The 288,358-nt window shown below is 38.9% G+C and overlaps 14 protein-coding genes and 3 long non-coding RNA genes across 25 annotated transcripts in view; 10 read left to right on the forward strand and 7 right to left on the reverse strand.

The window, feature by feature from the left end:
- rasd1 (RAS, dexamethasone-induced 1) overlaps nucleotides 1–315 on the forward strand; it is a 1,619-nt gene extending 1,304 nt beyond the window's left edge. Inside the window, exon 2 of the mRNA XM_041974089.1 lies at nucleotides 1–315. This exon is cut by the window's left edge and continues 743 nt beyond it. The gene's annotated coding sequence lies outside the window, so the exon portion shown is untranslated.
- A 46,155-nt stretch (nucleotides 316–46,470) lies between these two features.
- Nucleotides 46,471–59,779, reverse strand: LOC121633028 (5'(3')-deoxyribonucleotidase, mitochondrial-like). The gene is made up of 6 exons (XM_041974887.1): nucleotides 59,678–59,779; nucleotides 55,557–55,832; nucleotides 55,225–55,325; nucleotides 51,918–51,978; nucleotides 51,695–51,809; nucleotides 46,471–47,842 (listed from the first exon to the last, which is right to left on the reverse strand). The coding sequence occupies exons 1-6, from the start codon at nucleotides 59,777–59,779 to the stop codon at nucleotides 47,703–47,705; spliced, it is 795 nt and encodes a 264-aa protein (XP_041830821.1). The 3' UTR covers nucleotides 46,471–47,702.
- Nucleotides 59,780–60,681: 902 nt separating this feature from the next.
- Nucleotides 60,682–72,841, forward strand: LOC121632492 (COP9 signalosome complex subunit 3). The gene is made up of 12 exons (XM_041974054.1): nucleotides 60,682–60,906; nucleotides 61,888–62,017; nucleotides 63,091–63,203; nucleotides 64,800–64,849; nucleotides 65,683–65,775; nucleotides 66,988–67,167; nucleotides 67,263–67,403; nucleotides 68,466–68,639; nucleotides 71,654–71,740; nucleotides 71,943–72,056; nucleotides 72,138–72,218; nucleotides 72,349–72,841. Exons 1-12 carry the CDS (start codon nucleotides 60,852–60,854, stop codon nucleotides 72,400–72,402), a joined length of 1,272 nt encoding a protein of 423 aa, XP_041829988.1. The 5' UTR covers nucleotides 60,682–60,851; the 3' UTR covers nucleotides 72,403–72,841.
- Nucleotides 72,842–73,442: 601 nt separating this feature from the next.
- LOC121632497 (ubiquitin carboxyl-terminal hydrolase 22-like) lies at nucleotides 73,443–84,442 on the forward strand. 3 transcript variants are annotated; one of them, XM_041974061.1, is made up of 4 exons: nucleotides 73,443–73,919; nucleotides 77,047–77,112; nucleotides 80,433–80,565; nucleotides 81,495–84,442. In XM_041974061.1, exons 1-4 carry the CDS (start codon nucleotides 73,800–73,802, stop codon nucleotides 81,503–81,505), a joined length of 330 nt encoding a protein of 109 aa, XP_041829995.1. In that variant the 5' UTR covers nucleotides 73,443–73,799; the 3' UTR covers nucleotides 81,506–84,442. The 3 variants fall into 3 exon arrangements, with proteins under 3 accessions (XP_041829995.1, XP_041829994.1, XP_041829996.1); XM_041974060.1 differs by lacking the exon at nucleotides 81,495–84,442 and having other exon boundaries at nucleotides 80,433–80,810; XM_041974062.1 differs by lacking the exons at nucleotides 77,047–77,112; nucleotides 81,495–84,442 and having other exon boundaries at nucleotides 73,448–73,919; nucleotides 80,433–80,810.
- On the reverse strand, nucleotides 80,841–85,683 carry LOC121632499. The gene is made up of 4 exons (XR_006008915.1): nucleotides 85,546–85,683; nucleotides 84,436–84,565; nucleotides 81,913–82,089; nucleotides 80,841–81,258 (listed from the first exon to the last, which is right to left on the reverse strand). It is a non-coding gene; the product is annotated as an uncharacterized LOC121632499 (long non-coding RNA).
- Nucleotides 85,684–86,316: 633 nt separating this feature from the next.
- On the forward strand, nucleotides 86,317–96,111 carry LOC121632495 (5'(3')-deoxyribonucleotidase, mitochondrial-like). The gene is made up of 5 exons (XM_041974058.1): nucleotides 86,317–87,024; nucleotides 87,256–87,356; nucleotides 90,603–90,663; nucleotides 90,772–90,886; nucleotides 94,742–96,111. The coding sequence occupies exons 1-5, from the start codon at nucleotides 86,761–86,763 to the stop codon at nucleotides 94,879–94,881; spliced, it is 681 nt and encodes a 226-aa protein (XP_041829992.1). The 5' UTR covers nucleotides 86,317–86,760; the 3' UTR covers nucleotides 94,882–96,111.
- Nucleotides 96,112–97,091: 980 nt separating this feature from the next.
- On the forward strand, nucleotides 97,092–103,786 carry LOC121632494 (COP9 signalosome complex subunit 3-like). Its single transcript, XM_041974057.1, has 8 exons — nucleotides 97,092–97,243; nucleotides 98,457–98,636; nucleotides 98,732–98,872; nucleotides 99,935–100,108; nucleotides 102,599–102,685; nucleotides 102,888–103,001; nucleotides 103,083–103,163; nucleotides 103,294–103,786. The coding sequence occupies exons 1-8, from the start codon at nucleotides 97,193–97,195 to the stop codon at nucleotides 103,345–103,347; spliced, it is 882 nt and encodes a 293-aa protein (XP_041829991.1). The 5' UTR covers nucleotides 97,092–97,192; the 3' UTR covers nucleotides 103,348–103,786.
- A 607-nt stretch (nucleotides 103,787–104,393) lies between these two features.
- Nucleotides 104,394–112,628, forward strand: LOC121632498 (ubiquitin carboxyl-terminal hydrolase 22-like). Of its 2 annotated transcripts, XM_041974064.1 has the most exons (3): nucleotides 104,394–104,864; nucleotides 111,370–111,502; nucleotides 112,432–112,628. In XM_041974064.1, exons 1-3 carry the CDS (start codon nucleotides 104,745–104,747, stop codon nucleotides 112,440–112,442), a joined length of 264 nt encoding a protein of 87 aa, XP_041829998.1. In that variant the 5' UTR covers nucleotides 104,394–104,744; the 3' UTR covers nucleotides 112,443–112,628. The 2 variants fall into 2 exon arrangements, with proteins under 2 accessions (XP_041829998.1, XP_041829997.1); XM_041974063.1 differs by lacking the exon at nucleotides 112,432–112,628 and having other exon boundaries at nucleotides 111,370–111,747.
- On the reverse strand, nucleotides 111,778–116,650 carry LOC121632500. Of its 2 annotated transcripts, none has more exons than XR_006008917.1 (4): nucleotides 116,485–116,650; nucleotides 115,373–115,502; nucleotides 112,850–113,026; nucleotides 111,778–112,195 (listed from the first exon to the last, which is right to left on the reverse strand). It is a non-coding gene; the product is annotated as an uncharacterized LOC121632500 (long non-coding RNA). The 2 variants fall into 2 exon arrangements; XR_006008916.1 differs by having other exon boundaries at nucleotides 112,867–113,026; nucleotides 116,485–116,649.
- Nucleotides 116,651–116,734: 84 nt separating this feature from the next.
- On the forward strand, nucleotides 116,735–127,052 carry LOC121632496 (5'(3')-deoxyribonucleotidase, mitochondrial-like). The gene is given in 6 exon segments (XM_041974059.1): nucleotides 116,735–117,962; nucleotides 118,194–118,294; nucleotides 121,539–121,599; nucleotides 121,708–121,762; nucleotides 121,765–121,821; nucleotides 125,682–127,052. Coding segments are annotated over 6 exon segments (678 nt in total). The 5' UTR covers nucleotides 116,735–117,698; the 3' UTR covers nucleotides 125,822–127,052.
- A 980-nt stretch (nucleotides 127,053–128,032) lies between these two features.
- LOC121632493 (COP9 signalosome complex subunit 3-like) lies at nucleotides 128,033–135,139 on the forward strand. The gene is made up of 8 exons (XM_041974055.1): nucleotides 128,033–128,184; nucleotides 129,399–129,578; nucleotides 129,674–129,814; nucleotides 130,877–131,050; nucleotides 134,076–134,162; nucleotides 134,365–134,478; nucleotides 134,560–134,640; nucleotides 134,770–135,139. Exons 1-8 carry the CDS (start codon nucleotides 128,134–128,136, stop codon nucleotides 134,821–134,823), a joined length of 882 nt encoding a protein of 293 aa, XP_041829989.1. The 5' UTR covers nucleotides 128,033–128,133; the 3' UTR covers nucleotides 134,824–135,139.
- A 721-nt stretch (nucleotides 135,140–135,860) lies between these two features.
- Nucleotides 135,861–160,266, forward strand: LOC121632617 (ubiquitin carboxyl-terminal hydrolase 22-like). Of its 4 annotated transcripts, none has more exons than XM_041974259.1 (14): nucleotides 135,861–136,322; nucleotides 139,440–139,505; nucleotides 142,829–142,961; nucleotides 146,954–147,067; nucleotides 148,867–148,968; nucleotides 150,244–150,428; nucleotides 150,839–150,986; nucleotides 151,255–151,357; nucleotides 156,290–156,448; nucleotides 156,678–156,804; nucleotides 156,897–156,988; nucleotides 157,965–158,027; nucleotides 158,449–158,598; nucleotides 158,680–160,266. In XM_041974259.1, exons 1-14 carry the CDS (start codon nucleotides 136,203–136,205, stop codon nucleotides 158,720–158,722), a joined length of 1,605 nt encoding a protein of 534 aa, XP_041830193.1. In that variant the 5' UTR covers nucleotides 135,861–136,202; the 3' UTR covers nucleotides 158,723–160,266. The 4 variants fall into 4 exon arrangements, with proteins under 4 accessions (XP_041830193.1, XP_041830194.1, XP_041830195.1 ...); XM_041974260.1 differs by having other exon boundaries at nucleotides 135,863–136,322; nucleotides 150,244–150,410; XM_041974261.1 differs by lacking the exon at nucleotides 139,440–139,505 and having other exon boundaries at nucleotides 135,863–136,322.
- Nucleotides 160,267–165,312: 5,046 nt separating this feature from the next.
- On the reverse strand, nucleotides 165,313–173,247 carry LOC121632620 (tumor necrosis factor receptor superfamily member 13B). The gene is made up of 6 exons (XM_041974264.1): nucleotides 173,151–173,247; nucleotides 170,821–170,943; nucleotides 167,095–167,211; nucleotides 166,812–166,919; nucleotides 166,228–166,524; nucleotides 165,313–166,114 (listed from the first exon to the last, which is right to left on the reverse strand). The coding sequence occupies exons 2-6, from the start codon at nucleotides 170,936–170,938 to the stop codon at nucleotides 165,852–165,854; spliced, it is 903 nt and encodes a 300-aa protein (XP_041830198.1). The 5' UTR covers nucleotides 170,939–170,943; nucleotides 173,151–173,247; the 3' UTR covers nucleotides 165,313–165,851.
- A 15,849-nt stretch (nucleotides 173,248–189,096) lies between these two features.
- On the reverse strand, nucleotides 189,097–201,867 carry LOC121632618 (somatostatin receptor type 2-like). The gene is made up of 4 exons (XM_041974263.1): nucleotides 201,486–201,867; nucleotides 198,457–199,193; nucleotides 193,984–194,309; nucleotides 189,097–190,890 (listed from the first exon to the last, which is right to left on the reverse strand). Exons 2-4 carry the CDS (start codon nucleotides 198,842–198,844, stop codon nucleotides 190,459–190,461), a joined length of 1,146 nt encoding a protein of 381 aa, XP_041830197.1. The 5' UTR covers nucleotides 198,845–199,193; nucleotides 201,486–201,867; the 3' UTR covers nucleotides 189,097–190,458.
- A 37,503-nt stretch (nucleotides 201,868–239,370) lies between these two features.
- LOC121631984 (somatostatin receptor type 2) lies at nucleotides 239,371–241,702 on the reverse strand. The gene has a single exon (XM_041973103.1). It carries the CDS (start codon nucleotides 241,444–241,446, stop codon nucleotides 240,427–240,429), a length of 1,020 nt encoding a protein of 339 aa, XP_041829037.1. The 5' UTR covers nucleotides 241,447–241,702; the 3' UTR covers nucleotides 239,371–240,426.
- Nucleotides 241,703–249,927: 8,225 nt separating this feature from the next.
- Nucleotides 249,928–288,358, forward strand: part of LOC121632520 (zinc transporter ZIP11-like) — a 210,756-nt gene continuing 172,325 nt past the window's right edge. For both annotated transcript variants that reach the window (XM_041974098.1, XM_041974097.1), the window contains exons 1-3: nucleotides 249,928–249,951; nucleotides 251,096–251,213; nucleotides 258,027–258,065. In XM_041974098.1, the coding sequence (XP_041830032.1) occupies nucleotides 251,106–251,213; nucleotides 258,027–258,065 (147 nt within the window). In that variant the 5' untranslated portion in view covers nucleotides 249,928–249,951; nucleotides 251,096–251,105. The remainder of the gene's footprint in view (nucleotides 249,952–251,095; nucleotides 251,214–258,026; nucleotides 258,066–288,358) is intronic.
- LOC121632522 lies at nucleotides 265,667–279,949 on the reverse strand. The gene is made up of 4 exons (XR_006008919.1): nucleotides 279,937–279,949; nucleotides 275,420–275,423; nucleotides 274,116–274,119; nucleotides 265,667–265,812 (listed from the first exon to the last, which is right to left on the reverse strand). It is a non-coding gene; the product is annotated as an uncharacterized LOC121632522 (long non-coding RNA).

Raw genomic sequence — 288,358 nt, forward strand, 5'->3', positions numbered from 1 at the left:
AATGTTAGCTTGTTCTGTCAATCAGAGGCCAGTGTGTGACGTGGCTTCATACTATGTGAGACTCGCGCATCGATGCGTAAAAATGTGTTTTGTTGACGCTATGCCTTTTACAGATGCCAGAGTCGTGGCTCAGGAGGTGCAATGTTAGGTGAAAAATGTTTACATAGTCGTAGGTTTTATAACGGCTAAGTACACTTGAATGTTTTGTTGCAATCTGAATTATTTTTATTGTGAATGTATTATTTATTGTAAGTGTTCACTTTTTCAATTTGAGTCAGAAAATCTCAAAATGTAATAAAAATATGAAATCATCAACATGTTCCCTTTTCTTTCTACCTCTTTTTTCTTCATAAATTATATAACGTATGCATTTTTGGACAACCAAACACATTCTGTTCACTTAATTGAAATCCAGACATTTAACAGATAACGTTTAACCTTTGAGAAACACTGCAGAGTGCACTTCTCCAGAAACAACAATCATTAAAAGGGTTCACTGGAACAAACTGCAGCCATTTTTCAAGATCATTTTGTTCAGATTTATCAGTGCACTAATCCACAAAAGCATTCTGCAAAACCCTAAATCAGCAAAATTAAGGCACATGGATCTGCCTGTTGCCCCTTCATCCAAACCCAAATAAAATAAAAAACTATAATCTTGACAAATGGGCTTCATTATTCTGAGAGCAATGCTTTCATGGCCAAATAAATAGGAAGGAGTGTCTATCTAATGTTAAAAAAAAAGATGTTTGCACCACAATGACTTCATGAATGGCCTCAGTTTTAACAGAAGACAAAAAAAGTTTTTGAAAAACACACCAAGAATCCTTAAGAGCAGGCTTGAAAATGCCATTCACATATTCTACACAATGAATGATTTTCATTCTTTTGGCATCACAGTAGATTTCTGAGGCCCAAACTAGCAGATTACATCCTCGAATAATAAAGATTCTCTTGTTGTGGTCTCTTGTATAATTTAGTTTCTGTCTTTGGTTGCAGCAACACTAAAAATAAATAAATAAATAAATAAATAAATAAATAAATAAATAAATGAATAAATGAATAAATAAATAAATTTAATTAAAGTTGAGTAATTTTCTAAAATGCATCAACAATTAATTTTGCAATTCATTGATTTGTTTGAACCTTTATCAGACACAAGTTGAACAAATATTTTAGTATATACAGTAACCAACTTAATTGTATTTAGAAAATTTATTTAAAAAATTTGATACCAGCAATACACCCAAAAGGTGCTGAAAAATCAAAGAAAAACTAAATTTTTTGAGCATATAAGCACCATCATTCTGGAAGATGCTACAATCAGCAGATTGGTGAGGGTGCCAGGATTAGATATAAAAGGAATGATGGGTTTTAGCTCATATCTTTGTGTGAAAGATTCATCATTAACCCCTTTAAAATGGTGGTCCAATTTGCAAGTCAGTATTTAAATGCCACAGGATTGCAACCAAATTAGTAAATAAATAATTATTTTTATGAGAATGAGTGCAACTAAAAAAGTAATAATAAATACACTCAAAAATAAAGTTTGTTTTGAAAGGATTTTTTTCCAACTTTTTACATTTACAATTTTGAGGGATAGAGCTGTGACATGCATGTTTTAAAGAAACGTATTAAATAAAAAAAAACATCCCCTTTTAGAGAAGACTCTTCTCATTTGCACATAATTCTGTCCAGTCTTGACTTTCAGGAGGATAATATTGGCACTGAAACAAACACACAACAGAAACTATTTAGCACATTAACACTTTTTCCTGTTTTTTTTTTTTTTTTTTTTGTTTGTTTTGTGTTTTTGTTTGTTTTGTTTTGTTTTGTTTTTTTTTGTTTGTTTGTTTGTTTTTTGCATTTTACAGTTATTTGTGCTACTATCAGTTCAGCTGATTTTTGGCACAGCGGTGCATCAAAAATGTCTTCTTGTCTTTATTCCAGCCATAGAGGGCCATTATTTCTGTTCTTTTCAGGCAGACTTTTCACTTTCTGCTCACTTGTTGATCTTTGGCTACTCCCAATTAGACATTGCCATAAATTTAAGCTCTCTGATTGGTTGAAAGTTTGACATGAATTGGCATCAGCATAATTTCAGTGTCAAAGCAGAGGTGTCTTAACAACACAGTCATGATAGCAATCACTTTTTATTATGAATATGTCATAAATAATCATGCTATCGTGGAGCTCTCATTGTGGATTTACCATAGAGTCACTGAATAAACACTACGTTTGGCTGGATTATTAACATCCTGGATGGGATGTAAATACCTGGAAAATTTCTAGATATCCTTAAAAAGATAATTAATCTAATGTAGGATTCCGGGAGCCAAGGACAGAAACCAGTGTTGGATGCACAGCCAAGGCTTCAACCTGCAACCTTCATGCCATGATTATCAATATTGCAACATAAACCCAAGGGAACTAAAACCATTTTCATTCAGCATGGTCCACTGCTGCACCCAGAAATGTAACCTGAAACTGTTTAACACAGAGAGGGCATATGAACTCATGCACATGGTTCCCTGGACACAGGCTCATCCTAGACAGTGGACATTTGCCCAGAAATGCTCCAACTTTCTGGAAAGGGGGTTTGTAGTAGCCAAAAAGTATGACAGAATAATTCCTCCACAGTTTGTCCTGATGATTTTAATTCTGCGGTTTTTGCACCTGCATCAGATGTTCTCTGAGACGAGCCAGAGACACGTCGTCCAGTACTGTGTCTCAGTATGACGCGCTTGCTCTTTGCTATCAGCAGCAATCATGTATATTGTATCCTGTGAGAGGGAAAGAGAGAACATCTTGCGTTAGTGTGTGTGTCTGAGAGAGAAAGTGTGTAAAAAGTCAGGGACTCAAAGCAGCACAGGATAACACCTGCCCCTGACTACAGTGATGCAATGTGCTCCACTGGAGCACATTATAATAACAAATATAAGTGAAAAACATAATCACGGTGAAGAAGATGACATTTAGTTTTCTTGTAATGAAGTTTGTGCACTGATGACTGTCTCTGATCTGACAGACGATAGCAGCACTCATGCCCTTGACTCTCAAACTAAAATATTGCGCTATCGTACATTTATACAAATCATTGTGATGCCACATGGTTCAAGCATCCACATGTGAGGCAGCGTCAGAGAGGGGGAGGAAGAGCAGTGGTGGATTATAAATCAACACAGAATGTGCAATCCAGCAGCAGAACAATGAGGAAGTGTACAAATTACAGGGCAGGGTTTCTTCTCTGGTATGGCTCCACAAACACTGTTATCTCAAAGACTTAGACCAAAAAGACTTTGGTGCAAATGTGGTACATTTCTAGGAGATAACTTCCTGTGTTGTATCTGACACACCAGCTAACTGTATGAAATAAATCTGAAGACTTATTCTGTTGTCATCACACTGAGGGCAAAGATTTGGTGCTTACCAAGCTCACGTTTAGCTTTTCTTTTTGCTACTGACCCACTTATTTGAAGTTTAAGTAAAACAGTTCAGAGGTTTTGTAAAGAAATATCTTTCATGTTAGATAGTAGGTGTTTAAAAACAGAGGAATATATTGTACTAAATTGTAGAGTTAGGATATTAAACAGTTTCTTATTCATTCTTAATCTGAAATCCAAAAACCCCTGCAATATTTTCCTGTTAGTATTCACTCTTGTTTTGAGATTAAGTGCTGCCAGGTTTTAGCCAGTCACCTAATGATAGACAGACATATCTGAATAAGAATCTGGACACAGTGATGATTCCATATGTCCAGAATCTGGGACCTCCATCCTCCAGGATGACAACGCTCTCCTTCACAGAGCCAGGATCATCAAACTACCCGCAGAACAGTCCAGGCTTCAATCCAACTGAACACCTGTGTGAGATCACCTTGATCCCACAGCTAGCTGGGGAGTTGGGTCAGCGACAGTATTTACTACCGGGGGCAGTGGTTATTTCCCTTCATGAGGTCACAAATGGAAAAGTCTCTAACTAACTCGTTTAAGCACACATTCGCTAAAAATTGGAGCAAGCAAGTGAGAGAGGTGACAGAATTTTCTCATTTCTGGGCCTCATACACAGGCTATAAAGACACACATGACTGTTAGAAAACCTTTAGAAAGGGAATTTTGCATAATATAGGACCTTTACAGTGTCAGTACAATACTGTCTGACACTGGATTAACTATGGTGGTTCTGAGGTTAATGGGATTAGGGTGATATGTATCAGCAGTTTGTCAGTTGGAGTGTTCTGAGATGTGGGAGTAGAAAAATAAACTTAATTGCATCATATATTAAAAGTATGTATGAGAAAAACGAACGTATGGCTGCAAGATTCTTGAAATTGAAGACTTTTCATGGCAGTTCAGTACTATATAGATTAGTGCTTGGAGTGTTCAATGAAGATGTCACTGCAATGGATGATTGACTGGGGAATAAAAAGTCCTTTAAAATGTCACTTCTACTAAAATAGTGCATTTACTGCTTGATTACTGTTCTACAAATAGTAATTTCATCATGCAGCATTTTTGTATAGAGGAGGGAGCCTTGTTCTTTTGTGCAGTCTGGCAGCCTTTTAAAGTGAAAACCTCTAATAACAGGCTGATAAACTAGAAAATTACATGTCAGTTTGTCTCTAAACCATAACTGAAGAAATCTTAATCCAGAACATTTAGGTAACCGTTGAGCCCTTGGTTTATGAGCCAGCTTGTGTAACAGTTATTCATGAATATATTTCTTTATAAATGACTCTTGCATTCAAAATTCAGTATGAAATAAGCCCATCTGTGATGTTTGCAGATTTTAAAGCAGAAGATATAAAGTCTTTTTCAGTCTGGCTACTTATTACACACAGGAATGAGTGGATCAGATGTTGTAACACAAAACTGTCACCTCTTACCCAAAATGATTGACTGATACAGAAAGGAGTAAGCAAGGTGCTGGGATAAGCTTTCTTAATCTGTAATGTATTTATGTTTCAGCAGACCACCACGGTCGACTCAGACATGGCTCAGACCCACCAAGATCAACTTGATAAGAGGAACGTCGACTGCACAGTGACATAACAGTGTTTGTGGGGGGGCAGTGTTGAAATGGTTGAGCCCACTAAAACAAAGCTCTGCCTCCTGCCTCTCACGCCATCTTAAACTGTTTTTCAGACACAGTTAGAAACAGATCATACAGATGTTAAAGATTTGCCTCTTCAGCTTTAATAAGAAACTATATTAGTTTGTTATTGATATGATGTCAATCTACATTTTCAAAGCACACAGAGCATGTGGTGACCTGCTAAATGCTAATGCTAAACCGTTACTTAAAGGTTTTTGGTCATCTCTCTCTCATTAAAACCAAAAGTTGATTTTATTTTATCCAATGAACTTAAACATATCTCAACAACTGTTTAACAACTATGACTGGGATTCATTGTACCACCTGAAATAGAAAAACAGGGGACATGTTGTTTATAGGTTATTATTACATTTGCTAATCAATGGGTGTAATTAGACTGTAATAGACTTTATACTTCATTTTGACTTGTTTGTGATATTGAAGGTCAATCAATAAAATTACTGATGTTGCAAACCATGGACGTCAACGTATTGTAATGGGCAAGACACAGAGGAGGCGACCAACGACAGCGACAAGCAAAACTCATCACCACCGTGGTGAAACCGAACACACGGGACTCGACAAACAGCAGCGATGCCGGGCATCGCACGAGATCGCTTTTCTCCAAGAAATTTGATTGGTTATTATACTGGAGGAAATTTTGATATTTTCAAACCAGTCCGTGACAAAGTAAGACGGATGAATAGAAGATTTTGCACGAATTGACAGAAATCTTGCTGTTAACTGTACAAAAGAGAAAGAAAACCCTGACAGACCTCAAGGCTGATCCAGATGAATCCTGTCATGAAACCGTGACAGAATCCAAGACCTACGTTCAGACAAATTTACCCTGGCACCACGCGGCTGCCTTTTATTGACATCTCTATAAACTTTGTGTGAAGTATCGAAAAGTATGGGAAAGTCAGACACAGCTAAAATGATCTACTATTCTATGTTGAAAGTGTTTGCAGACTGCACTGTCTAGCCGGCTCTCATTGGTCAGTAAATAAAGCTCCTCGCTGATTGGTCGTAGTGCCATGCGACAGCGACAAAAATTGAACACTTTTCTATTTTCTTGTGTCGCGTCACAAGCCCCCGTGTGCACGTCTATGTGCACGAGTGCAACATTTCACATACATGTATGTCACCTCTCGCTGGAGGAGGGCATGTATGTCGGCTGGAGGGGGGCATGTATGTCGGCTGGAGGAGGGCATGTATGTCGGCTGGAGGGGGGCATGTATGTCGGCTGGAGGAGGGCATGTATGTCGGCTGGAGGAGGGCATGTATGTCGGCTGGAGGAGGGCATGTATGTCGGCTGGAGGAGGGCATGTATGTCGGCTGGAGGAGGGCAGCAATTTTCGCCTCATCGCACAAGTTTCATAGAAAATGATGAAGAAGGAGAGATGTCGCCTCCCGTGTGTCTTGCTCATTAGACTGTTGCTTGGCTGTGTTAGCATTGGTAGTGTTAGCATCACATAATAGGAATAGCTAATGATTAGCATTTAAATGTGTAAAGCCTGTGAAATACCTCAGAATGCTTTCTGTTCAAGCACACATTTATATTTTATCATTTTGTTGCCACTTACACGTTCTTTCTGAAACTTTTGAGGTACAAAAGTTTCAATTCTGTAGCTAAAAAAGTCAGAGACAAAGTGACATGTTGATGGAGAGCTAATTGGTTGACAGAGCACAGGTGAAAATCAGAGACAACCACACTGACTGGAGAATCTTCAATATTCAACACTCAATGTCACACAACCAAAAAAGTGTTTTTTTCAGGTTGTTCATAAGGTTTTAACAAAGGATATTTCATTACATGTAAACATCTTGATAATATACTTGTACTGCACTAAAAAATGTAGAAAAATGTGGAGTTATTTATAGGTTATTACGCTGTTGTTTGACCCACTGGAGATCAAATTATGCTAACGCCCCTTGTTTGGTAGGTACTGGGCTGAAAAATTATTTTACAGGGGGTGAAATTTAATAAAAAAGAAAGTTTGAGAGCTACTGGTCTACATTATATATAGAACATTGTAGCATCAGCATAATTTCTGAAAAATCCTGGTGGATGATAAAGTCAAAGTACAATTTTGGAGCGTTTGGCTTTTTGGTAAAACTCATTTTGTGCTTTGGACAAATGTAGATAAAATATTATACATGCCCTTGAAGCTCAAACTAAAATATTGCGCTATCGTACATTTACACAACTCATTGTGATGCCACATGCTTCGAGCATCCATATGTGCGCCAGTGTCAGAGAGAGGGAGGAACATTGTATAATATTATTATACATTATAATGCATTAGTGTTACATGTATCTACCATGGTATGTGATGTGACACAGTGTTTTGCAGCCCAGAACGCTTTGAAACACATACCCTGCTGCTACACACAGATGTTCTGCAGACAAAAGAGTGTAGAAGTGCAGTAAAAATCCTCAAAAATGATCTTACAGCTATTAAATTTTTGAGGTTCAAGCTATTTTTAATGCTGTAAAATGAGCTGATTTTAGCTTCCCCATCAGAAGTCCTCCCTGATTCTCCAAACTGTTATAACCTGCAGGTAAGTTACTGCTGACTCAAAAGTATTTCATACAACTCCCCTTAAAACACAGATAACTAAACCAATGAATGAATTTATTCACAAATTATTTCTTCCTCCCTCAGCTAGCCTTTTGCAGAGCAGCAATTTCGTGTTTGTGTTGCTGTTTTTATATCTATGCCATCCACTAACTCAGTGCCCAGAGTTAAAACATGGACAGATTTGTAAAAATACCAATGGGCACATGATGATTAATCAACAAAGATTTCAACTACCAAAAAAAAAAAAGACAAGAAAATATGATGAGACATAATCTCACCCTTGGCTTGACCAGAAAATGAGGAGACACCACAATGTTTTGTATGTCTCAATATATCAGCATCTGACAGAATTAAGCATCACCACTTGGGTCTTTTCATCCTGAACACAAAGAAAAGCCTGTTGATTACTTTAGAAATAAACTACTCAACAGTTAGGATCTTGTGTCATTAATTTGTTGTAAAAATGTGATTATTGTTGCAATCTCTAAATATTGGAGCAAAATGCCTTTTATGGAAAATATTCTCGTAAAGCAGAAACCTTTCAGTTCTTTTTGGATTAATTGTTCTACTCTGGTTTATTGTTGCACACACAGAAATGTGGGACAGTTATTAGCAACACGGTACATCACCTTCCTGCACGCAGTGTGACGTTGTGTGCGTGTGTCTGAGTTGCCATTGAGTGTGTGCTAACGGTGATTACACCTATGGCTGTCTTCTGAAAACTAAAATTAAAATTACATAGGTTATATGCACTGGGACTGGCACTGGGAGAAATAAGTTGCAGATACGAAGATGTAGTCCTTTCTGCTTTAAGGATGCAACATCAGCAATGTGGCCTCCAGGCTTCACCACTGTACAATATGAAGTACAACTAAAGCCCATTTGGTAAATTAGACATTTCTCTGATCTACTGCATGCAAAGTTTCCTCATTCAAAGATGAATACGGATTATATTCTTCGTTTTCACCACAAAACGTATCACATTTTAAAATAATAAAGTCCCTTTTTGGGTGACAGCTCTATGCTTCCCGTACATAGCAGAGATTTTTTTTTAATAAAGCAGCATCCGTCTCAATGAAAGCTCAACTCACCTGAAGTAGTTGTAGTAGTAGTTTCTACTACATTCCTTCTGCTACTTACATGGTTTTAACGATGGTTAACAAAGTGGCAGCCAATAAACTAAAGACTATTTCATGGCACATTTCTTTGTATGTGTTTTGTAAGCATCAGGGTGCATGTGGCAGAGGGATCGGGGGGACTTGACATTATAGTTGTTGATGAAAAGGGTTCTCTGCAATAAAAGTTTGGGAACCACTGCACACCTGTGACATTACTGTAGTCACTGAGCCACCGGCTGACTCAGACATGCTTTGGTTAAACCTTGCTCCTTTAGTGCAATGATTTGTCAGCAGCCCATGTTACTTCCACATTTACAGTTAAAATCTGAACAGGAAGTGTCCACCTGAGACGAATCACAGCAGACCGGCAGTTGTAGACATCCCAGTTCAGCCAACATTTCCATGCACGTGAGCCTGTATCGTTGATATATGTGAGTTTTGGTTAGTGTGAGTTTCGTGTGAGTGTGGCCAGTTTTTAGTTGGTTGGTCACCCCCCCAGCAGCATTCACCCTCATCAACCTCTGGACTGAGCAACACTTGTCAGGCTGACACTGGTTAGGATGCATATGAGCCACAGGAAGTCATCTATGGTTAAAATGTAACCGATGTGCTTTTCATGTTTTCCATGGTTTTTTTTTTTCTGCTTTAACATGACACAAGCTATGATAATGTCAAGTATATATATATATATATATATATATATATATATATATATATATATATATTAAAGGCAGGAAGTATGTCCTTCAGAAGAAATATTACAGGTGGTGGACTTAAGAGTTTATTGTATATAGCAAAACATAAATAAATAAAATATAATAATAATAATAATAATAATAATAATAAAAACAGGAAAACAGAACAAGAACATAAGATTAAAAGGTACAACTGACAAGAATCTGGCCAGGAGCAAATAAAAGCAGGGAGTATTGAAACTGATGGGGCTACAGGCTGAATGGAGAACAGGTATGTTAATCAGAAACAGAACTTAAAGGACTGGACATGGGGAGCCATAACTACTAAATAAAAACTGGAGGCAGAGATAAACATGATGCAAAACCCACAGACCATGACAAATTCAGGTCTTAAACCTGCTCCTGCCCACTCCGGCTGGACCTTTTCCATTACCACCATCCATCCATTATCTATGCCCATTTATTCCAATGCAGGGTTGTGGGAGGGCCACTAGCAGCTATCCCAGCAATTATGAGGCAGAGTACACCCTGGACACATCGCCTGTACCATTACCACCCACTTGTAAACTTGGATCAGGTCTGAGGACTTTCATAAACACACATCAGTGTAACAATCAAAGTGGGCAACACATAAACAGGTGGAAGCAGCATATTAACATGGTGTTAATCTTTCTGACAGGCGTAGCTTTGCATTTTCACTGTTAAGTCCTTCTCTAGTCTTCCTCAGCTTCACTTTTTGATCCATGATTAAGCAGCACTACAAAACTTTCTGACTTTAAAACTCTGTGCTTCTTCAGTGATATTTGTTACCATCACTGCGCAGCAGCATCTCAGGATCCTTCGCGACTTTATTTTACATCCTGGCGCTTCGCTTTACAGCAGCAATTCGCTTTATGGCATCATGTCACACACTTGTAACTGGATACCAACCCACAGTTTATAACTGGCCTCTCCTGCCTGCAATAACATTAGAGGGGCCTGCTATTACAATATTTGTGATCATAGATATTGACATCATTAAGAAAACCAGTCAAGGCAGATGGCCACCCTTCCTGAATCTGGTTCTGCTGGAGGTATGCCATCCTGTCCAAAGAAAGTTTTTCCTCTCGACTATTGCCCACTGCACTGTGCATGCTCACAATGGTGAATTGAATCAAAAGGAAGACTTTTTAATTAAAAAATTCAGTTAACTGACTTATATGAATCAAGTAATTAACTGGATTAATATGGACCACATGAAATTTGGATTATAATTGGACTGTATCTGTAAAATTGCCTTAAGATAACTGTCATGAATTGGTGCTATACAAATAAATATCAGTTGAATCCATGTACACTAGTGTTAGTGTTCTCGGTCCGCTGACTTTGTTTTGTCAAACCCATGCCAAAAATCTGGGTTTTATTATAGACAATTCCTTTAACTTCCACTGGCAGGTCAATTCTGTAGTAAAAAGTTTTTTTCAGTCTGAGGCTGCTTGGCAAGTTAAAGCCCTACCTGCCCAAGCATGACCTTGAAAAAGTTATCCACCTGCTCATTATGTCCTGCTTAGATTACTGCAACTACCTATATTACGGCATTGACCAGACATCTTTACATCGACTGCAGCTGCCCAAAACGCTGCTGCTCGGTTGCTTACAGAGACAAGACGGCGTGATCTCATCACCCCTGTGCTCGCCTCCTTGCATTGGCTTCCTGTTAGTTTTAGGACCCAGTACAAGATTTTATTAATTGTTTTTAAAGACTTAAATGGTTTGGCCCCCTCATACTTGTCAGAGTTGTTACACCAGCATGCTCCGGCCAGGACTCTGAGGTCCTCTTCACAGTTCCTACTGAAGGTCCCATCTGCTAGACTTAAATCTAGAGGTGACAGAGCCTTCTCTGTTGCTGCTCCTAAGCTGTGGAACAACCTTCCCCTTCACATTAGAGCTGCTCAGTCTGTCTTGGTTTTAAGTCTTTACTTAAAACCTACTTCTTTGCGCTGGCATTTGAACAAAACTGAGTTTGACATCTGCGTGTTTTATTTAATTTTATTTTAGTTTTATTCTAGTTTTTAATTCTGGTTTAGATGTTTTTATTATTTTATTGATTTATTCTTTTTTTTATTAATTTTATTTCTGTTTTTATTTTCTTTGGTTTTTATTGTTTTATTCTGTAGTGCTTTTATATAAATAAACTTGAACTTGAACTTAACCATTGGTACAACCTGCTAATGATTACATCACATCAGAGGAAATACTTTCTACTCTCATCAGCAATGCATTTGCTTTTATTCATCTCTGGTAGACATTTATATCCAGTTTAATCAAACTCCTACATCTGAAGCCACACTCTTATGTGTTAAGAGCACCATAACAATAGAATACTTTAATGAAAAAAATATTTATTATATTATTACTGTAAGATTAATAAATTCAGTTTGTAATTACTTTGTGGTGTTTTTATTTATGTTTATGCTCTGATGTAGCAGAAATATTATGATCTGTTTAGCTATTAATCTGCTTTCCCACAGAGCAAACTCATCTTTCTTTCCAGAACTTTCTCATCAACACAGCCCAGATGTCGGTCATCACTCTGTGCAGGTTTGCACAGTTTATTCTTGGATCAATAGCAACCAAGCAGCTGGGTGGAGAAGCTCAGCATGGCTGTTTATCAGAAGCAGATGATTTATGCATCTTGCCTGTATAATCTGCTCCTGCAAAGGCTTTAAATCGGAGTCGACAAGATACAGGAGCGAAGATTCAATTACCAATTACATAAGGCGCTTTCATCAAAGGCCATTCTGATGTGACTTTTAGAGTGTGTGTATGTGTGCATGGAGGGGTGGAGGCAGATCCACTGACGCACATCTCTTAAACAGAAACAGTATAACAGGCATCTTCGTGGCAGTGCAAACTGGCCTTGTCTGGTCTTAGGTTTGTTTTTACCATGAGTGGGCCGGCAGTCGGCCAGTTTAAAGGACTTAATTGCATTGTTGTGGCACGTGTGCTGGCCTCATGTTGCCAGGATTAGACACTCTGCTTTTAAGGACTGACACGTCAATATTTGCACTTTCATGTCTTGAAGGGCTGCTTTTACAAAAAGATGAAATTACGATTTTATGGACTGGAATGTTCTGCTCCACTAAGTACTGCCTGCATAACAAGATCTTTGGCAGGGCAAATGCTTAAAAATGGGCCGTACAGCCGCATTTTCTTAACCCAGGGTGCTTTTGATTCCAGGAAAAGAATTTAAATACATGCCCCATCTTTCATTTATTCTGCCTTGTTCAATCAGGGCTGAGTGCTTTGGTACGACACAGAAATCAAGTTGTATTTCTAAATAAAGAGCAGTATTGCTGCTTCAAATGACACTAAAACAGGGCCTGTATATGTGTCACTTTATTAGGCACACCTTGCTAGTACCAGGTTGGACCCCCTTTTCTTCAGAACTGCTTTAATTCTTCATGGTTTAGACTGAACAAAGTGTTGAGATTTTGCTCCATATTGACATGACAGCATCACACAGTTGCTGCTGGTTTGTCGGCTGCATCCATGATGAGAATCTCCCGTTCCACCACATCCCAAAGCTGCTCTACTGGATTAAAATCTGGTGACTGTGGAGGCCATTGGAGTCTAGTGAACTCTTGGTCGTTTTCAAGAAAGCATTTGGAGATGATCTGAGCTTTATGACATGGTGCATAGTCCTGCCATCAGAAGATGCTAAACTGTAGTTATATAGGGATCACATGGCAACAACTCAATACATTTAGTCATAAATACTTGTTCAAGACGACTTCCTAAAGTGTAAACTGAGCATCAGAATGAGGAAGAAAGGGGATTTAAGTGATGTTGATGGTTGTTGATGCCAGATGAGCTGGTCTGAATGTTTCAGAAACTCCTGATCTACGAGTATTTTCATACACAACCATCTCTGAGGGTCAGTGTTACAGAAACATGAAAATTATTTCCATCAATAATTCTATAGGCTGTCTGTGGCCATCGGGGCTGTTTCATTGACACAACCACAACACCTTTGCACCATATGTGAGTAATCATAACAGTAGATATAAAATGATTTATAATGGATTTTTTACCTGTTATAGGTCATTACATCATGTGTTATCCACAACATCTGCTTCGGGGTGGGGGACACTGTGGACCAAGAGGAAAAACCTGTGAAGGATGAACCAGAGGATGAGGGGGAGATGGAGCTGGAGCTGGAGGCAGCCAGTGGTGCAACCTGGCGAGACTGACTGTCAGCCAAGGTGTCTGCCCTGGAGGAAGTGACCCATGACCACGAGTATTTATAGAGGTAAGTAAAAGAAGGGGTAGAAAGCTGGTGCTGCAAAGAATTATTGACAATTCCTGCTACTTATTTCTGTCTCTTTATGACAATAGTGACGTGGCAGCTGTTGACTTTGCCAGCCCAGCAAACCCCCGTAGACTGGGTTTTCAACTCATTTCGACCAAATCCCATTCATTCCTATGGGAAAAGATGCTGCTTTTTGCAAATTACATAAACAGTGAAAAACTTTTGTACAGCAAAAGTAATAGCACACTATTCCCCATCAAGAAACACATTGGGATATACAGCAACTAATGTGGGGCTAGAAGCTGCAGGTGGAGTTAGACACCAATAGTCATGACAAAGGAATAGTAATGTGTGCCCTAATGCTTTTAGCACTGGTACCCATAATAACCACTGGTTCCAACTAAGGTATGCAGAATAGCATCTCTAAACACACAACATGTCCAACCTTGAAGCAGATGGCATACAGCAGCAGAAGAGCAGGAAACTGAGGCTACAATTCACACAGACCCTGAGGATTGAAATAAGGCTCTTTGTTCTGATGAGTGTCAATTTATGCTGCAGCATTCAAATGGTGGGGTCAGAATTTGGTGGCCGGTAATGTAAATGTACTCTGTATACATATACAGAATTTAACATTTCTGCCTTTTCATCTTTTTCTCTGGGTTTCTGTGTTGTTCAGTGATTAAAGAATGTTTCAGGTTAATTATCAATAATTGATCACTGTGTAAATACCTGCAATTGGATAGTTTTACAAGTAGACCCAGAATGTCCAATGAACCATGTGCTAATGTTTACATCTGCAAGAAAAGGCTGGTATTGATTTCAATTGTTGCAAAGCATTCCTAAATGTTCCTATCAAAGGAATTTGAATGGAATGTTCCAGTGGCAGAAGCTAAAATCAGTTAGTTTGATCTGATAGTTAATGTGTGCAGTAAGCAGCAGCAGTGGGAAAATGCCAAATTATCCCAAGTAGCTCCAGTTTAAGGCAGGTTCAGCAAACACAGCTTCATTTATTTCCGTACACCTAGGGGGAGAAACTGGACAGTTCAGACTGCTTCCCCTCACCTTAGAAAGGAGCAGCTGAATAGCACAGACGGCTTCCCATCAGTTTGGCAGAATTCTGGTGGCGTGGCCAGTCTGTGTGTTTACTGTGCCTTTTGTGTTGCAGACTACTTTGAGGTTCCAGCAGGGCTAAACCCTGGCTGTTTGAGTAATTTAAGGTCTCGTTTTGGTTGGGCTTATACCTTCGTAACACAGCTTGTTTTTGGCTTCGCTTTGAGTTAGTTTGTGTTCTGCCTTTTGACTTATCCTTGGTGTTTAAACATTAGAAGACATTGGTCGGATGTGTTGGGCTAGTTTAGAGTATTTGGTTGTCACGTAGATTATTGGAACTGCTGCACTTTTGGTATTTCGTTAAGTTCGCTGGTTTAAGTGCACCTTTTTGTTTATCTTAGTTTGGTCTAGATCAGGGCTACTCAATTCAGTCCTACATGGGCTGCAATCCAGCAGGTTTTCCATGTATCCCTGCACCAACACACCTGAGTCAAATTAGGTGGCTCTAACAGCCAATCAGGTTCTACACAATGACTCATTAATTTGACTCAGGTGTGTTGGTGCAGGGATACATGGAAAACCTGCTGGATTGCGGCCCTCGTAGGACCGAATTGAGTAGCCCTGGTCTAGATGGCGGATTTTGTGTATAGGTTTAATAATAACATTTTGACACCTGGTTTTAATCTTTATTTAAGCTCACCCCAATAAAATCTGCTTGGTTTCACTTTTACACCTGTCCATAGCATTCCTTTTGTTTCTCCCTCCCACAACCCTCGAGTGGGAAATAACAGTATAAGCTCCTCTGTTTTCCACTGCCAGGGACGACTGGATGTGAGGCTCCATAGAATTTTTGGTTTTACCTGTAAAGTGATGTTTCCCCCAAACCAGGATCTTTCCATTAACTAAAACAGGTAGATTTAAGATTCCAATACAATCCAGGTAATTATAGTCCAAGAATAATTTAAATTATTCATTTTTACAATAAATGGCCAAACACAATATATTAACCACAGTCTCCAGAGTTAAAGCCATTTTTTTTTACCAACACATAATGCAGTCTGTTGTTATAGTAATTCCCATATTTTCTCCCGAATGTGTGCAGCTGCTGTCAATCATATGATATTATGTAAGTCACCAGATGCATGTTTTAACCCTGCTTAAATGGTATGAAACCATTGTGGCTGGAAAATAATTGATTACTGAAGAATCTAAGAAGCTCTTCCAAAGATTATTTTTTCAAAGAGAGGAGGGGAGGAAAAAAAGACCAAACTGGAAATAGATTTCAATCCACACTCGTTTGTAACTTCATTTTCCAAATCCAAGAACTGGCAGTCCACAAATGTCTAATATAAAAGAAAAAATCCTCAAGCTACATTAACAAAAAAACAACAAAACACAAATCAACAGAGAACTATGAATAATGTTTCTAAACAGCCCAGCAACTGTGTGAGACAAAGCACAGCTAAGACATGTTGTGTGACAAAGACAAAAAAGCATCTCATTTGCATTAATCATTCAGTTGCAGCATTATTAAGACACACATTAGTCTCATCAACACCCCTTTTACATGCTGGACTGAGACTGCAGATTGCAGAGGAAATGTAAACACTGGAACACTGAATTCTGGGAAATTGAATTGAAAGTAATGTAGTTCTTCTTGGAAAATCACATGTTTCCAGACAGATTGGTTTACTACCCCACAGATGGCTAAGAACATATGAAGTAGTTTAGTCAACACAACAAGATATTTCCTAAAATTTATTCACGTGCCAGCTGAATAAACCACTAAGTAAAATGAACGGTATTGTCGTCAGTGGTTACCAAGGTAGTGGTGTTGCTGATGCTGATATGTACTGAATATGCCTTCTTGAGAGTTCCCAAGTTTGTCTAGTGTATCATCAGCTGTGATAACCAGCTGACACACAGTCTCCCTCCTTGGAAAACTAGAAGACAGGATGCGTTTACAAGTATACGACTCAGAATAAAAATGTCTTATATAGTAAATTATTATGTCATAAACAAAGCTGGAATCTGTTATATGATTTTAATACCCAATTAGGAAGCTGTAACCTCACTGTTAAGCTGCTAAGTGACAATGTGCATGCTTACAACAGACTAGCATTGCACATGATGTGCAACATAGATGTGGTAATGAAGGGAGATAAATTTAAAGGAAAATTTTGCACAGAAAAGCTTTATTTGAAATCATTTTACATCTCAGAGGATGCATATATGCAAGCTAGCATGCAAACAAGCATGCTTGCAGCCACGTAAGCTAGGAGGCTACCATGCTTGCTAGCTTATATTAGTGGTTGCTAGCTTATGGTTCCAAATTTTTGAGCTATGACCACCAAGATAACATTGGTGTTGTCATGTGTTATGTATTAACACAGTAATTTTGACAGTCCTAATAAATATCCAAAATTTATTTGATTAAATGTTTGATATATATGGATTTTTTTTTTGTTTTGTTTTGTTTTTTTTTCTTACAATGATCTGGTGACCTCTTGAGATTATCTTGCGATCCCTGTGGGGGTCGGGACGGCGGGTTTACATCCATCCATCTGTGTTACTGCTGTTGAATTGTACAACTGGTATGAAATTAGTTAGAAGAAAGCTGTCTTTACTCAACCAAGTGCAAGCATATTTTCTTGAACATGAAGAAAATGAAAAAACAGTCCTCAATGCCGGATCAAAAACCTCAGTCCTAGCTTACATATTTAATGTTTTCTTGTTTCTGACATTAGCTTGTATTAACTTTCAGAGTGAGTCTAAAGTGGATAACAAATTATTTCCATTAATAAGCAAATATAAAAAAAGATTGAGAAGGAACAACTTTTAAGATTTTTCCATAATGTGATGTAAAGTTCAAAGTCCACACATAAAGGGAGTCTGCTGTATCAATCTGGCAGATGTAAATCTGATATGTTTGGCCTAACATTTGACTACACAGCAGCTGCTCATCATTATCTGTTTTATAACTGTGAGATTGCAATCCTTAGTATGTGATGCTTCTTGAAACGAGGCCAGATGAGCTTGGGTGTGTTCATGCTTGACCTTAAATTGCTTAATTTCTAAACAGTGATTATCATCTATTGACTTGGCATTGTCATGGCAAACATGCACCATGTGGTAAATGATTTTATCATACACACCTCAAACTGTGACGCCAGCATCTCCTGGCATCTGTCACCAGAGCGTGAGTTTGCTTCCAGTCTTGACTCAGTAACACAGTTAAAGAAATGTAGAAATGGGTGAAATTGACATAGTACAAAATGTTTTCTTTTGCTTTCGAAGATATCAGTTCTTAGACCAACTAACCAAAAATTGCAGCTTCTTCATCCTGTAGAGGAGTTTTATTACAGGTCTCTTAGAGGGCTGAACCTGTCTGAACCTGTCCAGTCTACTTCAACGTCATATTTTATTTGCTTTTAATGCTTAGAGAGTTCAAAAGGGGACAAACATTAAATCTAAAGTAACATAGTAACCAATGTCCTTGACACAATTCAGTAATAAAAAGAAAAGAAAAGAAAAATTAAATTAAAAGAAAAAAAAAGAAAAGAAAAGAAAAAAAAAACGCAGTAACGAAAACATTGCAGAGGTTTTTGCTTCCAAGAAAATCAGCTCTCTGAAGAGTCGACACAGGGTTGTAACCTTTCATCCTGCAGAGGACTTTTATTACAAGTTTCTCAGAATGCAGAACCTGCTTAGTGTGGCTTAGTTTGACGGTTGTATTTGCATGTAGCTCAGAGAGTTTACAAGGAAATAACCACTAAGTCTATAACAACACAGTAAATACATCATCAAATGCATTCAAGGGTCTCAAGGGGAATATCATAAACTAACTGTTAAGCTGCAGGACACTGTAAAAAAATTGTTTATTTTCAGTATTATTTCACAATCATCTTAAATTACTGTTGTTGCTACATGGACTGTCACCAATAAAATTTAACAGCAAGTTTACAGTGACAAAAAGTCTCGTAATTTTAATTTTTATGTTTTTCCTGTGTTTTCTAAACATGGAGAAATACCAATAAAGTTACAGAAATTGACTGCAAATTTACATGCATTATGCAAAACCTGCAACTAAAAAAATACATCAAATTTCCATTTTTCCTATCATAAATGCAAGTCTGTTATTTACTGTGAATTTTTTTAGACTGTAATATAATAGACATTTGAAAAGTATTGACCTAGAGCATGGATCAATTTTTGCCTCGCGTGATCATATCTAATCACTATTAGAGCTGGCTCACTGATAAGAGTGCACTCACCACCATAATACTACAAGTCCCACAATGCACTATTCTGTAGGAAATATTTTCACTTGAAATGCATTCAAAAATGCATATGGAGCCATAAGACATAAATGCAACAGATTTAAATACTTTTTAATTTATTTAATGATTAATGTTGTTTTATAGGCATTAACTAACAGGCTCTTTTAGTTCCAGGTTCATTGTGCACAATAAGGTCATTTTAAAAAGGTTTTTAATAAACATAAACTTAAGCATGGCCCTTAGTTGTTTTTATAGGTAATTCAGTTGTTATTTATATGTGCAAACACATTTCATTAACATTAAAATGTTCAAATAAAACAAAAGATCTCATGTAAAAGCAAAGGTACAAACTCTATTTTCATCATTGAGATTTACTGGAATTTGACTATTTTGTCCTGTTTTTTTCTGTCACTAAAGCTGCCAGAATTTTTATATTTTTATGTGTTTGTTTTTTACTATGTAACTAAAATTATGTGTAATTTTTTGATGCAGGAGAGGAATTAAAGAACATTCGATAGTGCCTCTTAAATGGAGGCAACAGCTTTGGGCCTTTTTTGTGGAAAGTATTGAAATAATTTTAATTTTAGTGAGGCTTGTTTCCACATGCAGTCTTTATCCAGAACTACTGTAAACTGGGATGGTTTGTGATATTTTTCCTACAGAGTGAAAGAAAAGCAGCTAACAAAAACTCAGCTTATGCGGATATTCCTTCAAGACTTCAACTGAATTAGAAGTTTACACTGTTTTACACTACAGACAATAATGAAAATGATAGTGAGATAGTGAAAAAAAAAGTCCTGGTGTGCACATTTTTAATAACATGCAGATAAAAAAAAAGCAGAGTTCAGCCTGAATGTTAATGTTAAAAATATCAAAATATTATATGTATATCTGTTACCATCATGTTTCTGAAGAAGAAAAATAAAAAGATATTCTTAGAAATGGAGGAACGATAAATTTGATGTGCATCTGATCATCATGCGTCATTTTCTCTCTCTGTGACCAAAGCCAGTTTCACGCCTGGTTTCTCCAGTATGTGAAGACAATCATTTATTGAATGTTAAGTTACTGTTTTCCACCCATCATCTGTACCACATTTATCCTGCTGCTGGAGTCTCTCCCTGAAGATGTTGGGTGACTGGTAGGATAATAAACAGGCTGCCATGAATGCAACAGGATTAACACATAGAGCATCAAACAAATGTTGCTCTACAAATGCACAACTACCTGTTTTTGCTTTCCACAGGGGGGCAGTGCTCAAAATATGCACCATAGGGCGCATTCACACCAGGATTGTCTGGGGGACTTAGTTTAATTGAGTAATGCCAAAAAAATTCTCATCTTCCTTTGGTTTGGTTTGATTTCACACTGCACTTTACTAAAACAGACAAAATCGCCTCGTCATGTGTTTACAGCTGCTCACTAGAAGAGATTTTCCCCAAAACGACCACTGACCAAGAATGAAAAAAAGCAGGAATAAGAAGAAAATCCAGCCAACTGATTGGCCAGAATAGAAATAGCATGTCAACAGTGGAGCAACATCAAGTTTATGCAGCTTTTACATTAGTGTTTAAAACTAATGCAATTTTCACTAGAATCTGGTCAGTATGAGCAGCAGGAAAGGCAGCGAGATATCCAGCTAGTTGCTCTATGACTCGTCCTACATTACTTCTAGTAGCCTGTGGGACCAGTTCCACTATGTTCTCAAGCACATTTTCAGGCCAAATAAAATCAGCTTTCGATTGAATAGTGTATTTAATAGTGACGGGAAAGTGAAAGTTAGTTTGGTTGTGCAGGCCGGGTTAGATTAGTTTATATATGTGGGACTTGCTGATCAGCAAAAACAAAGCTGTGCATCACTAATTACATCCTTTTCAGTTCACTGGATGGTCCATTTGCTTCTTTGGTCCACACCAAAGTGTGAATGAGTGTTTTCACCGTTCCAAACAATCTGTGGAGCCAGACCAGGGTTCGCTGGAAGTGGACCAAACAATGTCAGAGTGAAAGAACGCATAGGTGACTTTTTACTTTCTTCTTCTTCTGTCATTTATCACAAGTTTTCACTCCAGTTACACCAGGAGATCAGCCAGGGCACCAGCCTGATGACCCGCTCAGATCCAAAGGCTTGTTGGGCGAGAACGCCCCTTTTAACCACATGGTACAAACAAATCAGAGTTGGTAACTTAGAAAATATTACAACCTAATAAATAATGTTGATGTGTGGCCTTTATTTGTTTAGTAGATAACTTTGCATTAATATGATTTCTCAAACAACTTCTGCTGAATTTATGAATCTTTTCAGCTGCTTCAGGCAGTGAAGTTCTGTTCCAGTCCAACTAATTGTCCTAATATATTAAAAGCCTCTTTCCACGAGCAAAGCTTTCCTCTCCCAACACTCCTCCTCACCACTTGACATCACTTTTCATCACCCGGCTGACGGTAAAGAAGCGGACCCTGTCAGCATTACAGCCACACACACACACACACACACACACACACACACACACACACACACACACACACACACACACACAACCAGGAAATTCAGCAACAGCAAGTCCAGTGAACTCTGAACTCAGCACTGCCTACTAGTGGAGGAATTGACTCAACAACCATGGCAACGCAAAAGATGCATGAAGGCATGAGGACGGCGACATATGACAAACGGACGTCACTATTTACATACATAAGGGAGCTTAAATGGACCTTTAGAGTACATCACTTGGACCAGAAATGACCTGTTTAGGGTTAGAAAATTATCATGATTGAGGCTAAAATAAATTCTTATTCTTATTCTTATATGTGATTGCCATAGCCTTGAATGACTTTTACTATTCCGATGCAGTTCTTCTCACCACCACTATATGTATGTATGTATGTTTTAAGGAGGACTGCCTATCTTTTTCATATCCTTGTCTTCATTTGCTTTGTACGTAATTGTAGTAAAACAATAGAAAAATGTTAATGTCGAGTAAAAAAAAAAAAAAAAAAAAAATATATATATATATATATATCCATAGTGAAATTAATTTACTCACATCTGGTTGAAATGGATTTGCCTTAATTCCCTTTATGCAACAATATGCTACACATGATCAATATAAAGTACAGTCAAAATTTACATAATTCATAGATAATTCTTATATTTGTTATTGAGTTATATATTATTCAAAACAGTCAACTTGATCTTGAATTTAAAATATCTGTTTGCACTGGGAACTGTACAATAGCTGTGATTCAGCCAAAGAGCTTCAAACTGGAGGTACTTGTTAAAGCAACGCCCGAGCTATTTAAGGAGGGAAACGCAGCGAGGAGAGCAGGGCGAGCAGAAAAGCTAAGCTGAGGATGGAGTCAGATGGCTGGAGGTCTGGGGACCAAGGATGTTTTCCAGGAGAATTTCAAACACAAGGAAAACAGGACTGGAGGTCTCGCAGAATACCGACAAGACAGTAACTGAGCTTAAAACTGTGACTTCCTGCACAACCAAATCTCAGATCTGATTATGTGGCCAAGTGCTGGACGGAGGTTTGATTATAGAAGTGGCTACAGCTGGTGGGGGATAGCTGTGGTCTGTAGGGTACCTGTCTACAATTCTGCAATCAAGCACCCACAAACACACACAGAGTGAAAAGGAAAACGTCTGCAGACCAGGTTGGAGTGAAAGAAGGTCCTGTCAGGATTAAATCCCCCCATTTGTACATTCTGTGATTTAACAGCTCTCTGACGTCATCCACTATAATCATGGAACAAATGAACAAATAACTAAAGGGGAAATACAATATAAATATAAATTATGCAATGTACCACTGTGCTGGAAAACCTTAGAGCTTAGAGCTGTGTGTGTTTGTTTAGGTAACTAATTGAATGTGTGTGTGTGTGGATAGTGGTACATTTGTGATAAAAGGTCAGTCTTTATCTATGTGACCTACCTCGTGCAGGCACAGGATGATCCCTTCCAACATCATCTCTTTCCTGTGACCTTCCCAGGATTCAGCTTTTCACAGCAGAGCTCTTACATACACAGAAATCAAGATACACACACATAAATCAAGACTATATTTCCTTACACGTGCATTAACTTACACAATGTACACACTTTTCAATGTAACTCTAACCTGGGACGGTCTGTGCAGATTTTGAGCTGAATACCATATGTCAGTAATTAAGATTACCACTCACATCATATAAACATGAAGTATTCACAGCCACTGTGTAAACTGTGAGATCATTACTCTCCCAGCTAATGACCCTTTACTTGGGTGGAGATGCAGACAACAGTGTTTGTAGTGTCAATTATTCCCAGCTTTATTGAAAAGATTATGAACAAACTGATAATCCTACAGCTATAATTTGGATATCCGCTCATATTCTTTATATTTTGCAATAATAGGTTGTGGAGGTGGCAACAGAGGTTAGAAAGTCAGGTTCTACTGCAGGGAATCCTGTGTAACAGCAAGTAATCAGAACATCATCCTCTGTTTAAAGGCGCTACGGAGCCTCCATCATGGACAAACAGTGGGTCTCTGCACAAATTTACCATGTGAAAAAGAAACATAGAAACGAAATAAGGATGAAAGCTGAGGTATAGGGTCAAAGACTAAATTCATTTAACCCTCCTTTTAAATAAAAAATGAAAGGACAGTAAATGGATATCAGGTGTATTTGTTCCAAATTTTGTCTCATTTTAGCCATCTGCTGTATTTTGATCTGAACCAAAGTGGATGTCTCAAGTTGAGTCAATGATTTTAGTTAGTAAGTTTGGAAGGTATCTAGCTAAGGGACAAAAATCAGTTAATAGGAGACATCGCCATAATCTCAAACTTAAGTCTGACATTTCAGCTCATATTTATGCATCAGTAAAAAACTTGGTAGGGATCTGAGAGGCATGTTCATACCAATGTCCAGCAAATCCTGACTTATCCTGACCATTTTCTGCTACACAGCTGATCAGTGCTCTCTGTATTCTCTCTGCAACAAGCGATTGCTCCTACAAGCTCCACCTCATACACCGCCCTGCTCTTTCGTTTCTAACGTAATCGGCTTTCCCCTATGTCGTTCTGTCTCTTGAAAGAGCGAGTGAAAAAACTTTAAAAACTTTCAGTTATGTTGAACATTTCCTCTAAAATCACAAATTTTATGCAGCTGCACAAAGTCAAAACTATCACATATAGATTTTCTTCTTTTAAATTATTATAAGGACAATGGTTGAGTGTAACATTATGTTTGCAATCATCTTTAAATGGACTTATTTTGACTCGTGTGTACGGAAGCCGAGAGCGGCCTGGTTTGCATGTTTTTGAACACAGTTTTCTCATAATAACAGCATTATTTATCTCGTAAAGATAGATATAAACTGAAGTCAAGATATAAACTGAGGTAACTCGAGATAATGTTTATATAAATAATAATAGTTGAGCTTAGCCGCTCTCAGCTTCGACATGTGTGGCATCAGTTATGTATTTTGGATAAAAATTTAAGTGTCCAGGGAGCAAAGAAAGAGGAGCTGAGGCAGGTGGAGGGGCAAGCTAACAGATGAGGCCTCAGCTTGAGGGTAAATGTTTATATTTGTTTATTTCTGAAACTCATAACATTACAGAAATAAGTAATTAGAATATAGATTTTCTGTCTGCTCTACATTAAATGAAATTGTCAATAATAGAATGGAATAAAACTTTATTGTCGTTGCAAGAAGTGCAAAGAAATTACAAAGCCCTCCAGTAAGTGCCGAACAGAATAAAATAGAATAAAACAGAATAATTGCAACAATCATAATAAATAAGACAAATTACTATGTATAATAAATAAGATTAAACAAACAACAAAAAAAGACAAAATAAAAAAACATCTTTATTAGTATAAAAACATTTTTATGCCCTTCCAATGTCAAAATCTGCTCCTGTATTAATGCCAATACATAGGAAGCAATAAAAGGCCCATTATCTTTTCTGTTTACTAAAAACACTACTGTTATTCATACTTCATTCCCAAACTGATTTATTTTTTTTCACTCCAAATTCTAAGTTATCTAAAACATAGTTATATAAAAACAAGGTTTAAACGCTGTGCTTAATCATTAAAGGCAACTCTTATAATTTTGTTTGATATCACTACAAAGTGCATGACATCAATTTCCCTCCCTCTCTTTCAGTCTACCAGCAGTTTCGCAGTATTTCTCATGCTTCTGTCAAACTGGATCTTTCATGTTTGACCTCAGAATCTGAGGCTGTTCCATCTTGTGTTAAATATCAAAAGGATAGGGTTTTATTGGATAATACTTCAATGCACAGAGAAAAACTATAAAGATTTTATCATAAAAACAAAAATGAAAACATTTAATGTCACAGCTCATATAGATGTTTGGATAGATAGATGTTTACTGACAAATCAGTGTCTGTGCTCTATCATATATTTATCTACATTCCACATAACTGCAGAAACAAATTGGATGGCTTTAAGTAATATCAACATACAGTATGTATCTTATTCAGTATAATTATACTCTGCCAGCTAAATTCTTCATTAATCAAGCTCTTTTACAGAGGTAAAGATAACTAATATCAGCCAAAGCAGCACAGATGGACTGATTATGATATAAGCTGGTGCATAATAAGCCAGAGTGCTGTCTAGTTTCATTCACACAGGGCTTTCTGTCAGATTAGAATCTGAAGCTTTGGGTGATGTTCTCAGATCTCCTATTATCCATGTTCATGCCATTACTTCATTTCTGCAGTAACATATCATTGTCTTGAAAGTAATTAAATTTAGTTCTTCCATCCCATCTGTTCTTATGATCCAAACTTTAGAACTGGCAAGACAGAGAAAACAAGCTTCACACACATTTTGCTTACTAAGGATTATCAGCCACACTGTTTCACTGTGAAAGATGAAGCTGTCAGGAAACTAAATGCATTCTGCAGGCGAAGTCTGCAGCAGGTTTGCGTTTCTTTTTGCAGAAGATGTAGAACTCAGCAGCCTCCAAGCTAGAAAAAATAGGATTTCTAACCTTTTTGAGAGGGACAGTTTTGTTTTCCCAATCCTAACTGATTCCTTTTCAATATCTAGTTCTAAACAAGGTTAACGAACCTGAACCTAACCAAAGAACAGGTAAAAGCAAAAGTATAAACAGAGAAAACTAAAAACAGTTAAATGTAAACTTCAATGCAAACTTTCTGCATTTAAAGACAGTAAGTTTGCATCTTAATGCTCTTATCTAGCACACACTAAATGTTGCCATACTGAGGTTTTATATTTGTTTCATAGCTTGAGCCTGATTTCATAACAAAGAATACAAGCACCTAAAATGTTAAGTAGCAAAGACGCACACATGAAAAGGACAGGCTGAATCAACAGGAAACATCTATTGTGATTTTATACTAGCTAAAAACATAATTTCGTAAGACCTTTTGCACCAAATATTTGCCAGTTTGCCAAATTATAAAGTAATGTAACTTGTTATGGTGGAACTTCCACCGATGCTGCTCACACATCACTCAGACATCAAAGATGTTATATAGTACCAGCTGGAGGGCCAAGCATTAGTTTTATAATGCATGCAGAAACAATAAAAGCCCTGCTGGTGCTGTTAGAATGCCACTGAAAGACTGCAAAATGTTAAAAGCACTTAGTCAATAAAAACAAAAATCACATGCAACAGTTTTTGCTCTTCGGATTTAATCAATTCTCAAACTATATCTCATTAAATTTAATGGGTTAACGATGTTCTTTCACAAGTTGTTTCCAGTTGATCCCAGACAAACACTGATGCTAATCTTTGAAATGTAGTTACAGAAATGATTGTTTTAGCTTTATATTTGCTTGTTATCTCAAAAACTTAGTCATTATTGAATAGCCTTTTAAAAAGAAAAAGGCAGCTGACTGTCAACAGACAAGATGTTTTATATAATTTATTTTCTTTATGCATCATAAAGTTAAATCTGGGTCAGTCATACATGTAAACTTCCAACTATACTAGTAATGATCACAGTATTTCTATGAATGTAGGGCATTTTGCAGTGTTACCAACAGTAGCTTTTAGAGGAATTAATCAAGTGTGTCTCAAAAGCCATTAGGTAGGAGTAAATGGACCGATGAACCCAATGTCAGCACACACGCGTGGGTTGGTGTATGAGAGATGAGGGAGAGTTTGAATGGTTTTGGCACTTTACATATGAAGTCTGAATTTATTTAAAAGATTATCAAATGATCAAATAAGTTTTTTGGTGGAGAAACACCACTGTGGTTACCAGCCTAAAAAGAGAATGCAGAAAAACTGAGCGGAAATGGCAGAAAAATAAACTTCAAATTCACTATGAGCTGTACAAACAAAGCCTGCATAACTATAACAATGAGCTGTGCAAAGCCAGAGAGCTGCATTTATCTGAGATGATTAACAGGAATGTCAACAATTCTCGCAAAACTTACAAATCCTCCTACACAGACAAGCCCTGAGCTCCTTTCCAGTGAGAAATGCAAACAATTTGCCAACTTTTTTGGCCAAAAAATTAAAATAATTAGGCAAAATATTAATTCCACACAGTCACACAAGAAAACTAGTCTGTGTCTAAAACCAGGAAATATTTCTGATGTTATGTCGCAATTTAAAATAGTTGATTTAAAAATCCTACAAGAAACAGTTTGGCATTTGAAATCAGCAACATGCACTCTGGGCATGATACCATCCGACTTTTTAAACACAGTTTTTACCTCAGTAAATTTCAGTCCGGCTTCCGACCTCATCACAGCCCTGAAACAGCTCTGGTCAAAGTGTTAAATGACATTAGGTTGAATACTGATTCTGATCACGTATCAGTCCTGGTTCTGTTGGATCTCAGTGCTGCGTTTGATACTGTAGATCACAGAATTCTGTTGCACAGGCTGGAAAACTGGGTTGGACTTTCTGGAGGGGTCCTTAACTGGTTCAGGTCCTATTTAGAAGGTCGGAGTTATTTTGTTAAGATCAGCAGCTATGAATCCGAGCGAGTGGCCATGACTTGTGGAGTCCCCCAGGGGTCAGTCCTTGGACTTCTTCTGTTCAACTTGTGCTCCTTTTTGGTCAATTATTACAGAACTATAGCATTAATTATCAAAGTTATGCAGATGATACACAACTTTATGTGTCTCTGTCACCAGATGACTGCAGTCCAATAGACTTATTGTGTCAGTGTCTGGAGCAAATAAACACCTGGATGAGGGAGAATTTTCTACAATTAAATGAAGACAAAACTGAGATTATTCAGTTTGGTAGCAAAGAGAAGAGGGTCAGCATTGGCAAACACCTGGAGACTCGGGCTCTTAAAATCACCAACCAAGTTCGTAACCTGGGAGTGTTGATAGACTCAGATCTGACTTTCAGCAGCCACATCAAAGCTGTCACTAAGAAGCTTTTTACCAGCTCAGAAACATCAACAGAATTAAAAGTTTAATCTCCCAGAAAGACCAAGAGAAACTCATCAATGCATTCATCTCCAGTAGGCTGGATTACTGTAATGGTCTTTTAACAGGACTTCCTAAAAAGAGCATTAAACATCTGCAGCTCATCCAGAACGCTGCTGCTAGAGTTTTAACCAGGACTAAGAGATCTGAACACATCACACCAGTTTTGAAATCTTTACACTGGCTTCCAGTCAGTCACAGAATAGATTTTAAAACCTTTCTAATTGTTTACAAATCCCAGAATGGTTTAGGCCCAGAATACATCTGTGATATGTTCAGAGAATACAAACCTAGCAGAGCTCTTAGATCCAAAGACTCTGGTCAGCTAGTCCAAACCAGAGTCCAGACTAAACATGGAGAAGCAGCATTTAGCTGTTATGCTGCAAACAAGTGGAACAAACTGCCAGTGGAGATTAAACTTTCATCAAATGTAGACATTTTTAAATCCAGGTTAAAAACATTTCTTTTCTCAAGCGCCTATGTATGAAATCTGCATGTTAAGTTTTTTTTAACTTATCTTGCTTTTAATCATTTTAATGTAATTTATTATTTTATTATGATTATGTGTTGATGCCTTTTACTATTTCTAAATATCTGTAATGTCTTTGTTTTATGTAAAGCACTTTGAATTGTCCTGTACATGAAATGTGCTGTACAAATAAACTGCCTTGTCCTTGCCGTCTTAGGCTGGTGTGGTAAAATACTTGATATGCAAGTAAAATTGGTTCAATTAATAAACTGATGTGCCAATAAATTATACAAACAAATTTAAAAAATAGTTTATTACTACTATTACTATACTGTACAATTACTGAACTTATAATTTACACTTACATTTCTAGTGATAAAGAGCTTTTTAAAAGATGAAATCACCTCCATGGTCCAAAGCAAACTCAATTCCTTACAATGTGTCTACCAAGAGGAAAGCGAGACGATGCCAAACTCTGCATTCTTGTTAGGGTATATAAGCATTTGGAAAAACATGAGTAATTTGAATGAATCTTATTTGCTGACTTCTCTTCAGCATTTAATAAAATGCAGCCTCACCTACTGGTCACATAGCCTGTTTTAAACTATCTGACCAGCTTTTATTACTGATTTTAAACTTGTTAACTAATATATCGCAGCTGGTTTGATCACACCGGTTCTCCTCAGGGGTGTGTCCTCTCCCCCTTCTCTTTATTTTGTACACAGACAGTTGCAGCTCCACAAAATACAGGAGCAATATGGTGAAATTCTCTGACGATACAGCACTCTGATTGCTTCTTAAAAATACAGAGCCTGATTACGGTCAAGCCCTCGCCAACTTTGTAAAGTGACGATGACATCTTGGCTTTAAATGCATCAAAGACGAAAGAAATCATTATTGATTTCAGAAAGAGCACTTCTGTGCATGAAGTCAGTCTGATACACAACAAAGAGGTGGAGATTGTGGACACTTATAAATATCCCGGCACAGTATTTGACTCAAACATGAGATTTGATACAAAAATGGTGACAATTGTCAAACCTGCACAGCAGAGGGTCCGTTTTCTGCATTTACTGCATTTACTGTACCAGAACGCTGCAGGTCTTTTATTCCTCTTTCATCGAAAGTCTTTTAACCTTTTTTTTCTGGTACAATGGGCTGACTGTTAGGGACAATAACAGTTATATTAACATTGTCAAAGTCTGCTCCAAGATCATTGGAGATTAGCAGAGAAGAGCGTGTGGCCCAAAAAGCAGAAGCCATAACCCGCCAACCCAATCATGCCTTGCACAGCAAATTTTTTGTATTCTGGTCAGGTTGTTGTTTAAAAGCTGCTCTCATAAAAGCAAATCACTACGCCATGTCCTTCATACCCTCTGCCTTTAGGCTGCTAAATGCCAACTTTTTGCTTCTGTAACGCATGTTGATAGTTATATCACTCTGTTTGGTGTGTAGCTGATACCATGCCTTTTTAAGGTTCATTGTTACATTTAATATATTTAAAATAAATCTTTTCATGTCTTTCACATGCAGGATAAAATAAGACACAATTCAACACCTCAGATGAGTCTCAAAAGATGTAATATTACAGGTATTTTAGTCAGTCTGAATTATTCATAGACCTGTCTTTATTTAATATGCAACCCATACAGAATGTGTTGAGGCTTTAGGATACACCAGGTTTCCACGATCTGATGACGACACGCAGCGTCAGTCGGTGTCTAAAAACAACAAAGTACCAGGAGTCTGGGTGAGGCAGCTATGGAAGGGTTTAACATACTGACTGAGGCTCACGCACACACACGCACGTGCATGTGTGAGTGACTATTTGGCACCATTTGGCAGCATCATACTGTGAGCCTTCCTCAGCATAGCAGCCTCAATCTGTTAAGCAAAGACGTCAATGTGTGAAGTTTCCTGGCACGGAAATGTGTTGAGGTTTCTCATCGCCCGCTCAAAAACACACACAAACGCACAATATATACACACAATAAAATACAGATTAGAGAATGATTACAGCTTAATAAGGCTGTGCAGAAGGAGCTAAAACTGGTTTCATTATTCTCTTATGAAATATTTTCTTCTTTTAACAGCTTTATCTCATTAATTAGGTCACAAGCAGCATGTTTATTAGAATAAAAGAAGTTGTTGCTGTTTGTTTGACCAAATCTAGAGTTAAAATACATGTTACTTGCTAGTCTGACTGAAATTGTATAAAATCAAATTTAAAATCATAATATTCATAACTGAGTACTAATATGCCACCCAGACAAGGGTAATCCCCACGGCAACAACCCTGCAGACCGAGCAGGAAAAACCCCCGCCATGAAACCGGCATGTGTTTTCCTCATGGGATCCACGAAGAAAACACATGACAGTAACACAAAATAAACAGGTTAGATAGGTATGGAGTTCATAAAAACAATGTTCCTGGGTAAAACAATACAATAAAAAGAGCCACATAAATAGGTGGCATTTAAAAAGTATCAAATTAAATAATAAAATACAAGTCTATAAAATTATGATGAATTAAATAAGATAAAAAACAAAATAAAAAATGAATAAAGTTCAGCTATAAACTTTGGTAAAAAGGTACCGTAGCTCTTAAGCCTCTTTTTAAAATCATCAACAGTCTGCAGCCCTGAGGCTTTCTGGCATTTTAATTGTTGTAATTATTAACTTAACTGTTATGTTCGTTTATTTTTCTTTAGAATGAAGCACTTTGAGAGTTAGTTGTGCTTGAAAGGTATTATAGAAATAAATTAATTAATTATCTATTAATTATTATCTTTCTGCATATTTTTGTAAAAATCAATAAAGCTAAAAGCTGAATTTTGATACAACTTCTACGTGAATGCTTATTTTTTTAAACCGGTTCCAGCAACACAACTATGGACATATTTAGATGAAAAACTCTTTTCCCCACTAATGTATATTAGGACAATGACAGCAGTCTAATGAATCAAACTGAATTTCTCGCTTTGAAACAAAATTTTCTGATTAGGAAAAAGAACTGTCCATGCAGGTTTTAAAAATGACTGATGGACAGAATATCTGCACACACAGCAGAGCTTTGTAGCAGTGGGTTGCTTTCATTAGTGCTCCATGCCTGCTTTGTGACTGTACCCATCAGTGATGAGTTGGCGTGCCAGGCTGCACAGGTTAGAGTAACAACGGCTCATCTGCCACTATCTTCACCTCCATAAACATGTTTGACTGAATCCTGTTAATGGATCTGAACCACTTATCCAATGTAGAATCACAGAGGGCTGAGTTAGAGGCATTTCTGCTTTTTTCACCCTTTTTTTTTAATATGCTTATTTCTTCTAGTTCCAATATGTTTGGTGGTATTCTTTCATGCACTGGTAATTAGTCAAAATAATGACTCCCACTGCCTCCCAATGTATCTATTGGGGTATGAGTATGTGTGTGTGTGTGAATGTGACAGGTAGTGTAAAGCGCTTTGAATAGTCAAGAAGACTGGAAAAGTGCTATATAAGTACAAGTCCATTTACCATATATGTAGAACTAAAAAGCTTTAATGAGAATGGTCTATAAAACAGAAACTATCCAGTGTGCAGGTGTCTGGGCCAAAATGCCTTGTTGATGTCAGAGGCAACAGCAGCCCAAGACATAAATGAGCTAATCGACCGCTTGAGGATCTCACACCCCCTAGGAGCCCTTCAAGAGGACTTGAAACATCAAGATATCTTGATAGTAATTACAAAATTTGAAAAATGTATATAAAAATGCTCATATATTTTATACCACACTCATATATTACTCTGAATATTAAAGGGAAAATTAACACTAGACCATTATTTCATTTGATTCCCCGGTAAGGTTAAAAATCATACATTATGATGTAAATAAGAGGGTGGGCAACAGTGATGCTGTGGGGGTGATGCCATCTCTGGATGCACAACACGTCCAACCTTGAAGCAGATGGGCCACAGCAGCAGAAGACCACACCGGGTACCACTCCTGTCAGCGAAGAACAGGAAAGTGAGGTTAGACTTCAAACAGACTCACCAAAACTGAAAACAGAAGATCGAAAAACATTCTGATGAGTCCCCATTTTAGCTCCATATTCAGATGGTAGAGTCAGAATTTGGTGAAAATATCATAAAAACATGGATCCATCCTGCCTTGTATCAACCATTCAGACTAGTGGTGGTGTAACAATAAGGGGAATAGTTTCTTGGCCCACTTTGAGGACCTTAGTACCAGCTGGGCATCATTGAAATGCAGCCGATGAAGACCATGTCCATCCCTTCATGACGACAGTGTAGCATCTTCTGATGGCTACTTCCAGCAGGATAATGCACCATGTCACAAAGCTCAGATCATCTCCACCTGCTCCACAGCCACCAGATCTCAGTCCAGTAGAGCAGCTTTGGGATGTGGTGGAACGGGAGATTCTCATCATGTATGCAGCCGACAAACCTGCAGCAACTGTGTGATGCTGTCATGTCAATATGGAGAAAACCTCTGAGCAATGTTTTCAACACCTTGTTGAATCTATGACACCAAGAATTAAAGCAGTTCTGATATTGTGTCTAGCCTGCTAAAAAGGTGGACCTAAAGCAACCTTCTGCTGTTGAACCACTGCTTGGCGGATTCGCTCATTTGCTGAAAACTAATATCAAGCTGCAAGGTCTGCTTGCACCTTGGCTTAAACTTAAGACAGATAACTATATATTATATCCAAGAACTGCTTGATTTGATGCAAAATTCAACAATGAATAGAATAATGTTTGAGTCAGCAAAGCAGCACACAACCATAATATTTCCATCACCATGCTTCACAGCTGGATGTCTTTTTTTTTCTCTTGAACAGCTGTTTAAACTGTTTCAAACATGCAAACTGATACTGAAGTCAAGCAACACTGTGGGGCATCATTTAGAGCACATCACTCTAACACGCCTTTATCCCTTGCTCTAACTATTGGACAACAAATGTCCCCACCAAGACCCTTTGCCAGTGTAATGTGTGTAATTTATTTTTGACTATAGATGCAGCTGCAACAGTAACCTGCAAACCCTGTGCAGAAATTTGAATATTTTGGAGGTTTCTTGGCTTTCTTATTGCATAATATATACTTCCCTCTGAGCTGAATCTGCAAAAGTGGCCAATCTTGGCCAAACTGCACCAATTATAGATGATTGTTGTTATGATCTATTTCAAGACTCTTGCCAACTCATCAGCATTCACAGCCATTTTTCTTGAAAGCTTTAGGAGCACTTCAAATGTGGACATGATGAGACAGCATCATCACTTCAACAGCAAAGAGAGAGTGCAGATATAAAGGGGTTTAAAAATAAGACAAGTTTAACCCCCATAATGAGGCTTTTTGGATATATGTCATAAATGTAGCTTATTTCTTGTAACAGACATTTTTAATAGACAAAACTTCCAGCACTGAGCTGCTATTTCAGTCTCACACCCCTCTCCCGAGGTTTAAAATCCACAGGACAGCCCTGTGAAAAGCCACCCCCTTCACACCAACCAGAAAGACATGCTTTGATATTCTCTGCAGCGAGCATGATTCATCTTCCTGGTGATGGAAAAAAAAGCTATTTTTGTTATTCAGCCTTTGTTTATTTTTGATTACTTTTATCTCTAATTCTGGCACCTTTTCTCACTCGAGTTGAGTAATTCAGGCTTTTTGGTGGCAGCTCTTCCTCCCTCGCCTGCTTTCGTCTACACACTTGAGAGACTTTGTGAGTCAATCTGTGCAGCATACCGACACACAGAGTTCTTCCTTTATCCTCTCAGACCACATACAGCATGAGCACTAAGACGCGCACGGTGTTGTTTGCGTCATCCCCCATTTCCAACACTCCTGCGATGATGTAGTCCAAGTCTTCATTCGTGCATTATTTATTCGCCCTCTCGTACTTAAAGGGAAAATTCATTTGGGAGAGATCAATGATGGAAACAAACAACAAACAAAGAATTAAAACACACAACAGCTTGCTGAGTCACAGTCATCAACTAAGTCAGCAAATCTTACATCCAAAAACCAACACACTAACCTAACATGCATGTCTTTGGACAGTGGGAGGAAGCCAGAGTACCCGGAGAGAACACATGTAAACATGAAGAGAACATGCAAACTCCACAAGGAAAGGCCATTGTTCGAGCCTCCCCCCAGCCAAGGCTCGAACCAGCAACCTTCTTGCTGTGAAGCAAACCACCACACCATTGTGCAGCCCTCTCCACAAATATGAGGATTAAAACACCACATAAAGCACAAGAACATAATTTTATATATTTTACATAATTTTATAAAAAAAAAAAATGTCAGATATAATGACAAGAAGCAACTGATAACAAACAGTAGATAAGCATTTAATTATTATCCACATTTTGTCAAAATAATTTCTCTTTATTTTTACTTTAACAGGACCAAACACACAATACCAGAGAGAGGCAGGCTGTTGCATATTCAGGCTTCAGTGTATTAGAGCCCTGTTTGCAAACATTCTAGATAAAAGATAACCTGATTCACCAAATGGTTTGTCACACCTGGGATTTACCCTGGAAGTCCTCTGGAAACCTTTGGGGAAGAGCGGGAATTTTAAAGGACACTTGAAAGGTGATTCGAAGTCACATCTGTTAATTGTATTGAATTCAGTCAATCAGATGAATGAAGCAACACCAGGTGAACCAGCTACCACTGATTACTGTTGTCCACCTGAAACCATTACAGAGCTGATTGACCCTAACTGGAGTAAGATGGAACAAGGCTGATTGAGTCTTGTCTTTGTAATCTCTGCTTCAATGTCTTGGCTTCTTTTTGTCATCCATGCATTAATGGTAGCACAAGGAGGAACTTCAAATACTGCAACAGTTAATAGTCTTGTCCCTGGAGTAAAATAGAGTGTTGCCTCCACAGCCATCAAAACATTGACACATCTCAGATCTCTGCTGGAGATATATGATAGTTATAGTAGTTATATTTCCTGGTACTCTGCTGCTGTAGAAATGTACCTGCTATTCATTTCCATCCTAGACAAACACACACACAAAGGTACAGAAAGGCAGACGTAAACAAACCCAATCCACTGTGTTCTTCCGTAGAAATGAATCACAGACACTGGGACACTACTACACACTTTATCCACCTCAGCTCACATGCTGACAGCGTGTTTTTATTCTCTTTTGTCTCAGTGTTTAAAGGCAAAATTACAGCTGAATTGTACTAGACTGTAATGTTCCAATCTCCCAGTCACATAGCAATCTCCACTTTATGCTTCAATTATCATTTTTCTGCTGAACCTATTAAGCTTTACTTGGAAGTCAGTTTAGTTTCCAGTTGATGATTAATTCACAATGAGTGACTAAAGTGTGCCAAATTCCTTTCTTCAGGAAAAAAAAAAGAAGAAATGTGGTGCTTGGAATACAGCCCTGTACTTATTTAACAACTCGTTCCAGTTAGAGATTAATGCCATTGTCATTGTCTTTCTGTGAAAAGAAAATGAAGCCTTATTTTCTTTAAAGGCTGAAATGTGGTTAATGGTTCCTTAATAACAACTCTTCCCTGAAATAGTCTTTATTTCTTGTTGGAGTTAAAGCTAAATGAGTGTGGTACAGACTGTTTGAGCTGTATAAGCTTTGTTTTATGTCAGATTAATATGTAAGATTGGTCAGTATTTACTGCAGATAATAAAACTCTCGTTTAGCCAGACCCATCAAACCACCACATATGAATGCAAAGCAGCACCTTCACACAAGGAAGCTATTTAAATTTGATGCTGTTATCTATGGAAGCAGACAGCAGCATGATTGCAATTAATTGTTTTTGATACCAAGATCACTCATTGTTATCTTGAGATCAATTTATGTCATTATTTTGAAAATCTGCCTTTTGTTTTCCTGAGATAACCACCTGCTGTAACTGGTTTGTGCGAGATAATGAGTCTTGTTGTATTGAGACTACAAGATGAGGTTGAAATGAGCGTTTTGTGCATATTAACACCTAATTTCATCAATTATTTACACAGCTGAATCTGTAACAGTAAATTAAAGCATGCTTGTGGTGTTTCCTGCCAATGGCTCTCCTAAACTCCAACAAAGAAAAAACTCTTTGTTTTATCGTAGTTTCAAAAAACATAATAACCCGTTACCTCAAGATAACAATTACTGTTCTTACAAGATACCAAGAAAATTAACTTGTTTTCTCAAGATAATTATTTTCAAACATAGCTGTACGACAGAGTATTGGGACCACAAAAAAATTTTTTTCACAAGATTCGAGAATAAATTTGTAGTATTACAAGAATAAAGTAATAATTTAATGGGAAAAAAGTTGTAATATTACGAGAATAAAGTTGTACTTTTACGAGAATAAAGTTGTAAATTTACAAGAATAAAGTCGGAGTATTATGAGGATAAAGTCATAATTTTACAAAAAAAAAAAGTTGTAATATTATAAGGAAAAAAAGTCGTAATTTATAAAGTCATAATTTTATAAAGTCGTACTTTTACAAGAATAAAGTGGTAATTGTACCAGTTCCAGCCATTTCCTCCTCCACAAAAGCAACGATTTCCTCCGAGTCCACTTGTTTCTTTCATGCAGGATAGATTCATTTTCTTGCAGGTTCTTGTCAAATTCCTGATAATAATGATAATTTGGTGCTGATGTCCAAAAAGGTTAAATATCTCCATGTTTGAGAAACCTTTGCTGAAGTATAACTTCATGAAATGCTCCACCGCCCTCATTTTAACAACTTTCCTGGTTAAAATATTACTTTCTTTACGTAAAATTACAACTTTATTCTCGTAAAATTACAACTTTTTTTCTCGTAATATTACAACTTTATTCTCAAATCTGTGAAAAAAAAATTTTCTTTTTGTGCCTCTAATACTCCGTCATACAAATGAACATATTATGTATGTAAATTCTATGTACATATTGGGTACAGAACCAAAAGTTTGGACACAGTTTCCAACTAAATTTAATAGGGTAATGTACCCAAACTTCTGACTGGTAATCTACATATAAGTACTTATTATGTACATTTGTCCCCTTGTTCAAAATGGAGTTGTCGTATCAATCTGCAATTGTCAATTGTTAGTTTAACATCTCTGAGTGCATCTTTGAGTGGAAGTAGACAAATAGAATAACAGTTGAAAACATTGTGATTTGAACCAGCAATCTTTTACACAACTGGTTCACAAGGTTGCATAGACCAGCACCGTCCACCAACCCCTCCAACCCCTCCAACCTCCCTTCTGTCTTAGGAGTTTTAGCCAAGTAAAACATGTGAATAGTGAAAATCATCACCTAAATGTGTGTATGGCCACACAGGACATGGACATGTCAATGAACTAAAAATTAAGCTGCAACTGTAGGAGACAGTGATAAAAAAAAAAGTAATTTCTGGGCCTAATCTAAAAATACAAATTTACTCTGTAAGTCAGAAAATATATGTCTTAAAATATAAGTAAGTCAGGTTGAGGATTAGAGAAATTGGATTGGTTCTTGGACACACTTTCCCTTTAGATTTTATGAGAAGTGTGTCCAAACTTTTGACTGCTACTATTGGTGCGTGCAAATACAATTTCAGATACAGTATCCCAAACATGTTCAAAGCCTCTAATATGCTGCTTCAGCTGTATTTTTACTTGGACCTGTGTTTATTTCTGCAGGTAACTTGAAAGCTGCGGGCCTGTGACCCACATTATAAAGTTTGTATCAGGTAATTGTCCTGCCTCTCTGATGACAGTAGAAACATTTATCCCTCAGAAATACCACCCTGCTGGTTCAGCTCACCCTCAGAGAGCCCTTCAGTATCCATCTGATGTAAACCAGCTGGAGCTGGTTTCTGCTGTTATGTGCATTCACTGGAATTGTGAAACAGCTATAAGCCATTATGTGTTCAGAAATTAGGGGGGAAAAATCATAAAGCAACTGTATCTGTGCTTTTTGTGGTACCAGTGAGGCCAGCTGTTTGTTTTCACAGTAATTGCTATCAGTGTTTGACTTCCACTCATAACACCATCTCAGCAAAACAGTGTCCTGTTGTTGCCCACAGATGGATGGAAAGATGACTGATGACAGACAGACAGACAGACAGACAGACAGATGATAATAAGCCAGACCAACAGACTGGATAGAAAGCTGCCTTTGGATGAATAACTCAGTTTGTCAGTGGCAACAACATGCTTAGTGTGACTCACATATCACATAACTGCATCTGTGATGGTTCACATGCACAGGAAGCATATGCACGTGAAAGCTAAGTCATGCACACAAATTACAGACACAGTTTACAGACAATTTTACATGGAGGTATGACTAAATGGCATATTTTTTAAACCTGATGTGCTCATGAGATTCCTGAAAAAGCATTTTTATTGACATGGTGGTTCCCTTTGAGCATTTAGTCTTCTAGCAGCCATATTTGCCAACATAGTGAAAATGTACCAATCAATATATTTCATATTGTCACCTTCTTAAAGTAGCTATGTACTATGTAACTATGTAATTTCTGACCTTAAATATATGTGTTTCAGACTTGTTTTGATTACAATGTGACATTTATTATGTAAATTCCTGGAGTTGTTGGTGCCCAGCAGTAAGGCTGAAAAACTAGTATTCATCTTTGAGTTCCAGCCTGGTGTCATGCCTGCTCCTCCACCCGTACGCTCATCTTCACCAGCCTACTGATCACCGGTTCTGACACTACACTACCCAGGATTCCTCTGCTCCTGCCATCTTGGACTCCACCTGTGTCTCATCTTCATCAGCCTACGAGTCACACCTGTTTACCCCTCGACTTAAACACTCAGTTCACATCAGTCCATTGTATAGCCTTATGTCTTCTCTCAGATGCTGTACTGCTTTCCCTGGATAGCTTTATTAAATTCTTCTACCTGCATTTGTGTCTGCCAGTCCAGTGTTATACCTGGAGCATCATTTTCCAGCTGAGTTTCGCTTTATGCACTGTATCACACAAAATCTGCCAAAGTTCAGTAGTCCATGCTTCTATACATCCATTTTCATGCCGCTTATCCAGGGTCGGATCGCGGGGTACAGCTTCCTAAGCCAGGTAGCATAGACTTTACTCTTCCTGGTCACATTTGCCAGCTCGTCCAGGGGGATCCTGAGGCATTTCCTGGCCAGGCGAGCGACGTTGCCCACAGCACCTCACCAGGGAGGCGTCCAGGAAAGGCTTTCAGTTGTGCTTTTATAAAATCGCAGCCTTCAGCAATGTCAACACACACCTACACGTGCATTTCGACAAATGCTGATTTTTCTTTGTGTTTTGGGGAACTGAAAATGAACAAATTTCCAAGGTAGCTGTGCAGTTTACTTTTTTGGGGGGGTAAGGAAAAACTATGTTTGTGTGGATCTCTACAAAACTAAACTGTAACACCGCTACATAGGAATCATCAAGCAAAGCGGAAATAACCACTTTCAATCTTCAGAAAGGAACTGGCCGGCTTCAGCACACACAGGTTATGTGTGTGAAAGTACAGATTATTCTGTTTGGAACATGTGTTGCAACACACTTGCTCTCCCATAAAGCAATTAGACAAACGGAAGGAGAGTAATACAAACAGACCATGGGGTAACAGAGTGTGAGACAAGCAGGGGAGATAGCTGCAAGGCTGTGATGAAAGGAACAAAAACAAGCAAGCAAACAGGAGAAAACTCCACCTGACCCGCTCTATTTTGTGTACTTATTCCTCCGTCTGCAGCTCCAGTTTTTTCCAGTCATGTACCCTCTGTTACGGAGTGTATTTTTTAAATCATTGATAAACACACAGCTATATGTTCCTGGAAGGAATATGTCATTCAGCTATTATTAACTGCAACCATCAGCAGCATGTGGCTGACAGTAACTTTAGTCTAAACTTAACACTGACCATCATCTGTCCCTTAGGACACCTCGTACGTTATATCCCCACTACACAAACATTACAAACTGTACTGTTGTATGTTCTATATGAGATCACTTCCATACCGCTTCTATATTCATTTAAAAGAGAAGTTCTTGCTCTAGTCCAATTTTTATTGCTCTGCTGGGATTTCCTCAGACCTCTGACGCAGATGTCTGTACAATGTCCAGTCCAGACCAGTCCAGTCCAGACACTACTGTGTCTTATATGCCAAAACTGTGCACATGCAGGTTTCCGATTACTGCTGGTCCTGATGGGCAATCTGCTGTTTTCATTTTAATATGTTCTTGGTTAAATGGAGAAATATGTTCATAACAAGGAAAATATAAACAAAAGCTACAGTTTCAAAAGCAAAATTTCTCCTTCATCTTGCAGGAAAACATATTTCAGCTGCTCAGGACTTCTGGACCACCTCTGTTATGTATAAGCTTGATGGTCTGAAAAATAATTTGCAGTTTTGGTTCAGTTTTTCACTTTTTATTCCATCTTAATCAAGCTTGCCCACAGATGGCAGCAGGGTTTCTCGGTCTTGTTTATCTTGATGGTAGAGTGTATTTTTGTATTTGTGGATATTGCCATCATTTTTCATTTTACGAAACACCCATGCAGTGATTACTGTCAAAACATCTTCCATCACAGGTTTACTTGTATTTTTCCATCAGTGTGTAAGTGTGTGATGCTCTGCAACGTTGTCAACTCTGAATGTAACATCACCATCATCATGGGGTGCATGCTCTGTGGTGGCTGCATTTGTTTGCTTTTTTGTCTCCTTCTGATCCTCGGAGTGGATCAAATCAAATCAAACTTTTTTTATACAGTGCTTTTAATGCAAAGAGCAACACAAAGTTAACATATTAAAATACAATAAAGATAAAATAAGCCTCCACACACCAAAGTATAGCAACACACACACACACACAAACTTAACTGAATGTGGATGTAAAAATATTAGTAAAAATATACATCGGGCTTGACGCTGTTGTGAGGAAACAATATCTTGGGGAACTGCCCAGGAAGCACACAAATCCAAATCAGGGCAGGCCAGACTCCACACCACAGCCGTAGGGCTGCAGTGCAGGACCTCCGGCCACCCAGACGAGGACAATCACCATAGCAACAGCCACGCAGACCTAGCAGGCAAAGCCCCTGATGCGGAGGATCTCCATGAGGAAACCCACTGGAGCTGAAAATGTTAAAACAAAGATCAAATAAACTAAGAAACATAAGAGCAGATAAAAGTGAAAAGAATATAAATAAATACATGAATGAATGAATAAATAAATAAATGAAGCACAAATAAAAATTAAAAATTAAAAGCTGAGCTAAAAGGGTAGGTCTTGAGCCGTCTTTTTAAAAACACGGACAGTCTGCAGCCCTGAGGTTCTCTGGCAGGCTGTTCCACAGACGAGGGCCATAATAATAGAACGAGACCGGACTTTAGGAGCAGTTAAAAGGTCGGTACCAGATGTGGTTGTATTTGCATGATCACACTCATCATTACACACAGTTCATTCCTTATATTTTGCACTCAAAATCATATATATATATATATATATATATATATATGGAGAGAGAGAGAGAGAGAGAGAGAGAGAGATATTTATGTCTGGTTTTTCTGTTTTAGTTTTGACTGTACAGTTGTTGCTCTTTCCTTCTTTCTTCTAATTTTTATTTCTTTTAATCAATTAATTTTTTATTAATATTTTAAACTGTAGTGGGATAAATTGTCTACAAGTGACTCATCAAGCATTCATCGTATGAAACCACATTTCACCAATCTGTATGTGTGTTAGTTTCAATCAGTTCAGTGTGTTTTATATGAATAATCTTTTGGTTTTTGGCTTTTTCTGTAGTTCGATGAGCCTTTCTGTGAGTTTAGGAACAGTGTGGGTGTTTGTGGAAGGCAGAGGAACTGGACTGTGTTTCTTGGATTGTTGCTGTTCTTTTTCTTGTACAAAAAGAAGCCATGTAGTTGCAGCAAACCACAAGAAGGTAAAAACCAGTTTGGTAAAGGTGGTTTAGCGTGTTGTAGAGGAAATCCTCTTGTTATGGGAGGTGATGGATGACACATCTGTGAGGTTACAAAACAAGCAGCGCCTGCTCTGATGTCATCAAACCAAAAATATATCATGCCTCATATACAGTTTTGAACAATATGACAGGCTTTTAAATGCAATAATACATCACCGAGACAGGACAGAGAAGGGAGGAAACCAGCCAGGAGAAGATATGCTGGACTGTTCTTTCTTCTTACTGGCTGTTTTCCCAAACAGGGAAATAACCCTGGAGCAGACATGCCTAGTTGGCATATTGTTGCAGTTTATGCGGGGTTATAAAAAATATATAAAAAGTTGATTAAAAGTAGTCAGTCCTCACACAGAGACTTGTTTTTTTCATATAACACAAGCCTACTTTAAAAGAGTGAGTCATGTTTAGGTCTTTGATCTGTGGCTCAGCAGCAATGTCTCTTCTGCATGTAATTTTTACCTGTATAAAACTACAAAAACAAACAAAAAGATGCTTGATTCATCTCAGATCTCATTTATTCCAGTTGTATGAATATTCTCTGGTTGCTGTTGTTTTGTTTGATTCATTTGATTAAGGCAGGTGTCAACAACGGTGGATGATTTGTATTCCAGGCCTGGATTAACAGATCTCTGACTCAGATTGACCAAGGTGCTAGAAATGAGCTGGAAATTAAGCTAAAACTGCCTTGAACTGTGAAGAGTCTGTCACTGATGACACCTATTGTTGTTCAAAATGAAGAAAATGTATGTGTGTTGTTGTGAGAGGAAACAGACTGCAGGTGGATTATCTCTCTTTCACAACTAGAGTTGTGTAGTACCTGGTAAGTCAGTAGTAATTAAAAAAATAACAGACTGGAAATATAAAAAGATATTATTGATATCATGATGTGCAGACATTAGTCTTGGGAATATTTGGTAACTTGGCATCTAAAAATCCAGATCTTACTCTTATACTAAGAGCTGCGTCACTTCCTGCTTCTGTAAAAACAGTGAGATCATGTTAAAACACTAAACTGAAGATTAAAAAACTGTCCCATAACTGCATCTGTGATGGTTCACATGCACATGAAAGCTAAGTCATGCACACAAATAGCACATGGAGGCAGCCCACATTTATCTCAGTCAGCAGTTTACAGACAATTTTACATGGAGGAGTTCCTGGAGTTGTTGGTGCCCAGCAGTAAGGCTGAAAAACTGTACTATGCATCGTTGAGTTCCAGCCTGGAGCATCATTTCCAGCTGAGTTTCGCTTTACGCACTGCGTCACACAAAATCTGCCAAATTTCATAAGTCCATACTTCTATGCACTGCATACAGAACCGCTCAAAACTATTCAACACACTGAGAATCCAGAGCAGCTGCAACAACTCTGTAAGTGTTTTTTTTTTTATCCTGAGCCATTCATCTATAAAGGGACTGAAGCTTTGTGATTATGTCTTGGCAATACTTAAAACATTAGGTGTGATATCTGATAAATCACGTGTGAAAATGGGTGTGACGGGTAAGCCCTTTTAGCTTCACCTCACCAGTGTGTGAAATAAATGTGTGATCGAACTACAAAGGACATTAATCTCAAGTGCGTTGAGTTTTGAAAGTAATTGTACATATTTTCAGAATTAAATCGATTATGTGAACATATTTCATATTTGCATATCTGTATGCTATCATATCTTCGCTGTAAATATAGATTTTAAAACAATGTGTGAGCGTTTGTCTCTTCTTTTAATGTTGTAAGCATTTGCCTTGGAACCATAAGGATTTGTTATGGAATCAGATAAGGAGAAAGTTAACCTTAAAACTGCTCTCCACAACTTTGTTTTCCATCTCTGAGCATCACATGACAGCAGTGGTTTACTTATTGGCAGCGTATCCATTATGGCTGATTCAGCAAAGAAACCCCAGAATACATTATTGGAAGAAGCAAGGAAAAGAAAGAAAAACTGACAAAAAGAAAAAAGACGACAGTCAGCATCAGACTTTTTATGGCTGGAGAGAACTAAAGGGAAGAGACAAGATGACAGACAAATACCAAATTAGCCACTGTGGGCGCCAGTGTGTGAAAATTTGCTTAGTAGTTTAGTAATGCCACTTTACTCATTAACTTGAGATAATGTTTAAAAGAATGTTCTAGCATGACTGTTCTTGGTTTCCATAGAAAGCTAATTCTATGAAGTATTAGCTTAAAAACAAACTATATAAGAGCAGTTCTATGAAGTACAGATATTAGCTCCTCTGATGGGGGATCTACCTCCAAAAGTTCGAAGAACTATTAAAGGGCTCCTCCTGTAAGGTCAAAAAACTTTTCACTTTCAGTCCCAGGTATTTATCATGATTGTTCTGCCTCTTAAACATGTTTGAGTGCTGCAGGGCTCCTCTGAACTATATCCTATCAAAGCTTCAGGCAACTGTGACATAAAAGCAGAGATGCACATGTTCTAATGGCTTAGAGGTTTTATGCATGGAATCAAAAACAATCTGTTAAACATTTTATATGGTGCAGAATCACATTTCTTTCTTTAAAATTTAAAGGTGCTGTTTTCTAGTGGATTCTGTTACAGTCCCACTACATGTTTAAGTGTCTCTTTGCATATCATGTGATTACAGGTTTGGGCTTCCAAACATCAGAATGTCACTTTACTATTCAGCCAGTTTCAGATGTTTTTTATTTACATACTTTCCAAGTAGTTAAGTATTACAGTGTGGTGCAATATATTAATCCTTGTCTATGCATACATGTATTAACCCATAAGAGCCCGATGTGACATATTTGTCACATACAGTTTCTGAGACATTTTGCTTCAATTTATGGTGTAAACTTTTCTTAAAATCCTGTTGAACACAATTGGATACTCGTATTCTGTCCCCTAATAGATACCCAGAAGCAGAAAACCACATTATAATATTTTTGAACTATCACATGGTAATAAATGGTAGATACCCCCCTCCAAAAAAAAAAAAAAAATTGTTATATTTTGTTCAAGGGCCTCCTATTAAAATAAATGGACTTTTCTCACCATTTTTTCATGGGTTGGGGCTTGTAGCTTGAATGCTGCTATAAGCTGGCCTTTGTAGCCTTCCTTATGGAAATAATTCATAAAAAAAGAAAACCAGGTTTTCAATATTCTCCAAAAAAAAAAAAAAAAAACTGTTGTGACAGTGTCACAGCTGCAACTAGATGATGACATGATAAACAACAGTATCTCATGGGTTGGGAAATATTCCCTGGTGATATAATAAAATGGAAAGTCCAGTCTGGAAAACTGCTTATATCAAACTGTTACTTCGTGTTTTCTTAACTGATAATAATCAGTGGTAAGAGGAAATGACAACAAAGAGGACAAAGAGCCATGTTGATGGTGTTTAGTTAAACTCACCCCAGCTGCTGGGATGTCAAACCCCTCAGGGTGGGCAAGTTTCCATTCTCAACATCTGTCAAAACTACCTGACTTTATCTGCTGTTTTTATTAACAGTGGGAACTGAAACAGATGAGGCACAAAAACAATGAAAACACTTGTTTTTTGGTCATTCTTTTAATCCAGGTGGAGCAAACATTAAAAATGTTCCACAGACAGAAATAAGCATGTTTGAGTTTTTACATTAAACCAGGCACAATGACGACTCTAAGCAGTGAGTTTGTGTTTCATAACACGAGTTCGGCATCTGGTGATTTTTTTTTTCCAAAAGCCTGGTTAGCAGCAACAGGCAAACATAAAAACAAAATTACTCAAAGCCAGTTTTAATCATTTGTGTGGGTTAAAACTGTCTGACTTAAAACACGTGACTTGCTTATTTGATGTAAACATGCTGCTCAGAGTGAAAATGAAGTGAGGTGTTAGTTACAGTAACGTTTCATCATGACACCATCTGAATAGGATCATTTCTATAAATAACTTTTACCAAAAATAAACACAATCAAAGATTATAATTCTTATGTTTTTATATATTTTTTAAATCCTGTTTAAAACAAGAGAACTATAAGTTCAATAAAAAAAAAAAAGCACACTCTTCTCAGTGACTTATTTCTACACTAGTGATGTTTTGGCAACATGCATGTGTAAATAAGTTTTTCTCATCAGGTTATGTCAGATGCATAGATCATTGGTAGATGCTGAAGGATCACATTAAAATAACAAAAAAAGAGCACCAGTTATATAGATATTTCAGCTCTATAAAAACCAGAGCACACCTCCCATTTAATGTCCACCTACATTTATACTAATGTGGTATTCCCATAAAGAACATGTAAAACAGTTATTGTATTTCTGTCACACCCTCGTGCACACTGACCAGTGTTGATGAGTCTGAGAGAATATTTTTAAACCTTTTTTGTGAGCAGTGGACTGCCCTGATGCTGTGCGTGAATCACAATCCACTGACCCATTTATGCAACACAATACTGTGAGAGACTGGTTCACCTTTTGTAACGAGATAAACTGCTCAAAAATAAAATGAGTTGGATTTTTTTTAAACAGAAGTGTTCACAATTATATCAGCTACCAGTTAGCCAAATCAACATAGCCTGACCTTTTAAACCTACCATGCAATTACTCTTTTCTTGTGTTCATCAAAGTGGTGGAAGTACGTCGCACGTGGAGTCACAGTGCCCTCTTGTGGTCAAATATGTGAATGTCTTCTCCCAACAGCTTTACAGTGAGAAACAAATTTCCATATAATTTCTTTTTTTTTCTCAATCGGCACCAGTTCTACCAAAAACACTCTGAGGCTTGTGGGTGATGCAGTTCCTCACTGCCTTTTGCTGTCCAGGATAGCCCGCCAGTGGTCCGACCAGGAGAGGAGCCGTCTCTGGGAGGGGCTGATGGACAGATGCTTGTTGTGGCAGGCGGTGAACAGGATGTGCTCCCAGGCTGGTTTGGTTTCCACCCCTGATTAAAACAAACAAGTTTAACTGTGAGGACGCAAAACACTGAGACAACACAGCGGACCCAGACAATGCAACACAAAGAAGAATTAGCTCATTTTATTGCTTTGTTTTTTTTTTTTTCCATTTTATTTCTTTTATTTCTTTTTTAAATTGCCACATTAAGTCATTAAAATACACTGGCACTAATTAACTGAGATTTCTGAACCCCTCCAATAAATATAATTTTGTCATAATAATAAAAGGTTTGTTGAATTTTAGATCCCTGTTTTAAGTGTTGAGCATTGAGGCATTTAAGTTTTAAATGTGGTATATTTGAGCTTTTCCAGACTATAAACAGAAACTATGGTGTACTTAAGAGATAAAGACTGATCTGTTTTCTGTAATTTGATATAAAACACATAATTGGCTTTCAGGGTTATAGAAGCAGCAGGTAACAGATACTATTAAAGTTTAGGATGCATTAGTGTCTGTTAGTAACAGAGAGCTGCTCTGCTGAGGTCAGATGTACACTATATTGCCTAAAGTATTGGCTCACCTGCCTTGACTTGCATGAACTTATTAGACATCACATTCTTAATCAAAGGAGTTCAACATGACCTTGGTCCACCCTTTGCAGCTATAACAGCTTCAACTCTTCTGGAAAGGCTTTCCACAAGGTTTAGGAGTTTTTATAGGAATTTTTGACCATTCCTTCAGAAGTGCATTTGTGAAGTCGGACACTGATGTTGGAGGAGAAGGCCTGGCTTTCAGCCTCCGCTCTAATTCATCCCAAAGGCGTTCTATCGGGTTGAGGTCAGAACTCTGTGCAGGCCAATCAAGTTCATCAACACCAAACTCGCTCATCTATGTCTTCATGGACTTTGCTTTGTGCACTGGTGCACAGTTATGCTGGAACAGGAGAGCGCCATTCCCAAACCGTTCCCACAAAGATGGGAGCATGGAATTGTCCACAATCTCTTGGTATGCTGAAGCATTCAGAGTTCCCTTCACTGGAACTAAAGGGCCAAGCCCAGCTCCTGAAAAACAACCCCAAACCATGATCCCACCTCCACCAAACTTTACACAATGTAGTCATACAAGTACCGTTCCCCTGGCAACCACCATACCCAGACTCTTCCATCAGGTTGTCAGATCCAGTGGTGGCATTCTTTACACCACTGCATCCGACGCTTTGCGTTGTTTTTGGTGATGTATGGCTTGGATGCAGCTGCTCGGACGTGGAAACCCAAACCATGAAGCTCTCTGATCTGAAGGCCACATGAAGTTTGGAGGTCTGAAGCAATCGACTCTGTAGAAATCTGCAGACCTTTGTGCACTATGAGCCTCAACATCCACCGACTCTGCTCAGTCATTTTATGGGGCCTACCACTTTGTGGCTGAGTTGCTGTCATTCTTTATCGCTTCCACTTTGTTATGATACCACTGACAGTTGACTGTGGAATATTTAGTATCTGAGACGCTGGTTGGACAAAGAAAGCATTATTATGTCATTGCTTTGTACTTGTTTGTTTTGTTTTTGAAAGTCCAGGGTATTTGTTGCCTGACAGTGAAGCCAAAGATCAGAGCAGAGGGCAAAGTCCTTCCAGCTGATCCAACGCAGTATCAACGTCAGACTGGGATCAGAGAGCACAGTCCTCAGACATGCCATTGTCATTTGTTTTTGTTTATTTTCAATGATCGTGGGCATTATTTTTTAATTAATGGTAAAATTATCCCTATCTCCTCATAGTAAAGAATCCTTATTAAAAAATTCATTGATTCAAGTCTAGAACTGGATCGCCCCAAAAAATTTAAGCACTCCTTCCTTGATCCATTTCTGAGATTCCCTGAAAATCTTATGAAAATCTGTGCACAGCGTTTTTAGATATGTTGCTGACAGACAGACAAACCAACGCTGCTGAATGCATGACCTTCGCCTTGGTGAGGGTAATAATCGGAGCTCTGAGAGAAATTTTCTACCCCCATAAAACAGCCCTGGAAGCCAGGAAGCTTCAGAGTGGGCCTCACAACACTCAGCAATTCTAACTGGCTGGATACATTTTTATCTTAATCTTTCATTAATTTTAGATTTCCTAATTTAGCAATCCAGCCAATACCAAATTGTAAATGATTGAGGAAATGCAGAATAACCAGGAAAATTATCTTTTGATTTTATATATATTTTTTTTTTGTTGACATGAGGACAAAAAGTGATGAAGCATTTCAGGACTTGTTTAGGCCCATTTTCCCTGTAAGAACACATCTTCAGCAGTACATGGTAAACCTAAGAGCTTGAATCAAAGGCAACTGGACTTGTTTTGTCTCTTGAAAACATTTCGCCTCTCATCCAAAAGACTTCTTCTTTATGAACTGACTGGTGAGAAGTTCCAGGTTTTTATAGCATACGAGCCTGGAAGTCCTCACCAGTCAGTCCTTTGTTGAGCATCTGTGTTGCGTGTAAAAGTACACAGGCGGAGTGGGGGTCAACGTTTATACGCCACCGATATGCCTCTGAGTCACAGGGAGGCAATCACAGAGGTGAAACAGCACCTCTAACTACTCACTCAGCTGATTCTGTAACACCAATATGATGCACGTTAGCACACGTCGATGCAGAGCTGAGCTGCCTCCGTTTGGCTCGTGTCATTTACCAGCGGTGGGTTTCTTAGGATTGATTTTTCTTTTTCTTTTTTTTTTAATGCGAGAGCCTTAAATGGGTACCAAACCCATGAAACCCATGAGGCTGTGTACATGATAACAACCACTGCCACTGTAAAATCATTGCTGTCTCAACTTTGTCTGGAAAGCAAATATTGATGCATATTGATTAAAACATAAAAACAATAATCCTGAGGTCTTTCAGTCTGGTTTTAAAGCCTGTCAGAGCACAGAATCAGCACTTTTAAAAGTTTTTAATTACATCTAATTCACCAGACTGGGGACACTGTTTTTTCTTATGCTTTTAGATTTGACAGCAGGCTCTGACACAGTCAACCATGAAATCTTATTACCTTACCTGGAACACTGCGTCGACATTCAAGGTCCCACTTGACCTACTCAACGCTTCTCTTTGAGATTTTATGTCTTCATTCATTCATTTTCTATACCACTCACAATCACTCCTAGGGAGAATTTAGAGAGACCAATTAACCCAGCATGCATATCTTTGGATGGTGGAAGGAAGCCTGAGTAACCGGAGAGAACCCACACAAACACGGGGAGAACTGTTAGAACTTAGTGGTCCACTTGACGACTCTTCCCTGCAGGCTTCAACTCACTGTCACCTTTTGTTAAACTTGAAGCTTCAAGCCAGGGTGAAAGTGATGACCCAGAGGTGAAACTGGAGTAAAGTCCAGTTTCTTTCAGCTGAGACAACTAGCAAAAATAACACCACTATTCTGGCTGTTTCCATGAAATGGATTGGAATAAAAATAATGAATGAAATAAATGTCACAGGCAATATAAGAATAATTATTCTTTTTTATGTTTTTTTTCTTAACTTGCAATTTTTATAGCTTCAACCTTTTCTGATTTGGGGTTGTATTGTCATCAAATTATTCTCTGTTTTTGTGTCTCCTTAAAAGCTTAATAGGAAGTGAGGGCGTTTTGCCTGTGATGGAACAGATAAGGTGCATCAAGGTGATATTTTAAGCCACGTTTTAAAGCATCCTTGTTTGAAAACAAGTCAGCTGGAAACAATTCAAATGCAGTGGAGGTGGCACTTGCTTCTGCCAGCTTCAGTCAACAAACAGCTACGAACAGCTGCCGTCTTGAAGTGCATGTGAACACATGTAGCAACAGTAACTAAGGCAGGATGGACAAAGTAAAAATAAGATAGTCTGACTTTGTTTAGTACATGACAGACAAAGCTCACCGTGAATGTCGGGCTTGTCATCTATGAGGATGTCACCAGTGACTAGTGTCTTGTCTTTGGTCAGGATGACCTGCTCCAGGAAGTCATGGCCCAAATGCTTCTCCACCCAGGCATACTGGAAACACACACACACAAGAAGCAGATAAGATCCGTTAGAAAAATTAAACACATTTATGACTTTCAAAGGAAAATCATCCATGTTATTGATCAGAGGAAGGCTTACCTTCTCATAGGGGCAGTGTTTGTAATGTTTAATGGGGCTGGTGCAAATAAAGACATCTGTGCTGCGAGGTGGAGAAGCAAACAACAAGATCAGAGCGGAAAAGTTACAATTCAGGCCCAGACCAGTTATTAGTGACTGGAAATGACCAGTGACTTAGAGACAGCTGGTGATGTCTCGCATGCAAGAAGATAAAGAGGCAGAAAAACAATTATGTTTGATTTCCCTGATGAGAAAACAGGCTTGTTCAGACACTGCTGACTAAAGAAAATCATTCATTTCCACAAGAAGAGGAAACCTAACTGCGACTTCTATTTTTAGGCATTATCCCACCAGGCTGTGCACTTCTGGGAACAGTCCCGGAAACTATGATCACAGCAGACTGTGACTGAAATATCACTGACTAAGGTTTTATCTCTTCATACCATACACTTAGAACTTCTCTCAGGGAAAAAATGAACTATTTTTCATTCATTTTATTTATTCAAGAACAAGTCTCGTGTGCCTTAAAGCACTCTCTCCAGATCCATTACCTCGACCATAATCAACATCACTCCACAACTGTCCAACTAATCTGTAACAGTCAGATTTATCCTGTAAATGTGGTCTGCTTCCCATGAACATGAACATGTGACTAGCATTTTACAGGGTGGCTCTGTGGGCATGCAGCTCCAACTAAGAGCATCTAATGACATATGGCTCACTTTTAATAGTGAACATTTTCTACAACAGTGGCTTTTTTTGTTATAATGTTTAGTTTTATTAGGAGATGCAGGTTCTGAGCTAAACGTCCGATTAATAACACCACTATCAGTCCTTCAGATTCACCTGGAGATTTATTTAATCTGATTCAAACATCAGGCACAGTTGGCATAAAACAAGCGCACCCTGAGGAAGATGGTGTTTGCTCGGTCTGCATTTATCTCGTATTCTATTGGCTGGAGGATGTTTGACAGACAGCTCATACAGCAACCCGAGAGAGAAGAAAAAAAATCCAAGACCACCAGTTTTGAGAGCACAGAGTGTGAGGAAAAAGAGACCAAGTTTGAACACTGGTTTGAGAAAGCAAGATGATATTTGAGTGTGAAAAAAAACATATCTCGCTCTCAAAGCAAACAATTACGCTCTTCATTAAAGATAAAGAAATACCCCCATAATCTCGGGGTCTTTGTTCACAAGTGATGGGAGACTGAAGAAGGAGAGATTCCAGTCCAGTAGCGTCTGTAGTGATGTGGACATTATACCAGTTTGATATGGTGAAAAAAAGAGTTGAGACAAAAAGGTGAAGATGTGTATTTACCAGCCCTCACTAGTGGTCATAAAGTCTGGTTGGAGCCTCTAAGTGGAATATCCTACAACTTTTAATGCAAATAAAGTCATTTGAGGTGTTGAAACACTGCACCAGCCTTTATGAGAGAGTTGAGAGCTTATTATATCATCAGAGTTCCAGCCCTGTTTAACCATCTAGATAAGAACAGAAAAGGGGCCTTCAAGTTGAAAGATTACTGCCTTGCAGCCAAAGATACAAAAAGACAGAAAATGCATTCAACCATTCCAGAGATACAGCTCCATACATAGCTCCTAGTTCAAGATTAAAGGTGCAGCTGTTAACGACCCAGGAGGGGCAGAAAGAGAACGTTCTCGACAGCTGCAAGCAGATTTCTAAGAAGACGTGCAGAAATATCCGAGTGGCTGCAGACACAGAGGTTTCAGGTGACACAGTAACGTCCACCTGACTTAAAATCGTGAGGAACATCATTTTTAATGTGCACAAACCACCTGGAAAGGCCAAGTTTTAGGATAAAGTTGTTCTGAGAGATAAAAGCAGCTGGATTGTCCCTTTTTCCTCCATATTATAGTAACTGCTATAATTAGACAATGCGTAAAAGGGTGGAATAAAAGTGCACTTGAGATTTTTTCTTTTTAAGTTAATTAAGCTAGACGATTGTCTTTGTTATTATGATTTATTCTCTTGGCTTATTTCCACTGCCCACAAGAGGTCAACTATACAAATGCAGAACTTAATTACTATAAATATTGTAACTAGAAGCAGTCAGAGAGCGCAGTCCTCTGCCAAGCCTTTGTCTTTTATTGTTTTGTTTTTCTTGCCAAGGACTGTGGGCATTATTTTTAGTTAGAAGCTCTAAAAGCTAAATTATCTACCCATTTGGACGAATCCTTTAATAAATTCCTGGATCAAGGGGGCGATCACCCTCAAAATTGAATCACTTGTTCCTTATTCCATTTCTGAGATTTCCTGAAAATTTAATCAGAATCTGTCCATAAAGTTTTGAGTTATGTTGCTAACAAACAATCCAATGTTGCCGAAAACATAATCTCCGCTTTGGTGATGGTACAAATACCTGCAAAATGTCAGAGTAGCTAGAATGACTTTTACAGATTTACTACATGTTGACGTGTCATTCACATGCAGCTCCTGCTGGCTTCCTCAGACTGCATGAAATCTGCTCCAACCCACATTAATAATGTTTTTACATGGACACTGCAGTCTGACTGACAGTAAAATCACTTGCCACCATAAATCTGATTAAATACTGTAGTTTTAAGCTTGAGAAAGGTTTATCCATGTTAGTCGCTTTGATTTACTACCCTAGTTTCAGGTCATTAGAGGGCAAAAAAGTCCTCTCCCAAAATAACTTCATTACATTACAGATGCATACTTTTTTGCTCAAATTGCTCGTGCCAGTTTAATCACATAATGTCAGTTTTTATGAAAAAAAACTAAATAAAACAATAGAATCCATTTTTGGTAGCTGGGGATTTTGTTTAAAGATCAGTTCTAAATATACTAAAAATAATAACTGCGAGATCTTTTTATTTTTTTTATTTACTTTTTATTTTTTGCAGTGTCAGATTAATAATTTACTACCATTTTGGGTCATTAGAGGTAAAAAAAAAAAAGTCTTCTCCCAAAAACTGCAATGATAATATAGATTTTCTTTTTCAAACTACTGAAAGTTTAACTTTACTTTAGCAGAAAAAACTGGTAGTGAAACATTTTTAATGTAAAATTCAGGGAGAAATTACCTGAAAGGACAAAAAAAGCACTCATGCATTCACTTAATATGGATCCTAACAAACCTGACCAACAGTGCACAAGTCCAGGACTGAAAGTTTTTTTATAAGACACACACTCTACACAGGTTTCATTTGTGATTCATGCAGCTTTTCACATTCAATAACCTCCTCTGAATTATTCTGGTGTATACACATCTCACTGTTCATTAAAAAAATGCATCTGTATCAGCAGTCACGTGGGTTGTTGATGATCTGGATCTTTGATACTTACTCATCCATCTTGGCCATCTCTTTGACAGCCTCCACTCCTCCAGGAAGAGGCTCCAGGTCTATGAAGAAGTCTTTGGACTCCCAGATACTGATGGCTTTCTCCTGCAGTCAAGACACACAGAAAGACACCACCAACATGTACCTGTGCTCTTTAGACAAAATGTGCAAAGGTCATCTTTTTTATCAAGGTGTTACATGAATGAGGTTGGATTGTGGGAGCAGATGTCTTTCAGTAATGTTTTGTATCTTGGGTCATGAGTGTGTAATTATGCACAAATTAAAGTCTGTCTATTGTTTCATTATCTTTAAAAATGACTTTCAGCTCTCACTTACACACAGATCGCTCCTCAGCTGCCCGTACTGCGTTGACACCCTGAACCCTCTCCTGTCATCCAGGGTGATGTAGGGCTCCTCCGGGTACCGGGCCCTATACTTCTTCAGGAACCCCCCCTCGAAGTCCGCAAGGACCCCGTCCATGTCAACCAGAACCCGCAGTCTCTTACCCGAAGAGGACATGTTTATGCAAATCCTCTTAAACGGATCACAGAGCAAAGTTTTCCCTCTTCCGAGTAGGCGGGTTGTATGGAACAGTACTGTCAAGCCAGCCGCCTTTCGTTTTCGCGTAGTCAAGCCAGCCGCTCCTACATTTTCAGTGCGCACCTACCGTCAGTTTACGGTAAATGCAAGCGTACTGCTGCAAGGAAATTATTTCCGGTTCACAAAATAAAAGCACGAATTTAAATGTGTATTATCAAGTGATGTTTTAAGAAACTGATTCACGTTAACTGTAAACTATCGGGGTATACTGCTAACATTTACACTAAATAAATACCTTAGAATGTATGGAGTTGAAAACAGTTTTTTCTATCTATCTATCTATCTATCTATCTATCTATCTGTCTGTCTGTCTGTCTGTCTGTCTGTCTGTCTGTGCTAATAAACATATACTGAGGCCTTAAAGCAGATATTAATTGATATATGATGACTATCCTTGACAGCACTATAATTCTGGACTGCTTTGGGGTCAATGGGTCACATGACTTGGGAGCTATTGAGCAAAAAATGCTCATATTTACAGTTTAAAAATCATTTAAAATATATTAAGACCTTAAAGCAAATACTAAGTGGTGTATGTTGACCATCCTTGATACCACTATCATTCTAGACTACTTTGGGGTCAATAGGTCACATGACCTCAAAGCTATTGAGCGAAAATGCTCATATTTACACTTTAAAAATCGTTTAAAATATATTAAGACCTTAAAGCAAATACTAAGTGGTGTATGTTGACCATCCTTGATAGCACTATCATTCTAGACTACTTTGGGGTCAATAGGTCACATGACTTCAAAGCTATTGAGCCGAAAATGCTCATATTTACACTTTAAAAATCATTTAAAATATATTAAGACCTTAAAGCAAATATAAATTGGTGTATGTTGACCATCCTTGATAGCACTATCATTCTAGACTACTTTGGGGTCAATAGGTCACATGACCTGGGAGCTATTGAGCCGAAAATGCTCATATTTACACTTTAAAAATCATTTAAAATATATTAAGACCTTAAAGCAAATATAAATTGGTGTATGTTGACCATCGTTGATAGCACTATCATTCTAGACTACTTTGGGGTCAATAGGTCACATGACCTCAAAGCTATTGAGCCGAAAATGCTCATATTTACACTTTAAAAATCATTTAAAATATATTAAGACCTTAAAGCAAATACTAAGTGGTGTATGTTGACCATCCTTGATACCACTATCATTCTAGACTACTTTGGGGTCAATAGGTCACATGACCTCAAAGCTATTGAGCGAAAATGCTAATATTTACAGTTTAAAAATCATTTAAAATATATTAAGACCTTAAAGCAGAAGCTGAATCATTTTAAGACTGTAAAGGTGTAGAATTATTTCTTTCTTTAATGCTTAGTAAACATTTATTTAAACTTATGTCACATGTCCGAGTATTATAAATAATTTAGTTGACAAGCTATATTTTCAAAACTAGTAATGTGGAGGGTGTACCTATGTCAGTAACAACATACATTTCTTTTATTTCAGTGTTTGACTTGGATAACAAATGTGCAATGTGCTCTGATACAAAGCCTCCTGGAAAAGGTCCTCCAACTACCTGTTGGGTGTGTATGATATGTGGACATACAAGTGTTTGATCAATTTTAAGTAGAAATGAATGTCACACTTTGTTTGCTACAGTTGAGGGATTCTTTCTTGCTACATTATTTTGACAACAGATAATATGACAAAAATTTTATCTTCTCTTTTTAAGATACAGTGTGACACATGTGAGAGGTGGTATCACGAGCAATGTCTAACACTGACAGAAGACCAGGTCAAAAAAGCAAGAGCAGCAAAATGGGACTGTGACCTCTGCAAATGATTATACATTGTGTAATGACTCAACAATTCACATGTATGCAAAATTATGTATACCAACACACACACAACGTGTAGCCACACGCACACACATATATTATATATGGATATATATATGCTATGGATCGATAGATGTGCATACACATTGTGTGTGTATGTAGAATGAGGTAGCTATGTATCTATATATGTGTGTATATAAATAGAAAGATATAGATATTTACGTAACACTTTGCGTTTTTATTTTTTATATTTATTTTTTAGAATAATTTTTGTTTTAAATGTAATTTTGATGGCAAGATAGTTCAAGAGTAATAATTAGTTGTAATTAGCTTAATGTATATAGTCACCATTTTTTTGTAATTTCAATATTATTATTGTTTCTATTTATAATTATTACGATTGTTGCTGTTTTTGATGTTGATGTTTTGTTGTTGTTTTGTTTTTATTATTATTGTTTTTGTGGTTATGATTAGGTTACATTTTTTGAAGAATTGCCTTTGTTTTAAAAGTAAGTATTATTTATTTTTATTATTGTTATTGTTTGTGGTTATTTTTAATTTTATTGCTATTGTTGTTTTATTGTTGTTGTAATTAGGTTACACATGTTAAGGAAATGTTTTTGTTTTAAAACTATTTGAAAAGTGCCTTTAAGATAGTTTGATATTGATGTGTAAATAGTTACAGTAAATATATATATGTTTACCATTTTTGGTCATTTAAATATTATTGTCTTTGTTTATTTGTTATTATTATTATTGTTGTTATTTTCAATTTTATTGGTACTATTGTTGTTCTTATAGTGATGAGGTTACACATGTTGAAGAATTATTTTTCTTTTAAAACTATTTGAAAAGTTCATATACCATTTGACCATTCTATTTATTTTATTTAATTTTATTGTTCTATTGGTTTTAGATCTACTTTACTTCCAAATATATATTTTGATAGACATTTTGAGAGTGACATGTGTAAATAGTTAAATGTATATATTAACTATTTTATGGTCATTTCCTAATTCAAATTGTTATTATTACTAGTATTATTTTTATTTATTATCATTGTGTATTTATTGATGTTGTTTTTGAGGTCATTTTAATGTTAGATATCATTATCATAATTTTTTCCCCACAATGCTTAAGTTACACATGTTGAAGAATTGTTTTTGTTTTAAAAAGGTTTGAATTTGAGATATCTGAAGTCCTTTTACTGTGTGACCACTGTATATATTGTATTTCATTTCATTATTCTATTGGTTTTTGATCAAATTTACATAACAAATGGGAGCATTTTCGGCTCAATAGCTTTGAGGTCATGTGACCTATTGACCCCAAAGCAGTCTAGAATGATAGTGCTATCAAGGATGGTCAACATACACCACTTAGTATTTGCTTTAAGGTCTTAATATATTTTAAATGATTTTTAAAGTGTAAATATGAGCATTTCCGCTCAATAGCTTTGAGGTCATGTGACCTATTGACCCCAAAGTAGTCTAGAATGATAGTGGTATCAAGGATGGTCAACATACACCACTTAGTATTTGCTTTAAGGTCTTAATATATTTTAAATGATTTTTAAACTGTAAATATGAGCATTTTTTGCTCAATAGCTCCCAAGTCATGTGACCTATTGACCCCAAAGCAGTCCAGAATCATAGTGCTGTCAAGGATAGTCATCATATATCAATTAATATCTGCTTTAAGGCCTCAGTATATGTTTATTAGCACAGACAGACAGACAGACAGACAGACAGACAGACAGATAGATAGATAGAAAAAACTGTTTTCAACTCCATACATTCTAAGGTATTTATTTAGTGTAAATGTTAGCAGTATACCCCGATAGTTTACAGTTAACGTGAATCAGTTTCTTAAAACATCACTTGATAATACACATTTAAAGTCGTGCTTTTATTTTGTGAACCGGAAATAATTTCCTTGCAGCAGTACGCTTGCATTTACCGTAAACTGACGGTAGGTGCGCACTGAAAATGTAGGAGCGGCTGGCTTGACTACGCTAAAACGAGAGGCGGCTGGCTTGACCGCAGTATCGTACTGCGCAGTATCGTTGACTCTCGGCTGGCGGTGTGCTGCAGTGCCACCAACAGTCACAACTGTCTCCTAACGGCGAGCGGAAAGAGTCGATAAAAGTCCGCATGGGAGTGAAAAAGTTTCCAAATACTGCGACAGTTGAGCCTTTTGTCGACAGTGCAGCATTGGTCGTGTTGTTAGTAAAGTTTATTGTCAATGTTAGCTTAACTTCATCTTTCTGGGCGTTACTCTGTTACAGCTGAGCTAACTGTCAGTGGCTAGCGGATAAACAAAAGGGAGGTCCAATGTAACATGCACTGACTGCTATTAGCATCGGTTGTCAGTATGTTAGCCGACCAAGAACTTTCCATAGCGAACCCACAGCATCTGTAACAACTGGCTGTCTAGAGTGAAAAGGGTAGGAAACGTCTGGTTCAGCAACGGCAGAGAATGAAGCGCTTAGCTAGGAACAATCTCTACTAAGAATCGGTTTGCAACAAAGATAGTTTATACAGGAAGGATGCTTCTCTCCCAACGTTTTAAAGAATACAGTACATGCTTAGTGGCATTAGCGGATGATTTCTTTCCTACAAGACCAATTCGTGATCATCTTTTTCTGTCCAAATCTGAAAGAAGCTATTTGGTTGTCCAACACATCACTGACGTATTAAATATTTATAATAAAAAGCAGTTATTTTTAATTTTTATATACACTATATTTGAAATGTATTTTATATGTATCTGCCTTATTAAATATAGCATGTTCTATATCATTGTTACATTTTCAGTATCAGTCGGTTGGTGTTGGGCGTAGAAAAGGGAACTTCATCCACAGTTATAGTTTTTAAACATAAAAAATTGAATTGTGTTATCTAAGAACTTAAAGGAAACTTGACGACTTCAGTCGATCCTTTAAAATAGTTAGACATGAGCTCTGACCTTATAAAGCAGCTTTGACTTAAAAAAAAAAAAAAAAAAAAAAACGGCAAACGTTAAATCCAGTACTTTTTTGTGTATCTAGCCCTTTAAGAGTCTGAACTACCGTCCCTAAGTCTCGTAGAAAGCGGTTCTGTCCTTACGATCTCGCGATAGCTTTTCAGTGGCGGCTGTGTGGCCCCCTGTCTCAGTCCGGACGGAGTTGTTTCTGACGTTTGAATGAAAACCAGTGCAAATTACCTCCACTTTGGACCCAGGAAATAATGGCTTCAGCCTTGGAGCAGTTTGTGAACAATGTGCGGCAGCTCTCCGCTCAAGGTAGGGTTACTAAACTCATCTGAGTATGAAGTATTAGCTAGTTAGCTAGCGCATGCTATCCAATGCCTTGCCGATAGCAAGGCAACCAAACTGGTCATAGCCCTCTTTTTGCTTTATCATGTAAACACACTGCAAAAATGACTTTCTCGGCCTACAAGAGTTCTGCAAACTATCATCCGAGGATGTGTTGGTACATGGGGACGCTAAGGGTAACCTCGAACTTGGTAGCCCTTCAAACAACATGTCAAAATTATACTTTTTGTTTTTGTTCTAGAAAATAATTTCTGGGGACTGCCTACCGGTAGTCCCGCCTATGACTCACATGATTGGCTGATTAACTGAATTCTCGAATGCTATTGGCTTAAAGTCATCTGTCAATCGCACTTGCATTACCTCTTTTGCAAGGCCTTGACAGGACACTTGACCGACCGATTTGTACTGAAATACTTGATAACGCGATTATTATGAACAGTTGTTTGAGTTTTTTCGTCTTCTATGTGTATATAGATAATACAATTCTAGTATCTCATGATTAAAAAATATATAATTTTATAAGCTATTTGATTAGTGAAAAATGCCTTAACATACAATGAAAATGATTGATCTCTTCTCTATTAATGCTACTGAGGAAACACTGCATTTTATATGTGTTGAGGAGGAAGGATGTTACTTAACAGTTTTAATTTTGTAACGCTTGTAGTCACATCCTTGTGTTTATGTCCTTGTTGTGTGTATAGTTTTTCTTTTTTTACCCCCCCTTTTTTCCCTTATAGTCTAGCAATTGAAGTTTATAAATGAAAAAAAGTAGACTAAATAGCTTTGGATTTATAAAATGAATGTAAAGTTATGATGGACGCTGCTCCAAACTATCGAACGGAAACTTGACTTTTGTTTCGATCCCCCAGTGATCTTTAAAGCATGCCAGAAAGTTGCAAACTTTTAAGTTTCTAAATGTTGTTGTGCTTTCATCTTACACCCCAGGCCAGATGACTCAGCTGTGTGAATTGATCAACAAAAGTGGGGAGCTGCTGGCCAAAAATCTGTCCCACCTGGACACGGTGCTGGGGGCCTTGGACATCCAGGAGCACTCCTTAGGCGTGCTAGCTGTACTGTATGTTACATTTTCTTGCTTTATACTCATAATTGCAGGTATTCTTACATCTTCACTTTTGCTCCATTTATTTTGGAAATTTGGCAAAGATACTCTAATTTTCTCTTGAAGGTCCTGATTTACCTTTTTTTGTAATTGAGCACTGGCAAAAGACAGAAATCAAGGCCAGAATGGGTCAATTAATGTTGGAGCTAGCTTAATTTTTAGGTAGAAGACCAAAAACATGTTGCAGTTAATTATTCACATTAGCAGACAGGCAGCAGTTGGTTAATTTGGCATCTGATCACCTGTTCATTAGACTCCCACAGACTGTGACATTAAATAAATCATTAAAAGCTTTTTATTTCAACCCACCTCCACCCCATGGATTTCCCTGTGATGATTTGAGGCAGTGGCTTTGTTTAGCAACAGCATCAGAGTCAAATAAACAACAGAAATTAGCTTAAAAACGTTTAAACTACTCCTGTTCAACTGCTGTTTAGTTAGTTTTTTAGGGTGATGTGAATTGTGATGGCAAATGGTGATATAGATTGAAGACAACACTCAGGTAAGAGCAATGGTGTTAATTAAATAAACCCTCATAAGTATAACAGAGATTAAGTGAGCTTAAACGTTCAGAGAAGGGATGTTTTTAACTGACTCCATTTATTTCACACAGTCATTACACACTTGGCGTGCTAATGTGAAGGGTTATGACGATATGACATGTTGTGAGAAACTGGTGAGATTAGATTAGCACCTGCACGGTGCATCTTGTTTGGTACACCATGCATTCTCATACACCATTGATCTTTGTGTCATTTCCAGACAGAATTCTTTATCACTTGTTACCTGTTGCATGGGAAATCTGATATGATCATAAAGCAGTGAAGGATGACCTGTTGCATATTAGTTAATAAGGAAAGCAGCAGAGTTGTGCTGTGGCAGTGCAGCAGAATTTGTATGTTTTTTCCATGTTCTTCATCATAAATTTGTAACCTTTAAAATAAACAGAGCAGTCAGCTGTTTTCATCCTTCAGAGTTTCATTATCACATTGTAAAGCATTCACTGACCTCCTTCTTCTTCTCTCCAGATTCGTGAAGTTCTCCATGCCAAACATCCCAGACTTTGAGACGCTCTTCTCCCAAGTCCAGCTCTTCATCAGCACCTGCAATGGGGAGCACATTAGATATGCAACAGACACTTGTAAGTCCTCTAAACTAATGCGCTCTATTGCTTTAGTTGAGATGTTATGTTACAAATGGGTATTAATCACAGCTTCTGATGGTCAGGTGTAATTCCTTCTGTGCTTTAATCATATTTAATGATGTCTGTCATTATAATTAAAGTAAGACACATTACTTCCCTTGAATACCAAGGAAAAGACCAGTTATCAGACTCTATAACTCTGTTAGATCCTGTCAGCACTGCTTACGACCGATTATCTGTTTTGAATCAGCTTTAGGTCCACCAGTGAGATAGATTGCTCTGTAGTTTGTTAATGTGATAACTGCTCGATTTAGAGGCATGAAGCTGAAATTAAGTGTTTATTTTAACTTTAATTTGGGTTTAGAGTCTAAATACATTTTGTTAAAGACCCAGCTAAAGAAAACTGAGATTATAACTTGGTTGGATATTTTTAAGCAAATGGTTTTGTTAATGTTTTCTATGTGGGGACACACAGCAGGGGGTCCTGTCATCACTGCTGATAAGAGCCTTTAGACTTTAGGTATTTGGTCTCACAAAACCTGAAAAAATACCATATTTTCTTACATTTCCAACATTTTGTTTAACACTTGGACCATGATTATGGCTGACACTTCCCAGTAGACACTTATAAAGTGCCTTTCAACTTGACCTGAGACAACAATAGACATATAAATCATGTCAGTCCAGAAACCTTCAGCAGATCGAATCACACTCCTACAGTCTGGTACATGTGATGTCCTTTGGACAAATAAAGTAGTAACTAATGCAGGGGAAATTTTATTTGCCATTAAAAGTGTTATGTGCAAAATTCAGTCATGATTCTGAAGGAGTGTATTAAGTACTTTTGTAATAAAAGTGCTGCTATATGAACTAAAGTTCAGTAACTTTTGGTTTTTAAACACTTCAGCCAAATAAGCCTAATTTTAACAGCGAATTTAAACTTAAATATTTAAGTAAGAAAAATAACAAGGATGAAAATGTCAGAATTGATTAGTTAAAAGGTAACAAGTCAGTAGGATGAATTTCAAAGCTGTGTGAACCTGCTTTTCTTCTCAACTCAGAGGAAACAATATGTGATGGCATGTTTTCCAGCTGGAAGCAGGATCTCAGCACTAATATTTTGTGTGGGAAAGTCGGTTTTTTAAACTTAAAACCTGAAAATAAAAAAGAAAGCTGTAAAAAGGAAAACATTTTGGGCTACTTTCTGTAGTAATTCTGTGTTACGAGCGCGGTACGTCACGTTTCTTACCCCATGTGGAACTGGCAGAGATTCTGAGGAGTAAACCTCAGCACAAACCAGATCCTGTGAGCATGTTAGGTCCACCTGAAATACTCCTAATGGTTGGGACCCATCCTAAACAAGTATCCCACACTGCTTTCTATCTTTCTATTAAAGTCTTTAAGGCCTTTACCTCACCTTGAAATGAATTTAAAGTCCAGTGTTAGATAAAAAACTGCGTCATTGTCTACATATGTGTGATTATCAGATAGCAACTGTGTTGATATGTTGCAAACACGAGAGCAGGGCATGATAATAAAGTGATACATCACTTATACAAGCAGTTAAATTTTGATTTCTCTGTCCTCTTCCAGTTGCTGGTCTCTGCCACCAGTTGACAAACGCCCTTGTAGAACGGAAACAGGTAAGACCACCGAGCAGCTTCTCAGATGCTCCCCTCAGGCCAAGCTTTGCATACTCATTCGCATCCTTTAAGGAAAATCTTTTTATTTCAGCAAGTGCTTCTTCTTCTTCTATTTTGCCCAATAGTTTGTCTTTATTTGTCATTTCTGACACATAATTGTCCATGAACTCTGAGTAGTGTCAGTCTAGGATACAGAATACACTAGATGTATTTATTTATTTTGGAGTGGGTTTAGTAGTTCAGTTTTAGCCTCTTGGTTTGTCTTCTCCTTTTTGTTGAGCAGTGTGTGTTTTCCTTGTCAGAATGCTGATTTAGTTATAAAAGCATCGTTTGATTTTAGACCACTTAACTGTTCAGTATGTGTTATATGCAACACAAATACTCTCACACACTTGAACATTCTCAATACTACTTGACAAACCCACGAGACAGTAGGCCTCTGCACTTCACACACCTCTGCTTTCTGACAGATGAGAGAAAAACCACCACTTCCTTCCACTTGATCAGTTAGCGTTGATCTCTCTGCGCTGTGTGGTGGGTTTGAGTCTTTGTGTTTCTGTGATCAACATCCCAGCAGCGCTGAGCTTTTTAAGAGCCACTGTGCAGCAATTCGGGTTGAATTTCATCTGCATCATCCTACAAATTCAAACCTCTATTTTTGAATAGTACATTTCATTACTGTCCTCTCAGGCAGAGCTTGCATGAATCTGCACCTAAGAGAAGCTTGTTTTCCTTTTCCCTCTTGAACTAAATATTTTAAGAATGGCTTTCAGTGTGTTTGGATGTCTCAGTGAAGCTGCAGCTGAATAACTCATGTTATCTTCCTCTGACAGCCATTGAGGGGTGTCGTCGTCCTAAAACAGGCAATAGATAAAATGCAGATGAACACAAACCAACTTACCTCAGTTCATGCAGACCTGTGTCAGGTGAGTCAAAGCCTCGGGTCCATCTTCACCATTATTAGTACCAAAAACAGCCTCATGCTTAATGTTTAGTTTTGATGCTTAACAAGATGTAAGTAGCTGTTCCTTCGGTTAGATGTCTACTTGTATTTCAGTACAAAAGTCCTGATCCAGCCCTCATTTCTATGTGTTTTGATTCCAAGCTGCCAATTTTACTTGTTATATGTAAAAATGGTCTTGAGTGACAGTTCTTCAGGCTTTCTGAAGGTCAAAGTTTGCCTTTGGACATCGACTTCTTCGCTTGTTTTCTGTCCAGTTCTTGTACCATTTAGACTGATTTCATAGGGATGTGTTTTTGTTTGATTAGTCATTGAACACTGACCTATGAATCATTTAAGGATAAAAAAAGGCTCCTAACTTAAAGGATGTACCAGTGTTGTGTTGACACATACCAGACGATGTAGAAAAAGTCTGTTTTAAATTGTATCTGCACCGACAGGCATGTCATTTGTTCCCATTTCTTTAGCTCCATCAATGAAAAACAGCAAAGATTACACAGTTTTACATAAAATAGTGTTGTTGCACCAACAAGTTGTTTCCCAAAAGAGATATTGGCTGAAAACTTGGCATATCTCAGCATAATTTGTGGTGTTTTCTTAAAAAAATGTTAGAAAACGGGGCAAGTAGAGGACAAAAGAAAGTGTCAAACTAAAACACTATTTACAGCAGATGTACAAGATCTGAAAGCAATGACATTAAGAAATGACAGGCTAAAAAAAAAAAAGGCTAAAGTATGCCACATGACAAGAACTGGACTAAAAATCTGTGACAACAGGTCTGATGGAGGGATGAATCCTCCCCAGAGTCTGGACCTCAGCATTACTGAAGCAGTGTGAGATCAGAGAACAGAACAAAAGCCAGAAACATCCAAGGAAGAGTTTACGAAAGTCCTTTAAGAAGCCTGGAAAACTATTCCTGAAGAAGAAGAAATTACAAGAAAGTTTGTCTAAGAGGGTTCGGACTGTGTTGGCTGCTCATAATATTAAATTTAAAGCTCAGTAGAATTAAATAAAAATAAAAAAAATCTGTTTGCTGCAAAATACTGTGATTCAGTTTATGTCAGTTTTCTTGGCCGTTTTAAAAGAAATGATGCTTGGCTGAAGAGTTTTGTTGTGTAATAGCTGTGCTGAAGGATTTAAATACATCCTTTCTCTTTTCTGATATCAACCCGTGCAGCTGTGCTTGTTAGCGAAGTGCTTCAAGCCCGCCCTGCCCTTTTTGGAGCTGGACATGATGGACATCTGCAAGGAGAATGGAGCCTACGACGCAAAGCACTTTTTATGTTACTACTACTATGGTGGCATGATTTACACGGGCCTGAAAAACTTTGAAAGAGCACTGTATTTTTATGAACAGGTACTTTTTTCTGTTATTGAAATGACAGGATAAAGAACGTTTTTACACTTATGAGCTCTCTGACTCGCATTAACTTGTCTCGATTCCTTCGCCAGGCAATAACCACTCCAGCCATGGCAGTGAGCCACATCATGTTGGAAGCCTATAAGAAATACATCCTGGTGTCCCTCATTCTCCACGGCAAAGTGCAGCAGCTGCCCAAATACACCTCACAGATAGTAGGAAGGTTCATCAAGGTACGGCTGCACAGCAGGGTCCAGGACACGTCAGGACACAGAAATAGCAGGATTAACACACAATAAACCCAGTCCAGTTGTTAGATGGTTGAATTCAATGTGTAGACATTTATTTATTTAATTATTATTTAATGTGACTTGCATAAAGATATGTTAAGAACTTTTTAAACGTTTAACCGTCAGAGGTCTGAGCCTATTTTGTTTGTCAAATACGTTTCATTTTGACATATATCACATAAAAAGTGTTTACCGCTTCCATGTTTGGTCCCTGGTGCAGGATTTTGCCATTTAACCTATATTTATTACTATATTTGCCTTAAAAATTTACAGACGTCACTAAATCTGCATTTAAAAAGTTCAACGAGTAGGATCAGCTGGTTCTGCCCCTTTTTCTGTGATGAAATGAAGAATAAAATAAACGTAGCACATGATCAGCTCGTCTGATCCTTCTTTTAAATATATTAAAGTAGATATATTTCTTCTAAATTTAAAGGATTGCATCTGGTTTTACATGGTCTGTCAACATGAAACAAAACCTGGGAGAGAGTTTAACATCTGCACGTCTGTATGAAACTGACAGCAGTGCTTTAGATGAACTCATTTTTCATTTTTCTGTCTCAGTCTGAAGTTTAACATCCTCAATCTCTCAAAGTGTGTTAAGTTTAAGTTTTACCCCAGCAGTTCTTATTATCTTTTGTAAACACAACATTCAGATTTGGTTGTTTGTGTGGCTTCAGTTTGCTGATAAGAGCCTGTGTAGTCGAGCAAGAAACAGAATAAACAGAGACAAGGCTCAGATTGTGACAAGAAGCAGTCATGACCCCATCATTTCATCTTTTTATTGAGTAATCACTGATTACAAAACAGTTTGAAGCGACTGTGTGATTGATTATGAAATCAGCAACACTTGTATGCAGCAGTTTAACTCCACGTGGACATCCAGAGTTCTGCTGTGAAGAACACATTAGCTGTTATTAAGCCTGTTTCCTGCCATGCAATGAAAACCAGTAAAGATCCAAGTTATTTTCCTCTTAACATATTCTTTGTGTTTTCTGCCTTCAGCCCCTGAGCAACGCATATCACGAGTTAGCTCAGGTTTACACCACCAACAACCCGGCCGAGCTGCGCAGCCTGGTCAGCAAACACAGCGAGACCTTCACACGAGACAACAACACAGGCCTGGTCAAACAGTGCCTCTCGTCCCTCTACAAGAAGAACATCCAGAGGCTAACAAAGGTGGGACGCACCCGCACTCATTATAAATTATAAACATGATAAACACTCTGCAGATGTCATCATGAAATCTGACACTTGGGCTATAATCTGTGGCAGGTTTGCTGGTAGAATAGAACTAAAGAAATCTAAAAGATGTAGAAAGGTCAAAAGAAACATCAACATCCCTCTTACAAGGGCGTGTAAAGATGGATGCAGATGTCTTATATCCAGCTGTTAGCCATTCTTGGAAACCTGAGATAAATATAGATACAGACAAGGGCTTGCTTTCTTCAAGAGTTGTTTAGCTAGACTGTCATGTAGAAAAGGGCTGAATTTCTCTGAAACACTTGGTTGGTTATTCATAGACCCTTCAAAATGAATTAGGGGTCTGGTACTACTGGTACTAATTGCTTTCTGTCTTGGAAAAATCCTGTTTGTAGGTCCTGTTTCTTGTAAAAAAAAAATTGTGTGATAATGAAATCATATTTTTGCCATGCTTATTGTAAATACAGTATATAGTAGGGATGAACTGATTATAAAATTAAATTCAGATTTATTTGTGTAGCACCAGTTACAACGGTTATCTTAAGGTACCTTTAAAGATACAGTACATTTCACTTCGGCTGATTACATGTTCCACATTACTCCAGTTCAGGATAACTGGGTCCATATAATGCTAATTCTTTAAAAGACCTATTAAAAAGGGACTTGTTCAGGTTTCTTCTATTTAATCCTCAATGCACCAGGTGACAGTAGAGAGGAAAATTCCTTGTAACAGGAAGACAAACCTCCACTTTGGGCCGAATCTGATGCTAAAGATGACGAATGGTAGATGCTCAACATTAGTTCTTATCGTCATTTATTTCCCCTTTATCGTCCCTCCAGGAATTTGCAATGTTACAATCACAACTATCAACATGAATTTAGCCAAATCTCGTGAATTCTGCACATCCCTGAGATTTTGTTGGTGACCCCCACGCAACGACTTAGTGTGCAGTTAGTTGTGTGATGTATCAGATGAGTCATCGTGCAGCATCCTCTTAATGTAAGGTTGGAAAACTGTCAGAATCTTCATATATAAGGAGGATAAAGTGGTTTCTGGTGGTTCACCACTGAGACAAGGCAGCTACATGCCCCAAATTAGCTTCTCTCGTGGAGATTATGTAAAATTTAGATTTTTAATATGGCCGGAATGCTAACTTTATTATGTGTTAATGTGTTAAAAAACATTAAGGCAAATATTTTAAAGATTTTTATCTTCGTTAATGATTTATTTTTGACAGCCCTGGTAAAAATCCCAAATTTATTTGATAAATGTAGGTTATTTATTTTTTACAATGATCTTGCGACCCTCTGAAATTATCTTGCGACCCCCATGGGGGTCTTGACCCCCAGTTTGAGAGCTACTGCTCTACTTACCTAATTATACAAATGTCACCACCTAACTTCAGAGATTCTGGTTATTAAGGTGCAGATGTGTGTGAGGAAAAACGTGTTGTATCTCCTGTCCAACATTGCCCCAAAGGACTGAGCAAGACTCTCCCCAGTTATTTGAGAGGGGTTCAGCTCAACTGGGGGAGCAGACGTCTCACATACAGAAGCTACGGCTCAACGGGCGAAGCCGGTTGTCAACCAGTGATCCAATAAAGACTCCAGAGCCTAAAAATACTTTCCCAGACTCCTCCAGAAGAGTATAAATAATCTGATTTATACCACAAGCAGCATTGCAAGATACAAACATTTCTCTGTGGTAAAACTCAGCTAGAAAATATCTGAGATGTGAGAAGAGATGAGACGAGGAAAATCACCATAATGAGTCTTTTCCATACAGATCTGCAGGAACTACTGTAAGAATCAGAATTTATATGCAGGCTATTTTATTTATTTATTTTTTCTCTGCTGGCTGAAGAAGCATTTTGCAGAATGGTGAAATACTCTCCCAGTCTGCTTATTTCAGTCAAGTATGTATATCTTTTAAATTAAATAAATTTCAGGAGGTTTAGCAAAAAAAATAAATAAATAAAACCCACAGCAACCTTTTGAGCAACTTTTTTTTGCAAAACCTGCTGCAATGTAAACGTATTTAGGTTACAACAATCACAAAAAAACGCCTCAAAATACTGGAGGGACCGCCGTTTAACACCAGGGAAAAATACTGAAGTATTTATTGAAATTGAATTCATAAATAACCAGTTGCTGTTTGCACATCACATTGAACATAAACTTATATATCTGTTAATCAGAATTGACCTTAATAAGTCATATTTCATGTGATCTGTAATCAGGGGTCCTGATGGCGCATTTAAGTTAAATTTATTACCTGAAAAATGATTTCCTCAGTATATTCCCACAGATTATAGCATAAATTTCCAGTAAGATGGCAGCTGTGGTCATAGATTACCTTACTCAAGACTTCAGGAGCTTTCACAGCCAACAATAGTCCATGGTTCAAGTCCATGTCCCTCTTCTGCCACTTAGACTGCTGTAAAGCACCTAGTTGCTGAAAAGCCAACAAATTTCTGAAAATAACAATAAAAACAATAAATGTTTATTTATAAAAGTTTCTACTGTTTAAACACGACTGATACAAAACTTTTTTAATCTACAAGACATAGCGGACATAATTCTACCCACAGGTGTGTGGGTAAAATCAGATAGAGATAGAGAATCACACGGAGACATTTTTTGGGAAGAGGGGGAATCCAGCGCTTTTGCTTTAAAGAGTCCACATGCTTCCATATTGTTCTGTAACAACTCTTGGTTAATTTGGATGTGTCATAGATAGGGATGCTAGCAGAAACTGACCAGAAAGGGAAGAAATTAAGGTGGTTTGATCTGTTTTCACACACATTGCAGCTCTGATATTTTGTAGATATTGGCTGGAGGAACTGCATGGGATGATGCAAATGTTCACGTTCAATTCTCTGAAAACATACAACCAAGCCACATGTATGAATCAGAGATCAATCCTGCTTGAGTTCGCGGTCACAGGTTCAGCAGGTTTGATCTGACTTTTTTCATCCTCCCCTCTGCAGACCTTTCTGACGTTGTCTTTGCAAGATATGGCGAGTCGAGTGCAGCTTTCAGGTCCCCAGGAAGCAGAGAAATACGTCTTACACATGGTGAGTCGATCCGCTAGGAGAATAGCACAAAAAGCTTGAATCATGCAGATTACACTATTAAATCTTTGCTTTATTTGTTGAATGTTTTGATGTTTTTTCGCTAGAAAATGTATCCAATATTTTGCATTAACTTCTGTTTATCTTGGATTAAATTCCTGCTACAAAGCTACAACATTAAAACTCCTCCTTGTGCTACTTTCAGATTGAAGATGGTGAGATCTATGCTAGCATTAACCAAAAGGATGGTATGGTCTGCTTCCACGACAACCCAGAAAAATACAACAACCCAGCAATGCTCCACAAAATTGACCAAGAGGTGATGCTCAAATCGGTCTTGAGAATTGTCTTTTCTTTGCTGTGCATTTTCAAATATTTTACTGTAATGCATCTTTTTCAGATGTTGAAATGTATAGAGCTGGATGAGAAACTAAAGTCTATGGATCAGGAAATCACAGTAAACCCACAATTTGTGCAGAAGGTGAGTCAGGATTGTTACATGCACACATTTAACAATCAGTACAGCACAAACCGGTTTGCAACATGTAGGTTGGTCAATTTTACAGGGTAACTTTATTAACATGTGACACCTTTTTTTTTTTTTTCTTCAGAGTATGGGATCGCAGGAGGATGATGTTGGTAGCAAAACATCAAGTTATTCCTGAGGGGCCTTGGACTGGGAGAAAACACTGCAGCCAACCAACACGTTCTTCCCAGGATGAGTTGGATTTTTTTTAAAGAGGAAAACAAACGTTCTGTTGCATAAGGACATTGGTCAAGGAAAATCTAATTGTGTGGAATGATGATAAATTTGGTTATTCTTACTTCACGGTGTCTTAAGGATAACAAAAGATCCTTATAGAAAAAGGAAAAAAAAAAATTACAGTTTTGTCAGTGTTTTATTTATCAATGTTCAGGTTGGAGCACCACTGCTACATTGACAGAAACCACCACAATAAAAACTGGACTTATTTGTTCCAAACATATGTGTGAATAATCTCACTGTTTGTTTTGGTTCTACTGCATGATGGCCGTAACTGGAGGGCATTACAATGTGAGGTGAAACATCTTTGGTTGACGAGAAATAAATCTGATTATATTCTACATTTGTAAAGACTGCAATGATCGTTTCCGTCTCACTCCTTGTGAATGTAGATATCGATTGCAAAATTGTACACATGAACATGCCCTTGACCAAGCAACGGCGCTGTGGCGAAGTCATTCACAATCTGGTGCACTGTTTTTTGTTTTATTATTTTTTTTTTCCTGGTTGTTAGATCAGGTCCACCAGAGGTCGCTAGAGCACTGTACATAAAACTGTTTTTACAGCTTATTACAGGCGATGAAGTCAACGGATGAAACCAAACTGTCATGTCATTTTGGAAGCTTGAGCATTGCGATTTTGGATCTGTTAATAATAAATTGTTTAAGGATGTATAACTTTCTGTTCTCTTTAAGTTGTATTTGAATTGCCGTCTTGATTGTCATAACATTCTTGATTGATACAGTGAAGCTGATTTACGCATTAGCCAATGAGCGTCTTCATACAAACTGATGTGGGTTACAAGAAAATGGAGCCAATCACGATGCAGCACCCATTCTTTAGGGGTGGGACTTAATAGAAAAAAAAGCTATTTCTCAAACGTCAATCAAGCTAAAAACTGGACTGTCATTGGTCCACCTCCTTGAATGAGGAGGGTCTTGATGACAGTTACTGTGTAATCGACTGTTGAAATTCCAATGCTAAGCAACTTTAGCCAGCGTGCTAACATGTAAATTAGCCAATGTGTAGAACTATATAATGTGCTGCGCAATCCCGAATTCAAGCGCGTGAATGATATTTATTCCCAAAAAATAGGCACATTTTGGAATTTGCCTTGATGTTTGCTACTGCGCGTGTCTCGGCTCCCGCAACCAACATGTCCAGTTAGCCCGAACGCAGCATTCGGTGGGTAACGAACCTGGCGAGCTAGCCAAGAGCCCATTTGGACTGTGGCTGTGTGGAGGGATCTGAAGCGGTTTCGTCGCTCACAGGACAATAAAGCCGGATGCTGTGACTACAATGAGTCCCGGAGGCTGCCCCCATGTCAATGGCTTCAAAGTGGACAACTGGAAGCAGAACCTGAGGCTCATTTATCAGTGTTTCGTGTGGAGCGGTTCCGCTGAGACCAGAAAACGCAAGGTAACAAGTGACAGAAATAATGTTTAGAAGCGACTCTAACCACATCGTGTGTTTTTCTGGGTGCGCGTATGTTTGCGTGAGCTCGCATCGCGTGCGTGGACAGTTCCCCGCCCTTCCAAAACAACACAAACATCGGATACCCAGACACTTGATGCAAAACTACTGTTGCTCTCAGTTAAGTACTACCTGGCCTCATGGGCTTATTTTTTTCCCTTAAGAGTTAGCCTTGATACCAACCCGACAGGATATCCACAGCTACGTTTGAACCAAGCTTAAGCAAACTACTGTAATGAACCACTCGTTGCCGACGGTTAGCCTTCTATCGAAGCGAGAACCCACACACTAGATCAGAGGGCTAGCCGCCTTTAATGTGCATCTGTTTGCATTGGCTCTGCGCCTGCAGCTGCTCTACTTCCTTCCACCTTCAGACAGGGGTATTTCCTTGTTTGTGGGCCATTCTCAGATTTGGAATAAGTTAAAAACATACATCATTACCACATATCAATCAGCACCCCGAAAAATCTACACGAAGAATGTTATGTAGCTGGTTAAAAAAAACAGGACATGTGCGGATAGTACAGATGTGCCAAATATTAGCATACTGCGCTTGCATCTGCAGTGTACGATTGCTTTTATCCTGCACTTGTGTGCAGTGGTACAAGCATTAGCCCACTGTCATGTGCAGGGGATCAGTGGGAGGCATCTAGACTGAAGTAAGTGGTGCGAGTGTTTTTTAAGGATCTCCTCCTCCAATAGCCCAGGCTGGCACACATGCACCCCTGGTTAATATTAGTTCATCTGGATCCATTGAGGTTTTGTCTTCCACTCAGTAATGGAAGTTGTGGTAGTATATTGTCTGTGAGCATATAAAGCATTGCATGCAATACCATAGCTGTATATGCTATTTAGTTGGTTCTACTATGTATCTACTGTGCAACAACACTCACAAGTGTTACTGTTTAAAATAAAAAGAAAACAGATGGTCACAATCAACACTTAGTGTGCATCAAGCAGACAATGACCTTCTAATGCAGAATTAATTTTCTTCGTTTGTTCACCTTGAGAATTCAATCTTTGCTCTTCAGCTGTGTCTTATCACATGTTTATCCAAAGATGCTCCCATGGAGTGTGTTGATTTGAAGGATTATTATTATTATTATTATTATTATTGTTATATCGCCAGAAATGATTATGTATTAATCTGCACATAATGGTTAAGATGATATTGTATTCACCAAAACAGGGTGAAGACAAGAGAATATAAGTATGTAAGTTGCTTTGGATAAAAGCGTCTGCTAAATGACTATAGAATAGAATATATCTTTTTTTAGTGGCAACTGTTGCAGTAAACTGATATAAACACAGATTAGCCACAAGCCTTAAAAGCATTTACTGCACAAATAAACCAGATTTGTTTTCTGCCTGGAAACTTTGGGTCCTGGTAGTTGTGTGTTTGTGGTTTGAAACACTGAGGCAGTAGCTGAAAAAGAGAGACACCTGGACACAAGCAGCACTAATTTAAGTGACAAATGGCCTTGTGGTTTCATCTGATAATAGTCTTGTCTGTGTTTTGGTGTTCTTTCAGCTCAGTGCTGCATTCAACCCCCTTGATCACAACATGTTGCTACAGAGACTTGAGAATAAGATTGGGATCAAGGGCAATGCTTTAAACTGGTTTATTTAGGTTATTTATTTAGGTTTTTATCCTGCTCATCTGACAGGTTTTACCTTGTTCAAGCCAACACTGTATCCTCTCCTGTAATGGTTCCCAACTGTTTTTCCTTGAAGATCTCTGTAATGCAAATACCAAAAAGCAGTGACTCCAGCCCTTTATGCTGAAACCATACTTTCACTTGCTAGCTTCTCAGCACAAATGTGTCCTTTCATGCCCTTTTTAAGATGCGTTATGAAACTTTCCAACCTTCAAACTCCACGTTCTGACTCATTCGAGGGCACAGTGACGTTTATTATACGCGTCTGGAGCCGTTGCTGTCCAGCAGCACCCCAAGGCTGAGAAACTGCACTTCATGACTTATTCCTCCAGTATGCTGCGTGACGTTGGAGCTGGGTTTTGCTTAACGCAAGTGGACATCAACACACTGGCTAATTTGAACATGCACCTTGGCTAATTCAGCAAAAAACAGAAAGTAAGAAGACATCACCATTTTTTTTTTTAAAGAGAAACAAATCGTCTGTACTGTGGTGTTTTTCAGACTTGTTTCATTAATGAAAGGGTGCAGGAAAAATCAAGGTTGCCAGGATAGTCATGAACTACTTCACTGTTATAACTGCACCATCTCACTGACCTCACTAAACTACATAGTACATGGATCAAAGGTGATCGGATGCTCGAGGTGTGGCCTACTAAGTAGCTTTTATTTATTTTAGACTATGGACATGTTTTGTAAGTGAGTGTTTTAAGGCTCGCAGAATGTGAATATGTGGATGCACCTCAGCTTGTCTCTGTGTGGACATGGCCTTAATTTTACCCATCACACAGGCTCTGTACAGTCAAAACCTCGCAGACCCCTTCTGCTTTTTGGGGACCTTCATGGGGGTTCAGGAACCCAAGGTTGGGAACCACTGCTCTACAGTTACCAGAGTTTATTTTGATGCTCCTCAGGGTTCTTGTCTTCTTATTCTCTTCACTTTATACACCCTCCCCTCTGGTCACCATCATCAGGAATCATGGCGTACATTCCCGTTCTTTATGCCGATGACACCCAGCTTTATTTGTCTCTGCTTCCTGATGAAACAAATCTGTTGTTGAAGCTCCAGCCTTGTCTTCATGATATACAAGCATGGATGTCCAGCAGCTTCCCTAAAGTCTCTAAAACTGCCTTCTTCCAATTACACAAAATTGCTAAAACAGAAAGCATCCTTTTTCATAGTGATGCAGAAAAACTGGTCTGTGTTATGGATATGAGCGAGAGAGAGAGAGAGAGAGAGAGAGTTTTTATTTGGTTTGTTAAGGACTTTGATATGCAGTCTGCTTGAGAAAGTGCCATATAAAGTGATTAACTCCAGGGCTTTAGACTAACTTTAAACTTTAGACTAACTTGCATCATTAACACTAGTGCACCACTTAAATTGTTTTCAGTGCAGCAGTTTTCCATTTTATTTGTAGGCAAAAAGGATGGACAGTCCAAGCTGTGGGTTGGAGGACAACACATTAGCATCCTCCAACTGGAAGGTTGGTGGTTTGATTGCTGGCATCTCTCCATGTACGAAATGTTTGCACACTGTCTCCGATATGCTCATCAGTGTGTGATAAGAGTCAAGTAGAGCTGTGTGACAGGAGCTATGCATCGTGAGCTATGCATCGTGAAGCATTTGCAGAATCTACACAAGTATCACTGCTTATTTTTCCCTTTTTCTTTCTTGCCATGTTTGTTCAATAAACAGGGACCAACAGGGATATGTTTCTGATTTTTACCAATTCAGAAAATTTAGTCTTGCCTTCGTCTTGCCCTGAGCTCCCCACATTCCAGTATGATGCAGCATCAGAAGGAATATCCACAGTCTGACCTGCTGTGGCCTCACCAGCGACCCACTTACAGCTTCCTTGCCCAGAGGTCGTTTGTCCAAATCACATTACGCCAGACCAGGTTTTATGAACACAAAGGGGCGGGAAGCCTCTATATAACTGTATTACTTTCCCCCATCACCTCTCAAAGAGAAAATTCTTCTATTTCCAAGGAATACGAAAGTCTATAGAAACTTGTGTGTATAATCCAACTACATCATTAGCAGAGACATGCAAACGCAAGTGGGTTTTTTAGAGGGAAAAAAAGCAGAAAGCTAGAAAAGTAGATGGTTGCTAAAAGACACGACAGCTCCTAAAGTTCAGTGACAGTAAGTGCTTCACATGTGCAGTCAGTCTCAGATGCTGATGTGAAGACGCTCGGCTGACACACATTCCTACATGTGTACGATCGGCTACACGTGCACGCTGCAGCACTGACACCTAATGGAATGATTGAGGAGGAATTGATGCATTTTGATGCATGTTTATATAATTCATGTGGTGTCAACGTGTTACATGTGTGACTGGAATAAGAATCCATGTTTTTTTCTTTTTTAAGATGAGCAGAGGAAGCTGGTTGTGTTGGTAAACACTGAGTTGTGCATGTACAGATCTATTTTCTCATGCAGTGTTAGCTAATTTTATGTCAATCATCCCATAAAGATCCAGAACAGAAGTCCGGGTTTCATTTTATTTTTGTTTTTCTCTTCTGTTTTCATCCATGTTTCTCTTCCCTGCCCTCCTCTTCCAGGCATTTGCTCATTTCTTCTCACCTCCTCATCCTCATGCTGGCTCGTTGGCGTGCCAGCTCATCAGCGTTTGAACTGTTGCTATCTTTCCTCCTCCCACATTCGTGGCCGCCCACCCTTTTTTTTCCGCGGTGACTATCAAACAGAATGTATAGGAAGCCAGATTAATAATTCAGTTCTCCACTGCATGTTAAGTTTACATATTTATTTAATGACTTTTACAAAGCCATTGTGCAGCAGAAGTTTTGAAAACAAGCGATCTGCATGTTGGCAAACATTAGATTATTACTCATCAGGAGAATTATAATCAATCATTAGGAATCTTATTCCTGTCCATCTCATATGTCAAAGCTCTTTACAGATGCTAGTTTATGGACTCTGATTTTTAACAGATGTATTTCTCTAGCTGTAATTACTAATAAATGAGAATTAAAACCAAAACATTTCCTACTCAGAGCTTTTGAGACGCTAACCCTAGAAGGAATATTTTAATTTTTTACTACCTAAAGCTTTTTCTGATAAATAACACAACTTTTAATAAAAGTTGAATGTCAGATATCATAATCCTGCAATTTTTATTTAGTCTTCTAAAGTTCACAAGCTGCTTTGTTTACTTTCCTATCTGTTTTCTGGAACTTGCCCAACATACAAATAAGGAAACCCAACTTCTTTTGGTGTTTTCTTTGATTTTTTTACCCTCACCAGAGACAAAAACTCCATTTTAAGTTGCCCCGGGTTGCAGCATGACAGTGGAGTGTTATGAGAAAGCGAGAAATTGGAAAAATAAATGAACTGATTGTTTCACAGGCACTGCATTGTGCGTAAATTAGTTTTATCTCTTTGGGTTTTAAGACACGAATAAGTGTGATAATCAAATTTGTGTTTAATTTTTAAACCAGCCCACCTGATACCAGCAACCATGTCACGTTCAGAGTCGCCTAAATCCCCTTTCTTCCTTATTCTGATGCTCACTTTGAACTCAGCGTGTCATATTGACCATGTCTACATGACTAAACGCATTGAGTTGCTACCATGTTATTGGCTGAAGTTGAAGGTGAAGTAGCCAATGAGTGCATCTTAGAAGTGAGAAACATCCACACCTCTATTGTTTATTTCCAGGACAATAAAGCCATAAAACCTACTTTGATTATTTTCATGAGTACATTTCTTTTAGAAAAAGTGTATTATTATGACCAAGGCATAAAATGGTTCTAAAATGAATATATTACTACTAACTGTATTTGAAATGAATTGGACATTATCGCACTGAAGGCATCTTTAAAGGCAAAATAAGTAAGTTAACACCTAGTGTTTCAAATCAGAACTGCAGTCGAAAGAGAAAAACACGGAGAGCGTTCTTCCTCCCTCCCCCACCTCCCCCTCAGAGTTTCGCGTAGGTTGCCGCACTTTTAATTTAATTTGATAGTATTTTCTTAAGTTTATAAGGACAAAGACAGTATTCACTTGACCCAAACATCATTACATTTGTTGTTGTAAACCAACAGGCCACCAATTTACTCCACTAATACGTCCACACAGTCACAAATTAATTTAATGAGTGCCGAGAAATAAATTAGACTAAAATCTTTGTAAATCAAGATAAACTTTTCAGTTAATTTAAGCAAAATTCCAGTGTTTACCTGTCGAGGAGAAACTTTGCCAGCTCAGACTTCTCCACCTTTCAAAAGATTCTCCAATATTGATCCTCGTTTTATTTTGTTTTTGGTCGTTTGCTTTTTTAGCAGGATGTTGAGGCTTTTTAGGTTTTTCTGAAACTATTTCTGGTCCGCTTCTTTTACTAGCTTCCATACCTGCACGCTGCTGTTGTTAGGCAACTGTGGGGAGTCGCATGTGATTGGTTAAGGAACCAGGAAGTTGGAAAGAGCAACACGGTGCACCCAAGTTATTCCGGCACGGAACTCTTATTTTGAAGGAGAAAAACTTGACAAAGACATTGTTGATGTACGAGATAGATTGTTTATAGGGAAGCTTCCTTTTATCCCTCACAACAAATGAGAATATTTTAAATTATTTTTACAGAAAAAAATCCTAATTATTCAGCCTTTAAATCTGGACTGTGTTTCCTCTTTAAGTCCTCTAAAGATGATTTTTTTTAAAATGGATGGAAGCTGCTGATGCTGTCAGTCCAGGATTCAGGAAGTCTGATTGTGTCTTTTTGTCTCCTTGTTTTTATCATTTCCCTCTTGTTTCTTTCCTCAACCCGCTCTTGTCTTTCAGGCCAAGTCATGTATCTGTCACATGTGCGGCGCCCACCTCAACAGACTCCACTCCTGCCTCTACTGCGTCTTCTTCGCCTGCTTTGCCAAAAAACATATCCACGAACATGCCAAGAGCAAAAGACATAACCTAGGTTGGTATTTACTTTAGAAACACACACAGACTGTCTACTCAGTGTCATGCAAACATGTGAAGCCATCTCTTGTTTCTTTAAATTTTGCTTTTAAGGAACCAAACTTTGTTGTGATCTTTAAAGTGTTCCTGAGCAAACGTTTCTCAGGCTTTCTGAAGACCTATCAAGGTTTTTTTGTTTCATCACTAATGTAATAAAATGTTGTTTTTATACATACTGAAAACATAAAATTGCATGTTTAGGCACTTTGTTACCAGCAGCCTGTCACAAAGACACAATTTGTTCCCATTTTTATTATTTCCACCTACGAAAAATGCCTAAGCCAAGACAGTTTGACAAACAGATAATAGTATTGGCAAAGTGGAGGAAAAAGCCAGCACCAAAGAAAGAAAGCACAAAAACGTAAAATATCTGAAAGTCATATCATTTAAAAAAAACGGGAACAAATCCAGTAAAGATATGATGCAGGTCCTTAGATCCATCCAAACCTTTTGCTGTCTACTGAAGCCTCATCTGAAATGGAAGGATGGTTGTCAAGCTGCCATTCTTAAGGAAGGGAAACAGGGAGAAAAGGCGGAGGTAGGTCACATGACCCTAGAACTGGACTGAAAATCAGCAGCAGGTCTGATGTAGGTAGGGATGAATCCTCTCCAGAGTCTGAACCTCAATGTTATTGAAACAGTGTGGGATCATCTGGACAGAGAACAGAACAAAAAATCAGCCAACATCCAAAGAAGAGCCGTGGAAAGTCCTTCAAGAAGTCTGGGAACTAATACTAAAGATTACTTCAAGAAAAAGCTGGTTCAAGAAGGTTCAGTTGAACATAAAGAGATTCAGACTTCCAAGTTAATTAGAATCGTACAAACTATGTTTTTGCATTTTTGTTTGCATGTTTTGATTAATTTCTGCACCTGTTTCCCATTTTCCAGGCAGCATGTGAAGAAATGAGTGTTGGTTCAGAACACTGATGCCATGCTGACATCTCTCAAAAACTTCATTAGTGAATTTACTAATGAACAGGGACTTGGATTGGTCTTGGTAGCTGAGTAGGATTAGGTTTATATGTTAGTCTGTTTGCTATATATGTGCTTTATGATTGGATTTCTTGAAAATCCCTTTAAAAAATAAAAACTGTAGAAATTAGAGGATTTTACACATTAAATATCTTGGTGTGTCAGGGACCAAGCAGTACAAGCAGCGAGGACACAGAAAGTTATTTCAAAACCTGGGTTTTTATTGACCCTAAAATAATACAAAAATCCAAAAGAATGACTAAACTAGCCGGCCATTAAAAGAGGTCAACTAAATTTAACGATACTCAAAAGTTTAACTTAAAATCAAACTTACCTGAGGGAAAAACTGGCCTAACACAATGAAGATAACTTATAGTGGTTTGCGCCCCCCCCAATGATCCAGCAGCACATGGTTTTAGCCTGACGAGCTGGCATCCAGATTTAAAGCTCCTCCGCCCTTTGCTACGCCTCTCATCAGTAAGGAAATGAAGCTTGCACCACCACGGTAACTCTAAACAAGAACAAACATGTTAAAGCACATAACCTTCCATTGTTGATACGTATGCACTCCAAATCATCAATGCAAGGTAAAACATGAATACAAATACGGTTTAATATTTACCTGCAAAAAAAAGTATAATGAAAATATGTGACCAACATCACCATCGTGGGGCTTAAGCCATCACATGGATAATTAGCTGATTTTATTTCTCCTTCAAAACGTCCGATAATCTGAACCAACTTCTCTGCTTCTAACTGCAGCTCGATTATTGATGCCATGTTTACCTGACAAATTGAAAAGATGCATTTCAGTCGCTCAACTAAATATTTGCATCAAACAGAGACGATCTGGATTCGTCCAGATTTGAATAAAGCTAATGTCAACTGTAGGCTCCCCTCCCCTCCATCTCTGTTATTTCCATAGAGACGGAGCAGCCTGTAACCATCCACTGAACTCCGCCATTAATACCAGCTGCCAAATGATCGACTGAACTTTAAATACCAATGTAAACCCCTCTGTGGTCGTCTGATTAGGAAAAGAAAAGGTTGTGTGGCATTAAAGTGGCTTTCATTGGCAACTGGAAACTCTGTATTTCTTGTTGCCAGGCAGGGAAAATCAAGGAAAGTGGATTTCTGAGGCAGATAATGAATCTCAACCAGAGCCCTCAGTAGCTGGATTTATACTTCAGAGCGTTGCTAAGTACAAGAACAAGATGGTAAATTTGGATGAGATGATATCACATTTTGACTAAACACAATGTCCCTCAAGGACCGGAGTTTGAGATTCCTGCCGTAGATGGATCGAATGTCTTGTTTTTATCACAGAGATCAATGTAAATGTAATCAGTCTAGTTTTGAGATAGTTTTATCACCCAGCACCTACTTTAACTGGTAATCAGACCTACATGTGAAGACACTGAACAGTGGAGAAAACTCATCGCAATGCTTCTGGATAGCTTTTCTTTTTATCTTCTTACTCTACCCTGTTTTAAGTTGGTTACTTTTTAAAACCATGCGTTACCTACAACATTACCAAACAAAATTAAAAAGAAATGTTTAACGCTATGCAGCACCCTGTTAGTCTTGAGCTGTAGCTTCCTGTTATATTCTCCTCCTAACAGATTTGGGCTGTTCAGAGCTGGCAGTGGAGCACTGCAGCGTTCTGCAGAGGACACTCAGGGTGTCGGCCACAAAAAGCTGGTTTTGGCAGATGTTGAGACTCTGTTCGGTGGTTTTATGCAGCTTTCTTTGCTCCACTTATCAGTCCACTCAGGAAAGACCTCCTGTGGTGTGTTTCCCAGAGTGTAATTGTTTAATTAGTTTACCTCCTGAATTAATTGCTGCAGAAAAACTAAAGTAAAACAGTCAAACAGAGAAAAAGGGACCGATCTCAAGAAACTGGGGAGAAGGTAATTAAGATGTCTCGATCACACTCAGTTAAATTAGCCTTCATCAAAGACACCTCCTCATCCTCCTCCTCCTCTTTTTCTTTGCCACTTCATCTCTTTCATCCACCCGTTTTTCTGCATTTTCACTCAGCCTCTTGCCGCATTCTGTTTTCCGTCTTATGCTGGCTCCACTCCATGCATGGTGTACCAAACAAGATGCACCGTGCAGGTGCTAATCTAATCTCACCAGTTTCTCACAACATGTCATATCGTCATAACCCTTCACATTAGCACGCCAAGTGTGTAATGACTGTGTGAAATAAATGGAGTCAGTTAAAAACATCCCTTCTCTGAACGTTTAAGCTCACTTAATCTCAGTTATACTTATGAGGGTTTATTTAATTAACACCATTGCTCTTACCTGAGTGTTGTATTCAATCTATATCACCATTTGCCATCACAATTCACATCACCCTAAAAAACTAACTAAACAGCAGTTGAACAGGAGTAGTTTAAACGTTTTTAAGCTAATTTCTGTTGTTTATTTGACTCTGATGCTGTTGCTAAACAAAGCCACTGCCTCAAATCATCACAGGGAAATCCATGGGGTGGAGGTGGGTTGAAATAAAAAGCTTTTAATGATTTATTTAATGTCACAGTCTGTGGGAGTCTAATGAACAGGTGATCAGATGCCAAATTAACCAACTGCTGCCTGTCTGCTAATGTGAATAATTAACTGCAACATGTTTTTGGTCTTCTACCTAAAGATTAAGCTAGCTCCAACATTAATTGACCCATTCTGGCCTTGATTTCTGTCTTTTGCCAGTGCTCAATTACAAAAAAAGGTAAATCAGGACCTTCAAGAGAAAATTAGAGTATCTTTGCCAAATTTCCAAAATAAATGGAGCAAAAGTGAAGATGTAAGAATGCCTGCAATTATGAGTATAAAGCAAGAAAATGTAACATACAGTACAGCTAGCACGCCTAAGGAGTGCTCCTGGATGTCCAAGGCCCCCAGCACCGTGTCCAGGTGGGACAGATTTTTGGCCAGCAGCTCCCCACTTTTGTTGATCAATTCACACAGCTGAGTCATCTGGCCTGGGGTGTAAGATGAAAGCACAACAACATTTAGAAACTTAAAAGTTTGCAACTTTCTGGCATGCTTTAAAGATCACTGGGGGATCGAAACAAAAGTCAAGTTTCCGTTCGATAGTTTGGAGCAGCGTCCATCATAACTTTACATTCATTTTATAAATCCAAAGCTATTTAGTCTACTTTTTTTCATTTATAAACTTCAATTGCTAGACTATAAGGGAAAAAAGGGGGGGTAAAAAAAGAAAAACTATACACACAACAAGGACATAAACACAAGGATGTGACTACAAGCGTTACAAAATTAAAACTGTTAAGTAACATCCTTCCTCCTCAACACATATAAAATGCAGTGTTTCCTCAGTAGCATTAATAGAGAAGAGATCAATCATTTTCATTGTATGTTAAGGCATTTTTCACTAATCAAATAGCTTATAAAATTATATATTTTTTAATCATGAGATACTAGAATTGTATTATCTATATACACATAGAAGACGAAAAAAACTCAAACAACTGTTCATAATAATCGCGCTATCAAGTATTTCAGTACAAATCGGTCGGTCAAGTGTCCTGTCAAGGCCTTGCAAAAGAGGTAATGCAAGTGCGATTGACAGATGACTTTAAGCCAATAGCATTCAAGAATTCAGTTCATCAGCCAATCATGTGAGTCATAGGCGGGACTACCGGTAGGCAGTCCCCAGAAATTATTTTCTAGAACAAAAACAAAGTATAATTTTGACATGTTGTTTGAAGGGCTACCAAGTTCGAGGTTACCCTTAGCGTCCCCATGTACCAACACATCCTCGGATGATAGTTTGCAGAACTCTTGTAGGCCGAGAAAGTCATTTTTGCAGTGTGTTTACATGATAAAGCAAAAAGAGGGCTATGACCAGTTTGGTTGCCTTGCTATCGGCAAGGCATTGGATAGCATGCGCTAGCTAACTAGCTAATACTTCATACTCAGATGAGTTTAGTAACCCTACCTTGAGCGGAGAGCTGCCGCACATTGTTCACAAACTGCTCCAAGGCTGAAGCCATTATTTCCTGGGTCCAAAGTGGAGGTAATTTGCACTGGTTTTCATTCAAACGTCAGAAACAACTCCGTCCGGACTGAGACAGGGGGCCACACAGCCGCCACTGAAAAGCTATCGCGAGATCGTAAGGACAGAACCGCTTTCTACGAGACTTAGGGACGGTAGTTCAGACTCTTAAAGGGCTAGATACACAAAAAAGTACTGGACCTAACGTTTGCCGGTTTTTTTTTTTTTTTTAAGTCAAAGCTGCTTTATAAGGTAAGAGCTCATGTCTAAACTATTTTAAAGGATCGACTGAAGTCGTCAAGTTTCCTTTAAGTTCTTAGATAACACAATTCAATTTTTTATATTTAAAAACTATAACTGTGGATGAATTTCCCTTTTCTACGCCCAACACCAACCGACTGATACTGAAAATGTAACAGTGATATAGAACATGCTATATTTAATGAGGCAGATACATATAAAATACATTTCAAATATAGTATATATAAAAATTAAAAATAACTGCTTTTTATTATAAATATTTAATACGTCAGTGATGTGTTGGACAACCAAATAGCTTCTTTCAGATTTGGACAGAAAAAGATGATCACGAATTGGTCTTGTAGGACAGAAATCATCCGCTAATCACCACTAAGCATGTACTGTATTCTTTAAAACGTTGGGAGAGAAGCATCCTTCCTGTATAAACTATCTTTGTTGCAAACCGATTCTTAGTACAGATTGTTCCTAGCTAAGCGCTTCATTCTCTGCCGTTGCTGAACCAGACGTTTCCTACCCTTTTCACTCTAGACAGCCAGTTGTTACAGATGCTGTGGGTTCGCTATGGAAAGTTCTTGGTCGGCTAACATACTGACAACCGATGCTAATAGCAGTCAGTGCATGTTACATTGGACCTCCCTTTTGTTTATCCGCTAGCCACTGACAGTTAGCTCAGCTGTAACAGAGTAACGCCCAGAAAGATGAAGTTAAGCTAACATTGACCCTAAACTTTACTAACAATACGACCAATGCTGCACTGTCGACAAAAGGCTCAACTGTCGCAGTATTTGGAAACTTTTTCACTCCCATGCGGACTTTTATCGACTCTTTCCGCTCGCCGTTAGGAGACAGTTGTGACTGTTGGTGGCACTGCAGCACACCGCCAGCCGAGAGTCAACGATGGTACTGTTCCTTACAACCCGCCTACTCGGAAGAGGGAAAACTTTGCTCTGTGATCCGTTTAAGAGGATTTGCATAAACATGTCCTCTTCGGGTAAGAGACTGCGGGTTCTGGTTGACATGGACGGGGTCCTTGCGGACTTCGAGGGGGGGTTCCTGAAGAAGTATAGGGCCCGGTACCCGGAGGAGCCCTACATCACCCTGGATGACAGGAGAGGGTTCTGGGTGTCAACGCAGTACGGGCAGCTGAGGAGCGATCTGTGTGTAAGTGAGAGCTGAAAGTCATTTTTAAAGATAATGAAACAATAGACAGACTTTAATTTGTGCATAATTACACACTCATGACCCAAGATACAAAACATTACTGAAAGACATCTGCTCCCACAATCCAACCTCATTCATGTAACACCTTGATAAAAAAGATGACCTTTGCACATTTTGTCTAAAGAGCACAGGTACATGTTGGTGGTGTCTTTCTGTGTGTCTTGACTGCAGGAGAAAGCCATCAGTATCTGGGAGTCCAAAGACTTCTTCATAGACCTGGAGCCTCTTCCTGGAGGAGTGGAGGCTGTCAAAGAGATGGCCAAGATGGATGAGTAAGTTATCAGAGATCCAGATCATCAACAACCCACGTGACTGCTGATACAGATGCATTTTTTTAATGAACAGTGAGATGTGTATACACCAGAATAATTCAGAGGAGGTTATTGAATGTGAAAAGCTGCATGAATCACAAATGAAACCTGTGTAGAGTGTGTGTCTTATAAAAACCCTTTCAGTCCTGGACTTGTGCACTGTTGGTCAGGTTTGTTAGGATCCATATTAAGTGAATGCATGAGTGCTTTTTTTGTCCTTTCAGGTAATTTCTCCCTGAATTTTACATTAAAAATGTTTCACTACCAGTTTTTTCTGCTAAAGTAAAGTTAAACTTTCAGTAGTTTGAAAAAGAAAATCTATATTATCATTGCAGTTTTTGGGAGAAGACTTTTTTTTTTTTACCTCTAATGACCCAAAATGGTAGTAAATTATTAATCTGACACTGCAAAAAATAAAAAGTAAATAAAAAAAATAAAAAGATCTCGCAGTTATTATTTTTAGTATATTTAGAACTGATCTTTAAACAAAATCCCCAGCTACCAAAAATGGATTCTATTGTTTTATTTAGTTTTTTTTCATAAAAACTGACATTATGTGATTAAACTGGCACGAGCAATTTGAGCAAAAAAGTATGCATCTGTAATGTAATGAAGTTATTTTGGGAGAGGACTTTTTTGCCCTCTAATGACCTGAAACTAGGGTAGTAAATCAAAGCGACTAACATGGATAAACCTTTCTCAAGCTTAAAACTACAGTATTTAATCAGATTTATGGTGGCACGTGATTTTACTGTCAGTCAGACTGCAGTGTCCATGTAAAAACATTATTGATGTAGGTTGGAGCAGATTTCATGCAGTCTGAGGAAGCCAGCAGGAGCTGCATGTGAATGACACGTCAACATGTAGTAAATCTGTAAAAGTCATTCTAGCTACTCTGACATTTTGCAGGTATTTGTACCATCACCAAAGCGGAGATTATGTTTTCGGCAACATTGGATTGTTTGTTAGCAACATAACTCAAAACTTTATGGACAGATGGTGATGAAATTTTCAGGAAATCTCAGAAATGGAATAAGGAACAAGTGATTCAATTTTGAGGGTGATCGCCCCCTTGATCCAGGAATTTTTTAAAGGATTCGTCCCAATGGGTAGATAATTTAGCAATTAGAGCTTCTAACTAAAAATAATGCCCACAGTCCTTGGCAAAAAAAAAACAAAACAATAAAAGACAAAGGCTTGGCAGAGGACTGCGCTCTCTGACTGCTTCTAGTTACAATATTTATAGTAATTAAGTTCTGCATTTGTATAGTTGACCTCTTGTGGGCAGTGGAAATAAGCCAAGAGAATAAATCATAATAATAAAGACAATCGTCTAGCTTAATTAACTTAAAAAGAAAAAATCTCAAGTGCACTTTTATTTCACCCTTTTACACATTGTCTAATTATAGCAGTTACTATAATATGGAGGAAAAAGGGACGATCCAGCTGCTTTTATCTCTCAGAACAACTTTATCCTAAAACTTGGCCTTTCCAGGTGGTTTGTGCGCATTAAAGATGATGTTCCTCACGATTTTAAGTCAGGTGGACGTTACTGTGTCACCTGAAACCTCTGTGTCTGCAGCCACTCAGATATTTCTGCACGTCTTCTTAGAAATCTGCTTGCAGCTGTCGAGAACGTTCTCTTTCTGCCCCTCCTGGGTCATGTAACAGCTGCATCTTTAATCTTGAACTAGGAGCTATGTATGGAGCTGTATCTCTGGAATGGTTGAATGCATTTTCTGTCTTTTTGTATCTTTGGCTGCAAGGCAGTAATCTTTCAACTTGAAGGCCCCTTTTCTGTTCTTATCTAGATGGTTAAACAGGGCTGGAACTCTGATGATATAATAAGCTCTCAACTCTCTCATAAAGGCTGGTGCAGTGTTTCAACACCTCAAATGACTTTATTTGCATTAAAAGTTGTAGGATATTCCACTTAGAGGCTCCAACCAGACTTTATGACCACTAGTGAGGGCTGGTAAATACACATCTTCACCTTTTTGTCTCAACTCTTTTTTTCACCATATCAAACTGGTATAATGTCCACATCACTACAGACGCTACTGGACTGGAATCTCCCTGCTCCAGTCTCCCGTCACTTGTGAACAAAGACCCCGAGATTATGGGGGTATTTCTTTATCTTTAATGAAGAGCGTAATTGTTTGCTTTGAGAGCGAGATATGTTTTTTTTCACACTCAAATATCATCTTGCTTTCTCAAACCAGTGTTCAAACTTGGTCTCTTTTTCCTCACACTCTGTGCTCTCAAAACTGGTGGTCTTGGATTTTTTTTCTTCTCTCTCGGGTTGCTGTATGAGCTGTCTGTCAAACATTCTCTAGCCAATAGAATACGAGATAAATGCAGACCGAGCAAACACCATCTTCCTCAGGGTGCTCTTGTTTTATGCCAACTGTGCCTGATGTTTGAATCAGATTAAATAAATCTCCAGGTGAATCTGAAGGACTAATAGTGGTGTTATTAATCGGACAATCAGCTCAGAACCTGCATCTCCTAATAAAACTAAACATTATAACAAAAAAAGCCACTGTTGTAGAAAATATTCACTATTAAAAGTGAGCCATATGTCATCAGATGCTCTTTGTTGGAGCTGCATGCCCACAGAGCCACCCTGTAAGATGTGATTCACATGCTGTTCATGGGAAGCAGACCACAGTTACAGGATAAATCTGACTGTTACAGATTAGTTGGACAGTTGTGGAGTGATGTTGATTATGGTCGAGGTAATGGATCTGGAGAGAGTGCTTTAAGGCACACGAGACTTGTTCTTGAATAAATAAAATGAATGAAAAATAGTTCATTTTTTCCCTGAGAGAAGTTGTAAGTGTATGTTGTGAAGAGATAAAACCTTAGTCAGTGATATTTCAGTCACAGTCTGCTGTGATCATAGTTTCCGGGACTGTTCCCAGAAGTGCACAGCCTGGTGGGATAATGCCTAAAAATAGAAGTCGCAGTTAGGTTTCCTCTTCTTGTGGAAATGAATGATTTTCTTTAGTCAGCAGTGTCTGAACAAGCCTGTTTTCTCATCAGGGAAATCAAACATAATTGTTTTTCTGCCTCTTTATCTTCTTGCATGCGAGACATCACCAGCTGTCTCTAAGTCACTGGTCATTTCCAGTCACTAATAACTGGTCTGGGCCTGAATTGTAACTTTTCCACTCTGATCTTGTTGTTTGCTTCTCCACCTCGCAGCACAGATGTCTTTATTTGCACCAGCCCCATTAAACATTACAAACACTGCCCCTATGAGAAGGTAAGCCTTCCTCTGATCAATAACATGGATGATTTTCCTTTGAAAGTCATAAATGTGTTTAATTTTTCTAACGGATCTTATCTGCTTCTTGTGTGTGTGTGTTTCCAGTATGCCTGGGTGGAGAAGCATTTGGGCCATGACTTCCTGGAGCAGGTCATCCTGACCAGAGACAAGACACTAGTCACTGGTGACATCCTCATAGATGACAAGCCCGACATTCACGGTGAGCTTTGTCTGTCATGTACTAAACAAAGTCAGACTATCTTATTTTTACTTTGTCCATCCTGCCTTAGTTACTGTTGCTACATGTGTTCACATGCACTTCAAGACGGCAGCTGTTCGTAGCTGTTTGTTGACTGAAGCTGGCAGAAGCAAGTGCCACCTCCACTGCATTTGAATTGTTTCCAGCTGACTTGTTTTCAAACAAGGATGCTTTAAAACGTGGCTTAAAATATCACCTTGATGCACCTTATCTGTTCCATCACAGGCAAAACGCCCTCACTTCCTATTAAGCTTTTAAGGAGACACAAAAACAGAGAATAATTTGATGACAATACAACCCCAAATCAGAAAAGGTTGAAGCTATAAAAATTGCAAGTTAAGAAAAAAAACATAAAAAAGAATAATTATTCTTATATTGCCTGTGACATTTATTTCATTCATTATTTTTATTCCAATCCATTTCATGGAAACAGCCAGAATAGTGGTGTTATTTTTGCTAGTTGTCTCAGCTGAAAGAAACTGGACTTTACTCCAGTTTCACCTCTGGGTCATCACTTTCACCCTGGCTTGAAGCTTCAAGTTTAACAAAAGGTGACAGTGAGTTGAAGCCTGCAGGGAAGAGTCGTCAAGTGGACCACTAAGTTCTAACAGTTCTCCCCGTGTTTGTGTGGGTTCTCTCCGGTTACTCAGGCTTCCTTCCACCATCCAAAGATATGCATGCTGGGTTAATTGGTCTCTCTAAATTCTCCCTAGGAGTGATTGTGAGTGGTATAGAAAATGAATGAATGAAGACATAAAATCTCAAAGAGAAGCGTTGAGTAGGTCAAGTGGGACCTTGAATGTCGACGCAGTGTTCCAGGTAAGGTAATAAGATTTCATGGTTGACTGTGTCAGAGCCTGCTGTCAAATCTAAAAGCATAAGAAAAAACTGTGTCCCCAGTCTGGTGAATTAGATGTAATTAAAAACTTTTAAAAGTGCCAATTCTGTGCTCTGACAGGCTTTAAAACCAGACTGAAAGACCTCAGGATTATTGTTTTTATGTTTTAATCAATATGCATCAATATTTGCTTTCCAGACAAAGTTGAGACAGCAATGATTTTACAGTGGCAGTGGTTGTTATCATGTACACAGCCTCATGGGTTTCATGGGTTTGGTACCCATTTAAGGCTCTTGCATTAAAAAAAAAAAGAAAAAGAAAAATCAATCCTAAGCAACCCACCGCTGGTAAATGACACGAGCCAAACGGAGGCAGCTCAGCTCTGCATCGACGTGTGCTAACGTGCATCATATTGGTGTTACAGAATCAGCTGAGTGAGTAGTTAGAGGTGCTGTTTCACCTCTGTGATTGCCTCCCTGTGACTCAGAGGCATATCGGTGGCGTATAAACGTTGACCCCCACTCCGCCTGTGTACTTTTACACGCAACACAGATGCTCAACAAAGGACTGACTGGTGAGGACTTCCAGGCTCGTATGCTATAAAAACCTGGAACTTCTCACCAGTCAGTTCATAAAGAAGAAGTCTTTTGGATGAGAGGCGAAATGTTTTCAAGAGACAAAACAAAGTCCAGTTGCCTTTGATTCAAGCTCTTAGGTTTACCATGTACTGCTGAAGATGTGTTCTTACAGGGAAAATGGGCCTAAACAAGTCCTGAAATGCTTCATCACTTTTTGTCCTCATGTCAACAAAAAAAAAATATATATAAAATCAAAAGATAATTTTCCTGGTTATTCTGCATTTCCTCAATCATTTACAATTTGGTATTGGCTGGATTGCTAAATTAGGAAATCTAAAATTTATGAAAGATTAAGATAAAAACGTATCCAGCCAGTTAGAATTGCTGAGTGTTGTGAGGCCCACTCTGAAGCTTCCTGGCTTCCAGGGCTGTTTTATGGGGGTAGAAAATTTCTCTCAGAGCTCTGATTATTACCCTCACCAAGGCGAAGGTCATGCATTCAGCAGCGTTGGTTTGTCTGTCTGTCAGCAACATATCTAAAAACGCTGTGCACAGATTTTCATAAGATTTTCAGGGAATCTCAGAAATGGATCAAGGAAGGAGTGCTTAAATTTTTTGGGGTGATCCAGTTCTAGACTTGAATCAATGAATTTTTTTATAAGGATTCTTTACTATGAGGAGATAGGGATAATTTTACCATTAATTAAAAAATAATGCCCACGATCATTGAAAATAAACAAAAACAAATGACAATGGCATGTCTGAGGACTGTGCTCTCTGATCCCAGTCTGACGTTGATACTGCGTTGGATCAGCTGGAAGGACTTTGCCCTCTGCTCTGATCTTTGGCTTCACTGTCAGGCAACAAATACCCTGGACTTTCAAAAACAAAACAAACAAGTACAAAGCAATGACATAACAATGCTTTCTTTGTCCAACCAGCGTCTCAGATACTAAATATTCCACAGTCAACTATCAGTGGTATCATAACAAAGTGGAAGCGATAAAGAATGACAGCAACTCAGCCACAAAGTGGTAGGCCCCGTAAAATGACTGAGCAGAGTCGGTGGATGTTGAGGCTCATAGTGCACAAAGGTCGGCAGCTTTCTACAGAGTCGATTGCTTCAGACCTCCAAACTTCATGTGGCCTTCAGATCAGAGAGCTTCATGGTTTGGGTTTCCACGTCCGAGCAGCTGCATCCAAGCCATACATCACCAAAAACAACGCAAAGCGTCGGATGCAGTGGTGTAAAGAATGCCACCACTGGATCTGACAACCTGATGGAAGAGTCTGGGTATGGTGGTTGCCAGGGGAACGGTACTTGTATGACTACATTGTGTAAAGTTTGGTGGAGGTGGGATCATGGTTTGGGGTTGTTTTTCAGGAGCTGGGCTTGGCCCTTTAGTTCCAGTGAAGGGAACTCTGAATGCTTCAGCATACCAAGAGATTGTGGACAATTCCATGCTCCCATCTTTGTGGGAACGGTTTGGGAATGGCGCTCTCCTGTTCCAGCATAACTGTGCACCAGTGCACAAAGCAAAGTCCATGAAGACATAGATGAGCGAGTTTGGTGTTGATGAACTTGATTGGCCTGCACAGAGTTCTGACCTCAACCCGATAGAACGCCTTTGGGATGAATTAGAGCGGAGGCTGAAAGCCAGGCCTTCTCCTCCAACATCAGTGTCCGACTTCACAAATGCACTTCTGAAGGAATGGTCAAAAATTCCTATAAAAACTCCTAAACCTTGTGGAAAGCCTTTCCAGAAGAGTTGAAGCTGTTATAGCTGCAAAGGGTGGACCAAGGTCATGTTGAACTCCTTTGATTAAGAATGTGATGTCTAATAAGTTCATGCAAGTCAAGGCAGGTGAGCCAATACTTTAGGCAATATAGTGTACATCTGACCTCAGCAGAGCAGCTCTCTGTTACTAACAGACACTAATGCATCCTAAACTTTAATAGTATCTGTTACCTGCTGCTTCTATAACCCTGAAAGCCAATTATGTGTTTTATATCAAATTACAGAAAACAGATCAGTCTTTATCTCTTAAGTACACCATAGTTTCTGTTTATAGTCTGGAAAAGCTCAAATATACCACATTTAAAACTTAATTGCCTCAATGCTCAACACTTAAAACAGGGATCTAAAATTCAACAAACCTTTTATTATTATGACAAAATTATATTTATTGGAGGGGTTCAGAAATCTCAGTTAATTAGTGCCAGTGTATTTTAATGACTTAATGTGGCAATTTAAAAAAGAAATAAAAGAAATAAAATGGAAAAAAAATGGAAAAAAAAAAATAAAATGAGCTAATTCTTCTTTGTGTTGCATTGTCTGGGTCCGCTGTGTTGTCTCAGTGTTTTGCATCCTCACAGTTAAACTTGTTTGTTTTAATCAGGGGTGGAAACCAAACCAGCCTGGGAGCACATCCTGTTCACCGCCTGCCACAACAAGCATCTGTCCATCAGCCCCTCCCAGAGACGGCTCCTCTCCTGGTCGGACCACTGGCGGGCTATCCTGGACAGCAAAAGGCAGTGAGGAACTGCATCACCCACAAGCCTCAGAGTGTTTTTGGTAGAACTGGTGCCGATTGAGAAAAAAAAAGAAATTATATGGAAATTTGTTTCTCACTGTAAAGCTGTTGGGAGAAGACATTCACATATTTGACCACAAGAGGGCACTGTGACTCCACGTGTGACGTACTTCCACCACTTTGATGAACACAAGAAAAGAGTAATTGCATGGTAGGTTTAAAAGGTCAGGCTATGTTGATTTGACTAACTGGTAGCTGATATAATTGTGAACACTTCTGTTTAAAAAAAATCCAACTCATTTTATTTTTGAGCAGTTTATCTCGTTACAAAAGGTGAACCAGTCTCTCACAGTATTGTGTTGCATAAATGGGTCAGTGGATTGTGATTCACGCACAGCATCAGGGCAGTCCACTGCTCACAAAAAAGGTTTAAAAATATTCTCTCAGACTCATCAACACTGGTCAGTGTGCACGAGGGTGTGACAGAAATACAATAACTGTTTTACATGTTCTTTATGGGAATACCACATTAGTATAAATGTAGGTGGACATTAAATGGGAGGTGTGCTCTGGTTTTTATAGAGCTGAAATATCTATATAACTGGTGCTCGTTTTTTGTTATTTTAATGTGATCCTTCAGCATCTACCAATGATCTATGCATCTGACATAACCTGATGAGAAAAACTTATTTACACATGCATGTTGCCAAAACATCACTAGTGTAGAAATAAGTCACTGAGAAGAGTGTGTTTTTTTTTTTATTGAACTTATAGTTCTCTTGTTTTAAACAGGATTTAAAAAAATATATAAAAACATAAGAATTATAATCTTTGATTGTGTTTATTTTTGGTAAAAGTTATTTATAGAAATTATCCTATTCAGATGGTGTCATGAAGAAACGATACTGTAACTAACACCTCACTTCATTTTCACTCTGAGCAGCATGTTTACATCAAATAAGCAAGTCACGTGTTCTAAGTCAGACAGTTTTAACCCACACAAATGATTAAAACTGGCTTTGAGTAATTTTGTTTTTATTTTTGCCTGTTGCTGCTAACCAGGCTTTTGGAAAAAAAAATCACCAGATGCCGAACTCGTGTTATGAAACACAAACTCACTGCTTAGAGTCGTCATTGTGCCTGGTTTAATGTAAAAACTCAAACATGCTTATTTCTGTCTGTGGAACATTTTTAATGTTTGCTCCACCTGGATTAAAAGAATGACCAAAAAACAAGTGTTTTCATTGTTTTTGTGCCTCATCTGTTTCAGTTCCCACTGTTAATAAAAACAGCAGATAAAGTCAGGTAGTTTTGACAGATGTTGAGAATGGAAACTTGCCCACCCTGAGGGGTTTGACATCCCAGCAGCTGGGGTGAGTTTAACTAAACACCATCAACATGGCTCTTTGTCCTCTTTGTTGTCATTTCCTCTTACCACTGATTATTATCAGTTAAGAAAACACGAAGTAACAGTTTGATATAAGCAGTTTTCCAGACTGGACTTTCCATTTTATTATATCACCAGGGAATATTTCCCAACCCATGAGATACTGTTGTTTATCATGTCATCATCTAGTTGCAGCTGTGACACTGTCACAACGGTTTGTTTTTTTTTGGAGAATATTGAAAACCTGGTTTTCTTTTTTTAAAGAAGTTTCTTTTTGGAGTGGGTTTAGTAGTTCAGTTTTAGCCTCTTGGTTTGTCTTCTCCTTTTTGTTGAGCAGTGTGTGTTTTCCTTGTCAGAATGCTGATTTAGTTATAAAAGCATCGTTTGATTTTAGACCACTTAACTGTTCAGTATGTGTTATATGCAACACAAATACTCTCACACACTTGAACATTCTCAATACTACTTGACAAACCCACGAGACAGTAGGCCTCTGCACTTCACACACCTCTGCTTTCTGACAGATGAGAGAAAAACCACCACTTCCTTCCACTTGATCAGTTAGCGTTGATCTCTCTGCGCTGTGTGGTGGGTTTGAGTCTTTGTGTTTCTGTGATCAACATCCCAGCAGCGCTGAGCTTTTTAAGAGCCACTGTGCAGCAATTCGGGTTGAATTTCATCTGCATCATCCTACAAATTCAAACCTCTATTTTTGAATAGTACATTTCATTACTGTCCTCTCAGGCAGAGCTTGCATGAATCTGCACCTAAGAGAAGCTTGTTTTCCTTTTCCCTCTTGAACTAAATATTTTAAGAATGGCTTTCAGTGTGTTTGGATGTCTCAGTGAAGCTGCAGCTGAATAACTCATGTTATCTTCCTCTGACAGCCATTGAGGGGTGTCGTCGTCCTAAAACAGGCAATAGATAAAATGCAGATGAACACAAACCAACTTACCTCAGTTCATGCAGACCTGTGTCAGGTGAGTCAAAGCCTCGGGTCCATCTTCACCATTATTAGTACCAAAAACAGCCTCATGCTTAATGTTTAGTTTTGATGCTTAACAAGATGTAAGTAGCTGTTCCTTCGGTTAGATGTCTACTTGTATTTCAGTACAAAAGTCCTGATCCAGCCCTCATTTCTATGTGTTTTGATTCCAAGCTGCCAATTTTACTTGTTATATGTAAAAATGGTCTTGAGTGACAGTTCTTCAGGCTTTCTGAAGGTCAAAGTTTGCCTTTGGACATCGACTTCTTCGCTTGTTTTCTGTCCAGTTCTTGTACCATTTAGACTGATTTCATAGGGATGTGTTTTTGTTTGATTAGTCATTGAACACTGACCTATGAATCATTTAAGGATAAAAAAAGGCTCCTAACTTAAAGGATGTACCAGTGTTGTGTTGACACATACCAGACGATGTAGAAAAAGTCTGTTTTAAATTGTATCTGCACCGACAGGCACGTCATTTGTTCCCATTTCTTTAGCTCCATCAATGAAAAACAGCAAAGATTACACAGTTTTACATAAAATAGTGTTGTTGCACCAACAAGTTGTTTCCCAAAAGAGATATTGGCTGAAAACTTGGCATATCTCAGCATAATTTGTGGTGTTTTCTTAAAAAAATGTTAGGAAACGGGGCAAGTAGAGGACAAAAGAAAGTGTCAAACTAAAACACTATTTACAGCAGATGTACAAGATCTGAAAGCAATGACATTAAGAAATGACAGGCTAAAAAAAAAAAAGGCTAAAGTATGCCACATGACAAGAACTGGACTAAAAATCTGTGACAACAGGTCTGATGGAGGGATGAATCCTCCCCAGAGTCTGGACCTCAGCATTACTGAAGCAGTGGGAGATCAGAGAACAGAACAAAAGCCAGAAACATCCAAGGAAGAGTTTACGAAAGTCCTTTAAGAAGCCTGGAAAACTATTCCTGAAGAAGAAGAAATTACAAGAAAGTTTGTCTAAGAGGGTTCGGACTGTGTTGGCTGCTCATAATATTAACTTTAAAGCTCAGTAGAATTAAATAAAAATAAAAAAAAATCTGTTTGCTGCAAAATACTGTGATTCAGTTTATGTCAGTTTTCTTGGCCGTTTTAAAAGAAATGATGCTTGGCTGAAGAGTTTTGTTGTGTAATAGCTGTGCTGAAGGATTTAAATACATCCTTTCTCTTTTCTGATATCAACCCGTGCAGCTGTGCTTGTTAGCGAAGTGCTTCAAGCCCGCCCTGCCCTTTTTGGAGCTGGACATGATGGACATCTGCAAGGAGAATGGAGCCTACGACGCAAAGCACTTTTTATGTTACTACTACTATGGTGGCATGATTTACACGGGCCTGAAAAACTTTGAAAGAGCACTGTATTTTTATGAACAGGTACTTTTTTCTGTTATTTAAATGACAGGATAAAGAACGTTTTTACACTTATGAGCTCTCTGACTCGCATTAACTTGTCTCGATTCCTTCGCCAGGCAATAACCACTCCAGCCATGGCAGTGAGCCACATCATGTTGGAAGCCTATAAGAAATACATCCTGGTGTCCCTCATTCTCCACGGCAAAGTGCAGCAGCTGCCCAAATACACCTCACAGATAGTAGGAAGGTTCATCAAGGTACGGCTGCACAGCAGGGTCCAGGACACGTCAGGACACAGAAATAGCAGGATTAACACACAATAAACCCAGTCCAGTTGTTGGATGGTTGAATTCAATGTGTAGACATTTATTTATTTAATTATTATTTAATGTGACTTGCATAAAGATATGTTAAGAACTTTTTAAACGTTTAACCGTCAGAGGTCTGAGCCTATTTTGTTTGTCAAATACGTTTCATTTTGACATATATCACATAAAAAGTGTTTACCGCTTCCATGTTTGGTCCCTGGTGCAGGATTTTGCCATTTAACCTATATTTATTACTATATTTGCCTTAAAAATTTACAGACGTCACTAAATCTGCATTTAAAAAGTTCAACGAGTAGGATCAGCTGGTTCTGCCCCTTTTTCTGTGATGAAATGACGAATAAAATAAACGTAGCACATGATCAGCTCGTCTGATCCTTCTTTTAAATATATTAAAGTAGATATATTTCTTCTAAATTTAAAGGATTGCATCTGGTTTTACATGGTCTGTCAACATGAAACAAAACCTGGGAGAGAGTTTAACATCTGCACGTCTGTATGAAACTGACAGCAGTGCTTTAGATGAACTCATTTTTTATTTTTCTGTCTCAGTCTGAAGTTTAACATCCTCAGTCTCTCAAAGTGTGTTAAGTTTAAGTTTTACCCCAGCAGTTCTTATTATCTTTTGTAAACACAACATTCAGATTTGGTTGTTTGTGTGGCTTCAGTTTGCTGATAAGAGCCTGTGTGGTCGAGCAAGAAACAGAATAAACAGAGACAAGGCTCAGATTGTGACAAGAAGCAGTCATGACCCCATCATTTCATCTTTTTATTGAGTAATCACTGATTACAAAACAGTTTGAAGCGACTGTGTGATTGATTATGAAATCAGCAACACTTGTATGCAGCAGTTTAACTCCATGTGGACATCCAGAGTTCTGCTGTGAAGAACACATTAGCTGTTATTAAGCCTGTTTCCTGCCATGCAATGAAAACCAGTAAAGATCCAAGTTATTTTCCTCTTAATATATTCTTTGTGTTTTCTGCCTTCAGCCCCTGAGCAACGCATATCACGAGTTAGCTCAGGTTTACACCACCAACAACCCGGCCGAGCTGCGCAGCCTGGTCAGCAAACACAGCGAGACCTTCACACGAGACAACAACACAGGCCTGGTCAAACAGTGCCTCTCGTCCCTCTACAAGAAGAACATCCAGAGGCTAACAAAGGTGGGACGCACCCGCACTCATTATAAATTATAAACATGATAAACACTCTGCAGATGTCATCATGAAATCTGACACTTGGGCTATAATCTGTGGCAGGTTTGCTGGTAGAATAGAACTAAAGAAATCTAAAAGATGTAGAAAGGTCAAAAGAAACATCAACATCCCTCTTACAAGGGCGTGTAAAGATGGATGCAGATGTCTTATATCCAGCTGTTAGCCATTCTTGGAAACCTGAGATAAATATAGATACAGACAAGGGCTTGCTTTCTTCAAGAGTTGTTTAGCTAGACTGTCATGTAGAAAAGGGCTGAATTTCTCTGAAACACTTGGTTGGTTATTCATAGACCCTTCAAAATGAATTAGGGGTCTGGTACTACTGGTACTAATTGCTTTCTGTCTTGGAAAAATCCTGTTTGTAGGTCCTGTTTCTTGTAAAAAAAAAATTGTGTGATAATGAAATCATATTTTTGCCATGCTTATTGTAAATACAGTACATAGTAGGGATGAACTGATTATAAAATTAAATTCAGATTTATTTGTGTAGCACCAGTTACAACGGTTATCTTAAGGTACCTTTAAAGATACAGTACATTTCACTTAGGCTGATTACATGTTCCACATTACTCCAGTTCAGGATAACTGGATCCATATAATGCTAATTCTTTAAAAGACCTATTAAAAAGGGACTTGTTAAAGATTTTTATCTTTGTTAATGATTTATTTTTGACAGCCCTGGTAAAAATCCCAAATTTATTTGATAAATGTAGGTTATTTATTTTTTACAATGATCTTGCGACCCTCTGAAATTATCTTGCGACCCCCATGGGGGTCTTGACCCCCAGTTTGAGAGCTACTGCTCTACTTACCTAATTATACAAATGTCACCACCTAACTTCAGAGATTCTGGTTATTAAGGTGCAGATGTGTGTGAGGAAAAACGTGTTGTATCTCCTGTCCAACATTGCCCCAAAGGACTGAGCAAGACTCTCCCCAGTTATTTGAGAGGGGTTCAGCTCAACTGGGGGAGCAGACGTCTCACATACAGAAGCTACGGCTCAACGGGCGAAGCCGGTTGTCAACCAGTGATCAAATAAAGACTCCAGAGCCTAAAAATACTTTCCCAGACTCCTCCAGAACAGTATAAATAATCTGATTTATAACACAAGCAGCATTGCAAGATACAAACATTTCTCTGTGGTAAAACTCAGCTAGAAAATATCTGAGATGTGAGAAGAGATGAGATGAGGAAAATCACCATAATGAGTCTTTTCCATACAGATCTGCAGGAACTACTGTAAGAATCAGAATTTATATGCAGGCTATTTTATTTATTTATTTTTTCTGTGCTGGCTGAAGAAGCATTTTGCAGAATGGTGAAATACTCTCCCAGTCTGCTTATTTCAGTCAAGTATGTATATCTTTTAAATTAAATAAATTTCAGGAGGTTTAGCAAAAAAATAAATAAATAAAACCCACAGCAACCTTTTGAGCAACTTTTTTTTGCAAAACCTGCTGCAATGTAAACGTATTTAGGTTACAACAATCACAAAAAAACGCCTCAAAATACTGGAGAGACCGCCGTTTAACACCAGGGAAAAATACTGAAGTACTTATTGAAATTGAATTCATAAATAACCAGTTGCTGTTTGCACATCACATTGAACATAAACTTATATATCTGTTAATCAGAATTGACCTTAATAAGTCATATTTCATGTGATCTGTAATCAGGGGTCCTGATGGCGCATTTAAGTTAAATTTATTACCTGAAAAATGATTTCCTCAGTATATTCCCACAGATTATAGCATAAATTTCCAGTAAGATGGCAGCTGTGGTCATAGATTACCTTACTCAAGACTTCAGGAGCTTTCACAGCCAACAATAGTCCATGGTTCAAGTCCATGTCCCTCTTCTGCCACTTAGACTGCTGTAAAGCACCTAGTTGCTGAAAAGCCAACAAATTTCTGAAAATAACAATAAAAACAATAAATGTTTATTTATAAAAGTTTCTACTGTTTAAACACGACTGATACAAAACTTTTTTAATCTACAAGACATAGCGGACATAATTCTACCCACAGGTGTGTGGGTAAAATTAGATAGAGATGGAGAATTCTGTGGATCACGCGGAGACATTTCTTAGGAAGAGGGGGAATCCAGCGCTTTTGCTTTAAAGAGTCCACATGCTTCCATATTGTTCTGTAACAGCTCTTGGTTAATTTGGATGTGTCATAGATAGGGATGCTAGCAGAAACTGACCAGAAAGGGAAGAAATTAAGGTGGTTTGATCTGTTTTCACACACATTGCAGCTCTGATATTTTGTAGATATTGGCTGGAGGAGCTGCATGGGATGATGCAAATGTTCACGTTTAATTCTCTGAAAACATACAACCAAGCCACATGTATGAATCAGAGATCAATCCTGCTTGAGTTCGCGCTCACAGGTTCAGCAGGTTTGATCTGACTTTTTTCATCCTCCCCTCTGCAGACCTTTCTGACGTTGTCTTTGCAAGATATGGCGAGTCGAGTGCAGCTTTCAGGTCCCCAGGAAGCAGAGAAATACGTCTTACACATGGTGAGTCGATCCGCTAGGAGAATAGCACAAAAAGCTTGAATCATGCAGATTACACTATTAAATCTTTGCTTTATTTGTTGAATGTTTTGATGTTTTTTCGCTAGAAAATGTATCCAATATTTTGCATTAACTTCTGTTTATCTTGGATTAAATTCCTGCTACAAAGCTACAACATTAAAACTCCTCCTTGTGCTACTTTCAGATTGAAGATGGTGAGATCTATGCTAGCATTAACCAAAAGGATGGTATGGTCTGCTTCCACGACAACCCAGAAAAATACAACAACCCAGCAATGCTCCACAAAATTGACCAAGAGGTGATGCTCAAATCGGTCTTGAGAATTGTCTTTTCTTTGCTGTGCATTTTCAAATATTTTACTGTAATGCATCTTTTTCAGATGTTGAAATGTATAGAGCTGGATGAGAAACTAAAGTCTATGGATCAGGAAATCACAGTAGACCCACAATTTGTGCAGAAGGTGAGGCAGGATTGTTACATGCACACATTTAACAATCAGTACAGCACAAACCAGTTTGCAACATGTAGTTTGGTCAATTTTACAGGGTAACTTTATTAACATGTGACACCTTTTTTTTTTTTTTCTTCAGAGTATGGGATCGCAGGAGGATGATGTTGGTAGCAAAACATCAAGTTATTCCTGAGGGGCCTTGGACTGGGAGAAAACACTGCAGCCAACCAACACGTTCTTCCCAGGATGAGTTGGATTTTTTTTAAAGAGGAAAACAAACGTTCTGTTGCATAAGGACATTGGTCAAGGAAAATCTAATTGTGTGGAATGATGATAAATTTGGTTATTCTTACTTCACGGTGTCTTAAGGATAACAAAAGATCCTTATAGAAAAAGGAAAAAAAAAAATTACAGTTTTGTCAGTGTTTTATTTATCAATGTTCAGGTTGGAGCACCACTGCTACATTGACAGAAACCACCACAATAAAAACTGGACTTATTTGTTCCAAACATATGTGTGAATAATCTCACTGTTTGTTTTGGTTCTACTGCATGATGGCCGTAACTGGAGGGCATTACAATGTGAGGTGAAACATCTTTGGTTGACGAGAAATAAATCTGATTATATTCTACATTTGTAAAGACTGCAATGATCGTTTCCGTCTCACTCCTTGTGAATGTAGATATCGATTGCAAAATTGTACACATGAACATGCCCTTGACCAAGCAACGGCGCTGTGGCGAAGTCATTCACAATCTGGTGCACTGTTTTTTGTTTTATTATTTTTTTTTTCCTGGTTGTTAGATCAGGTCCACCAGAGGTCGCTAGAGCACTGTACATAAAACTGTTTTTACAGCTTATTACAGGCGATGAAGTCAACGGATGAAACCAAACTGTCATGTCATTTTGGAAGCTTGAGCATTGCGATTTTGGATCTGTTAATAATAAATTGTTTAAGGATGTATAACTTTCTGTTCTCTTTAAGTTGTATTTGAATTGCCGTCTTGATTGTCATAACATTCTTGATTGATACAGTGAAGCTGATTTACGCATTAGCCAATGAGCGTCTTCATACAAACTGATGTGGGTTACAAGAAAATGGAGCCAATCACGATGCAGCACCCATTCTTTAGGGGTGGGACTTAATAGAAAAAAAAGCTATTTCTCAAACGTCAATCAAGCTAAAAACTGGACTGTCATTGGTCCACCTCCTTGAATGAGGAGGGTCTTGATGACAGTTACTGTGTAATCGACTGTTGAAATTCCAATGCTAAGCAACTTTAGCCAGCGTGCTAACATGTAAATTAGCCAATGTGTAGAACTATATAATGTGCTGCGCAATCCCGAATTCAAGCGCGTGAATGATATTTATTCCCAAAAAATAGGCACATTTTGAAATTTGCCTTGATGTTTGCTACTGCGCGTGTCTCGGCTCCCGCAACCAACATGTCCAGTTAGCCCGAACGCAGCATTCGGTGGGTAACGAACCTGGCGAGCTAGCCAAGAGCCCATTTGGACTGTGGCTGTGTGGAGGGATCTGAAGCGGTTTCGTCGCTCACAGGACAATAAAGCCGGATGCTGTGACTACAATGAGTCCCGGAGGCTGCCCCCATGTCAATGGCTTCAAAGTGGACAACTGGAAGCAGAACCTGAGGCTCATTTATCAGTGTTTCGTGTGGAGCGGTTCCGCTGAGACCAGAAAACGCAAGGTAACAAGTGACAGAAATAATGTTTAGAAGCTGACTCTAACCACATCGTGTGTTTTTCTGGGTGCGCGTATGTTTGCGTGAGCTCGCATCGCGTGCGTGGACAGTTCCCCGCCCTTCCAAAACAACACAAACATCGGATACCCAGACACTTGATGCAAAACTACTGTTGCTCTCAGTTAAGTACTACCTGGCCTCATGGGCTTATTTTTTTCCCTTAAGAGTTAGCCTTGATACCAACCCGACAGGATATCCACAGCTACGTTTAAACCAAGCTTAAGCAAACTACTGTAATGAACCCTTCGTTGCCGACGGTTAGCCTTCTATCGAAGCGAGAACCCACACACTAGATCAGAGGGCTAGCCGCCTTTAATGTGCATCTGTTTGCATTGGCTCTGCGCCTGCAGCTGCTCTACTTCCTTCCACCTTCAGACAGGGGTATTTCCTTGTTTGTGGGCCATTCTCAGATTTGGAATAAGTTAAAAACATACATCGTTACCACATATCAATCAGCACCCCGAAAAATCTACACGAAGAATGTTATGTAGCTGGTTAAAAAAAACAGGACATGTGCGGATAGTACAGATGTGCCAAATATTAGCATACTGCGCTTGCATCTGCAGTGTACGATTGCTTTTATCCTGCACTTGTGTGCAGTGGTACAAGCATTAGCCCACTGTCATGTGCAGGGGATCAGTGGGAGGCATCTAGACTGAAGTAAGTGGTGCGAGTGTTTTTTAAGGATCTCCTCCTCCAATAGCCCAGGCTGGCACACATGCACCCCTGGTTAATATTAGTTCATCTGGATCCATTGAGGTTTTGTCTTCCACTCAGTAATGGAAGTTGTGGTAGTATATTGTCCGTGAGCATATAAAGCATTGCATGCAATACCATAGCTGTATATGCTATTTAGTTGGTTCTACTATGTATCTACTGTGCAACAACACTCACAAGTGTTACTGTTTAAAATAAAAAGAAAACAGATGGTCACAATCAACACTTAGTGTGCATCAAGCAGACAATGACCTTCTAATGCAGAATTAATTTTCTTCATTTGTTCACCTTGAGAATTCAATCTTTGCTCTTCAGCTGTGTCTTATCACATGTTTATCCAAAGATGCTCCCATGGAGTGTGTTGATTTGAAGGATTATTATTATTATTATTATTATTATTGTTATATCGCCAGAAATGATTATGTATTAATCTGCACATAATGGTTAAGATGATATTGTATTCACCAAAACAGGGTGAAGACAAGAGAATATAAGTATGTAAGTTGCTTTGGATAAAAGCGTCTGCTAAATGACTATAGAATAGAATATATCTTTTTTTAGTGGCAACTGTTGCAGTAAACTGATATAAACACAGATTAGCCACAAGCCTTAAAAGCATTTACTGCACAAATAAACCAGATTTGTTTTCTGCCTGGAAACTTTGGGTCCTGGTAGTTGTGTGTTTGTGGTTTGAAACACTGAGGCAGTAGCTGAAAAAGAGAGACACCTGGACACAAGCAGCACTAATTTAAGTGACAAATGGCCTTGTGGTTTCATCTGATAATAGTCTTGTCTGTGTTTTGGTGTTCTTTCAGCTCAGTGCTGCATTCAACCCCCTTGATCACAACATGTTGCTACAGAGACTTGAGAATAAGATTGGGATCAAGGGCAATGCTTTAAACTGGTTTATTTAGGTTATTTATTTAGGTTTTTATCCTGCTCATCTGACAGGTTTTACCTTGTTCAAGCCAACACTGTATCCTCTCCTGTAATGGTTCCCAACTGTTTTTCCTTGAAGATCTCTGTAATGCAAATACCAAAAAGCAGTGACTCCAGCCCTTTATGCTGAAACCATACTTTCACTTGCTAGCTTCTCAGCACAAATGTGTCCTTTCATGCCCTTTTTAAGATGCGTTATGAAACTTTCCAACCTTCAAACTCCACGTTCTGACTCATTCGATGGCACAGTGACGTTTATTATACGCGTCTGGAGCCGTTGCTGTCCAGCAGCACCCCAAGGCTGAGAAACTGCACTTCATGACTTATTCCTCCAGTATGCTGCGTGACGTTGGAGCTGGGTTTTGCTTAACGCAAGTGGACATCAACACACTGGCTAATTTGAACATGCACCTTGGCTAATTCAGCAAAAAACAGAAAGTAAGAAGACATCACCATTTTTTTTTTTAAAGAGAAACAAATCGTCTGTACTGTGGTGTTTTTCAGACTTGTTTCATTAATGAAAGGGTGCAGGAAAAATCAAGGTTGCCAGGATAGTCATGAACTACTTCACTGTTATAACTGCACCATCTCACTGACCTCACTAAACTACATAGTACATGGATCAAAGGTGATCGGATGCTCGAGGTGTGGCCTACTAAGTAGCTTTTATTTATTTTAGACTATGGACATGTTTTGTAAGTGAGTGTTTTAAGGCTCGCAGAATGTGAATATGTGGATGCACCTCAGCTTGTCTCTGTGTGGACATGGCCTTAATTTTACCCATCACACAGGCTCTGTACAGTCAAAACCTCGCAGACCCCTTCTGCTTTTTGGGGACCTTCATGGGGGTTCAGGAACCCAAGGTTGGGAACCACTGCTCTACAGTTACCAGAGTTTATTTTGATGCTCCTCAGGGTTCTTGTCTTCTTATTCTCTTCACTTTATACACCCTCCCCTCTGGTCACCATCATCAGGAATCATGGCGTACATTCCCGTTCTTTATGCCGATGACACCCAGCTTTATTTGTCTCTGCTTCCTGATGAAACAAATCTGTTGTTGAAGCTCCAGCCTTGTCTTCATGATATACAAGCATGGATGTCCAGCAGCTTCCCTAAAGTCTCTAAAACTGCCTTCTTCCAATTACACAAAATTGCTAAAACAGAAAGCATCCTTTTTCATAGTGATGCAGAAAAACTGGTCTGTGTTATGGATATGAGCGAGAGAGAGAGAGAGAGTTTTTATTTGGTTTGTTAAGGACTTTGATATGCAGTCTGCTTGAGAAAGTGCCATATAAAGTGATTAACTCCAGGGCTTTAGACTAACTTTAAACTTTAGACTAACTTGCATCATTAACACTAGTGCACCACTTAAATTGTTTTCAGTGCAGCAGTTTTCCATTTTATTTGTAGGCAAAAAGGATGGACAGTCCAAGCTGTGAGTTGGAGGACAACACATTAGCATCCTCCAACTGGAAGGTTGGTGGTTTGATTGCTGGCATCTCTCCATGTACGAAATGTTTGCACACTGTCTCCGATATGCTCATCAGTGTGTGATAAGAGTCAAGTAGAGCTGTGTGACAGGAGCTATGCATCGTGAGCTATGCATCGTGAAGCATTTGCAGAATCTACACAAGTATCACTGCTTATTTTTCCCTTTTTCTTTCTTGCCATGTTTGTTCAATAAACAGGGACCAACAGGGATATGTTTCTGATTTTTACCAATTCAGAAAATTTAGTCTTGCCTTCGTCTTGCCCTGAGCTCCCCACATTCCAGTATGATGCAGCATCAGAAGGAATATCCACAGTCTGACCTGCTGTGGCCTCACCAGCGACCCACTTACAGCTTCCTTGCCCAGAGGTCGTTTGTCCAAATCACATTACGCCAGACCAGGTTTTATGAACACAAAGGGGCGGGAAGCCTCTATATAACTGTATTACTTTCCCCCCATCACCTCTCAAAGAGAAAATTCTTCTATTTCCAAGGAATACGAAAGTCTATAGAAACTTGTGTGTATAATCCAACTACATCATTAGCAGAGACATGCAAACGCAAGCGGGTTTTTTAGAGGGAAAAAAAGCAGAAAGCTAGAAAAGTAGATGGTTGCTAAAAGACACGACAGCTCCTAAAGTTCAGTGACAGTAAGTGCTTCACATGTGCAGTCAGTCTCAGATGCTGATGTGAAGACGCTCGGCTGACACACATTCCTACATGTGTACGATCGGCTACACGTGCACGCTGCAGCACTGACACCTAATGGAATGATTGAGGAGGAATTGATGCATTTTGATGCATGTTTATATAATTCATGTGGTGTCAACGTGTTACATGTGTGACTGGAAAAGAATCCATGTTTTTTTCTTTCTTAAGATGAGCAGAGGAAGCTGGTTGTGTTGGTAAACACTGAGTTGTGCATGTACAGATCTATTTTCTCATGCAGTGTTAGCTAATTTTATGTCAATCATCCCATAAAGATCCAGAACAGAAGTCCGGGTTTCATTTTATTTTTGTTTTTCTCTTCTGTTTTCATCCATGTTTCTCTTCCCTGCCCTCCTCTTCCAGGCATTTGCTCATTTCTTCTCACCTCCTCATCCTCATGCTGGCTCGTTGGCGTGCCAGCTCATCAGCGTTTGAACTGTTGCTATCTTTCCTCCTTCCACATTCGTGGCCGCCCACCCTTTTTTTTCCGCGGTGACTATCAAACAGAATGTATAGGAAGCCAGATTAATAATTCAGTTCTCCACTGCATGTTAAGTTTACATATTTATTTAATGACTTTTACAAAGCCATTGTGCAGCAGAAGTTTTGAAAACAAGCGATCTGCATGTTGGCAAACATTAGATTATTACTCATCAGGAGAATTATAATCAATCATTAGGAATCTTATTCCTGTCCATCTGATATGTCAAAGCTCTTTACAGATGCTAGTTTATGGACTCTGATTTTTAACAGATGTATTTCTCTAGCTGTAATTACTAATAAATGAGAATTAAAACCAAAACATTTCCTACTCAGAGCTTTTGAGACGCTAACCCTAGAAGGAATATTTTAATTTTTTACTACCTAAAGCTTTTTCTGATAAATAACACAACTTTTAATAAAAGTTGAATGTCAGATATCATAATCCTGCAATTTTTATTTAGTCTTCTAAAGTTCACAAGCTGCTTTGTTTACTTTCCTATCTGTTTTCTGGAACTTGCCCAACATACAAATAAGGAAACCCAACTTCTTTTGGTGTTTTCTTTGATTTTTTTACCCTCACCAGAGACAAAAACTCCATTTTAAGTTGCCCCGGGTTGCAGCATGACAGTGGAGTGTTATGAGAAAGCGAGAAATTGGAAAAATAAATGAACTGATTGTTTCACAGGCACTGCATTGTGCGTAAATTAGTTTTATCTCTTTGGGTTTTAAGACACGAATAAGTGTGATAATCAAATTTGTGTTTAATTTTTAAACCAGCCCACCTGATACCAGCAACCATGTCACGTTCAGAGTCGCCTAAATCCCCTTTCTTCCTTATTCTGATGCTCACTTTGAACTCAGCGTGTCATATTGACCATGTCTACATGACTAAACGCATTGAGTTGCTACCATGTGATTGGCTGAAGTTAAAGGTGAAGTAGCCAATGAGTGCATCTTAGAAGTGAGAAACATCCACACCTCTATTGTTTATTTCCAGGACAATAAAGCCATAAAACCTACTTTGATTATTTTCATGAGTACATTTCTTTTAGAAAAAGTGTATTATTATGACCAAGGCATAAAATGGTTCTAAAATGAATATATTACTACTAACTGTATTTGAAATGAATTGGACATTATGGCACTGAAGGCATCTTTAAAGGCAAAATAAGTAAGTTAACACCTAGTGTTTCAAATCAGAACTGCAGTCGAAAGAGAAAAACACGGAGAGCGTTCTTCCTCCCTCCCCCACCTCCCCCTCAGAGTTTCGCGTAGGTTGCCGCACTTTTAATTTAATTTGATAGTATTTTCTTAAGTTTATAAGGACAAAGACAGTATTCACTTGACCCAAACATCATTACATTTGTTGTTGTAAACCAACAGGCCACCAATTTACTCCACTAATACGTCCACACAGTCACAAATTAATTTAATGAGTGCCGAGAAATAAATTAGACTAAAATCTTTGTAAATCAAGATAAACTTTTCAGTTAATTTAAGCAAAATTCCGGTGTTTACCTGTCGAGGAGAAACTTTGCCAGCTCAGACTTCTCCACCTTTCAAAAGATTCTCCAATATTGATCCTCGTTTTATTTTGTTTTTGGTCGTTTGCTTTTTTAGCAGGATGTTGAGGCTTTTTAGGTTTTTCTGAAACTATTTCTGGTCCGCTTCTTTTACTAGCTTCCATACCTGCATGCTGCTGTTGTTAGGCAACTGTGGGGAGTCGCATGTGATTGGTTAAGGAACCAGGAAGTTGGAAAGAGCAACACGGTGCACCCAAGTTATTCCGGCACGGAACTCTTATTTTGAAGGAGAAAAACTTGACAAAGACATTGTTGATGTACGAGATAGATTGTTTATAGGGAAGCTTCCTTTTATCCCTCACAACAAATGAGAATATTTTAAATTATTTTTACAGAAAAAATCCTAATTATTCAGCCTTTAAATCTGGACTGTGTTTCCTCTTTAAGACCTCTAAAGATGATTTTTTTTAAAATGGATGGAAGCTGCTGATGCTGTCAGTCCAGGATTCAGGAAGTCTGATTGTGTCTTTTTGTCTCCTTGTTTTTATCATTTCCCTCTTGTTTCTTTCCTCAACCCGCTCTTGTCTTTCAGGCCAAGTCATGTATCTGTCACATGTGCGGCGCCCACCTCAACAGACTCCACTCCTGCCTCTACTGCGTCTTCTTCGCCTGCTTTGCCAAAAAACATATCCACGAACATGCCAAGAGCAAAAGACATAACCTAGGTTGGTATTTACTTTAGAAACACACACAGACTGTCTACTCAGTGTCATGCAAACATGTGAAGCCATCTCTTGTTTCTTTAAATTTTGCTTTTAAGGAACCAAACTTTGTTGTGATCTTTAAAGTGTTCCTGAGCAAACGTTTCTCAGGCTTTCTGAAGACCTATCAAGGTTTTTTTGTTTCATCACTAATGTAATAAAATGTTGTTTTTATACATACTGAAAACATAAAATTGCATGTTTAGGCACTTTGTTACCAGCAGCCTGTCACAAAGACACAATTTGTTCCCATTTTTATTATTTCCACCTACGAAAAATGCCTAAGCCAAGACAGTTTGACAAACAGATAATAGTATTGGCAAAGTGGAGGAAAAAGCCAGCACCAAAGAAAGAAAGCACAAAAACGTAAAATATCTGAAAGTCATATCATTTAAAAAAAACGGGAACAAATCCAGTAAAGATATGATGCAGGTTCTTAGATCCATCCAAACCTTTTGCTGTCCACTGAAGCCTCATCTGAAATGGAAGGATGGTTGTCAAGCTGCCATTCTTAAGGAAGGGAAACAGGGAGAAAAGGCGGAGGTAGGTCACATGACCCTAGAACTGGACTGAAAATCAGCAGCAGGTCTGATGTAGGTAGGGATGAATCCTCTCCAGAGTCTGAACCTCAATGTTATTGAAACAGTGTGGGATCATCTGGACAGAGAACAGAACAAAAAATCAGCCAACATCCAAAGAAGAGCCGTGGAAAGTCCTTCAAGAAGTCTGGGAACTAATACTAAAGATTACTTCAAGAAAAAGCTGGTTCAAGAAGGTTCAGTTGAACATAAAGAGATTCAGACTTCCAAGTTAATTAGAATCGTACAAACTATGTTTTTGCATTTTTGTTTGCATGTTTTGATAAATTTCTGCACCTGTTTCCCATTTTCCAGGCAGCATGTGAAGAAATGAGTGTTGGTTCAGAACACTGATGCCATGCTGACATCTCTCAAAAACTTCATTAGTGAATTTACTAATGAACAGGGACTTGGATTGGTCTTGGTAGCTGAGTAGGATTAGGTTTATATGTTAGTCTGTTTGCTATATATGTGCTTTATGATTGGATTTCTTGAAAATCCCTTTAAAAAATAAAAACTGTAGAAATTAGAGGATTTTACACGTTAAATATCTTGGTGTGTCAGGGACCAAGCAGTACAAGCAGCGAGGACACAGAAAGTTATTTCAAAACCTGGGTTTTTATTGACCCTAAAATAATACAAAAATCCAAAAGAATGACTAAACTAGCCGGCCATTAAAAGAGGTCAACTAAATTTAACGATACTCAAAAGTTTAACTTAAAATCAAACTTACCTGAGGGAAAAACTGACCTAACACAATGAAGATAACTTATAGTGGTTTGCGCCCCCCCCAATGATCCAGCAGCACATGGTTTTAGCCTGACGAGCTGGCATCCAGATTTAAAGCTCCTCCGCCCTTTGCTACGCCTCTCATCAGTAAGGAAATGAAGCTTGCACCACCACGGTAACTCTAAACAAGAACAAACATGTTAAAGCACATAACCTTCCATTGTTGATACGTATGCACTCCAAATCATCAATGCAAGGTAAAACATGAATACAAATACGGTTTAATATTTACCTGCAAAAAAAAGTATAATGAAAATATGTGACCAACATCACCATCGTGGGGCTTAAGCCATCACATGGATAATTAGCTGATTTTATTTCTCCTTCAAAACGTCCGATAATCTGAACCAACTTCTCTGCTTCTAACTGCAGCTCGATTATTGATGCCATGTTTACCTGACAAATTGAAAAGATACATTTCAGTCGCTCAACTAAATATTTGCATCAAACAGAGACGATCTGGATTCGTCCAGATTTGAATAAAGCTAATGTCAACTGTAGGCTCCCCTCCCCTCCATCTCTGTTATTTCCATAGAGACGGAGCAGCCTGTAACCATCCACTGAACTCCGCCATTAATACCAGCTGCCAAATGATCGACTGCACTTTAAATACCAATGTAAACCCCTCTGTGGTCGTCTGATTAGGAAAAGAAAAGGTTGTGTGGCATTAAAGTGGCTTTCATTGGCAACTGGAAACTCTGTATTTCTTGTTGCCAGGCAGGGAAAATCAAGGAAAGTGGATTTCTGAGGCAGATAATGAATCTCAACCAGAGCCCTCAGTAGCTGGATTTATACTTCAGAGCGTTGCTAAGCACAAGAACAAGATGGTAAATTTGGATGAGATGATATCACATTTTGACTAAACACAATGTCCCTCAAGGACCGGAGTTTGAGATTCCTGCCGTAGATGGATCGAATGTCTTGTTTTTATCACAGAGATCAATGTAAATGTAATCAGTCTAGTTTTGAGATAGTTTTATCACCCAGCACCTACTTTAACTGGTAATCAGACCTACATGTGAAGACACTGAACAGTGGAGAAAACTCATCGCAATGCTTCTGGATAGCTTTTCTTTTTATCTTCTTACTCTACCCTGTTTTAAGTTGGTTACTTTTTAAAACCATGCGTTACCTACAACATTACCAAACAAAATTAAAAAGAAATGTTTAACGCTATGCAGCACCCTGTTAGTCTTGAGCTGTAGCTTCCTGTTATATTCTCCTCCTAACAGATTTGGGCTGTTCAGAGCTGGCAGTGGAGCACTGCAGCGTTCTGCAGAGGACACTCAGGGTGTCGGCCACAAAAAGCTGGTTTTGGCAGATGTTGAGACTCTGTTCGGTGGTTTTATGCAGCTTTCTTTGCTCCACTTATCAGTCCACTCAGGAAAGACCTCCTGTGGTGTGTTTCCCAGAGTGTAATTGTTTAATTAGTTTACCTCCTGAATTAATTGCTGCAGAAAAACTAAAGTAAAACAGTCAAACAGAGAAAAAGGGACCGATCTCAAGAAACTGGGGAGAAGGTAATTAAGATGTCTCGATCACACTCAGTTAAATTAGCCTTCATCAAAGACACCTCCTCATCCTCCTCCTCCTCTTTTTCTTTGCCACTTCATCTCTTTCATCCACCCGTTTTTCTGCATTTTCACTCAGCCTTTTGCCGCATTCTGTTTTCCGTCTTATGCTGGCTCCACTCCATGCATGGTGTACCAAACAAGATGCACCGTGCAGGTGCTAATCTAATCTCACCAGTTTCTCACAACATGTCATATCGTCATAACCCTTCACATTAGCACGCCAAGTGTGTAATGACTGTGTGAAATAAATGGAGTCAGTTAAAAACATCCCTTCTCTGAACGTTTAAGCTCACTTAATCTCAGTTATACTTATGAGGGTTTATTTAATTAACACCATTGCTCTTACCTGAGTGTTGTCTTCAATCTATATCACCATTTGCCATCACAATTCACATCACCCTAAAAAACTAACTAAACAGCAGTTGAACAGGAGTAGTTTAAACGTTTTTAAGCTAATTTCTGTTGTTTATTTGACTCTGATGCTGTTGCTAAACAAAGCCACTGCCTCAAATCATCACAGGGAAATCCATGGGGTGGAGGTGGGTTGAAATAAAAAGCTTTTAATGATTTATTTAATGTCACAGTCTGTGGGAGTCTAATGAACAGGTGATCAGATGCCAAATTAACCAACTGCTGTCTGTCTGCTAATGTGAATAATTAACTGCAACATGTTTTTGGTCTTCTACCTAAAAATTAAGCTAGCTCCAACATTAATTGACCCATTCTGGCCTTGATTTCTGTCTTTCGCCAGTGCTCAATTACAAAAAAAGGTAAATCAGGACCTTCAAGAGAAAATTAGAGTATCTTTGCCAAATTTCCAAAATAAATGGAGCAAAAGTGAAGATGTAAGAATGCCTGCAATTATGAGTATAAAGCAAGAAAATGTAACATACAGTACAGCTAGCACGCCTAAGGAGTGCTCCTGGATGTCCAAGGCCCCCAGCACCGTGTCCAGGTGGGACAGATTTTTGGCCAGCAGCTCCCCACTTTTGTTGATCAATTCACACAGCTGAGTCATCTGGCCTGGGGTGTAAGATGAAAGCACAACAACATTTAGAAACTTAAAAGTTTGCAACTTTCTGGCATGCTTTAAAGATCACTGGGGGATCGAAACAAAAGTCAAGTTTCCGTTCGATAGTTTGGAGCAGCGTCCATCATAACTTTACATTCATTTTATAAATCCAAAGCTATTTAGTCTACTTTTTTTCATTTATAAACTTCAATTGCTAGACTATAAGGGAAAAAAGGGGGGGTAAAAAAAGAAAAACTATACACACAACAAGGACATAAACACAAGGATGTGACTACAAGCGTTACAAAATTAAAACTGTTAAGTAACATCCTTCCTCCTCAACACATATAAAATGCAGTGTTTCCTCAGTAGCATTAATAGAGAAGAGATCAATCATTTTCATTGTATGTTAAGGCATTTTTCACTAATCAAATAGCTTATAAAATTATATATTTTTTAATCATGAGATACTAGAATTGTATTATCTATATACACATAGAAGACGAAAAAAACTCAAACAACTGTTCATAATAATCGCGCTATCAAGTATTTCAGTACAAATCGGTCGGTCAAGTGTCCTGTCAAGGCCTTGCAAAAGAGGTAATGCAAGTGCGATTGACAGATGACTTTAAGCCAATAGCATTCAAGAATTCAGTTCATCAGCCAATCATGTGAGTCATAGGCGGGACTACCGGTAGGCAGTCCCCAGAAATTATTTTCTAGAACAAAAACAAAAAGTATAATTTTGACATGTTGTTTGAAGGGCTACCAAGTTCGAGGTTACCCTTAGCGTCCCCATGTACCAACACATCCTCGGATGATAGTTTGCAGAACTCTTGTAGGCCGAGAAAGTCATTTTTGCAGTGTGTTTACATGATAAAGCAAAAAGAGGGCTATGACCAGTTTGGTTGCCTTGCTATCGGCAAGGCATTGGATAGCATGCGCTAGCTAACTAGCTAATACTTCATACTCAGATGAGTTTAGTAACCCTACCTTGAGCGGAGAGCTGCCGCACATTGTTCACAAACTGCTCCAAGGCTGAAGCCATTATTTCCTGGGTCCAAAGTGGAGGTAATTTGCACTGGTTTTCATTCAAACGTCAGAAACAACTCCGTCCGGACTGAGACAGGGGGCCACACAGCCGCCACTGAAAAGCTATCGCGAGATCGTAAGGACAGAACCGCTTTCTACGAGACTTAGGGACGGTAGTTCAGACTCTTAAAGGGCTAGATACACAAAAAAGTACTGGACCTAACGTTTGCCGGTTTTTTTTTTTTTTTAAGTCAAAGCTGCTTTATAAGGTAAGAGCTCATGTCTAAACTATTTTAAAGGATCGACTGAAGTCGTCAAGTTTCCTTTAAGTTCTTAGATAACACAATTCAATTTTTTATATTTAAAAACTATAACTGTGGATGAATTTCCCTTTTCTACGCCCAACACCAACCGACTGATACTGAAAATGTAACAGTGATATAGAACATGCTATATTTAATGAGGCAGATACATATAAAATACATTTCAAATATAGTATATATAAAAATTAAAAATAACTGCTTTTTATTATAAATATTTAATACGTCAGTGATGTGTTGGACAACCAAATAGCTTCTTTCAGATTTGGACAGAAAAAGATGATCACGAATTGGTCTTGTAGGACAGAAATCATCCGCTAATCACCACTAAGCATGTACTGTATTCTTTAAAACGTTGGGAGAGAAGCATCCTTCCTGTATAAACTATCTTTGTTGCAAACCGATTCTTAGTAGAGATTGTTCCTAGCTAAGCGCTTCATTCTCTGCCGTTGCTGAACCAGACGTTTCCTACCCTTTTCACTCTAGACAGCCAGTTGTTACAGATGCTGTGGGTTCGCTATGGAAAGTTCTTGGTCGGCTAACATACTGACAACCGATGCTAATAGCAGTCAGTGCATGTTACGTTGGACCTCCCTTTTGTTTATCCGCTAGCCACTGACAGTTAGCTCAGCTGTAACAGAGTAACGCCCAGAAAGATGAAGTTAAGCTAACATTGACCCTAAACTTTACTAACAATACGACCAATGCTGCACTGTCGACAAAAGGCTCAACTGTCGCAGTATTTGGAAACTTTTTCACTCCCATGCGGACTTTTATCGACTCTTTCCGCTCGCCGTTAGGAGACAGTTGTGACTGTTGGTGGCACTGCAGCACACCGCCAGCCGAGAGTCAACGATGGTACTGTTCCTTACAACCCGCCTACTCGGAAGAGGGAAAACTTTGCTCTGTGATCCGTTTAAGAGGATTTGCATAAACATGTCCTCTTCGGGTAAGAGACTGCGGGTTCTGGTTGACATGGACGGGGTCCTTGCGGACTTCGAGGGGGGGTTCCTGAAGAAGTATAGGGCCCGGTACCCGGAGGAGCCCTACATCACCCTGGATGACAGGAGAGGGTTCTGGGTGTCAACGCAGTACGGGCAGCTGAGGAGCGATCTGTGTGTAAGTGAGAGCTGAAAGTCATTTTTAAAGATAATGAAACAATAGACAGACTTTAATTTGTGCATAATTACACACTCATGACCCAAGATACAAAACATTACTGAAAGACATCTGCTCCCACAATCCAACCTCATTCATGTAACACCTTGATAAAAAAGATGACCTTTGCACATTTTGTCTTTAGAGCACAGGTACATGTTGGTGGTGTCTTTCTGTGTGTCTTGACTGCAGGAGAAAGCCATCAGTATCTGGGAGTCCAAAGACTTCTTCATAGACCTGGAGCCTCTTCCTGGAGGAGTGGAGGCTGTCAAAGAGATGGCCAAGATGGATGAGTAAGTTATCAGAGATCCAGATCATCAACAACCCACGTGACTGCTGATACAGATGCATTTTTTTAATGAACAGTGAGATGTGTATACACCAGAATAATTCAGAGGAGGTTATTGAATGTGAAAAGCTGCATGAATCACAAATGAAACCTGTGTAGAGTGTGTGTCTTATAAAAACCCTTTCAGTCCTGGACTTGTGCACTGTTGGTCAGGTTTGTTAGGATCCATATTAAGTGAATGCATGAGTGCTTTTTTTGTCCTTTCAGGTAATTTCTCCCTGAATTTTACATTAAAAATGTTTCACTACCAGTTTTTTCTGCTAAAGTAAAGTTAAACTTTCAGTAGTTTGAAAAAGAAAATCTATATTATCATTGCAGTTTTTGGGAGAAGACTTTTTTTTTTTTACCTCTAATGACCCAAAATGGTAGTAAATTATTAATCTGACACTGCAAAAAATAAAAAGTAAATAAAAAAAATAAAAAGATCTCGCAGTTATTATTTTTAGTATATTTAGAACTGATCTTTAAACAAAATCCCCAGCTACCAAAAATGGATTCTATTGTTTTATTTAGTTTTTTTTCATAAAAACTGACATTATGTGATTAAACTGGCACGAGCAATTTGAGCAAAAAAAGTATGCATCTGTAATGTAATGAAGTTATTTTGGGAGAGGACTTTTTTGCCCTCTAATGACCTGAAACTAGGGTAGTAAATCAAAGCGACTAACATGGATAAACCTTTCTCAAGCTTAAAACTACAGTATTTAATCAGATTTATGGTGGCACGTGATTTTACTGTCAGTCAGACTGCAGTGTCCATGTAAAAACATTATTGATGTAGGTTGGAGCAGATTTCATGCAGTCTGAGGAAGCCAGCAGGAGCTGCATGTGAATGACACGTCAACATGTAGTAAATCTGTAAAAGTCATTCTAGCTACTCTGACATTTTGCAGGTATTTGTACCATCACCAAAGCGGAGATTATGTTTTCGGCAACATTGGATTGTTTGTTAGCAACATAACTCAAAACTTTATGGACAGATGGTGATGAAATTTTCAGGAAATCTCAGAAATGGAATAAGGAACAAGTGATTCAATTTTGAGGGTGATCGCCCCCTTGATCCAGGAATTTTTTAAAGGATTCGTCCCAATGGGTAGATAATTTAGCAATTAGAGCTTCTAACTAAAAATAATGCCCACAGTCCTTGGCAAAAAAAAACAAAACAATAAAAGACAAAGGCTTGGCAGAGGACTGCGCTCTCTGACTGCTTCTAGTTACAATATTTATAGTAATTAAGTTCTGCATTTGTATAGTTGACCTCTTGTGGGCAGTGGAAATAAGCCAAGAGAATAAATCATAATAATAAAGACAATCGTCTAGCTTAATTAACTTAAAAAGAAAAAATCTCAAGTGCACTTTTATTTCACCCTTTTACACATTGTCTAATTATAGCAGTTACTATAATATGGAGGAAAAAGGGAAGATCCAGCTGCTTTTATCTCTCAGAACAACTTTATCCTAAAACTTGGCCTTTCCAGGTGGTTTGTGCGCATTAAAGATGATGTTCCTCACGATTTTAAGTCAGGTGGACGTTACTGTGTCACCTGAAACCTCTGTGTCTGCAGCCACTCAGATATTTCTGCACGTCTTCTTAGAAATCTGCTTGCAGCTGTCAAGAACGTTCTCTTTCTGCCCCTCCTGGGTCATGTAACAGCTGCATCTTTAATCTTGAACTAGGAGCTATGTATGGAGCTGTATCTTTGGAATGGTTGAATGCATTTTCTGTCTTTTTGTATCTTTGGCTGCAAGGCAGTAATCTTTCAACTTGAAGGCCCCTTTTCTGTTCTTATCTAGATGGTTAAACAGGGCTGGAACTCTGATGATATAATAAGCTCTCAACTCTCTCATAAAGGCTGGTGCAGTGTTTCAACACCTCAAATGACTTTATTTGCATTAAAAGTTGTAGGATATTCCACTTAGAGGCTCCAACCAGACTTTATGACCACTAGTGAGGGCTGGTAAATACACATCTTCACCTTTTTGTCTCAACTCTTTTTTTCACCATATCAAACTGGTATAATGTCCACATCACTACAGACGCTACTGGACTGGAATCTCCCTGCTCCAGTCTCCCGTCACTTGTGAACAAAGACCCCGAGATTATGGGGGTATTTCTTTATCTTTAATGAAGAGCGTAATTGTTTGCTTTGAGAGCGATATATATTTTTTTTCACTCAAATATCATCTTGCTTTCTCAAACCAGTGTTCAAACTTGGTCTCTTTTTCCTCACACTCTGTGCTCTCAAAACTGGTGGTCTTGGATTTTTTTTCTTCTCTCTCGGGTTGCTGTATGAGCTGTCTGTCAAACATCCTACAGCCAATAGAATACGAGATAAATGCAGACCGAGCAAACACCATCTTCCTCAGGGTGCTCTTGTTTTATGCCAACTGTGCCTGATGTTTGAATCAGATTAAATAAATCTCCAGGTGAATCTGAAGGACTAATAGTGGTGTTATTAATCGGACAATCAGCTCAGAACCTGCATCTCCTAATAAAACTAAACATTATAACAAAAAAAGCCACTGTTGTAGAAAATATTCACTATTAAAAGTGAGCCATATGTCATCAGATGCTCTTTGTTGGAGCTGCATGCCCACAGAGCCACCCTGTAAGATGTGATTCACATGCTGTTCATGGGAAGCAGACCACATTTACAGGATAAATCTGACTGTTACAGATTAGTTGGACAGATGTGGAGTGATGTTGATTATGGTCGAGGTAATGGATCTGGAGAGAGTGCTTTAAGGCACACGAGACTTGTTCTTGAATAAATAAAATGAATGAAAAATAGTTCATTTTTTCCCTGAGAGAAGTTGTAAGTGTATGTTGTGAAGAGATAAAACCTTAGTCAGTGATATTTCAGTCACAGTCTGCTGTGATCATAGTTTCCGGGACTGTTCCCAGAAGTGCACAGCCTGGTGGGATAATGCCTAAAAATAGAAGTCGCAGTTAGGTTTCCTCTTCTTGTGGAAATGAATGATTTTCTTTAGTCAGCAGTGTCTGAACAAGCCTGTTTTCTCATCAGGGAAATCAAACATAATTGTTTTTCTGCCTCTTTATCTTCTTGCATGCGAGACATCACCAGCTGTCTCTAAGTCACTGGTCATTTCCAGTCACTAATAACTGGTCTGGGCCTGAATTGTAACTTTTCCGCTCTGATCTTGTTGTTTGCTTCTCCACCTCGCAGCACAGATGTCTTTATTTGCACCAGCCCCATTAAACATTACAAACACTGCCCCTATGAGAAGGTAAGCCTTCCTCTGATCAATAACATGGATGATTTTCCTTTGAAAGTCATAAATGTGTTTAATTTTTCTAACTGATCTTATCTGCTTCTTGTGTGTGTGTGTTTCCAGTATGCCTGGGTGGAGAAGCATTTGGGCCATGACTTCCTGGAGCAGGTCATCCTGACCAAGACAAGACACTAGTCACTGGTGACATCCTCATAGATGACAAGCCCGACATTCACGGTGAGCTTTGTCTGTCATGTACTAAACAAAGTCAGACTATCTTATTTTTACTTTGTCCATCCTGCCTTAGTTACTGTTGCTACATGTGTTCACATGCACTTCAAGACGGCAGCTGTTCGTAGCTGTTTGTTGACTGAAGCTGGCAGAAGCAAGTGCCACCTCCACTGCATTTGAATTGTTTCCAGCTGACTTGTTTTCAAACAAGGATGCTTTAAAACGTGGCTTAAAATATCACCTTGATGCACCTTATCTGTTCCATCACAGGCAAAACGCCCTCACTTCCTATTAAGCTTTTAAGGAGACACAAAAACAGAGAATAATTTGATGACAATACAACCCCAAATCAGAAAAGGTTGAAGCTATAAAAATTGCAAGTTAAGAAAAAAAACATAAAAAAGAATAATTATTCTTATATTGCCTGTGACATTTATTTCATTCATTATTTTTATTCCAATCCATTTCATGGAAACAGCCAGAATAGTGGTGTTATTTTTGCTAGTTGTCTCAGCTGAAAGAAACTGGACTTTACTCCAGTTTCACCTCTGGGTCATCACTTTCACCCTGGCTTGAAGCTTCAAGTTTAACAAAAGGTGACAGTGAGTTGAAGCCTGCAGGGAAGAGTCGTCAAGTGGACCACTAAGTTCTAACAGTTCTCCCCGTGTTTGTGTGGGTTCTCTCCGGTTACTCAGGCTTCCTTCCACCATCCAAAGATATGCATGCTGGGTTAATTGGTCTCTCTAAATTCTCCCTAGGAGTGATTGTGAGTGGTATAGAAAATGAATGAATGAAGACATAAAATCTCAAAGAGAAGCGTTGAGTAGGTCAAGTGGGACCTTGAATGTCGACGCAGTGTTCCAGGTAAGGTAATAAGATTTCATGGTTGACTGTGTCAGAGCCTGCTGTCAAATCTAAAAGCATAAGAAAAAACAGTGTCCCCAGTCTGGTGAATTAGATGTAATTAAAAACTTTTAAAAGTGCCGATTCTGTGCTCTGACAGGCTTTAAAACCAGACTGAAAGACCTCAGGAATATTGTTTTTATGTTTTAATCAATATGCATCAATATTTGCTTTCCAGACAAAGTTGAGACAGCAATGATTTTACAGTGGCGGTGGTTGTTATCATGTACACAACCTCATGGGTTTCATGGGTTTGGTACCCATTTAAGGCTCTCGCATTAAAAAAAAAAGAAAAAGAAAAATCAATCCTAAGAAACCCACCGCTGGTAAATGACACGAGCCAAACGGAGGCAGCTCAGCTCTGCATCGACGTGTGCTAACGTGCATCATATTGGTGTTACAGAATCAGCTGAGTGAGTAGTTAGAGGTGCTGTTTCACCTCTGTGATTGCCTCCCTGTGACTCAGAGGCATATCGGTGGCGTATAAACGTTGACCCCCACTCCGCCTGTGTACTTTTACACGCAACACAGATGCTCAACAAAGGACTGACTGGTGAGGACTTCCAGGCTCGTATGCTATAAAAACCTGGAACTTCTCACCAGTCAGTTCATAAAGAAGAAGTCTTTTGGATGAGAGGCGAAATGTTTTCAAGAGACAAAACAAGTCCAGTTGCCTTTGATTCAAGCTCTTAGGTTTACCATGTACTGCTGAAGATGTGTTCTTACAGGGAAAATGGGCCTAAACAAGTCCTGAAATGCTTCATCACTTTTTGTCCTCATGTCAACAAAAAAAAAATATATATAAAATCAAAAGATAATTTTCCTGGTTATTCTGCATTTCCTCAATCATTTACAATTTGGTATTGGCTGGATTGCTAAATTAGGAAATCTAAAATTAATGAAAGATTAAGATAAAAATGTATCCAGCCAGTTAGAATTGCTGAGTGTTGTGAGGCCCACTCTGAAGCTTCCTGGCTTCCAGGGCTGTTTTATGGGGGTAGAAAATTTCTCTCAGAGCTCCGATTATTACCCTCACCAAGGCGAAGGTCATGCATTCAGCAGCGTTGGTTTGTCTGTCTGTCAGCAACATATCTAAAAACGCTGTGCACAGATTTTCATAAAGTTTTCAGGGAATCTCAGAAATGGATCAAGGAAGGAGTGCTTAAATTTTTTGGGGTGATCCAGTTCTAGACTTGAATCAATGAATTTTTTTATAAGGATTCTTTACTATGAGGAGATAGGGATAATTTTACCATTAATTAAAAAATAATGCCCACGATCATTGAAAATAAACAAAAACAAATGACAATGGCATGTCTGAGGACTGTGCTCTCTGATCCCAGTCTGACGTTGATACTGCGTTGGATCACCTGGAAGGACTTTGCCCTCTGCTCTGATCTTTGGCTTCGCTGTCAGGCAACAAATACCCTGGACTTTCAAAAACAAAACAAACAAGTACAAAGCAATGACATAACAATGCTTTCTTTGTCCAACCAGCGTCTCAGATACTAAATATTCCACAGTCAACTATCAGTGGTATCATAACAAAGTGGAAGCGATAAAGAATGACAGCAACTCAGCCACAAAGTGGTAGGCCCCATAAAATGACTGAGCAGAGTCGGTGGATGTTGAGGCTCATAGTGCACAAAGGTCTGCAGATTTCTACAGAGTCGATTGCTTCAGACCTCCAAACTTCTTGTGGCCTTCAGATCAGAGAGCTTCATGGTTTGGGTTTCCACGTCCGAGCAGCTGCATCCAAGCCATACATCACCAAAAACAACGCAAAGCGTCGGATGCAGTGGTGTAAAGAATGCCACCACTGGATCTGACAACCTGATGGAAGAGTCTGGGTATGGTGGTTGCCAGGGGAACGGTACTTGTATGACTACATACTACAACATGTAAAGTTTGGTGGAGGTGGGATCATGGTTTGGGGTTGTTTTTCAGGAGCTGGGCTTGGCCCTTTAGTTCCAGTGAAGGGAACTCTGAATGCTTCAGCATACCAAGAGATTGTGGACAATTCCATGCTCCCATCTTTGTGGGAACGGTTTGGGAATGGCGCTCTCCTGTTCCAGCATAACTGTGCACCAGTGCACAAAGCAAAGTCCATGAAGACATAGATGAGCGAGTTTGGTGTTGATGAACTTGATTGGCCTGCACAGAGTTCTGACCTCAACCCGATAGAACGCCTTTGGGATGAATTAGAGCGGAGGCTGAAAGCCAGGCCTTCTCCTCCAACATCAGTGTCCGACTTCACAAATGCACTTCTGAAGGAATGGTCAAAAATTCCTATAAAAACTCCTAAACCTTGTGGAAAGCCTTTCCAGAAGAGTTGAAGCTGTTATAGCTGCAAAGGGTGGACCAAGGTCATGTTGAACTCCTTTGATTAAGAATGTGATGTCTAATAAGTTCATGCAAGTCAAGGCAGGTGAGCCAATACTTTAGGCAATATAGTGTACATCTGACCTCAGCAGAGCAGCTCTCTGTTACTAACAGACACTAATGCATCCTAAACTTTAATAGTATCTGTTACCTGCTGCTTCTATAACCCTGAAAGCCAAATATGTGTTTTATATCAAATTACAGAAAACAGATCAGTCTTTATCTCTTAAGTACACCATAGTTTCTGTTTATAGTCTGGAAAAGCTCAAATATACCACATTTAAAACTTAAATGCCTCAATGCTCAACACTTAAAACAGGGATCTAAAATTCAACAAACCTTTTATTATTATGACAAAATTATATTTATTGGAGGGGTTCAGAAATCTCAGTTAATTAGTGCCAGTGTATTTTAATGACTTAATGTGGCAATTTAAAAAAGAAATAAAAGAAATAAAATGGAAAAAAAAAAAAAACAAAGCAATAAAATGAGCTAATTCTTCTTTGTGTTGCATTGTCTGGGTCCGCTGTGTTGTCTCAGTGTTTTGCATCCTCACAGTTAAACTTGTTTGTTTTAATCAGGGGTGGAAACCAAACCAGCCTGGGAGCACATCCTGTTCACCGCCTGCCACAACAAGCATCTGTCCATCAGCCCCTCCCAGAGACGGCTCCTCTCCTGGTCGGACGACTGGCGGGCTATCCTGGACAGCAAAAGGCAGTGAGGAACTGCATCACCCACAAGCCTCAGAGTGTTTTTGGTAGAACTGGTGCCGATTGAGAAAAAAAAAGAAATTATATGGAAATTTGTTTCTCACTGTAAAGCTGTTGGGAGAAGACATTCACATATTTGACCACAAGAGGGCACTGTGACTCCACGTGTGACGTACTTCCACCACTTTGATGAACACAAGAAAAGAGTAATTGCATGGTAGGTTTAAAAGGTCAGGCTATGTTGATTTGACTAACTGGTAGCTGATATAATTGTGAACACTTCTGTTTAAAAAAAATCCAACTCATTTTATTTTTGAGCAGTTTATCTCGTTACAAAAGGTGAACCAGTCTCTCACAGTATTGTGTTGCATAAATGGGTCAGTGGATTGTGATTCACGCACAGCATCAGGGCAGTCCACTGCTCACAAAAAAGGTTTAAAAATATTCTCTCAGACTCATCAACACTGGTCAGTGTGCACGAGGGTGTGACAGAAATACAATAACTGTTTTACATGTTCTTTATGGGAATACCACATTAGTATAAATGTAGGTGGACATTAAATGGGAGGTGTGCTCTGGTTTTTATAGAGCTGAAATATCTATATAACTGGTGCTCGTTTTTTGTTATTTTAATGTGATCCTTCAGCATCTACCAATGATCTATGCATCTGACATAACCTGATGAGAAAAACTTATTTACACATGCATGTTGCCAAAACATCACTAGTGTAGAAATAAGTCACTGAGAAGAGTGTGTTTTTTTTTTTATTGAACTTATAGTTCTCTTGTTTTAAACAGGATTTAAAAAAATATATAAAAACATAAGAATTATAATCTTTGATTGTGTTTATTTTTGGTAAAAGTTATTTATAGAAATTATCCTATTCAGATGGTGTCATGAAGAAACGATACTGTAACTAACACCTCACTTCATTTTCACTCTGAGCAGCATGTTTACATCAAATAAGCAAGTCACGTGTTTCTAAGTCAGACAGTTTTAACCCACACAAATGATTAAAACTGGCTTTGAGTAATTTTGTTTTTATTTTTGCCTGTTGCTGCTAACCAGGCTTTTGGAAAAAAAAATCACCAGATGCCGAACTCGTGTTATGAAACACAAACTCACTGCTTAGAGTCGTCATTGTGCCTGGTTTAATGTAAAAACTCAAACATGCTTATTTCTGTCTGTGGAACATTTTTAATGTTTGCTCCACCTGGATTAAAAGAATGACCAAAAAACAAGTGTTTTCATTGTTTTTGTGCCTCATCTGTTTCAGTTCCCACTGTTAATAAAAACAGCAGATAAAGTCAGGTAGTTTTGACAGATGTTGAGAATGGAAACTTGCCCACCCTGAGGGGTTTGACATCCCAGCAGCTGGGGTGAGTTTAACTAAACACCATCAACATGGCTCTTTGTCCTCTTTGTTGTCATTTCCTCTTACCACTGATTATTATCAGTAAAGAAAACACGAAGTAACAGTTTGATATAAGCAGTTTTCCAGACTGGACTTTCCATTTTATTATATCACCAGGGAATATTTCCCAACCCATGAGGTACTGTTGTTTATCATGTCATCATCTAGTTGCAGCTGTGACACTGTCACAACGGTTTGTTTTTTTTTGGAGAATATTGAAAACCTGGTTTTCTTTTTTTAAAGAAGTTTCTTTTTGGAGTGGGTTTAGTAGTTCAGTTTTAGCCTCTTGGTTTGTCTTCTCCTTTTTGTTGAGCAGTGTGTGTTTTCCTTGTCAGAATGCTGATTTAGTTATAAAAGCATCGTTTGATTTTAGACCACTTAACTGTTCAGTATGTGTTATATGCAACACAAATACTCTCACACACTTGAACATTCTCAATACTACTTGACAAACCCACGAGACAGTAGGCCTCTGCACTTCACACACCTCTGCTTTCTGACAGATGAGAGAAAAACCACCACTTCCTTCCACTTGATCAGTTAGCGTTGATCTCTCTGCGCTGTGTGGTGGGTTTGAGTCTTTGTGTTTCTGTGATCAACATCCCAGCAGCGCTGAGCTTTTTAAGAGCCACTGTGCAGCAATTCGGGTTGAATTTCATCTGCATCATCCTACAAATTCAAACCTCTATTTTTGAATAGTACATTTCATTACTGTCCTCTCAGGCAGAGCTTGCATGAATCTGCACCTAAGAGAAGCTTGTTTTCCTTTTCCCTCTTGAACTAAATATTTTAAGAATGGCTTTCAGTGTGTTTGGATGTCTCAGTGAAGCTGCAGCTGAATAACTCATGTTATCTTCCTCTGACAGCCATTGAGGGGTGTCGTCGTCCTAAAACAGGCAATAGATAAAATGCAGATGAACACAAACCAACTTACCTCAGTTCATGCAGACCTGTGTCAGGTGAGTCAAAGCCTCGGGTCCATCTTCACCATTATTAGTACCAAAAACAGCCTTATGCTTAATGTTTAGTTTTGATGCTTAACAAGATGTAAGTAGCTGTTCCTTCGGTTAGATGTCTACTTGTATTTCAGTACAAAAGTCCTGATCCAGCCCTCATTTCTATGTGTTTTGATTCCAAGCTGCCAATTTTACTTGTTATATGTAAAAATGGTCTTGAGTGACAGTTCTTCAGGCTTTCTGAAGGTCAAAGTTTGCCTTTGGACATCGACTTCTTCGCTTGTTTTCTGTCCAGTTCTTGTACCATTTAGACTGATTTCATAGGGATGTGTTTTTGTTTGATTAGTCATTGAACACTGACCTATGAATCATTTAAGGATAAAAAAAAGGCTCCTAACTTAAAGGATGTACCAGTGTTGTGTTGACACATACCAGACGATGTAGAAAAAGTCTGTTTTAAATTGTATCTGCACCGACAGGCACGTCATTTGTTCCCATTTCTTTAGCTCCATCAATGAAAAACAGCAAAGATTACACAGTTTTACATAAAATAGTGTTGTTGCACCAACAAGTTGTTTCCCAAAAGAGATATTGGCTGAAAACTTGGCATATCTCAGCATAATTTGTGGTGTTTTCTTAAAAAAATGTTAGGAAACGGGGCAAGTAGAGGACAAAAGAAAGTGTCAAACTAAAACACTATTTACAGCAGATGTACAAGATCTGAAAGCAATGACGTTAAGAAATGACAGGCTAAAAAAAAAAAAGGCTAAAGTATGCCACATGACAAGAACTGGACTAAAAATCTGTGACAACAGGTCTGATGGAGGGATGAATCCTCCCCAGAGTCTGGACCTCAGCATTACTGAAGCAGTGGGAGATCAGAGAACAGAACAAAAGCCAGAAACATCCAAGGAAGAGTTTACGAAAGTCCTTTAAGAAGCCTGGAAAACTATTCCTGAAGAAGAAGAAATTACAAGAAAGTTTGTCTAAGAGGGTTCGGACTGTGTTGGCTGCTCATAATATTAACTTTAAAGCTCAGTAGAATTAAATAAAAATAAAAAAAAATCTGTTTGCTGCAAAATACTGTGATTCAGTTTATGTCAGTTTTCTTGGCCGTTTTAAAAGAAATGATGCTTGGCTGAAGAGTTTTGTTGTGTAATAGCTGTGCTGAAGGATTTAAATACATCCTTTCTCTTTTCTGATATCAACCCGTGCAGCTGTGCTTGTTAGCGAAGTGCTTCAAGCCCGCCCTGCCCTTTTTGGAGCTGGACATGATGGACATCTGCAAGGAGAATGGAGCCTACGACGCAAAGCACTTTTTATGTTACTACTACTATGGTGGCATGATTTACACGGGCCTGAAAAACTTTGAAAGAGCACTGTATTTTTATGAACAGGTACTTTTTTCTGTTATTTAAATGACAGGATAAAGAACGTTTTTACACTTATGAGCTCTCTGACTCGCATTAACTTGTCTCGATTCCTTCGCCAGGCAATAACCACTCCAGCCATGGCAGTGAGCCACATCATGTTGGAAGCCTATAAGAAATACATCCTGGTGTCCCTCATTCTCCACGGCAAAGTGCAGCAGCTGCCCAAATACACCTCACAGATAGTAGGAAGGTTCATCAAGGTACGGCTGCACAGCAGGGTCCAGGACACGCCAGGACACAGAAATAGCAGGATTAACACACAATAAACCCAGTCCAGTTGTTAGATGGTTGAATTCAATGTGTAGACATTTATTTATTTAATTATTATTTAATGTGACTTGCATAAAGATATGTTAAGAACTTTTTAAACGTTTAACCGTCAGAGGTCTGAGCCTATTTTGTTTGTCAAATACGTTTCATTTTGACATATATCACATAAAAAGTGTTTACCGCTTCCATGTTTGGTCCCTGGTGCAGGATTTTGCCATTTAACCTATATTTATTACTATATTTGCCTTAAAAATTTACAGACGTCACTAAATCTGCATTTAAAAAGTTCAACGAGTAGGATCAGCTGGTTCTGCCCCTTTTTCTGTGATGAAATGAAGAATAAAATAAACGTAGCACATGATCAGCTCGTCTGATCCTTCTTTTAAATATATTAAAGTAGATATATTTCTTCTAAATTTAAAGGATTGCATCTGGTTTTACATGGTCTGTCAACATGAAACAAAACCTGGGAGAGAGTTTAACATCTGCACGTCTGTATGAAACTGACAGCAGTGCTTTAGATGAACTCATTTTTCATTTTTCTGTCTCAGTCTGAAGTTTAACATCCTCAATCTCTCAAAGTGTGTTAAGTTTAAGTTTTACCCCAGCAGTTCTTATTATCTTTTGTAAACACAACATTCAGATTTGGTTGTTTGTGTGGCTTCAGTTTGCTGATAAGAGCCTGTGTAGTCGAGCAAGAAACAGAATAAACAGAGACAAGGCTCAGATTGTGACAAGAAGCAGTCATGACCCCATCATTTCATCTTTTTATTGAGTAATCACTGATTACAAAACAGTTTGAAGCGACTGTGTGATTGATTATGAAATCAGCAACACTTGTATGCAGCAGTTTAACTCCACGTGGACATCCAGAGTTCTGCTGTGAAGAACACATTAGCTGTTATTAAGCCTGTTTCCTGCCATGCAATGAAAACCAGTAAAGATCCAAGTTATTTTCCTCTTAACATATTCTTTGTGTTTTCTGCCTTCAGCCCCTGAGCAACGCATATCACGAGTTAGCTCAGGTTTACACCACCAACAACCCGGCCGAGCTGCGCAGCCTGGTCAGCAAACACAGCGAGACCTTCACACGAGACAACAACACAGGCCTGGTCAAACAGTGCCTCTCGTCCCTCTACAAGAAGAACATCCAGAGGCTAACAAAGGTGGGACGCACCCGCACTCATTATAAATTATAAACATGATAAACACTCTGCAGATGTCATCAGGAAATCTGACACTTGGGCTATAATCTGTGGCAGGTTTGCTGGTAGAATAGAACTAAAGAAATCTAAAAGATGTAGAAAGGTCAAAAGAAACATCAACATCCCTCTTACAAGGGCGTGTAAAGATGGATGCAGATGTCTTATATCCAGCTGTTAGCCATTCTTGGAAACCTGAGATAAATATAGATACAGACAAGGGCTTGCTTTCTTCAAGAGTTGTTTAGCTAGACTGTCATGTAGAAAAGGGCTGAATTTCTCTGAAACACTTGGTTGGTTATTCATAGACCCTTCAAAATGAATTAGGGGTCTGGTACTACTGGTACTAATTGCTTTCTGTCTTGGAAAAATCCTGTTTGTAGGTCCTGTTTCTTGTAAAAAAAAAAATTGTGTGATAATGAAATCATATTTTTGCCATGCTTATTGTAAATACAGTACATAGTAGGGATGAACTGATTATAAAATTAAATTCAGATTTATTTGTGTAGCACCAGTTACAACGGTTATCTTAAGGTACCTTTAAAGATACAGTACATTTCACTTCGGCTGATTACATGTTCCACATTACTCCAGTTCAGGATAACTGGGTCCATATAATGCTAATTCTTTAAAAGACCTATTAAAAAGGGACTTGTTCAGGTTTCTTCTATTTAATCCTCAATGCACCAGGTGACAGTAGAGAGGAAAATTCCTTGTAACAGGAAGACAAACCTCCACTTTGGGCCGAATCTGATGCTAAAGATGACGAATGGTAGATGGTCAACATTAGTTCTTATCGTCATTTATTTCCCCTTTATCGTCCCTCCAGGAATTTGCAATGTTACAATCACAACTATCAACATGAATTTAGCCAAATCTCGTGAATTCTGCACATCCCTGAGATTTTGTTGGTGACCCCCACGCAACGACTTAGTGTGCAGTTAGTTGTGTGATGTATCAGATGAGTCATCGTGCAGCATCCTCTTAATGTAAGGTTGGAAAACTGTCAGAATCTTCATATATAAGGAGGATAAAGTGGTTTCTGGTGGTTCACCACTGAGACAAGGCAGCTACATGCCCCAAATTAGCTTCTCTCGTGGAGATTATGTAAAATTTAGATTTTTAATATGGCCGGAATGCTAACTTTATTATGTGTTAATGTGTTAAAAAACATTAAGGCAAATATTTTAAAGATTTTTATCTTCGTTAATGATTTATTTTTGACAGCCCTGGTAAAAATCCCAAATTTATTTGATAAATGTAGGTTATTTATTTTTTACAATGATCTTGCGACCCTCTGAAATTATCTTGCGACCCCCATGGGGGTCTTGACCCCCAGTTTGAGAGCTACTGCTCTACTTACCTAATTATACAAATGTCACCACCTAACTTCAGAGATTCTGGTTATTAAGGTGCAGATGTGTGTGAGGAAAAACGTGTTGTATCTCCTGTCCAACATTGCCCCAAAGGACTGAGCAAGACTCTCCCCAGTTATTTGAGAGGAGTTCAGCTCAACTGGGGGAGCAGACGTCTCACATACAGAAGCTACGGCTCAATGGGCGAAGCCTGTTGTCAACCAGTGATCCAATAAAGACTCCAGAGCCTAAAAATACTTTCCCAGACTCCTCCAGAAGAGTATAAATAATCTGATTTATACCACAAGCAGCATTGCAAGATACAAACATTTCTCTGTGGTAAAACTCAGCTAGAAAATATCTGAGATGTGAGAAGAGATGAGACGAGGAAAATCACCATAATGAGTCTTTTCCATACAGATCTGCAGGAACTACTGTAAGAATCAGAATTTATATGCAGGCTATTTTATTTATTTATTTTTTCTCTGCTGGCTGAAGAAGCATTTTGCAAAATGGTGAAATACTCTCCCAGTCTGCTTATTTCAGTCAAGTATGTATATCTTTTAAATTAAATAAATTTCAGGAGGTTTAGCAAAAAAAAAAAAAAAAATAAAACCCACAGCAACCTTTTGAGCAACTTTTTTTTGCAAAACCTGCTGCAATGTAAACGTATTTAGGTTACAACAATCACAAAAAAACGCCTCAAAATACTGGAGAGACCGCCGTTTAACACCAGGGAAAAATACTGAAGTATTTATTGAAATTGAATTCATAAATAACCAGTTGCTGTTTGCACATCACATTGAACATAAACTTATATATCTGTTAATCAGAATTGACCTTAATAAGTCATATTTCATGTGATCTGTAATCAGGGGTCCTGATGGCGCATTTAAGTTAAATTTATTACCTGAAAAATGATTTCCTCAGTATATTCCCACAGATTATTGCATAAATTTCCAGTAAGATGGCAGCTGTGGTCATAGATTACCTTACTCAAGACTTCAGGAGCTTTCACAGCCAACAGTAGTCCATGGTTCAAGTCCATGTCCCTCTTCTGCCACTTAGACTGCTGTAAAGCACCTAGTTGCTGAAAAGCCAACAAATTTCTGAAAATAACAATAAAGACAATAAATGTTTATTTATAAAAGTTTCTACTGTTTAAACACGACTGATACAAAACTTTTTTAATCTACAAGACATAGCGGACATAATTCTACCCACAGGTGTGTGGGTAAAATTAGATAGAGATGGAGAATTCTGTGGATCACGCGGAGACATTTCTTAGGAAGAGGGGGAATCCAGCGCTTTTGCTTTAAAGAGTCCACATGCTTCCATATTGTTCTGTAACAACTCTTGGTTAATTTGGATGTGTCATAGATAGGGATGCTAGCAGAAACTGACCAGAAAGGGAAGAAATTAAGGTGGTTTGATCTGTTTTCACACACATTGCAGCTCTGATATTTTGTAGATATTGGCTGGAGGAACTGCATGGGATGATGCAAATGTTCACGTTCAATTCTCTGAAAACATACAACCAAGCCACATGTATGAATCAGAGATCAATCCTGCTTGAGTTCGCGCTCACAGGTTCAGCAGGTTTGATCTGACTTTTTTCATCCTCCCCTCTGCAGACCTTTCTGACGTTGTCTTTGCAAGATATGGCGAGTCGAGTGCAGCTTTCAGGTCCCCAGGAAGCAGAGAAATACGTCTTACACATGGTGAGTCGATCCGCTAGGAGAATAGCACAAAAAGCTTGAATCATGCAGATTACACTATTAAATCTTTGCTTTATTTGTTGAATGTTTTGATGTTTTTTCGCTAGAAAATGTATCCAATATTTTGCATTAACTTCTGTTTATCTTGGATTAAATTCCTGCTACAAAGCTACAACATTAAAACTCCTCCTTGTGCTACTTTCAGATTGAAGATGGTGAGATCTATGCTAGCATTAACCAAAAGGATGGTATGGTCTGCTTCCACGACAACCCAGAAAAATACAACAACCCAGCAATGCTCCACAAAATTGACCAAGAGGTGATGCTCAAATCGGTCTTGAGAATTGTCTTTTCTTTGCTGTGCATTTTCAAATATTTTACTGTAATGCATCTTTTTCAGATGTTGAAATGTATAGAGCTGGATGAGAAACTAAAGTCTATGGATCAGGAAATCACAGTAAACCCACAATTTGTGCAGAAGGTGAGGCAGGATTGTTGCATGCACACATTTAACAATCAGTACAGCACAAACCAGTTTGCAACATGTAGTTTGGTCAATTTTACAGGGTAACTTTATTAACATGTGACACCTTTTTTTTTTTTTCTTCAGAGTATGGGATCGCAGGAGGATGATGTTGGTAGCAAAACATCAAGTTATTCCTGAGGGGCCTTGGACTGGGAGAAAACACTGCAGCCAACCAACACGTTCTTCCCAGGATGAGTTGGATTTTTTTTAAAGAGGAAAACAAACGTTCTGTTGCATAAGGACATTGGTCAAGGAAAATCTAATTGTGTGGAATGATGATAAATTTGGTTATTCTTACTTCACGGTGTCTTAAGGATAACAAAAGATCCTTATAGAAAAAGGAAAAAAAAAATTACAGTTTTGTCAGTGTTTTATTTATCAATGTTCAGGTTGGAGCACCACTGCTACATTGACAGAAACCACCACAATAAAAACTGGACTTATTTGTTCCAAACATATGTGTGAATAATCTCACTGTTTGTTTTGGTTCTACTGCATGATGGCCGTAACTGGAGGTGAAACATCTTTGGTTGACGAGAAATAAATCTGATTATATTCTACATTTGTAAAGACTGCAATGATCGTTTCCGTCTCACTCCTTGTGAATGTAGATATCGATTGCAAAATTGTACACATGAACATGCCCTTGACCAAGCAACGGCGCTGTGGCGAAGTCATTCACAATCTGGTGCACTGTTTTTTGTTTTATTATTTTTTTTTCCTGGTTTTTAGATCAGGTCCACCAGAGGTCGCTAGAGCACTGTACATAAAACTGTTTTTACAGCTTATTACAGGCGATGAAGTCAACGGATGAAACCAAACTGTCATGTCATTTTGGAAGCTTGAGCATTGCGATTTTGGATCTGTTAATAATAAATTGTTTAAGGATGTATAACTTTCTGTTCTCTTTAAGTTGTATTTGAATTACCGTCTTGATTGTCATAACATTCTTGATTGATACAGTGAAGCTGATTTACGCATTAGCCAATGAGCGTCTTCATACAAACTGATGTGGGTTACAAGAAAATGGAGCCAATCACGATGCAGCACCCATTCCTTAGGGGTGGGACTTAATAGAAAAAAAAGCTATTTCTCAAACGTCAATCAAGCTAAAAACTGGACTGTCATTGGTCCACCTCCTTGAATGAGGAGGGTCTTGATGACAGTTACTGTGTAATCGACTGTTGAAATTCCAATGCTAAGCAACTTTAGCCAGCGTGCTAACATGTAAATTAGCCAATGTGTAGAACTATATAATGTGCTGCGCAATCCCGAATTCAAGCGCGTGACTGATATTTATTTCCAAAAAATAGGCACATTTTGAAATTTGCCTTGATGTTTGCTACTGCGCGTGTCTCGGCTCCCGCAACCAACATGTCCAGTTAGCCCGAACGCAGCATTCGGTGGGTAACGAACCTGGCGAGCTAGCCAAGAGCCCATTTGGACTGTGGCTGTGTGGAGGGTTCTGAAGCGGTTTCGTCGCTCACAGGACAATAAAGCCGGATGCTGTGACTACAATGAGTCCCGGAGGCTGCCCCCATGTCAATGGCTTCAAAGTGGACAACTGGAAGCAGAACCTGAGGCTCATTTATCAGTGTTTCGTGTGGAGCGGTTCCGCTGAGACCAGAAAACGCAAGGTAACAAGTGACAGAAATAATGTTTAGAAGTGACTCAAACCACATCGTGTGTTTTTCTGGGTGCGCGTATGTTTGCGTGAGCTCGCATCGCGTGCGTGGACAGTTCCCCGCCCTTCCAAAACAACACAAACATCGGATACCCAGACACTTGATGCAAAACTACTGTTGCTCTCAGTTAAGTACTACCTGGCCTCATGGGCTTATTTTTTTCCCTTAAGAGTTAGCCTTGATACCAACCCGACAGGATATCCACAGCTACGTTTAAACCAAGCTTAAGCAAACTACTGTAATGAACCCCTCGTTGCCGTCGGTTAGCCTTCTATCGAAGCGAGAACCCACACACTAGATCAGAGGGCTAGCCGCCTTTAATGTGCATCTGTTTGCATTGGCTCTGCGCCTGCAGCTGCTCTACTTCCTTCCACCTTCAGACAGGGGTATTTCCTTGTTTGTGGGCCATTCTCAGATTTTGAATGAGTTAAAAACATACATCGTTACCACATATCAATCAGCACCCCGAAAAATCTACACGAAGAATGTTATGTAGCTGGTTAAAAAAAACAGGACATGTGCGGATAGTACAGATGTGCCAAATATTAGCATACTGCGCTTGCATCTGCAGTGTACGATTGCTTTTATCCTGCACTTGTGTGCAGTGGTACAACCATTAGCCCACTGTCATGTGCAGGGGATCAGTGGGAGGCATCTAGACTGAAGTAAGTGGTGCGAGTGTTTTTTAAGGATCTCCTCCTCCAATAGCCCAGGCTGGTACACATGCACCCCTGGTTAATATTAGTTCATTTGGATCCATTGAGGTTTTGTCTTCCACTCAGTAATGGAAGTTGTGGTAGTATATTGTCTGTGAGCATATAAAGCATTGCATGCAATACCATAGCTGTATATGCTATTTAGTTGGTTCTACTATGTATCTACTGTGCAACAACACTCACAAGTGTTACTGTTTAAAATAAAAAGAAAACAGATGGTCACAATCAACACTTAATGTGCATCAAGCAGACAGTGACCTTCTAATGCAGAATGAATTTTCTTCATTTGTTCACCTTGAGAATTCAATCTTTGCTCTTCAGCTGTGTCTTATCACATGTTTATCCAAAGATGCTCCCATGGAGTGTGTTGATTTGAAGGATTATTATTATTATTATTATTATTGTTATATCGCCAGACATGATTATGTATTAATCTGCACATAATGGTTAAGATGATATTGTATTCAGCAAAACAGGGTGAAGACAAGAGAATATAAGTATGTAAGTTGCTTTGGATAAAAGCGTCTGCTAAATGACTATAGAATAGAATATATCTTTTTTTAGTGGCAACTGTTGCAGTAAACTGATATAAACACAGATTAGCCACAAGCCTTAAAAGCATTTACTGCACAAATAAACCAGATTTGTTTTCTGCCTGGAAACTTTGGGTCCTGGTAGTTGTGTGTTTGTGGTTTGAAACACTGAGGCAGTAGCTGAAAAAGAGAGACACCTGGACACAAGCAGCACTAATTTAAGTGACAAATGGCCTTGTGGTTTCATCTGATAATAGTCTTGTCTGTGTTTTGGTGTTCTTTCAGCTCAGTGCTGCATTCAACCCCCTTGATCACAACATGTTGCTACAGAGACTTGAGAATAAGATTGGGATCAAGGGCAATGCTTTAAACTGGTTTATTTAGGTTATTTATTTAGGTTTTTATCCTTCTCATCTGACAGGTTTTACCTTGTTCAAGCCAACACTGTATCCTCTCCTGTAATGGTTCCCAACTGTTTTTCCTTGAAGATCTCTGTAATGCAAATACCAAAAAGCAGTGACTCCAGCCCTTTATGCTGAAACCATACTTTCACTTGCTAGCTTCTCAGCACAAATGTGTCCTTTCATGCCCTTTTTAAGATGCGTTATGAAACTTTCCGACCTTCAAACTCCACGTTCTGACTCATTCGATGGCACAGTGACGTTTATTATACGCGTCTGGAGCCGTTGCTGTCCAGCAGCACCCCAAGGCTGAGAAACTGCACTTCATGACTTATTCCTCCAGTATGCTGCGTGACGTTGGAGCTGGGTTTTGCTTAACGCAAGTGGACATCAACACACTGGCTAATTTGAACATGCACCTTGGCTAATTCAGCAAAAAACAGAAAGTAAGAAGACATCACCATTTTTTTTTTTAAAAGAGAAACAAATCGTCTGTACTGTGGTGTTTTTCAGACTTGTTTCATTAATGAAAGGGTGCAGGAAAAATCAAGGTTGCCAGGATAGTCATGAACTACTTCACTGTTATAACTGCACCATCTCACTGACCTCACTAAACTACATAGTACATGGATCAAAGGTGATCGGATGCTCGAGGTGTGGCCTACTAAGTAGCTTTTATTTATTTTAGACTATGGACATGTTTTGTAAGTGAGTGTTTTAAGGCTCGCAGAATGTGAATATGTGGATGCATCTCAGCTTGTCTCTGTGTGGACATGGCCTTAATTTTACCCATCACACAGGCTCTGTACAGTCAAAACCTCGCAGACCCCTTCTGCTTTTTGGGGACCTTCATGGGGGTTCAGGAACCCAAGGTTGGGAACCACTGCTCTACAGTTACCAGAGTTTATTTTGATGCTCCTCAGGGTTCTTGTCTTCTTATTCTCTTCACTTTATACACCCTCCCCTCTGGTCACCATCATCAGGAATCATGGCGTACATTCCCGTTCTTTATGCCGATGACACCCAGCTTTATTTGTTTCTGCTTCCTGATGAAACAAATCTGTTGTTGAAGCTCCAGCCTTGTCTTCATGATATACAAGCATGGATGTCCAGCAGCTTCCCTAAAGTCTCTAAAACTGCCTTCTTCCAATTACACAAAATTGCTAAAACAGAAAGCATCCTTTTTCATAGTGATGCAGAAAAACTGGTCTGTGTTATGGATATGAGCGAGAGAGAGAGAGAGAGTTTTTATTTGGTTTGTTAAGGACTTTGATATGCAGTCTGCTTGAGAAAGTGCCATATAAAGTGATTAACTCCAGGGCTTTAGACTAACTTTAGACTTTAGACTAACTTGCATCATTAACACTAGTGCACCACTTAAATTGTTTTCAGTGCAGCAGTTTTCCATTTTATTTGTAGGCAAAAAGGATGGACAGTCCAAGCTGTGGGTTGGAGGACAACACATTAGCATCCTCCAACTGGAAGGTTGGTGGTTTGATTGCTGGCATCTCTCCATGTACGAAATGTTTGCACACTGTCTGCGATATGCTCATCAGTGTGTGATAAGAGTCAAGTAGAGCTGTGTGACAGGAGCTATGCATCGTGAGCTATGCATCGTGAAGCATTTGCAGAATCTACACAAGTATCACTGCTTATTTTTCCCTTTTTCTTTCTTGCCATGTTTGTTCAATAAACAGGGACCAACAGGGATATGTTTCTGATTTTTACCAATTCAGAAAATTTAGTCTTGCCTTCGTCTTGCCCTGAGCTCCCCACATTCCAGTATGATGCAGCATCAGCAGGAATATCCACAGTCTGACCTGCTGTGGCCTCACCAGCGACCCACTTACAGCTTCCTTGCCCAGAGGTCGTTTGTCCAAATCACATTACGCCAGACCAGGTTTTATGAACACAAAGGGGCGGGAAGCCTCTATATAACTGTATTACTTTCCCCCATCACCTCTCAAAGAGAAAATTCTTCTATTTCCAAGGAATACGAAAGTCTATAGAAACTTGTGTGTATAATCCAACTACATCATTAGCAGAGACATGCAAACGCAAGCGGGTTTTTTAGAGGGAAAAAAAAGCAGCAGAAAGCTAAAAAAGTAGATGGTTGCTAAAAGACACGACAGCTCCTAAAGTTCAGTGACAGTAAGTGCTTCACATGTGCAGTCAGTCTCAGATGCTGATGTGAAGACGCTCGGCTGACACACATTCCTACATGTGTACGATCGGCTACACGTGCACGCTGCAGCACTGACACCTAATGGAATGATTGAGGAGGAATTGATGCATTTTGATGCATATTTATATAATTCATGTGGTGTCAACGTGTTACATGTGTGACTGGAATAAGAATCCATGTTTTTTTCTTTTTTAAGATGAGCAGAGGAAGCTGGTTGTGTTGGTAAACACTGAGTTGTGCATGTACAGATCTATTTTCTCATGCAGTGTTAGCTAATTTTATGTCAATCATCCCATAAAGATCCAGAACAGAAGTCCAGGTTTCATTTTATTTTTGTTTTTCTCTTCTGTTTTCATCCATGTTTCTCTTCCCTGCCCTCCTCTTCCAGGCATTTGCTCATTTCTTCTCACCTCCTCATCCTCATGCTGGCTCGTTGGCGTGCCAGCTCATCAGCGTTTGAACTGTTGCTATCTTTCCTCCTCCCACATTCGTGGCCGCCCACCCTTTTTTTTCCGCGGCGACTATCAAACAGAATGTATAGGAAGCCAGATTAATAATTCAGTTCTCCACTGCATGTTAAGTTTACATATTTATTTAATGACTTTTACAAAGCCATTGTGCAGCAGAAGTTTTGAAAACAAGCGATCTGCATGTTGGCAAACATTAGATTATTACTCATCAGGAGAATTATAATCAATCATTAGGAATCTTATTCCTGTCCATCTGATATGTCAAAGCTCTTTACAGATGCTAGTTTATGGACTCTGATTTTTAACAGATGTATTTCTCTAGCTGTAATTACTAATAAATGAGAATTAAAACCAAAACATTTCCTACTCAGAGCTTTTGAGACGCTAACCCTAGAAGGAATATTTTAATTTTTTACTTCCTAAAGCTTTTTCTGATAAATAACACAACTTTTAATAAAAGTTGAATGTCAGATATCATAATCCTGCAATTTTTATTTCGTCTTCTAAAGTTCACAAGCTGCTTTGTTTACTTTCCTATCTGTTTTCTGGAACTTGCCCAACATACAAATAAGGAAACCCAACTTCTTTTGGTGTTTTCTTTGATTTTTTTACCCTCACCAGAGACAAAAACTCCATTTTAAGTTGCCCCGGGTTGCAGCATGACAGTGGAGTGTTATGAGAAAGCGGGAAATTGGAAAAATAAATGAACTGATTGTTTCACAGGCACTGCATTGTGCGTAAATTAGTTTTATCTCTTTGGGTTTTAAGACACGAATAAGTGTGATAATCAAATTTGTGTTTAATTTTTAAACCAGCCCACCTGATACCAGCAACCATGTCACGTTCAGAGTCGCCTAAATCCCCTTTCTTCCTTATTCTGATGCTCACTTTGAACTCAGCGTGTCATATTGACCATGTCTACATGACTAAACGCATTGAGTTGCTACCATGTGATTGGCTGAAGTTGAAGGTGAAGTAGCCAATGAGTGCATCTTAGAAGTGAGAAACATCCACACCTCTATTGTTTATTTCCAGGACAATAAAGCCATAAAACCTACTTTGATTATTTTCATGAGTACATTTCTTTTAGAAAAAGTGTATTATTATAACCAAGGCATAAAATAGTTCTAAAATGAATATATTACTACTAACTGTATTTGAAATGAATTGGACATTATGGCACTGAAGGCATCTTTAAAGGCAAAATAAGTAAGTTAACACCTAGTGTTTCAAATCAGAACTGCAGTCGAAAGAGAAAAACACGGAGAGCGTTCTTCCTCCCTCCCCCACCTCCCCCTCAGAGTTTCGCGTAGGTTGCCGCACTTTTAATTTAATTTGATAGTATTTTCTTAAGTTTATAAGGACAAAGACAGTATTCACTTGACCCAAACATCATTACATATGTTGTTGTAAACCAACAGGCCACCAATTTACTCCACTAATACATCCACACAGTCACAAATTAATTTAATGAGTGCCGAGAAATAAATTAGACTAAAATCTTTGTAAATCAAGATAAACTTTTCAGTTAATTTAAGCAAAATTCCGGTGTTTACCTGTCGAGGAGAAACTTTGCCAGCTCAGACTTCTCCACTTTTCAAAAGATTCTCCAATATTGATCCTCGTTTTATTTTGTTTTTGGTCGTTTGCTTTTTTAGCAGGATGTTGAGGCTTTTTAGGTTTTTCTGAAACTATTTCTGGTCCGCTTCTTTTACTAGCTTCCATACCTGCATGCTGCTGTTGTTAGGCAACTGTGGGGAGTCGCATGTGATTGGTTAAGGAACCAGGAAGTTGGAAAGAGCAACACGGTGCACCCAAGTTATTCCGGCACGGAACTCTTATTTTGAAGGAGAAAAACTTGACAAAGACATTGTTGATGTATGAGAGAGATTGTTTATAGGGAAGCTTCCTTTTATCCCTCACAACAAATGAGAATATTTTAAATTATTTTTACAGAAAAAATCCTAATTATTCAGCCTTTAAATCTGGACTGTGTTTCCTCTTTAAGTCCTCTAAAGATGATTTTTTTTAAAATGGATGGAAGCTGCTGATGCTGTCAGTCCAGGATTCAGGAAGTCTGATTGTGTCTTTTTGTCTCCCTGTTTTTATCCTTTCCCTCTTGTTTCTTTCCTCAACCCGCTCTTGTCTTTCAGGCCAAGTCATGTATCTGTCACATGTGCGGCGCCCACCTCAACAGACTCCACTCCTGCCTCTACTGCGTCTTCTTCGCCTGCTTTGCCAAAAAACATATCCACGAACATGCCAAGAGCAAAAGACATAACCTAGGTTGGTATTTACTTTAGAAAAACACACAGACTGTCTACTCAGTGTCATGCAAACATGTGAAGCCATCTCTTGTTTCTTTAAATTTTGCTTTTAAGGAACCAAACTTTGTTGTGATCTTTAAAGTGTTCCTGAGCAAACGTTTCTCAGGCTTTCTGAAGACCTATCAAGGTTTTTTTGTTTCATCCCTAATGTAATAAAATGTTGTTTTTATACATACTGAAAACATAAAATTGCATGTTTAGGCACTTTGTTACCAGCAGCCTGTCACAAAGACACAATTTGTTCCCATTTTTATTATTTCCACCTACGAAAAATGCCTAAGCCAAGACAGTTTGACAAACAGATAATAGTATTGGCAAAGTGGAGGAAAAAGCCAGCACCAAAGAAAGAAAGCGCAAAAACTTAAAATATCTGAAAGTCATATCATGTAAAAAAAACGGGAACAAATCCAGTAAAGATATGATGCAGGTCCTTAGATCCATCCAAACCTTTTGCTGTCCACTGAAGCCTCATCTGAAATGGAAGGATGGTTGTCAAGCTGCCATTCTTAAGGAAGGGAAACAGGGAGAAAAGGCGGAGGTAGGTCACATGACCCTAGAACTGGACTGAAAATCAGCAGCAGGTCTGATGTAGGTAGGGATGAATCCTCTCCAGAGTCTGAACCTCAATGTTATTGAAACAGTGTGGGATCATCTGGACAGAGAACAGAACAAAAAATCAGCCAACATCCAAAGAAGAGCCGTGGAAAGTCCTTCAAGAAGTCTGGGAACTAATACTAAAGATTACTTCAAGAAAAAGCTGGTTCAAGAAGGTTCAGTTGAACATAAAGAGATTCAGACTTCCAAGTTAATTAGAATCGTACAAACTATGTTTTTGCATTTTTGTTTGCATGTTTTGATTAATTTCTGCACCTGTTTCCCATTTTCCAGGCAGCATGTGAAGAAATGAGTGTTGGTTCAGAACACTGATGCCATGCTGACATCTCTCAAAAACTGAACCAGTTGTTACAAATGACTATGTGAAGCTGTAACTCATTCACATCACAGTGTGTTTATCTTTTTATGGTTGTGACAGATTGTTGTTTTTGTGGGAGATTTAATCGGGAGAAACACAACATTCAGTTCTTTTGCAATCTGCTGCAACGATATTGCAACAGAGTCTAAAGGGCTTTGGCCTCAAAGGGGGATTTGAGTCTCACCGGTTTGTTTGGCCTCGTTGTCCTTTAGAGGAAACAAATTCATTAGTGAATTTACTAATGAACAGGGACTTGGATTGGTCTTGGTAGCTGAGTAGGATTAGGTTTATATGTTAGTCTGTTTGCAATATATGTGCTTTATGATTGGATTTCTTGAAAATCCCTTTAAAAAATAAAAACTGTAGAAATTAGAGGATTTTACATGTTAAATATCTTGGTGTGTCAGGGACCAAGCAGTACAAGCAGCGAGGACACAGAAAGTTATTTCAAAACCTGGGTTTTTATTGGCCCGAAAATAATACAAAAATCCAAAAGAATGACTAAACTAGCCGGCCATTAAAAGAGGTCAACTAAATTTAACGATACTCAAAAGTTTAACTTAAAATCAAACTTACCTGAGGGAAAAACTGACCTAACACAATGGAGGTAGCTTATAGTGGTTTGCGCCCCCCCAGTGATCCAGCAGCACATGGTTTTAGCCTGACGAGCTGGCATCCAGATTTAAAGCTCCTCCGCCCTTTTCCTTACTGATGAGAGGCGTAGCAAAGAAGCTTGCGCCACCACGGTAACTCAAAACAAGAACAAACATGTTAAAGCACATAACCTTCCATTGTTGACACGTATGCACTCCAAATCATCAATGCAAGGTAAAACATGAATACAAATACGGTTTAATATTTATCTGCAAAAAAAAGTATAATGAAAATATGTGACCAACATCACCATCGTGGGGCTTAAGCCATCACATGGATAATTAGCTGATTTTATTTCTCCTTCAAAACGTCCGATAATCTGAACCAACTTCTCTGCTTCTAACTGCAGCTCGATTATTGATGCCATGTTTACCTGGCAAATTGAAAAGATGCATTTCAGTCGCTCAACTAAATATTTGCATCAAACAGAGACGATCTGGATTCGTCCAGATTTGAATAAAGCTAATGTCAACTGTAGGCTCCCCTCCCCTCCATCTCTGTTATTTCCATAGAGACGGAGCAGCCTGTAACCATCCACTGAACTCCGCCATTAATACCAGCTGCCAAATGATCGACTGCACTTTAAATACCAATGTAAACCCCTCTGTGGTCGTCTGATTAGGAAAAGAAAAGGTTGTGTGGCATTAAAGTGGCTTTCATTGGCAACTGGAAACTCTGTATTTCTTGTTGCCAGGCAGGGAAAATCAAGGAAGGTGGATTTCTGAGGCAGATAATGAATCTCAACCAGAGCCCTCAGTAGCTGGATTTATACTTCAGAGCGTTGCTAAGTACAAGAACAAGATGGTAAATTTGGATGAGATGATATCACATTTTGACTAAACACAATGTCCCTCAAGGACCGGAGTTTGAGATTCCTGCCGTAGATGGATCGAATGTCTTGTTTTTATCACAGAGATCAATGTAAATTTAATCAGTCTAGTTTTGAGATAGTTTTATCACCCAGCACCTACTTTAACTGGTAATCAGACCTACATGTGAAGACACTGAACAGTGGAGAAAACTCATCGCAATGCTTCTGGATAGCTTTTCTTTTTATCTTCTTACTCTACCCTGTTTTAAGTTGGTTACTTTTTAAAAACCATGCGTTACCTACAACATTACCAAACAAAATTAAAAAAAAATGTTTAACCCTATGCAGCACCCTGTTAGTCTTGAGCTGTAGCTTCCTGTTATATTCTCCTCCTAACAGATTTGGGCTGTTCAGAGCTGGCAGTGGAGCACTGCAGCGTTCTGCAGAGGACACTCAGGGTGTCGGCCACAAAAAGCTGGTTTTGGCAGATGTTGAGACTCTGTTCGGTGGTTTTATGCAGCTTTCTTTGCTCCACTTATCAGTCCACTCAGGAAAGACCTCCTGTGGTGTGTTTCCCAGAGTGTAATTGTTTAATTAGTTTACCTCCTGAATTAATTGCTGCAGAAAAACTAAAGTAAAACAGTCAAACAGAGAAAAAGGGACCGATCTCAAGAAACTGGGGAGAAGGTAATTAACATCCAGTTAAATTAGCCTTCATCAAAGACACCTCCTCATCCTTCTCCTCTTTTTCTTTGCCACTTCATCTCTTTCATCCACCCGTTTTTCTGCATTTTCACTCAGCCTTTTGCCGCATTCTGTTTTCCGTCTTATGCTGGCTTCTCTCCCCTCTATCCTCTTTTCTTTTGGCCTCTCGTTCCCATGGTTACCGGATGACCCTTCCGATATTCATAACTGCTGAAGGATTTCCTTTAATTGCGACTTGTGTCTTCCTGCTGTGCAGATTTCTTCCTTTCTCTTTCTGTTCCTCCTTTTGCTTTTTACCCCTTCATACCTTCAGAGGATGACAGCCGAGAAGGCCCTCAGGCAGGTTGTCATAGCAACATCAAGCATGTAGCTGGAGAGTACAGATCAGGTGATGAGAGAAGTGAAAGAGGCAGAAGGTTTTTTTTGTTTTGTTTTGGTTTTTTTTGTGTTGTGAACACTTAAGTGAGTGTGTGACAGTGAAAGATTGCACTGATAGGTCCCCCCTCCTTCCTCCCTCTCGTCTTTCTCCACCTAACCCTTTTGCTTTTACTACGTCTCAGTGTTTGTCATTTTGTAATGGCATCAGAAAGATCGCCGATCTGTCAGCAGATTAGCCGAAGCTACCTGGCGCGGCATCACCATGGCAACAAGCCTGAGATGAAGCAGTCAGTGGTTAACGCAGACCGCATCAACATAGCCCTTCATTACCTTGTGACAGGCAGATAAACCAAAGTCTCTGTCTTTTTAAATAAAATGATATCCTGCACTGTTCTGATCATTTTTTTTTTTCTTGTGTGTGTGTGTCCAGCTATCGACCTGCTGTACGGGGGAATTTACTGCTTTATGTGCCAAGACTACATTTATGACAAAGAGATGGAACAGATTGCCAAAGATGAGCAAAGAAAAGCCTGGAAGATGCAAGGTACAGCAGCACCGAGCACGCTTAGTCACCACACCAAGTCTACTGGTGTAAACCCAAGCGGAGCAGTTCAAGGATAACAGATTGGCGAGAAGTTGCGCTATATATCTGATTTCCTGTGCTTCTCATTTTCATACATTTGTATCATTTAATACACTGAAGCTGATTTTTTCTGACTGTTTTGAATTTGGCTACAGAAGTGGTGCAGCGAGTCCAGCTCCTCCTTGACGGCACTTTAATACCAAATAAGTTTTGTCTTGTTCCCACACAGAGTGGATCAAGAGCGTCTCAGGAGACAGGCAGTTACTGTAGGAGAGCTGGACAGGGCCATAGTAGGTCTTTAACCCATCATCCGGACCAGTATCTGCCTCTTTGTGTTAAGAGGAGTAGGGTGAGCACTGCTAGAGCCCTACAAAACAAATTCCAATAGGACACTGGCGTAGATGTCTCTGACCAAACAATCAGAAACAGACATCATGGGGTGGCCTGAGGGCATGATGTCCTTTAGGGCAGTGGTCCCCAACCCTGGTCCTCAAGGCCCACTATCCTGCAGGTCTTCGATGTCTCCCTGTTGCAGCACACCTGATTCAAATGAATGGCTCATTAGCAGATTTGTGCAGAGCTTGTCACAGAACCATTTAATTTGAATCAGGTGTGTTGCAGCAGGGAGACATCTAAGATCTTCAGGATATTGGGCCTTGAGGACCAGGGTTGGGGACCTCTGCTTTAGGGGACCTGTGCCCTCAGTTCGGCATCGTGTAGCTCGATTGGCGTATGCCATAGAACACCAGAATCAGCAGGTCCACTACTGGCGCCCTGTGATTTGCAGAGTTGAGAGAAGGTTCTCATTTAGCTCATGAGGCAGACGTGAAAGGGCCTGGAGAAGCCATGGAGATCATTAAGCTGCCTGTGACATCAATTTGGTGGTGGGTCAGTGATGGCCTGGGGAGACATTTCCATGGACCGCACCCTTACTGCCATTAGGTATCAGTGAGTCCTGGCTTCCTTCTGGTGCATGACAATGTCCAGCCTCATGTGGAGAGAGAATGAATGAATTGATACCATCGACTGCCCCCGATGCTCACCTGACCTCAATCCAATAGAGCACATCTGGGACTTTGTTTCAGTCCATCCAATGCCACCAAGTTGCACCTCAGGCCCTGGTCCAGATCTGGGAGGACATACCCTTAGGACACAATCCTTTGATTTTCTGGGTTGAATTAATTTCTCTGTATGTTGTTTATTTTCATTCTTTTGTTCTTAACACATCCCAGTCCATAGCAGAGATATCCAACATGGTTCTTTTTCCCCCACTGAGATCTGCTGTGTTTCCAGAGTGTTCCTGTCATTTTTTGATCAGCGTACATGATGTAAATGATAAGAGTCCAGGTTGAGAGACATTAATTAAACAGAAAAATCCTGTTTTATAAAACTGGTATGTCTTTTTTTTCTGCAGGAATATTTATGTCTTAAATTTTAACTGTAGAAGAGGAAACTGTTTCTCCTTTTTCTTTTTCTTATTTTGCTGTTTAATTCTATGTAATCAGCAGAAACTGACTAATTCATCCAAGTCAGTCAATTCTCTGCAGCTGTGGATGGATTTCACACACAAATTAGAATATCATTACATTAAAAATTATGGTTAAGAGTTTTATGCTTATAAGGAGGCTTAAAAACATTTATAAATTCATTTAGTATTGTTTTTATATTATAAAGTGCAGTTCCTTTACGTTAAGTCTTTTTTCTGAGATACAGAACATAGCATGATTATTATAGTTTTTATTGTTTCATATCCGTTTCAGGGATAGGGGAGAAGTTCTCAACGTGGGAGCCCACTAAGAGGGAGCTGGAGCTGCTCCGACATAATCCCAAGAGGAGGAGAATCACCTCCAACTGTACAATCGGTTCGTACACACACACCCACACACACACTAGTGCTGGAGCTGACAGCCGTCCTGCTGATTCTGACAGTCGCTTATTTTCAGATGGACTGTAGGAAGAGGAGCGAGTGGAAAATGAAGAGACAAAACACAGTTTCAAGCCTGTAATGTAAATGATTGTAGCAGGGAGATGAAGACGTTGAAGCCATGTAGATCAGTTTTTACCGTTTTTTTTTTTTGTGTAACAGATGTGCAGCAGCAATGAAAAATGAAAAGTGTTACTTACATAAGAACTTATATCATCGGCCACTTTCTAGTATCGGGTTGGACCCCTTCTACATTCTGAACTGCTTTAATTCTTGGGGTGATAGATTCATCAAGGTGTTGTAAACATTCCTCAGAGGTTTTGCTCCATATTGACGTGACAGCATCACACAGTTGCTGCATATCCATGATGAGAATCTCTCGTTCCACCACATCCCAAAGCCATTGAATACTCAGTTTAAACTTCAACAAGTCATCTTCACCATGACTACATGACTACATGCATCGATTTGCTGCCATGTGATTGGCTGATCAGCTACTTGTGTGAAGAAGCAGTTGTACCTTAATAAAGTGGCCGGTGGTTCATAATGTATTTACAGAATATGTTTACTCATTGTGGTATCTGGGAAAAGCGATGCCTTGACCGCTAACATCACCAGCCACGTTGCCACCTTCTCTCCTGCTGTTTAATCTGTCAGTATGTCCAACGTTCCCTTATTTGTGTCACAGAATTGTCTCAGATCGAACTGACCTTCCACTAGAACAAGGATGTCCAGTTCCAGTCCTTGAGGGCCACTGTCCGGTAGATTTTAGACATTTTCCTGCTTCTGTACCTGAATCTGATTAATTTGTCATTAACTGGCTTGTAAGCCAGGTGTGTTGAAGCAGTGAACCACCTAAACCTGCAGGACAGTGGTTCAAAGAACCCAGGTTGGACGTCCCTTTGCTAAAAAATTTTTTTAAATTTTCATTTATTTTACTTTAGTCACTTTCTTCTTTTAAGCGAGGAAGCTGTGTGGTAATCAGAACATTGCCTCTTATTTATCTGAGAACTTTGTATCTCAATAAATGCACAAATTCAGATTACTAGCCACTTTAATGTCACCTCAAAAACATCAATTGTTTGATTTTAGAAGATGGATTTAGTGGACGATGTCTCTTTGTGCTCTAACCTGATTGGCTCAGAGCGGCAGTCAGCGCTCAGAAGAGAAGTTTTAATTTACACTGAGTGTTGGCTTTTTATATCCCTGTCAGGTCTGCGTGGTCTGATAAACCTGGGCAACACGTGCTTCATGAACTGCATCGTCCAGGCGCTAACACACACTCCGCTACTACGAGACTTCTTCCTGTCCGACCGACACAAATGTGAAATGCAGAGCAACTCCTGCCTGGTGTGTGAGATGTCGCAGCTGTTCCAGGAGGTGACTGTCTTCTCAGAGGTTTTTACAAAATATTTTCACCAGAATGGTTTTAGAGCCATTTCTAAAGCTTCAGGTCTTAATACTCAGTTCCACCTTTTTTTTCTGAGTTCGTGCTTAAGGCTGGGTCTTTTCCACAGGGACAGAGCCACAGAGCTCCGTCATTACATCATTTAAACGTCCCCTTCAGTAGGCCTTCATTTCTTTAAAGTACCACAGTGCAGGGAGATAGTTTACTATCACCAGTCTAGCATTAAAACCGTGTTTTACCACTGATAACAGTGTAAATGAAAGCAAGACATGTAATTAATACAGAGCAGGAAAGCTGAAAACACACTTCAGCTGCAGATGATGCTTATGAATGCAGCTCTATACGCTGCAGCGTCTATAAAGGAAACTTTTGCTCTTTTCTTACACACTGCTTAATTCAGTTCTACTCAGGCCACCGCTCGCCACACATCCCGTTCCGCCTCCTCCACCTGGTGTGGACCCACGCCCGTCACCTAGCCGGCTACGAGCAGCAGGACGCCCACGAATTCCTCATCGCGGCGCTGGACGTCCTTCACAGACACTGCAAAGGTAAAAACGCCCAGAGATGAAATAATATGAAGGAGAGATGAGGCTTTCAGGTGCACAGGATGTGAGCTTCTCCAAGTGATGAGTGAAGCTGAGAGAATGGGGGGAAGAAAAAAGGATGACAGACTGACAGACGGAGTTGATCTTGTTGGATTTCTCAGTCACTCCTGTCAGTTTACAAGCAGAGTAGGTGGATGGGAAGTAAAACAGGATAGCTTGTAATGACGGTGCACATTTCTGTCTGTGTGTGTGTGTGTGTGTATCCACACAGATGACAACGGGAAGAAAGCCAATAACCCGAACCACTGTAACTGCATCATCGACCAAATCTTCACAGGAGGCCTGCAGTCTGACGTCACCTGCCAAGTCTGCCAGTAAGCATCCGTTTGTGTGTGTGTGTAAAAACATAACACTATGAACGCCTCACTGAACACTCACCACTGACTGCATAACAACTGTTAAACCGTTTCAGTCCACCTCACCTGTCTGTGTTTAGCTGGGCCTCCCCCATTTTCACACATACACGCAGCACTGCTGAGCAGTGTGGAACATTGTTCTGTAGCTCCCCCTGCTGGCTTAATCCAGCCACTGTCACTTTAAGACTTCTGGGGCCATTGAAGGTATTTAGCTCATGATTTACCAGGACAGGAGCTGGTTAGCCTGTTAGCTCCCAGACCAGCTCCGGGAAAGCCCCCCTGCCCTCTGACCAGTCAGGGGGTGGGCAAAGAACATATGAGTGTTCTGGATGGTCTGGTACTGGATGTTAAATACCATAATCTCAGATGTCGTTAAGCGTTTCTTCTCCGTTAAAAAACTTTATTAATCCCCAAATAACAATTTAGTTTAAGCAGTCCAGCAAGACCATACGGAAAATAACAAATGAGCCCGACACAAATATGTCAGAGAGGATAAATACATAATTAGCACATTGATGGAAGTATGCTTACCAATTAAATACAACCAAATGCAGAGATACAGAGACACATCACATTAGATTAAAATTTCTATTCAGTAATGTATCACCAACATTAGTATGTAATATTTCCACTGTGTGGTGAGCCACAATAATAAGTAAACATAAAACCGTTCTGCTCTCATTCCAAGTTGAAATCCTCTGAGTTTAACAGCCTGATGACGGACTGAATGAAAGATTCATAGTATTATGTTTGTTTTCCTGATCGGTGCTACAGAGCAGCAGCCTGAGGCAGGGCTTTGGTTGCATTGGTGCATCCAACTGTTTGATTTGTGTGAACCTACAAAAAACTGAGTTGCACCCCAATTTTCACACTATTGTTCTGAGCACTACATTTTAATAGACATTAAGCTTTTTGATCATTACCATAGATATTGATGGCAAATTAATGTATTGGGAACAAGGTTGAGGTTAACAAAATGTTTGTGTTTGAAGCACAAATGTTAAGTAGAAGAAACTAAATTTAAACAAACTCAAAGCGCCAGCTTCACTGAACTGAATGAAACTAAGCTCTGACTGCAGCCTTCCCCGTCCCCATTCTGGGTGGGTGCGTGGCAGGTGGGCGGTGCTGGTTGCGCGATGTCCGGGGTGTTTTCTCAGAAGCGTTAGGATGTTTACTGTTTCTTTACAGGTTTTTCTGTTTAGGCTGTGGTTTGTTTTCTACCTTTTGTTTAGCTCTCCTTTCTCTTTCCTTCTTCCTTCTGTTGTTACTTCAATCCGGCCCAGCAGTTATGAGTAAAATTGACAAGAAATATATATTAAAAAAATGACTAATATGAGGGAAGCCTCATATCCAAAAGACTCCTCTTGGCAAAGTAAAATTGCTCAGCCAAATTTATGGAGCTATATCTATTGATTCATTCATTTTACATAAATGAATGAGGCTGTCCTAGAAAAATAATATCTCTGATTAAAAGGCTCGAGCTTCTACATGCATTTTTACACTGGAAAAAAAAAAATAAGAACAGAGGACCAAAAATGTCTTGGAATTTTGAGGGTTAATAAAAGTTTGACATCCAGCCTTATCTGTGATCTGAGAACACCACCCACCCTCAGAAAAACATCAAGCAGGAGATTCAGAGAGACTAAAAGAGAGCTCGATCTCTTTTGTGAAATGCAGGCGTGAGTTAAAAATGATCGATGAATAATCAAAAGGATTTTATAGCAGAGTTGTTCAGTAATGCTTCGACGTTCCATCAGAGGACCACAGCTGGAGCCATCCCAGTATAAAACCCTTCATAGCTGTAAATATCATTCATCATCAAGATGGGATTCTCCATGTTGGTTCATATTAAGCGCCAGGTTAACAAATGGAAATGTTCCTTCCGCAGAAAGAAGATTTTCCTTCATTTTACTTCACCAGTTTATTATAAATCAATTAAGCAAATAGAAGAAAAAAATGTGCAGCAGATCGTTTAGAAAGCTCAGAGGAGTTTAGAGCACATTAGTCTCGGCATTAATTAGTAACCTGAGGCCAAACACAGCAGATAGATCCCCTGTGTTTGGTTTGAAGGAAAATATTACTCAGATTTAGGTCTCTGCCTTCATCGTCCTGCAGTCCTGCCTCCTAAAATGCTGCAGGTGATAAAGATCTGCCGCGCTGCAGCTCGCTCCCCTCTGCATTCAGGCTTTCTGCTCTTTTTCACATGTAACATATTTTGTTGTTGCTCATTGTAGCTCGAGAGGCCCAGTTTGAGTTGTTTGGAGGCAGAAACTCAGATACATGAAGTGAAAGTGGTGGAGTTAAATCTGGCTGGAATAAATAAAGTACTGAGGAGACTTGACATGACACTGCAGCAGAGCCTTGCAGCTTCTGTGCTGCAAAAACAAAAGCAATGAGTGACTCTGTGGAGCTGAAGGGAAGATTTAAAAAAAGAGTATGTTAGGTGTTTTAATGTCTGTGATTTCACAACAAGATCCTTCAGGCTTTAAAACACCTGCCATGTAAAGAATTATCTGTGATGTTGATAGAAATCCATCAGCTTTCATGCATCAGCTCTCTAACAGGCTGGACACCTGCCCAGCATCATCACACTGGGACATCCCACAATCCCACAAAATCCTGTGCTAAAAGGATTAAACAACCGACAGATTTTAACCAAAGGAGTCACGAATGCCATCAGCTTCGAGTCTGTAGTCCTTAACTCCCTGCTGTAAGGTGCCTCCGATGTTCAGCTGCAGAGAAATCTTCAGTCAGAACCACAGGGCTGATCATCGATACTCACTTTTGTCTTTTATGTTCACTGTTTGACACTCAATGGGGCATCAGGATGGGTGACAAACTCACATTTTAAGTCCTGTTTTCCTGTTAACTGTAGGCTATTTGGAGGAAGCAGCTGTCACTCATTAAATATCCAAGTCTTCTGAACTGATGCTAAAGTTCAGATGACTGGAGGACTGATGCTAAACTGATGTGTACAAAAAAAACTGATAAAAGACCTAATGTTTAAACATTATGAGAGTATAATAGATGGAAAAAAAACAAAAAAGAGCAGGTACATACACACCCCCTATACCTTCAGATCTGCTTTAATTTTTTGTGTCATAGATTCAACAAGGTGTTAAAAACAATGCTCAGAGATTTTGCTCCATATTGACATGACAGCATCACACAGTTGCTGCAGGTTTGTCGGCTGCATCCATGATGAGAATCTCCCGTTCCACCACATCCCAAAGCTGCTCTACTGGACTGAGATCTGGTGGCTGTGGAGGCCGCTGGAGTCCAGTGAACTCATTGTCATGTTCTAGAAAGCAGCTGGAGATGATTTGAGCTTTGTGACATGGTGCATTATCCTGCTGGAAGTAGCATCAGAAGATGCTACACTGTGGTGATAAAGGGATGCACATGGTCAGCAACAATACTCAGGTAGGCTGTGGTGGTTAAACCAGGCCACGTTGGTACTGAGGGGCCCAAAGTGTGCCAAGAAAATATCCCCCAACCATTACACCAGCAACAGCCTGAACTATGGATCCAAGGCAGGATGGATCCATGTTTTCATGATGTTTCCACCAAATTCTGAGCCTACAATCTGAATGTGGAGCTGAAATGGAGACTCATCAGAGCAGCAACGTTTCTCCATCTTCTATTGTCCATTGTTGGTGAGTGTGTGTGAATTGTAGCCTCAGTTTCCTGTTCTTAGCTAACAGGAGGCACCCGGTGTGGTCTTCTGCTGCTGTAGTCCATCTGCTTCAAGGCTGGACGTGTTGTGTGTTCAGAGATGTTGTTCTGCAGACCTTAGTTGGAATCAGTGCTTATTAGACTTTCTGTTGCCTTTCTATCATCTCCAACCAGTCTGACCATTCTCTACTGACATCAACACGACATTTTGGTCCAGACAACTGCTGTACACTGCATATATTCTCTTCTTCAGACCATTCTCTGTAAATCATAGAGATGGTTGTATGTCAAAATCCCAGTAAATCATCAGTTACTGAAACACACAGACCAACAACAATACCACATTTAAAAACACTGAAATCTCCTTTCTTCTTCATTCTGATGCTCAGTTTGAACTTCAGCAAGTCATCTTTACCATGTTTACATGACTAAATATGAGTTCTGCCATGTGTTTGGTTGATTAGATATTTGTGACATGCAATTGAACATGTGCAGTTAATAAAGTAGCTGCTAAGTACATACATTTTAGCTTGTACAGAATAGAATAGAAATACTTTATTAATCCCTTTGGAGAGTCCTCAGGGAAATTTGGGTACCAGCAGCAATACAACACCAACAGTAAAGCAGGATAAGCACAAGACACAATATATACAGGTATAAAGTAAAATAGAGGCAATAAGGTGCAAGAAAAGTATAAATAGAATGCAATAAATAGCAATAAGATAAGTTAAATAAAATAATATAAACAAGCATTGCACACAGTAGAGGTGGTACAGATTCCCAGTTCACTTATTGCACGTATAAGTTATTGCAACTGTTTGTATGGGTTATTGTGCATGTGTTGTATCAGGCGGACGACACACCTCCCTCTCCCCCCTCCTTCTCCCCCTCCTGCCTAATGCAGAGTTGTACAGTTTGATGGCTCGGGGGACAAAGGAGTCTCTGAGCCGGTTGGTCCTACTCTTGGGGAGGAGCAGCCTGTTACTGGTCAGGCTTCTCTGTGCACTGATGACAGTGTGCAGAGGGTGACTGGCATCATTCACAATAGCCAGTAGTTTTTTTTAGTGTTCTCCTCTCTGCCACTGTCACCAGGGAGTCCAGGGACTCCCATTTAAACCCACTGTGTGTGTTTAAATATAAACTCAATTCACTTGTTAATGGGGACTAATTTAAGAAAAAAAGCTAATGTTTTTGGTTTGTCTGTCTTCTTCCTAGTGGCGTGTCAACAACCATAGACCCGTTCTGGGACATCAGCCTGGACCTGCCGGGCTCCTCCACACCATTCTGGCCCCTCAGTCCTGGAGGAGACTTATCAGCACTTAATGGAGAAAGTCACACCACTGGAGCCACAACCCTCACCGACTGTCTGCGCAGGTAAACTCCAATCTTTGGTATAATAAAAAAAAAAAAAACAAGTGTTTTCCTAAAATTAAACTTCAAAGTCAGACACAACCGGTCCAGTACGGATTGATGAATTTCAAGTCTCTGATGGTGCCACAGCCGTCCCTCACAGATCCACCGGAGCAGAGATGTCAGCAAACGGTGACGGACAAGAACACAGGCACAAATACTCTTTCACTAAATCCTTCCTTTTCCTGTCCAGATTCACCAGACCGGAGCACCTCGGCAGCAGTGCCAAGATCAAGTGCAGTGGTTGCCATAGTTACCAAGAGTCCACCAAGCAGCTGACCATGAAGAAGCTTCCCATCGTAGCCTGCTTCCACCTCAAAGTAAAAAGAATTCAGTTTGACTGCTTATGTTAGGGAGTGTACCGACAACAACAGCAGCGGTCTCACAATCGTGTGTGTGTTTGTGTCTTTAGAGGTTTGAGCATTCAGCCAAACTGCGGCGGAAGATTACAACGTATGTCTCCTTTCCACTGGAGCTGGACATGACGCCTTTCATGGCCTCCAGGTGAGCAGATTCCATAAGAAGAAAGGACAGGAAACCAAAAACAGTCATTTGTGTTAAACCACAGAATAAACACAAGAATCCGACCAGCTGCTTTTTAGAACAACATCTGTATGAGCTGATCCTCCATGTTTAAAGTTTTACTCCCTGGTGTTACTGTGAGGTCTTCATCTCATTAGATCTCTCACATCAGCTGTAGAATGAAACCTGCAATCGACTTTAAAGCAGACTGATAATAAATTGTACATTTTAAAATCAATTGTGGTGAAATTTATAATATATTTATTGAACTTATTCTCTCTTTCTTATCTGACTCTCAAACTTAGTGTAGTTTCTCCATATAGAGAATCTTTGCTTCTTAGAAACAGGCATTTTTTCTTCTTCTGAGTCACTACAGGCAAAAATGTTTAGATAAAAGAGGATGTAGAAGCTGTACAGCAGCATGTATCACTCTGTTTCTAGACAGACCTCTGTAGATTATAGGGCTGTAATAAAACATCCATCAATGTCAACACATCAGCAAAATTTAAACAACAGCTCAAATATCAGTGCAGTAATTGTTAGTAAGACATGCTTAAGGAAAGAAATGTGGAATTACATAACTATGATGAAGTTAGACTGTACTACTGTGGTTATTATAACTACGTCCTACAGATGAAACTCCAGAAAGGAGTAAAATTTTCACTATATCCTGCTTTAATGTCAACAAATACAAATTTATTCTTTCAGTTTTCTTTAAAATGAAGCAAATGTTTTAAAACTCATTATCCAGAGTGTAGCACAGTCTACAGATGGATCTTCATTTCAATGTCTGATTGAGCTCAGGAAGAAAATTAGATGTTGATAATTTTAGCCATATCCACTGAATTGATATAATGTAAAAGTTTTTTACACCCCAAATAGAAAATATTTCATTACTAAACTGTGGTAGCACCTAGAAAGGTTGAAACTAAGTTCTGTTCTTTCTGCTGTTTTTCAGTAAAGAAAGCCGGATGAACGGGCAGTATCAGCAAACTGTGGACCCATTTAACAATGACAACAAGTAAGATGTGTGATTAAAAAGTCTATCAGCACAGTTTCTAGATTACTTTAAGATCTTCCCTCTGCTGTGTGAAACAAAAGAAATCTTACAGACTGGATTTCACAGTCTTGTCCATTAAATCATAAAAAAAAAAAAAAACATTTTACTGAAATGTCTACAGCTTTTGTGAGCTTTGACACAAAGTGGTGACACATGGCCCATCCTTGCATGAAAAAAAGTAAACTTTTGGTGGATGCTCCTTTTATACTCAGTCGTGGCACCCTTACCAATTTTTTAATTGTAGAATCTTTCAGAATTTTTATGCAGTACCTTTTGAATGTATTGCTGGCATCTAATTTTTAAAACTTTTTTTTCACAATATAGTAAATTTATTCATTTAATAACCTGAAAGTAATTTTCTTCTTATTTCTTCCTGTTTTAGGTACAGTTTGTTTGCAGTGGTTAACCACCAGGGGACACTAGAGAGCGGCCATTACACCACCTTCATCCGGCAGCACAAGGACCAGTGGTTTAAGTGTGATGATGCCATCATCACCAAGGCTAGCATCAAGGACGTACTAGATAGCGAAGGGTGAGCAAAGTCAAAGTGTTGAGCTGCTCCCTTATTGACAAGGCTTTGGTTTGACTCTGGTGCTTTTATCAATCTCTCCAGGTACCTTCTGTTTTACCACAAACAGTTCCTGGAGTACGAATAGTCTGAGCCCACGGGAGGAGCTGAGGCGGGGAAACCTTCAGCTCTCACGCTAACATGGACCCACCGTTACTACGCTCTAGACCAGATCCACTGTCTGCTGTGCTAAATATAGCAAACTACAAGGACCCACACAAATGCTACAAATACACAAGAGAGCTTTGCAGATGTTTTCACTTGAATTCAGGGCATGATGAAGAAAGAAGCTGTGATAGTCTGTGCCTGCTTGCAGATGATAGAGGAATTGCCTCATATGCCTACGTTTTTCTGTCAATGGGCACAGACAAAAGAAACGGGGAAGTTTTACTTGATCCCAAATGCTGTTCTTCACCCATCTCTGGCTTCATGCTTCCACAGCTGCACATTTTAGCATCCAGGTAGATCTGCAGCTTCCCTCTGGGGTACAAAGCTCTGCTTTAGGAAAGCTCTGCTTTTACCTCTTCTCATCCCCCTTCCTGTCAAGGATTGAAACCGAGATATTTCTGGACACAAGCACATGTTTCTAACACATCCATGCTCGTCCAAAAGACCAAATATTGTCTCATGATCCATTGTGTTTTTTAAACTATAGTGGGGGGAAATCACAATCACTATTTTGAATTTTATTCCATTAATTGCTTATGAGTGCTAGTTTAAAAAAAAACAAAACACAAAAAAAACCCAGTTATTTTCAACCTCTCTTCCAGCTACCAACAGTCAAAGAGGGCAAACAGAAACAGTGAATATTATATTTTTGTACATCTTGCATTTAAAAAGTTTGTTTACGGTTTTTTCATCCTCTTTAAACTCTCGCGTCGTTTCCCTTTTGTTAGGTCGTGTCGTCAATCTTGATTTTTTTTTTTTTTTTTTGTACATGCGAAGAAAACAGTTTAAGGATTTTTGTGAAAATGCTGCTATAGCTTCCTTTTTTCTTTTTTTTTTTCTTTTTTCCTGATAAATATTCTCCATGTTGAAAACATGTCATTATGCTGTTTCAGGTAAACAGTTGAAAAGAAATGAAAACAGAAAGCAGAGAAATGTTGTATGTGATGGATGAGAAGCTCAGTCCTGCAGTGTTAACTGTCGACAGCATGTCACTGTGTGTTTGTGTGAATGTGTGCACATGTATCTGTCAGAGAGGAAGAAAAAAAAAGAAAGAAAACCTCAGAGTAGGTGTGTTTATATAAATTGCATATAGAGAGGGTTAATAAAACAAAAGTGTGTGTTTCTGTTTGTATGCACATGGGTTGTGTGCGTGCATATGCAACTGTATGTTTGTGTACTGAATCAGTACTTTGAGCATGCCGTCTGAGCTGGGTATCACAGTTTGATAAGAGTTTGTTTTTTTTTTTCCCCCACATGTTGATGATGTATGTAAAGCGTATGTGTACAGTTTGTATGTGTGAGACAAAATGGTGAAACCTCAAAGTTAATTTGTTCTTCTGTAATGCTGAATCCAGCCGTAATCACAGCCGGTCAGTCATTCCTCGCACACAGTCGGTACCGCTGCAAGAACAGGACACAGTGATGGAAAAATACACTCAAATAAAGAAAATCTATATCTGTAAACACTCGTGTTGGTGATTCATTTCACATCCTTCTGTAATGTTTGAATTTGATTTTGTTGCTGATTAAAAGAAAGATGAATGGATGAGGTTTGCGTCAAACTGCTGGTAGCTATAGCAACAGTATTTTGTGCTGTGTTGGCTAAACAAAACTCCCCAAGGACAGATGTGAGAACAAATGCAGGGATGATGGTTTGTATTCAGCCTCTCTGCAAACAAAAATACAGAAGTATTCAACTTTGCATAATAATTCAGGGCTTTGTAGGTTTTATAACGAGATCTGCTCCCTCTGCATTGAAAAATTCATGATCTATGGGTATGAAAGCCTTTTTTTTAAGTCCCTGGACAGCCTGAACGAATGTCTGTGATTGGTTCCTAAATCGGGAGCCTCATTAAAAACGTGCTTGGGTTTTACATGAACTTAGTTATGACATTTCCAACAGAATGATTCAAGAAAAGTATAATGTGTAATTTGTGCACCTTAGTTTATCTTTCTGGAACCTGAGCATACCAAGAAAAAAAAAGAACATGAGGTGGAAGAGAAACAGAACTGTAGTTGTCATTAATTAAAAAAATATCGAATGACCTAAGGCTGGAACAAATCTGTGTTTAGTGTTTCAAAACAGCTATTGAGAGTGTGCAACTACCTGTTTTAACTTCCACTGCCACATGGGGGCAGTGTGAAAACACTGGACATTTTGAATCATAGATCTTGGTTTTGTTTTTAATGTTGTTCTTCTGCCTGGACGGAATGCTGAGAAATAAGACATTGTACAACCATGCAGCTAGAACAACTTGTAACAGTTGTTCTAGGTGATGCATTTTGTGCTCATTTGGCACTTTACTCTGTTAAATCAGGTGTCAGCTGGGATCCAGTGAATTTTAGGTCCAACAGTTCTGCAGGCTTTTCCATTGAAAAAACTACCTCCTGTCTCTTACAGGAGACATACAAACAGGTTAGCTGTTATGGAACTAACAACACTAAGGCTTACAGCTCTATTTTCTTTTTGAGGAAATTAGAGTTAAGCTACAAAGCTAAAAGCTCTTTATTGTTAGCATTTTGGAGCTAACAATGCAGAAATTGTATGGAATGGTATGTATTTGCTGTGTACATATTTACTACGTTTCTGAACAATGAAGATTGTCATTATTTTACTTGTGCAATGCATTCTGGGAGATTATGTATAAGGGTTGCTCACTAGACTAAAATATATGGATCCACGTAGATCCACATACGTGTAAACATGTGGTTTAAACCACATTCCTACCATCTCTTCTTGCTCTAACACACCTGATTCAAATCAAATGGATCCGACAACCAATCAAGTTCTCTACGGGGACTCATTAATTTGAATCAGTTGTGTTAGAGCAGGGACACATGGAAAACTTGCAGGACAAGGGCCACGGTTGACCACCACTGGCATAAACAATGCTGCAAAATAGCAGCAACATGAGTCTTTGCTGTTTTCTGAGTGAAAAGAAGAGAACTGAATGGGAGAAAGTCTGTGAAAAGACTCACATTTATGTTCTCCACACTTCTCTCCTCCTTTTAGTCAATTTATTGACCACAGATACTAATGGAGCTAACAGGCTGGTGGGTAAAAACAAACACTGAAACCAACAAGAGACCAACAACAAGACGATGGACCACAGTTCAGGCTGATGGGAAAAAATATGGTGAGAAAAGTCAGAGACACTGGATGTCCTGCTGTCAGCGTCTGAACCACCAAACTTGACCCTGAACCATCAGACCGACCCTGGACACTGCTTCATTTAGTCCAGCAATCTAGAAGTTTCCAGTTTTTCTTTAACTACGATCAATGCTGCAGCTGGAACAGATAACAGCCCATCACATGCGGCAGTATAGCGGCAGCAGATGTCTGTTACCTGATAACTACGGATCATATTTACGCAGGTAAGCTGGAAAAATTAGAGGAAGACCTTCAGCCTTGTTTCTCACTCTGAGACAAACTACCCGAAAGTTTTCATGCCATTATGTACACGAAAACGTATAAATGCCACTGAAATAAGAAACAGAGAAACAGCAACTATCTCAGTGTGTATTATTAAGCTTCTATATTTCAGTTGATTCAGTCATCTTCGTCCTCATCTTAATTGTTATTACAATGAGTTTTTCATCATTGTTTTCCTTGTCAGTGAGCTCGGTTTCAATTTGAAAAGATCGAATATAAAACATTTAGCCAGTACTGTCATATAGCGCCGACACCTACAACCCTAATGCGTCATTACCAAGAACATGAACAACAATGATGCCATATGAGTTAAATTAATTGTTCAAAATTATTAAAAACTGAAAAAATTATTTATAATATCATGTTTTACAAGGTTTATTGTTGCTACTGGCCAGAGTTCCCTTTAAGAACTGATAGAATCCCACTTTAATGTGAGACAATACTAGATAAACACCATGTTCTCTGAAGATGGGGAAACACAAAAACTATCCAACATACAGACACTGGCAAAACATTTAAGATGGTGTCTTTGACAGTAATTTTATCCCCCAACGTGATTAAATATGGGCGCTTATTGCACACTGTTACACAAGCAATCACTGAAGAGTTTCCAAATCATCGGAGAAGAAAATAACCTAAAAAAAACAGAACTTTTACAGATTATGTACAACAACATCACATTTGAACAGACGTCCGTTTAACAAATCTTTGCAACAGAATAATGATTCTCTTCATATCTGAAGGTAATACTAAGTCCAGGTGTTCTATGTAGAATGAAGAGGTGTGGTGAGGGAAGCAAAAGAGCCCTCAAACAGAAACCAACAGCCTGCCTGTCAGGCTTGCAGATGAGAAGACAGTTTTGGGTCTGGTCAGTGAAAATGATGAGAGAGCATACTGGAAGGAGATGGAGAAGCTGGTACTGTGGTGTGGTGCAAACAATCTCAGTCTCAGTGTGGACAAATAAAAAAGTAATGCTGATTGATGTCAGAGCGGACGGTAGTAGCTGGCATCTGCCTCTGGCGATCAGTTCCTCCACTGGACAGAGGATCAGCTCAACAAAGATCCTGGGAGTCCACCTGGCAGATGACTGCACATTCAACACCACAGCTATTGTTAAAAAGGCTCACCTCTGTCCATCAGCTGAAAAGACAGCCCCTCAGGTTGCTGCAGAACATGTCAAACCAATCAACATCTGGCTTGATCAGTCAGCGTGATCGGATGCTGCTCAGCCAGTATGACTTCAGTCTGGTAGTTTTCACTACAAGTCCAGATAATCCAAACCTGGCCATTTGTAATCTGTAATTTGTAAATGCCCTAAAAGGAAAAGGGCATTTAGCTTGGCTGGAAATGTGGCAATTTAAAAAATATGATCCAAGAATTTGGAGCAATATAGAGCAACAGCAAGAAAAAGCTCTGCTACCAAATGCAGTTTTGGAAAGAATTTAAAGTTATTTAGTGTTATTGTTGCTATTGGTGCACCTCTACAACAACACACACTACTGTATGCTTGGATATTATTTGCTTACACCTTCGGTCAAACACTAGCTTCATAGCAATGAGTCCTAAGCTGCAGTGTCCCTGCACAACCAGCAGAAGTTTCACTCTCATCATGTCTATAGCTATTTTACATATGAGTAAAATTCATTTACTAATTCAACGCTCCACTGAAGTCATGCATAAGACTAAAATTAATCAAAAATGCATCCTCAGCTGTTATGCCACAAAAAGTCCTATTGACATCTGCACATGCATTCCTCTGAACACTGAAGCCCAAGCAAGTGCAACAACATACAAATCACATTTACATCAAAAGGGAACGTTTTAATGGTCGCTACATAAACATTCCTCAGCTCATGGAGTAGTTATGTGAAGAGATTTAGAATCCGTTTGGTTACCATGGCATCCACAGAATAAGCGTTTGCTTGACATTTTACTGATTAGGAACCGATGCACATAGCTGCAGGTGGCAGATTGGAAAGTTCGCCACTGAGATATGCATCCATCACAATATGAAACTTTTACAGAATAAAAGGCTGCATGTGGTTTTGACCTTTACTTCCATCTTTCTCATGAAATTAGATTTCCACCTGAGCTTTTCTTCCTGCCAACATTAACTGTCATTCTGAGTTTTAACGTTTGGTGCATGTATTTCACTTGTTATGCTGATAATAAAAGTCAGCCAGGCAGAGCAGTTTTGTGTTATTAGTCCATTGGTGATCATTGATTGGCCACTTTACTAGCTCCACCTGTTCAACTGCTTGTTAACACAAATAACTAATTAGCCAATCACATGGCTGTAATTCTATACATTTAATGGTGTAGACATGGTGCAGATAACTTGTTGAAGTTCAAACTGAGCATCAGGATGAGGAAGAAAGGAGATTTAAGTGACGCTGAACGTGGCATGGTTGTTGGTCTGAGTATTTCAGTAACTGCTGGGATTTTCACACACAACCATCTCTAGGGTTTACAGAGAATAGTCTAAAGAAGAGCAGTAGTTGTCTGGAACAAAATGGAACAAAATGTCCTGCTACCAGCAGCAGAAGACCAAACCGGGTGCCTCCTGTCAACTAAGAAGAGGAAACTGAGGCTACAATTCATACAGACTCACCAACACTGGACAATAGAAGATGGAGAAACGTTGCTGGTCTGATGAGTCTCCATTGCAGCTCCACATTCAGATGGTAAACTCAGAATCTGTTAGAAACATTATGAAAACATGGATCCATCCTGCCTTATATAAACATATTTATCTCTGAATGTGGCATCAGCTTGGGAGTGCTGTTCGTACCAAGTGTCAAACACAACTACAGTGTGTGACTTGTGATAAAAGCTGGGTAAAGATTGGGATGCCATCCTCTAGCAGTGTTGACCAAGCTGGTGACCAGGAGGAGGTGCCAGGCTGTTGTGGCTGTGTATGGTTCTTTCACATTCTACTGAGACCCCTGTTTGTTAAATTACTTGAATGTTAAATGTCAACGATGTCTCATTTCTTTAGACTTTAATCATTCAGTCAAATAAACAACATCAAACAAGAGTTAATAGAATCAGCTGTTTGGCATTGGCAGAGAAGATTTGTTAAGTTTTTCATGGGAGCAACCCACATACTCAACTCTGCTGCTCATCCCACAGATGCATTTCCCTCACTAATTTGGCAGGGAAATTTTAAACCATATTAGATTCATTGCCAAAACATTGTTACAACAAAAAGCAATCAAAGAAATAAAATTTATTTACTTTTTGTGGTAACTTTACATAACAAAACTCTTAAAAGAACAAAGACAAGAATGCTCTACCAGCTCAATGTTTCATATCTCAGTTAGCAGACTTCTAGTTGCTGGTCTTTTATTTTCTTGTTGGAAATTCTGAATGACAATATGCCACTAAATTCATTACATAAGCAAACTTTGGATAAAAGTTGCCCATATAATCAACAAACCTTAACAGCAGCATCTAAAACCCACAAATAAATTGAGTCAAGCTGCTTACGCTATAAATGAAAAGAGCTGTAAATATAGTTTGTACTATGGGGTATTTTTGACCAGGCATAATTAACACCTCAGTAATTGTGTAAACTTGTGGAAAATATAACAAGAACATAATAGCTCAAGCTTCGTCATCCCACTGCTGCCTCCTGCTGGACTTTCAGGCCGGAGCTGTAAAGACTCCCTTCGTTACACACTAGGCCCCCTTTTTGGACTTGGGCTCTGTGGAAGACGGTTTGCTGGTAGGATAACTGAGGTGCTTTCAGTGGTGTTTGGTTGTCCTGGCCAAACACTCTCAGATCAGGGAAACAGTGCACACACACGCAGGTTTCCGTTGGGCTTGAGTCATCTGATGGCTTGCGGTAGGTGGGATTGCTAGAAGTTGTTAGAAAATCTGTAAACAGAAATGCAGCAAAGCAAAGGAAAGACAGAAATAAACAATTACAGGAAGTCTTAACCCAGCTAAACTGTCTTTTTACTACTTCTTGTAATCGATTTTGCACTAACCTTTGGAGCTCATCCCTGCCTGGTTTCCTGGAAAGTCACACTTCTGTTCCAGCTCGACCACACACTTCTGCTTGTGGTCCGTCCCCTGGCTGGGTCCTGTGTCAGAGGGCTTGGTCTTACCCACCTTCAGAATGACTACCAAGACTAGAAGCAAGCTAGAAAACAACAGTGCCGTGCAGACAGCCAGGACGGAGTAGATCAGGATAGTGGAGTCATCCAGGCTTGGTTGTGTACTGATGTTAGGCAGCTGTGTGGTAATTTCTGGCAGGAGCCTTTTGATGGTGACAGAAGGTGGCGCTGAGGAGATATATGAAAATAATATCTCTGAGTTGGCATCTGGCGATCAGAATCATATGACTTCCCTACATAATGTCACAAGTCCCTCTTGGACTGCACATGTATATGATTGAACACAGATTATGTAGTTTAACTAGGATGTTTTAAATTTAAATTAAATTTGTAGTTCTAAGGTTAGAAGAATGCTCTTCTGTATGATGGTGTTGTCAGTAATATGCATGCAGAGGAATTCTTTTCGTTTTTAGTCATTTTGCTGCAGATTTGCAGCCATGTTTGGGATCATTTACCTGTTTTACGACTCAAACTGGTATGAGCTGGTATAAGCTTACTGACGTTAGGCATCTGTGTGGTAATTTCTGGCAGGAGCTTTTTGATGGTGACAGAAGGCGGCACTGCTGAAGAGATATATGAAAATAACATTTCTGAATTGGCATCTGGTGATCAGAGTCAGAGGACTTCTGGTGGACTTCATTTTATAACCAGGAAAAAACTGACTTAAAAACTTTTCCCACAGAGTTTTACCAGAAATAACAATAATTTCTATCCATGCCAGGGCTAAGTGGTACTCACCCGAGCAGAGCTGGGAGCATTCAGCTGGATGTTTCCCACAAATGTCTGCACACTTAATGCAGTTCTTCAACAGACTATCGTAGTAGTGGCCAGGCTTGGCCCTACAATTTGCAGATTCTAGACAAAAGACAAATAAAGCAGAGTCGGAAACTGAATTCATATCTGGGTTAATAGTTTAGCATTAGGTTTATAGTTTTAAGGAGAAGTCAGATGATGCTTGTTGGAGGTGTAATAATACATATTGAAATTGATCCAACATAGAGATGTGCTTAAGAAAGAAGATACGTTCACATTTGCTTTGTTCTAGCAGCAAAAATTTCTTACTCTAATTTGAAGAGAAAAATGTCCGTATTATTGATTTTGACAACAATATCCAAAGATATCAGCATTATCAGCCACAATATCTAATGATTTTGGCAATAGATATTCAAAAACATCAGCATTGATATTGGCCTAAATATCCCAAAAAATCGACATAGATATCCGGTGATATCTGCATTGATATTGTCAGTAGTCAATGATAACAGCATCTATATACAGTGATATTGGAATTGATATCCAATGATATCAGCATAGAAATCCACAAATACACGATCCTTAAAAGTTATACCTCATTGTAAAGACAACTAATCAGGCTTTCCTAACAATATATAATATAATACCATTTGCTGTTACTAAAGAGGAGAAATAATCAACCAAACACAAATTTATTATCTTTTTGTGTAAAGTTTATACCTAAAACCATAGAACTGAAAGGTGTGTTTTTTATTTCAGATTGTACGGAGATATAAAGCTTCATTCTTGGCGTTTTTTATATGTTTGACCAAAACAATGTGCAACTGTTCTTAATATGATAACTAATGTGGTGAGGATAGCAGTTCAGATGAATAGTCAGTAATGAAATCTCAGCCTTTTAAGGTTTACTGTGCCTGACAACTGTAAGAATTTCATAGTACTGAATTAAGCCTGTAAAAGCCGTGTGGATGGAGAAGACACCATTCTTCACTGGAGTTTTTCTTCAGCTGATAAAGAAAAACCCCCCGTTCCTGCAGTTTTCAGCTAATGGAACAGAACACCTGGACCAACACACCAAGAACGTTTATCTTAACATTCCAGAGGGTAATAAAGTGTCTTAATGTTTCTCTGTGTCCCAGCACAGAGAAGGCAAAGACTTTTGATGAAGAGTAAAATATTATACTTTTACTAGTCTAAAATATTCATTTAAATAGATACATATATACATATGTGTTTTATCTTGATACCCTGCACATGCATATAATCATTATCATTGTGGACAAGGTTTAATCAACAAGCTTGATTAATTGGTGACCTGAAACTTTATTACTGTGTTTGTGTGAGATATAACCTTTTTTACTATTTTCTTGTCTTTTCAATGATTCACTGGAGTTTAATGATGTTTAATTTAAGGCTTTATTAACTTGGATATATAGATATATTCACAAAATGTTTAATTTGATAACTCTTTACAAAATGATCAGACCAGCCCCCTATCTGCTATCTGAACCGAAACCAGCCCACAAGACTGTTATTGGTCCACATAATTGTCCCACATCCTTTCATGGGGCGGTCTTCAAACTAACACTTGTTGAACTCAGAACAAAGATTTTAGTTGGCTTCTTCCTCGCGGTCTCTTCCTCTTTTGGTCCTTGCCGCTTCAAGTTGACTTCAAGTTCTCTGCTCTTGGAGGCTCTCCCCAAGTCTTCAACCCATCCTCTCCAGACATGGCTCTTTTCCAGAGTCAGGACACTTGGTCTGAACGCCAGAGAGAAATAGAGAGATGCTGCCAGAGAATAAAGTTTGCAGTGATGTGAAGAACATCACTACAGATACAAAAGTTTGGGCCTGCATTCAAGATGCATTATTGGCAATTTTTGTCCCTTTTTGGACTGATTAACTCCGTAGTTCATTCCTTTTTCCAGCTAATACTGCTGTTCTTTAGTTATGTTTTTATCTTTTGGACTTTTAATATTGATCCTAAATTTTGATCTTTACTTTGGATAACTGGTTAACGCAGGCTGACCAAAGCTCCAGAACCAGTGCTACAGAGTTTCTTTTTGGACTGACCTAAAGCTGGACATTTTTCATCTTTTTCCATATCACCGCAAGTCATTCACTGTCCATCATCGATACCACCAGCCGAGCCGTGGGAGAGTCCGCATCCGCAGAGCTGCCTGATCCAAACCTTCGGACCACCACGTGACGCATCTTCTGGCCTTCTGGAAGTCGCTTGGGATCCAAACCACCTGCGCCAACTTCCTCACTTGCCATCAGAGTCACCACAATGGTCGTAAGTCGGCTCGATCCAAACAGAACTGGACGAGTCCTGCTCGGATCAATTCTCTGCTTATCTGCTCTAAGAAATGGTTGGTGTCTGACAGTGACCTAGCAGTTCTACATCTTAGTTAAACTTCCAGCTTTAACAGATGAGATTCAGTTTTTTCCTCTTTTCTTTTGGGATTCAGAGATGTTTTTTTGCAGTCCGGAACCTTAGTTTAATTAACACCGCAGGTTAATTAACTTTTGTTCATTTCTTGCATACATTTCATTCATTCTGACACATTGAAATAAGATTTTGGGTTGAACTCCATATTCTGCATTTTACAATGTTTGATTCATTTTCCCATGCGAAGTCCTTTTCATTTATGCATGATTAGTTTAGTAATAAATATTTCATATTTATCCTAAACTGGTCTGGTTATTGTGAACTCCTCCTTTGATCCATGTTATGGGTCCCTTCGACGTAAGAATTCAAGTTAGTAGCGTCCTGAGACTGATTGATTCATAACTGATTGATTTGACTAGCTTGAATGAATTAATTTATTAAATTAATTAATTTAGTACTCTACTGTACTGTGCCTGACAACTGTAAGAATTTCATAGTACTGAATTAAGCCTGTAAAAGCCGTGTGGATGGAGAAGACACACATGAAGCCGCCACAATGACTCAATGATGACTGATACTAATTTGCCCCAGAGCATCCCTTCTCATCATCATCATCACAGTGAAACTGTTGGGTATTTCCACACCGTGTGTTTTACTGCCCGCTGAGCACAAAACTGTACTTCAGCTTTTCATCTTTGCCTTACTTCTCTCCTGAACCAGCATCTGTTCAATGATATCTGCATCAATACTCCTCCTACTACTAAGGTAGGAGCATTGATATTGGCACAGATACAGTAGTCCATGATATCAGCATCTATATCCAGTGATATTGGAATTGATATCCAATGATATCTGCAAAAATATCTAACAATATTGGCATCTATATCTAAAGAAATTAGTATTTTTTATAGTTTAGTTGCTTTTTTTGATTCGATATAAATGAAAGAGATTGTGTTGTCTCATGTCGATGACTGTCTCCCAAATCTAGTCAAACTGAAATTGTATCATGGCATTTGTGATTTAGACAATCACTGAACCGTTTTCCACTAAAACTATGTAATATCCTATCATTAGCACACTTGTGATTTGCACAGTGATGACAAGTGTTTCTGATCTTTGTGAAACACATGCAAATTTTTAGACCGTTTTTAGACTGTTTTCTTAGATTTTACCTAAACCTTATCGCAGACGAGGACCAGCAACGTGATCAGTTAATTGGAAACACAAAAATGACACTTTCAGATCTTTTTACAACCTTCCATTAAAACTGCACATATTCTTCCGCTCTGTTCTCAAGTCTGAACATGCATGCGTACACTCACCACAGTAGCTGCTGCATCTGGGGAAAGCTCGTGCCCACTGACAAACTTTTTGACAGTGCATGCATTCCTTGGTCAAGGCATCCCAGTACTCGACATCCTTGCATTTTTTTCCACCCATCGGCCCTGATAACAGCACACATGCACACATGCACAAACACACAAACACACAAATACAGATGGGGAACAGTGAAGGAAACAGGCTGCATTCGAGTTATTACTAATATGCAAATTTAAGTGGCCATTTTAATGCACCTGCTTTGTAAAAAAGAAAAAAAGTCTTTCATCAAGCTTTGACCAGACCTCTAATTTCAGTTTTATTATTATAACATTTTTATTGTATTTTTTATTATTATTATTATTACATAAGAAGAATTGTGCTAACACCTTTCAGCTGAAATTTATTAACTTATTTGTATTTCCAGAATCTTCAAAAATACCATTATGTCTCCACCCAGAGTTGCCTGGTCTTTTTTCTTAAACTAAAAAAAAACAAAAAAAACCTGCCCATCCAAAACCAAAAGTCACCACCTAAATTTAATTTAGCAAACAGGTAAGATCCTCTTGTTGGATAATTACTGCCGAGGTAAGGATTTTTAGGCTGCAACAAGTTGTTTAATTCCAGTTGATGCAGTGAGTAGCTTCTCATGTCTTAAACAACCATGTGGAGAGACACATCCTGTGGTCATGGTAAATATGTTAGTCTGTTTAAGAAGGCTCAAATCATTGGCATCAAACAGATAAAAAAATCTGAAGAGATGCACAAAAACTCCTAAAATGGGGTTAAGAACTGTCCAACAAATTATTTAAAATTGTAGGGATAGTGGAGAACCATCATCTCCGAGGAAGAAATGTGGTCAGAAAAAAATCCTGAATGGTGGTGATCGGTGATCACGTCAATGTTTGGTGAAATCAAATGGAAGAAAAACAACAGTAGAACCCAGGACTGTGTTTAGTAGTAAAAGTAACATTTCCACATGAACAATGTGAAGGGAACTCAAGGGATTGGGACTGAACAGCTGTGTAGCCATAATAAAACCACTAATCAGTGAGGATAACTGGAGAAAAAGACTTCATTTGGCTTGAGAAAATGAAAACCGGATTATGGAGGAAGGTCATGTGGTCTGAGTCCAGATTTACCCTGTTCCAGAGTGATAGAGCATCAGGGTAAGAAGAGAGGCAGATGAAGTGATGCAGACATCATGCCTGGTGTCTACTGTGCAAGCCTGTGGGGGTAGTGTTATGATCTGGGCTTGCTGCAGTTGGTCAGGTCAAGAATGAGATCAGCTGATACCTGAATATACTGAATAAACAGGTTATTCCATCAATGAATTTATTTCTTTATTTTTTTATTTTTTGGCTTGATGGCACGGTCATATTCCAAGATGATAATACCAGGATGTATTGGGTTATGATTGGGAAAGGGTGGTTCAGGGAGCAGGGGACATCATTTTCACCATTGGCCACCACAGAGTCCAGACCCGAACCCCACTAAGAATATTTGGGATATTCTGGAGAAGGCTTTGTGTTTTTGGATGGGCAGTTTATCTTGTATCCTGATTTTTTTATGTTAAAAACAGAGCAGATTACTTTTACCCTTTGTGCCTGTTTTAGGCCCCTGCTTGAAAATTGCATATGAATAATTAAAATTATTACACCTCTGCAACCACTGTTGGAATAATGAATAAAAATAAATGAATAAGCAACTTCCAGGCCTGACTGTAACTTACATGCATTTATCCTTACACAAATCATTTCTTTATTTTTCAGTTTTCTTTGCTCTGGCGAGCACTGAGTCAGCGGAGTGTGAAGGACTTGCAGATCTAACTTTTCTCCGCCCTCCACTGCTTTCACACTCTGAGCTGAAACCATGACTTTGTTCTCGAGTGTATCTTTCACACTCCACTAAGCAGCAGCCACTGTCCTATTCAGATTTAATATGTAGTTAGTTCAGCCTGTGATTATGATAAATACTATGTTTATGGACAACAGCATCCTATAATTAGAAATGTTTATTAACATAAAAACTAAAGTTATAAGCCTAAAATAAATAAAGTTGCTGTGTTTGGTGTGTTTTTTGAGTTATAACCCAGCTGCCTTGTTTCTGGTTTGTCTCTGTGTTTGGATAAAGAAGTAAACTGTATTCCGAGCTTGCCAACAGGAGTTGTCATAAAACCAACTAAGAATCTTTAGTTTCTCTCACATTCATTAAAAGCTTGAGCAACACCGGGTTAAGTGGGTCCCAAATTACATTTATGCTGCAAAACAAATTCTTATTAAACTACTTTTGTGTGTTTATTGTTGGTTGGAGATAAAGTTCAGAGATGACTTACCTGAAGAGATGAAGAAGCGCTGGGCAAATCCTTGATTTGAAGACAAGAGGAAGAGAGACAGGCATGTATTTTTGCATGGAAGCTCACTTAGATATGAACTCACTGCCTTGTCTGGGATTTCCCCAGTGTCATGAGCCGCCCCCCTTCTCTAATACACTCACGTACTAAAGTTATGCATTATGGTCCCTACATAATGTCACAAGTCCCTCTTGGACTGCACATGTATGTGATCGAACACAGATCATGTAGTTTAACTAGGATGTTTTAAACAACCATTTGTAGTTCTAAGGTTAGAAGAATGCTCTACTGTATGATGGTGTCTTCATTAATATGCATGCAGAGGAATTCTTTTCGTTTTTAGTCATTTTGCTGCAGATTTGCAGCCATGTTTGGGATAATTTTCCTGTTTTACAATACAATACAGGCTAAGTTTTCACTTTTTTACCAAACAAGGTGCTGCGTCTTACAGCCAGACATCTCCTCTTTAATCTTATCTAGCTATTGTTTAAGAAATCTTGTTTATTCAGAGACAACTCTGCAAACCTAAACTTAAGATGGTTTCTCCTTGAAACCTTTTCAATCTTATTTTTATTCTACCAGCATTTTAACTTTTACTATACTAACTGATCCACTAAATGATTGAAATCATTATGTTTTAGCATCGTGGAAAGACGCATGAATGCTGCAAACTTCTTTTATTTAAAATGAAGCAGTAAGGATATCTTTAGTTTCTCACACAATGCTTTTGTATTTTCGTTGAAGTAAATGTCATATATTGTTCCTCTGGTGGAGTTTTACCTCCTTTTAAGACCCGGTGAGACTTTTATCATTAAAAACTTGGCACAGAAAGTAAAGAAATGTGTGTTTAGTTGATTCTTTCTCCCCTTCAACAATAACTGATGTTGTAATGCTTCTGTAACACAGCTAAATATGTGGGTAGTACAACAAAAATGAATAGAAAACAAAATATTACAGGGGATTATGGCACATTTTTGGAGTCCATTACCCACACATTTAGCTGTGTTGTTCACTCCACAAATACATGATCCTTACAAGTTATACCTCATTGTAAAGGCAACTAATCAGGCTTTCCTAACAATATATAATATAATACCATTTGCTGTTACTAAAGAGGAGAAATAATCAACCAAACACAAATTTATTATCTTTTTGTGTAAAGTTTATACCTAAAACCATAGAACTGAAAGGTGTGTTTTTTATTTCAGATGATTGTACGGAGATATAAAGCTTCATTCTTGGCGTTTTTTATATGTTTGACTAAAACAACGTGCAACTGTTCTTAATATGATAACTAATGTGGTGAGGATAGCAGTTCAGATGAATAGCTAGTAATGAAATCTCAGCCTTTTAAGGTTTACTGTGCCTGACAACTGTAAGAATTTCATAGTACTGAATTAAGCCTGTAAAAGCCGTGTGGATGGAGAAGACACACATGAAGCCACCACAATGACTCAGTGATGACTGATACTAATTTGCCCCAGAGCATCCCTTCTCATCATCATCATCACAGTGAAACTGTTGGGCATTTCCACACCGTGTGTTTTACTGCCCGCTGAGCACAAAACTGTACTTCAGCTTTTCATCTTTGCTTCACTTCTCTCCTGAACCAAGATCTGTTTGGCCATGTGCAGCCTCATTTTATGTGAAAATTACATATTTTTAACATCCAAACACCTGATTTTGGTTAAAATTAAATGTGGATTTATTGTTGTGCAATAATGACGAAGTCAGTAGAAGTAATTTTCTCCTGCACATAATAAGAAAATGTTTAATATAAGAAGAAAAAATATCAGGTTTAGTAAAAACAAATCACAACAAATCAAGGGAAGATAAGAGAGTGAAACACCATCAGGTTTTACAGAAGCTCTGCCGCTGCACCTGTTAGATGCTAACGGAAACGATGTGGTGGTGAGTCTTTAAAAAGGTGTTAGTTTTTGCCTTTCAAAACACTCATTTAGTTCTGCTTTACCGTAGTTCATGCTTATAGAAAACAGCAGGTGCGGTTGAGTTTCTCAACCTGAAATGTCCTCAGGTACTCGGGTTGAGGTTGCAGTCTAGGAGTTTGAATATACACACCCCGTTTGCATTTTCTGAAACATTTTTCTGCGATCTCAATCTATAAAAAGGAAACATGTAAGTAAATCTTACTGCAGGACCTTTTAATGTGGGTCTGTGTTATTATAGTTTTAAAGACCTGCTAATAGAGCTTCCTAGAAAAAAAGGTTTTAACCTTCATACTTAACATTTCCACAATTTTTTTAATGTGTTGCAAATTAAGGGGATTTATACTTCAAATGTGCAGAGCACCAGCCACAGCTTTGAAAAGACGAAGCCAGAGAGGCCATATATTCTACAAAAGATCCAGTCTGGGCTGCCTGCTGAGTGTGGCTTTACTGTTAATTCACATGCACCGTAAAAAGCTAAGCAAATGAGATGGTATAGCTTCGAGGAGAAAAAAATAGCAAAAATAAGGAAACGCAGCTACTTGGTGGATCTTTCATGCCTTGAAGATTTCAGCCCTTATGTGTTCTGTTTATGGCTGTAAAAGAAGCCATAAACAACATACTGGAAGTATGTACAGCATGTTGAAAAATCGTTATCAAAGGTTTGAATTAATATTTCAAAAGCAGATTATGAGCCGCAAAAGCAAAAAAGCTTGAACTTTTACATAATTAAGTCAGTTCACAAACAGTGCAACAAATCCCAGGAGCGATCCAAAAAACTTAGTCTATAAGTACTTGCAAACAAGTTAGGGGGCTTCTCCCAAAGCAGCAGCCATTTAACTTGTAGGGTCAAGTACAAGGAAACCCTCTGGTATTCGAGCATGTAGTGGTGACTAGCTCTGGGAATAGGGACAACGGAGCCAATACGCTGAGCAAGTGTAATCATTTACAGGTGTGGCTAATCATCACAGCTGAACCAAATTAGCCTTCAGAGAACTTGGAAGACATCTATCTGGTGGAAAACAAGGTGAGAACAGAATATGGCAGGAATTAGAGAATGAGAAGAACATAACTCAAACAGTGATCTTGGATGGCACAGATTAACGAACTCACCCCCAAGCAGCCCAAATTCATGGGCAAAAATCCCTGTTAGTGAGGAAATAATCACTAATATGTGTAATATAGACACACAGATGCATCGTTTTAAATGTTGCAGCTGTAAAGAATTGAAGATAATCTCATTGGTCAAGCAGTCTGCCCGATGCTTTCACCCTTCAGAGAATTTATATAGACCATGTTAGAAGTTCACAATGACAAATGTCTCACTTTTAACTTCAACCCTAAACCCCCTAAACCCCTAAAACAGCATGCATACATGTGCTAGATGCTACAGATATGCTGCCACACAACACAAATATCCAAACTAGGGGCCACTTCCATGAAGTGGAACTTCTAAGATGTAAAAATCTTATAAACACCTGAGCTGGCAATCAGAGTCCAAAGAAAAATTTTTAATCAATTTTGCCTGAACATAGCCTAACATATACCGCTGGAGTCCCTCACGAAGGTTAACAGACTGTTAAAGTTAACTACATCATGTCTGGTAAGCTGAGAGATCATTTGGGAGGTAATATATATATATATATATATATATATATATATATATATATACCATGTAGAAAGTGTCTTAGTTTATTTCAAGGTTTTTTTTAGGTTTATCTGAAATCATTGATTCATTTTGATGAATCTTTTTTTAGAAAAAGGAATTGGATTTCTTTTAAACAAAAGGTCAGTGCATATGAAAATACCGCCTGTTCATTTTGCCCACGTCCTTAATTTAGAAATCACTTAAAAGACAAGTACAAGTGTAGCCGCCCAGTGCAACAGCTTGGAAAACAGAAAGACAGATTTGGGGAAGTGCTGAAAAAAATGATGACTTGGCTTTGTGTTGAGTCAAACCGAAACTAGTTGCCATTAAATGTTACCTGATCTGTGCTGAATGTTGCATGTCTAGATGATTTCTAGATGATTTTTGGAACATGAAATGAATGTGTGTGAAAACTTTGAGTTCTCCCATAAATTAAATTTTTTTTTTTTTTTTTTTTTGTAAAACCACAATGCAGTTCACCTGTTTTTTTTTTCTGCATCACACAGTTGCTGCACATCCATGATGAGAATCTCCCGTTCCACCACATCTCAAAGCTGCTCTACTGGACTGGGATCTGGTGGCTGTGGAGGCCATTGGAGTCCAGTGAACTCATTGTCATGTTCAAGAAACCATTTGGAGATGATCTGAGCTTTGTGACATGGTGCAATATCCTGCTGGAAGAAGCATCAGAAGATGCTCCACTGTGGTCATAAAGGGATGGACATGGTCAGCAACAATACTCAGGTAGGCTGTGGTGGTTAAACCAGGCAACATTGGTACTAAGGGGCCCAAAGTAAGCCAAGGAAATAAACCTCACGTCATTACACCACCAGCAGCAGCTTGAAGCGTTGATTCAAGGCAGGATGGATCCATTTTTTCATGATGTTTCCACCAAATTCTGAGCCTAGCATCTGAATGTGGAGCTGAAATGGAGACTCATCAGAGCAGCAACATTTCTCCATCTTCTATTGTCCAGTTTTGGTGAGTCTGTGTGAATTGTAGCCTCAGTTACCATTTAGAGATGCTATTCTCCATATCTTGGTTGGAATCAGTGATTTTTATACCTGATGCTTTTCTTCACCAGCCAGTCTGGCCATTCTCGTCGGACATCAACAAGACATTCTGGTCCAGACAACTGCTGCTTGCTGGATATTTTCTCATCTTCAGACCATTCTCTGTAAACCCTAGAGATGGCTGTATGTGAAAATCCCAGTAGATCAGCAGTTTCCAAAATACTCAGACCAACAAACATGCTACATTCAGTCACTTAAATCCTCTTTCTTCCTCATTCTGATGCTCAGTTCAAACTTCAGTAAGCTGTATTGTCCATGTCTACAGGACTAAATGTAATGTAGTTGCTGCCATGGCAGAAATATTAAAAAAGAAGAGAAAGAGTAAAAAAGGAAACAGCCTTTTAAATCTTACAGCAAACACCAGATATATAGACATCTATACATGTTGATTGCAAAACAAATAAAACTGTAAAAGCAAAGGCTTAAAAAAATACAAAAAAAACCACAGTAAGTCAGACACACGGACACTTGTATTGTTATGAAACACAAACTGCAGATGGTAAATGATTAATGTGAGAAGAAGATGTGTAGTCTGGATCTCCCATCCAACCAAAAAGACACCATCAGAAACCTGAGAACCCAGAATAGACTTTCTGCAGATGGGTAGTCAAATTCTGAGAAGGGAAAATGAAGCCAGCTGACACACACACACACACACACACACACACAAAAAAAAGAGAACAATGAAAAATGACTCATGTTTCAAATCAGTCAACTAGTAAGTTTTTCCTAATTTATGAAAATGTATGACTGACAACATGTAGATGCAGGGAAACAAAGGCAAATCATAGGTCATTTGATCTAATGATGTATTAGTATATAATATAAAAAAGACCCATATTTATTTAAATAAACTACATAATGCACAGAATTAGGAATTTATCCACCATCATTCTTTGCTATGACGTTTTGCACGCCATTTATTAACAATACAAAATATTTACAGCAAGAAAAACTGGTTTTGTTGTCTACCTTTGTCTTAGTTTAAAACAAACTTAAAAAATGTGTTGTAAAATATCTTACCTGCATCATTTAATAATCTGAGCACAGTGACTGCACATAAACTTTAACAGTACTGCAATTAAACCAGTAGATGGAGACAGCCTGCAGAGTATGAAAACACTTTTACTGCCGCATCAGTAATCACTTGTAACATAGCTGTGTGTTCTTGTTATGGATTGTATGGTGACTTATTATTAATGTCTTTATCTTAAAGAAACATTTTGTTTGCCCACAGCAAATAAACAGCATAAATCTCTCGTTTTTATGAGTGGTGACAAGATGAAAGATAAAGGCATTACCATGTAGGAAGTAAAAGGATCTAATTGTTTTTATTGAGATATATAAGAACACAGACTTCCCACATGGAATTAATGCTCAATCACCAGACAATACTTTAATCCAAAGGGGCAACATCTGTTTCTTAAACAAAACAGAAAGTGTTGTACTTCCACATTTACTTCCATGTGTCAGCATAGGAAGGCTGGCAGAAAATCTGTTCACATCCTTGTTAAGGAAAAACTTGCTTCCAACCAGACGCCATACTTTGTTTCAGCTGTGCAAGTAGAATCGATGTACTACAAATGACAATGATTTTAGCATTCTGTTTTGGCACTGTAACGTTGATCCTCCATCATGATCCAACTGTTTTCATACACACCAGATGGCCAAGATCCATTGAACGGTTCATTCTCTCACTATTTCTTACTAGTTTTTATAATTAGCACAAGTGTAACTAATCCAGCACATTAACAGAACAATTGTATTCTTAACGCACCTTCTTTCTAGTTAAGCCTGATGTGTTTATTATGTTGCTGTAACCAAATCAAACTATTACTCCTTGAGTAAAATCTGAATAAGATTTAGAAGCGAACGTTGTCAAGATTAGTCATTTCAGATATGCTTTTCTCAAGCTGTTATAGTCAGTCTTTGTAGATCAAATGGATTATTTGAATTGCCTTATTAAAATGAGAGATCAGTTGCAGTGATGAATTAAGAATTACCACCAAACTCTGATCTTGCAAAGTGTCTTGAGCCATTTTCAGACATGAACACCTGACATTTCCAGGAAACAATCTGGCCAATTTGGCCTGGTTTTCACACAAGCATCACTTTCTGATCAAATGCCAGGAAGGAGGTGTGAGACCACAAGTCTACAAGTGCACAAGACATTTGTTTTTTATTGTGTTGATTGAGAAATGCATTTATCTTCATGTGCATATTCACAACGGGCTCAGAACTGCAAATGCTCCTGTATATTTGCTGACACATTCAAACCTTGTCTCATCAGCTGATGTTTTAGAGATTTTATTAGAGGCCTGGAAAATCTCTGCAGGAAAGTACGTAGCAAATGTTGCAAGTGTTCGTGTTGCACATGCCACTGGTCAAGACCATGTCCCAAACATTTCATGAACCCAGTGCATGTGTAGAAGTGGCTTTGGTATCTGTCGGGTCACTGTTGGAGGTTTTTAGACCCACAACTTAAATGTTTTGGTTCTCCTTCATAGCCCTTGTTGTAGATAATTTAACTTGGTAGCTACTGGTTGCTATAACAAAATTCTTTGCCAACCAAAGCGAGTCATGACCTTTTGAAATTCATAGATACTGGAAATAGAAAATGAGGAATCATGCTAACACATTAAAACAACCAAAATAATAAGAAATACAGCGTCATCACCGTCAGCTTCAGAGCCTCTGTATGAGATGTTATCATCAATAAATATGTGGTTTGGGAAAATAAAAGTGAGAATAAATGCAAGAGGAACCACGCTCTTGCACCATCTGAAGTGTGCAGCATTCATAAAATTTGCATGTGCACCTGGATGTTGTGTTCCCATCAATGCCAGTCAGAGCCAGACTGATTAATAGCCATGAATATTGCATGGCTATTTAATGTGGCAGGACTAAATGACAGTTTAAGACTTTCGCATTGCTCTTAAAAGCCAGATGTTAGCAGATGTGAGCTGGTTTTTTGACCAGCATATGAGAGCTGCCTCCTGAAAGTAGCCATATTGCTAACTGCTTCCTGTCCTCAACTTCTGAAGTTTTCTTCTTAACTCTGCCTGCAGAATGAGTGATTTGTATCCCAACACAGATATCAAGTGTAATTGTGGGTATTTTTCTTTTAAATGACAATTTTTTTGCGTAGCTGCTACTTGTTGAGAATGTGCTTTGTAACCCTGCCTGAGTGGTAAAAGCCTTGGCTTAAAGTACATATTGTTTTGGGTGAATGAATCCTTATAAAACAGGGTTATAAATGTGTTTTAGTCACGCTCCATGTCTTGAAGGGATCTGAATGTTAAATTTATCAGACAACCGTAAGATTCAAACATCTCATACTTCATTCTGTTGAGTGCCCTTCTGCATTGTTCATATAGGTGCTTTACTGCATGCAGATTTCTATTCACTGCGTCTGGTTTAATCTACCCAACCCATATTACGCAATAGCACATTTCAAAAGATATTTCAGGGCAAGTTTGATTGGTCGTTTTTCCATCTGCTTATTGCAAAGGTCATACAAGACAGGCTTGATCGTACCTTTGTGAAAATTCAGAAAAGCACTGACCTGAAATAATAAAACTGAGAGCATGGGTGGTGTTAGCTGACATTTTTACATCCACATTCAAATCTGACTCATATAACTCATATTTAGCTAGATAAAGTTGGATGTGGACGTTCTTTTGCTTCTTTGTAAATGTAATCCTCATCTCCATCCTCTCACCTGCCTCCACCACAAGAAAACATTTCCCAGCACGACAGTCATTACAGCAGACATTGTATTCACAGTGGAGCTGAATCTTCAGCAGTGCAGATTGGCACGCTGCAGAGTCGTGAGTCATACGGAGGCGACTCAGGCGGGAGAGCTAATGAGAAGTGATATGAGGGAATGTTGCAAACATGCTCACTCATGTGTGGAAAGTATAAAGTTGAGGCTCACCTACCTCTACTATTTAAAAGATATCTAAATGAATCCATGTAAAATCAAAGAAGATGCACATTTGTATTTTTCACAAGAAACCCTAATAGACTGAGACAAGTATCAGATACAATTTGCAGGTGCCTGCAAATTGAAATATACTCATACTGAAGCCATCTGTAAACCCTTCAGGTGGTTAATGAAATGATATTACCTCCATACCTACAAAGTCCATTTCTCCCCGAAATTGGGTTTCCACTTAAATGTATAATTTGTCATTTCATTTGAACCTTTATCAGATACAAATACAAACAAAATGATTGTTGATGTCTCTACCGACCACCTTAATTGTATTTAGAAAACTCAAACATAAAAAATTATATCAACATCATTGTCAAAATAACTTTATAGACTTGTTTCACCATCCTTGCTAAAGTTTTTTGGTAAGAATATAACAATGTTGTTTTTGTTAATGGAGAATATTAACCTTTTTTTGTTTTGGTACCTTAGAATGACCCTTTTATACCCATGAGGGCGGCGTGGCTCAGAGGGCTGAGTGGTCGTTCTGTAGCCTGAGGGTTGCCGGTTTGATCCTCGGCCTGTCGAGTTCATGTCGAGGTGTCCCTGAGCAAGACGTCGAACCCCAAATTGCTCAACGCCAAAGTTCAACGCCTTGCATGGCAGCTTCCGCCATCAGTGCATGAATGTGTCTCATCAGCTGAGTGTGAATGGGTGAATGTGATGTATAATGTAAAGCGCTTTAGGTACTATTTCAGGTACAGTAAAGCACTATATAAATACAGACCATTTACTATATAGATAACTTGTGTTAATGTTCTTGGAGCCATGTTGTACAGCCATGTTTATGCACACAAATGAAACACTAGCTTTACAATAGGCCTTTTGTGTTTATTACATTAACATTTGAGGCAACAAATCTTTCAGTTCAAATGGCTGATAATTTGTTCATACCCTTAAATATGTATAATATGACTGTAAGAGCTTCCTGTGAAGTACTGCCTGTACAAGAAGGCAATACAACTAATATGAACATGTCAACATTGGACATCATTCTAAAGTGTTTCCTTTAAAAGACTGGCTTTGGCCAGATTAGTTCGTTACATGTAAACACAACACATTACAACAAACGTTCCCACTTGTTGGTTGAGTTTAGGCATAACTTTACTTGGGTAAAAGTTACGCAGCAGATTATTTTAACCACCACCACTTTCAATAACACCATGTTACCTTCCATTTGTAGTTCTTACATATTCTTTGCATTTCACTGTTCATGAAAAATGATGCGGACATTTACAGAAATTGGACTTCTTTGTTTAAAAAGGGAGATACTTGTGGCATCAATTTAGTTGTAATCTACAACTTTACCAGTAGATGTCCCTACATTCTACTCTTCTATCCCCTGTACCATCACCATGTGGTAGACAGTGGGGAGCAACATTGGCTAACATTAGCTAACATCTTTGGCTAACTTGTTTTTAAATTTGCTCTCTGTATATAGTGTTTTTTTTAATTATATATTCATGGTGCTGCTCTACTGCTAAAACTCTTAATTTCCCTGGGGGAACCTGCTCAAAGGGATCAATAAAGTTCTATCTAATCCAATCTTATCTAATTCAACACACAACGGTTTGTTGCTCGCACTTAAATGCAATGAAAGTTAAAGAAGGTTTTTTATTTTATACGAATGGGTCAAGCCTTTTTTAAAGGACTCTCTGAGGAACTCCTAGTTCACCCTGGACTGACAGACCATTTCTCTCCTGATGTTTTTCACTATTTTTCTTCATACAGGATGTGTTGCAGCTTCTCTTTTAGATGGTTCAATGACCCTTGGAAGGTCCTTGGCCAGCCCTAGAGGAATCCAAATATCCACTGAATCTTAGATAAAGTACCATTTGCAACACAGCACATTCATGATGTGTTCAGGGATCAAGAGAAAACTTGGAATACCTCCAAGGAATGTTTTATTGGTGGACTATGGATCGACCCCTAGAGACCCAATTTCAGGAACATCCTGAGATAAGTACTAGTACATACAAAACAAAAAACAACATACACCCACACACTAAGTCACTGACACAAATAAACAGATTTGACCATGGGCTGCATTTTAATTGCAGAGACAAGGACATTAGCTCGTCCATTACAATCATTGATCACATCATAATCTACAGTAGGCAACAATAAAGAGTCACAAAAAACATCTGCTTCTGACATAATATCACACAAACATAAGCTGTGTAAGCAGGGGAGAAGTAGTAAAACTGATATACAACGGGTCTGTGTTATGTTTTATTAGCATGTCTGTAGCATACAAAGCCTTTGGTTGTTGGCTTTTGGGAGGGGGGCAGTTTTGTTTTGCTGTACACAGATCGCATGTTTTTGGACAGTATTCAGTTTCAAGGCACATAGATATAAGTAACAGCACAGCAAAGTACATACCCACAGCTGTACACTATTAGAAACAAGCATTTATGACCAACTTGCTTATGAGCTACTTCTATGAAAGTCATACAGATGTTGCTGATCATCTTTAAAAAAAAAACTACAAACTTATACCTGTTGATGCCACAATATGAAGCCATTAGATCCAACTGTATAAGTTCTTTTTCTGAGAGTGTTCAGAATAGAAAATTGGCATTTAGCAACAAGTGTAACGCTGCGTTTGGTTGGTGAGGTGACATAACTGGTGGGATATGCAACCCTCCCCATGCAACAACAAGCAGAGGATACAACAAATACACATTTTTGTATTGAACAGTGCATCCTCAGGGATGCACGTAGTAGCCCTTCGCAAATTAACTCATGTTTAAAAGAAAAGAAATTGAGCACAAGTAGACAAAGGTTTTCCATCCCTCTGCTTCTGCCTCGCTGTACACTATACATTTATGAGAACCTGCCAGAAATCCAGACAAATGCCCTTTTCATATTTAGTGCTGGCCTGTACCCAGCGAGCACGAAGCCTAGATACATGCCAACTTGGATAATATTAAAGAATTTATTAAATAGCGCAGCCTCTCAGAGAAAGATATAAGATTTGGTTTCACAAAATTACAAACAAAGCATCATCTCATTGCTCCAGATGTCTTTTTAGCGCTACATTTGGACTGGCTTTGGCACATATCATCTAAAAACAATGGTTAAACATCACAATGTCCCTTTACCTACATTAAGTCAATATAAGATGTCTTAATGGCCAGAGGCCATGACGGGCATTGTGCTTTCGAGTGTAGGACTCTGAACTTTTCAGTACAGTCAAATCAAACTATACTGCTCTTCAACAATCCTTCAACAAATTAAATTGGGAGGGAAGAAGTCATTTAGTAAAAGTAGTAAAAGTAATTAAGAAACAGAATTGTCTGTAGGTATGCAGGGACGAAATACAGTCACTGGAATGAATGAGAATGTTGTAAAACAGTTCAAGATGAGAAGAAAAAAATGAAAAAGATGTAAAAAAAAAAAAATATTGCATCTCATTGCATTGTCTTAGACTGAAGAGTGACCATGCTTCTCCTGATGCAAAACTAGCAAACCTCATCATCATCCACTCAGATAAAGATACAAGGAGCTGACATCTGTGTAAAACATTATTAGCAACAAGAATTAATCACATGGAACTGTTCCTACACGCATGCCCACAGACATCTGCGAACACGATTGTAAATGTAATGCATGCATGAGCTCCTGCTTTGACCTGTGACTCACATTGTGACTGACCCTACTGGAAATAGAACCTGCAGCAGTGACAACACAGCGAATGACATGATAAATTATAGGGCATGTTGCCCGCGACCTACTGGGACATGCGCTTCTGAGTATGCGGTCATTACTGTCAACCTCTTAGGACATGGTCTGTCTCCTTTCTCATCTCTTCTGATTGCACTGATTGATGGTCTCTGACATGACTGATAAAGCGGGATAAGAACAGTATGACACTGCAGCATATGTTTAACGACCTTATTACTGCTGCAGGGGCTTTGAAGTTGTTTGACAAATCTCCTGGCAACCAGGTTGGTACTATCATGCATGTTGTTGTGTTTGGGAAGTTCTTGAATTGGACATCTGCTCTGGATGAATTCTCATTTACTCAGCATTAATAGAGTGATAAGGTCTAGAAATACAGGTTACTATGACAGTGTCTTTTACCAGATCTTGCCAAGATCATATAATAAAAACTCATTCATTAAATTTTTAGTCACAACCTTCCCAGAATAATAGGGTTACTGGTCATGTTCACACTGCCACCGAAGTTATACACACTTTGATACTCACAAAAACACTTTTCTACCTAAAATGATATCACTGGTACAGGTGATATAAACTCTTCCCCTGTCTAACATGTATTTCTTCCCATTTTATTCTGTCTCTGCAACCATGTGGCAACCCCTAGTTAGTGTCTCATAAACAACACAAACACACCCAGCTCCCCGGCTGAAGATCACAGAGTCAAAGGTCTCCCCAATGGTCAGGAATGTGATCAACACAAACATTTACAGGCCGGTCCCAGGTGCAAGATGAAGAGCAACACACACACACACACACACACTCAAAAAAAGATAAATCCCTGGTGCTTGTCATATAATGCTATGCTAGCTGAATAGTATGTATAGTAGAAAATGTCCAAACTGCACAGTTAAAACATAGCATAATGCGTATCAATAACCAGTTGTGCTATATAAACAGAGAAAATTTGTAATAATGAGATTTCTTTAATACAAAACTAGTTCAAATAAAGGTGTTTTGTTATCTAGAGTTATAGTAAATAAAGACTGCAGTAATTATTTGAGGAAATCCAGCACATAGGTTTGTTGTTTTTGCTAGCTAATAACCAGCAGGCTAGGCTAACCTGAAATGCTCTCAAAACCAATGAAGTTAGAATTTATGGACAATCTTTTAATTAAAATTAAGACTTTTTATGTCCAAGCATGAAATAATAATCTAAAACCAAGAATATACAAGACTTTACTTAAGCTAAGTGCTAACATGCTAATGAGCTAAGTGCTAAGTGCTAATGATATTCTGCATTGTAGCCAATTTTTGATCATTTAACTATTCTATAAATATGACAACTGGTTCACTCTGGTAATAATTAACACATCATCTACAGTCGATAATACTGAGCTGTATACAACAACAGAGTTATGAAATTATATAGTATTTTTTGCCCAAACCATATCTTTTTCTAGCCATAAGAAAGTTGTTTTATCTACAAATGAAAAAACTGTTTTACCCAACTTTAACCAAGTATTTCTAAATTTAATAAAGCCAAGAGAGTAAATGAATAAAAATAAGTTAAGAATTAGAAGCCCACAGTCCTACAGCTGAAAGCTCTGTACACACTGATGCCATCTATACCCTTTACTTCCCCAATGCAGAATCTGTGGCTTTCAGAAGAAAACAGTAATGATATTTGCTCTTTTAATAATAGCCTGTTAGTAAGCAGAGTGAATAAGTACTGGCACATAGGTATGAAAAAATAAGCACTGTTGTTATTCATGTAATAGTATGACTTAACAAGATCGATGGTGTTTTAATGTGTTTGGTACAAGTAAGAAGTTTTCACTCCTGACCAAAGAGAGGCTCTTGTCCAGACAAAGCAGTGCAAACTAATGAACTGTTGTGTGAGACTGTCTACAGTCTGAAAACAAGTGACTCTGGATGTTTTAATGGTAATATGTTTCTCCTTTTTTATCAGTTTTAACATCTGTCCAGAGACAGCCAGGTGGATATAAACAGTTTTGCTAAAGCCTGATGAGGGAAATATGTGCATGTCCCTGTCAAATAAATAAATTCAATTTAATTCAAGTAGATATGACTCATGCCTTCATACATGACTTGTACAAATTTAAATCATCCACAGCACTAGCGGCCGGCCTTTTGTGTTTATTGTTGAAACATTTTTCATTAGGAAAAGAAACTCTTGAGGTTGAAATATTTTTTACATGAGGGGGAATGGGCTGAGTTCACAGCTTATTTCATTACAGACAGAAGTCGAAGAACACTGAATGAACTAAAAATGACCTCTGTCGAAGTTATAATTATAATTTCTCCATATTAGAAACTTACTTTTAGTGTTGAAGCGGTAATTGGGAAATTGGAATTCGAACTTGTGAAATTTGGGACAATTTAGGATGATTAGCTGTCTCCTACATAAAGTGGAAAGTAACAGTTATGACACTTGGGTTATGTGTGATAAGAGAATACAAACCAATAATCCATTTACAGGGGTTCATGGATTTCCAAGCATTCAGTATTAATTTTAAATACAAATTACAATTTGAATTGATGATGGTGATAGACGAAGAGTAAGAGGAACAACAAAACAATTACATTTCATCTTAAGGATCCAGTAAATTGCAGACTTGTTCTGTTATTTGATTTGAAACACTGCAGTAGTATGAGATTTTTTAGTCATAATGCCTCTATATCTGGTTTCCATAGAGACAACTAACAGCATTTACGGTTTATGAACTTAATGAACTTTACAATTTTATATGTGAGAGCATACAATTTTTACAAAGAAATACACCAATGAGAGCATTACACAACACTAAAATCATATATTACTATGACCATTAACGTCATTAGTCAGAAATCACCTGTCAGCGATGTCATCAGGTCAGGTGAGTGGATAACCTTGTTTTTTTTAAATTGCAATATTCACATAATAAGAAATAAACATTTACCTGGGGAAATAGGGACCTTTTGCATCTTGGGAAATGCCAAATCTATAGTTTTCTGTGGCATTTATCCCATTTCTAATTAAAATTTAGCACAGTTTATCTCCTGTTGCTTCTATTTTAACTATGCATTTACAGTCCTGGATGAGTCATTCCACATAAAGATTTAATAACACCACAGGCTGTGGTAGGCTGTGAAGTCTGCCAATTAACATTTAAATTGTGCTGATATTGAGCATATTGACCTACATATGGGTGTAAAGATATACTGTTTTTGACAATTATCGCAATACTGAGGACTGAAATATCAATATTGTATTAATAATATACTGATAATAATATCATGGTTTGATTTCTGTTGATAAAATCAAAATGTTATGAAAGGTCAAAGGCTGTCAAAGGTTAGGTTTTGTATTTTGAAGCAACACTTTGGAAGCTTTCTGTTGATATTATTAGGGTGATTGTTTTTAGCAGCAATAACTGTATTGTGACAGGCCTTATGTACAGCTAGTTTAAGTTACTGTTAAACTCTTAACGTGTGTTTCTAGGCCGGTTTTTATGGCCCATAAATACAACCACACTGTCATCTTCTACACTTTTGAATTTGTACATCCTCGGTCGTTATAACTTAGCATTTCTGTGTTTTCAGTTGTTACAACACACACACACCAGCTTAATTTCCTTCAGTTTCCTCCTCTCTGCATGTCATCTCCTTCTGTCCCTCCCTGTTTGAATAAATGACACATTTTCTTGCCTTCTGTGAAATCTGGACATCTTTACCACCGCACACTGGCAACCAAATGTGCATTTGAGGGGTCACATTTTAACATGAAATCAAGAATTTTGTCAAAATACAACACTTTTACAAGCAGATATGGACTCTTTACAGCAGTACAATGGGTGACTCTTGTAAAGATCATGATAGAGTTTAACGTTTGTATCGTGGTTTCACAAACCGGTAGCTTGTTTCAGTAATATAGAACGGTAAGGCAGGGTTCGCCTTTAACAGTCCTTTTCATTCTGAACAGAGTGAACATGTGTGGGGCTCTCCTGTAGAGGCTGACAGAAATCCATTTCCTATGTACATAGTCAAGCTGTTTTGAAGAAGCAAGGTTACAGTGCCTGCAGAGATAATTTCCCATTCTTAATCGATAATCCAGGATGTTGAAATCAAGAGTTTACAGATCAATGCTACCTCTCCCATGAAGACGCTAGCTAGAGAGGAGAAAGAAAGCATCCTTTGTTTATTTGCGGATAGAAGAGCATTGCCATTTCATTTCTCTTTTGATCATGTTGGACCAAACTGATCGGCTGATATAAATGAAATGATACAATGACCCTATTCATGGATGGGGTTCCAGATTCTCCATCTTGAAAGGCTGTCGGGGATTTTTGTGCTCCCAGTTTTGCACTAAAGTGAACTTCTTCAATAGCATTTCAGTGTTTTGGAGAGATAAAATGCTGGGTCTTTTTCTAGTAAAATAAACCAGCAAATATTAAAAAAGAAAAAAAATCCAAGTAGAGCAAAAATGTTTCATTCAGACCTTCCCTACCACATCTCTCTTCACGCCAGCATTTCATCTCTGGGTACAGAGTGGTCCACCCACTGCTCCATGCTTCCATCCTGGATCAGTCGAACTGACAAGTAAGAACAGCAACCCTTATAAATGTTTGATTTCAACACAAGCTTTCTCTGCACTCTAAAGAAAACACTCAAAATAAGGATTTTTGCTTCACCTCAGGGTTAACACACTGAAGCTGCCTCATTAACCCATTCATGAAAAGCTTTTAGCTGAAGTTAGTGTACTTTCCCTGACCTCTCAAAACTGTTGAGAAATTGTTTATTTTCACTTAGACTTTGCTCATGTATCAGTGTCCATGAGCAAGTATTACGTCACCTTGCTGATCCCGCTTCTTTGAACAAGGGTCACTAGCAGCGCCCTGGCAGCTCATTAGTCTGGAGGAAGCTTCTGCACCCCTCCCTGAATGTTACTGCCACTCCTTTAGCTTCAGATGCTGGTCTGCAGCTCGCCGTTGAGCAGGGCGGCATTATGAGTCTCCAAGTTGGCTGTGATGAGCATGGCCTCGTTAACCATCCTGCTTCGGTCCGCCCTGCTGTCGCTGCGCTCTATCTCATCCAAGCCGGCCACCTTTTTCAGGCACAGAACATTCTGAAAGCTCTTCTTGAAGTTGTCCGACAGGAAGGCGTACAGGATGGGGTTAGCGCAGCTGTTGGCGTAGCCCAGCACCACCACAAAGTCAAACGTGCTCTTCAAGGCGGAGGTGGGCTTTATGGAGCTGGTGACGGAGGTGACGTTAAAAATGTAGAAAGGCAGCCAGCAGAGGACGAAAACGGCCACCACTATGGACACCATACGTGTCACTTTTCGCTCAGAACGCTTGCGCTTTGTGGAACCCACGCGCAATCCAGACGACTTCACCTAGCAAAGGAAATGGAAAGTGGCTTAAACCTCCCAAATATAAAAGCACAGTGTTCACACACAATTTAAATGGAAACACTTTTTTACTAAAGATTAGACTGGAAGATTAATCCCTCTTTACAGATTTAGTGTAATCCACTGGTTTCCTTAGCCAGACAGTTTATACAAATCCAGTCATTATAATTAAATTCAGTCATTTCAAAGCACTGTTACAAACATAATCCATTCATTGTGATCCAATTAAAAAAAAATCAACATTAGTTCAGTTTATATAACTGTGTTTGTACAAGCTAATTTAAAAAATATAAAAGCCTAGCTCAGGGAAAATCACTGGATTGCATCAAATCTTGACTCTGATTCAATCCCTCATCCCAAGCATGTATGGGCAGCAGGTGATAGTAGAAAAGAAAAAAAAATCCCTTTTAACAGGAAAAATAAACCGTAGGCAGAACTCGGCTCAGGCAGGGTAGCCATCTGCCTCGACTGGTTGGGGGTGGAGGGGACTAGACAGATAAATAGTACTATTGTGGCTCATATAATGGATTTTGATTGCTCATAATGAACTGGATCAAATTTTCTTTCTAAGTGATTGAGATTACTATGTTGTGAATTGCAGCTATATTGTACAAATAAAGCTGAAATGAATTTATACATACATCCCTCTTTTTGAGATGTTAGGATACTATGAAAATAGGCTTATTTATTTATTATTTATTTATAACTTTATACCACTAATATGCTTCTCTAAAAGCTGGAATAGGAGCATGTTTACTGGTTGGTATCATTTCTGTTTTCGTCAACACTGTGAGCACTTGGGAAGTACAGAGACGAACTGCTGTTTAGATGATATGACACTGGATTTCAGCTGCTCCTCTTGGCTCATATTAAGCATCCAAAATAGCCCAAATGTTTCCAGTTTAGTGCTCTTTTACTGTTCAGCCACTCTGTTGTTATACATGCAAATTGTGATTTGGCATCGTGTTGCTGAAAAGAGCAAAGTTTTCCCTGAAAAAATTACTGCTTGCTTTTCTTCATTATATATGGTGCAGTACTTTACAACTAGGTACAGCTTTTCTAAGCCCCTACTTGTACACTAGTCATGCACCTAGAGTGCAATTTATGTATTAAAACAAAATATCCCTGATTTATGTAGTTAACTGAGCAAGACTTTGATATAACTTTATAGAACAAGGAGGTGCGTTGATGTGTGCTGCTGCAAAATTGCTGTGTTTGCTAACAGGTGATGATCCTCTCTGACCAATCGACTGTCTGCAGTGTTTCCAGGTCACGGTTTAGTATTGGTTTAGCTTGCTTTCAGCCTCAGTTGCTCAACCTTTCCAATCGTGTAAAATTTTTACTTTTCTTTTGAATTATTTCACTAATTCAGAAATTTGGAAAAAGTGGACATTGATGGGTCAATTTGAGCTCACAGACTATTATTTTTTTAATTTATGAAAGACAAATATTTAGTCTATTACCTGGAAAACAATCAGCAAATGAAGGAAGAGTGCTGAAACCACAACTTAAAGCAGTTCAACACAAGGTTGTGATTTTACACAAGTTGTGTCTTATCTTGGCTGAGCACAGTGACGTCATCAAACAAGGCAAAACATGTTTATTGGTGGGCTTTAGACATGGAGCCCCTGTGCTGCTGGTTGTTCCTTCAGTTTTAATGGACAGATAGCAGAAATGTTCCCTCATGCAACTCTTTTCAAGAAAGCAAAGAAGTTAATAATTAAATACTGCTTCCAGCAACTGGTGGCTGTTCTAAGAATACTGCTGTAGGGCAGCACTAAAGCAACAAAGACGGAAGAAAGAAAACTTGAGTAATTTTAAATGGCTTGCATTAATTATAATGGAAGTCAGTGTCTCTGTTAGAGAAACTTGTTTTTCTTTTAAATTCTACATAGCCTTTTCCAATCAAATTCACTTTTAAAGGAGGTTTTCTACTATTTTTTCATTGAATCTTCATCAATTCAAGGCTATCAATGCTTCCTCTTGCTCGTATAACCTTATGAGCGTTAGATAGCTCCTGTTCAATCATACAAAAACCCAGATACCCTGCTGTGGTAGTGGGTTATTTAAAAAGGGACTTTCAACATACGTTAGTATGTAATTAGGTCTACTCTACTTTAGGTAACTACAAAGAAATACACTCCAGTTCTAGAAAAGTAAAATGTAAATCAAGACAGAATTGGTAGATTTGAAATGTGAAATATATTTTGTTCAGGATAGAACATAAAAAAAAAACTAAAAAAAAATAGACATTTAGCTTTTTTTAAAAAATATTAGTTCATCTTGATTTTGGTGGCAGCAGCATCTGAATAGGGTTGGGAAAGGGACACGTTTACCACTGTGGACCTTTTTTTTAAATAATAGTCTGTAAGTGTCACTAAAAATGTTTGTTTCTGGTCTCTTACAGGATTTTAGTGGCTCAGCAGTCCTGGGTTTTCTTTGTTGAATTCTGCTTTACAGTTTGAGAAAGTATTGGTCTGCAGAACTACTACAGTCCTGTTCAGTAGTAACAGATACAGTTTGTGGTTTAGTAAAAAAAATGATGTTATCTGGATAAAAATGTTTGTCATTTGTGTCATTGTTTTCTGCTTTGGATCAGTTCATTTTTTAAGACCTTGACCCACAGTAGCCCCACAATTTAAAGTTAAGAGTCTTTCAGAGTTGAAGCTCTCCCCAGGGAGACTCTGCCTCTCTGATGTGCTCTTTTCATACCCAGTCATGTTACCCACCTGTTTCCAATTAACCTAATTAACTGCAATATCTTCCTCCATCTGTTTCTTTTTACAAATTTTTATTGCCCTATTCCAACATTTTTGAGACATGTTGTTGCTATCATATATAAGCTCATATTTATTAAATCAATAATAAAATTGTTTTATTTATGTTTTCTATGCTTAATTCTAAACAAAAGTTTGGTTTATGATATCTGAGAATTATTGTATCATCTTTATTTACATCGTACACTACAATCCAACTTTTTGGAAATGGGACTTTTAACTTTTAACATGCAGTAGGAGCAATATTAATGGAAAAAAATGTTCATTATGTTATGCAGCAAATCCAGTGGCAGGTCCTTACCTTGACTATAATAAGCAGGTAGCAGAGACATATGACTGCCAGTGGCAGAAAGAATCCAACAAAGAAGGTGTAGAATATGAAGGCGGTGTAGTAGACCTCCTGAGGCTCGGGCCACACTATCCCACACACTGGCACCTTATTCAGGCCACTGAAGATCATAGTTGGTAGGATGACTAACAGTGAAACGCCCCATACTGTGAGGTTAATTAGTTTGGCTACACGGGGCTTCCGCCACTTTGTGGACCTAATGGGATGGACAACAGCCAGGTATCGATCGATGCTCATTACCATGAGGCAGAAGATGCTGGTGAACTGATTAAGAGAGTCTGTGATGAGGTAGAGGAGGAGAGCAAGCACAGGGGTGAAGAAAAAAGAGAAAGCAAGGTGAGTTGTGGTTATGTGTCACATGGTTAGGCATCACTAATCATTCAATTATAAGTCAATAGAAACAGTTTAAGTTAAATAAACAGATGTGAATTTAAGATGTTGTATGGTGGGGTGTTACTTCAGTCCACACAAAAGAGTGTAAAAACGCAGTAGAAGAAGTTTTTATTTGTATAGCCAGAATAAACTATTTACAGTGTGCTAGCTATGATGCTTTGTGTTAGGATTTTATCTTTGGACTGAACCAAGGTGGGTCTTTTCTATCCTTCCAGCCTATATGCTAATCCAGGCTATCTGTCTCTAACACATACCTTTCTAATCACAGTGCTTTAAATATTACATATCCAAAAAAAGGTGTGTTAGCTCAAGAATTAACATTTGAAAGCGATTTGCCAAAGTCAACCATTTTTAATTTGCATTTATGTGAACTGATTATATGTATGTTGATAAATAGGTTTTCATCCAAAATTTGAGCTAAATTAAAAGAAATACATGCACAACATGTTTCCATGCACTTGCTTCTAGGAATGTCGCAATTAAAAAAAAACTTGATTATCACGATTATTATACATTAATTATTTTCCCCAAACTATAAATGTGTAAAATTACATGAACACTCCTTACAGATTTTTAAATTTGAATTTGGGCTGTCAAAATTAATGCGTGAATGCAGATATTAATCAGTAAAATTAAAACATTTTCTTTTTCTTTCGCATTACCTCATAAAAAAGTTATTATTATGTCATGTTAAAAATCCGAATTTGACTTTATCTCAGCGAGAGAAGCTAATGAAGCAAGAAGGTGCCTTGCCACAGCAGCGAACCGAATCCACCACTTTATCCTCCTCATGTACGAAGTATCTGTCCGTTTTCAAGCCTTACATTTAAAGGATGGCCACATGATGACCCATTTGACATATCAAATAACTGTTTTCATTCTGTGCGCAAGTTGAGCTGATGTGCAGTTATGGTTCAGCCATGATCCTTTCTGTAAAGTGATATTAAGGAATCTTTACAATTAATTTATTGTGCCATTTAATACCATGATTAACTGTAAAATTAAATAATGGTGACATCCCTACTTGGTTCTAGATAAGCGGTATGTGGTCCTAAAGCTTAATTATGTTTGTTAACAGGGCCATCTGCAAAAGTTGTTAAACATCTCTGCTCAAAGTGAACATTGCACACAGTAGAGGTGGTACAGACTGGGAATCTGTACCACCTCTACTGTGTGCAATGCTTGTTTATATTGTTTTATTTAACTTATCTTATTGTTATGTATTGCATTCTATTTGTGCTTTTCTTGCACCTTGTTGCCTCTATTTTGCTTTGTACCTGTATATATTATATCTTGTGCTTGTCCTGCTTTACTGTTGGTGTTGTATTGCTGCTAGTACCCAAATCTCCCTGAGGACTCTCCAAAGGGATTAATAAAGTATTTCTATTCTATTCTATTCTATTCTATATGCTTCAATAGGTGCGTTTCCATTACCCCCAGAATTGCAGAAAACCTAAATATCACAATAAAAAACTGGTAATGGAAACACCTTAATTTTGAAAAAGAAACTCTCAAATAGCGCTAAAAGGTTTTTACGCTTTCATGAGGTGGTTTTTCAGACGTGTTGATATAGACGTTCTGTTCTATTCTATTCTATTCTATTCTATTCTACAGTCATTTAGCAGACGCTTTTATCCAAAGCGACTTACATTTGAGAGTAAGAACAACACAAGCAAGAATTCAAACAAGATGGGACGTCTTCATTAGGTTGTAGTCAGACTCCTTTAGTCCAGTTGGACCAAGGTGCTGTCATGTAGTGCTAGAGGCAGTGCATAACTTTTTCTTTTTTTTTTTAAGTTTTTTGTAGTTTTTGTAAGTCACTTGTTTAAATACAAACATTACAATTTCATCAATCAATATCAACTTGGGTGTAAGTGCACACAGCTTCTTCAGTACTTGGTTGAGCCAAAGAGGTTGGTTCTAACTCATTCTGTTGAGTAGAAAAGTTAAGCTAAGTGTGGAAATACTCCTTAAACAACTGAGTCTTTAGCTTGCTTTTAAAAGTGGATAAGGACTCTGCGGATCGGACGGAGTTTGGTAGAATGTTCCACCACCAGGGGACAACAGAGGAGAAGAGTCTAGCTACTGATTTTGCGCCACGTTGTGGTGGGAGCACAAGGTGTTTTTTGCTGGCAGAGCATAACTATGGAGAGGGAGTGTAGCTCTGGATTAAGGAGTGAAGGTAGACCGGAGCCGTTTGGGTCATTGTTTTGTAAGCCAGAAGCAGAGCTTTGAATTTGATGCGTACTGGAAGCCAGTGAAGAGCAATTAGCAGCGGAGTGACATGAGCTCTTTTGGGCTGGTTGAAGACCAGATGTGCTGCTGCATTCTGGATCATCTGCAGAGGTTATAACTGAGCATGCAGGCTAGCCAGCCAGTAAGGAGTTGCAGTAGTCAATGCGTGCAATGACCAGAGCCTGGACCAGGAGCTGGGCCGTGTGTTCAGTCAGGTAGGGTCTGATCCTCCTGATGTTGTAAAGAGCAAAACGGCAAGACCGGGAAACCGAGGCAACATGGTTCTTAAAGGTCAGCTGGTTGTCTACCATGACACCAAGATTCCTGGTAGAAGACGTAGGCACAAGTGTGATAGAGTCAAGCTGCACACTTATCTGAGGCGGTAAGGAAGGACTGGCTGGAAAGACAATAAGGTCAGTCTTGGACAGATTTAGCTGAAGGTGGCGGTATAGAGGTACATAGAGGTATATTGCAATGGCGTAATGAAAACACTTTTTTCACATTCTCCGGAGGTGACATAGGGGGTCACGTGACTAGTTCATTTCAAGTAAAGATGGCGCGGTATGAGTAAACGCAGGAGGAGATGGAAATCTCTTTACAAATAATTAAAGAAAAAAATATGACTGCCATCCTTGATAGCAAACAACAGTGAAATGCTGAGATTTAGAAAGAAATCGCCTTCCTCCTCAAAGTGAAGTTTCGCAAGACGAGATTTTACGAGAATAACGGCTAATGCACTAAACACCATTCAATGGAAACACCTGCAAAATCGCAATTGCACTTTGTCAAAATTTCTGGAAATGTTGCTGTTATTTGCGATAAACTAATGGAAACACAGCTAATGCTTCTTTTGTGTTGGCATGGCTGTTAAGCAACACATCCACTAGAGGGCAGTGCAGAGTTCAGAGTTCAGAGTTCACTACTGAGTCTGTGTGGCTTCTTCTTTGTCTCTTTCACTGGTTGGACATGACCTATATTGCACAACACTGCCCCCGTAGCTTCCAGTGGTGCTGTCTGCCACATCTGGGCACATATCCGCAAGAAGATGGAGAACACAGACAGGAGGCTTTGCACAACATTCCTAAAAGAGTTCCAATCAAACTCCAAGAAAACAAACTGGTTGAAATATTATGAGGGTAAAGCCCTTCGAGCCTCTTCATACCTTTTTGGGAATTTATCTTATCAGTCTGTAATCATGAGAGCAGTTTCTAACTAAATTTACAAAGTCTAAACTTTCAAATCTTGAGTTCAAGGTTTTTTTTTCTTTCCTTTTTTGTTAGTTTTTTTTTGTAAAAATGTGCATAAATTAAGATTGTAGAAAACTGAACTACATTTTCTCAGCCACATATATTTGTAAAAAATTAATGTTTGTCAGCCAGAAAAGTTAAATGCCACTCTCACCTCAGCACAGTTAGATAAAACACAGTCTTTTATGAATTCTGACCAAGTACTGTAGTTACTCATCAAAATGACTAAGAAAGCTCATGAAATGATGTTGAAGTCCTACACTGGAGTGAGATCCTGGTATCCCAGATGAAGGTCCAGCAACCTTCCATTTCCAGTCTCCAAATGCAAACTAACCTACTGGTTTGTTTGGCATGTACTTGTGCACATGACAAAAAGAAATGAAAATGATAATCTGAAAGGTGTTGGGTTAATATACATGTATCATTTTGAGACATAAAATGGGAATGTTTTACTTTGGCAAATAGGTTAACATCTGAAAAGAAAAGCTGTGCTTCAATCAGCTGCTGCTGCCTTCTATAATGAATCATTAGCCTTCTGCTCTGCACCCACCTACAGTCATGATCACCCTGCACAAAGCCTCTCCAAAGGGCCAGTGGACCAGCGCCAGCTGTAGAGCGATGAACGGCAGGCTCATCATGCACAGAACATCCGCCACTGCCAGGTTCAGGATGTAGATGTTGGTCACCGTCTTCATTTTGGCGTAGCGCAGGATCACATAGATGACCAAGGTGTTACCACATAATCCCACAGCACACACCATAAAGTATATGAGGGTAATGACCACGGAGCTGGTCTTGTCCTGGTGAGGCTCGCTGGTCCCTGAGAGGTTATAATCCAGGTATGACTCATTTTCTTGGTTGTAGGAGTCATACAGGAGGGGTGCAGGGACAGAGCCATTGGGGGAGGGTGGGAGAAATGACCACTGATCCAAGGCCATGACTTTTGGGTGGACTTTGAGCAATCAATTGTTTAAAGTGTCTAAAAATGATGATAGTGGGACAGTAAAGGCGTTATCATAAAGGTGTATGGCAATAGTTATCATTAATGGGTCTAACTTAAATACTTTAAAGCTCTGATTTTACAGAACAGGACTTTAGAAATGAGCTTAAAAGAGGTCTTCTGATGGTTTGTTCTAAGATAAAAGATTACAGGGTGCTAAGAATTTGAGGCTGTGAAATCTAAGGGTCTGGGGCTCTGGGGATCGGGATGACCAGGGATTTTCATATACAAGGAGCCACAATTATCACATTCCAGCTGTAGAGAGATAATAAAATAGCAAAACAGATCTATGGAGAGAAAGAAAACAAAGACAAAGTGAGTTCAATCTAAAGAAAAATGACTATTTCTATTGGTGAGTAATAATAGTCTCTGCACTTCCAATGGCAACAGGTGCAAAGTAGTCACACATTTAAAATGTCTCTTTGCTTCAAATAGTGCTGCTACATGTTTGATTTTTTTTCTTCTTTTTGCAGACCAACACATGGTGATAAGTGAGTCGGAAGATGCAGCTCTGTAAAAGGGACTTTTGGCCATTTTTGTCTTCTTTTAAAAATACATCAAGGGAAAAAAACACATCTGGGAAGGAAGTGGGTGAGAGGCAAACCCAACCAAGTGGAGCTCTGAAAACTGTCACCAGTGCACAAAAATACACATGAACATTCTAAATATACAAATAACTTTCCTTACATTATATTGGATGTATTTATCATGTTTAGAGTCATTTAATTTGTTTGTACATGTAATTTAGACCTTTTTTTTCATTGGTGTTTCACCTGCTTTGCAACCCAGACCTTAAATCCATCAAGCCAAATATTCCAGGTCTCTGTGTGTATGTGTGTGTGTGCCTCTTCCACCAATGCATACATTCAAAAAGGTAAAACTAAGCAAGGGAACGATGAGGGCACCTCGCCACCGAAGACAAATGTTTATTCAATTGATCTCTGGGACAAACAGCACTGACACAGCGGGCGGATCACTCACTCTTCCACTCTGACAGGGACTGATTTCATTTACCTGAATCACATTAAATCAGTGCAGGGAAAGCCCAGTTTGAGCTAACGAAGGGTACTACCATTAGTGTCGGGAATAAGCAGCCCAAAAATGACAAATAAAATACTAATATAGGGATTTTTACTGTAAGTCAATCAATTTTGCAAATGTAGAGAGAACAGCAGCAGATGCACGTTACAAGTTACTGGAGCTACAAGGAATCTCCTCAAACACTGACTATTAAAAACCCATTAGTTCATACTGAAGAATAAAACCACTGGGCATTTATGAAAAATTGCCACCAGTCAGTCATTTCAGGACTCGCAAGGTTGATAAATCTGACAAAAAAACTACCCAGAATTGATGGAAGTTTTAAGATTTTCATCCTGCATCGCTCTACATTGTGCCCTTCAGTCTGTTAAAAGTGGTATCTGCTCACTTCAAGAAAGGATAATCGTCACAGACTTAAGATTTAGAGCAGAATTAAAAAGACTCTTATAATTTATAGAAATTTGGAGGAAAGGGAGTAGAATTAAATTAATAAGATTCGACTGCTGATTTAGACCTCAGCGGTTACCGTTGGAAACAACAAGCACAGGGCTGATGGGCCCGTGACACCATCAGTGAATGCTAGAAAGGGACATACAAAACCCATACATTTAAAGGCTTCTGCAGTTAAACCTATTTGATATAATCACGATTATAAAGACTTTTGGCTTTTAGTGAAAAAAAAGCCTAAATCAATGTCTCAACATTTTTAGAGCAGAAAACGATGCCTGAGATTTATATACTCTCTTTGCAGTAATAACCTGTTAGTTTATTTATTTGGCAACAACAAAAAGCATTATTGCAAAAAAAGCTGCAATTGTATGATTGATTGTGTATAAAAAAAAGAGGTTTAGCAGCTGCTTTGTTATAACTGTTGAAAATATAAAGTCTAATGGGTTTATTCTCAGGAAAAAAAAATGTGTTTGCTGCATCTGGCTCTGACTGAGTTGGACTGAAGTGATGCCAGGGAAGCAAGCAGCTCAGCTTGTTACAGCCTCACACCTAACCTGCAGATTGTGTGTAGTTAATGTCCAGCTTAATGGGACACTTTGACATAAAAACAGATCTAAGTGATCAAATTAATATGTTCCCCTTGAAGAGGCTGACCTCCCACCCTGTAGCTGCTTTTGTGTGTGAAATCTTTGACTTTGACTGAAAAATAATCATGTCATGTGTTTCCAAAGCTCCCAATTTATACCATTTTGTCAACATCACCCCCTTCTCATGTACAAAAATGCTGAAAAAGATACTAAAACACACGTTGATGCTTTCTGTTGCAGTTTTAATAAGTTGTTTTCTTCAATTCATCTTGGTGCCAGTGCCGCTGATTTCTTTCTTTCTTGCTTTGCCAGTTTTTAGTAATCATGCTTCTTTCAGCTAAAAAAAAAAGGCTGAGTAATTGAAAGATCACAGTGCAGTGCGCACAAGCCAATCAAAGCCCACACAGGAATGCCAAATGGTCCAAGAATTTTTTAGAGAGCGCAATCAAAAATAAATATTTTATTTTATTTTATTTTACTCTCTCTAATTATTTCACTTACATTTAAACTGAGAACTTCATCCTCGTATCTCGTCCATAAGGGCAAGGTGTCCTGCAGCAGTGAACAGGGAGTCAAGCCGCCCCGAAGCGGCGTCGACCCGCCGGAAAGCTGCATCCTTCCCTGCCTCCCCATCCACCTGCTCACATAGAATTACGCACGGCGCCAGGGTTCAGCAGCCTTTGACAGAGCTGCCGTTCACACTACGCCTCTCAGGTCATTTTTATCTCCGAGAAATATCCCGAGCCTGCTGACTGAAACTATTACAGAACTCGGCAAAAACACCGAGGGGAGAAAAGCCGCCGCGCGCTCTGAACGTGCGCTGTTTCCAATTAGAAAGTCTTGGAACCGGATCCTCCGCGACGAGTCACAGTGCGCGGTAGGACTCGTGGCTGCATCGAGGAGAAAGGGAGAGAGAGAGAAAGAGAGAGAGAGAGTTAGAGAGAGAGAGAGAGAGAGAGAGAGAGAGAGAGAGAGAGAGAGAGAAGGGGGGTGCTGATGATGGTCTGAGCGACAGATTACTAGAAACAACGCGTCACTGTATGTGCGTTGCTGTAGGGCAGTTTGCTGATTTGAATCATGAATTGGCTATTTTTTCTATTGGTTCCTTGAAGACCTCTCTTATCTATCTGCATACAATACTCTAAACCTTTCAAATTTAACCTTTTCTGGATCATTCCATGCGTCACATACCTGGACTTCAAGGGACAAAATGTTTCCCTCCATCCGCCATTGAGAAACATTTCATTTTGTTTGTTGAGTCTTGCAAAGCAGCATCCAGAAAAAAGGATCAACCCCAGGATGGAATGATGCTGCAAACAGAGCATCTCTTCACATTCATCAGCTTCCACCGAAATTATTTCAAGTGTCATCCAGGGCCTGCACGTGCATCACAGCATTACACACACTTGTCAGCCAGTGGAGATGACACTTGGATCTAAAGGATAAATCTAATCCAAAAGCCACTCTTCCGTCTCTATTTAAAGGAAGAGTTTTCAAGCAATTGCAGATGGTGGGTATCTTCCATGACCTCTTTCAGTAGCAAACGCCATGGGAAAATGTCCTGCGCTTATCTCAATATAGGAACACAAAAGTGCAGCTATTATTATTACCAGCTGTTGTCTTATCAAAGATTAATAGTCCTATTTATGTCCAAAATCTCTGGCATGGGGAGGACTGAAGATACTAAGAGGGTAAAGCATGATGAAAAAAGATGAGACAAGAAGAGTTTTGAAGTTCATGTCCTTAGTAGAAACACTGATCCCTATCAGTAAATGTCTGCTATGATGTGCTTTGAGCTCAGAAGGTTTTCACTGTGAATTTGTCGCACTGTATGTCACCATGTGTTACCATCATGTAGCAAACCTTGTTTCATCTATTTTTTTAATTTAAGATCATGGGAAAGAACAAAGTGGTTCAAATGAGAGTAGCTGTCTAAGACTAAAAGATAAAGTTCATGATTTTGTTGATGAGAACGAGATAAAATGATACAGCTCTCATTTATATCAAGTTAGTTGAAGCCATCAACACTCCGGCTGCATCTCAGGGCAAAATGGATAATAGTCATGAAACTGAACTATTTGTATTTGTGCTAATGACAATCCCCCCCCCCCCCCAAAACTGATATTATATCTGTTGACATATATCAACAGATTCTTTTTCACATTTTGCAGTGGGACTGGGTTGAACAGAGTTAGGTTAGCATAAAGACTGAACACAGGGTAAAAAACATCAGCTTGAAAGCATATCAAAAGAGACCTTCATGCAGAAAACCAAGTAAATATTTCACTGACATTACATGAGTAAATTTGACCAAATGGTGATTTCTGTAGTTTAACCCAAAGGTCGACTTTATAATCATCTTTTATTAGTCCCACAGTGTGGAAATTCTTTCTCTGCATTCAACCCATCCTCTTTGCTAGGAGTAGTGGGCTGCCAGATACCAGCACCCAGGGAGCAGTCGGGGGTTCAGGGTCTTGTTTAGGAACCCACAGTGGTTTACCTTAAGCCTGGTACACACATAAGGATTTTTTTAATCTTATGAGATTTTTTATCTGGTCGAGACCTTACACGTGAAGCTAAAAAATATCTGGCATTTAACAGTTTTGATCATAGTGTGTGTGTGTCATGTCTCTTCTGATAAGGGTCAGTTTTCCCAGCCGCTCCCGAACACATCCCCAGTTTTTCTGTCTGATTGCTGATGCTCTCCAGCTGGGCTGCGCCCTTTATACACCTGTGTGTGACAAGTCTTCCCTGCCAGATCGTCTCGGTTAATCCCTGCAAGTATCCAGCCCCTGTATCCTGCCTGTTTCCCTGTTTACCTGTCTGTCTGTCTGCCTGCCTGCCTGCCTGCGTGCCTGCCTGCCGTCGACCCTGTATTTCTGAACCTGGATATTCGCCTCTGCCCGCTCCCTGATTGATACTCAGCCTTGTCTGCTTGCCTGCCTGCTGTCGACCCTGTACTTCTGGACCTGGACTTTCGCCTCTGCTCGTTCCCTGACTGGTAACTCTGCCTTGGTTAATTATTGGATTCCCTGGATAACTGACCTCTGGATTGCTCTCAGGTTTCTGTCTCTAGATCACGGACTTGGCTTACTGCTCTGACGGAGAAGTGTCTGCTGCCTTCCTCCACTCGGACTCTCTGATCGCCGCCAGTTACCTCAGTTCACTTGCATTCCGTTTATTCTGATCAATAAAACTCCTTCACCTATCCCTGGGTTCTAAGCTTTCTTGAGTTCCACCTCCGGGTACGTGACAGTACGATCTGGCCAAACCATGGACTCATCAGATCTCAGGGATCGGTGCGTGAATGCGAGATCTGTTTTGAACGACCGATCTTCACAGGCCCCGTTTCTGGCTAAAAGAACCGCCCCTCTGTCTAAGTCTGCCTCCAAGAAGGTCCACTACCCGCATGCCCCACATGCTAGTCCGTCTGTAAATCCGACTCGTGAGTCTGGTACTTTCCGTTCCGAACGATATTCAGGAGACCCAGGTCAGTGTCAAGCTTTTTTGGCTCAGTGTTTACGCGAGATTGAATGTCATCCTTCCTCGTTTCCCACAGAAAGGACCAAGGTGGCTTACGTCGTGTCTCGGCTGTCTGGTCGAGCACAGTCATGGGGTTTTGCAGTCTGGGAAAGGGGCCTGCCGGTGACCGCCTCTTTTCAGATTTTTTCGGAGGAACTATGCCGGACTTTTGACCCACTCAGTTTCAAACCAGAGGCATCTAACACACATATACCCGTTTCTCAGACAAACCAGCCCATAATAGAGAAGGCTTCTGTCCCACTGCTTATGTCTCCAGTATCGCCTCCTGCTCCCAGGCTCACGTCTCCAGTATCGCCTCCTGCCCCCAGGCTCACGTCTCCAGTATCGTCTGCTGCTCCTAGGCTCCCGTCTTCAGGGTCGCCCTCTGCTCCCAAGCTCACGTCTTACGGGTCGCCTCCTGCTCCCAGGTTCACGTCTCGAGGGTTGCTTCCAGCTCCCAGCTCCCAGACTCACATCTCCGGTGTCACCTCCAGCTCCCAGGCTCACGTCTCCTGTGTTGCGCCCTGCTCCCAGGCTCACATCTCCGGTGTCACCTCCAGCTCCAGTGCCTCGTCCTCCGGAGCCCGGCCTGTTCAGCCTCCGGAGCCCCGGCCTGTTCAGCCTCCGGAGCCCCGGCCTGTCAAGCTCCGAAGACCCTGTCGGCTCTGCCTGCGGAGACCCTGCCTGCTCTGTATGCAGATGTCCAGCCTCCGGAGACCCAGCCAGCGGAGGTCCGGTCTCCTATGCCTGCCCCTCGGTCTGGCCCGGCTCCACAGCATCCGACGCCACATCCCCAGTCGGCTCCAGTCCCTCAGCCTCCGACGCCTGCTCCAAGGTCTGCTCCGGCTCTGCCTCCGACGCCTGCGCCCCTGTCCTGCCCATCTCTTCAGATTCCTGTTCCTGAGGGGGTCAACGGATGTGACGCCTCTCTTCTGGTTCCTGTCCCTGAGGGGGTCTCCGGTCAAGACGCTCCTCTCCCTCCTCTGGTCCCTGTTCCTGAGGAGGTCCCTGGTCAAGACACTCCTCTTCCTCCTCTGGTCCCCAGCGCCACAAAGAAGGCTTCTCTTCAGCCTCTGGCACTTGGGCTCGCTACGAGATGGATGATACTGAGCTTCCCAGAGCTCCCGTCGTTACAGCCGCCCAGTTACACGCAAGAGACTCTGCTTCTGTCTGTGCAACCTCCCGGTTGCCCGCCAGAGAATCTGCTCCTGTCTGTGCGACCTCCCGGTCATCCGCAGGAATTAATAGATTGTGCCTTCCTGCCCTCCAGCTCCAGTCAGCACGCATCCCTGAGTTCCAGCTCCAGTCAGCGCGCATTCCTGAGTTCCAGCTCCTGTTTTCAGCGCGCCTTCCAGAGATCCAGCTCCTGTCTTCAGCGCGCTGTCCCCTGATGACAAGCTGGATGGTCACACTCCTCCTAAGTCTGCAGAAACAGCAGAGAAAACATCAGTTTTGCATTTTCCGCCCACTTCTCCCACCTCACCTGAGGGGACCCTGAGGCGTTCCCAGGCCAGCAGAGAGACGTAGTCCCACCTGCATGTTCCGAGTCTTCCCAGGTGCCTAGAATACCTCACCAGGGAGGTGTCTTGGAGGCATCCTAACTAAGTCACCTCATCTGGCTCCCCTCATTGCAGAGCATTGACTCTACTTTGAACCCCTCATGGATGACCGAGCTTCTCAGCCTATCGCTGAAGGAGAGCCCAGACACCCTTCAGAGGAAACTAATTTCAGCCACTTGTATCCACAGTCTTGTTCTTTTGGTCACTAGCCACAGCTCATAACCATAGGTTAGGGTGGGAGTTTAAATCTGCTGGTAAATAGAGAGCTTCAACTTTTGGCTCAGCTGCTTCATCATCACAACAGAGAGCCCACATCAATGTGTATGCTGCACCGATCTACCTGTCGACCTACAGCTCCATTCTACTCACACCCATGAACAAGACACTGAAGATACGCCACCCTTTTCTGGCTGAAAACTTTGGCCTCAGATTTGGAGGTGCCAATTATCATCCCAGCCACTTCCCACTAGTGTGCATACTGCTCTAGTGAGAGTTGAAGGTAGTGGGCCAATAAAGTAAACAGGACCACATCATCTGCATAAAACAGAGACCCCATCCTGAGTATACTAAACTGGACCTCCTCAACTGGATCTAGAAATTTTGTCCATACAATTAATGAACAGATTCAAGGTCAGGCTCTGCCAGGGCTACCTTTGATCACTTTTTACATCTTCATTGACACCGAATAGTGTTCTGCAGTTAAGTGAACAGCTGGAAACCTTAAGTTTACATCGCAAATCAATCATTTTCTTCAAAGCTGAACAAATTATTTTAGCAGTATTTTCTGTTATTGTCTAGTAACTTTTAAAAATTGGCTGCTCCTTACCACCACCCACAGAATACATTGCAGAAAGGAGAATTTTAAAAGGAAGGGCAAACATAAAGGCTGGAATTTTATTGAATAAAGCGCCTTTTCTTCAAGCACGTCAGTCTTTAAAATGCAAAATGCTTTCTTCTAAATATGCATTCACACACATAGCTTTGAACATTCATGAGTCAGTATCTCCCTACTTGGCCTTAAACTCATACACACATCTGAGTGGACTTGGTAGTTTGAAGTCCATTTATGATAAGACCTAAAGATCAAACACTGAGATCAGACACTCTCACACTCTATCGTTTGAATCCTTACTATGCAGATTAGAGAATCCACCTGTCTTCTCTATGTAGCTGCAAACAGTGTCATCTAAAAGCTGCAAGTTCTGCCAAATACCTCTGCGCATATCAAGGACACTGATGGAGGACTACAGCTTATGCTGTTTTTGTGTATGTGTGGTGAACTGCTTTAACTGTTTGGACAAGGTGTTACTGGAAAAAGGGAAGCAGCTAGAGAAAAGTGTAAAACCATTTTCCTCTACAGCTCAGCAGCTCTAGTCAGTGATCCTGTTAGGAGCAATCAGCATGCCCTTACATACATTTCATAACTCCCAAAACACAAACACATTTCTAAAGTGGCTGATAGAATCAGTGACTTCCCCAAAAAACAGAACCTTGACACTGTGCTTATTGCAAAACTCCATTGGGAGAGCGTAAGCAATTCATTGTGACATGATTTATTTGCTTCTAACCACCTTGGCTTTTGCTACAGCACATTATATCACACAAACAACTGTCTTGTGATAACAACTAGAGCTAATGGCAAAAGTCAAGGTGCTGCACATCAACCAGATCATGCAGCTCAGACAAACAAAAACATTCTAGACCTCAAAGAGTTTTAAATGTTTCTCTGAATACTTTTCTACATGAGTGACTGGATCTCCCACCATCCACAGTGACAGTAACAATATTTCTTGTCATTTGTGGCGTTTCTTTTTGTAACTCTTTACTGTCTTTTGCTTGTCTTTGCTGTTATTTTTTATGATTCTGATCTGACTCTGATCTGTTTCTTTGATGACAATTTTCATCCTAACAGTCCTTTTGTTTAAGTGTCATGTCTCCTTGTAGTCTCTTTTCATCCCTTAGGATCTGTTTAAGTATTTTTGTATCTCTTTGTTGTCATGTTTGAATCATTCTAGTTGACTTCAAGTGCTCACTGTTTCTTTTATGGTATAAAAGTAAGACTTTGAAGTATCAAAGTTATGCAGATGATACACAACTTTTTGTGTCTCTGAGATTATTCTGTTTGGTAGCAAAGAGAAGAGGGTCAGCATTGGTAAACACCTGGAGACTCGGGCTCTTAAAATTACCAACCAAGTTTGTAACCTGGGAGTGTTGATAGACTCAGACCTGACTTTCAGCAGCCACATCAAAGCTGTTACTAAGACAGCTTTTTACCAGCTCAGAAACATCAACAGAATTAAAAGTTTAGTCTCCCAGAAAGACCAAGAGAAATGTACTGTACTGTAATGGTCTTTTAACAGGACTTCCTAAAAAGAGCAGTAAACATCTGCAGCTCATCCAGAACGCTGCTGCTAGAGTTTTAACCAGGACTAAGAGATCTAAACACATCACACCAGTTTTGAAATCTTTACACTGGCTTCCAGTCAGTCACAGAATAGATTTTAAAACCCTTCTGATTGTTTACAAATACCAAAACGGTTTAGGCCCAGAATACATCTGTGATATGTTCAGAGAATATAAACCTAGCAGAGCTCTTAGATCCAAAGACTCTGGTCAACTAGTCCAGACCAGAGTCCAGACTAAACATGGAGAAGCAGCATTTAGCTGTTATGCTGCAAACAAGTGGAACAAACTGCCAGTGGAGATTAAACTTTCACCAAATGTAGACATTTTTAAATCCAGGTTAAAAACATTTCTTTTCTCATGCACCTATGCATGAAATCTGCACTGTTACTTTTTTTTAACTTATCTTGCATTTAATCATTTTAATGTAATTTATTATTTTATTGTGATTATGTGTTGATGCCTTTTACTATTCTAAGTATCTGTAATGTCTTTGTTTTATGTAAAGCACTTTGAATTGTCCTGTACATGAAATGTGCTGTACAAATAAACTGCCTTGCCTTAAAGCCAAACTCCCTCATGTAGTTGACCCTAGAGATAATGAGGCTTTGCACTGTTTCTCCATCACTCTCCCACAGCAGATCCACTCTGTATCTAAAACAAAAGTAAGACCAAAGGGCAGGACACTGACCCAGTTACTGTAGGTAAAAAAAAAAAAAAAAAAAAAAAGGTTTATTAAATTTGCAGTTGATTATTAAAGTAAGGCTGGCTGGAGATGGGGCTGACAGGAAAATAGATGTTGAGAAATTGGGTTTTCTGTAAGGTTGAATTCTTAATAAGTTATGTTGGAAACCACAAAATGGTTCTATTAAAATATTACTCTTAAAGAAGTTGCAACATTATATGAAGTTACCAACCACTCTCTCAACCTGATGTGCGCTAGTCATCTGGTCTCCTCAGGCTCCATCATGCTGACAGCATCCTCCAGTAAAAACAGGTGTTTTGACTTCAGCACATCAATTTTTTTAATGACACGGATCACACTATGGAACTACTGGAAAATGTAGCTAACAGTGAAGCTAACATTGAAGTTGCAGGAAAAAGAAAGACTGCAAACTAAAGTCATCAATCACACTGCCTTCAAATTCAATTAATGCTGACTTCCTACTGTGAAAATGCCTGGAAGACATAAGCATACTAGTTGAAATGTTGAATCTGTGCTGCCTGGGAACATAAAAAATGTGGGCACCGTGTTTTTGTTTGCAGGTTGGAAAGAAAAAAACAAACAAACAAAAAAAAACAACAATCTCCTGTTGCAATGGTTTGCCATTACGGTCATGAGAGCAGTTGTGGCAGTTCAAAACACAACAAGCCCTTGCCATCGCTGAACAATATATCTGAAAAAAGCAGCTCAAACCAGCTATGACTGTGTGTGTGTCGGCAAATTTCACAATGCTTTGCAGTGTGATGTCACATTACCAAGCTCTATATGTGAGAGTATATTTTATGTGTATGCAAGTGATTATTATACATTAAACTAGTATATACATGATTTACAAATGCATTTTGTCCTATGTGGCAACTCATAGAAATAACTTCTGTTATCAAGCACAGTTGTGAATGGACGGTGGTTGTGAGTGGCCAAAATTCTTCCAAACACGTTTTCATCTGCAATTCAGTGGTCTGAGGTGCAGCAATGACTGAAGTACAGCTACTTCAACATTGATGTTCTTCACCAAGTCTGGAGGACCTGCGGATCCTTTATTACTGCTCAGGCTGATACAATAAAACACAGTGAGGCAGAGAGGTTGGGTAGATGGACTGCACAGCTAATGTCTATCAGAGGATAGACATTAGGTGTGTGGGCAGAGTTATTCGAACACACACATATACAGAGACCACATCTAACAAATGAAAGCACTGGGAATGAGAGTAAAAGAGTTAGAACCATGGAAGAGTCCTCTGGACATGTATTTTACTTTATACAGCAACACACTCCACAAAAGTTAGAGATGATTATGATTTGTTGTTATTGCCTCTAAACTGAAGTGAATATTCATTGCAGGCTGTTGGTCTTCCTGGCTAGGATACTGTTTATGAATTTGTATTATGTGAAAACTATCAGAATAAACTGTCCTGAGTTGGTTTCTAATTGGATTAAACTGAATTCTATCTAATAACTTGTTTGGAATGTATTTATTTTTTCTGTAAAGTACCATGAAGTGATTTTTATTAGAAACTGGTGCTGTACAAATAGCTGTTCATCCATCCATGAGGAGTTCCACCACTCTTCTCATCAAACAAAGCTGGTCTGAACCGGATTTATTCATAGCAAATTTTACTGGTACTGTGCTGAAGGACAAGGAACTGGAACAGAATGATAACTCAGTTGAGAGATATTATTAACACTGAACACACATTGCATAAATCTATAAGGGTTAGGGGCAGTTTGGGAAAAAACCCAAAAGGTTGAAGTCTTATTGAACAGGAGATATTTTACTCCCTTCTTTTGTTGAACATGTCTTAAATCTGTGATTAGCTTTGGATTTGCCCTGCTTTTCCATTTCTTCTATGCTCCTGGGTGTGAACATTCAGTGCAGACATGTCTACCTTTAAAACTCACAAGTGTGTATCTTAACAGAGCAGTAAAACATATAAACTGCTAGTAAATGCTCTCCAGAATAATACTGGATGTTGCAGCTATATGCACAACCCCGATGAAATAGATAAAATCCCTGAAATGATTTTAAGATCTCATTTATAATTCAAAGCAATTAATACTTTGATCTAAGCTGTGTCCTTGGAAGCATGGATGCAGTCTGAGGTCCCAAAGCAACCTTCTACCGTTGTAGTTGAAGTCATAGTGACCTTCTTCACCATCTGCTGGTGTGGGAACTGCTGCCAACAAGAAGGCACTAGTGGGTTGTAGAAAGGCCTAAAAAGCTCAGTAAAAGCAGATTACCTTGCATATAGGATATTTAAATTAGCAGATGTAGGAGCAGATCAACCTAGTACATGAACTGTTGACAATCCCACTGAGCAAGAGGCTGCAAAGCACTGGAGCCAGAACAACAAGGCTTCTACCTATAGGGTGTAAGACTTGTAAACTCCCCGCATCGCTGGGACTCATCGGAACCTTATCTTTCTGCTGTGCTACTTACCTGTTAATAGTTGACATATTATGTATTTTAGAATAGCTTAATATCAAGTAATGATGTAAAAGATTGTTGAACGAACCTTGAAAATGTCAGTATCCAGATGTGTGAAATCTGTTGGAAACTAACCATAATCTGGCTTTAAGTGAGAACGTGTTCAGCTCAGTGCTATGTGGGTCATAATCTGGGTATGAAATCCTATCTTCATCTTTCAGCTGTCAAGAGCGATCCTGCTGGGATCAGAAGCGTCTGCATTCCTCACATCAGAGCACTGGGTAAAGATGTTGTCACGCATCTGGATGCTGATGTTTTCACCCTCTGAAAGCGTGATGTTGTACAGCACTGAATGCAATGCAGTTATAATCACTATAAAGCCAGAAAAATTGTGATTTCTGCAGTTCAAAGACATTAAGTTTGTAGTAATATGGAATAACTTGAAAAACTCTAAACACTTCTCATAACTGCCAAGTATCAGGTCACCTGTACTGCATGTTTCTTACTGTGGACACTACTATATGGTTGCACTTCCAACACATTGAGCATGCATTACAGTGGAAATAGAAATATCTCCAGTTCTACTTTCTGTTGTAAAATTGGGACTGCTGGGTAGATATAAAGCAGTTAAAAGACTGAAGGCATTCAGTCACAAGGAATAATGGTAAAAAATTATTGAACAACACTTGTGTATGGGTGACTTTGTGTTGAGTTACTATAAACCATACAGCTTTTCAAATGTTTTGTGTTTCTAAATGATCTGAAGTCTGTGGGTTTTCAGCCTGCAGTGAGTCAGTGGCAGTGACTGTATGGTAATGTTTTTAGGTGGGAGTTCATTCGATTGCTGTCTGGCTGGAATAGAGGAGTGTCTTGATCAGTGACTGCAGGGTATTTTCACGGAGTGTGAGAGGGTATCCATTCATCAAGAGGCTGAGGAGGGTGAGGATTGCATCAGAGTGTGGTTTGGGCTTGGGGGAAGGAGTGATTCTCTCCATTGTGTTATCGAGATGATGCAGTTTTAAAAAGAGATTTTTCAAACTCTCAGTTCATCCTTACACATTCAGTCCATCGGACATTTCCCTTGAGAACACATCAAACCTCTCAATTTTGCAAAACAAGTAGTTCCACTAGCTTGGTGATTTAGGGACTACTGGTAAGGCTGTTTGAAAGCTACTTTGACAGCATTTGATTTATTTATTTCCCCATGTGAGCTGAAAATCTGCATAGAGTAAAAACGTCTGACAGCATTTTGTGAAACAGCCATGATGGGAGTGATTATGAAAGAAATTCTAATTTGGATGTTATAGGAATTTAACAGTGTTTCTAAACTTAACTTATTTTGCTTATTTGTTTTCAGTTGCTGTTTTGTAATTTGTTAGGTTTAGGCATAAAAAATTATGTGGTTAAGTTAAATTGTTAAATGTTATTTGTTAGGGTTCTCCATTAAAAATCTATAAGTCTTAGTAAAGATTACATTATTACCTGGGTTTGGACTGTTACTTTCATGACATGGAGCATATGTTCACTAGCTTCTTTATTAGCTACACCCTGTGAGTACTGGGTTGGACCCACTTTTGCCTTCAGAACTACCTCAGTTATTGGTAGCATAGATTCAACAATGTGTGGTCTTTAATGATGCTCAACTGCTACTAGGGGTCCCAAAGTGTGCCAAAAGAATTTTGGTTCTCCATTTTGGTCTAGACAACTGCTGCTCACTGGATATTTTCTTATCTTCAGACCATTCTCTGTAAACCCTAGAGATGGTTGTGTGTGAAAATCAACAGTTTCTGAAGTAATCCGACCAACAACCATGCCGTGTTCAAAGTCACTTAAATCCCCTTTCTTCTTCACTCTGATGATCAGACTGAACTTCAGCAAGTCCTCTTGACCACGCCTACATGACTGCTGAGTTGCTGCCATGTATTTAAGGTAGCGTTTTTATGAGCTGCACTAATAAAGTGACCAGTGAGTGTAGAGGTCCCTTTTTCTGGCTTGTTGGCTAATAGGTTCTGTTATAAAATAGAAAAAACAGGACAAATAAATTACATTCCCCTCTGAAAATCTTAGTGGTGGTTGATATGCACATGCAGTAAACACACACTGTGTAGATTCTCCAAGTACACGATGCATTCCAACTACTGATTAGTTGGGACTTTTACACACTGGGAAAATGGGATTTTCTAATGGTAGGCATTAGAAAATAACGAGATAATTAAGACTCGCCCATGCAGTAATTTCAGCACAACACACAAACCAGCTGCCAGATTAAGCTTTAAAACATGGTAGTCAATGCATGTGCATAAATCACTAAAATATTAATTAGCTTTTCATTGTTGGACATAAGGCAGATGATGATTCCGCTCACAAGGCAATCATATATGTGGTTGCAGCAGACCATCTGCAAAGAGATCCATGTCTCAAATATGTCATTCTCAGCACAGTTCAAGGCACATGACAATTACTTTGATTCAGCTCCATGTTCTTTTGGGCAATTAAAAGGAAAAATCTGTTTGAAATAAGTGAAATTATGAAGGGCATCATATATCTAAGGAGGTGTTATCAGCATCCTGTGATATTCCAATCTCAAAAAAGTTGGATTTCAGGCAGCACTTTGGTTAACATTTCTATAGCATCTTTTATCTTTGAACAAAACACTTAATAATTTGTTCAAACACCCATACAAAACTGCTTATTTTGTACATGCAGCACATTTTTCTCTAAAATACACACTTGTGTGCACATCAAAAGCAATGTAGGGGTCAACGTGTTGCCCAAGGAAGCTTTGTGGAGGTTCTTGGGATTAAACTACTTTCTCTCTGGCTAATGAACACCTCCTCTAAAACTTAAGCTATGACAAAAATGAGAATAAGAAAAATATTTCATACATACATTGTGGAAAAAAGATTTTTTCCACAATGTATTATTTTACTTTCTTTGAATGCAGTATGGCAAACACTTCTGCCTCGTTTTTCACATGTGAGTCAACTAAAAGTCTATTAATTGCCATGGGAATCCCCATAAACTGATAGATTTGAACAGACTTTCTCTCTTTCTGAAATTTGTTGAAAACTTTTTCAACTTCTTTCCGCATACTTTCAGTTTGTGACATATGAACCCTGCCCCCTAATGTTCATTGTCAATAAATCTGCTTTTTGGATTCTAATACTTCTGCATTGGGAGAGGCCATTTTTAGGAATTTTTCCATTTTTCCATTTGATGGAATATATGCATGGACTTACTGTGACAGACTCTTAGGGGCTGAGTTATGACGAGGGCAAAACTGCTGCGCTATTTAACATTTGCTGCGCAGTTTTGCTCTGGTTATGTTTCTACGATTAGCGCCTGATCTATTAAGACTGCTCCTGTTATCATTTGCGGAGCAAACAGTAGTATTTAAATGAGGATTTAGCGGCGCTGTTTGCTCTGTCATGTAAGGTTCTGGAGAGCAAGGAAACCGCAAACGCAAAATTAACTTTTATCCGATAGAAGTTGAGACAAATAAAGGAGACAAATAAAAATATTGCGGAAGTCGAGGAAAAAAATCTAAATGTCACCAGAAATGCTGCAATATAGTTTCATATTCAAGTTCAATTTATTTATAAGGCACACTAACAACAACCTTTAGGAACCAAGGTATTGTACATATAAAAACATGCAAGGAACAAATAAGAAATAATAAAGGTTTAAAAGCTATAAAGAAATAATAATAATAATAATAATAATAATAATAATAATAATAATAATAATAATAATAAAAGACAGGCATGATAAAGTCTTTAAACTTATCCAGCAATTCTAATATTGCAACGCTGGATCGTCTCCACAATCCTCTTCTCTGGCATTCTAAATATATTAATATAATAGAAAAAAATGCATTATCTTAGTCGCCTTTCATGGTGTCTGTGCCTCCTCCTTAAAATTATTACTGCAGCCATTGCGCGTATACTGTTGTGCCAATTAGCACCTGCTTTTCAGAAACGCTATTTTTAGAGCAAACATAAACACCGCAAACTATTTGCGGGCTACATGAATCCCACTGCTGCGCAAACCAGATTTATTTGCATAGTCTCCTCCCACTAATGTGCACTTTCTGGCCGGAACGCCCATAATGCATATGCAGTAGCTTCAGAAACGCAAAGTGGAGAGCGGCGCAGTTTTGCCAGGATAACTGACGCAGTTCCATGTTTGCGGCTTTGATAGATAAGCTTGGGCCGATTTTAGCGGAGCAAAGCCGTCTGCACCTGTTTTAGTACACGCAAAGCGTTAATAGATCAGGGCCTTAGTGTACTAGGGGAGAGGTGAGTTCAGAGGCAGGTCTGCCTGATTGTCATTTTTTTGTGAAAGATGTTATAAGACCTAGACTATGCTGCACGGTGGCATGGTGGTTAGCACCACGGCTCACAGCAAGAAGGTTGCTGGTTTGAGCCTCGGCTGGGGGTGAGGCTCGAAAAGTGATCTTTCTGTGTCGAGTTTGCATGTTCTCACCGTGCATACATGGGTTCTCTCCGAGTACTCCGGCTTCCTCCCACCATACAAAGGCATGTACTGCCTTTAGTAAAGTGCATTAAATTTCTCCTTAGGAGTGAGTATGATTGTAAATGGTTGTTTGTCTCTCTGTGTTGGCCCTGCGATGGACTGGTGACCTGTCCAGGGTGTATCCTGATGCTCGCCTGTTAACTGCTGGGATAGGCTTCAGCTTCCCCGTGACCCTTAATTGGACAAGGCAGTACAGAAAATGAATGAACCACTATGCAGTCCATATGCAAACCCAGAGCTTTTGCCATAATCACGTTTTTTTTTTTTTCCTGGTTCCTTCCTGTGTCCTTTTCACATTTCCAGTGTTCTTACCCAGTGAATTCTTAGTTTTGCTTCATTCGTGCTTTCATTTAATGAATTAAATCCTTAAAGAACACAACCAGTCTTCACCACCCTCCCAGTCCCATAGTTGGGTCTATTTCCACCATAACTGTCAGTTTCCAGTTGATTGTGTTCAACAGTTAGATCAAATCAGATAGGCATAGTTTAGCACATCTATCGGAGACTACCATGTCTCTCATAGGGATGAATGGACCTTCAGTTGACTGAACACGCATGTATAGAAATTAGGCATTATGGTGGATTGTACATAGACCAAGATATAGCTGGGTTTTTTTTGTTGTTGCTTTTCTTTTTGTGTGTTTTTTTACATAACCACTGGAGATTTTCTGATAGTTTGTACTGGAGTGCAAGTGCCTGTTCGTTCTGTGTTTACGCTGTGATGGACTGGCAGCCTGTCCATGGTGTACCCTGCCTCTCACCTAGTAGCTACTGGTGTAGGCTCCAACTCCCACAACCCTGCATTGGAATAAGTGGGAAAAAAATTTGAATAGATGGGTTTTGTTTGGCATCTGATGAACAGGTGACCAATCAGTAAAGAATTTATTTACATGCATATACTATTAACATGAAGTTGCTGGGACTGTAGAAGATTCTCTCTGGATGGAAGGAGCTGGAGAACTTGATGACAGGTGAGTCCACAGGTGTGTTTTCTTAGCAAAAGAGATTCATAGTTCATAGTCATTCATGGTATAGATAATCCTACTACTGCTTCACAACTGTTATTCAGAGACTTCTGTAACCGCAAATCCTTGGGGTTTTTACATGTAAATATCTGCAGCCTGCTAAATCCAAAGCATTTTGATCATTTAAAAACATTGTTACATACTGCTAATCCTGATGTTTTAGCTGTTTCCGAGTCCTGGTTAAAAAAAAGTGTCACTGATCAGGACATATTTATACCAGGTTATAATGTATTTCGTAAAGACAGAGCCACTAGGGGCAGTGGTGTAGCCATGTATGTTAAAGATCATTTGCAATGTGCTGTTGTTCTGTCTAAGTCTGTCCCCAAACAGTTTGAGTTGCTGATATTAAAGCTTAGACTTTCAGCCAGTTTTGTTCTCACTGTTGCTGTCTGCTACTGAGCACCTTCTGCACCAGCTTCTGCACTCTCAGCCACTAGTCAGCTCCTTGTACCATTCACAACCTCTGAGTTTGTTCTTTTGGGTGATCTAAACTGGGATATGGTTAACCCTCCTGACACAGTTTTGCAGCAATTTGATGCTCTAAATCTTACTCAATTAATATCTGAGCCCACCAGACCAAATCTAAAATCTCCCTCATCTTCCACGCTGATTGACCTCATTCTCACAAACACCCCATCTAACTATCAGTCTGGTGTTTTCAGCCAAATAAGCGATCACTGTGCTATTGCCTGTGTACGCATTGGCTGTTCAGTCAAAAGACCCCCAGTCATTGTAACCAAGAGCTCTCTCAAGAATCTTAATATGCAAGCCTTTCTTCAGGATGTTGAGGGGGTGACCTGGGATAGAGTTGGCTCTGCTCCCTCCCTGGATGAGGCATGGTGTTTTTTCAAAAATACATTCAGTCTAATTGTCAATAAACATGCTCCTTTGAGAAAATGCAGAATCAAGAATCGTTATAGCCCCTGGTTTTCCCATGATCTGGCTGAACTTATCCATCATAAGAACACCCTCTGGCGGAAAGCCCGCTCCACACAATCCCCGGCGGACTTGCTTGGCTTTCGGCAATTCAGGAACAAAACAACACAGGCCATCAGGAACGCTAAAATCTCCCATTTTAAGGAGAAATTTTCCACCTGTGGCTCTGATGCGAGGAAGTTCTGGAAAACCGTCAAGATCATGGAGAATAAGCTTGCCTCCCCTCAGCTACCAATCTCTATGATATTCAATGACATTGTTATTACTGATAAGGCTTGTATGGCTTCACTCCTCAACCATCACTTTGTCAATGCGACCCAAGTTTCCCCTGTCTCAGGTCCAGACTTGGCTTCAGCAAGTGAGGTCGACTCAGCCTCATTAGATTTTCAGCCTTCTCCACTGAACAACACACCTTTTTCCTTCTCACCTTTCTCCATCTTAGAAGTGTAGGATGAGCTCACTAAGCTGGATCCAAACAAATCTGCTGGCCTTGATGGTCTTCATCCCAGGTTCTTGAAAGCAGCTGCACACATTATTGCAGCACCTGTCTCAAGTCTGGTTAATAGGTCCTTACAGTACTCCATCCTCCCCTCCGACTGGAAATCAGCCATGGTTTCTCCACTCTTCAAAGGTGGCTGTGGCATGGATCCAAACTGCTACCGACCCATCTCCATACTTCCGTGTTTAGCCAAGGTCTTGGAGAAGCTAGTGCTCAAACAACTAAACTGCTTCCTTGACTCAAACCACATTCTATCTGACCTGCAGTCTGGCTTTCGGCCTGGCCATGGATGTATAACAGCCACCGCGAAGGTCCTGGATGATGTCATCACAGCACTAGACTCCAAGCAGGTCTGCTTAGCCACCTTTATTGACCTTGCCAAGGCATTTGATTCAGTTGACCATAAGATCCTTCTACAAAGGCTCTCCAGTATTGGTCTGTCCATCTCCTGCTGTGACTGGTTCTCCAGCTTCCTTTCTGACCGTGCCCAGTTAGTGAAAGCAGAAAATATCATGTCAGAACCACTCATTATTTCCAAAGGTGTGCCTCAAGGGTCTATTTTGGGCCCCACCCTTTTCTCTATTTACATCAATGACATAGATAAAGCTGCTGGCAGCTCTCGGATCCACCTGTACGCCGATGACATCATTCTGTATTCAGTCGGCCCCTCCCCACAAGCTGCTGCAGCTGTTCATCAACTCAGCCTCACTTCAGTAGAGCAGTCCTTCCACAACCTTCACCTTCGCCTCAACTCCAGTAAAACAAAGTGCATCCTTTTTAGTCGGAAAACTGGCGCTGACACCCTACCAATACTCACCTGCCTAGACGGCACGGCTTTGGATTATGTCAACTCCTATAAGTACCTGGGCATCTGGCTGGATTCATCTCTGTCATTCGTCACCCACATCAATAATCTCCAAGCCAAAATAAAAGCCAGATTAGCGTTTCTTTTCCGTAATAAAGCCTCTTTCACTCACGCAACCAAATGCACTTTAGTCAAATTAACTTTACTCCCAATTTTTGACTATGGCGACATCATTTATAAAATGGCATCAAGCGCAGCCCTTAAAAAATTAGACACTCTCTACCACTCAGCCATACGCTTTGCCACAAACGCCCCTTTCCACACCCACCACTGTGATCTCTATAAATTGGTGGGCTGGCCCTCCCTTCACACTCGGCGACTCCATCATTGGTTTCTTTTTATTTACAAGTCAATCTTACACAAGACACCTTTCTATCTCTCATCTCTTCTCCACCTAGCTCGCAGCACTTATCACACCAGGGCAACCGAATTTATTAAGCTCATCATTCCCAAAACCGCCACTGTTTTCGGCCGTAATGCCTTCCACTTTGCCGCTGCAAATGACTGGAATACACTGCAGAACACTCTCAAACTTCCATCTCTGATGTCTGTTTCTCTGTTTAGACAGAGACTTCAACAGATTATTGTAGATACTTGTTCCTGCTGACGATGCTGACTCTCACTTAGATACAAACATTTCTCCACTACTTTTTCTTTCACATAGATCTGTCTTATATACTGTGTTCTACTCCCTTTCCCCCTTTCATTTTTATATATTTGTACTTGCTCTGCGCTTTTTTAATTTGTATTGTATTGTTGCATTGTGGTCCTGTGTATGCACAGTTCTATGTATGTACGTTATTTATTCCTGCTGGGGCCTCTTGGCCAGGTCATGTTTGTAAATGAGAACTGGTTCTCAAACATTTTTTTTACCTGGTTAAATAAAGGTTAAATAAAAAATAAATAAATCATAGAGAAAAGCCTAAACTTAAACTGACCATTGAGAGTTTTCCTTTTTAAACATGAAACTTGGAACTTCCAGGGGAGCTAGCAGTGATGATGCAGAGTGGCAAGATAACAGATGAGTGACTCAGAACTGAGTGATGGTTGAAAGTTATTTCCTCAGAAGTGAAAGGCACAGAGAATCCAAAAATCCAAGCAGAAAACCTTGAAACAGGCAGAAAAAAAAGAAAAAAAAAGAAAAAAAAACAGGATAAAATCATAAATTCTTCTTTCTGAAGTCCAGACTCAGAGGATTTGGCCATGTAAAGCATGCATGAAAGCAGATGGACTGGTACTGACTAGAGAGCAGACTCAGGCCTCGGAGGAGGAGGCTATCAGAGCAGTTCTAGGTGACTTGAATGAGACATCAGATAGCATTGGAAGGCAGGAGGCAAACAAAAATACAATAAAAAAAAATCCAACATTTTTAGGAGAAACATATACAGTTCTGTAAATAGTTAACACTTAACAAGCTAAATCCAGTAAAACAAATGTTTAAAAAAACAAAAACATGATAGTTACATTGCACTGTTAATTAAAAGGTCAAACTGTTTCTTTTCCTTCCTGCTCCTTCCAGTCTGGTTCGTATCTACAGACAACTTTTGTTTGTTCGTGTCAACCCACTCTTGTGCTATGATGAAAGGCCTGGTTTTTAATCTAATCCTGTTTTTTCATTTGAAGAAATATGGCATATTTAAGAATCTAATTACAAAGGATTTCTGCTTTCTTTTCTAAATTTATATTGGTTGGGTTCAAAAGGTTTGTTTGAGTTTCCTTGTTTGGACATTTATCTGGAGAGGCTTTAGAAAAAAAAGTGCAATTTAAAAGGAAAGCATTTTCAGCCAAATTAATCTATGAGGAAGCATAACAGCTGAGTGGCTGTGAAAGTACAGACAAATTCAGGATTGATACACACTGGAAAAGGCAACAAGGTCAAGTATTACATATGACGTACGAACACCGGATGATAAGTGAAAGCCCATAATGGAAATAAACAACCATGGTTCAATGCACCCTGTTTAACCCAGTGATCCACCAGACATAACTGACTTCATAAGCTGAGAAAATCATTAACAGCATATTGATTAAGTGGACACTACCTGGCAGGCAGAGAAGAAATCCCATATTCACTTTTAAAAATGCAAAATCAAGTAGAGGTACAAAGAAAATAAAAATTTCACTGATAAATCAAATTTCTCCACTTTCAGAAACATAATATATGGGAATGACTTCTACTACTGTTGTGGTTAAGTTCTAACAAAAGGTCAATGAAAAATAACCCACAATATGTCCCTAGTGTTTATTTGTATTTGATGGATATATTCCTGTCTTTCACGCTCTCTGATGCAATTGTGTGGGTGTATAAAACTACTGACAGCCCCAGCTGGACTGAGATAACGGAGACAAGAACTGGGAGTGTTGTTCAATGTCAAATTCTACCCAAACATGTCAAATGTCTAATGTCAACATGTCAGTATCTGTTTGTTATTTTATAACTTTTAATGGTTTTAATTTATATTGCAGATTTTTTTCCTATGATACACATGTGATGATCTCATGCCAGCTCACTTCAGGTATCTGGCTGTGTGCATGTTTTTCTATCTGATAGTGGAGTCTGTTTTTGTTGGAGATGATGTTGGAAATGTCATACATCTGTGTCTGAAAAGAGAGGCTATCAGTGAATACTGATCAGACAGACTCAAATGGTCATTTGGTATATTTGAGTAGAATATATATATATATATATATATATATATATATATATATATATATATATATATATATATATATATATATATATTTACTTTTTTTGGTTGGGGTGGGAGTTTAATGTATTAATTTCGATTACTTAATTACAAAAAATGACCACATTTATTTGTGTTTGCGTTCCAAAAACCTAGCAGTGTTTGTCAGTGCATGATTTCCGGTACACACATTAACCGTTGATACACACTTCAGAACTCGGCTAAATCACTGTTGCCAATTTAACTGCTTTAGACCTATAGCTAGCCAGTTTTCAGACCTACGCAGTGACTCTATTTTAAGGAAGCAACTTTTTCTGGCATTATTGGAAACTTTTGGAAACTGATATACTATATATCTATATCTATACATAGATAGATAGATAGATAGATAGATAGATAGATAGATAGATCTCTCTCTATATATATGTATATACACACATATCCATCCATTCATTTTTTATTGCTTGTCCAGGAGTTGGGTTGTGGGGGCAGCTGCCTAATCAGGGATGCCCAGACTTCTGCCTGGCCACATTCACCAGCTTGTCCAGGGGAATCCCAGGCCAGCTGCAAGATGTAGTCCCTCCAGCATGTCCTAAGTCTACCTCGGGGTCTCCTTCCGGTGGGACGTGAGAGAAACTCCTGCTGAGGGCCGTCATGGTGCTCATCGTGGTCCTGACCAATTCAGTGTTTGAAGAGAGAAGGCGATTGACCATTGATAACTCTTTACAGACAGAGACCATGCAAGAAGGATGGATATAAAAACAGAGACCATGTCCAAAACTTGTGCCAGGTCTTCTCCCCTTTCCTGCTCACTCCCACTCGATTTTTGCTGTCAGCCTAAGGGGAGGGAGTGGATAATAAACGAGTGTGGGGAGTTTAACGAAAACATAAACATTCATTTAAATGATAGAAATGAATGCATTTTTTTAAAACTATTTTTAGCTGCAAAATAAAAATGTATTAAAGCTTTAATCCATTCTCATATCTGTGTTGCCTGCTCATGAATGTTGCTGTGATTTACATTTGGTTGTCAAGCAACCAGAATGCTCAGCTGTGAGTGCTTTTCTTCTTACTTGCATTCACATGTAGTATGCTGTACACATAAAAACAGCTTGACTGCAAAATGAATCTGCATGGTGAAATCTGCTTATGTAAAATACTTAAAAGCTGACTATATCACATTAAGTTTGCTCTAATTGGGTCACATCTTATGTTTGTTGTAGATGTTATATGAATGCAGCATGTTTTAGGTACGATTCATTTTCCAGCCCTTGTGCAACACACTTTTCATCCATCAATGATCTTTAAACCAACTCAAAACTGTCTGACCTTTGGAATCAGCTTATGACCACACAGACAGGCTTTTTAAATGTATAGTATGTGTGTGTGTTGGTGGCGCTGCAGGGGACAGGGCTCTACTGATAATAATATCCTTAAGATCCTCTTAAAACTAATCAGCTTGGACATGCTGCATCTACTTTTGATGATTGAAACTTACAATAGAACTGATTTTTTTAAGGTTCTTTAAGGACATCTTAAGGATGTAAAATACTTTTACACATTGTGCTGAAAAGATTAATGAGAAATTATGCCACCTTTACTAAATGATCAAAGAATATGAGTCTTGCTCCACGTTCCAGGCAAAATATCTGTATTCCCACCATCTGATAATCCCTGCAGACCAAATAGTTGCTAACTGTGCTCTGTTGCAAAAAGCTGTCATCTTTGTTTACGCAATAAATTACACATTTCTTTCATATATAAGCCCTAGATGGAAATGTAAATAGTGCTAATTTAAATTCCAACAAACACTAGCTTGTGGCATCTAATACAACCATATCTTTGGCCTTGTGACATCTGTCTTCTGACACAATCCCAAATATAATGGTTTTACAATTCAGTTGTACTCGAGAATAACAAGGGGAAAAAATCAAATAAACTAAAAATGAGAATACCTGCGGTATCTTGCCAGGAATGTCATTTTCAGCTGTAGCCCCCGCACTGGTTATAACACATCAACTCATATTGTATTTGACTGTAGACTGTGGGGGCGCAGGGTTTTGACTCTTGGTGGAAATATAAAAACTTATATTTTTATATACCTATAAAAATACACTCAAACACCAAACAAAACCAGACTGTTTAATCAGACAGTTGAGCCTGTGATCATATCGAGCCCATCATGTTGATGCACAGTTCCCACCACTAAGCTGGTGAGAAACTAATGGTAGACAATCAGCACAACAGTATTTATCTGACCTTGGTGGAAAAGCACATGTCCAACCATGCCACCCTATATGTCAGCTATTGTCTTGAGTAGGTGTTATGATAGAGCATGTTCCATTTGAACTTATAAGATAGAATTTCCATTCAGAAATATCAACTAGATTTATTCCTGAATTCAGATTTCCAACTATAAAAGTCAGAAGAACCTCAACAACCTCAGCTTCAACACCCTGCTGCAAAAAAAAAAAAAAAATAAATAAATAAATAAAATAAATAAATAAATAAAAAATAATGTGGCAGTAGCTGTTAAAAATTTATTCTGCCAGTTTTTGTCTTATTTGATCGGTTAAAAAAATAATTTCCAAAATGTGCAAAGTGCAACAAATTGGACTGATATTGATTTATACTGCTATATTAGCTAGCATGGTGAAATAGTGCAAAACAATGAGCAAAATCCTAGTGTTTCTTACTTAAACTGGAATAAGGTAAACCATTTAGTGTAGAATTGTGACAGAGGACAGATGTCAGGTTATTCCCAGGTCTGACTCATGAAGAAAATGAAGCCCATTGGTAACATACCAGGGCTAGCAACTAGCACACTAATGCTAGCAACCCACAGTTATTGGGTTAGAGCCACACGCATGTATGTTTTGATTGTGTTTACCCAAGCGGCAACCTCCGGCAGTGAAATGTGAAGCCTATACGAAAGTGCTAATAATTGCAGTTCACCCCTCATCCGCTAAGAGCTGAGTCCAAAACAGAGCATATCCCCATAGACTCCCATGTTAAAAAGACCAGCTTCACAGCAGAAATAAATATGTTTAAAGCCTGGTACAAAGATCCATTTTAGGATTAATAGGTCAAATTTACCTTCATGACAACTGGGAGGGCCGTGAATTTTTTTTCTAACTCATCCGTTTAGATGTTATTTAATCTTGAAATTCTGCATAATTAGGGGTGTGTCCTTTTGATTGACAGGTATCCAAAATCCGCAGTAGGACAGGAAAGTGCAGCACAACCGCGGTTTTTAGCTAGCTAACAGTGTGCCTTAGCTTTAGCCCACATACCTTCATTAGCCAGTTAGCTCACGTTAGAGCGGAGTTGGCTCAGTTAGCTCTTAGCTACAGGCATCTCGGAGTTTGATAGACATCAATCATCCACCCCCACGCTCACAGCCCCCCTCTCAGCTCCGCCACTTTGCCCATTTTTGGATTTTCCGGGAGTGACAGCAGGCGTGACGCTGCCAAGATGGTGATGGTAGGAACCGCCCAACAAGTTTCACTTTTGCTCCTCAGAAAGCCACGGGTGACATCATGGAGGGTCAGCCATCTTTATGTACAGTTTATGGTTGTGTTTACCCACAATGGTATATGCTGAACGCTCAATGCACTTTGCTTTGTAGTCCGCTTCCTTTATTTGGTCTTCTTGAAGCGGACAGAGACCCACATTTGTAGTCTGATCATGTACACTTCTTTGACTCGAATCCGAGTTTGTTTACGTATTTACAATTCCCCAAATGAAGCCGACTTCTTGAACAAACTTACTAAGATTCGACTCAAAGAGGGCTGGTTTGAATTCCCCTTAATGCATTGCAGCCATGTCTGTCCTGCAGTGGCAAACCCTCCACATGGTTAATGGTTGGGCTACGTTCAATACAGTAATGGCTCATTTAAGTTCCCTTTACATATGTGCATGATGTCAAACACTGGCCAACATCAATATATGTATATTTAGTGTTTAGTCCGAGGCAGAATTCATGCTATAAGTAAAGACTCCATGGCAGCTTTTCTGCTCCGAGGTGTACAGGTTTCAACCCCCATTCAGCCTCTGCAATATGCAAGAACGTACATTAGTCTAACATTTAAAGTGCATCATGAAAAGAGCTAACAATACCATTACCAAATTACGTTTAGAAAACATTCAAACACTTCAATAAGTAAATTCTTTGTAGTAGTTATGCATATCGGAGCAAGGATCATTAAATGATAAGTTAGCAAGACAGGAGACTATGCAGGTCCCAGGGTAAAAGGCCCAAGGTGAGGAACAAACTGAACAAAAACACACTAACAAAGCACAAGTCAGATTCATCAAGCAGCCCTCTGATAAATTCATGTGACCTTCAGTAATGGTAACAACAGAGAGTTAAAGGAAAACTTATTAGCATCATACCAAGGTCCATTCACAGCACTGAATCCATCAAAAGTCTAGCATCACACACAACAAAGTAATGATGGGAACAGATAAAATATTTGTTTGGTGCTAATGAATAAATAAACAAAATTCAAATTTTTCTTAGCAAATTGTAAAAACACCACAGTGGGATTAACATTGAAAGGTGACATGTCAAAATGCATGTGAAGTGGAGTATTCTCATATTCCATTTGTTTGTTCAAATGGCCTTATATATGAAGTCCCATTTCACTATGCTTGCTTGCCCTGTTAAAGCAGCTGAATCCATTGAACCGTCTTTCAGCAGATTGATTATGCCTTTATCTAGACAGGATGTATAGCTTCACTGAGAATACACCAGAGAGACTCATCAGACCAAGCAACTTTTTCCATCTTCTATTGTCCAATGTTGGTGAGTCTGTGTGAATTGTAGCCTCAGTTTTCTGTTCTTAGCTGACAGGAGTGACACCCAGTGTGGTCTTCTGCTGCTGTAGCCCATCTGCTTCAAGGTTGGACGTGTTGTGCATTCAAAGATACAATTCTGCACAAGGCATTTTGGTCTCGACAACTGCTGCTCACTGGATATTTTTTTCAGACCATGCTCTGTAAACCCTTCAGATGGATGTCTGTGAAAATCCCTGTAGATCATAAGTTTCTTAAATATGTTATGTACAGTCATAGTTTATAGTGAAAGTTGTGGAATCTAATAAGGCTGCCAGGCTGTGGTGCCACAAAACTAGATGAATAATTTTACTGGTTCAGATTTAACATTATCATTTACAGTATGCCTTTCAAGCTTTAAAAACTCCAGGCGCCTACAGGGTTAACCTGTAAATTGTGGCTAGCTCCATGATCCATAGCCTGACCACAGATCCTCCGAGAAGACCAGGTTTACATCCTTGCTCATAAACATCTACGTATTGCAGCTCTACATCGCCACAACTTTAACTTTGTGCGCATTCACTTTTTTAGTTTCAGCCTTTTTTATTTCAATCCTAGTCCGTTTGCAGAGAAAGTCTGCAACGTTTGGATATTGTGAATACGCAAACCAATTATAATTTGAATCAAAGGCTCTGTTCACACTGCAGCTCAATTCCGATTTTTTTTGCCCACATATGACTAATCTGATTTTTCAATGATAGTCTGAAATCCTGTTTTTTTTAAATCCTACCCAAGCCACTTTCATATGGTCTCAAATCATATCTGATCTGTGTTGAAGCAACCTCAGTCTCAACACGTCATGTCACATTTCATCCAACTTATGTATCATATAAGTGAGAATGACGTCACAAATCTGCGGCTGGCAAAAGTGGGACACAGTAAATCAAACAGAAACAATAAATGGAATAGTGTTAATGCACAAGGCACAAGGAATAATTATCTTTTTTTTCCGCTCTGGCTGCCAACACCTCCAAAATTGAAGCACATGCGACAGTGGCATGCATATTTAGGTCCATAAACACAGCGTGGCGTGTGTAATGTCATGTTTTCCTCTGCACATGCATGACATTTCAGGGCTATGTACTGTTCACACAGTGTGATGAAGCTCGCATTGAAATGATCATGTGAACGACCACGCAAAAAAAAAAAAAAAAAATCAGATTTTCGTAAATAATCTGTTTATATGAGTATTAAAACCTGCAACGTGAACATAGCCTAACAAGTGGACTCGGTCCGCCTACAAACGCAGGTTTCAGTCCATCTCAAGCGGACCAAATACAGGAGGCAGACTACAAAACAAAGTGCATTGTGGGTTCAGCGTTTGGCATTGTGGGTAAACACAACCAAAACATAAGCGTATGTGGGATGATAGGTGGCTCTGGTTGAGAGAAATGGCCCATGGTCAGACATGGAAGAAGTCAGTAAAACCTATAATAGAAATCTGGCCAACCTAAGACCACTAGGACCTGCTGCAGTTCCATATTTAGCTGTTACGTACAAGAAGCTGAAGTTGCTCTGCATTAACCAATAGATGAACGAGTTTTCTTTTTCGTTGTGTCTTGTCTTCTTCACTATCTGTGTATCAAATCCACTATTCTTTCAGTTACACATACTAAAATTCAGAGATCTAGTAGATTACAACACAATTCAAAATATGTATAAAGTTAATAATAATCAAGTGCCATTCTGTATCCAGAGGATGTTTAAAAAGAGGGAGAAATGTTATGAACTTAGAGGAAATTAAATGTTTAGCAAACCCAAGGTACGGACAAATGTTAAGTTTTACTGTATATCTGTCACTGGTGTCAAACTGTGTTTGTTCAGTTGTTCTGATGACTTAAAAATGAGTTCAGCTTTGAAATCACTTAAAAGAAAGTAAATAAACGATTTAATAATGAAGTATCATGATAAATGACATGCAAAAGATTTTGTGGGTAATTTTTACATGTTGCTCTTACTATCAATTGTAGTGATGATGTAAATCTTTTTTCAATGTTAATTTAGTTGATTATGGTAAATTGGTAACTTTGTTTTAGTACTGGGAAGGCATTTTATAAGCTACTAGCTTCTGCCTACACCCTTTCGGTTTTTTGTGTTTAAATTCTTTTTTCTTCTTTCTGTAAAATGTTTTATTTACTTTCACTATGCCGAAATAAATAAATAAATAAAAATAAAAGTAACTGCAGCGCCTCCTCTGGCAAAGAGTTGAACACATTATTTAAAAGGTCTGATTCATTTGAGAAGTGCAGCGTGAACGCAGTCTCGGTCCGGAAGAGTTTTGCACTCCCCAACTGAACCGAGGCCCCAATCGGACCGGGTCTAGTTGACTATCCCGGTGTGAATGCACCCTTAGATTACATCTTGGAACCTATTCTGTTACAGAACCCTGAACAAATTCTACCTCAAACTTCCATCCAGGAAGAGCCCCTTTGAAAGAAATACTTGGTTCTTTGCTGAATAGCATTAGCTGCATACAATTAAATCAGCACGTACCACTCATATAAGTATAACACTGCTTCTGTGTTTAAACTGGGAAGTTATCTTTGGGAAAGGAAACATACAAAGAATCTCACAAACTACAGCAATAAGTTATCTTCCCACAAGTATACCTTATCACTGTGGGAGTCAGCCCATCATCAGACCCCCAGCACCTAAAAACAGGTCATTGATGAACCTCATTTGGTCCTCTCCACTGCCCTTTGCATGATCTTGGGGGAATTTCCAGTGGGAATTTGGATTATGTTGGTTTCCTCCTGACAAGCACACAAGCTAATTGAGACGGATGGTTTATGATACAGAAAGAAGTGGAAAATAATGTTTTTCGATTATGTAAATAGATAACAAAGAAAAAAAAAATCCCAGAAAAGATGGAGAGCCATGCTTTTCACACAGATGCAAGAAAAGGAAATGAATAAAAAGAAAACCTGATTTGCCCTGATGACAAACTGAGGAGTTTTTGTTATAAATATATAAATAAATAAACTCTTCACCGCAGTATTTGCTTTGTTTGGTTTGCTTTCTGTATTCACTGCAGTGTATTCCAGCTATTTCATCCAATCAACTGAGTGCAAACATTTCCCATCACACACACTTGATTGTTTTTTGGCTTCTGTCTTTTGTGTCCAGACCAAACTTTCCGATAGTTCTGGACTGAATCAACCTGTTTGTTGCTGTTCTTATAATAAATCAGGCTGTGAACTGCTTCTAATGTGAGTAGAGGAATTAACATTCAAACCTATGGGACAGCTTTCAGATGTTAATCCAGTTTATCTGGATTATTCAATCAAATATCTTTGGTATTCACCAAGAAATTCAACTTGAGGCACAAAAAGGCTTTGAATGAGGAGATGCATCCTCAATAACCCTCTTACTGTTATTTAAAATAGGATATTTTCAAGTTTTCAGCTCAGTCCATGAATAGTATTATGTATTATATGATCCTTTATATGGTGTACACTGCTCTTCAGCCTGTTTCATTCTAATGGGCCATCTATATTAAAACTAAAATTATTCACTTCTCTGCAGTGGTCTTACCTATGAATTATTAATCAGGGAAAAGAATTGAATGTAAATGCACAAGCGTGAGATTTTGCTTTAAGAATGGAAAAAAAAAATGTTCTAATATCAGTGTCGCTTGTGTCAGCGGTAGAAGAAATGTTGAAATCTTGGATTTAAGTGAAGTAATTTACAGAAATATAAAAAATATATTTATACAAGTGAATCCAGCATTCAAAATGCTACTTGGGTAAACAAATGAGTGCTTCAAATATTTCTCTGTAGCTCATATATATAGTTGTTTTAAGCTTATTTTATATACTGTTTTTAGATATAACTCTTTGGCAGTAAAGGGATCTTTCTATTTGTTTGGTCCAGACATGATATTACTTTACTGTACTTTGTAAATATATGAACATAAACCAACAGATTCAGTCACCACAATGAAGACATATGTGAGAGAAAACGCCGCCATCTTCTCTGAACTTAAACTCATTCACCCTTGAACATCCTTCTTTACTGCTTTGTAGAGCAGATTTTTCAATTACTATAGTTAATCTTTTTCAATTGTTGTGGAAACCAACTTGCCAGAGCCTTTTCTTCCACTTGTTTTGGTATGTAAAGCCAAAAGTAAGTGCTTGTTATCCCAATACTCCATCCATCCATCTTCTGCCGCTCATCCGGAGTCGGGTCGCGGGGGCAGCTGCCGAAGTAGGGAAAGCCAGACTCCCCTCTCCCTGGCCACATTCACCAGCTCATCCGGAGGGATCCCGAGGCGTTCCCAGGCCAGCTGCGAGATGTAGTCCGTCCAGCGTGTCCTGGACCTTCCCTGGGGTCTCTTTCCGGTGGGACATGCCCAGAACACCTCACCAGAGAGGCACCCAGGAGGCATCCTGACCAGATGCCCGAGCCACCTCATCTGGCTCCTCTTGATGTGGAGGAGCATCAACTTTACTCTGAGCCCCTCCCAAATCACTGAGCGTCTTACCCTATCTCTAAGGAAGAACCCAGCTACCCTGCAGACCCTTTCGGCCGCTTGTATTCGCGAACTTGTTCTTTGGTTACTAACCACAGCTCGTGGCCATAGTATCCCAATACTGTTTCAAATTTTGACTATTTCACTATTGTTTTATACCATTAACAGTTATCCCAACCATTTCTTACAAAAAAACCCAATTGATTTTATTATTATTGTCCCAAAGAAAAGAAAAAAACTGCAGAGAAACTTGTGCTTTTTTCTGAGAGTAAACATTTAAGAGTTAAAAATGTTCTCTGTTGTATGACAAATCAAAATTTTACATTTTTCTTGGAAATAGTGGATGTCATCAGTGTTGGGAAAGTTCAGTTTCTACATGAACTAGTTCAAAATTCAGTTCACACATTTTAAAATGAACTAGTTCAGTTCATAGATCATAATTCAAATTTTTTAACTAAGTTCACAGTTCTAAAAATGAACTAGTTCATAGTTCTTTTTTCCCAATATGTTGCTGCGAGCTATTACCCTCAGAATACTGGTATTTTCCTATTGTTGCCACCCAGTCAGTCCACACTCGTAGCCAGCTGCAGCTTTCACTCCTACAATATAAAAGCATGAGGAAAAGCTTGCTTAAATGCCCTTTTTTAATGAGGAATAATTAAACTGTCTGAGGTAGGAACCAGGCTGAGGTAGGAAACATAGAATGTACCTCGAAGTGCAAAACATTTAAACATTATTCATCTTTTCATTAAGTCACTTTTCAGTTTTTTGTGAATGTATTTTTTCTGACTTGTTTCTCCAAAGAAAATTTCTAGAACTTGGGTCATAAAAGTGCAACATTCAGCCCAAATGAATAAGTAAAAAACAAAACAACAAAAAAACAGACATGCAAGACAATATGTCTGGTTCCTCTTTTCTCAAAAGCTGCAGGTCTCCAAACAATATACTGCAGAAGGTTTTCCTGCTGCGGCTGGAGATGTAGACACCAGAGCTGCTGCTACTGTACGCCGTTATTTAGTTCTGATTGGTAGAGGATCTCCTTTAGCACACTGTTGTCAAGTCTTTAGATTGTTTTTAGTGACATTTAGTTCACACACCTTGGAAGCTGAGCCGGGTGCTTTATTTCAATCTGCCATTCCAGGTTAGCTGTTGACGTTGTTGATGTCTGGAGCTGCTTCTTGACACCTGGCGGGCAAAGTTTACACAAAAAGGCCAAATTTCTCCCTCCTGGATCATCACTGACCTTTTCAAAAAATTATTTTAAGTGATCATATGAAGATGCTGTAGTGATCACCGAGGCAGAGGTGGAGCTACTGCCTTCATTAGATTTTGCCTCCATGTTTCACAGTTTGATGACGCATATGCGGTGCAGCTCTGAGTTGGCTGGTGTTGCCAGATTTGGTGTTTTTCACCTATGTATTAAGGCTTGTTCACGATGTGTTTTAGCCAGGACTTCGACTGGAAGGCTCCATGGAAATCTGGCACTCTCTTGAACAAAGTTCAACTGTGAGAGAACGCCGTTCATAAACGGCAGAATGACCGCGCTCACAATAACATTCATCAGGCAGAAATACAGTATGTTCAGTTCACGTTCACCCAAAATATGAACGAGTTCATGAACGATCCTTCAAAGAACTTGCTCAGGCACTGGATGTCCCGCCATCTGGACTACAGAGGATCACCATGTTGAATTTTGTGGGGTTTTTCCTGTGTGGGTTTTGTGTCCTGCTCCTGCCTTCCTCGGGTGGAGCTTCCAGTTGCTAATCTGATGACTCATGCAGCCCACCTGGGACTACAGATTGAGGCCTGCTTTAAAGCCTCGATCTGCTCTTCAGCTGGTGCCAGTTTGTCTGCTTTCCAGTCATATTTAATGGCTAACTCTGTTTTAATGTCTGAAAGAAGTTTTTGCTATTGATCTTGTCCATCTGCGAGTGTTCCAGATCATCAGTCAGGATTTTGTTGTTTGTTTTTTTCATACCTCTTCAAGCGGTGGGAAATCATTAGTCAGTCCTATGGGTTCATCCGTCCTCTGGTCACTTTGCATCACTGTCACCTGCCTGGAAGATTCAGTTTCTTGCACCTCAGGAAAACCGTCACGATCAGTAGATCTCATTTCACCCTGGGTAGATTTCCCAGTACTTACCTGTAGGTTCTCCAGTTTCATCTTATTTAACAGTCTCTGTCTGAGTCCTTGTGCGAGCATCCACTCCCAGCAACTTTGGCTCCGTTTTATTGATCCTATTTTTTAGTCTCTGTCTTGGGTCCTGCCTCAACAAACCCTAACACACCCAGCTTGTCATTAGCTCAAAAGCCTTCATCTTTGATGATATTGGTGTGCATTACTGAGATTGGAACAGGCAACATGCACATTTAGAGACATGATCAGTGCTAAAAATCCTATGTTTAGAGCTACATATCATCAAATCCACATGACAACCCGTCTGGACGAGACTTTGCATATTTCATCAAAACAATGCTGAACTGCGTTCTCCATCTACAACAGCCATGCTGCAATTAGGCAAAATCAGTACACACTTCCAGTCCATGCAGTTTAGAAAACAGCCAATGTTTACATACTTTCATTTCTTTCCTAGTCTCTTATGTTAAATTTGGTTTCATGATTTTAACCCATATAAGTGACGTGACATATTTGTTACATACAGTTTCTGAGACATTTTACTTCAATTTATGATATAAACTTTGCTCAAAATCATGTTGAACACAATCTGATACTTGTCTTCTGTCCTCTAATAGATACCCAGAAGAGAAATATCACATAATATTTTAAGATATCACATAGTAATTAATGGTAGATATCCCCCCCCCCCCAAAAATGTTTTTTTTTTTTTTACATTTTGTTAAAGGGACAAATAAAGAAACCTCATATTAAAAAAAATTTGACTTTTGTTAACATTTTTTGTGAGATATGGACAGCAGGATATATATTCACGTCAAATGACTGCAAATTAAAAAGGCATCTAGTCAAGAATGTGTCTATATCTATGAATATAAACAATTCCAAGAATAATAACTCACATAAAAGCTTCGAAGCTCCAACTTCAGTGTCAACTAATGCAGAAAAATAAAGGTAGTCGCCTTTTTATTGCTTTAGTTCTGCAGATAATGCTGTCAAATTATACAAAACGTTTCACCGTTTCTTTGATGCAAATCACAATAGATAAAAATACTTCAATTTTCCTGGTAGTGCTGAAGAGAAAAGTCATAAAAAGGACAACAATGATCTCCACTTAAAAGATCTCAATGTAATCCTAAATTGTACATGTTTTATGGCAGAAAAACAGGAGATCGGTTTATATTTCATGTTTTTATTTACCTTCGTGACACCAGAGAACTTTTCATTCTTGACAAGATCTGCTAGCTGTCCGTCTGAAACCCAGCTTTATCGCACTTTTATTTCAACTTTTGGCTTGTTGTTTGTCCCATTACACAATAAGAATAAAAGAGGACAGGACAAAAAGATAAATCCATCATTGGGAAAACAGTTGAGGGATTGACATAAAAGGGGGGATTGAAGACAAAGAAAGAAGGAAAGTAGGACAAACACATAAAAGTGATAAAGAAAAGCCTGACAGCATGTTGGGTATTTAAATAGCTAACTAACCTTTATTGATCTAGTCTTCTAATCATGTCATACACACATATACAGACACACACACACACACACATTCTCTCGGGGGTCCCATCAATATTCTTTATTGAGAAACCTTTCTGACAGTTTGCATCTGGTCTTAATTACACATAGAGGTTGAAGGCTGGATCAGTCTGAGTAAAGGGGGCCAATGAAAATGTCCGCTGCCTGCCAGTGCTTCAATTAGATCTGCACAGACATTTAGCATCCACATACACACACACACACATGCCTCAGACCTATCAATTAATGTGACCTTTGATTGTGTTGTAAAATCACATCATAAATCTCACACCGTACAACACATTTGATTAAGCAATGACTGCTTAAACAAACCACTGTTTTGTTTTAGCTGGAAAATCCTGTTTTTGACCTAAAAGGAGATTGTCTGTGTTTAAAAGCTGATGTTGCTGTAGGTTATGTCATGTCAGCCTATGTTTGCTGCTTTATCTTGAAGTAAAGGGTAAGCATTTTTATGCATTGCACATACTGTAGTTCAGTAAGAAGAATGATTTCGCTCTCATGCCTGCATGTTAAATATAAAGCTATGGCCCAGCACGCACGCATCTGAATACACAACATGCTCATTTGTAAGATTTAAAGATTCAACATTTCACAGAGCCAAGCTTTGCAGTTCTCTTTAAATTAAAAGATGTATAAAATAGGATTTTTTTTCAGCAAATCTTGTTAAGTTGGCCTTAAATTCATCTTGCCTCATGGTCCAGATTCGTCTTTCTGTTCCAGTAGGCTGTTTCAAAAACCATTTCTATCAAATTTGCATTATTCATGACAATCTGCCATGATTGGCTGACTGAGGGGCCCTGCATTTTACTCCTGCACATCAGAGTATTGCAAAAATAATTTTTGCATCATGAATATATGCTAATTTATTCATGATGCAACTTTAATGTTGTATTTCATTGGGGGACATCTGAAAGATGAGCAATGTTCCTGTTAAATACAAGTCATATTTCCAACAAAGCTGGCAGTTAGCACAGTTTGCTGATTACCCAGAATGCACTGCAACTAAATCTGGTGTAAAACCACTAAAAAGATATATAAAAACTTTTCAATGATTGAACAACATTCAGCATTACACATTCCCACAATAAAAGCAATGTTTACACACTGGGCAGGTGTTGACATTAGCCTCAGTTAGCATGATTGCTTTCCCAGCAGGATGTTTACAATGTTTATGGTCCGATCATAGACTGCATAAAAACTTGTGGAGAAACTCACTGATTCTGATAAAAAAAACAGTAATTAAGCTGGTAGATGTCAGAAAGTGGTGTCTTTGAGGGACATGTAGGCAAGTGTTTGACAGTTTGTTTGGTTACGTCTTGCTAACCAAGATAGTGCTAGTTTCACACCTTAGTGTGTGGGCCCTTTGAAATACCAGCTTAAAAATTAAAGTTCCCACTTTTAGAATAAAAGTGCATACAGAGTAGGGTGTAACATTTTATTAACAATAATTTGATTAAAGCAGGTGTGGACAAAGTTGGTCCCCAAGGACTGCTGTCCTGTAGGTTTTCAATGTCTCTCTGCTCCAACATACCTGACCCCCAACAAAGCTTTATGATTTGAAGATGTATCTGTTAGCAAAAGAATAATGTACTCAAAGACTATATTTTGCTTCAGTGCAAATAGTCAAACTAAAGATTTAATGTAAAGCAATTAACAAAAATATTGTCTGTTTTGTTAATGTTTGTTCAAACTGGTTTGCTTTTTTTTTAAATCTGCGTGGATTAAAGCTGGATGATTTCTTACCAGTAGTAAAAATAAAAAAGATCATTAAAAGAGCAGCATCTTATGCTGCTCCGTTTAACTGTGTGGTGCAAATACAAGAAAACATGCTTAAAGCTCCTCCTTTTTCTGAACTCCCCTACCCCAATCCGCCCCAGCCTCAGTGTTTACACAAAGATAACACGGCGCAGCAGTCAATGACCTCCGGCTTCTTCTCAGTGTTTTAACTACAGGTTGGGATCAATACACCTAACAAAACCCGATCATTGTGGTTAATGTTGCACTTTATCCAGAAAATTAAGGAGACGAAATTTGACAGAAGTATTCTTATTTTGCAGAAGATCATTAGCTAATTTTTAGACTCATTCTAGATTATCAGAACTTGAAATTATTGTCAGCCCTTTCTGTATGGTATCTCTTCAAAACTGTCATGGTGTTGTTATATAACCATAAAATCAACTAGTGTGTTCTGTATGAGCCGTTGGGCGGCCACTGAACATGACCTCCTGCTACACATAATTCTGGCATTTTTGTCTTCTTGCCACTGGCACTTCAGCCTTTTTAAATTTTGGTAGGGCGTTTATAAGCAGTCTTTAAACCAAGCCAGCACACACAAGTGGATCTCAGCTCAGCTTGACATTTACAGAGTCTTTCCAATTCACAGAATGCCCTCTGGGGAAGATATCAGAGCAGACAGCCATGACAAGACACTCAGCTTGCTTCATCTCTCAGAAGAAGACCATGGCGTTTCAGAAATTGGCAAATTAAAGGCTTTGAGTGGAGCCTTGGAGGTATTTTTGACCAGGTTATGAACTAAAGCTCATATTCACTTACATTAAATTAAGGGATCCCTGTCTCACTATGATGAAGAATAACTGGTCCAATTTTTGTTACTTCAAGACTGAATGAATACAATTATTATTGTGCTGCTCTGAAAATTCTCATAAAAAACCTCCAGTTGATCCTCAACACTGCACTGGGAGTTCTAGTGAGAATTACCAGAGGAGATCAGATATCTGCAATTTAATCTTCTGTTTACTGGCTCCCTGTAAAATCCAAGACAGGATATATAGTCCAAGCTCCATAATATATTAAAAATCTATGTTCATATTTTCCCAACAGAGCTCTTTAATTTCAGCCTGTAGGCTTATTTGTGACCCCTGAGTATCTCAGCATGGAATTGGAGGTAGAGCCTTCAGTCATCACGCCCCTCTCTTATGGAATCAGATTCTAGTTTGGGTTCTAGGAGCAGACACCCTCTCTACCTTGAAGATCAGTTTAAAATCTTCCCTTTTTAAAAAGCCAGACTGCTCGGGGACCACTCATGACACGACAACCTCTCCTCAACCTCTAACCTTTTACTCTAAATATATGTATAATCCATTAATGTTGTTACTGAATTTCAGTTTCTCCTTAATTTTCTTCATTCCATTAGCAGGACTTCCTGGATCAGAGTTGATATGTGAGTTTGTCACTTTCCTGTCCTCTCATGTCCCCAAATAGTCAAGGCAGGTTGCTGTCCTTCCCAGTTCTGTTTCTGCTGGAGGTTTCTTCCAGTTAAAGGGGAATTTTTCCTCCACCTGCTTCTCCATTAAGGATCTGGACAAGCAACTGTATCAAAGTTGTTTTTTTTTCTGTGATGTATTGGCTTTGTTAACAAACAAGCATTAAATAATGAATTCATTAATTAATTATAATCTGGATCATTTTTATTTTATATTAATCTAGATTAAACTGACTTCAAATTGGATTTCAATGATTTGGATTGGGAATGATGTCCTCCTAAACCAGAACTATCCCTTTATTTCAGTAAAAAAAGGTTCCTAAGACAATGTGCATGATTATATCTTCACCTTTTAAAACCTTGGTTTCCCCAGTTTACTTTGAGAAAAGATAGTGCCAAATTTTTCCAAACTTGACCTGAACTGTTTGAACTAAAACTTCTCAAATTTTGTTCTGCTTCACTTTATCAGAGTTGACCTTTGCAGAGATAATGTTCACATGTTTTAAGATTTGATTTAGAGCTACAGCTGCATCATTGCAAAGGAATAAATTCATCCTGAAAGTGTTTTAGTGTTGTTAGGTGAGCCTGATTTTTTTTTTTTTTTTCATATGTTCCATTTTCATTTATTCCTCACCAGCAACACATACACTGATATTTACATATCTCCAAAAGCATTCAAATAGAACATGTGATTGCAGAGAGATCCTCAGGTCATTATAGGTAGGAATTTTCCAGCAAAGGCCTAAAAAATAGGCACAGGGCTCAAAGGGTTAAAACAATGTACTTAACCTCATTGACAAAGTTCTTGTTTTCTCTGATATATTGTGATATAATCTGATTACTCTGACACAGTCTAAAAATAGGACTGTAGCAAAAAGTCATAAATCTGTCTGTATCATGACTTTTTCTGAGGCTCAATAATTAAAATTAAAATTAAAATTAAAATGACTCTTACAAGTAGGTATTTAATTTTCATTTAATAAAAAATAAGCAAGCATTTAAATGAAAAACAAAACAAACATATTTATAAAATGACCTCAAATTATCAAAAGTGAAATTTATTTTAAGAAATAAAGTCATAAAGAACATCACAGGTAATTGTGTATGTGCTATTATACAAACATACAAGAAATTTCCCCATTGAGGGACTAATCAAGGTTTCTTACTCTTACTCATATTCAAAAAACCGATTACATGGTGAATTCCTAATTTTAAAAGAATATTTAACAAAAATCATCAAACATCTGTAAAAAGAAAAGAAATACTGAAAGATACAATCAATATGTAAATACAGTAACCAACTGTTTTCCTTTTACATCACTGAAATGAAGTCAACTCAGACATGTTTTGTAGATGTAAATAACAATTTTTTTTATCTAACTTTTTTTTAAAATAAGAAACATAAGGAAAATGTACATTTTATTAAACAAACAAATGTGTACACCTTTAATCCTGTTCATTTCCGTGAGTGCATACAGAATACCACAGTAAGCCTGAGGTTTCCCTCTAAAAGTGCCTCTACATGACAAACAAGCACACACACGTGGCCATCCATGCACAAACACACTCTTCAGATGCCCTGTACATTTAACACCGCTGGGATGTAATCTAGAAGTGGGAGAGGGGGTCTAAGTTTTTTCATAGCTGGGTATGTGTTTGCTGGTGTTAACTCACAAATATATGATCCCCATTATTCTGTCTGCCCTCCATCTCTGTACAGTTAACTCTTATTGTGCCACATTTTGGCTTTAGTATTGCTGAAAAGGTCTGTAGTTGGAAATATTATGAAATATTCACAGTATTTATTTAGTGAAGCATGTGATAAGAAGTGTGCTTAATAGCCCGTTTCTGTGGGCTCTAAATCAAACAGCTTATAAAGATGTATGTCAATTAACAGTCAGTATATGCCCATCAAATTCAAAGTAAAGTATGTACAACTTCATTCTTAAACAAAAATATGTGACTTTAATACATTCCATGTTAATTGGATAAACAAAAAAAACTGAATTCATTACAAGTCTTAAAAAGTTCAAAAGTATCAACCTGCAAGCCCCTTTTTCATGCCAGGATAGTGACATCCCGCACACTGGTGTCATTTAGGTCATACCCCCCAGTGTTGCACTGCATGCTGGGAGATGACTTGGCCACAGGACAAAGCAGGGTGCGGAAGTACCTCCTGAAGGAGTCGGAGAGACATGCATAGAGGATCGGGTTAGCACAGCTCCATGAGTAGGACAGTAAAACCATCAACTCAAAAGCCCTGGCAAAAGTCAAGACTAGACCACTTTGATACAGGGAGCAAAAGTTAAATGTATAAAAAGGCAGCCAGCAAATGCCAAACACAACCACCACCGCCACCACCATTTTGGTGACCTGCTGCTCCAGCCGGTGGCTTTCGTGGTTCAGAGCTAAGGCTTGAAGCCGCTGGGACCGCAGGGTGAGCAGCATAGCCATGTAGGACGCCATCATGACTGTAAATGGTAAAGCAAATCCCATGACGAAGGTGTAGGAGAGGACGCCAAGCCACCAGGTGTCTGAAACAAAGTCTGGTATGCACAAGCCTCGGTCGGCTGAGAAGTGAAACGCCATGGGAAGGATGGTGATGAGAGAGAAGAGCCACAGGAATGCAGAAACTACCTTAGCACAGAGCGGCGTCCTCCAACGGGCGAGTCGAAGCGGATCAGCCAGCGCCATGTAGCGGTCGATGCTCATCGCCGTCAGGCAGAAGACGCTGGTGAACTGGTTGATGCCATCAAGGACCATGACCACTTTGCAGGCGATGTCGCCAAACACCCACTGGTTCAGGAAGTTCTGGCTTGCTATAAAGGGAAGACCGACCATGAAGAGCCCGTCAGCCAGAGCCAAGTTGAAAATGTAAACAGTCGTGGAAGTTGACATTTTGTCCAGTTTCAAAATGGCGATGATGACAAGAGAATTCCCAGCAAGTCCCACAATGCACACCACAATGTAGAGAATGGCCACTGTGATGCCAAAGCCATCCATGCTGTCCTCAAAGTAAAAATGCTCCTCCACAAAGGTGTGATTGTACTCCATATCCAATAAAAGTAAAGCATCCATTCTATCTGATCTTCAACTCTAGAGACTGATAAAAGAAATGTATAAATAAAAGGAGATGAGTAAACAACTGTAAACCAAACTGGATCTTCTAGGATTCAACAACTCATCAACTCCCAATATTTTCTCAGTTGTTCCTTCTTTTTACCCCCTGTCACAGAAAAAGTCTTCTCTCTGGTACCCAAACACACTTCTTCACACACTCATACACAAAGTCAAACACTTAGATAAAGCAGCCCTATGGAGAAGAGCAGGACTCCAGCTCGGACGCTTGCCTGACTGCTCTTTCTCCTCGGGAGCCCTTTTATATCTCTACCCCCCCTTCGGTGTGAGAGGAGTGTGTCTGGTGCTGCATGTGTGGGACACCCTCCCCTGCACCTCCCTGCCCTTGTTCATCAGTCTTCGAAGACTGAGATGTACTTAGCTCACACCCCGTCTGTACTGGTGTTTCCAAGGTAAACCTTGGCCCCCATCTGCTGCAATACAGTTGTTTTCATAACTTTTCCTCTCATGTCTTTCTTCTCTCCCTTCCATTTCTGTTTACCTCACCCCTCCTTGACTACCATCCACTTTGTGTCCCCCACCCCTCCAACCCCCGTCTTTGTTTGCAGCCTCCTGTGCTTCTGCACAGTTCAGTAGGGGGTCATGCAACTAAATCTAAACGGAAATTAGCACTATCTCATGGCTCTGGCCACCCACCTGGCCCAGACTGAGTTAATCTGCCCACAGAGAAGTCTGAAATGTTTTCATGCAACTCCTACCGTCATCCTCCAACTCTCTTGTTTTGTTTATCTTATCAGAGAAAGGAATACAGGTAGTGGTTAAAAAATGACGAGAAAGGGAAGGAAAAGATTCAAAACAGAAAGAAGGAGGGGTGAAGGTGGTGAAAACTTGCTGAGGGATGACCTCCGTCCTGTTGCTGCTTTGACACGCATAACTCGAATACCCCGGGAACGTCGGCCAGACAGTCCTCCGGCATGTTTCTTCACCTACCGTCAAATATCGGCTTTAACTCTTCTGCATTTTTTCAGTGATTTTATCTAAAACTCATCACAAGATTTTATTAATCAGATTTCTTTGAATATTCCTCCAAAACACACCTGGTTTTTAACAGGTTTCTGTTGAATACAGAAAAATGCCTTTGTAGTCTAAATTCCTGATTAGGTTGTGGCTTTACCTCCCCTCAGGGACCGGCTCCTCTACACCCCAACCCGAGCCCCCTTCCCCATAAAAACATCACCATAAACACTTTGTCTAATGGTGCTAAATTTGGACACGTGTGACAGCTTCGTGTTTCACAGGCAATATTTCTCTGTGATGTTTGGGCAGTCATGCTGGCATCCGAGTGTCACGATGCGTCGATTAAGTGGACACAAAGAGGAGGGGGGCAGATGGGTGCAGAAAAAATGGTTTTAATGACAAGAACTGGATAACCTACACAGAAAAAACAAGGGAAACATGACAGTGATCTGACATAGAGTAACTGAAACCAAGGCGTATATATACTGAGGACGACTAACGAAGCAGGTGAAGCGAATGAGCAAATCAACCCAGGTGTACTAACAGGAGGCATGAAGCGAATCAGGATACACAAGAGAAATAACTACAAAATAAAACAGGAAATACAGAACTCAAAATGAAAGACTAAAACACCCGAACCAAAACCCACAGGACATGGTGTCCATGTGCTGTAGAGTGGTCAGGAAAAGTTACGTAGGAATCAAATGTCAAGCCTACTTCAGCTGGAGGTTATGGATCTACCTTCCCTTACAGAAATCCTCTGTTCTCAGGTCTTATTTTCCCTCAGGGACTTTGCTTTCTTTTTGCCGTCCTACATGGTCACTTTGCGTGACATGAAAAGATCTTTTTAACCACTGGTATTTCTAGTGCTCGCTTGTGTTGATGTTTGAGAAATAGTTACATTCTTGCTGGTTAAAACTGAGATCAAAAAAGCCTGGGATGAGGTTGACAGCCAGAAAATCAAATGTCACTGTTCGTGTGCACAAGTGAGAGCAACGGTCTCAGTGTGTTCCTGTTGAGAGTGTCAGAGCAGTTCTCCCCTTATCAAAACAATTATTTCATCTCCCCCATCTCATTGCGAGCAGTTTTTCACCATCCCTTTATAAGATCAGAGAAACAGCTATAAACACTTTTACCTTCCAACCAGGTTTACCAATGCAAGTTGGCCTTGAAGGAAAATTCAGTTTTATTTATTCATTTTTTTTTGTCACTTATTTGTAGGCTAACCAGGCACTTTATTGCATACACTTTTCTAATATTGGGTAGGACTCACTTTTAGCCACTTTCTACCTTCAAACCTCCAAACAAGACTCAAAGCTGCTCTACTGGACTGAGATCTGGTGACTGTGGAGGACGTTGGAGCCCAGTGAACTCAATGTCATGTTCAAGAAAGCAGGTGGAGATGATTTTAGCTTTGTGACATGGTGCATTATCCTGCTGAAAGTAGCATCAGAAGATGTGTTGTGTGTTCAGAGATGCTGTTCTGCAGACCTTGGTTGGAACCAGTGCTTATTTGACTTCCTGTTGTCTTTCTATCATCTCCAACCAGTCTGCCCATTCTCATCTGACCTCAGATGTCAACAAGACATTTTACTCCATACAGCTGCTGCTCACTGGATATTTTCTCCTCTTCAGATCATCTCTGTAAACCCTAGAGATGGTTGTGTGTGGAAAATCCCAGTAGATCAGCAGTTTCTGAAACACTCACACCAACAACCATGCCGTGTTTGAAGTCACTTAAATCCTCTTTCTTCTGCATTGTGATGCTCAGTTGTCAGAGTTGCTGCAATGTGATTAAATAATTTGATATTTGTGTTAACAAGCTATGTAACATGTGTACATGTGGATAGCTCAGTTGGCAGTGCATCCATTTCCCATGCGGAAGGAACAGACTTCGATTCCCCCAAGGGACGAACGTTAACACCTTCCAGTTGGGTCATAAGGCAAGCCCCTTAACACTACTGCCTAGCTACTGTAAGTCGCTTTGAATAAAAGTGTCTGCTAAATTTATGTAATGTAACTTGATAGAATGGAAATTAAATTTGCGTTGAGCAAGAATGTTGTGACATGCAGCCACCATGTAGTTTTAGTGTCAAAACTAAAACTGTGTCTGAGAAAACACAGCAAAATAAAAGGTTTTAGATCTGAAACTGACAGGCTCTGAATAAAATAACTGTCGGACAACAGCAGGAAATGGATCTTTAATAAAGTGTTGCTCAAGAGTCTGACAGATCTCCTTCAAGGCTTGACAGGAGTTTCTCCAGCCTTGAACAGCTCATTATTTGTAACTCTGTGGAACTTTCTGCATTTCTCCCAGACAGGGTGTGCTCAAAAACCTTCACATGCTTACAATTTACTTCATTATAGTCCAGTGAATCAGTCATTTTTATAGAGCTGTTCGAACTCTCAGCTGTACAGATCAGACACAAAGCAACTTTCTCAGATGTTGAATATGCATCATGCCATAGTATTGTCCGATGTCTTAGCTTAGTCATCGAACACCTACTAGAACTTGGTATTAACTCGGTCAAAACTTTAAATACAAAAAAAGCCTTATCAACAGGTGGCTTCATCAACATTAAAAACATTGTTTATTTATTTATTTATTTCAATGCATTTCACTGCTTTGTATCTGTGGACCTAAATATCTGTCTAAAACAGCCAAAGAAAAGGCCATGGATGGTGTTTTTCTGTCTTTTGGGATCATTAAAGCCTGAGCAAAATTAAATGGGGATTCTTCCAATTTTTCAGTGTTGATCTAAGTGGTAAACAACAGTAATGTTTTACAGAAACCACAACACTCGTGATGCTATAAAAATACTTAAATGAAACACAGAGATCTGTAGCTTGTGTGTGTTACATTCATTCCAACTAAATCTGAATCAGATAGTTTTATTGAAGCATACTGGAATCTGCAAGCTCCACGTGTCTTTTTATCTTTATGATTAATTACAATCATGCTATTTTTATTCTGTTTCCCAGCAACACTGACAATGTACCCAGACTCACTCAGTAACAGTGTAGTAGGTGTGAATTTCTGCAGTTGCAACACAGAAATATAAAATATTTAAAGGAATGTTGGACTCTTGTGTACTCTAGCATCTGTGTTGCATTTATAAGAGCTACCAGAATATAGTCTAAATAGATGATTTGATGGGTTTATTGGGTCCAGAGAGATTTATTAAGTCCTGTATTTCATGATAGTTGGTGATTTCATTATAATCATCATTATTTTATAGCAGATAATGAAAAATAATATACTTCATTATTGATTGATTGAGAGAAACCTGATCGTTTATTGCAAAACATTGTAGTTACACAATATTGGTTATAAACTTGCTCAGTTGGGATGGTTTTTCTGTTCCCTACACAGTTACACACACATCAATGTCCATGAATCTTTGTGTTCACTTTCCATTTGATTCAGTGTTTACTTGGTCACAGACTCTTACAGGGATGGCAGAGGGGATAGCAGAAAGGCTTAATTCATGGGTCATTGTGAACCAGTGGCTCTTTTGTGTAATGGATACGTAAGGGACCCATCCAGCTCAGCGTCATTGTACTTGATGGGTACCTGATGGGTCGTGGTTGAGCGCCTTGCATGGGAGCTTCCGCCATCAGTGTGTGAACGTGTGTGTGAATGGGTGAATGGGAAGTAAATTGTAAAGCACTTTAGGTAAAAGCGCTATATAAATACAAACCATTTACCATTTATTTTCTGCTTCCTTTAATCTTTGTATGTTACTCTCAGTCACCTTTAGTTATGGTTTTCAGATTTCAAATAAACTTGACCCCATTGTACTGTACAGAGCAGCTTCAGGTCTGGGATGTTGGTGGGTGTCTTGTTGGTGGCCATGTTGACTTGAACAATCCAACAATCTCATTTGTTATTGTATTGTTCTTTAAACAGTTTTAAAGAATTCTGTACTTAGAGATTGTTGTTTTGCTATATGACCAACTTTCCCTCAATATTATATAATCCCTTTTTAACAGTTGTCCAAACATCTCATGTGGTGTATTAGTACAAATTAGAACTGAATGTTTGGTCAGTGATGGATTGCCATCACATCCACCACCTTGTTTCGCAGACCGGGAGTTTTGTCCTTTCCCCAATCATAAAGCATCACATTTAAATCCAGAAAGATCCATTTTATTGTCATCTAATCAGAAGTGTTGCTACGACAGACAGATGATCTGTCCAGGTCTTTTAAGCCCCTAAGATAACATATGTCAGTCCATCATAGAGCCACCAGAGGGACAAATGAGACAAGCACCCCACACTCTCTTATATTTTGAGTTTAGATTCAAACTCAGCTTAATATGCATGTTTTTAGACTGTAGAAAGAGGCCAGAGTACCCGAAGAAAACACACAAAAAGCCAGCTGTGATTCTACGAGGTGCCCGTGATAACTATCACACCACCATGCACCTCCTTCTAGCTCGGTAGCCACTGAAATATTCCTCCTGCCTTGTATCAATAGTTTAAGTGGTGGTTTAATGGGGTGGGGGATATTTTCATGTGATTGGCTGATTAACTATTTGTATTAACATGCAACTGATTCATGTACTGATAAGTATTTTTAAAAATGTTAAATAATACATATACTTACTTTTTTACTTTTAACACTTAAATAGTGGTTAATTAAAACAATGTTTAAACTTAAGTAAAAACATTAACAGAGAACTCGTGATTGTGATATATTACAGATTAGGTAGGTTTTTTTTTTTTTTTTTTTAACATCATTTCGGTGGAGGATTTGTATGCTTTTCCATCCCATTCTGCATGTGTGTGTGCTTGTTTGGACTTTGCGCTTTGCTTTGACAAGGACCAGATTTTGATGTTGTCACCAAAGGAATTTTTTCTTTCACAGTCATGGAAGTTTCCAGACATGGCGCCATCATTTATCTCACAGAGGGAATTCCTGGGCATCTTGACCTTTGATCTGCAGACTGATCAGACACATTTCAAACGTTCCTCCTTGTTCAGAATTTCCTGTTTCCCAAACCTGGAATATCCTGATCTTGCACCCTGATCCTGAGCTGCAAACACATCTGAGATGAATTACTTGAAGTTCAGTCATTGGTCTGGAAGTTTTATGTAACATACCCATCATACCAGCCGATCCAACACTTTGTTTAGGGTGTTGTGTTTTCTTTACAAAACAGCCAATGTGGGAATTAAGTTATGGGAATATTTAAAGAATTAAGTGTTCTGTTTCCACAGATAGCTGATTCACAGTGTTTTTTCCAGGAAAAGTTCTTCAGTCCTCTACTTCCAGGCACTGCCTCATTACCAACTTAAAGTTTAAAAAGGAAAAAAACAAAAAAGTATCCTGGATATCGGCAGCTGGAGAAAATTAAAGGAGTATTTTTATCTCTGTTTTCCACACAGGTTGTTACTAACAACAGCATTACCGTAGACATAGGAAGCACTGATATCAGACTGTTAATATATCTGAACGCATTATTATTATCACAACCTCTGATGAATTATGGTGACGTGTCAGCCATGACTCTCCACCCATACACTGTAATAAATTAGAAGTGTCTTCAATTTATAAACGAGAGTTGTTTGACTTTATGGGAAACTGTGTCCAAACCCCCATCTGGTGGAGTAACTAAATATTTATATATATTTACACAAACCCATGCCACTATGATTCAGGTGTTTGAACACAATCTCACTCTCACGTCCAACCTTGAAGCAGATGGGCTACAGCAGCAGAAGACCACACCAGGTTCCTCCTGTCAGCTAAGAACAGGAAACTGAGGCTACAATTCACACAGACTCACCAACACTGGACAATAGAAGATGGAGAAACGTTGCTGGTCTGATTAGTCTCCATTTCAGCTCCTCATTCAGATGCTAGGCTCAGAATCTGGTGAATCAGAATCCCTGAAACATGGATTCATCATGTATTGTTATTAACAGTTCAGGCTGGAGTTGGTCTAAAGGTGTCAAGGATTTTTTCTTGGCCCGCTTTGAGTCCCTTAATACCAGCGTGACCTGGTTTAACCACCATAGCCTACCTGAGTGTTGTTGCTGACCATGTCCATCCCTTTATTACCACAGAGTAGTTCCAATTCCAGCAGGATAATGCACCACAAAGTTCAGTCACAAAGCTCAGATCATCTCCAACTCCTTTCTTGAACATGACAGTGAGTTCACTGGATTCCAATGGCCTCCACAGCCACCAGGTCTATTCTACAGTCATTTAGCAGAAGCTTTTATCCAAAGCAACTTACATTTGAGAGTAAGAACAACACAAGCATGAATTCAAACAAGATGGGACGTCATAATTAAGTGATAGTCAGACTGCTTTGAGTCCAGTTGGACCCAGAAGCTGTCATGTAGTGCTAGAGGCAGTGCATATATATATATATATATATAGATATATTTTTTAAGTCAGTTTGTTTAAATACAATATCACGATTTCATCAACTTGGGCATAAGTGCATGATTTCATCACACAATATCATCTTGGGCATAAGTGCACACAGCTTCTTCAGTACTTGGTTGAGCCAAAGAGCTGGACAAATATTTCTAACTCATTCTGTTGCGTAAAATAGTTAAGCTACGTGTGGAAATGCTCCTTAAACAACTGAGTCTTTAGCTTGCTCTTAAAAGTGGATAAGGCCTCTGCGGATCGGATGGAGTTTGGTAGATTGTTCCACCACCAGGGGACAACAGAGGAGAAGAGTCTAGCTACTGATTTTGTGCCACGTTGTGGTGGGAGCACTAGGCGTCTTTCGCTGGCAGAGCGTAACTGTTGAGAGGGAGTGTAGCTCTGGATTAAGGAGTGAAGGTAGGGAGCTGTTTGGGTTATTGTTTTGTAAGCAGAGCTTTGAATTTGATGCGTGCTGCAACTGGAAGCCAGTGAAGAGCAATTAGCAGCGGAGTGACAGATCTCAGTCCAATAGAGCAGATCTGGGATGTGGTGAAACAGGAGATTCTCATCATAGATGCAGCTGACAAACCTGCAGCAACTGCGTAATGCTGTCATGTCAATATGGAGCAAAATCTTTGAGCTGAATGCTTCCAACACCCTGTTGAATCTATGATACCAAAAAAGGGTCTCACCTGGTACAAGCAATATGCAACTAATAAAGTCTCCTGTGAATGTACATGGACATCTTCAGCACTATGCATGTTTTATCATAACTGAGTTCTCCCCTGTACTGTTTTAATTATCCACCCTAGTATTAGATAAGCAAAAAATGACACAAAGCACAACACTGTAAAGCTATCTTTTCTATTTAAATAGAGCATATTAATCTGCTGCAAAAAATTTATTTTATTTTATTTTATTTTATTTTATTTTATTTTATTTTATTTTATTTTATTTGTGAGAACCTCTTTCCACTGCTCCTCTGACAAAAAGATTGACCAATGAGCTTTGAGTAGGGGCGGGGCTTCCAGTGTAATAGACACGTGTTCCGGGAAGTAGGAAGTAAATACACAGCAGTCACTGGAGCTACTGGGAGACAGTAAGTAGACCTAAAACTAAATGTTAATACCCATAATAACGCAAACTAAGGACAAATTCAATAGTGCCGAAGTAATTCTCATTGTTTCACGATAACGCAGGCAGCGTTTCATTTGAATTTGACAGTAAATAAAGACTCTTAAGAGCAGTAATTTAAAGTTTGTCGATTACAACTCATTTATCTCAGCTACCTGTACAACAGACATTAGTGGTTATCATTGTAGGTTCACGAAGGTGCTCTAAATTACAAATGAAACGGTTGGGCGTTAATGAGGTCATGTTAAGCTTTGTATGCAGCATTTATTTGATAGCAACGTAGGATTAAAACAGCTGTTAAACCATATATATAAGTGAAGTTGTCAGTAGATGTCATCAGACAAAATAAAAGCTGTTTTCTCAGCTACTGCTTCTTTGTGGTAATTATTCCCATTGCATGCTTTTTTTGAAGTCATTAAAGTGACTTGATGGTAACAGCAAATACATACAGTTACATACATATATGACAACGAGTTTGTTGTAGATAATTTGCTAATGTCATTCCCATTAAACTGTAATTAAGAGTTTTGATGGAAGCAGTGGCTCTTACTAAGCTCCCAGGCTTGATTTGGAGAGGAAGAGGGCTGTCTTGTCCTTAATGTTGGCAACCCCTTTCCCCTAGCAGAGCTGGGGTTGTAACAAATTAAGAAAATCATCCAGTATTCAAGGCAAACTGAATGTCTGTCTGATTCACACGTGTGTGTTTTTACAGTATTTTGTTGGATAACACTCGAACAATAGGCCAGCCCCTGTGGGTTTGGTGAAGTCCAGGATATTACAACCCAGAGCAAACAGGATTTAATGCTTATTTGCACCATCAGATGATAAAACAAACAAAGTGGGAGTGTGTCAGACAAGTAATGTAAAGGTTTAAGGACACATGTTGATTTAAGAGGAGTGCGTTTTAGTTCTTTTAATCCTGTTTTCCTTTTTGCACATGTTGGTCTTGATGATAGGCAGACATTAAAACACAGATAATTTACTTTAGTCTTGTTTGAGGACTTATAACTCACCTACCTTTCCCACTGTTCTTCTTGGAAGAATAAAAATAAGTTTTCTTTTTGCAAATTTTTCTTCTACAAAGTTATTTTCCTGTGCTATGTATTCAGGTCTGGCACCATGCTGGAAGGCTACAGCCCTGTGACCCAGGCCCTGCTGGGGACTCTGTTCACCTGGGGTCTGACGGCAGCTGGAGCCGCTTTGGTGTTCGTCTTCTCTAGTCGACAGGTACAGATGTTGCTCTTATGCTTAAGTAATCAGTTTATTCACTTTTTGGTGGGAACAACTTGGAAATAAGTCATTTGAAATTTGATACAGCCTCCATGAACATGTACTCGGAGCAAGTAGCAAGTAAGCCCATAGCTTACGTAAAGACTGTATCCAGAAGAATTACTGCGCCTAGCTCTGTCTAAAGGAAACTAAATCCCCCTGCCAGGATCTCAAAAGTTCCTTGTTTGGCATTTTATATTTCATCTGTATAATTCAAACAAAAACTGGAGTTTAGGAAAAAACAAGCAGAAGTTTTTCCATTAATTTGAGACTTCTACAACCCCTCAAGCTATTCCTTTTAATTTAACATGCTCAGTGTTCCAGCACAACTTCAGTGGGTTCATCTAAAAACAGAAATATCTGTTACCAAAGGAAACTTTTTAGAGATTTCTAACTTTTCCATTTTTCTTAAGTCTGGATCTAATTTTAAATGGGATTCAGTATTTTATTTAGTACAATCTCTAAAGACTTCTTTACAATAACAAAACAAATACAGGTTTACAGGGTGTTTTTGTTAGTTTATGTATGATAATGGTTGAGATAAAGAACTTTTGTCCATATCACTTCTTCCTTTAAGTCTGGCTGATGAAGGACGATGATCTGACAGATAAACCAGGACACTAGTGTTTGCTTTAAATGAGATCCAAAGTTCCTTTAAGGAGATGGATCAACCTTGAAGGGTTGATGAAGCACCTCACCAAGGATTTAATAATAGAGTGGCCAAACAAAAGTAATTTCTCACTCAAAGCAACACAAAACTTCTGGGAGTTAGACCAAAACTTCATTAAACAATGAAAAGCATAATTCTCTGATCTAATGACACAGACGTGATTTATTTGACCACGATTCCCAACAGCAAACCAAACATGGAGATTCACAGCATTAATAAAAGTTAATCTTAATTTTTTCTTTTTTTTTTTGGTAAAATACGGAAGTACCACTTCTTTTCTTTTAACGCTATAAAACAGTTTATACAATATCAAGTTGTAGTTGTATTGAATGGAAATGAGGAAAAGGGGCTCTTCAATAGTGCCTCGACAGTTTCTACTGATCCACATTAACCTCTGTTTTTTTTTGTATCTTGGATCATTGATGTGATGTGAACATGTGATCAGAAGACTTCAGCATCCTAGCCTGAGTAAAATTATGTGAACGTTCTTCTAGATGGGGTGAAGCTGGACCCTTTACTTCTTTAAAATCCTGCAACCCAAATAGTCCTGCAAAATAACAACTTTTCAGCCTCCTCTGTAGTAGGCAAATAAAACATGCCACTGATGCTCTGCTGCTTCATCTGTTCCTGCTGCTTCATCTGGCAGGCCTACATACATGTTTCTTGTAATATCGCAGCTGCATGAACTGTATGAGACAGTCCTGTTGTTGATGTCTGATACAGTTTTAAAAATTCAGTCCCCTGCTGATTCTTCTTACTTATCTTCATACAATATTTGCAAACTGAGTGTTGCAGAAGGGTTTCTGGTGAGAATCCTGCTAGATAAAAAAGTCTGCAGCGTCAAATGATGACCTCTTTTAATGTTTTATGCCTTGTAAGGAAGGCCAACATGCAGCTATGCTGTCTACATGAAGAAAAAGACTAAATAAACTTATGCAGAGCATCATTTATACAGACTGATAATGAGAATCAAGTCATTTGACCCAATCTGAAGGACGGAGTGCCATAAGAGCTCAGATATGGGAATTATATCTTCTATTATAGAAGACGGCTTTTATTTATATAGCACTTTTCATAGCAAAAAGCAGACACATAACATCAATTAAACATCTAATGCCTAAGAGCATTAAACGTTTTTTTTTTTTTTTTTAACTTGTCCAGTCCAGCATCATAGCAAGCAAAATGATAATCTGGTTGCTGTATCATGCTGAACAAATCTGCTCTGCCAAGGGGAGGCCTATGGGTAAGGCTCCTCTTGATAATCTGATTCATTTATTTATTTATTTACTTTGAATCACGGAATCTATGTAATCTTGCTGGACCTGACCGGAGGGGACAGAAAAAGATGGAAAATAGCAAAAAGAGCAAAAGGGAAAGAAGAAAGGAAACAAAAAGACCACAGACAGAAGGAAACGTCCCTTCAATCCACACCATCACCAGACAACAAACTGTTACACCTGTACATGAACACACCAGAAAATTTCCTACAACTTTTACAAAAAACAGAAACACACACACAAACAGAGCTGCTAGTCATTAAGAGTTTTTAAATAATAGCCAAATCAAAAAGACATATCTACGGAGGTCAGAGGCAGACCTTTTAGCCCAGAGACCCGGGCCCTCAGCAGCAGCCCCGGAGCACTAACCCAAGCTACCCCACCACGAAGACGACTCCAGCCTCACCCGAAGTACTGCAGAAGAGAGCCCCAGCCAGAGCCCCCCACGGTCTTGGGGCACAGGTCCCAGTGGGCCAAGATTGCCAGCCGCCGGCCCCACCAGGGACTGGCCACCCAGGGCAGCCCAAGCGAAGGGCCCAGGGCCCCAGGAGCCCAGAGGTGGCTGTCCCACCCCCCAAAGGCAGAGGGCCCGCACCATGCTTAGGAGGACCAGGCCCCCCCAGACAACCACCCGGCGTAGGCCAGCACACATCCCGATGTTCCAGCCGCACACCCTGGGAACCAGAGCGCCATTGACCCCCTCCCCCCACCTACTCCAATCTGCACCCCATATAACCCTACACACACGCACACCGCCCCTCGACCCAGCACCCACAGAGACAGCAGCCCACCTGCGGACCATACAGGGGCCGCAGCCAATGAGCCGCCACCGACCCCAGAAGGGACCCGCCCCCCCACATGCCTAACGGGGAATTAGAGGATGGGGACAGCGGCAGAGCCCAGACCCACGTCACACCACCCCCAGGCCCTCCCAGGTCCCCACCCACAAGTGCACGTAACCCCGCCCCAAACACACACATGCACACACCTATATCCTTGCACACTCCCGCTCATCCTAACACAACCTGCCTCCTCACCCCATTTTAAAAAACAGTAAAAGAACCTTAAAATCAAATTTAAAAAAAATATGGTAATTCAAAGTATTAAAAAAAAACATTGCATTTTGATTTGACACAGATAGATGTGGCCACCTGGGGTTGTTATGGTGATGATAACCACATGTTAACCGACAGACACACTCATCACACCGCATCATGCTCCCTCCTGGTTTTGCATATGGGATGACAATGAAATAAAAACAAAATAAAACAATGAGGGGCGTATTTTTATGTTGCACGAGTGCTTAGGGTCACCATATGAAGGCGAGCTACCATTCCTACAGTCAAACATGGTGATGGCAGCATCATTCGGTGGGTCTGAAATAGTACTGGGAAAATAGTCACGATGAATACAGAAAAATATCGAGCTAGGAAGATTTAGTTGTTTTTTTTTAACACCATCACATTTCTTTGTACCAATCATTTGCCACCTCACCGCATTTACTTCTACTTAGTATTCTAATTAGTAATGCGTTTGACGTTTGACACTTCCCACCTTGCCTCCACTCTGGTCCATGAATGCTCAGTTGAAGAGGCTGCTGGCTGTGCAGCTGTGGCTACCACCATCAATGTATGAATGTGGAATGAATGAATAATGGATTTAATGTAAACTGCTTTGGGTGTCTTAAAAAATGTTATATGAATCTAATCCTTATGACTGGTTTCATGTAGTGTTGTTTTAAAAAACAGAAAAACTATTAATTGCAACTTGAATTGGTACTGGGAGGTCTTAGTATAAGTAAGAAGTAAGACGTATTCTCTCAAAACAAGACACAAATAAAAAGACTTGTGAAAATGTTTAGCTTTACATCAAATATGAAATGTGACCACATGTCATGTCTTCTCTTTTTCCCAGATGTTGACACCTTGTGTTGTATTAGCTTCACTTCCTTAGAGTAGATAGAAAGTGTGCTTATATTATTACTTTTCTTGTTTTCATCATTTTCACTACAAAATGATTGTGATGATAGAAATTCATGACTGACGTATTACAATGTGATGAGAAAATAAAGATAACTTCATTAGCACACACTGAGCTTTTGTTTGTGATCAGAATGAGTGGGGAGATGTAGTTGTTAATCATAACTTAACAACAGTGTAGAAAATAACATGATACTGGACCTGGTGATGGAGGACAAATAGTGAACTATGAAACAAAACAACTAAAAGACTGAATCAATAATAGATTCTGCACTGAAACAGTTTCTCTGGTATGGAGCAATTATTTACATCAGGTCTCTGCCGATGTCTTCTTTTTTCATTTATTGTTTCAGACAGTTAACTGAATCCCTGGTTCCCTCTGTCTTTGACAAGAGGAGAGAAAATAATGTTAAATCCAAAGCTGTGATAAATTAGCTTTAACAACACACAAGACTTTCAGGTAGCACTTTATGCTTCAGAGGTAAATGACCTGGAACTCCCTCAGCTCCCTGAAATTATGGGGATGATGGATGTGAAGCAGGGTGGTGTTGATCAGCACACCCTGCAGAGAGGTTAACTTTCTGTGTTTTATCATTGATTTTAAAAAAAACCTACATATTTAATGCAGTAGAAGCCACATGCACAAACTTCGGTTAATGGCTAGCAAAGATGGCTAGATAGCTAGTTAATGTTAGTGCTAGCATGTAAACTGAAGCTCCAAAGTCTGTTTTCAATCTCCAGCTTCATGGATACGGTATTGATTTTTTTTGTGTGTGTGTGTGTATTTCATTCCTTAACATCAGTGACATTTTGTCTTAGTTCAACAGAAACTGGTACAAATGAAATGTAAGAGCAAAAAAGAAAAAACAGGCTGAAAAAAAGAGAAAATCTTGTATATGTGAGTGTGGAATTGTATTAACTAAGGCTGCAAAAATAACTCGTTAATGGCGGTAACTAATTTATGTAATTATTTGCTTTAATATTTTGAATGCAATTAACGCACCCATAGCATAACAAGCCCAATACATCCGTCATTTCTTCATTATGACAGCAGGGCATGGAGGCAAGATGGAAAAGATGAGCCTGATGAGAACAACACATATGTTATGTTACTCCCCAGTGGGGGATGATGGTGTTTTAATACCCACACTTTTTGCCTTGAGAAGGTTCTACACCAGGGACGGCATGGCTCAGTGGGTAGAGTGGTTGTCTTGTAGCCTGAGGGTTACCAGTTCGACCCTCGGCCTGTCGAGCTCATGTTGAAGTGTGCCTGAGCAAGACACGGAACCCCAAATTGCTCCTGATGGGTTGTGGTTGAACGCCTTGCATGGCAGCTTCTGCCATCAGAGTGTGAATGGGTGAATGTGATGTAAACGCTTTGGGTATCATTCCAGGTACTGTAAAGCGCTATATAAATACAGACCATTTACCACCCTACTTTTTATTTTTCTTTTGTCTGAGTTGTGCACAAACGTGGCTGGTCTAGTGGCTCTCTGGTCTACTCTGTGTCTGCTCCTCCTCTCCGTCTCCTGTTGTTCTGTGAATCATGATGGCTGACTGTGATCAGCTGATCGGCTTTTCTGTCGCAAGTACCATCTCTCCTCTAGTGTTTGTTTATGGTTCAGGTGAGACAGAGGAATCTAGCGGTCCATGATTCATACTAGCACATATTTACTCCAAAGTATTGTTTTTGACAGGACCCTTCTCAAACACAGTAGCTGACAGGTGGTAGAAAGGATTTATACTTCAGCTATGCAGGGGCGGGTCTAGAAACATTTTGAAAGGGGGCCAGGCAGGAGCCCTGGCCAAGAAAAGGGGGGCACAATTGAGACCTTTGTGTTTTTAGCTAGATTTATCAAAGTTTCTTAATCAGTATCAACTGTTTAACTTCAATTGTCAATATCTGGTGGTTTTATGTCAGATAACATCACCATCCATCCATCCACCCATCCATCCATCCCTCCCTCCCAGTTACTTTTATCTGAACAGTGCTGTATCAATAAAGTTTGATTTAATTTTTTATTAGATTTATTTTAATAATTCTTTTCTTTGTTCATAGGTTTAAAAAACTTAGGGTTAAAATCTGAGCAGCCATTAATTGGAAATAAACACAGTTATACATAAAAAAGAAAGATTTCTGTTTTAGACTGTCCAACTTTTTCATTAGAAGATTTAGTAGATTTTACATCCTGCAGAAGACTGATTCAGATGGAAGGTGCTGTCCCTAAACACAGTTGCTCACAGTTTATCAGACATTTCCATCAATGATGGAAAAACAAGACAAATATGACATTTCCGTTAGTTTTGCTCACAGGTTTTCATACAAATGAATGAGGACGATTATGCAGATATGATCAAGAATAGCTCAGATAATTACAGCTACATGATTAGTTGATAATTGTGATGGGCCTGTATTTGTATAACCTGTTTTTGCTTTGCAACTGTTGACTAATGAGGGGAGAAAAAGTCCAGTTTGAGAAGAGTTTAAAACTTGAAATGGTGTGAAAAGTCTCTGTATCACTGATGAATTAATGAGCTTCTCTATGAAAGCAGCACATAAAGACAGCTTGTGGTATTTGTGTCTTCAGTGACCTCTCTTTCTGAGGGATTTCTTCAGACTGTGCTACAGCACTTCACATGAAACCCATCTCCTGACTGCGGTTTTTTTGCTAGCAGGTTGCACATTTTTAGCTTCACCCTTGCCTCTTATGACAGTTTGTAATTTTTACCAGTTAAGTCGACAAAAAAAGGGGTCAACCCAATGTTTGCTCTTCTGCTATCTGGTTTTCAGGATATTGATTTCACTGACCTGTACACATTCTCTTTTCTTGTCTGCCCTTTACAGAAGCGCATCTTGGATGGAAGCTTAGGCTTTGCAGCTGGGGTGAGTTAGATTTTTTTTTATCTTAACTGTGAACTCACTCACACAAAGCGCAGGTAGGCGGATGCTGCAGTTGGATGCTGCTTTGGATGTTGCACTCCAGGTTCAAATGAAGGTCTGATGCTTCCAAATACCAGAATTCTTTTTATTAAATTTGAGAAAAAAAACTTTCTCTTGGAGCAGAACTCACCTTATTATGATGTATTATCCTCCAACTTGAAACAGATCCCCTGTCTGACTTTTGGAATTACAGTTTTTAAAAACTCCTGCACAGGAATCAGAACCAATATTTTTAAAGTGTCTCATAGTGGGAAATCATTGGTAATCTAAACTGGTACAGAAGTTTCGCATAACAGAATGATGACTAAAAATGAATAAAAAATGGAATCACTTATTAGCTTTTTAAACTCTTGAGATTTAGGGAAATTTCAGATCTGCCTAAACTCAGTTAAAGTTCTTTGTGGAGGACAAACGTGTAAAGATGAGCTCAGAAGTTTCCATTCATCATTTCCACTCACATCAGATCCACTTTTCCCCTCATTTCCTTTTATTTAAACAATTCCTATTATTGGGGGTCATTAACTCTACTTGATTTGAAGACAATGAAATGTTAATAATTGGTTCAGTCACACATAGTTAATGTTAAAATGTCAATGTTTTTGTTCTTGCTATGCTATGAGCTAAAAACATCTCTTTTTTTGTAAGAACTCCCATTTAAAAACAGTAGAAACTGTTAGATCAATTATTTCTAAAATGTTTTTATTATTTGGTCAAAGTATATATTATTCATTTTGTCTCTGTGTGCTTATTTATAATACAGTCACATAAAACTTCTCTGCACTGTAAAAAATTTAAGTTCTTGTTAAAGACGTTGCTCTACCTCAAAGTTTTTTTAACCCATTAAAACGAGAGAAGTGGGCTTCTATTTCAAGTGTGATGCTTTAATATCACAGCCAAACAGTAATAAGATCAATAAATGACTGATAAAAAAAGGCACACAGCTACTCTGTGTTGAAGCTTTACAAATAGAGGTTTATTCGTGCTGACTTCTTCAGAGATCAGATAAGCCTTGGATGATGTTAGCAGCCTGAAAATCAAACTGCTATTGTGCATAAATAAGAGCAACAGTCTCTATGTGTTCCGGTTGAGACTCTCAGCTGTTCTCCCCTTATCAAAATAATAAAAGCATCTTTCCTGTCTCTATGTGAAGACTTTTTCACTACCCCTTAGATCAGAGGAACAGCTATTAACACTTTTTTCCTCCAGCCAGGTTTAAAAAACATGACCTAAAGGGAACTGAAAGTGTATTCATACACAACTCTTCCTGGCATAGATTCAGCAAGGTGTTAGTAACGCTCCTGCCATGAACTCTGCATCCGCTACGCATATCCTTAATCCTGGTGGAACTTACCTGAGATTCCTCCTGCTGGTCCAGAGCATGTTGATAATTACAGGCTCAGATAATTGAGGTGATAAGACTAATGCCAAGTGATGAGATCCTGCACATGTTTGAGAGTGAAGCTGGCAGGAAAGATCTAATCTCAGCTCTCACCCCCACCATCGCTATTTTAGTCTAACAGCTAATCAATCGCTTCCCCGGCTTTGCTGCTGCTGTTTTACATTCTAATAAACAGGAACAGTTTAGACATTTCTGCCAAGCATATGCTGGATTTCCTCCCTAGTTTCTGAGTTGCACATCTTACTGACATGTATTTTTCATTAAGTTAGCCACTCAGCACAACTACTCTGAATTATAGATGGAAACACGCAGAGCAGTGTCTTGTTGATGCTCTTCCTTACATATTATTATATCTGTTTCTTGCCCTGATCATCTTGTTAATAGTCTTATACAATTAGCCTCAGGTTTCCTAAGATAATAAACTCACAGAAGTTTTCTGTGTTTTTTAAAAACTTGGCTGTAATAGAAATTTCAGTAAATGAAAGTAACGTTCTGGATAAGAAATAAAAGAATGCATTTGTTAGCTGTAGTGTTGTAGTTTTGTCCAGCTTCTTGCACCAAGAAGAGTGATGGCTGTTCCATTTAGCTTTTATATTGAACAAATCCAGCCATTCAGCCGGATCAGTAGGGTGTTGAGTGGAGATGGAAAAAGGTTGGAGGAAGATCAGTTTGCCCTTTATGGAATTTAAAAAGAATAATGTCCTTTCTAGCTACGGATTGCTTTTTGCCTGCAGATAGAGTGAAAGAAGGTCAAAGATATGGAAGTCAGTTAAAAGTAGGGATGTTACTGAGCCACTTCTTCAAGGCTGAATAATGCATGAAACAATTTCTTCTTTGACTTCTTTTTTAATGGTACAAAGGGATTAAATTCACACACACATCATTACACAATTCAGAATGCCAGGACTTTGCTTTGGCTTCAAATGAATGAAGAAAACAGAGGAAAGGTGGGTTTTTCCATTCTTTTTCTTACTGATGCTAAATATTATACACTCACAATTCACTTTATCAGCTCCACCTTACTAGTACCGGGTAGGACCCCGTTTTTCCTTTTTAACTGCCTTAATTATTCATGGCATGGATTCAACAAAGTGTTGGAAACATTCCTCAGAGATTTTTCTCCATATTGACGTGACAGCATCACACAGTTGCTGCAGATTGTCGGCTGCATCCACGATGAGAATCTCCCATTCCACCACATCCCACAGGCGCTCCCATGGATCAGGGGAGTGGTGACCTAGTGGCTGGAGAGGTGCCCCAACGTCTCCCTGGGCCAGAATCTGGCCTGGCAGCCCAGTACTCATAGTTACACTAATAGTGACACTATTCATAACAGAGTTAAAAAACAGAAAAGAGATGCTTTGTGACTTGGTCCTGCTGGAAGATGGTGGATACACTGTGGACAAGGTCAGCAACAATAGTCAGGTGTTTAAACCATACCACGTTGGTACTTAAACGTGTGAAGAAAATTTCCAGCAGCAGCCTGAACAGCTGATACAACTCAGTATGGATGATTTGTTCGTGTGTAGACCAAATTCTCACTTTAAATGTGGAGCTGAAATGGAGACTCATCAGACCAGCAATGTTTCTCCATCTTCTATTGTCCAGTGTTGGTACATGTGTGTGAATTGTAGCCTCAGTTTCCTGCTCTTAGCTGACAGGAGGCACCCGGTGTGGTCTTCTGCTGCCCTGTTAGCCCATCTGCTTCAAGGTTAGATGTGTTCAGAGATGCTGTTCTGCAGACCTTAGTTGGAACCAGTGCTTATTGGACTTCCCGTTGCACCCACCCATGCCACTTTCAAAGTTCCTCAAATCCTCTTTCTTCTTTTTCTGATTCTCAGTTTGAACTTAAACAAGCCATCTGAACCACGTCTACATGACTAAATGTGTTTGGCTAATTAGATATTTGTGTTATTAAGCAATCAGATAGATCTACCTAATAAACTGGTCAGTGAGTTTGTGTTAAATGCACCTCTACATACCTTTGAATGTCAAACCCACTTCAGGTAACCCTTGTGAGGTAGAGGAGAACCTGTGTCCACATTCTGTTTTAAGTGGGCTGCTCCTGCATCGTGCTGTGAATAACGATGGGCTTCACTTCTAGATGTGATGTAACAGATTGTTTTTCTTCTGCTGCAGGCAAAGGTTTCTTCCAACACAATGGAACACTCAAATTTAAAAAAAAAAAAGCTTAATTTTTATTATTGGATTAAGAATGGCCTTCGAGTTGGGAAATGATTACAGTTTGTACTTTGAGCCAGCTGTGGTTTGATCAAAGTTATTGAAATTCATATTTCAGTATTCAAGAGTTTGACATCCACACGTTCTTACTCTGACTACTCATCACCGGGTGGGATAAAGCCTTAAGCCAAATGGTGTTGAAACGTGAAAATCAATAACAGTCTTCACACAATAACTTAGTGAATTTACACATTTATTCATCACTTGTTCCTTGATGCTTACATTTTAAAAGTTAATTTGCTGTCCTGCCAAACATCAACCAAAATGTAAATAATGTTTCAATATATTTGCATTTGAAGTTTATAAGGCATAAAAATAGGAAGTTGGAAGTTAACAATACATATTTGTAGAAAATAATAGTATAAGTCAGATGTTTAGACTGCTAATTCCTTTCATTTTGACTTTAATTTCACTCCAGACAGTTTTAACCCATCATATTTCACGTTTTCTTGTTCGTTTCGTGTAACTTTTTATTTTAATTTAATTTGTTTATCATGAAGATTTATTTTTGTTAAACATAAAGACAATGTTGCAATCAACCAGGACGAAGACTTTAGCTTTGGCTAACTTGTTGGGCAAAAAAACCCAAAAAACAAAACACAAAATAAGTTTGAAATGGAAAGCAAATAAAGACAGGACCTAAAGGAAAAGGTATTAATTCCTGCAAAGCTTGCTTAAAGCAGCCTTTCCCAAAGAGGGGGTTGTGACCGGATTCAGGTTTTACACAAAATGAATCACTTCAGTCTTTAATTTACTTCAATAAGCCTATGTAAACTTTATTATCAATGGGTTGTTTGTGTTTAACCTATTGTCCTCATTTGTGGAAGACCCAGGGAGGGAAAGAGGTACTCTGTCAGCTTCTAATGTGGCTGAATTTTGCACCCCGTTACCAGGTTTGCCAGCCGATGACCCATCACAACGCTAAATGGGCTGATTAGGGGAAGGCCGAGCTACACTAGACAGCTAAATGTACCCATTTATGACAGTGAAACACTATAAAACAGTAGACGTCTGTTTGCAAAGCTGTGTGCATCAACACTGCAAAGTGGCTTAGACTGCAGATCCCCAAGCTGTTCAATAAAGCCATTAAAAAAAAAAAAAAAAAAAAAAAAAAGGATTGTGTTTCTGATGTGAACTGATCCTGAAATTCGGTGCTTTTTGTCTGCTTTGCAGCTTTGATCTGAAGTCAGCGCTCCAGCACAGCTGCCGGTGTTGTGCCAGGGAGGCGGGGGGCAAGCAGTGTTGTGCTTACAAGCCGCTGGAGCTTTGCATGGCTTCATGTGCTTGCTGACCTGGGAGAAAAAGCTAGAATATGTACGTCGTTGTAGACATACAAAGTCAAGTATCCCATGATGACAAAGCGTATGTGCCAGGGATCGTCCCTGCAGAGCTTCAACCCTATTTAACCTTTGTCTGTTAGAAATTTTCCTCCCTTTCTTGTGCTTATTCTACTTTTATAATTGATATGATGCTTCTTCCTTCTCTTCTTTTTCTTGTATTTTTTATTGCCTTGTCCCTGTCACATTTTTTAAAAATGAATTGTAGGTTTTAAAATTCAAAAGTGCATGTCCAGTGTATTAGCAAATGAAATGGGTTCAATCTGTCTGCATTGTCAAAGGATAGGATCAGCTTAGCCGGGCTCAGATCAGCTACTGCTGTGTGTCATACTTTTTACATCTTGTGATTCAGATGCCATCATGTTGTCATGCTTTTCAGCTGATGTTCTCCCAACTCACATACCCTGAATCCAACACAGACACGCAGATTTGGATACAGATGGACACAAACCCACAACATACAGCCTTTGTCACAATCACGTCATGCTTTTCCAGAACACAGCATCTCTCAGCTGTGATTCTTGAAGGATTATAATTTATAATCATATACGTAATTATATAACGTCTTTTCTTCATCCTTCCATACAGCTGTGCTTCTGTTGGCCTGCTGTTTACCCAACAATGCTGCTTACTCTTGGACAGGAGCGTTGGAGAAAGCTGTTCGCAGCCAGTGACGTTAATGGGCAACATTTAAGCCAAATCCAAGTCTTTAAGTCAGCAACCGGAACATTTTCAATAAGTGTTTTTTTCTATTTGAGGCTCAGTTGGTACTGAACACAACATCCTGGCAAATTCAGCTGACTCTCGTTTGGTGGGTTGATAGACTAATAATTTTCATTGGCTATAAGATTTCACTGCTGTGTAAGAACGTCACACCACCTGCTGCAATGGAACAAGCTGTTGCCAGTGAACATAACATTGGCCAGTGTCTACAAGTTGTAAACACTGTGACCAGAATTGGTTGGAGACATGGCACCGTGGGTGTTCCCCATCCTCGCATGTGATAGCAGGAGTAGCCATAAAAAGGATTCTATTTTTCTAAGATAGTAATATTATGTAAGATTTAGTACCTACAGTAAATTCTTTCCATGAAATGTGGTTAAAAATCAATGTTTATAGTCTGTTGGTCTGAGCATAAATAAGGACACAATCTAAATGAATGAATGACACTGCTTCAGCTTATGTAATTGATTATTTATGCATGCTTCTGATGTTAAAACTAGATGCCCTGAGTACACAACACACAAATGTGCCTATAAGAACAGATCAGCAGCTATACCAGAGCATGAGTCCATGTAGATGTTCTCTTATTACATTTAAATTTATTGTTACACCAACTTGATTTAAAAGGCTGTAACACACCGAGCCAACGATCGGCCCTCTGAGGGATCTATAACTTTTTGTCAACCTTTTCTTTTGAATCTAATTTGCTTGGTTAGACCCCATGATTTTTTTTTTTCCTTTGGCTGGTTCAACATGTTGAATTTGCTTTGTATCCATAGCTGAGGGACATTCGGGATTCAAGATCTTTAGTGTCACTAGGCAAGCATAATGAAATTTTGAGGTGTGATCACACTGATGAGCACTTCTGAAGGTCTTTTGGTTTTGTTGTTTTTTTAAAAAAAATCCTACAAATAGTTGCATCGTAAAGTTTTGTTGGCATCCAAACCACCATTTGACCTTCACCATTCCCGTTAAACTGCCATTTCTTGATTAGATGAACCGAGGAAACCTTTTACCTATGAGAATGCTTTTCTTTGTCCTCATAGGCCTCTCCTTCTTTCTGAGCGCTGAGTCCTAGGCTGCTTACAGGACCACATAGCCGCTGGTTGTTTTGATAGTTTTAGTATTCTGAGTATTATAAAACTTTAAAAGCTACATTACCTGTGTCAGACATAGGGTTTCATTTACAGCTGTGCAGGTCTGATAGTCTATCTGGTCTACAAGATGTTCAAACCAAATTTTGACTTTCAAACTCATTAGAAGTCAATATGAAGTTATGTTGCTATTCTTTTTTTTAATTTATTTTATTTCTGTTCAAACTGTAATGAGAACTGTTATGCTACGATAATCTAATCACAGAGCAACACACACATAACCATCCTGTCCTGCAACTAATATACAATCTAGTCCTCCGAGCCGGGCATCTCACATGACCAAACGTGATCTAACAAAAACGTAGAAGAAGAACCATAGCAACAACCGTCAAAAAATGAAGAAGAAGAAGAAACATAGTAACAGCCGGAAAACACAACACACAGCATGGAAGAGGATATATAGGACGAGGGAATGATGGTGGTCTTCGGACTATTGTCCAAAGAAATCCAGAACTAAAAAAAACCAACAGACTGAAGACGGCGTGAACACGGACTTTATTTACTTCATTGTTCCCCAACCATCTCGCTCTCTGATTGGCTGCATACTGTGCCACGTCACCATCCACACAGTCACAATTCAGGAGTCGTTGGCGTTCCTCACACATATGAAGATATCGGGTCGTAAATATTGAACATGTTCAATATTTCCGATTCTCAGCTACGACCCGTTTCGAAGCGGATTATCGGGACCAATCTGCTCGTAATACACCTCAGACCAAATGATAATTGTACAGAAAAATCTGATAAGACCCACGATAATCAGGCGTTTGCCATCCTTGGTCGGGAAGAGGCAAAACTGGGACAAAAACAGCCCGATAATCTTTATGTGTACCAGGCTTAAAGCCACACAAGCATACAGTTTGTAATCCTTTATTTTGAGTTAACCTCATTGTTCTAATCATAGCAGCGGTGTTAGCTTTTCATGCAGCATGATTGTTGGATGTTTGGACTTGCATGAGTGCTAGGTCTTCCTCAAATTACTGACGCTAATAGAGCGTAAGACTGGGTTCATTTTAATCAAACTGATACATACACGGGCATGTTCTCCCCATGTATGCGTGGGTTCTCTCCGGGTACTCCGGCTTCCTCCCACCGTCCAAAGACATGCTTGTTAGGTTAATTGATGATTCTTAATTCTCCCTAGGAGTGTGTGCGAGTGTGAATGGTTGTTTGTCCCCTATGTGTTGGCCCTGCAATGGACTGGTGACCTGTCCAGGGTGTACCCTGCTTCTAACCTGTTAATGTTGGAATAGTCTCCAGCTTATCCGTGACCCGTAATGGACCCAACGGTACAGGGAATGAATGAATGAATGAATGAACTTTTCAAGTGTGAATAAACTAATTCTAATAGTTTACTGGATCTTCCCTGTCTACTTTTCATCTCTCTGGAAAAGGTAAAGCTAACTTATTGTGTATAGGTCTATAAAAATACATTTATTTTCTGTTGTGGCTTATTAATGACATTCTTTTTTTTTTTTTTTTACTTTTTTTTTTGTAAATTCCCTGAAAAATATATGATGAAATGAAAGACAACTCAAGGTGTTTCACAGTACTTCATAAATTCCATGTTTGCATAAAGAGATAAGCTAGAGGATGGCGGCTCCAACATATTATTTTGAACTCCAGACTAATTCCTGGAGTTCAGTTCAGTTAATGGCAGTGAAAGCTACAGTTTGGCCTATTGATGTGACCTTGTGCAGGATGACTGCTCAGCATGGCACCTTGGGAGAGCTCATAATGCATGCCACTTTCTGGCCCCATATGGTTGTCTGCTAAACCATTTGGATGACTATGAGATGCTCTTTTATTTATTCATGTGCTGAAACACAGTGAATGAACTTGCAAAGCCTCGTATAGCTGTGGGATTTGTCAGTAAACATAATCTTATGTAATGGGACCATGTGGCTTTTCATAGGGTATTATGTTTCACACAATTATGTCCATGCCACTTGTGATGGGCTCAAGTTCATTCAGTACACAGAACTGAAAACATGAAAAAGCTGTGTCAGAGGTCTCCAAGGTCTCTAGGGGCATTGCGTTGCCATGTTACTGCCAGATGGATGGTGATGCCTGGATGTGATGCAGCTAAAATGATGAGTGTTATCATAACTGCATTACACCGAGTTGTTTCTGTTTTAAAATGGTCTAATACAGTGAAGGCGTCAAAACTTTATTTGTTCTAAATTTCATCCAACATGGATGTTAATGGCTCTGCTGATCCAGATTTAGGTTGCTTCCAGATTTCTTTTTAATAAGTTTCATAAATCCATTAAATAACATTTTCTAATGGTTGTTTTAATTCAGCATTTAACTGCACGAAGATACTGACCAAAAGTAACTTTTCCTCCAAAACTGCACCAGGCTACAGAATCTTGTCTCTTTGTCACAGGAAATCCACAAAAGATAAAACGCTTAAAGTTCCTGGATATACTGACCTTTTCAAAATCCAGTAAAGCAGGAATGAGTATAATCCCCTTTATGAACAACATTTTAAGCCTTAAACCTTTTTTTCTCCTCTATAGTCATCTCAAAACAGTGAATCACAGAGGTTCTGTACTGATGTAGCAGCTGATAAAAGTAGAGGAACAGAAAATCTCTTTAGATTATCATCAAATGTACAGCAGGTCCAGAGCAATCACTTAAACATAAACACGTCTTTACAAAGGCTAATTTCAGACAAACACCACTCTGGCTCTGGCCACCAGGCTCCATTATAACCTACGATTTTCCAAGATAAGCATTATATGCAGACAATGTAAGGATACAATATGAGCTCACATAAATTTAGCCTACCAGTACAGCATGTGTATGAGCACTGACAGCATATTGCTCTGCAGTTTGGATGAACCCAGTCTTTTCCCAATGATGATGTCATGGTTCATGACGAACAATCACATTGTTTTATTTATTCAGAAATAAAGGAAAACTTGCTTGTTACAAGATATCTTTGAAATTTCTTCCGTTTTTTTTTCTTTACATTTCCAGCCAAACTATATACCCTTTTCCCCTCTTACATGTTTTACAAAGAGCAAGCTTTGGGTTTGTTTTTACTCTTGGAGAATATTTTCCAGAGCAGAGACATGCTTGCCAGGAAGTCTGTGGCTGTGTCGCTGTATGCATTTACCGACTGACAAAAAAATTTAATAAAAAAAAATAAAAAATGCATGCATGGTGTGGCAATGGACTGAGAAATAATAATAATTATTAACAGGTGACTGATTAGATCACACCAAGCTGTAAGTCACACAGCACATGGGCTGCTTTATGTATGAAATGTGCTGTAAAAATAAATTAGCCTTACCTTACTATACAGATAACTGGCTGATTAACTAGTTAATCTTAATACATTACTGAACAGCCTACACAGAACTGTCACATTAAGATTATTAGTTGGTATCAAGGCAACAAATTTAAGTTCTTTCATTATATCTAATTTCTGTAAAACCCCATTTAGGAAGGAGTTATATAAGCAGGTCTGTGGACTCAGATATAAGTGGAATAATTAGCTAAACTGATGTTGGTCAACCTGACAAAGGAATTAAGAGCTCAGCAGCTTAAAAGAATAAAACGCTTGTGATGTTTTGTAAGCGAACATGTGGGTGCATGTCAGACATTATAAACCTCCTGGAAAGCACAAACTGGATGAGACTCATGCTGCTTGGAAAGTCTGCTTCACAACACAGAATATAAGAAAAGATATTAAATATCTGTGTAAATGCCTCTACAAGCATAAAGAACACAGCCAGGAGAGTATTTATTTATTTATTTACAAGTTTATTTAACAGGGATGCATAAAACACTGCTTCATAAAATTATACAAAGTAAATGCCATGCATACAGGCTTCTAGCCAAGGCTAATGTGCAACCCCTGTCCCTGGTTAGCCTTTAAAATGAAAATAGACTATTTAAACAATAATTAGTTAAAAATACTTGAACTATTAAAAAGGCATACAATAAGATCAGTGTTGACAATAAAATGTGAAATATCAAATGCAGGAAGCAGCACAAGGATAAAGACAGGAAAAAAAAATCCTGGCTTTGTGGGGGAGAATGCTGTCATCCTGGAAGACGGAGTTAGGTCCTAGATTCTGGAGATATGGGATCACCATCCTTCTGATGTATATTGTTGGGAATTCTGTCACATTTCTTTGGGCACTAGCCACACATTTAGCTATGTTGCTCATTCCACAGAAGCACAAACCTTCCAAGTTAAACTTCGTTTTAAAGAAGACATATCAGGCTTTCCATTGATGTATAATACAGCACCACTTGGTATTATTAAAGGGGAAGAATAATAAATCAAAAATAAATTTCCTACCTTTTGTGCAAAGCTTGGTGAACAATACTGAAGTGCGTCACTTTAACACTGATATTAAAAAGATGCAGCTTTCCTTTGTAATAGAGACAGTTTTCAGATTTCTGTTAAACCACTTAATAAAAAAAGATTTAAGACAGATTTGATTGTGTTTCTGACCGAAAAACTAGCTAAACTCAATTATGTCATAATTAGACAATAAAGACTTTTAGATCAATCATTAATCATACATTCATGTTGCTAATATAGAATTATAATTACATCAAATTGGAACGAAGGTAAAGAATCACACCTCAGCAATGACTGGATTTGCTTGAGCGTGAATACAGGAAATTCAGTGTGTGTAACTCATTTCATACAAATACGTTAAAAATGTGGAAATAAGGTAGAGGAAGAAGGTTTATTTGCATGGTTCTGGTTAAGCTTCTCAGTCTGAGGAAATTCTAATGAACACATATTTTGTTTTACTTGCTGTCAACCTTTCTATAACAAGTGTTTGCTATTTCATCTAAATAATTAAATTCACAAGTCTGTTTCACACTGTTGCATTGAGTGGATGTGAGATACAAGGCTCATGAAGGAATGCAAGGAGCATTCATTTAGCTGTGTTAGAGAGAGAGAGAGAAAAAAAGAAAGACCATGCAAGCTCATGCACACAAGATTACCGGTGACAGATCTGTTGATTTCCAATCACTGGTGCAATGCGCTTATCTTCTTTGGTGTGAGTATCAGTTGCTATGTATAAATCCAGACTTGGGGTATATCCTGACAGTTATAAATCCCAAAGGTAAAATAATCAGTTATGTCTAAAACACATGCTCCTTTTTCTATCAAACTGACACTGAGGTATTTTTATTACTGTAATCTGTTGCTGGACTGGGAAAGATGCTGTTTGTCAGTGGAGATACAGGCCAACACCTTTGGGAATATTTGGGTTCATATTCAGTGATACAAATGCAAAACTCAATGCAGAAAAAACTATGTGCAGTGTTTATTCCAAGACAGTTCAAAGAAAGCTGGAAAACACATCGCTTGTTGTTGTTCAGGGTAGCCTGAAAATCCCTCAAGCCACAGTGATCCTCAAAGCATGACAAAGCTGTCTGTAGTGGAAAAAAACTAGGTTTAAGCCCAAAATTATTAAGTTCTAAACCAAATATGAATACATATTGTATCTTAATTGACCCATATATTTGCGATACCAGATCATGTCTTGTAATTTTTAATGATACATTTAAAGACAATGATGGTACTATACTAACTGTAAATTTGTTTTTCAGTGACTTGACTTCACAGTTGCTGGATTGTTTCTTTTTCAGCCACGCTGTGGATTTCATTCTGTGTTTGGGATCAAAGCAGCAAATCTGTTACATGTCAGACAAATTGCTTCACATTTGACTCTAGAATACTCTGGTATCCACATCAGGTATGGTTGACTCAATGACTGCAAGGTGTCCAGGTCCTGTGGCAGCAGTACAAGCCCAAATCATCAACCCTCCACCACTGTGCTTGACAGTTGGTATGAGGTGACTATGCTGTTTATTCTGACAAAACATCCCCAGCTTGGTCTCATTACAATGAGAATTACAATGTCTGAACTTGGACTGAACTTGCTGGGGTCTTTATCTAGAAATAATCTTTCTCATTGCACATACCACATAGTTTGGGAATTACCTGCTAACCCTTCTCAGATTGATGTGCAGCAACAGTTACTTCTCTAAGATCATTGCTAATGTCTTCCTTAGTGGCATTGTAGTACACACCTCCCAAAACCTATGCTTTTATGGAGGTGCTTACACATTAAGTGCATTTGATTGGCATAACTTGACTGCTACTTATCCTCTTAATTCTTATGGAAACCTTAATGATGTACTTAGTTTTTTTATATTTTCTGTCTGCATTTGGTCAGGCCTCCCATACGTGTTTTATGTCGGCATGGTTGTTGGGCAATACATTCACTAGAGGGCAGTGCAGAGTTCAGAATTCACTTCTGAGTTCAGAATTTCAATTTAAATAGCAGGATTAAAATATTAGCATTAGGAAACCTGGTGATGGTTGCATGTGAGCTATAAAGCTCAACACTGCCCCTGCCGTCTCCAGGGGTAGCTCTCTATTTGCTATGTCTGGCTACGCATCCATAAGCTCTCTGAAAACAGACTGAAATATGCACCAAAAGTACACAGTAGATGGACAGTGTAGGCTCTGTCTTTATGCATATTTAACATATTGCATAAATTAGGCTTTACTGAGAAAACTACACTGTGTAATATGTCATGTGTTGTTTATATCAGTGGTTCCCAACTTGAGGTCCCTGACCCCTCAGGGGGTCTCCAAACAGCACAGGGGTCTGTGAGGTTTTGACTGTACAGTGCCTGTGTGCTTGTTAAAATCAGGCCATGTCCACACATCCCAAGACAAAAAAATAAATAAATAAAAAAAAAAGCTACTCAGTAGGCCACACCTTGAGCATCCAATCAATTCTTGTCCATGCACTGTGTGGTTCAGTGAGGTAAGGGATCTGGTGGAGATGCAGTAGTGGAGTAGTTCATGTCTATCCTGGTAACCTTGATTTTTCCTGCATCATCAATGAAACATGAAGAACTGCCGCAGTTCAGATGATTCACGCCCAAAAAAAAAAAAAAAAAGTGAGCTATAAAGCTTAACACTGCCCCTGCCGTCTCCAGAGGTATGTTGATAGTTGCCTTAACTTTGTTTTTCTTTTTTTGTGTGTGTGTGTGTGTGTGGTCATTTGGTAATCCCATTGAGACAAACAGTCTCATTTACAAGAGATCTATTTACCTAACGTAACACAAAGATGCATGTAATTTTAAGACCTGATAAGTTACAATGATTCCTGATTCAAATTCGTAAATTTTTTAATAAAAAAAAAAGTATTTTCTTTTTCCCCTGACTATACTTTGTTCATGTCATACTGTTATACGTTTCTCTCTGCTATATTTCAGTCTTAAGACATGATGTTTTGCATTTTTTGCAGACTCTACAGCTCTTACTTTGTCAATGTCTTCATATTTCCAGAAACTACAACAGTTCCACTGACTGAATGTTTCAGATCAAATTTGTATTCAAAGATTGAACGACATGCTTAGCCTTGACTTACACACTACCAAGAGCCTGGCTGAGAAATAGCAGTATAATATAGAGTCTATCTTTGGTGGAAGAAAACATTCTCCTTCAATAATGCACCCTGGATGTGCTTTCTCAGTGCTATAATTCTTTGTTTTTCTGACACTAAACACCAGCAGGACTGTACAACTTTGAGATGAGAATATGTGAAACTGTAAATATGAAACTGGGCAAGGGAACAATAAACTCTGCAAAAGAGCAAAAGCTCTAAGGAGGTCAGTGTTTTACAGTCTGACATATATTCAGGGAACTGTGCCATAAAATCTTGTGTAAAAACTTATTTATTAATTTCCCAGAGACTCAATCAGGACTCTGAGGAGAGAAAAGAAAATATTTGTTGTACAGAAAATCCTTAGAGCCAAAATAGCCAGAATAACAACCATTTTTCCGTACATCATTCCTTTTCATGCTCCCATTTCTTTCATTTAATTCGGGGAGTTAATTCTAAATTTAGACAACATTTGCATTTCTAAATTACAAGTTATGCTTCAAGGGTCTCAGAGGTATTTTGCAACATCTGTTGCCATAATAGATGTTTCAATGCATTTCTGAGACCCTTGAAGCATAATGTGAAGGCACTGCTTTCTAATTCTCAATAAAATAAAAAAGCATTGTGATGGTTAACTGCTAAATGCTCAGCAAGCAAATGTATTTAATCTACATTTGTTATTTGACCACTGCAGGAAGAGACATTTTGAGCTCAGCAATCACTTTATTGAGTACATCTAGGACCGGGTTGGACTCTTTTCCTTCAGAACTGCTTTAATTCGTGGTTGGAAGCATTCCTCAGGGATTTTGCTCCATATTGACATGACAGCATCACACAGTTGCTGCACATCCATGATGAGAATCTCCCATTCCACCACATCCCAAAGCTGCTCTATTGGATTGAGATCAAGGGCCTAACTTATGAAACTGGCGTAGGCAGAAAAACCGGCGTACGCCAAATATAGTCAACTTTTGGGATTTATAAAAACCAAACTTGGTGGGAGACTGTTCCTACCTCCACGCAAACTCTGACCATGGTGTACACACAAAATCTGGGACAATGGGAAACTGCGACACCAATGGTCCAGAATAAAATCAGTGATGATGAGGTGGAGAGTCTGCTGCCAGAATTTACCAGTCAGTAAAAGAAAATGCAAAAAGTAAGCTTCGGTCATTTATTCTGAGATCCAGCAGAGTGGGACAGACTGGAGCGTCTAGAAGTGATGCAACACACAAGAAGTGGATTTCCTTATTTATTCTTACACAGTCCTTTTGTAACTGTTGTCCCAATTTCCATAAGACAGTCTCCATTTCCCACAGCTGCTTGGTCACATTGTTAATAGCAGTGATCGTGTAGCTATGCACCTGCAGGACACAGTTGCTGCAGTGCTGCGAGTCTCTAGCCTTAGCCGGACCAGTCTGAACACCTAGGAACTATAAAGAAATATTATTTAACACTAAATAAACAGCTACCAATCTCAGATGTGTCTGTACATATTTATTTTATACATTAAAACAAAAGACTTTAATACATTAAAACAAAAGACTACATTATCGGCATCATTACTGTAATTTAGCAGATGATTTTCTCTAAATGGGCTGTAGTGTCTTGCCTAAGGCACCAAGTGGAAGGTGTTGTGTCTTCCCTTCTGATACTGCAATGACAGCATCTCCCATCTGCTACCACTGTTCTACCTTTCTGACACAAGTCATGCCCACGCCGTGCCCTGCAAATGAAACCTTTTTGCGTTTTTTAGTGTTGTCTATCAGGATGTCTGTCTCACACCCCAAAAAATTCCACTTCTTCCCTCTTTTCCCCTCCCGAGCCATCGTGGAAATGATGTGATGAATATGTATTACATGTGTCCACCTGACCATTTATAGCCACCATGTGGGCATGGGAAGGCGTTCCTTCATGTGTGCCTGCTTTAGAGTTGATTCTGATTTAAAAATGGAAACAGGCGTGGGACGTGAGTGCGGACGGTTTTATAAATCTGAAAGTTGAAGTGCACTGCATTTCCTTTTTGCGCTGTAGACGCCACCTGTAGTTTACTTTGCTACGGACAATTTTATGCTTGAGGCCCCTGGTGACTGTGGAGGCCATTGAGTCCAGTGAACTCATTGTCATGTTCTAGAAAGCAGGTGGAGGTGATCTGAGCTTTGTGACATGATGCATTATCCTGCTGGAAGTAGCATCAGAAGATGCTACTGTGGTCATAAAGGGATGCACATGGTCAGCAACAATACTCAGGTAGGATGTGGTTGTTAAACCAGGTCATGTTGGTACTAAGGGACCCAAAGTGGGCCAAGAAAATATCCCCCATACCATTACACCACCAGCAGCTTGAACCATTGATACAAGTCGGGATGGATCCATGTTTTCATGTTTACAACAAATTCTGATCCAAGCACTTGAATTAGAGCTGAAATGGAGACTCATCAGACCAGCAACGTTTCTCCATCTTCTATTGTCCAGTGTTGGTGAGTGTGTGTGAATTGTAGCCTCAGTTTCCTGTTCTTAGCTGACAGGAGGAACCCGGTGTGGTCTTCTGCTGCTGTGGTCCAGCTGCTTCAAGGTTGGACGTGTTGTGTGTTCAGAGATGCTGTTCTGCAGAACTTGGTTGGAATCAGTTCCTATTTATTTACTATCATCTCCAACCAGTCTGCCCATTATCCTCTGACCTCTGACATCATCAAGACATTCTGGTCCAGACAACTGCTGCTCACCGGATATTTTCTCTTTTCAGACCAGTCTCTGTAAACTCTAGAGTTGGTTGTGTGTAAAAATCCCGGTAGATCAGCAGTTTTTTAAATACTCCACAACTGTATTAGTTCTTTTTAGAGCTACATATTGTTGCACTATAAACTTGCCTTGCATAGGCCCCTAGTTGGGTCTTTACTCATGTATTCTGGAGCAGTTTCTTGCTTAATTCTGGTAGTTTTCTTCATTGATTTGTAAAAAAAAAAAATCTTCTGTGGGCTTTGATGATTGGCTTCACAGTGCTGGAGAATACAAAGTCAAGCTTTCTCATAAATGAGCATCTGGAGCAGGCTGCTCTACATGCAGACTGAATAACATTTGCTGTTCACCCGGATGCTCAACATAATCTCCTACTTTTTTTACTTACATTGTGGTTGGTTGTTTGTTTGAGAAGCAGCTAATGTGCTGAGTGGATGAGTTTTTCCTTTTATTTTCCTTCATTTTGTTTCTCCCTCTTTTCTGTGTTTTTGTTTTTTAAGGAGAAGCAGGCAAAATATTAATGTTTCCCTCGATGCTTGGTGGAAGCTTTTCTGCGTAGCTTCTGGTTGTTTTAATTGTTGGTCATTTCTAAGAACATTGTGTAAGTGTCTGTTTGCATAATGTAAATGAAATGTAAATATTTCAAAAACAGTGAGGAATGATTATTGATGTGTGTGTCCACAGAGATTTGTACTGTTGCTGCACCAAAAAAGAGGGATTTTTTTTGCATACAAAGTTGCTGCATAGTCTAAGAAAAAAGATACTATTTGTCCCTGTTTGCCCCATCTGGAAAAACATATCTCAGTCTATAAATCATTAATAAAAATATATATACACAAGCTCTTTTGGTAGCAAACAATGTCTTTAATTAGCTAAACATTTTGGAGGTAACCCAGAGTAGAGAAAACCTAACCTACCAGTTAAAAGAGAAAATATTGTAGTTATTAACTAGCTAGCTAATTAGCTTTTATAGGCTATGACCCACCAATTGGATCAAAATGTCAAACATATTTAAGGACTTTTCCAATAGTGATGTGATACTACTGATACCAATTTTTATGTTCTAGAATCGATTTTCATGTTAGAAAATCATTATTTCATGGTTTTAGAGTGAAAATGAAGTCTTTTACAAACTGGAACATAGTGAAAAGTAGCTATAATTATGGTATGGTAAATGGTAAATGGACTTATCAAAGCGCTTTGATAATGGCTCGCGGTGTGATAAAAGCTATGGCTTGAGATTTGATTTATGTTACTTAGAGCACTTTTTGTACGTCATTTCTACAATTTTTAAACATTGCCGTGACATTTCACGTTGTTAACGTGCCAAATTGGTTAGGCATAGGATAACAGTACAAGGCGAGGTTGCCATTCTCTTGGAGTACAAAGCATGAACGCTATTACTTGTACCGTTGGTATATCAATAGTTTATGAAGTAGATATTGAGAAAAAGAAAGTCCTGTCTAGGGGTGGCCGAGACACAACATGAAAATTACAATTTTTTCTCAAGTTTCAAGCAGTTACAAAGACTTGGTGGGGAATAAATAGTTAAGTTTTATTGACAAAAAAATATGGATTTACAAAGCTGGAAGGAGTTATCGTAACGCTGAGCCAAAGCCAAAATAACAAACTAAACAAAACTACCTTAAAAGCAGGAGATAACCTATACCAAAAGAAAAGAAAATACAAGCAACGTGCCTAAAAACAGAAGATAGAAGGAGATGAGAAAATAGCAGCCCACCGCTACAAGCTCCTAAAGAACCATACATGGGTACTGCTGGACTGCAAAGGTGTAACCAAGGTTTTGCTGGTTGGGAGGAGAGAAAGATGAGTGACTCCTTTGTCCTCAGTCCAGGTCTTTATAGTCTTTCCAGCCTCCAGCATCCAATCCCTAAAGGGCTGATGGAAGACATACCAATCCCAGCTTGGTATCTGTACACTGGAAATTCCATAAAAGTCACACATAACAGTCCTGATACTGCGGTCCTAAAACTGTGGCTGTCTCCCAGTCCACACACACTCTGGTCTACATTGTGTCTGGTTGACCACCACTACAGAGCCGGCCCTAGCCACACTGGTGCCCTGGGCGAGATTACTGTTTCAGTGGGGTCTTTTCTTCCTCCTCTTCTCTAAACTTTCTGAAAGCCCTTCCTGAGCTTGGACAAGTTGATGCTAGTCAAAATTAACCTCTACCTTAGACGCGCCCCACCATAACTTGTCCTTCCCCATTCTTGTATTGAAAGGAAGAGGACAGGGTCCCACCAGCTCAAACAAACAATGAGAAACAAGTAGGGCTGGGGGGTATTGTTAATATTATTCTGTATCTATTCTCCTTTTATTTTCAAGACACAGTACAAGGAAATGTCGACAATCGGGACTCTTTTCATGCATTTATTTTTCTTTAGCTATTATTATTTTTTTTCTTTTTTATTTTTGACCCTCCTCCAGCATGTGGCACACTAGGCGGCCACCTGCATGGCCTATGCCATAGACATAGTAGCTCTGCACCACTGCATGCTATACATAACTAGTAGGAAGATGTGACAATACATGAATACCAGCAATTATCAAGCCACTGCTGAAGCTCCAGATAAAAGTGTCTTTTATCAGGATGAGCCCACAGAGTTGTTTATTTGATTCTAATTTTTCTGGCTTGGTGCTTATCCTAAGCCAGTCAAAATGCACATATCTGGTTCATCATTAACTTCTGGCTATGAAGCAGCACTGCACCTGCTTCAGCTTAAAAGGGGTCAAATGTGCAAAAGTTATTCGGTGAATCAGTTTTTTTTCACTGGTAAAAACAGCGAGCATGACTTTAGACTTCCTATGTTGGCTGTAGCTTTTTTATTTCAGCTATGATTGACATGGATTGAGAGCTGAATTTGGTGTTGCATGTTCACAAGGCTTTAAAAGTGGTAAACAGCCAAGAGGGAATCAATGCATGAATCACAGAACACATGTACCATAGTTTCACTGTGTAATTATCTGGAAAGCAGCTAAATTACCAGCACTGAAATGTTCGCTTGACGACTTGAGCTCAGAAATAAGAAACTACTACACTGTTAAGGACAACGCTTCCATTACATGACGGTTGAAGCGCAAAATGAGAAAGATTAGCTCAGAGATGATAACAAATGCGGGCATAAAAGTGGCAACCAAGGAACGTGACTGATGAGGATGGGAAGAGAGAGATGAGATGGGAAAAGGTAGATTGCTTTAAATGTTGCTCCTGAAACCTGAAAGGCAGGATAAAGGAAAAAGAAAATTTCAGATTAAAATTAAATGACCAGTGTGGAATTGAATAGAGGTTTTAGAAACTGAATAAATTTAGAACACTCACATGAAAAAATTCACAATATAAGCAAAACCCACAGGTTCATTATAGTTTAATCTGCATGTGTAAACTAGTGCATAGATAGTAGGATTGTATAGCTAATGGGATGTAAACATGGATGATCTGTTTTGCCCTCATATGGTGGGTAGAAGTTACCACAAAGTCATGTTCGTTTCATAAAGTACATCTTCACTGTGGAGCAATCAACTTGATTCATGTGTATGTCTATCATATCAATCAAAAGGTCTATTTGCCACATGAAAGCTGCAATTGGTGAGGCATTATGCACTGCTGGCAAAAATAGAGAAACTGGAAGAACTGAAGCATTTAATGTGGATAAATCGCCTAAAGCTCTAGGATTTACACAGCAGATAGACAGGACTCCGTAGCAAGATCCTGAAACAGTTTAACACACTTTGACAGTAAATTAATTTTTACGATGCCTGATTGTGGAGTGATAAAGTTCAAGAGATCTTACACCACCTTGATGAATTAAATCAGCTAATCTTGATTTATCTGCTTTCTGAACAATTTAAGATAGAGATGTACTGTGGATTTATATACACACATATCTATCTATCTATCTATCCATCTATCCATCTATCCATCTATCCATCTATCCATCCATCCATCCATCCATCCATCCATCCATCCATCTATCTATCTATTCATTGTTACATTCTACCTTATTCCATATTTTATGAGATCAGTAGCAATAGATTAAACATTTGACGTTATCTGCAGACGTTATAAGCTATCTGCAGACCTTGGCTGGAACCAGTGCTTATTTGACTTCCTAGATATTTGTGTTAACAAGCAGTTGAACAGGTGGACCTAAAGTGTGTGGTAAGAGTATACCTAATTATAATAAATCTCTATTTTACTGTTTGCGTCACTTCGATTTAAAATTCTATGCAGAGCTTTTTAATTACAAGACCTTTAAATGACTCACTATTATTTAGTGAAATTCACGTTACTCACATACAACCTCCTACTCAGCAGGACAATCACTGATTGCAAAATTGATTATGCTGCATCCAGATGATTGCTCTCACGTACTGTTGGACCAAAGCACCCTATGGTGTCTGGAAGAGAGACGTTAATATTGAGAATACTGATTTAACGAACGTTGTGTTGTCTTATCTGTTTATTTTAAAATTATTAACTTAAAATAAAAAAAAAAAAAGTCTTTTGTGAGGAATCACAGTCTATATTTTTGGAAAATATTGCTACTAATTTAACTGACATTTTACAACATACGAAACAATCCCTCAAAAATATATTTAGCAGCCGTATTTAGGACTTGTTTCTCTGTTTCTTAGCAGCAAAAATAGAGTTGATACACTGAGATACATAATGAATTCACCTAATTTAAGAAGTCAGACAGTCACAGTCTGTGGGCAGCTGCTCGCTGGCGTTTAGGGCTGCAAACAAAGAAAAACTATAAACCCACTGCTGTTTAAAGCTTTTAAAGTTGTCTGCTTCCTAACCAGTATTGATCAACACTGATTGTAATGTTCCAACATACATTTAGTTCTCCTACGCTTTCTGTGGATTCTCTCTCTCTTTCTCATATATATATGTATATATGTACATGTAAGATTTAATGACTTTTTAAAGGCTTTATCCTGTTTGTTTCTCTGGTGTTGTGTAGCCCACCATGAGTTCAGCAGTGTCAAATTCTTTTGTTTAACGGAACCCCATGGAGTCAGGAATTGGCACAGATGCAGGCTGTTAGCATCAGCTGTCAACCTGCTGGGTAAAGTGAAAAGGAAACAAGGATGTGGAAAAATAACAGTTCTAAGCTTGTGTCAAGCTTAGGTCTTACGATTCTAAGCTCTGCTACTGCCCTCCATCTCCCCTCCAGCCACTATGAGAATCCTGTCATCTGTTTACTTGTAAATACTCCTTAATGATGTTGGCGCTTGCTTTTGGCATCTGATATTGTCAGAATGGGTGAATCAGGGCTCCAGTGCCATGGGACATGTGCATATCTCAGAAATGCCATGTGCTCTGACAAGACAGATCTGTTTGACACTGCGACAGTGGTTTCTGTAGCTTATTATTTTTCTTACATTTTTCCTTTTTTTTCTTGTCTTTATAACAGCTACTGGTGCACAGTAGTGCCTCTGAATGCTAAATGTGACATTTCATGTTAAAATGACCTTGACAAACCTTGCCTTTCACATACGAGCAGTTCTCAGTGTTTCAAACGCTTTAGCTTACTAAACGTTTGTTGATTAGCACCGACCAAGATATTGATTTGAAGCTGATGAGAGTGATTAGTTTGGGGGGTATTGTCTAATTGGGCAAATGCCGTGGTTTCAAGTTTCATGGTGATCCTTTAGGGTTATGTATCTTTCCTTTACAAGGTGATATAAAGAATTCAGTTTTCTTTGTATGGGGGTAATTCACCACAAAGCCATCTGATGGCACTTGACAGTTTAACTCAAGTCAGTTCAAAGTGATCCATTTAAAACAAATCAGCATTACTCCAATTTATAATACCTGTATCCATACAAGCCAATTCATACAAAATAATGGTCTATCCAAGGAAACCAATGGATTGCATCGGGTCATGTCTTTGATTTAGTCCCTCACCCAGAGCATGGGTGAGGGTGGGCGACAGCGGAAAAGAAAAAAACAAACTCCCTTTTATAGTGATAAAAATACAGTTGGTTGACATACAAGTCTGGAAATTTCAATACAAGTCTAAACTATATTCTCCTTGGCATCTTTTACATGATACAGTGCAAACATTAAAATACACAGAAACAAAGATAAAAACTCATACTGTGTCAAGATGCACAGGCCCTGAAGGTCCTTGTAGTTTCCATGAAGATAAAGGGGATTTTTATAGTGAAGTAGTACTCCTTCTATGTACCATCTCGGAGTTCACTTCTTTATGGACCTTAATGGTTTTTCTAAGGCTGAATTTGGGGGCTATCCCACAACTCTCCTGACTTTGGTTGATAGAGGTGTTCATCATCAAAATCGGCTGATGGGGTCCTCAGATATTTACTAATGTGACATTAAAGCATCTGTACAACTGCCAAGGTTCACCCTTTTAGCTTCTATTTTTCCACAGTTCTTCATTACATTTACTAACATTTCTTTACTAATTCATAGATGGCCTGGGCTGCTGTCCTCTATTTTTCATGGCGTCAGCATATGCTTGGTTATGGCATCACTGCCATAGGCTCCTCGTAGGTCCACGGAGGCTTAATACACACCTCTTCCAGACCTGACATGCACCCCTGCTATGCAGCATGGTTACGCGGTAGTACTCCCTTGTGATTGTTCAGTTTATGATTACATGTTATCGGATCTCTCACACAAAACACATCTTATATATTTCTTTGTTTGCTTTCACAAATTCTGTACATTTGGTGAAAGCTTAATCTCCACTGGCAGTTTGTTCCACTTGTTTGCAGCATAACAGCTAAATGCTGCTTCTCCATGTTTAGTCTGGACTCTGGTCTGGACTAGTTGACCAGAGTCTTTGGATCTAAGAGCTCTGCTAGGTTTATATTCTCTGAACATATAACAGATGTATTCTGGGCCTCAACCATTTTGGGATTTGTAAACAAGCAGAAGGGTTTTAAAATCTATTTTGTGACTGACTGGAAGCCAGTGTAAAGTTTTCAAAACTGGTGTGATGTGTTCAGATCTCTTAGTCCGGGTTAAAACTCCAGCAGCAGCATTTTGAATGCATGGATGAGTTTCTCTTGGTCTTTCTGGGAGACTAAACTTTTAATTCTGTTGATGTTTCTGAGCTGGTAAAAAGCTTCTTAGTGACAGCTTTGATGTGGCTGCTGAAAGTCAGGTCTGAGTCCATCAACACTCCAAGGTTACGAACTTGGTCGGTGATTTTAAGAGCCCGAGTCTCCAGGTGTTTACCAATGCTGACCCTCTTCTCTTTGCTATCAAATAGAATAATTTCAGTTTTGTCTTCATTTAATTGCAGAAAATTCTCCCTCATCCAGGTGTTTATTTGCTCCAGACACTGACGCAATAAGTCTATTGGACTGCAGTCGTCTGGTGACAGAGGTGATCATCTGCGTAACTTTGATAATTAATGCTATAGTTCTGTAATATTTTACCCAAAGGGAGCATATACAAGTTGAACAGAAGAGGTCCAAGGACTGACCCCTGGGGGCTCCACAAGTCATGGCCACTCGTTCAGATTCACAGCTGCCGATCGTAACAAAATAACTCCGGCCTTCTAAATAGGACCTGAACCAGTGAAGGACCGCTCCAGAAAGTCCAACCCAGTTTTCCAGCCTGTGCAACAGGATTCTGTGATCTACAGTATCAAACGCAGTGTGTAACAGTCTTTACAGGATAAGGCTTGATTGTGCAGAGCAGTTTTATGTTTAGGAATGCTACAGTTGGAGTTGCCTATCTCTGGCTTAAGGGGTTAAGGTGCAGTGCCATGCATGATTTCAAAAACCAAATGTATGTGATAACTTTTAATGAAATTAGTTGTGTTTTTCATTTTGCTTATTACTAACTGACAGCAAAGTTTGCATGTTGCATTCATCTGTTCTTCATCATTTTTACAGAATCCAAACCACTTCCATATTACTCTCGCCTACTTCAAGAGTTTAAGAAGATAACATGAGTTCAGTTTTTGTCTCTTTCTTTGCTCTCTTATAGTCATTCTCTCCTTTATTTCTGCTCCATTATTTTCTCAATCTGCTGACAGGTCATAATATTTGTCTTTTTTTTCTCCTTTTGGGGTTTTCTTGGTGGTTAGCAGCCAACATAGTGATGTGGACTGAAGTGTGCAGGCTATGTAGATTGATTAATTAAGAATGTGTCATACTTAAATTGAATTGCAAAGTAATATTTAAATGAAGTTTAAAATTAGAAGTTTTGTCTATATTTAGCCGCTGCTTTAACTGATCGTGTAAAGTGTTTTATAAGTGTTTAGCGGACATCATTTCTGACTATTTAAGTTTAATAATTAAATCTGTTTGCTCTCATTCTAATTTTGAGTTGCCACGTTACCATATTTATCATTCACTCACATTTATCTATGAAACTTTAAATTCCCTGTGAGCTGTGCTCCTCTGAGTTTTTTTTTTCTTTTTCCACTGACTTTTCCATCCGTTCTTGACTGGTAGTACAAACACAAGCAGGTAGTACATCCTAGATAATAGAATATAAACTAACAAGTTTTCTGAAGTTTATAGAACAATTTCTTTTTTTGATTTTTCAAAAAAAATTTTTTTGATTGTTTCCAATTGCCTACAGAAAAATTAACTATCTTTAATCACATCACTTGTGATAATTATCTGTATAATAATTAACATTTTGTACTTGCTCAATTCTTGTAATCAGCACTTTGTGTATGAGAAGTAGAATAAATTATATTCTTTTGATTAGCCGTCCCATTGCAAGTAGAACAGGGCTTTAATTGGGTTTTATTCATCTTTAATTAAGAAAAACTCTGACCCTTTATGTGGAATATAAAGTTATAACTAGCAGAAAATTAGCTTAGCCTTGTAAAAAATGTAAAGTTGTGTTGTTTGCATGATCTGTACATAGGCTGAATTTAAAAGCAAGAATTTCCGTTTTTTCGTGCAACCTTCTGTAATGTGCATCTGAACTCTAGCTGTTGGTTCTAGTTAAATTTGACTGGACAGATTTGGTATTAAAAGGTTTCAAACTAATTTTCTAAACCTTATGTGTAATAATTGGTTTTGCTTTTTATAGCAGCATCACAACAAACCAACTTCACTTGAACCTGCAGATTTTAAACTCATTTAGTTTTTTTTTTACCTTAGTAGACCCTTTAAAATTGGATATATGATAGTATTGATTTAATAGTACAAGTATCAGTGGAGAAGTGGGATGGGATAGGCATTGCCTTAAACATAGCTGTATTTTTGTTTTATATATATATAATTTCTCATAAATGTTTGCCATGGAAAAAATTGATCAAATCATCTGATGCTAATCTACAAACTCTTCAATTCAGATTTGATCTTTTTTGTGCATTTGTTAGCCCAATATTACTAGGGTGCTGTGAAGTGGATCAGATCTCATAGGTGAAGTTGTGCTGGAAAGAATTGGTATATGAAGTTAAAATTCTAGCATTTGATGGCTTATATAGGCTCAAGGACACCCAGTGTGACTGCAGTCTAAACTGTTGGTAACTAACATTGTGGATATGTTCCCATAATGCTCTCCACTTTGTGGGGGTGCACCCTTGATTGGCTAATGATGGAAAGTAAACATTTAGAGGAATGTAGTGGGAGATAAAAATAATCTTATGTGTGTGTTATGGCTTATGCTGCCTGTGTTGTATAAGGTCAAGTTGAGAAAATGAGTAAAAGTTAATAAGTTTCAAAGTTTATACAGAAGCATGCATGGCATTGATAATGGACAGATTTATGAAATTCATTAGTCTGTTGGAACCAGTTTCTGTGTTTGACCCACCTTATTGCACAGACGAGGCAACCTGCTGTGACAGAAAACCAATCAAAGTGGAACAGCATGAAATGAGGAACAACCTTGTGAATATCAGGGTGCTTCTTACACATATTGGCCTCTAAACAGTGCATCTCCCTTAAGCTCAGCACAGGTTTGCAAACAATTTATTTACATTTCATGCAGGTTAAGTGTGCATAGCCGCTATTTCTATATAAATAATGGGAATTTTCCTATAAGCAGTATGCAAAAATATGTCTTAAACCAGTTAAATTGACCTTATTTACAGTCGTGTATTTGAGACCATCAGAACATAATGGGGAAAAAAAATCATGTAGTTCTTACCAACAGCAGAAGACATATTGCACCATGTCATTATTTAACAAAAATTAAACCAAAATACAGCCTTACTTCTTGCAGGCGATTGAGAGGGTAAGTAGCAGCCATATGCTACTAATTAAATGTTCTTAATTAACTTAACTTTATTTCGTTATCTGAGCTTTTTCCTGCTGTTTTTATGTAATAAATTTTATCTTTTTTAATCTTTGTGTTTTTTTTTTCCCTGCACCTTGCTGTAATGTTTTTATGTTTTATGTAAAGCACTTTGAATTGTTTTGTACATGAAATGTGCTATACAAATAAATTTGCCTTGCCTTGCCCTGACGATCAGTGAGTGTGTGTGCCTTTGTAAAAGCAAACATTTTTGAAATTCACTGGTACCATCAACTAAACAAGGATTATCAACAATGATTTTAGAAAAGCAACTGTGTCTGCCGATCAGTCTATATAGGGTTATTAAGTAGGGATGTTGACTTTAATCATTTCTATGATGCATTGTGAGGCGGGCCATTCTGCATCGATGTAGAAACAGAACAGAATCGATTATAGTAATGTATATAAACTTCTGCTGCTTGCATGTATGGTGTGATCTATCGGCTGCAACAAGCAACACCATAGAGCCGAATATAAATGTCACGCTACATTTCATTGACACGGATTTAAGCGTGAAAACGAAATGTCTCCAGACTAATTTTTTCCAGATTACACTGAGAAAACATAGCTGCTGGTCTCAGAAAAACAATAGCTACGTGGGAACTGGGAGGAAAGAAACCAGTCTGTATTACCACAGATAAGGCTTCAAATGTCACACTGGCTGCCTTTCTCTCTCTCTCTCTCTCTCTCTCTTGATAGATAGATAGATAGATAGATAGATAGATAGTGTTAAAATCGAGATCTCAGTTTCAATCAAAATAATCGTGATTATCATTTTTGCCATAATTGTGCAGACCTAGATGATGTAACACATTGTTGAATCTAATCAAATTGCACAGCCATATTTATAAGGACATTTCCAAATAATTTAAAGTCCATCATTTTACAGTGAGAAAGATCATTCAAAACCAGAAAATGTTCGAGAAAGTTGTCAGTCTTCCTAGGATTGGACATCCCAGCAGGTTTATCCCAAGTTCAGACTGTGTAATGCTCAAATCAACTGCAAAAATCCCAAGAGCTACATTTCACACTCTACAGGCCTCAGATAGCACGTTAAATGTTTATGAGAGATTGCTCCTCGAGCTGTGCTTGAGCAAAAATCCCAATAACTCTATAAACCTCAGTTACCCTGTTAAATATTAAAGTTCATGACAGTACAATTACACAGCATCTGGACCATCCCATCGATGTGTTGCCATGGTCCAGTCAAAGTCCAAACCTCAGCCTGATTAAAATGCTATGGAGAGATGGTTAGACAGCTGTTTATGAACAAATGCTTGTCAGTCATGATGAACTAAAGTAACTTCATAATAAAACATAAAGAGAAACACAAACAGTGCAACATTATTAAAACATAATTAAAAGGGTGTGCAAAAAGTCATAATAGAATCATACAAAAACTAAATTAAAGTGATGAAAATCAAGTAACAGTCTACATAAGTTAAAGAAACAGTGTAGATCTCATACATAGGCGCATGAGAAGAGATTTTTTTTAACTTAAAGTGTCTACATTTGGTTTGGTTTAGTCTCCAATGTCAGTTTGTTCCACCTGTTTGCAGCATCATCTTCTCCGTGTTTAATCTGGTAAAAGAGAACAAAAACTCCTCCACGACAATGTGAGAACATATAAAAACTTGTATTTACCTATTTATAAATTCAGGGAACTGTATTTTGACACAGTTTCAACCAAGCTATTTTTAGGAACAAAATTTAGAGTAATCAGTCTCTTTTTAAAATACATAAGCATTTCCTTCCCTTTGTGACCTTATGAAGATGCTTCTCAATCACTGGTCCTTGGGGGCCGCAGTCCTGCAAGCTTTAGATGTTTCCCTGCTCCAACACACCTGATTTAAATTAATGCGTCACTGTGCAGATAGGCTGACGGCTTCATTTATTAAATGAATCCAACAGCCAAGGTTCCCCACCACTGTTCTAAGTTAAAGCCAAACAGCATCGTCTGAATTTCAACAGGCTCTGTCATGAGCGTGATTGTTCTGATGCTTGTGTATTACACCTGTTTCCAGAGGATTCATCTAGGGGGCACATTAGGGAATTCCAATCGGATCGAGTTGCTGAAGTTGTTGGGTGATAATAAAACAATAAACATTGCGACAATCAAGCAGGTTAGCATTTGGTTAATTTAGGCAATTTGGCAAAACATCAACAGGGGTATCATAGATGGTACATAAAAGCCTGTAATTCAACTGTGCCATGTATTGTTTATGAACTTTACATCCAGTGAAATTGATCCCTGCACTGCCCCAGTTACACGCACATTGTATTTTGCAAATTTCTGAGGATATGCACAAACATCGCTTCAAACTAATGCAAAATATGCAAGAAAATAAAATGATAAACATGTTAAAAACAAGCGTATTTTCAACCTTTCTTCCTGACACATGGTCTTTTATTTTAAATGTTCTAAGAGAACTGACACGTTTAAATAAAAGCTTTCTAGGTGTCTGGAGCAGATTAGACAACTAGTGTTGCCTTATCTGCTCTGGAGCAGGTTGCCATGGCACTATGGCATGAATTGCCATGGTGATGCACCACAATGGAAGGTGAACCAGCAGACACTTTCTTTTTACAAGAGTAAAGATTAGTATTAGATCTCATAGCACTAACCTGGTATTAAATTACACTTTGGCAAATGGCTGTAAGAGTCCAAAAGACTGGATGGCATCACCCTGGAAAATGACGGGTCTTTTGTTCCCCCCAATAATTGAGTTCTGCCAAGCTTTGACACTTTGAAACAAATCAGATGGGGATAAAACTGTGGAGTTGTTGGCTCCCGGAGTGCCATTCAGATCCAAACTCAATGAGTTGCAATCATTTTTGGCATTGTTAGACAGAACTTAATGCCAGAAGCCAAAATGGCACATCGTATTTAAGTGCTGTAGCTGGCTACAGCCTAATAATATGCTCCTTTTTTTC

This window comes from Melanotaenia boesemani, chromosome 21 (assembly GCF_017639745.1).
Source record: "Melanotaenia boesemani isolate fMelBoe1 chromosome 21, fMelBoe1.pri, whole genome shotgun sequence".
NCBI lineage: Eukaryota > Metazoa > Chordata > Actinopteri > Atheriniformes > Melanotaeniidae > Melanotaenia > Melanotaenia boesemani.

Excerpts from the sequence above, each read along its gene's own strand:
- LOC121632617 (XM_041974259.1), top strand. The coding sequence starts at position 136,203 with ATGAGTCCCGGAGGCTGCCCCCATGTCAATGGCTTCAAAGTGGACAAC. Across the intron at positions 148,969-150,243 it reads CACCTCCAACTGTACAATCG|GTCTGCGTGGTCTGATAAAC; the intron begins GTTCGTACACAC and ends TATCCCTGTCAG. Across the intron at positions 156,989-157,964 it reads ACGCCTTTCATGGCCTCCAG|TAAAGAAAGCCGGATGAACG; the intron begins GTGAGCAGATTC and ends GCTGTTTTTCAG.
- LOC121632492 (XM_041974054.1), top strand. The coding sequence starts at position 60,852 with ATGGCTTCAGCCTTGGAGCAGTTTGTGAACAATGTGCGGCAGCTCTCC. Across the intron at positions 62,018-63,090 it reads TTAGGCGTGCTAGCTGTACT|ATTCGTGAAGTTCTCCATGC; the intron begins GTATGTTACATT and ends TCTTCTCTCCAG. Across the intron at positions 65,776-66,987 it reads TTCATGCAGACCTGTGTCAG|CTGTGCTTGTTAGCGAAGTG; the intron begins GTGAGTCAAAGC and ends CAACCCGTGCAG.
- LOC121633028 (XM_041974887.1), bottom strand. The coding sequence starts at position 59,779 with ATGCGGACTTTTATCGACTCTTTCCGCTCGCCGTTAGGAGACAGTTGT. Across the intron at positions 55,326-55,556 it reads AGCTGAGGAGCGATCTGTGT|GAGAAAGCCATCAGTATCTG; the intron begins GTAAGTGAGAGC and ends TCTTGACTGCAG. Across the intron at positions 51,810-51,917 it reads AACACTGCCCCTATGAGAAG|TATGCCTGGGTGGAGAAGCA; the intron begins GTAAGCCTTCCT and ends GTGTGTTTCCAG.
- LOC121632495 (XM_041974058.1), top strand. The coding sequence starts at position 86,761 with ATGGTACTGTTCCTTACAACCCGCCTACTCGGAAGAGGGAAAACTTTG. Across the intron at positions 87,025-87,255 it reads AGCTGAGGAGCGATCTGTGT|GAGAAAGCCATCAGTATCTG; the intron begins GTAAGTGAGAGC and ends TCTTGACTGCAG. Across the intron at positions 90,887-94,741 it reads TGACAAGCCCGACATTCACG|GGGTGGAAACCAAACCAGCC; the intron begins GTGAGCTTTGTC and ends TGTTTTAATCAG.
- LOC121632618 (XM_041974263.1), bottom strand. The coding sequence starts at position 198,844 with ATGGCCTTGGATCAGTGGTCATTTCTCCCACCCTCCCCCAATGGCTCT. Across the intron at positions 194,310-198,456 it reads CAGGGTGATCATGACTGTAG|ACTCTCTTAATCAGTTCACC; the intron begins GTGGGTGCAGAG and ends ACCTCATCACAG. Across the intron at positions 190,891-193,983 it reads ACCTGCTTATTATAGTCAAG|GTGAAGTCGTCTGGATTGCG; the intron begins GTAAGGACCTGC and ends TTCCTTTGCTAG.
- LOC121632493 (XM_041974055.1), top strand. The coding sequence starts at position 128,134 with ATGCAGATGAACACAAACCAACTTACCTCAGTTCATGCAGACCTGTGT. Across the intron at positions 129,579-129,673 it reads CACTGTATTTTTATGAACAG|GCAATAACCACTCCAGCCAT; the intron begins GTACTTTTTTCT and ends TTCCTTCGCCAG. Across the intron at positions 131,051-134,075 it reads ACATCCAGAGGCTAACAAAG|ACCTTTCTGACGTTGTCTTT; the intron begins GTGGGACGCACC and ends TCCCCTCTGCAG.
- LOC121632498 (XM_041974063.1), top strand. The coding sequence starts at position 104,745 with ATGAGTCCCGGAGGCTGCCCCCATGTCAATGGCTTCAAAGTGGACAAC. Across the intron at positions 104,865-111,369 it reads CTGAGACCAGAAAACGCAAG|GCCAAGTCATGTATCTGTCA; the intron begins GTAACAAGTGAC and ends CTTGTCTTTCAG.
- LOC121631984 (XM_041973103.1), bottom strand. The coding sequence starts at position 241,446 with ATGGATGCTTTACTTTTATTGGATATGGAGTACAATCACACCTTTGTG.
- LOC121632620 (XM_041974264.1), bottom strand. The coding sequence starts at position 170,938 with ATGGGTGGAAAAAAATGCAAGGATGTCGAGTACTGGGATGCCTTGACC. Across the intron at positions 167,212-170,820 it reads CAGATGCAGCAGCTACTGTG|AATCTGCAAATTGTAGGGCC; the intron begins GTGAGTGTACGC and ends TCTTTTGTCTAG. Across the intron at positions 166,115-166,227 it reads GGCAGGGATGAGCTCCAAAG|ATTTTCTAACAACTTCTAGC; the intron begins GTTAGTGCAAAA and ends TTCTGTTTACAG.
- LOC121632497 (XM_041974060.1), top strand. The coding sequence starts at position 73,800 with ATGAGTCCCGGAGGCTGCCCCCATGTCAATGGCTTCAAAGTGGACAAC. Across the intron at positions 73,920-77,046 it reads CTGAGACCAGAAAACGCAAG|GCAAAAAGGATGGACAGTCC; the intron begins GTAACAAGTGAC and ends TTTTATTTGTAG. Across the intron at positions 77,113-80,432 it reads TAGCATCCTCCAACTGGAAG|GCCAAGTCATGTATCTGTCA; the intron begins GTTGGTGGTTTG and ends CTTGTCTTTCAG.
- LOC121632494 (XM_041974057.1), top strand. The coding sequence starts at position 97,193 with ATGCAGATGAACACAAACCAACTTACCTCAGTTCATGCAGACCTGTGT. Across the intron at positions 98,873-99,934 it reads TAGTAGGAAGGTTCATCAAG|CCCCTGAGCAACGCATATCA; the intron begins GTACGGCTGCAC and ends TTCTGCCTTCAG. Across the intron at positions 102,686-102,887 it reads AGAAATACGTCTTACACATG|ATTGAAGATGGTGAGATCTA; the intron begins GTGAGTCGATCC and ends TGCTACTTTCAG.